This window comes from Macaca fascicularis, chromosome 1 (assembly GCF_037993035.2).
Source record: "Macaca fascicularis isolate 582-1 chromosome 1, T2T-MFA8v1.1".
Taxonomy (NCBI): domain Eukaryota; kingdom Metazoa; phylum Chordata; class Mammalia; order Primates; family Cercopithecidae; genus Macaca; species Macaca fascicularis.
In genome coordinates, this window is record NC_088375.1 from 84,470,382 (window position 1) to 84,758,739 (window position 288,358).

At 47.8% G+C, this 288,358-nt stretch overlaps 2 protein-coding genes across 6 annotated transcripts; one reads left to right on the forward strand and one right to left on the reverse strand.

The window, feature by feature from the left end:
* Positions 1-341: 341 nt before the first annotated feature.
* Positions 342-61,542, forward strand: STUM (stum, mechanosensory transduction mediator homolog). Its single transcript, XM_005541013.5, has 3 exons — positions 342-694; positions 52,302-52,481; positions 57,496-61,542. The coding sequence occupies exons 1-3, from the start codon at positions 493-495 to the stop codon at positions 57,528-57,530; spliced, it is 417 nt and encodes a 138-aa protein (XP_005541070.2). The 5' UTR covers positions 342-492; the 3' UTR covers positions 57,531-61,542.
* A 27,630-nt stretch (positions 61,543-89,172) lies between these two features.
* On the reverse strand, positions 89,173-196,785 carry ITPKB (inositol-trisphosphate 3-kinase B). 5 transcript variants are annotated; one of them, XM_005541015.4, is made up of 8 exons: positions 196,500-196,785; positions 192,967-195,100; positions 106,311-106,410; positions 104,801-105,014; positions 99,615-99,819; positions 97,202-97,303; positions 95,114-95,185; positions 89,173-92,378 (listed from the first exon to the last, which is right to left on the reverse strand). In XM_005541015.4, exons 2-8 carry the CDS (start codon positions 194,893-194,895, stop codon positions 92,163-92,165), a joined length of 2,838 nt encoding a protein of 945 aa, XP_005541072.3. In that variant the 5' UTR covers positions 194,896-195,100; positions 196,500-196,785; the 3' UTR covers positions 89,173-92,162. The 5 variants fall into 5 exon arrangements, 3 of the variants coding, with proteins under 3 accessions (XP_005541072.3, XP_045253797.2, XP_045253788.2); XM_045397862.2 differs by lacking the exon at positions 196,500-196,785 and adding an exon at positions 195,695-195,895; XM_045397853.2 differs by lacking the exon at positions 196,500-196,785 and adding an exon at positions 195,228-195,263.
* Between the last annotated feature and the right edge of the window lie 91,573 nt (positions 196,786-288,358).

A 288,358-nucleotide genomic window follows, 5' to 3' on the forward strand; every position in this document is an offset into this window, starting at 1 on the left:
GGCATGCTCTAGATTAGGGGACTCCGCCTTGAGGCTTTCCCGACAGTGTCAGCCAAGCACACACTCCCAGTTCGCAGGGCTTCGTGGTCAAGGTTCCCCGTTCACCTGTCTGGAGGGCGAGGTGTGTCCACCCCTTCCAGCACCTGGGCAACCAGCTCCCCTTGCGGTTCTCTTCCACTGCCTTCCTTTGGCCCTGATTTTCCATTCCTTGTGAGTGGTGGTTTTGGTTGGGGGGAGGGGACGGGGAAGGGGCCTGGCGAGGAGGGGCGTCAGAGCGCTGTCACAGGGTGTCGCGCCGCCCTCCCCGCCCCTCCACCGGGCGTGTGGGGACGCCGGAGGGCGGGAGTCTCCGCGAGCCGCGCGGCGCACGGAGCACTGCGGCCGCCTGAGTTCGGCGCTGAGCCCGGAGCCCGCAGCCGGCCGTTTCCTGCTCCCGTGCGCTGGGCGCCAGCTCCGGCCGTGCTGCCCGGCTGCTTGAGAGCACACCAGACCATGGAACCCTCGCACAAAGACGCCGAGACGGCGGCGGCGGCGGCAGCGGTGGCGGCGGCGGACCCCCGGGGGGCGTCCTCGTCCAGCGGAGTAGTGGTGCAGGTCCGCGAGAAGAAGGGCCCCCTGCGCGCCGCCATCCCCTACATGCCCTTCCCGGTAGCCGTCATCTGCCTCTTCCTCAACACTTTCGTGCCGGGACTGGGTAAGACACGGCGGTCGCGACCCTTGCGACCTCGACCCCGCAGCGGGAGGGCGTAGGGGGAGAGACGGGCGCTGCCGGAGACCTCCTGGAGATGCTGCGCGCTCCAGTGCTGCGACCACGCGCGCCCGCTGGCTCCCGGCGTCCCTTGGCAGATGGCAGAAGCTCGTGGAGTGGGCACCCTAGAGGGGAGAGGCTGCTCTGGGGTCTCCGACCCGCAGGCGGGGCCCCAAAGAGCGGAAACTGTGCGGCCAATGTTGGAGCCCGAGGCGGCGGCCGGAATGGCTCTGCCGGCTTCGGGGAAGGGCTCCAGTCCGGGCGTCCCGATTGCCGCTCCTCTCCGTCGCGCGCATCGGTCCGCGAGCCCATTTCTCCGAAAGGAATGGGGTTGAGGCAGAAGGAGATCTTGGGCTTCGGTGGCAAGGATCAAACTCCCGGGCGTCGAAGTCAGCTGAGCAGGGGAAAGGGGACAAACTGGGCTAGAGACACCCGCAGACCCCTCTGATTCGCGGGATGCGGACCGTGTGGGGACGAGAACTCTAGCCAGAGTCTCCTTCGCCTCAATCAGGGGTGCCTGCACTTCCGCGAGCACCCCGCACGGCTCCAGGGGGATGGGGGATGATTTTATTAGTTTGGATGCACGTGGCCAGAGATGAACCCATAGCTCCCCCGGATCCCTTCCGTTCCTGAGAAGTAGAGAGTGCGCCGATGTAATTCTGTGCAGGACTCTGGCAGCCGGCAGGGGTTCTGGTGGCATCTATGTCCCATGTTTTAAAGCGGAGGCCCCTTACAGAGATGGTGCGGGAGGGTGAACGGAGGCAGGGAATGAGAAGTTTTCCTGACCCTCCCTCCCTTAACTCCACCCCCAAGTCTCTGCCTGCACGCCCCTCCCCTCCTCCAGCTTGGCACTGGCTGCTCCTACGTGCTGGGAGGTGCCCCCCTCTCTCCCATGCCCGCCCGAAGAGGCAGGCGCCCTAGTGCCCTCTCCGGGAGAAAGCGTGCCCCTGTCGCCGAGCCCGTTGCCAGCGTATGGCTCCAAGTTCCCAAGAGCAGAGGCCAGCTGGAAGGATTTTTCAGTTTGACTTTGGCCTTTCTCACGGTCTGCTCGCTCTTAGCCTGCTCAGCAGGGGCCTCTGCTGCGGTGATAGCCAAGGCCACAGCCACCCACGCAGGACCCGTTCACTTTCCCCTCCGAGCTTACTTGTCTTTCTACCCCAAAGGGCTGCTCCGCCAGAGCAGCCTATCTGAGCAGTAAGTTAGGTGGTCTTTAGTTGGGCTTCTGTCTCCTGGGATGCTTCCAGCAGCCTGTCCCCCTGGCTGGTGTCATCAGATCAGCTCTCTTTGCACATTTAGATACTGCAAGGAGGCAAGCTGATGTTAATTTAGTTTTATCAGAAATTCCCACCTGCTGGAGTAAAGAGAGACTGCCTGCCCCTCCCTCTGGCGGATATGAAGATCCTCCTGAGCCAGCATGCATCTTGATTCACCTTTTTTTTTTTTTAAGTGGTGAGGTAAATGCCACCCTATGGTCTTTTGAGGAAACAAATGCATTGGTGCCAGGTGAGAGGGGCTGCACTAAGTCACTGCTGCACGAGGAAACCACCTTGTGGGAGACCAGCCCCAAGAGACAGCAGCTGCCCACCCATGCACCTAGGTGTGCCCTCCTGTGTCTCCCCTCACTAGGTGCCTTTCCTAGGCTTAGCCCTGCTGCATTGACAGCATCGGCTGCAGGGCATCGTCCATTCCGCTGACCCCTGACTCTTTGCCCTGGGGATCCAGCTTTTCCCTTTGTGAGATCAGAATCCTATGGGATTTTTGTGAAACAAACAAACAAACAAAACAAACCATTATAAGAAACCAGGAGAAAATAAAGGGAAGACATGCAAACCACAAAAGTAATAAAACAGGTGAGCTTTAGGTGCACAGATTTCTGAATTTTCAGTGACATAATCCTGGCTTTTTTTTTTTTTCATTTTGCTTTGGTTGCTATTGTACAGTTTCCTGGGTGCACAGGCTCCAGCTCCTCTCCACACAGAATGATCCTTAATGGTGGTTCTCATCTGTAAGTCAGGCACACCTATCTCTTGGCGTTACTGAGAGGATGAAACGTGATTACCTAAAGCCCAGTGTCTTGTGCATAGGAAGCTCTCCAGGGATGGTGGGTCCGTCTTGCTCTTCTGCAGAGCTGAGCACTGGTCCCATCTCTGGGTGGGGGTCGCTGCAGCAGGGGCAGCACTGCCCTCTGGACTACTCAGAAGCAAAGGCTCCTTGAGTGCTTTTGATCTCTCTGCTCCCCTCTCCACCTGCAGTGGAGTCCCAGGCAACAAAGCAGCTCAGACCAATCTTGCAGGTGGTTTTATTGCTCTCCTCTCCCAGGAATGGTTTAAATGGCCCCAGCTCTTGGAAATCCACCACTTGGCCCAGATCCACTTCTCCAAGGCCTCCTGGCTAGTCTGAAGCTCCTGGGACAACTGAATATTCATGGCTGATTCTGCCTGTTGATGAAATGCAGCTTCTTTCAATTCACTCATTCATTTGACCAACACAGGCACCTACCACATGCCAGGCATTGACTGGGGTTGTGATGATGAATAAATCAGTCAGGATGTCATAGACTGTTGAGGAAAATTGATGCCAACTTTGTCTGAATTTGATAAGTGCTAGGATGGCAGCAGGAACAGAGTGTTGTAGCAGAAATTAATTCTTCCTGGGTGTGAAGGAAGGGGGCTCAGAGAAAGCCTCCCTGAGGGAGTAGTGTTAGGTTAGACCTTGCTGAGAAGATCTATCACATGGCCTAAGCACTTGCCATCACACTAAACTCCCATTCTGGAAATTGCTGAGACCACTGGCCCAAAGATCTCTTCTTTTTTTCTGGAAACTTCCTTCCCTGCAAGTACTCTCTTTGATTGCAGATTGGATGAGAGGGCCGTCTTTGCTGAATGAAGGCTTGTTTATTTTTTTTCCCTCTGATGTAGGTGTCTCATGTCCACTCAGTCTTCAGGACCTGCCACGGAGAAGCCCCATCCTTAAAATTCCCCAGTGCCTTCTCCACCCAAGCAACAGTGCTCTCGGATAACACTCATATCATGAGTGGGATGTACCCTCTCTTAGGGAGTGGCTGGAAAGGAGAAGTGATTTATAATCACTCCAACTCCTCACTGGAACAATGAAAAACAGTTTTTACAAATGGACATAGTAAAGAGAGTCACCTTTAGTCCTACTCAGTGAAACTCTACTAATAAAGACCACCGTTGGTACTTTCATGTTCCAACAATTAGGGTGTTTATAAGTATATACACAATTATTCATACTTGTAATGAAAGTTCATTGTTACGCCCCCAAATGGCCAGAGAGTTTGTCCAGTGGTCAAGGGTATTGTTATACTTTTGTATTTAAAAATTATATCTATCTTGATTTGGTGAAACGAAAATGTTGATATCTCAGTGACAGGGAAAGTCAAAGGGAGAAGGACCTTCATTGACCTTTAACCACTCCACTGGACTCAGGACATCAGATAGGAACAATCTATTCCTAACACACTGCCTACCTTTGATGCTGCTAAAGTCTTGCTTGCTAAATAAGAGCACCGCAGGCTGGCTTTGCTTCTTCTCTCTCTCTTTCCTCTAGACCCAAGTCTCAAACTGATGATTAATCATGTCCCACCTCCTGACATCTTTTGTATCATAGATTTTTTTGTTGCTGTTTTGAGACTTTATTCTTTGTCTATCTAAGTAGATCTTAAATTCCTTGGGAGCAGCAACTGTTTTAAATGTCTTCTTGAAAGAGTATGTTATCCACAAATACATATAGACTAGAATTATACTCCTGGAATAGGCATTAGAGAACATCTGGTCCAAAGACTTTATTCAATATAAAAGGGAAGTAGGCCTGAGGATGCAAGGACCAAGGAAGTTTACAGCCTACTAAACCTTTGGAAGGAAGTTCCTGAAGAGGTTTTTCAACAAAGTAAGGGAGTAAACCGAGAAAGGAGATATGAGATTCAGGAAACAGAGGATCCTATACAGAGTAGCCATGAAAAGCAACCCCAGGATGAAATTATTCAGCAGAACCAGAGAGTAGTTACTTTTCATTAGAGTGGAAGGAAAGAGGTCTCTGAAGGTGACATGAGAGAAGGACATTCTAGAAAGTAGAGAGTATTATTAGGACACTGCAAAAAATTAAGTTTGTAATGAAAAGCAGAAATCAAGCCAAAAAAACCACCCAAACAAAACAGAAGGCAATTAGTAATTGTAGTAAAGACAAAGAGCCATGCAAAAGCATTAAGATTCAAAAATGAGGCAGTTTGCCCAATCAGGTCAGAAGGACAGCAGGCTTCAAAAAGGAAAAAAAGAGTCCAAACAATAAATGGAAGAAATTTGGAGGATATTAGGGATATGATGTAGAAGGCAAATTTTCTTCTATCAACAAGAAAAAAGAAACATAATTGGAAACTTCTGGAAAAACAAAATATTTCTTATGAAAGGGATAGCCCAAATATGAAGCAGTCCAAAATGTGGCCTGATTTTGAGCATGTGGTGGAGTGTAAGAAAGGCTCTAAGCACATAGGGTCTGTCATTGAAACAGTGGTGCATGATATGAACTCTTTGGCTCTGCAGTAAAGAATATTTGCTTAGTCATAATGTAAATGCTGCTTAGTGGCTTTCAACTTCTAAAATCAACAACAAAGCACTGAAAGACTACTTAAGAATAGCTATAAAGAAGTATGTAAAGAGTTTCTGGCTTGACAATATAAAAGAAGTTGGAGAGTAGAAGAAGAGAGAAGAGGAATTGTGATAGATTAAATTGTTGTTCCCAATTATTCACTGTTCTCCCTGAAAGAGGATTTCACACCCCCACCTGATGCCATATGGCTTGCCTGCCCTCGTAGGAGAATATTTCCTCCCCTGTCCACTGATAATCCGGTTTGGCCACGTGACTCGCTTTGGCCAATTGAATGTGAGTGGAAATGACATATTCCATGCGGAACAGACACATTAAGAGGCGGTGTGAGGTTCTGCCATTGTTCTTTTCCCTCTCTCATGAAAATAGCAGGTCTCAGATGGGGGATGCCCTTCAGCTAGTTCCCAGAATAAACAACACATCAGAAGCAGGCCATGGCATGGCATGTGAATCAGAAATAAGCCTGAGTTGCTGAGATTTTGTGGTTGTGGGTCTTGTTATTGTCCCAGCATGACATATGCAAAGCTGACTTACAGCAGATGGTAGGGTAGAGGCATGAATACCCTAATCATACAAAATGGGAGTCAAGAGATGCTGTCTGTAGTTAATAGATCAAGAAATAAAAGGCACCAAGGTGACCAATAGACGAACTGAAATAGTTGATGTGTTGGGACAGTGAGATGATAGTGATCTGCTGAAATAATGTGGGAACAAGAGTAAAAGTGCAATGAGGGGTGATATAAGCAAGCTGGCTTGTACGTATTACAGCAGAAAGTGGATAGGTGATGTCTAAAGTTGATAAAACATGAAAAAGCAATATAAGTGTACTCTTTGGAGACTGGGGAAGCACCAGAATTCCCAGTCTTTCTGGCATCATCAATTTTTCTGTCTATTGGCTCATTCCCAGCAGCACACATCCATGCTGAATTTGTCTACCTTTTAAAAATAGCCTCTCCTGATCCAATATCCCCTCTGACCTGTGCCCATTTCTTTTCTCCCTTTCACAGCAAAATTCCCTGAAAGAACTGTCTGTATTTGTTGTCTCCAATCCCTTCTCTCTCATTTTCTTGTGAACTCACTTTAATCATGCTTTTGCCTCCATTACTCACTTACACTGCACTTGTCAGGGTTGCCAGTCTCCTCCAGGTTGCTAAATCCAGTGTCCAGTTCTCTGTCTTCCTCTTCCTGGACCTATCAGCCGTGCCGGCCAAAGGGGCTCACTACCTCCTCCTGAAATGCTTTCTTTACTTGGCTTCTACAGCACCACTCCCTCCTAGTTTTCTTTTTACCTCAAGGCTCTTTTTCTGTTTCCTTTGCCTCTCTTGACAACCTCTAAACTTTAGGGCTCCCCAGGGCGCTTGGTCTTCTTGACCTGGATCTTCTCTTTTCTGCCTGTATTCACTCTCACAGTGATCTTGCCCAGTCTCTGGGCTTTCAATTGCATTTTTATGATGATGACTCCCCAGTTTTGACCCCTAGCTCAGGCCTCTTCCCTGAACTCCCGAGTTATATATCCAACTGCCTTCTCATTGTCTCCACTTGGAAACTAAAAGGCATCCTAGGCATAACACATCCAAAACCAAACTCCTGGTCTTCTTTCCCAGACCTGCTTCTCCCTCCTCTTTCCCCATCTCAGCAAATGGAGGACTCCCAGTGGCTCTGGCCAAAAACTGAGATTCAACTCTTTTTTTTTTTTTTTTTAACCCCATGCCCAATCTGTTAGGAAGTCCTCTTGGTCTGCTTTCTAAGCCTGATCAGTATCTGACCACTTCTTACCACTCTCTGGTTCAAGCCTCCATGTTCTTCTGTATTATTGCAGTAGCTTCCTACATGGTCTCCTTGTCTGTACTCATGTCCCTTACAGTCTGTCCGCAACATGGCAACCAGAGTGCTACTTTTTAAATATGAGTGAGTCAGACTGTGTCACTTTTGAGCTCAAAACTTTCTAATGGCTCCCATGTCACTCAGAGTAAAAGCTCGAGTCTTTATTATGACCTGTAAGGACCTAAGCCAGAACTTTTCAATAGAAATATAATATAAGTCACATAGGGAATTTAAAATTTTTCTAGTACATACCTATGTCATAAAAAGTAAAAAGGAATAGATGAAGTTAACTTTAACAATATGTTTCATTTAACCTAATATATTAAAAATATTACCAACATATAATCAATATAAACATTATTCATAAGATGTATTTTCTTTTTTGCATACTAAGTTTTCAAATCCGGTGTACATTTTACACTCATAGCACATCTCAATTTGGACCTGTCCCATTTCAAGGGTAATTTCAAGTGGATGTATTAACAGCATCTGAATTTCTTCTGAGAAATGGCAAGGGACCCAGCTGTCATGGGAGTGGTCAGTTAACAGATGATACGGTGGAAGTTTGTGTCTCAATGAAGGTTAGATAGCTTGCTAAGCAGAGAAGGGCTTGCTTCTGAGTGCCTTCAGCAGCATTTCACTCTTAACATGCTCCTACTGTGTGCCAGGTCTATGATCAGAGCTGAGGCACAAAGACAAAGAAGATGTGGTCCCTGCCAAGGAGCTGACAGTCTAACGGGAAGGCAGATGCTAATGAATACAGACAGTAGTGTGTGCTTTAATGGAGGAAAGGATGGGCCATTGGGGCCCATCTCATCCAGTCTGCAGTGGTGAGGCAATGCTTTCCTGGCAAACTTGGCCATCTGGGAGATGAGCAACAGACTGAACAGAATGACCTGGATGGTCTAAATCAAATGCCGTTTCGAGTTCAACATTAGGTTCATGATGCCACAAAGCATCATGAAAAGGGAGGTCAACTAGAAGCCAGGAGGCGTCAGACCTAATTCTGGCTCCTCAGTAGCATGGAACCTTGAGCAGGTCACTTAGCCTCTCTGAACCTCAGTTTTCTCACTTATAAAATGAAAATAATAATCTCTACTTGGGCATCTCACAAAGTCATTATGCCCCGTTAACTGTAAAGCACTCCACAGTCAGAAAAGGTTATTGTTACCAGTTAATATTAGCAAAATCCCCTTTGCGCTTTTAAATTTGTAAAATGACAATTTCTAATTGTATAAATTTGTGGGGTACAAAGTGATGCTATAATTTATGAATACAATGTGGAATAATTACATCAAGCTAGTTAATGTATCCATCATCTCAAATACTTAACAGATTTTGTGGTGAGAAATTTGAAGTTTACTCCCTTAGCAACTTTGAAATGTATGATACTCTATTATTAACTATATTTATCGCATTGTGCAATAGAACTCAAAAAAGGGAAAAAAATCTTACTTCTCCTGTGATTTTGTACCTTTTGACCATCATCTCTCCATTTCCTTCGCCCACCTCAGTCCCTGGCAACTACCATTCGACTCTCTTCTTCTATGACTTTGATTCTTTTAGATTCCACATATATGTGAGAACATGCAGTATTTGTTTTTCTGTGCCTGACTTATTTCACTTAGCACAATGTTTTTCAATTCCATTCATGTTGTTGCAAGTGATAGACTTTCCTTTTTTAAGGCTGAAAATACTCTATTGTGCATATATAGCCCCTTTTCTTTATCCGTTCATCTGCTGATGGACACTTAGATTGATTCCATAACTTAACTGTTGTGAGTAGTGCTATACTAAACATGGGGTGCAGACATTTCTTGAATAAACACATTTCAAATTTTTTGGGTAAATACCCAGAAGTAGGACTGTGGGTCATATGGTCATTCTATTTTTAGCTTTTTGAGGCACCTCCATACTATTTTCCATAATTGTCCTATAATTCGCATTCTCACCAACAGTGTACAAGGGTTCCCCTTTTTGCCATGTCCTCACCAACACTTATTATCTTTCATCTTTTTAATAAAAGTCATTCTGACATGTCCAAGAAGAGAAAATTATAGGCCCATATTCGTAATGAACATAGATGCAAAAATCTTCAACAAAATACTGGTGAACCAAATTCCACAATGCATTAAAAGGATCATCCACCATGATTAAGATTTATCCCTAGGATGCAAGAACTGTTCAACATATGCAAATCAGTAAATGTGATACATCACATTAACAGAATAAAGGACAAAAACCATATGATCATTACATTAGATTTAGAAAAAGCATTTGACAAAATTCAACATCCTTTTATGATTTAAAAAACTCACCAAATTAGGTATAGAAAGGTCATACCTCAACACAATAAAGGCCACATATGAGAAGCCCACAGCTAACATTATACTCAACGTGAAAAGTTGAAAGCCTTTCCTCTAAGATCTGGAACAAGACAAGGATGCCCACTTTTGCCACTTCTATTCAACATAATGGAAGTCCTTGCCAGAGCAATTGGGCAAGAGAAGGAAAGAAAAGGCATCCAAATAGGAAATGAATAAGTGAAATTGTCATTGCTGATGACATAATCCTGTATATAGAAAACCTTACAGACTCCACCAGAAAACTGTTAGAACATATTGGAATATAATACAATTAAGTCGTTCGATACAAAGTCAACACACAAAAATCATTAGCAAAATCCCCTTTGTTCCCAGGATCATTCCTGGGGTATTTCTCTGAGTGGGAACTGGGGGTGGACAGGGTGACTAACAAGCATTTCTACCTTTTTTCAGCATCTCAGTTCCATGCAGCACATGGAGCTGAAACCTAGGAATTCCCACTGGGCACCCAACCAAACCTCCCACACGTGACGTGCTGGCTTGAAGGGGAAGGGCACACATCCTCCAGGGCTTAGTTCAACACACCAACTGGAAGCTTTCTCCACTGTACTCCCCAAACCCTGGGCCTGTGTGAGGGATGTGTCTCTGAGGCTAACTTTACAATTTGGTAAAAAAGGCTGTGGGGAACATCAAAGTGGTGACTGAGCGTGTGTGTGTGTGTGTGTCTGTGTGTGTGGGTGGACGTGCACCTGTGTGTTTATGTGCACAAATGTCCCATAGACTTTACCTATAGTTATTTTACAATAAAAATTAGAGCATAGTTTAGTTTCTAGGTCTGGATTTGAAAATCTCTGTGACCATATACCCTTGAGGCACACACTTGGTGGTTTATAGCATACTTGAAGCCCCACAGTCTGGGGCAGTGTGGGGTGGCAGGTGTGTCTTCAGCATGGGAACTTCGCAGTGAGAACCCATGAGAATTGGGTCCCAGGCCGAGCACATACTAGAAATGACATTCCTAGGGAAAAGTGGAGGCAATGGGAAGGAGACCATATTTTCCTAATCAAAAGGCAGGACACGGGGATTCATCATGCATTTATTTTATGACAGACCATAAATTACATTGATGAAGTAAATTTTCTTGAAAAGAATAAAATGAGATGAGGCCAGGACAGCCCCTGAACCTGGAATTTGTAGGGGCCATGGTCAGAGGCCCCTGTTGATCAGAGCACTCAGTCCAGCTCTGGTCTCTGTTGTCTGAGAAGTTTGATGCTGAGGCCAAGAGCAATTTGCTGTTTGTGGAAAAGATCCTGTCCTGAAACCTCAACAATGAAAATGGTTCAACTTTCCAAGGGCCAAGGAACTTTAGGATGGCTGCAACCCCTTCAATTTACAGACAAGGGAAGAAAGGAGGCCACCTACTACATCCAAGGCTCTAACCCACAATCTCACCGTCAGTTACCCTGGCTTCGGGGCCTCCCTGCCTGTCACAGTGCCTGGCTTATCCTGGAGGGTTAATTCATATTTGTCCAGTTAACTGAACACACTGCTGTTGATGAAGACCTGGTGAGGACTGCAGAGAACAACTGCATAGCCACATGACCTGTTGGTGACCACATCAGTGCCTGCCATCAGGACCCTTCTCCTCACTGCTCCATCCTTGCCCCTCCAGAACAACGTTATTGAGATATATTTACATACTACACAAGTCACTCTTTCAAAGTGTATAATTCCGCCCAGACATGATAGCTCATGCCTGTAATCCCAGCACTTTGGGAGGCCAAGGCAGGTGGATCACAAGGTCAGGAGATGGAGACCATCATAGCTAACACGGTGAAACCCCGTCTCTACTAAAAATACAAAAAAATTGGCCGGGGGCGGTGGTGGGTGCCTGTAGTCCCAGCTACTAGGGAGACTGAGGCGGGAGAATGATGTGAACCTAGGAGGCAGAGCTTGCAGTGAGCCGAGATCATGCCCCTGCATTCCAGTCTGGGCAACAGAGCAAGACTCCGTCTAAAAAAAAAAAAAATTAGCCAGGCGTGATGGTGGGCACCCAGCTGCTTAGGAGGCTGAGGCAGGAGTATCGGTTGAACCTGGGAGGTGGAGGTTGCAGTGAGCTGAGATCATGCCACTGCGCTCCAGCCTGGGTGACAGAGTGAGACTCTGTCTCAAAACAAACAAAACAAAAAAACACGCAAAGTATATGATTCAATGGCTTTTAGGAGATCTATAGCCTTTTGCTCCTTCCTCAGCCCTGTCTTCCAACCTCACTACTTGATCACTTTTCTTCCAGAACCTTGGAAGTTTAATGAGACAAGAACACTGTAATCCAGGTGCTCTTGGGGAATGGTAATCGTTTGGAAACCCTTTTGCTGTTGCTGTCTCCAAGTTCTGCCAGTGCAGGAATCCACATCTCAGAAGACAAAGCTCACATTAGTGTTGCTGTTTGGCAAGACGCGAGCAGCCTCCAGGCTATGGAACATTGTTTGGGAGATTGTCATCTTCTATTTTCTGTTTCACTTGAAAAAGAAGCTTGTCACCAAGCAGAAAACATTCTCAATGAAAATGGAATAGCACAGAGCCAGTGGCACAAGTTGGAATGTGGGGCATGTTTGTGATGGAGTGAGTCACTCTCTCGGATGGATAAGTTCTGGCCCTGGTTGGGGATGTTGCATAGGTTTCAGAAGTGTCACTCTTAGGCCAAGCTGCAGAAGGGAGCACTGACAGCAGATCAAATGGAAATGGGTTCCCTGGGTCACATCTCAGAATGGCTGTGGTATAATGCTCTCATTTTGATTTTCTCTGTTAGCAGATTAAGCACATTTCTATTCATGTCTCAGCTCTGATCATTGGATCCTCCTCCCCTGAAATTCTTCAGGAGCTCGCTATTGTCCATTGAGCCAAGTTCACATTCCACATTGGACCCACGAGGGTCCAGCGAGCTTCACCCCTTCTTTCCCTCGCTTTATGTAGGCCTTTATCTGGGAACATTGTTGCTCCTGCTATACCCTTTGCCTAGTACACCTTCCTCTATCATCACTGTCTAACTCCTACCCAGCCTTCGAGACCCATTTTAAATGCCCTCTTCCAAAAGCCTTTCCTGACCATACCAGTGAGGTGGGCTCTTCCTTCTTCAGAATGGTCAGGTCACTTAGGACATTCCTCTTGCTCTCCTTGAGAATCTGGCTCTTTGGTTATCTTAATCCTTTTATGTGAAATCATCTCCTTGAGGGTAGGGGCTGTGCTTTACTTATCTTCTGTTTCCAATCGCAAGTAGCACCTTTCTAGTAGGTGTTTGCTGAAGTGAAGGTACATTTGATTTGCATATTAACTACTGGTAGGAGAGGTGGAACCAAGAGCAGGTCCTTGTTCTTTTTTTTTTTTTTTTTTGAGACGGAGTCTCGCTCTGTCGCCCAGGCTGGAGTGCAGTGGCCGGATCTCAGCTCACTGCAAGCTCCGCCTCCCGGGTTCACGCCATTCTCCTGCCTCAGCCTCCTGAGTAGCTGGGACTACAGGTGCCCGCCACCTCGCCCGGCTAGTTTTTTGTATTTTTTTTTTTTTTAGTAGAGACGGGGTTTCACCGTGTTAGCCAGGATGGTCTCGATCTCCTGACCTTGTGATCCACCCGTCTCGGCCTCCCAAAGTGCTGGGATTACAGGCTTGAGCCACCGCGCCTGGCCAGGTCCTTGTTCTTTTAACCTAGTGGACCCTTCTCCAATGAACACAGGCTTTTCTGTCACTTCTTGGCCTTCCTAGCTCAGAGTTCTCAGGGCTTCATGCAGAATAGGGCAGATGTGCTGTCCTGCAGCATGTGTGTCTCTGAGGAGTCCTTGGTCCCCAACCACTCGGGGAGGAACTGGAGCAGAGGAGAGATGTTGCTGGGACAGATGGCCTGGTCTGTGGGGGACTTCTTGGAGCAGTTATGATGTTACTGAGAAGAGCGGGGCCACTGTCTCTAATTACCCCGTGAACTTTCCAATTGTGTAGCTAACCACTGATGAGTGTGAGAAGAGTGGTGGAAGGAATCAACCTTAGTAAACCTCGTTAATAAAGATTGGTTTGGTCAATAACCATCAAATCTAAGTCTAGGGGGAAGTTGAATGAGGAGCAGGATATTTATTTGCATGACTGTAAAGTGTCTACCCTTGGAATGCTTCTAATTTACACGGGGGAACAAGACAGAGTGGAGAAACCAGAAAGCATCTTGACTGGGTGAACACAATTATCATCATCTGAACCCTGACAAAACTGTGCTAGGTGAAAGAACTCAGTCACAAAAGGCCACGCATTGTGTGATTCCACTGATACGAAATTTCCACAGTGGGCAACTCCATAGAGACAGACAGTATGTGGGGTGGGAGGTGAGTTTGGGGGGAAATGGGGAGTGACAGTTAATGGGTATGAGGTTTCTTTTGAGGGTGATGAAAATGTTCTAAATGTTCTAAAATTGATTGTGGTGATGGTTCCACAAAGCTGTGACTATACTAAAAGCCACTGAATTATTAAGTGGGTGAATTTTATGATATGAAAATTGTGTCTCCAGCCTGGTGCGGTGGCTCACTCCTATAATCCCAGCACTCTGGGAGACCTCACCTGAGGTCAGGAGTTTGAGACTGGCCTGGCTAATGTGATGAAACCCCGTCTCTACTAAAAATACAAAAATTAGCCAGGTGTAGTGGTGCATGCCTGTAGTCTCAGTTGCTCGGGAGGCTGATGCAGGAGAATCACTCGAACCCAGGAGGCGTAGGTTGCAGTGAGCTGAGATTGCGCCACTGCATGCCCTCTCGAGCCTGGGCGACAGAGTAAGACTCCATCTCAAAAAAAAAAAAAAAAAAAAAAGAAAGTTGTATCTCAATAAAGCTGTTAAAAAACTAACATCATCAACAAGACATCATGTACCTCCTGGTATGATATCCTGAGAGGAACACTATATCGCTTTTGTAGTCTTCTAGCCAGGGGTTCATAAACTGGATCTGCTCATGGGGAAACATCAGACAAACCCAAATTGAGGGGTGTTCTACAAGGTACCTGGCCTGTATTCTTCAAAAGCATCATTGTCATAAAATATTAAGGGAGTCTAAAACGCATGACAGCTATATACAAAACATAATCTTGGATTACATCCTGTACTGGAAGAAAAGAGAATCACAATAGGACATTATTGAGACAATTGACAAAAATTAGAATACAGATTGCAAATTAGATGAAATATTGTATCAATATTTAGCTTCCTAAGTTTAACTGTGCTATGAATATATAAGAGAATATCTTTGTTCTTTGGAAACACATTGAAATGTAAAGAAATAAAGAGCTGGCTGGGCGCGGTGGCTCACGCCTGTAATCCCAGCACTTTGGGAGGCCGAGACGGGCGGATCACGAGGTCAGGAGATCGAGACCACGGTGAAACCCCGTCTCTACTAAAAAATACAAAAAAATTAGCCGGGCGAGGTGGCGGGCGCCTGTAGTCCCAGCTACTCGGGAGGCTGAGGCAGGAGAATGGCGTGAACCTGGGAGGCGGAGCTTGCAGTGAGCTGAGATCCGGCCACTGTACTCCAGCCTGGGCGACAGAGCGAGACTCCGTCTCAAAAAAAAAAAAAAAAAAAAAAAGAAATAAAGAGCCATGATGTCGGCAGCTTATTCACAAATGGTTCAGAAAGAAACAAATAAGAATGTGGAGAGAGAGAGAATGGCAAGACAAATGGAGTGAAATGTTAAAAGTTGGGAATCTGGGTAAAGCATAGACCAGAGTTCTTTGCATTATATTTGCAACTTTTCTGCCAGTTTGAAGCTGTTTTAAAATAAAAAGTTGAATTTTTTGGCAAAAAAGCCAAACACACTCATGCAGTTCAGACATGGTGATTGCACCTAAATCCAAACTACTGTACTCTAAGCCAGTCACATCCTCTCTCTTATCGCTTCCATAAGGTCTACCAGCCATAAGGAAGTCAGGGGCTATCTGGGGACCACAGGAAAAAAGTCAGGGCACAAGGTGGCATTGATTTGCAAGGTACAGACCCCAGAAGGAGATTTTTCCAGAGATCCTTACTATTAAAACCCTAAGGGCACACAAAAGTTTATTGCAGCCATTTGGGAGTATGAGGTGTTTCTCTGCTCCATCAGCATAGGCTTGATGAACTAACTTAGTTAAAGTGAGTTTTTCAGGAGGCTGGGGTCATTGTGCACACCCGATTCCCTTCAGTGGCCATGGATCTGAACAGGCTGCCTTTGCAGGCTTCCTTTGGAGCTGATCAGGAATCTGAATGCTTCAGTCAGAGCCAGAGCAGATCCCAATGCCGCAGAGCTATTTTGGAGAAGTCTTCGTTTTCTTCATTATTCCTCTTTTTGACTTAGTGTGGAGTCCAGAAGTTGTCCATGGACCTCAAAGAAACCACCTCAAATCAACAACCAGTGACTTTGCCATGCCAAGAGGGCATGGGAGAACTGCCCCTTTGCCTTGGCTGCTCTGAGAGGTCATGTGGGTTGAACACGCAAGTGGAATCCTTCCAGGAATTGCCCTGTGGCCTGACTCAGAAGGGAAAAAAGTAAACATTACCATCTTAGGCCCAAATCACTGGGGTTCTGAGGCTCAAGGCAGAAAGAGTGGCAGGCTCTGATGCACTCTCGCTCACGGATCAGGCTTGGCCAAAAGGCTTGGGTGGTCTTGGGTCTGACTGCCCATGGCTGAACTCTGAGGCTGATACATCCTGAGAACAAGGGCCTCAGTGCTTGCGAATTGATTTGGGCTATAGAGAAAGAAAACTTAGGAAAGTCTTGAGTCTGGGGAGATACCCAATTACTTGGGCCCACTCTTGGGTGGGCCCATTGTGTGGTTTATTTTTCCTTCTAGTTTCCCTTCTGCTCCCAATACAACTCATGCCCCAGGATGTTCTAGATCTCTCTGTGTGAGTTTCCCTGAGGAATTAGGAGCTAGGTTACCCTGTTTCAAGATGTAGGTCCTCAAGAAATGCTTGGAGGTCAAGCAAAGCACTTCTTGAAGGAGGACTCAGGGAAGGGAGTGGGTTAGTGGCTATGTCTCCCAGGCTTATTTCCATCTCATTGTTTCTTATTCTTCATGGGGTTCCCTGCTCGGCATCATGGGACTGGCACTGCCACCAATCATGGGGGGGGAAATAGTGTGATTCTTCACATGCATCTGAAGACAGTCAGCAATGGCTGGGGTTGGTGGTTGGGTGATGGGTAGAACGGGTAGAACATGCATTAGAACCAGGCATCTACTCTTGGATTATCTGGTCTACCTGCCACTCTAATTTTGAGTTTTCTAACTTAGCATGTGGGTTAGTTTTATCTCTCTGATTATACCTTTTTTGTGTGACTTCCTCTAGTGGAGGGCCCACTGCAGAGCACCCAGTAGAATCCCAGCCCTACTTGCTAAGTGATAATGTGCTGGGAAATGTGCCCCTTCCTCAAGGAGAGTGTAGCTTCTGCTGGCTGAGATCTGGAATCCCGGCTTCTCATTCCAGCTCATCCTGTTGATGGGAGCCTCAGCGCTTAGCCTGATGCATCTCATGCTTTTCAGTTCTGAATGAGTAAGAAGCCTTACCCTAGCAGAGGTGGGCAGGGGAGGAGGCTTGACAGGTAGGCTGGTGGCTCCCACTCCCCTGCCCTCCCCCATGCATTTTCTGCTCTTCCCTATCCTGCTCTGGACCCACGGGGGCTGACCTCGACGGCCTGCATCACCAGCCCCCTTGCCCTCTGGCTTCCAGGTGTCTTAGCCAATGGGAGGTTCTTGTAGGGATGGAGGAAAAGAGGGACAGTTTGAGTATTTGTTTCCTGTTCCTTCCAACTTCCTGTCTATGACCACGACTTCCATTCTACAGCCGCCTTCCACTACCCCAGCCCTCTCCGCCCGACAACAGCCTTCCTTCTCCCTGCCCCTCAGGCCCAAAGGTGGGAATGGCCTCCTACTGTTGCTGGGCACCAGCATTTCAGCCTCCCATCCTGCCCAGACCTCTGTGTATAGTTCCGTCATGAAGACCCTGGGGGTGAGAGCCTTTGCTTCCTGCTGGGACCCGCTGGTCACACAGAGATGTTTGTTTTTAGCACCCCTGACTAGACTGTGGGGTCCTGAACCACCAGCCTTGGCACTACTACTGCTCCCCCACCCTCACTCCTCATCCCCACCCACCTCCACCTGGTTTTCCTAAAGATGTTGGTTTCTTTTTTTTTTTTTTTTTTGAGACGGAGTCTGGCTCTGTGGCCCTGGCTGGAGTGCAGTGGCCGGATCTCAGCTCACTGCAAGCTCCGCCTCCCGGGTTCACGCCATTCTCCTGCCTCAGCCTCCCGAGTAGCTGGGACTACAGACGCCCGCCACCTCGCCCGGCTAGTTTTTGTATTTTTTTAGTAGAGACAGGGTTTCACCGTGTTAACCAGGATGGTCTCGATCTCCTGACCTCGTGATCCGCCCGTCTCGGCCTCCCAGAGTGCTGGGATTACAGGCTTGAGCCACCGCGCCCGGCCAAGATGTTGGTTTCTAACCCAATCTTCCTCCTAGAAGCTCTGGAACAACCAGTACATGGAGCCAGAGCTTCCTGCTGTCTGAAAAGTGTGGGTGTCCAGCTTGCAAATGGCTCTGGTGCTCAGGAGATGCCTTAGTCGGGGGAGGGGTGGAGACTTGAGAAGGTGCTAGGCGTGACTCCCTGCCCAGCTCCTGCCTGGGTAGTTCTGCATACCCCCCATCCTCCCCTTTCCCGCCCACACTTGGCTCAGAGATCTCTGGGCTGCACCTCCTGCCCAGAGGATTCCCCAGCAGCAGAATCCTGGTTCTGTCTGCTCTCCTCCCAAGAAACCCAGATGGCTGGAAGCATCACTGCCTTCCCAGAATGTCATTTCCCTCTTTCACCTGGAGCCTTCATTTTGGAAGGTGCAACAGTTGCCCAGCCCATTGCTTGTGCCTGGGCTTACCAGTGATTCCTCCTTACTCTTTCTGTGATAAACAGAAAATATTGAAAGCAAATTGCTACTCAGTCCAGCATACTCCCCTCTCCCTAGGACCCATCGTTTTGCATTTTTGTCCCCCACTACCCCTTCTTCTGTTCCTCTTCCCTTGGAGAATGACATCTGCTTAGGAATGGAATCCTCAGTTGCGTGGTTTGATTTCTCTTCCTCCACTCACAGAAAGAACCTCCACTGTTTGAACTGTCAAAGCCCCCAATGATTTCTTGTTATGAGAAGTCATCAAAATACGCCTATTATGTTTTAAGTCTTTACAAAAGACACCAAAAATTAGTGCATCATCTACTTAAAAGAATCCATTTTGATAGCCATGCCAATTACATTTTTAAAAGGCATAAAGGTTCTAGTAGGGTACTTCTGATTTTTCCCCCCTCTTGTGTGATTTGTGTGCAGACTTCTGAGAAGCAGGTTTTATAACAGAGATTCAGCCAGGCTAAATCACAGCGGCAGAAGCTTATGCAACTGCTAAAAACCTATGAGTTAAAAATGGAATAGTCTTGCAGAGTATGGAAGGTAATAATATGAGTGATGAGAAAATAGAAAGTAATAAATTAGTATTTCAGCAATTCAGGTCTCTTACCCACATTTTTTTTTTTTTGTACCAGAAGGTCTTGGTGTCATTTTTCCAGAATAAATTCAAAGTGCAACCTCTTAATAGAAAAAAATCAAACTTTGCTTTCACTAATTCAACTCTCTGTCCCAATTAATCCAGGATCAAGAGCCCTTTTAACTGACTTTTAGCCACCATGTCACAAAACATATCTTGTATTTGCTGGACCTTGTATGATCACTAATTCCTGTGAAGGAACAGATTTTAGATTTTTATAAGTGGGTTTTGTTAATTTGCTATTTTTAAAATACTTGTGAGACCTTTACAGTTGCCATGGCAATATAATTTCCATAAACATGATTTTTGTGGGGATTTTTGCACATTGAAGGCTGAGGTTGATATGCAGTGTTGGGGGGAAGGTAGGTGGTGAATTTGGCAGCAACCCCATTGCTGCTTCCCGCAAATGCTGCAAATAAGATTCCAAGAGTCCATGTTATGACAGAGGCCTGGATTTCTAAACAGTACACGACACAAGGGGCTTCTTGGAAGTAGATCTGGTCGGGGAGAAGGAGACCAGCCTGTTCCTAGGATGAAGCCAGTAGGGTGCTGAGGTCAGGGCACCTGCTCTTCTGATCAGTGGTCCTGTCCAGGCCAGACTGATCTGAAATATCTTCCCAAACCTTGCTCTCAAAAAGCCTTTGAAGACTGTCCGTCCTGGAGCTATCCAAGGGGTGGTGAGGGCCCCGAGGGCTCTTTTCTCAAACCACATTTGTTCAAAAATCCCATTTACCACACTACCCTGCTAAAATGCTGAACATTTGCAGTGGAGAAGAACAGAAAGTAGAAACACAATAATATTAGCTATTAAACAAAATAAGGAAACATTGAATAAGAAATAGTTTTATATTCATCCTGAATGCCAGTGGTTGAGGGAAAGCAGATTTAATGAGAAGAGGTAGATGGTCCCAATGGCCCTAAACAGCATCATTTGTATCAGTGATGCCAGACATTTGTTACGGCTCACAAACAGGGGTTTGCCAGTAAATTTTATTTCCCAGAGAATGAGCTATAAAAGAGATCGAGGGAGGAGATGAATAAGTAAGACAGAGAATTTTTTAATAGCCAAACACACGTTGGAGAAGAAATGACAGGTAAAAGCAGTTACAAGTGGAAGCGTGCCAGCATGAGATGACTCTGCCAAGGGGTCTCTAGTGAGCGGGTCAGGCATTTGGCGCCAGGCGCTGCCTAATTGAACACAGCCGAGGGGCTTGAATCATACAGAATTATGAATCATAAAGAATTATGAATTACCAGAAAGCCCTTGTGTTAACATTATTATTTATGTATTGTCAGAAATGCGAACAGGGCACCCCGAGGAGGAGGTACTGGACTACCTGTCTGGCTCAGCACTGATCTCCATTCCTTGGAAGCCGAACCTGAGATGCCTGGGAGAGGTCACGTACTTGCCCGGGAGCCTGCATACTGGCATCCCACACGTGCCTAAGACAAGTCCACGTCCAGAAGTTTGCACAAATCAGAAAAACTCAGAGCACCAGCTCCGCTATGCATGGTCTCTCGCTTCACACTAGTGGGAAAGGCCAGGAGACTATCCAGTCTGCAGACTCTGCAAAGGCCGGCAGCTGCTGCTGATTTGCGATTTCTCAAGTGTGTTTATTGAAAAAGAAAGAGTTTGTGCTTCTAGAGTAGTGAGATTTGGGTGGGCCTCATTCTGAGGGTGCTGAGGGCTGGGAGTCCCACTGCGGGTTCGGGGCTGCCGTCAACCCTAGGCGGGGTGGGTTGTTCAGGGCCTATCAGCGCTGCTCCTAGGGCTTCCCAGGCATTTTTTTCTTTGCCCTGAAATAGCCCAGAGGAATTTGGCAGGGACAGTTTCAGGAATGTGGTTCATCGCCCCATCCAGAGTGGGAATTGGAACCAGAACGCTGCCTGCAGCGCAGCTCCAGCATCTTCCCTCAACACACATTTAATTTTTTTTAAAAAAAGTTTAAAGCATAAGTAGCAGGCAGCTTGACTGAGGCTGATGGGTGGCCAGGAGGAGAGGGAAGGAGACTGCTGAGCAAAGAACGGCCAGGTCTGGTGCCTGGCTGCCTGCTGCCCCCTCTGGCAGCCACTGTCCCAGCTGTGGGGAGGAGCGGGCATGCCCCTTGTCCCTTGACTTTGGCTTTGAAAGGAGGCCCAAGGCATGAAATGCAATAAGGAGCTTTGCCCCTGGGACATTGCTCTCTGGAGGACACCTCATTGCTTCAGGGACAGACTTTGCTCCTGGTGCCGGGAATGAGGGTGGCCTCTTTCATTCTCTAGAAGCAAGGATAAGCAGAAGCAGAACCGCCAACTACACTGTTCAGAGGAGGTGGGGTGGGAGGCAGAGGTCCTTGTGGTGTCCCCAGCAAAAGGGTATTTGAGGGTGGGCAGTCAGGTCCCAGAATGCTGGTGTGCTGTATGTGTGCCCACACGTGCATGCTTCCCCAAGTTTTGATGTCCCTTTTCTGGGGATAACTTTTTTTTTTTCTTCTGAAGGAATACCTCCTGGATCCCACGCTATCACATGATGGCTGTATGACCTTAGGCAGGTGACTTAACCTCTCTATGCCTCAGTTTCTTCATCTGTAAAATGGGATAATAATTGTTCCCATCTCATAGGGCTCTCTTGAATATTAAAGGTTATTATATATAAAGTCCTAGAATAGCACTTTGCACATATATATAGCGAGGCTTACATATTGTCCTTATTATTATTATCCTTAGAATTTGTCCTGGGGTGAAGCCAGCCCTCCCATTCCAGCTATGAGGGCCCAATGCCCTGTGATCCAGCAGGGCCACTAGGCTGTGGGCCTGTTGAGCACAGGTCGAGTCTTCACTCAACTCCACACTTCTGTGGCTGGTACAATACCTGGCTCGTAGAAGGTGCTCAGTAATTTTGGGGCCGAATAGCCTGTCAGGGACATGGCTGATGTGCGGTCCCACACTACAGTTCTCAGACCTCAGAATCCCCTGGGAAGCTTGGTAAAAATGTAAAACCCCAGCTTCTGTCCTCAGAGATTCTGACTCAATGTTAGCAGAAATGGAGTGGGGCCAGATAACTTGCATTGTTTGAAAAGCATCCCATTTGAGAAACGCTCCTGGGGAAGCTCAATGTAACGTACCCCCAAAGCCTGGGACTGAGGGACAAGAGGGAGAGCCAGGAGTGGCTACTTCCAGCCATGGCCTGCCTGCGTGCCCCTCTTCTGCCTTCAGGACTGGGAGGGGATGGTGGGATCTGCACTGTCTGGTAAAAATACTGAAGAGGGTTAGAGCCTTGCAGGGAGAGAAGTTGGGGTTGGATTTGGTTTGAAGCATTTTTAATCTGGAGCTGCTCTGCAGTAAGATGAGGTCAGTGGTTCTTAGAAATACTAAAAGGGAGCCCCCAAGACAGGCCCACAGCTCACTGGTCCGTCGGGGTGACTGCCACACATCAGTGCTCCTCCTTTCCTCAGCTCTGCCACCAACCTGAGCCCTGCCCCTCCCTGGAGGCCCTCCTTCACAAGCCCCCTGCTGGATGTTTGCAAGGCGACTGGCTGGAGTGATGCCCTCCTTTCTGCTCAGGGCTGTCACCCGGAGCTCTGGTGGCTCCTCTGGGTAAGCAGAACAGTCAGTGAGATTTCCTTGAGGTTCAAAATGTGGCCTTTGGAAAACAGCTGTTAGTGTATCCCAGCAGCCCAAGAAAAGACATAATGGAGTTGAGTCAGGAGGCATGTACTTTTATGGAGCTGTGTGTTTAAAGATACATTTGAGGTTTGTTTCTTAGCAACAGGGATCATCCAAAGCACATTGGCAGTGTCAGAGCAGCCAATGATGCCCAAAACCACCCTGTAAAATACAATAGAAATCTACAGAGTAGGAGGGAAGAAGCTAAGCACAGTTCCTCTAACAGGTGAAGAAACTCAGAAGGTCGAACAGATGTAGTCGCCATTGTTTTAGACTACACAGCATCAGGGTGAGAGAAGTTTCTACCCCATAGGGGCCAAGCCACCTCCCTCCACCTGGCTTCCTTCTGGCCAGAGCAGCCTTTTCTTCCAGGAGCATCACATAGAGAGCTCTTCCCTCCTTGGGCTCCCTGCTTCCCCAGCACCTGGAGCCACAGCAGCCAAACAAATGATCATTCATCCTTCATATGTGAAGGGATGAGGGCTGAACCTGGGAGGAGATATTAGAGACCTAAATCCAGAGGTTCTTAACCTTACCTTTGTGCCATTGGACCCTTTAGCGGTCTGATGAAGCTTTGGACCCCTTCTCAGAATAATGTTTTTTTAAAATGCATTTTTAATGCATTTAATACATAGACTTTAAAAGCCCCAATGATATTGAAAAAGACTTCCTGTAATCCCAGCACTTTGGGAGGCCGAGGCAGGCTGATCACGAGGTCAGGCGATCGAGACCACCCTGGCTAACACGGTGAAACCCCGTCTCTACTAAAAATAAAAATAAAAAAAAAATCAGCCAGGCGTGGTGGCATACACCTGTAGTCCCAGCTACTGGGGAGGCTGAGGCAGGAGAATGGCGTGAACCGGGGAGGTGGAGCTTGCAGTGAGCGGAGATCACGCCACTGCATTACAGCCTGGGGGACAGAGCAAGACTCTGTCTCAAAAAAAAGAAAGACTTATTAAAATATTTTTAAAAACAAATTTGTAGGCCGGGCGCTGTGGCTCACACCTGTAATCCCAGCACTTGTGGAGGCTGAGGCAGGAGGATCACTTGAGGACAGGAGTTTGAGACCAGCCAGGTCAAAATGGTGAAACCCTGTCTCTACTAAAACTGCAAAGATGCCTGGTCAAAATGGTAAAACCCTGTCTCTACTAAAACTGCAAAGATTAACCAGGCATGGTTGTGGGCACCTATAATCCCAGCTACTTGGAAGGCTGAGGCAGGAGAATTGCTTGAACCTGCGAGGCGGAGGTTGCAGTGAGCCAGACCGCATACTGCACTCCAGTCTGGGAGACAGAGTGAATGAGGCTCTGTCTCAAAAACAAAACAAAACAAAACAAAACAAAAACTACAGAAAAAAATTTGCATATAGAAACACTGTGCTTCTGTATTGATGTATTAAATAAGAAGATCCAGTAGAGGGTCTAAGAAGTACCATAACTTTGAAATAGTGATAAGTGCAAATGATATTTTGAGAAATTGACTTCTTGACCGTAGCAGGAATGTCTATGGTTTCCATTTGGTGATGAAGACCAGATTGTGTTAATATTACTATGGTTATTGTCTGCATTCATAATGAGAAGGAATGCTAAAATTGAGTTCAAGGTTAGTGAAAATTAAGATGCAAATTTTTTTTTTTCAGTTATAGTTCATGGATGCCCCAGGGGTTTTGTGGACCCCAGGGTTACCCCTTGGGACCTTCTCCCTTCTTTTTTTTGAGATGGAGTTTCACTCTTGTTGCCCAGGCTGGAGTGCAATGGTGTTATCTTGGCTGACTGCAACCTCTGCCTCTGGGGTTCGAGTGATTCACCTCAGCCTCCTGAGTAGCTGGGATTCCAGGCATGCACCATCACCCCCAGCTAACTTTTGTGTTTTTAGTAGAGATGGGTTTTTTCCATGTTGGTTAGTCTGGTCTCCAACTCCTGATCTCAGGTGATCCACCCACCTCAGCCTCCCAAAGTGCTTGGATTACAGGCATGAACAACCACACCTGGCCCCTTCTCCCTTCTTTATTCTCCTACTTTGCACTTCTGAGTGCCTGGAGGCCTCTTGAGCAAAGTTGCTTAAAAACCTGTGTTGTCAGAGCTGCTACACTGGCATGGACAGGCGGTCAGAGCAGAGAGGCAGCGAGACACTGTTGAACAAGCACAGTCAATAAATAAGAATTAAAGGGCATGACGATGATACAGGCTGCTGTCAGAACCTGTTACCCTTGTTGTCAAAGAAACGGGCACCATCACCTTCCTCCACAGAGGGGCATTCACAGCACAGGTGTCCTGGGTCAAGGTCATTGAAATGTAATTTGACCTTGGAAAGATGAGAGCCATTGACTCTGAGATTCTCAGGGCTTTTTTCAGTCTGTTTTTCTGATGCCTACTGTGTTCATTTAACAACTTTCAACAAGTATGCGTTGTTGAAAGTAGGCACTTGACCAAATCCTGGGTCTACAGTGATACTGCCATGAAGCTGGGCTTCATTGGAAACCAGGAAACCTGAGGTGGGAGAGGCTAAGAGTCCTATGTGGCTAGATGCCTTTGGGAGATGGAAAGGGGAAAGTGGAGTTGGTCACAGTTTTACCATGAGCAGACCGAGCAGAGGGAAGCACCCTTTATCTAAGCACTCCTAAAGGGCAGGGCCTCCCGGTGGATTAAGCAGGCCAGGGAAGCCTCCTGAGTCCCCTAAGTCCCTGAGTCGGCCTTTGGGCAGCATTCCTGGGACTCAGGTACTCTGGCTGCTCTGCCTCAGGGAAAGTGCCCCAACCTCTGGGGAAATGCCTGGAAGCCCCTCAAGTGGTCCTGCCTTGGCATTGAGCAGGAAAGTCCGGGTCCATGGTACTAGTTCTGCCAGAATGGTTTCACAGGACCAGGCTCATGAAAAGTTAGAGCTGGAAGGATCCTTGAGGAACACACAATCCAAGCCTCTCATTTTACAGACATGGGCACTGAGGCTCAGAGGCAAGAGGGACTCTCCCAGGTCACATGGTGGCAGAGCCAGGGCTAGAACCCAGGCCTCCTGACCCCGATCCCCAGACGGAGGTCACATGGGAATCAGTAGGACGAAGATCATGTCTGAGTCCTGGGCCTGCCGCAGGTTTGGGGTTTGGTTTGTTATTTTAATCCAACTTTCTGGAGTTAGTCCAGCACCTGCAGTAGTGTTATCTGGGCACCTGGATCCCTACATATGTTAGTTACCACATACAGCAGATTTTCCAAAGTGGTGCATCAGTCCTGCCATTCCTGACCAGCTCTTTCTAACCTTGGCCAGGTCAATTAAGCATTTTGTGCTTCAGGTTTGATGAACCTGATGTTAGTAGTACCTACTTCACAGGCTTGTTGCCGTAAGTGAGTTAATGCACATAGAGCTTTTGTAACAGATGGTGGCAGGTTAGTCATGACTCTTTCAGTTAAAAGTGTTAGAAAACCAACTCAAGCTGGTTTAAACAGAAGATGGGATTCATTGGTTCACAGAACAGTAAAATCCAGGGCACAGTGGATTTCAGACCTTGCTGGATCCAGGTGCTCAAATGTGTCCTCAAGGCTCTGTTTTGCTTTCTAGCTCTTGGCCCAACTTCCATTCCTCTATATTGTTTGATTTTTAAGTAGACTCTTTTTACACAGTGACTCATAGTGATCCATCATGGCAATGTCTTTTTAACTAGCAATTCCAGTAAAAAGAGGGGGTTTTATTTATTTTTAATTTTTAAAATAAAAATTGTGTATATTGAAGGCATACAGCATGATGTTTTGATGTACATAGTGAAATGAATACTACAGTCAAGCACATGAACACATCCATCTCCTCCCAGAGTAACGTTTGTGTGGATGTATGTGGTAAGAGCACCTAAAATCTACTCTCCTAGTGAATTTCCAGTGTACAGTATACTTTCTTTGTTTTTTTATTTTTTTGAGATGGAGGCTTGCTCTGTCACCAGGCTGGAGTGCAGCAGTGTGATCTCAGCTCACTGCAACCTCCACCTTCTGGATTCAAGCAATTCTCCTGCCTCAGCCTTCCAAGTAGCTGGGACTGCAGGCACACACCACCATGCACTGCTAATTTTTTGTATTTTTATTAGGGATGGGGTTTCACCATGTTGGTCAGGCTGGTCTCAAATTCCTGACCTCAAATGATCCTCCAGCCTCGGCCTCCCAAAGTGCTGGGATTACAGGCATGAGCCATGGCCCCTAGCCTGCAATGTACATTTATTTATTTATTTATTTATTTTGAGACAGAGTCTCACTCTGTCGCCCAGGCTGGAGTGCAGTGGTGCGGTCTCGGCTCACTGCAACCTCCATCTCCCAGGTTCACACCATTCTCCTGCCTCAGCCTCCTAAATAGCTGGGACTACAGGCGCCCACCACCACGCCTGGCTAATTTTTTGTATTTTTAGTGGAGACAGGGTTTCACTGTGTTAGCCAGGATGGTCTCCATCTCCTGACCTCGTGATCCGCCCACCTCGGCCTCCCAAAGTGCTGGGATTACAGGCGTGAGCCACCGCGCCCGGCCTATACTTTTATTAACTGTAGTCCCTATGCCATATATTAGATCTCTAGGCTTGTTTATCTTATGTAACTGCAACTTTGTACCCTTTGACCTCTGTCTGCTGATTTCACCACCTCCCTGACCCAGGTAACCACCGTTCTACTCTCTGTTTCTGTGTATTTGACTTTTTTAGATTCCACGTATAAGTGAGATCGTGCAGTTTTTATTCTGTATCTGGCTTATTTCACTTAGCATCACATTTTCCAGGTTCACCCACGTTGTTGCAAATGACAGAATTTCCTTCAAAAAGGGCTGTTTTTCCCTAATTGTCCTGTAAAGCTCCTGGAGTTGAAGCTCATTGGCCTGGCTTGAGTCATGTGCCCTTCCCTATGTAATCACTGTGATGGGGCAATGAGACGCTTGGATCGGCCAGACCTGTATCATGTGCCCACCTTGGGAACTTGGGGCCAAGGTCAGTCCCACCCAAACTTCATGGCCTGAGCATGGGGGAGAGGAGGATCCCAAAAGAAGCTATGGGCACTGTTTCCAGAAGAAGAGAAACTGATGTGAAATAGGCCAAAGTGACGGGTGACTAGGCCTGCGAGAGATGTCGTAACCTCACATAAACATGTGCACCTCAGGGAGCCCGAGGTGGGGACGTTACCGTTGCCAACTCTCAGAGTGGAGAGAGCTTTGCAAGAGAAGTGACAGGACTCCTGAAGCCCAGAGGACATGTCTCGAGGTCAGCGGGGCCCCAGGGCTGTGGGTCTCACAGCCCCTTAGGGAAAGGCCCACCCCAACTCATGGGGAACTGCAGGTGTGGACCGCGGTCAGTTCCGAGAAGGGCTGGGGTCACATGCCTGGGCTCCCTGCTGGCCAGGCCGCTGGCTGCATCCCGGAACTCTGCATATGTGGACTCACAGGCTGCTCACAGCAGGCCTGTGAACTAGGCGCTAGCGGGAGGAGAGCCTTGGGCGCAAAGAACTTGATGGACCTGCCCAAGTTAGGAAGGGGCAGAGCTGGTGGGCTCATGCAGCCAGGTACGAGGAGCAGTCGCCTGACCACTGCCCTGCACATCACAGGGATTTGTGAGGACTAGATCAGGCTTATACAGAATGGGCCCGCACAGCAGAAGCCCTCAATAAGGTGAGACTCACGCTGCCCTATTGCAGATAGATAGTGTGGTGGGAATGCAGAAAAGTGACTTCTCAACCGAAAATTGAGAGTCAGCTCCAGCTGGAGGCTGAAGGTTCCCAGAAAGACAGATTGGCCTGGTCTGATGCTCCAGCAGGCTGCTCTCCAATCCCTGCCGGCGGGCACCCAGGGTGGGTGAGGCAGGAGGCAGGCGACGGTGGCTGGCCAGGTCTATGGACTGGGCCGCAAGGCCTGGCTGGGCTCTGGGTTGTGGGGAACAGAGTGGGGGGTGGCTAAGTGGCAATGGGGACTTTCTGAACAGGGTTGGGGAGAAGACGGGGCAAAGACCCAGGCCAGGGCAAACATGAGTGTGCTTCTTGGTGTTCAACAGGACAAGATTTCCTAAAGTGCTGTTTCTGGGAGGACAAAAATAATCAACACCATGTCATATCTGGTCACCCATTTTTCAGCTCCTTTTAGGCATGGGGAAGCCTGCAGTGGATAGTCTGAACCACCAAAATATCAAAGGCAACTGCACTCCAATAGATATTCAGGCTTTCACATCCACAGAGCCTTCTTTCCCTAATAGGAAATGTCTGCTGGTGACTTTCTCCCCAGAGCCTGCATTGACATCAGGCCAAGGGCTGAGTCCTGCCCTCCCCATCTCAGGGGCTGCCACCTATTTTCCTGCTTGTTTAGACTGCTGGAAAGAGAACTGCCCTAGGTTGCAAAGCCTCAGTTAAGTATCCCTGTACCTAACGAGTTCTGCTTTGAAAATCCATCAGCCTCAGACACAGCTCTGTCTGACCCTGTGATTCTCTCCTTGGCTCAGTAATCAGACGGGGATCACCAGAATGGAGCATGACTCCCCTTGCGGCCGCTCCCTGGCAGGTAAACTTATGCTCTGTCCTTACTGCAGGTTGCAGGAGCGGTTCGTTAGAGGAAGTGACACACAGTCTCTCGGAGCTCCTGACTGGGGCAGCTGCTGGGCAAGGGGCTAGGGAGACAGCTGGTATTATGGGCCTGGGATGGCCAGGTATTCTGGGGTTCCCAGCCAAAAGTCTCCTGCAAGGCCAGTAGCCCTCATTCACAGCAGAAAAGAAAAAGAAATTCTCCCCATTCTCAAAAAGCCGTGGTGAAATGAAATTCATTTGTGGAGAGATTACATGATCGAGCCTCCCGAGTGGCTGCTGTGTGGAGTGTATGTGTCCCAGGTAAAGACCCATCTCTTGCCAAGGTTGCCAATGACTAGTGAGCTAGTGGACATCCGGAAGAGATTTCTTTTTTATTGTGGTAAAATGTGCATAACATTTTATACATAAATGTAATATTTACCATTTCAGCCATTTTTAAGTGAAGAGTCCTGTGGCAGTAAGTACATTCACAACGTTGTGCAACCATCACCACCATCCATCTGCAGGACATTTTCATCTTCCCAAACGGAAACTCTGTGCCCATTAAACATGAGCTGCCCACTCCCCCCTCCCCCAGCCCCTGGCAACCACAAGAGTACAGGGCAGCAGAAACCCACAAACACAGCTTGTCTAGTTCCGTGGACACACGGCTCTTTGGGCCTTGTCTGATGCCTCTCTGGAGATCTATTCATTTAATAAACCCTTATGAAAGGCTTGCCATGTGCTAGGCATTGCACTGGTGCCTAGACTATAAAGGGGAGTAAATGCAGCCCTATTTTCTACAGCAAAAATAGCTACACACACACTTTCCTAGTGACCACCGCTGCTCCCTCCAGTTCTAAGCACCTGTTACCCCCTCTACTGCTCACAGCCACACACAGAGATAGGCATTACTGCTCTCATTTTCAGGTGAGGAAACCAAGGCATAGAAAGGTTAGATGACTTGTCTAAAGTCACACAGGTAGGAAGTGGCAGAGCTGAGGCTCAAACCCAAGCAGGCTGGCTTCAGCATTGGTGTTGGGTCTTCTTAACCTCTCGGCTGTGCTGCCTTGAAGGACTCACAGCCCGTGCAGGGAAGAGAGTGTCCCTTCTTGAGACTGCTCTCCCTTCAGGAATTGTGTGTCTCCCGTCATCATTGTGTCTGTGTGACGTGATTCTAGTAAACAGGAAAGCAAAAAGCAAAGCAAACCCGGTTGAAAAAAAAAAAGTGAAGCTGTACCCAGAAATCTAGTACAGCTCGAGACCATGGAGAAGATGGGGAATGAAGCCTCGGGAAGGAATGAGCCTGTGGGAGGCTCTCTGCTATCTCACTCACCCTGCCAGCTCTTCACACAAAACAGGATCTCACACACACACTCACACACTCAGGCACACACTCACACACACTCACACACTCAGGCACACACTCACACACACTCACACACTCAGGCACACAGACTCATGCATGCACACACGCCAGGGACTGATGATGATGGCTGAAAGTCCTCTACCCATGGTGCCCTTAGCTGCCAGAGGGAAAGCTGAGACTCCCTCGGACCCCAGGGCCATTGTCTTCATGGGAGTAAGGGCAACTGAAAGGGAGAGGCGGCCAGCAGCAGACGCTCTTACTGTGACAGCATGCACCGCTTTCGGAGGCTTCAGTCAGATTCCGACTCAGGGGCTGCCCTGCGGTCTTCTCCCCAGATAGATGGGTTGTTCTGCGGGGGATGGTTGTTCTATGGGGTGAAGGAATCAGAGGCTGCACAGAGGAGACAGTAGGGCGGGAGAGAGTGAGTGCAAAAACTCAGTCACTGCCTTGCTTCCACCACTAGCCCGGGGAAGGTGGGAGGGCCTGGCCTACCCTTTTCTTTGGGGGAGGTCTGCCCCCGTGGCCTCTTCCCTGACATGCAGCCTTATTTTTTCATTGTAATGAGATGTGAGAGGTGGCCCCAGACTGCCCTCCCTGTGGGTCCAGGACGCCGGACCTTGTTGGACCTTGGTGGAGGATGATGCTGTCAAAAAGACACTGCTGTTTGCCACCTTCTCCACATCTCACCATCTTGCTTCTATGTGCTTTCTCAAAATGTCTTTACACATCATCATGGTCATGTAGTCTCTTTTCAATTTTTTCTTTATTTTTAATTTAAAAAATGTTTTTTAAAAAACTGAGATAGGTCTTACTATGTTACCCAGGCTGGTCTCAAACTCTTGCCCTCAAGTGATCATCCTGCATTTAGTCCCCCACACCTCTCCCCAACCCCCAGCTTTTTTTTGAGAAAGCATCTCGCTTTGTCACCCTGGCTGGAGTGCAGTGACGCAATCACAGGTCACTTGCAGCCTCGACTGTCTCGGCTCAAGTGATCCTCCCACCTCAGCCTCCAGAGTAGCTGGGACCACAGGCATGCACCACCATGCCTGGTTAATTTTTAAATTACTTGTAGAGACAAGGTCTCATGTTGCCCAGGCTGGTCTTGAACTCCTGGGCTCAAACACTCCTCCCACTTGGGCCTCCCAGAGTACTGGGATTACAGGCATGAGCCACTGCACTCAGCCCCAATCACTTTTTAAAAAAGGCAGCCATGACTGGGCTGAGTCTGACTCGGTGAAGGCCGTTTAAAGTCCACAGCCACCCCTGTAGTGGCTGCTTCCCTGGGCAGAGACAATGAGTGCAGCTGGGCCTTGGAAGGCCTCTCCCCTCCCATCCCTGAGTCTTGATCAGCTGCCCCTCATACCCCAAGGTTTTCTCTTGCTGATTTCTCTCTCAAGCAATGAAATAAAAAAAAAGTCACACTGATGTATTAGGGATTTAATTGAAGATAAATTTGCATTTTGAAGGAGAATCTTGGGGAGCTAAAAGTTCATAATGGCAAGAAGTGAGTGCTGCGGCTGGAATTTCCTATTCCAGTGGAGCCCATACCTCTGCATGAGGAATCTTCTGCGCATCCCTAACTTTGATCAGGTTCATGATGCGCTTGACCTATATGGATGGTGAGTTCTCGCCTGGCCCATCCCAATGCATTTTCTTAGGGTCTGCAGCTGTGAAGCCGGCTATGTGCACTAATTCTTTGAGAGAAGCGTGGTGTCCTAATCTCACACTGCCCCTTTGGCAAATGATAGAAGGAAACTATCTTATCTTGGCAGCATGGTGGAGAGAAGCCACTGTGAGGCATTAGCTGAGTGATGGGGGAAGGATGGGGTATGGGAATGCCAGGCCATCATGATAAGGGATGCCAACTCCCAACACGTGAGTGCAGCCTTCATTCAGTTCTGTGCCAGGTGCTGGGCTGCATGCTGGGAATACAGTGGTATCAGCAAAATTTACTTGGTCCCTGTCCATGTGGTGCTTCCTGTCTCTTAGAGGAGATAGACATTACATCAGATAATCCACCCACAAGTGTGAGATGAGGAGGTCTGTGAAGGAGAGGCATTCAGAGCTAGGAAAGTGAGGGACCGTGGAGGCCTCCCGAGGAAGCCTCACTGGCCAAGAAAGAGTGCAGTGAAAAACAAGGCTGGGGTGGGAGAGATCAGGGAGACCAACTTGGGAAGGCCTTATATCTTTTTTTTTTTTTTTTTTTTGAGACAGGGTCTTTGTCGCCCAGGCTGATGTGCTGTGGTGCAATCATAGTTCACTGCAGCCTTGAACTCCTGGGCTCAAGCCATCCTCCTACCCAACCTCCCTAGTAACTGGAACTACAGGCACATGCCACTGCCCCTAGCTAATTAAAAAATTTTTTTTTGTAGAGATGGAGCCTCCCTGTGTTGCTCGGGCCTCAAGCAAGCCTCCAGACTCGGCCTCCCAACATGCTGGGATTTGGGATTACAGACATGAGCCACCCTGCCCTGCCTTTGTTTTTATTCTATGAGCAATGGGAGCCGCCGAATGATATTTATATCTGCATCTTGAAAACATCCCTGCAGCTGTTGTAGACAGCACAGCTGTGGGAGACCTGTTAGGAGGCAGCAGTCCAGGCAAGAGTTGATGGGAACTTGAACTAGGAGGCAGCGTTAGCAGAGACAAAGTGGGTGGAAGTAAGAGACATTTAGAAGTAAAAATGACAGATTTGGTCTTAGATGGGCTGTGGGGAGGAGGAGCCATAGGGAATCCTGGGTTCTGGCTAGTGCAGGTGATGGGAGTGGGTGTGGATCTCTGAGATGAGAAAGGGCAAGGCTTAGTGCAGGGACAGGTCAGGAATTTGTTCTTGTACTTGTTTCTGAGAGGGTTTTGAAATATCTCAGAAGAGTTGTCAAGTAAGCCATTGTCAGTGGTCTGGAGCTCAGAGGTGAAGTCTGTGCTGGAGAATGAAGTCTTCAATCAGGTGCCCTGGGTGGAGGGGAGAGGATCTTAGGAGAAGCTGTGTGCTGGGGAGAGGAGAGGTCTAGGGCTGAGGCTGAGGACTTCAACATTGCATGGTTGATGAAGGGGAGGGCAGAGGAGGACAAGTCATACCTTGAGTATGCCCCACTCTCCCTGGCATATATCACTTCTTTTCTACTTGGAACATTCTTCCCCTTTCCTAGACTCCACACTCACCTGAGATCTCTCCTTCCTCTTGGAAGCCCTCCCGTGCTCTTATGCCTGGGTCAAGGGCTGCTGTTGCCCCACTGCTCCCCATGCTGCCCCCCTCACAGCCTTTATCACCTTGACCAGCAAATACCCAGCTGTGTGTCTGGATCCACCACTAATCTAAGGGTTATATGTCTGGGCCACCATTGTGCCCCCAGCACCAAGCATAGTGTCTGGTGGGTCTGTAGTTAGAGTAGAGGCTCAGCTGCTATAACAAAGAGACCAGAAACACAGTGACTTAAATGCATTAGAAGCCCTTTCTCTCACGTCAAGCTATCTATCAGGCTATGCCAGGCTGGCAGGGCAGCTCTCTTCTAAGAGGTCATTCATTGGAATCATCTTGGTGAATAGTCTTCTGCCAAGGCCCAGGGTGTGGCCCTAGTTCCCATGGTTGAAGTTGGGTTACCGCCGTGTCTTCTTTCCAGCCCATAAGAAAGGAAAAGAGCAAAGTCTAGGGAAAGCAGCTGGATTTAGTTTGGAGATGACCCAGAAGTTTCCTACATGTATCACTTTTGCTCATAGCTCATTGTCCCAAACTTAGTCTCATGGCCTCTCTTGGTTGCAGAGGAGGCTGGGACATGTAGATGCTAGATGAGTGGCTAAATGCCCAGGAGTCAAAAAGAAGGGATTTGGGGGACAGCTAGCAGTCTTCCTACTCAGTGGGCAATGAATACTGAATGGATGGACAGACAGTTGGTTTGTCGGAGTCTTAGTCCATTTTCTGTTGCTATAACAGAATCTCACAGACTGGGTAATTATAACAGAAAGAAGTTTATTTAGCTCACAGTTCTGGAGGCTGAAAAGTCCAAGAGTATAGTGCCAGCATCTGGTGAGGTCCTTCTTGCTGCATCATTACATGGCAGAGGGCATCACATGGTGAGAGGGCAAGAGTGTATGAGCTTAGCTCTCTCTTCCTCTTCTTTTTTTTTTTTTTTTTTGAAATGGAGTCTCACTCTGTTGCCCAGGCTGGAGTGCAATGAGCAGGAGTACACACAGAGATGATGGTAGGGGAGGATGGGCAGCCAGGTAGTGGGTGGGGAGAAGAACTAGAAACCAGCAAAATGAGCTGAAAAGAGTCAGTGGATGGGAAGATGGGCGTATCAGGGAGGAGCCGGTGGTGAAGGACCGGCCATCCTCTTAGTGGGTTTCATCCTGAGCCAGGCCTGGCCTAGCCGGCTTGTGTCACTGAAATGCTCTCATCCTTCAGGGGGACCCATTCCAGGGACTTCCTGCACCCGTCCACTGTGGAGTGTTGTAAGTCCTCTCTGCAGCTGCTGCAGTTTATTTGAGGTTTGACTAAAATCTTCCTTTCTTCTATTTCTAACTGAAGGCTTCTGCCCTGCCCCTCATTCACACGTCTGGCCCTCCCCTTCCAGTTCCCCCTCACTTAGTCACCCTGCAACCATGCTGCTACCAGAGCTGTCCCCAGCCTCCTCCTGGAAGCCCTGGTCCTGGGGATCCTGACCACAGCTCCACTGATACGGAGGTGGACGCTGCTGCTGTTGTGTCCGCCCTCGCCCTGGGAAAGGTCAGTGCCATCCTTCACCATTGGAATGACTGGTTTTAATCCTTGGTTCTTTCCTGAAATTAGTTTTCTTTTAAAAAGTAGGTTTTTCAAATCCATATGGCTCTTTGCTCTTTTAAGACATCAATATGAGCCAGGCGCAGTGGCTCATGCCTGTAATCCCAGCACTTTGGGAGACCAAGGCGGGTGGATCACCTGAGGTCAGGAGTTCGAGACCAGCCTGGCCAACATGATGAAAACCCATCTCTACTAAAAAGTACAAAAAATTAGCTGGGCATGGTGGCAGGTGCCACCATTCAGCTACTGGGGAGGCTGAAGCAGGAGAATTGCTTGAACCTGGGAGGTGGAGGTTGTAGTGAGGCGAGATCATGCCACTGCACTCTAGCCTAAGCAACAAGAGCAACATGCCATCTCAAAAAAAAAAAAAAAAAAAAAAAAGACATCAGTACGTGGATCCTGAAGGGTCACTCCAAAGTCAATCTCATCTGAAAGCCAGTGCACAGGAAGCCAGGCCACTTTCGTTTGACTCTCAAAGTCCTGAAAAGATTTTCCACAGTCCCAGGGTAGGCTGTCTCCTAAAGCCCCAGTACCCTCTTCCCCTCTTGTTCTCTGATGAAGCTGAGGGGCCACAGACCTCAGGCCTCTCCCTCTCCTTTCCTGGTAGCCAACAAGTTTGTGAAAACAGGCCCGGGCGGTCTCAGTTAGCTTTTGCTGCATGACAAGCCTCCCTAAAACTTAGTGGCTTAAAACAATAGTGTTTATGGAGTTCACAATTCTGTGGGCTGGGCTCAGGGGGGCATTTCTTTGGTCACGCTGGGCTTGGTTATTCTTAGCTGGGATGGCTAGATGGCTGCAGCCATCTGCATGTGGTATCTCATCCTCTAACAGGCTGGCCAGAGCTTGTCCATGTGATGACAGTGCAGAGCTCTATGAGTGTGGCCTCAGCTCAGGAGTGGCACAGCACCACTTCCCCTGCATTATACTGGCCAAGGAAAGTCCCAGGTCCAGCCTGCATTCAAAGGATGGGGAAGCAGATTCTACTTCTTAATGGGAGGAGCAGCAAAGTCACATTGCAAAGGCTATGGATACAGGAAGTGGAGAACTGGGGCCATTTCTGAAATCCACTGCCATTGGTTAATGTACCATTCATTCTAGGCCTGTTCTTGTCTGTTAAATGAGAATAAAGACTTGGGATTGTTGTAGAAATCAAGTGAGGAAATATGGTAAAATGCTAACTTCTAATGAGTGCTCAGTGCATTACAGATTGATTATAAAGATAATGGTTTTACCTTTGCCAGTTGGAAGACCAGGAAGGTACCTTTTGCTAGACAAGCAAGCACACATGTCTATCTTACAGGACAGCATAAAGCAATTCTGTTTTTCCTCCCCAGTGCCTTATTAGTCCATTCCTGTCCACCCAGAAAGGTCCTCAGGGAGCTACTCCTCACTAGCCTCTTCCTTTTTCTCTTTCCTCACAGCTCTGTGTCCACTAGAATCCTCCTCTCTGTCACTGGCTATCTTTTGATAATCTTATGTACTTCCTGTAGCATGGCTGCAGTGCAGTGTTATCCTAACAGACTCTCTGACTCTTGTCAGTTGTCCTGACTTGGTAGGGCAGAGCTCTGGGAGGGGCGATGGGAGTAATCACCCCCTCTGCCCAAGAACCAAGCAGTACAGGCCTTTAGGATTCTAGATGCTAAATGATTGCTGTAAAAACTAAACATCCTCGCCCACTTCTTCTAGTCTTCTTCCCCCTCCATTGACATGTTGCCCAGTGACGCTCTTGTTCCAACTATCTATTGTTGTATAGAAAACAATCTCAAAATTTAGTGGTGTGAAAAAAAAGCCATTGTATTATGCACATCACTTCTGTGGGTAGGAATTTAGACAGGACACATTCAGGATATCTTGTCTCTGCTCCATGATGTGTGGGGCCTCAGCTAGCAAGACTCAAAACCAGGGTGACTTGATGGTTGGGGACTGGAATCATCTAGAGGCATCTTTACTCACATGTCTCGTAGCTGAAACTGGCCATCAGCTGGAACCTCACCTGAGCTGTTGACTGGACCATCTACATGAGGTTTCTCCCTGGAGTTGCCCACATTAGCTAGTTTGGACTTTTTTACAGCATGGTGGCTGGGTTCAAGAGTATGCAGCTGAAGATGCAGGAAGTGAGATCCAGCAGTTTGTTAAGGTCTGAGCCAGGAAACTGGCATAGTGCCACTTCTGTTATATGCTGTTGGTTCTTAGAGAGTTCAGTTTTAAGAGGAAAGTATATGGGCCCATCTCCTGATGAAAGAGTGTCAAAGAATTGGGTGCCAAGTGTTTTGTTTTGTTTTGTTTTGTTTTTGTTTTTGTTTTTTTTGAGATGTAGTCTTGCTCTGCCACCCAGGCTGGGGTGCAATGGGTGGTCTCAGCTCACTGCACCTCTGCCTCCCGGGTTCAAGCAATTCTCCTGCCTCAGCCTCTGCAGTAGCTGGGATTACAGGTGCCCACCATCATGCTGGGCTAATTTTTATATTTTTAGTAGAGAAGGGGTTTCACCATGTTGGCCAGGCTGGTCTGGAACTCCTGACCTCATGATCCACCCACCTTGGCCTCCCAAAGTGCTGAGATTGTAGGCATGAGCCACTGCACCCGGCCTGGGTGCCATGTTTTAAATCCACTACACCCCCCTTTGGCAAAAGATGGTTCAATTTATCATTTCTATGCTTGATTTAATAATGCAGTTATCCCATTAGTGAATATTACTGATCACTTACCCAGCATCATTTTACCCTCTTCCTACTTCCCAATAAAATCCAGATTTTCACTCAGGAGTTCATGTCTCCTTTATGCCACCTGGGTTTTGTAGGGGAAGCTGACTCTATTTCTTCTGCCAAATCATTGATTCAAGAGTGGGCAAGTGAACTAACTAGTCCTATCTCAGTAAATCTCAGGACTCCTACTTAGAATGCTGAGACAAAAATGTTCTGTCTCCTCTGGAGATGTGGTGTATGGATGTGAACCTAGAACTGCTGCAATTATTTTGTCACCATGAGAGAAGTTGGCCTTGTGATGAAGCTCACACCTTGGAAGACAGAGCAGAGATGGAAGACACTGGGTCTCTGATGAATCATTGAGCCAAGGAATCAAACCAACCCTGAATTCCTGTTAACAATAAAAATAGCAAACAGATATTAGGTACTTAATATGTTCTAGGCATTTTAAACGCATAATCTCTATGAAGCCTCACACAAAATCCTGGATATGGATACTAGTAAAACCCACATCTTACAGATGAGGAAATTGGGCCGAAAAGGTTTGATAGACCTCCAGAGGTAGAATAACTTGCCCAATTTCAGTCAACCAGTAAATGGTAAAGTCATGAATAACACTCAGCAGTCTGGCCCTAGATTCCATCTTCCTAACATGATCCCACAGTGCCCTTCTAGTTTTGTTTTGTTTTGTTTTTTCCAGTTTGTGAACCAATTTCCCTTTGTTTTTGTTTTCTTGAGACAGAGTCTTTCTCTGCCACCTAGGCCTGAGTACAGTGGCACGATCTCAGCTCACTGCAACCTCCACCTCTCAGGTTCAAGCAATTCTCCTGCCTCAGCCTCCCAAGTAGCTGGGATTACAGGCACGCACCACCATGCCTGGCTAATCTTTGTATTTTTAGTAGAGATGGGATTTTACCATGTTGGCCAGGCTGGTCTCCAACTCCTGACTTCAGATGATCTGACTGCCTCAGCCTCCCAAAGTGCTGGGATTACAGGCGTCAATAAATCCCTTTGTGATTTAAGCCTGTTTGAGTTGGTTACTTCCAAATTAAAGACCACAAGGGACAACTCCTCCCTGCAAGTGTGGTATGTCCCCATGGCAGGAGCGGCAACGTCACCTCCCCATGGAGAAAGCCATCTTGAACTGATTCCATGTGCCCCAGGCAGGAAGTTGTCCCTAGCACTAGAGCATATACATGGGCCGCCCGGCAGGGCACAGTTCCAGGAAGGAGCACATGTGTCTGCCAGGCCTGTGGGGAATCACCAGCTGACAGGGTGCACCTGAGCACAAGCCCCACACAGGGCTTCTTCCACCTCCTCTCCTCCCTTCCTGGTCCTCTGAGAGACTGGGCGCCAGCTCAGTCAAACCACCTCCTTTTCCACTGTTGTGTCGTGGCTGCCTGAGTCTACAGCAGCTCCTGAAGGCCTCTTGGGACTGCAGTCCTTTCCTGGCTTCCAACCCAGAAGCCTCAGAGTCTGGCCTCTCATCTCCAGCAGGTGAACCCAAGCCTGTCATTTGGCTGAGAGCCCCACTCTGCCTGGTTAACTGGGAACAACACCATAGGATTGGGAGCTGCATTCCAGGGGTGTTCCTGGAAATTCAGGGGCTTCTGTCACAGTCTTGCAGAGTCCCATGGCATCACTTAATTTTTTGTGTTAGATATCTGCGTGCATTTGTCCCCTAGTTTACTCAACCACTCCATTGCCTTCTCTGCAGCTAGTGAGGAGCTAACTGATAGACATCCTTGAAGAGTTAGATCTCAACAGGTTGCCTAAAACCTTGTTTTAACCAAAATGAGAATTTGTTTTTGAAAAAAAGAGAAAAGCCACCTATAATTCCGCCATGGCAAAACCGTTTTTACAATATTTTGCTTAATACACTCCAGTCTTTGTCCACATACACACATATGTTAAAATAGTCCCCCACACAATATACTTTCTATTTGTGTAATCTACTTGAAGCACTTGCCCATCTTGCTGTGTAGTCATCACAATGATAATTTTTCCTGGCTGTCTCACACTGCGGCATAGGGATGAGTGCCTAGCCTCAGGCTTCGTGAGGCTGACACGGTGAACTTAACAATGATAATAATTTTTTTTAAAAAGGTGGAGTGAAGAATAATGCCATTGGCCACAAGTCAGTGTGAGAGCAGGATTCACTGAAATCTTCAGTTTTGTTTTCTTAGTCATAATTAATAACTCCTATCTGCCAAGATTCTCCTCCAGCATTCCCTCCTCAGAGGACAGTCCCCATCATCTTCCTTCCTACTCAGTGTGGGGCCCTCCTCATGCCTCAGCTAGGCCTTATTGGTTTCATGCTGTGTTCTAAGTACTTTATATGCGTTAATTTAATCCTCACGTTTACCCTTGTCTACTATCATTGCGCGTTTCATAGATGGGGAAATGGGAAATGCTATCATCTAGAAATGAGGTCCAGAGAAATGCCATCACTTGTCAAGGTTGCACAGCTTATCTGTGATGCAGCTGGGATTCAGACCCTGGCATTCTGATGCCAGAGCCCACCTTTGTATTCACAGTGTGATCCTGCGTGTCCCCCCTCAGTCCCTGCTCAGAGGACTGACCACACAGCATTGCGTTCTGTGGGTTATTTGCCTTTCTCACCACCCTGTGGGATACTTGAGGGCCTGGACACTGAAGCACTCAGCAGGTACTTCATAAATGCTAGCTGAATACATGGAAAAATGAATGGATGAAATGAATTGGGTATGATTTTAAGAAGGGGACATGTCTTCGTTCAGGCTGCTATAACAAGAATACCATAGACAGGGTAGCGTAAATAGCAGACATCTATTTCTTATAGTTTTGGAAACTGGAAAATCTGGGACCAGTATACCAGTGTGGTTGGGTTCTGGGAAGAGACCTCTTCCTGCTTTTCTCACAAGGTAGCGAGGGAGAGAGAGAAAGAGCTTGGATTTCTTCATCCCTTTATAAGGGCATCAGTTCCATTGTGGAGACTCCAACTCCATGATCTCATCGAACTTTTGCACAATGGAATGCAGTCTTCAGGTCTAGTGACTGGAGTCTGCTACTACCTGCTATGTCAGAGGCCCACTGAGGCTTTTGCTTCTGAGGGCTCAAAGACTTAAGGGTTCAGGGTGCACTGTTCTCTCATATGCCCAGTGTGTGTAGCCACAGCTCAGGGCACCTGGGGACAGCTCTTCCCACCATTCCCAGGGGTCACCCACGCCAGGCTATGAGCTCCCACTGGTGCCTGGCACACTTGAGCTCACACACACTGGGCTGCCGAATGCCTGGGGCAGTCTTGTTCCCAGGCTTGCGTTTGGTAAGGAGAGAGTGCCTCAGCTTTAACAAGCTCCATGCTGAGCACATGGTGGGCACTATATCCATGTTATTTGTTATTTGGGCAATCAGATGAGGTCCGGGCATGAGCCTGGAAGTCTTAGCCTCAGGCCTGTGGATTAGTGGCACCATTATGGCAAGGGGTCGGCTCAGGGATCCCTGTTCTCAGTTGCTGCAGCATCCCCACAAGAGATCCCTTTGGGTCTCATCATGTTGTAGGCTCTCACTGCCTTTGATCTCAGAGAGTCTCTCTGGCTGCTGCAGCCTTGGGCAGAACCCCTCTCTGTTTTTAATCTCCGTGTCTACCCATCCATGGAAATGTCATCTTGTGAGGTTGCAAATTCTAAGGAGATGGTAGCCGTGTTGTCTCCTATAACAAATGTCACCACTGCTGCCCTCACCCATCTTTCCACCAGACTGGCCACCCTTAACACCAACCTGCTGGAAGGTAGGAAGGACAAGGCTAAGCCCTCAAGGGCCACTGCATTGTCCTGGGCTCCCCTGCCCTGGCCATTACACAACCACCCTTCCCCATCCCATCCCTGTGTCCTCAGTTCACCCTCTATCACTGAAGCTTAGACTCTGTCATGGCAGGCTCGGAGTTAGGGAACTGAGAAATTCCATGTGGTTAAATTTCTCCTCCAGCTTAACATCCTGGGAAGACCCCTGAAGAGACCTATGGTGTCCAGTTCTGTAGCACAGCTCCCCAGCCCTGCCACAGAGTGCCCAGGCTGGGAGCACATCAGAGGTTTAGGAGGGGGCAGGCAGAGGGCAGAGGAGGTTTGTTAATAAGCACAAGGAAGCTGATGCACGCCCGGAGCCAGTAAAATTAATTATTAGCTCCAGTCGCCCTCACCCCCAGCAGGATGAGAACTGATGTCACAGTCAGGGGACTGAGGGGGATGGAGGAGGGAGCTGGTCTCATTTTCCTTCTGTCCTCAGAAGGAAGGACACTGGATGGGTGTGTGGCATCCAGGAAGGCTCCTGTCTTCTTTCCTTTACGCCACTTGGAAAATCAAAGGCACACAGTAACAGCTGCAGCCCACCTGATGCTGCAATACACCTGAAGACTGTGACTTACCAGGGTCTCACCTGCACACCCCTTGTCTGCCTGAAGACTCGTACCCCACTGTGTTCCCCTGACCCCGTCAACCTCACAATCCCAACTCATTTGCCCAAGACCCCTGAGCATTTACCCGAGACCCTGGGAGGAATGAAGAGGGTTCGTCCTAAGCTGGCACTTTCTGACTGGGGAGAGAATGGAGGGCCTCTGGATATGGGGGAGCAGCTGAGGCTAAGGGAGAAGTGGTTCAAGATGCCATACACCTTCTCTCTGCTGGAAGACAGAAGGTCACCGGTCCACTTTTCCCCATTCTCTTCCATGAAACCCATGCATAGAAAGATTTAAGTGATAATAAATTTACTCTCCCATCTCTAGTTGATCAAAGGTGGGTTATTGGCCACTGGAAACTGCTGATAGCAGGAAAGACCCCCTAGTTACTGCACTGAAATGATGGGATCCCAACGAAATGCTGGCAAATTCAGCTTTCCAGTGGGTGGTGTGACCTCACTAGGGTGTCTGTGCTTTCTCTAATGTTGAAAGCCACTCACGGATCCTTTGCTGCTCCAGGATAGAGGTATCAAGGGCACTGGCAGATTCTTTCTGAAAAAGTATGTGGAGGGTCAGGATGATGAGGATGCTGGAACTGTTTGTGTTTTACCCTGCACTATTCTAGATCGGTTTTATGTTCTGAGTCCTCCTTGCAAATTCCTTGCTGGCCAGGACATGATGCTGCAGACAGTGCTGGGTCTACAAAATACTTTCTGGGTGATTGACTTGGTGTAATTCCAGGGGAAGACATAGCCCCTCCACAGACCTGCTCAGCCTTGAACGCTGCACCGATATGGCCTTTGGTTGACACCTTCGTCTCCCACCTAGTGTGGCCTTCTTGTGCTCTGTTCTGGAGTGACCAAGCTGAAAGGATGACATTGCCTTCCCTCAGCACATATGAGCACATGATATCCCAAATCTTCTGCTCCATTTCTTGAGAAAACAGAACCCAAAAGAGTTGGCACGAAGACCATCTGAGTGGCCCAGGACTCTGGCCTTGCTTTCTGCAGCCTCCTCTGGTTTACTTAGGCCATGGCCATATAGGCCCCGTTCACGTTCAAGGCTACGCTGATTCTGTGTCCCTGGGACTTTTGTCCAGAAGTATTTGTGAACTTGTAGTGAGTTCTCTTTCCTTTTCTTTCCGGTTGAAATAATCGCACAATGAGGCAAAGATGATTAGACCCCCTAAATCAGAATCTTAGGGTGACGGGACCCAGGAAGGTGTGCTTTTAGCAATCTCTCATTTTGATCCTGAACATAATCTTCCATTTAGCTTATTCTAGCCTTGAACTAGGCAGCCCTTGGCAATGGGTCCTGTTTCTCAGGGTGTGAAGAACCTGTTTCTTTGCTTTCAAAATCAGCTGTACTTTTCCTTCCTGACCCCCAAAGCTCACATTCAGGGTAAGGCCTTGAAAAAGGCCTCGCTCAACCACCACCCCGGGAGTGAGGAAGGGTGTCCAGGTGTAAGTCACAGCCACTGAGGAGCAGCACATCACAATGACTACAGAGCCAGCTGGAGGTGACAACTGGGATCAAACGACTTGCTGGCCTAGGTCCCAGGGGCAGTTTTTACCCTGAAGTAGCTGCTTCAGAAGACAGCTCTGCCCTTTTTCCACCAAGTTCCAAGACGCTTCAAGATCCTCTCTCCAAACTCAGCACCTCCCAAAGCTCCCACGTGAGTCATGCGAAAAACTGAACCTAGTGAGAGCTCAAAGGATGCTTCCAGCTCCCAGGCTCTATCTTATGGGAGCAGAGCCGCCCCCCTCCTGATGGGAGACTGCACCAGCCCACTCCTGACTGCTTGCCTTCTCGTGCCTGACAGCCAAGCTTCAGGAACTCTCCCCTGAGGACAGGCCCAGAGAATCTCTTTGGGGCTTCCAGGATGGAAGTGGAGAGACCCTTTTCTCTCCCCACTGCCTTGTCTTGGGGCCTGAGCCCTGAGCTCCTTGGGGAAGCTGCAAGCACAGAGACCACAGTGATGGCAGCCAGGGGGCGCTGTGCTTGCAAAGCTTGGCTCTTCTTGTGTTTTTGCTGCACCTCTCCGTGGGAGGACTTCGACAAGCCTCTGCTGCCTGCCCTTTTTCCCAGGATCATGGTAGGACGTGCAAACCACATGTCTGTGCCTAAGTCCCAGGTATCTTACAACACATTGATTTTGGTGGTTGACAGTACAGTCCATTACCATCATTTTCCCTGGTGCCAGTTAGTGTTCACTGGGACCTCCAGGAACAGCATGCCGAGGGCCCGCCTCAGCCTCCCTGTCCTTGCTGCAGAGGACTGTCTTCCCGCTCCAGCCCTGAGTCATGTGGGCGAAGCCGTTGGACAGAGTGAAAAGCCAGAATCGTGGACTCATTTCTGATGAAGTTGTATGATTTTCTCGTTCTATATCTGCCAGGCTAATTCCTCCACCCATCAGAGGAATTGGTATCAGCTGGAGGAATGTTTATTTTTTTTTTTAAACAAGCAATTCCTAGATCCATCCCTGTGCCTGTGGTGCTCTAGAGTTGGGGCCTTAGAATGTGCATATGAACCTCAGTTTGAGACATCTGATGTACATACTGCTTTGGAAAACCATCAGGGGATAGTTCCCCTTCTCATTTTACCAAGAACCTTGATGTCCACTTATCCCCTACCTGGTTATGTCTTCACTCTGTCCCCTGCTCCCTCCTGGCAGCTTCTTCTCAGCAGATAAACAACCTTAAGTCTCTCCCACTTAAGGAAAAGTGGTCCTCACCCACGCTCTGGAATCCACATCTCCGTTCTCTCCAAGCCCCCTGACCTCCTGCTCTGAGCCCTGCCAGTCTCCTGACTCCCTGTGGAGCCACTCTTGGCCTAAGCGAGTCTGTGATTGCACGTGGCCCCTCTCACTGAACCTTGCTGAAGCAGGTGACCTGCCCCAGCACCTCTTCCTCCAGATAGTTCTCTCCTGTTTCTGGGATGCCCTCTCCTAGCCAGTCTGATTGGACCTCCCCTGTTCCCTTTGTGGTCTTCTTTTCCCTTGCTCACCCCTAAAATCTTGGTGTCTCCCAGGGTCTTTGAATTTCATGCCCTCCTGGGGTGACCTCATTCACTTTCAACCACTAGTTGAAATTGACACCTCTGGGGTCCTTGTTTCTGACTCAGCTCTCTTCAGTCGGTGGGCACGGCCCACTCTGGGTTTCCCACCCTGGTCAATGGCTCCATCCTAACCCTGTAGTGTGGAAAACCAGAACCCCACACCCATCCTGTGCCCCTGTTCCTTCCTACCCCAACATCCAGCAGGTCACTAAATCAAGGATGCTGCCTCCCTGTCCTCTGCAGGTCCTGTCTCTCCTACTGCCCTCTCCTCCCTTTTCACTGAGGATTTTGCAAGGCCTCCTCTCCCTGCCTTCCACCTCGCCGCTTCCGACCCATCCTTCCTTAGGGGTCAAGTGTTTGTTCTCAAATTCAAACTAGGCCCGATAGTCCCCTGTTTAACCCCTTCCCAGGGCTGCCTGTTGCCTGGAAGAGGAAGGTGGATTCCAGAGCCAGGCCCTCAGGGCCCTCACCAGTCTGACCCCTGCCCACTCCAGCCTCATTTGTTTAATTTCTGAAATTTTTACAGAAGTCTGAGCCAGCCTCATTTTTCATCACTCCTCTACACATGCCCTGAGTCCAGCCTGTGCACCACTGGGCTCTGAACGGCCAGGTCAGCCTGTCTCCAGATGCTCTTCCCTCCTCTGAGTCCAGTCTATGCACCGCTGAGCTCCAGACTATGCACTGCTTAGCTCCGGACAGCCAGGCTGGCCTTTCTGCAGATGTTCTTCCCCTCCTCCTTTCCTCCATGAGTCCCCATCAGCTTCCCAGCTCCCTGCTCCATCGCCTGCTCTCCTGTGAAGTCTTTCCTGCTATGGCCAAACAGAATTCGTCACTGTTCCTGGTGTGACCCAGTGTCCTTGCCAGAGTGTGAGCTCCCGGGCTGGGGTGGCAAGTTCCCATCACCTGTCTGGGCTCCCATTCCCAGGACTCGGCATTGGCATATGGCTGGCGCTCAATAGAATAAATTAGAACCAACACATGGCTGTTGGGTAGAGCATTTTATTTAACTGGTAAGACTCATTTAAAACAATTAGCACCTCTTCATAGGAAAATGTGCTAAAACCATTTTTAAAATTTACTGCTGAAGAGATTAAAACAGTTTTTATATCATAAATCCATTCACTTAATCTCTACCTTTTATGGCGTGTGGTACCTTATATGGCAAAAGGGACCTGTTGTCATAGTTTCCTAGTGATATCTGAGGTCACACAGCTGGACAATATGCGTGTGCATGGTAGAAGTCAGTATGTGTATAAGGTTATATTTTTACATGGCTTAGAGTTATCATGAGTGTGTTAACATGAGTAAAAGAAGGTGCAGAGACCAAAAGTCCCTCCGACACCACACACATGCTAAGGTTGTCTCCTCCTTTAAATAAAGTGTGGGCCAGCCCAGCTTTTCCTAACATATAAGCCAAAGCCTTTGCTAGGGATCATTCAGCTTGCACAGCCCTGCTCTTCTGCAGAGCACTGGGCTCACCAGGCCTTCCCTGCTCCACAGGGAATAGGCAGGTACTCAGCCCACTGGCCTCTAATCACTTTAGCAATTCCAATGAGATTTCATCTTTTGACAAGAGATGGGCTTGATGACCTTCTGACTCTAAGAATCTCTGAGTTCAAGGACAAAGTTTCCTTATGCTCAAAACTTTCATATACACATTAGGCTTTTATTATTCAGCTGTTCTTGACCTGCAGAAATGCCAATTTCATATGGTTCAGTCTAATAAAAACATGAAAGAACACGGACCACTGTTCCCATTTCCTAGGCTGAAAGAGTGAGGTGAGGCCACAGCCACAAAGAGAGGGTCACTGGGTCTCAGCTCCCACTGAGTCAGGACACTGTAGCCCAGAGATCAGAACACCATCCAATTCAGGGTCTTCCATAAAGACATAGGGAGGGGAAGGAGTAGGTTCAAGGATATTTGAAAACCATTAAGGATGAAGGTTCTTGCTTATTATTAATAATTTTTTTTTTTGAGATGGAGTCTCACTCTGTCACCCAGGCTGGAGTGCAGTGGAGCATTCTTGGCTCACTGCAACCTCTGCCTCCCGGCTTCAAGCGATTCTTCTGTCTCAGCCTCCTGAGTAGCTGGGACTGCAGGCGTGCACCATAAAGCCCAGCTAATTTTTGTATTTTTGGTAGAGACAGTGTTTCATCATGCTGACCAGGCTGGTCTCGAACTCCCGACCTCAGTTGATGCGCCTGCCTTGGCCTCCTAGAGTGCTGTGATTACAGGCGTGAGCCATCACGCCCGGCTTCTTTCCGTATTTTTTAATGTAAGGATGCAACACCCTAGACTGAAAAGAACTCAGCCTTCTTAACTAGACGGATTGACTTTAAGTCTGGGTTCTGCTGTGAGGGCAAGTCGTTTAGCCTATCTGAGCCTCAGTTTCTGTATCTGTAAAATGGGGATAATAATAACTACCTCCAGTGGTTTTAAGAATAAGAGGTAATGTAGGTAGAGAGAGAGTTGCACAGTGCTTAGCAAACTATAAGTTTGCAGCAAATGGCACCTATGTTATTTTCACCTCACATTTTCCACACATATTCTTGTTCATCTTCAACCATCTTTCCACTTCTGCAGCATTCTCTTTTGTAATAGGTGCACTTGTGTGCATCTCCTGTCTCACATGCACGATGCACTGGCAGAAGCACAGGATGGTGGCACACACTTCCTGATAGTCCCTGAGTCCTCCACATCTTCCTGTGTCCACTACCAAGTGCTGAGCCCACATCTCCTCCATTCCTCAGCTGCTGACTTCTCATCCCAGTTCATCTTTCCCATCTCAGACACTTTAAATCCACCCTGCCACCTGGGCGCGGTGGCTCATGCCTATAATCCCTGCACTTTGGGAGGCAGAGGCGAGCGGATCACTTGAGGTCAGGAGTTTGAGACCAGCCTGGCCAACATGGGGAAACCCCATCTCAACTGAAAATACAAAAATTAGCCAGGCATGGTAGTGCATGCTTGTCGTTCCAGCTACTCAGGAGACTGAAGCAGGAGAATCACTTGAACCTGGGAGGTGGAGGTTGCAGTGAGCTGAGATCGCGCCACTGCACCCCAGCCTGGGGGACAGAGTGAGACTCCATCTCAAAAAAAAAAAAAAAAAAAAAAAAATCCACCCTGCTGACAAATTAATTTTCTTAAGTCCCTGCTTCCATTGCATTTCTCTCCTGCTTAAAACTCTCTGTGAGAGCTCCATTTCCAGCAGGCTGGGGGCAAACTCTTACTCAGGCATTCAAAGCCTTCCACAAATGGCCAGAGTCAGTCCTCCCTCTTCATCCCCATCACCTTCCCCTTGTCACCACCCTGCCCCCTGCACCATCCTCTCCCTTCTCCTCCCAGCAGGAAGAGGCTGGAGCTGAAGTCCCAGCTTCATCACTTTTACCCTTACAGGAGCCCTCAGCCTCCTTCTCCTCTGTCAGGTGGGGTGATGAGTTTGCCCAGTACACTGTGAGTTCTTGAGGGCAGGGGTCCAGTTAGGTTCCTGAATGAGTCTCTACAGAGACTCCAGAGTTGCACCCCAACCTCATCCCCCCGAAAGGAGGCTCCTGGCAACACTCTGTGCCCCTAGCTGGCTGTCCATCCCTTGCGAGTAGAAGAACAGCTTTGCTTCTCTGGATCTCCCACAGGGCCTCTGGGGCTCTGTGCCAGGGACATAGTAGGGTAGTTAGCGAGTTGCCTGATCTTGAATCCGTGGTTTTCACACTGTAGTGAGCCTTATCATTCCTTGGAGGGCAGGGGGGAAGCTTGTTGAGAAATGCAGATGCCGGATCATCCTTTAGACATTCCATAGATCTCAGGTGAGACCCCACATTTTTAACAATGCCACAGGTGATGAGACAGGTGGTCAGAGGAGACACTTGAGGTTTGGTGTACTTCTTTGAATGCCCACAGGCCACCTACTGTGTATAAGGCACTGTGCAAGGGGCTCAAGGGATGAAGGTGAATGAGATGCCACCTGGGACCTCACATCGGTGGCAGTGGTTATGGTGAGGAGAAGGAAAACGAGGCAGAGTTAGTTTCAGAAATCAGCACATGGACTCAGGCTTCAGCCTTGGATCTGAAGTACAAAGGTGTGGGCGAGAGCAAGGCGAGACCTGGAAACTGTAGGAGCCAGCGAGTTGGGCAGGGAAGGGCCTGAAACCAATGAGATGCAGCCTGGGACGTCACGTTGGTGGCAGTGGTTAAGATGAGGAGGAGGAAAACGAGGCAGGGTCAGTTTCAGAATTCAGCACGTGGACTCAGTTCAGAGTGGGAGGCAAAATAAAAAGCAAGGCAGCCTCAAAGAGCAGGAACTGACAGAATGGAATGTGAGGAATGTGAAAATGGTCACCAGTCGTTTGGCCAATTTCCCAAATGCCCTGCTTTCTGGTCCGGGCCTGCTTTTAACAGGTCATCTACACCTGGGAGGCAGTGCAGTGGGGCGTGGCATTGGCATCTGACTCTGGTGGGTTCAATGCCTGCCTGTGATTGTGACCTTGGACAAGATGCTTAGTTCCTGAGAGGTATTAGTTAGGGCTCTCCAGAGAGACAGAACAAGTAGGATATATGGAAGGGTTTGTTTTTTTTTTTTTTTTTTTTTTTTTTTGAGACGGAGTTTCACTCTTGTTGCCCAAGCTGGCCAAGCTGGAGTGCAATGGCACCATCTTGGCTCACTGCAACCTCTGCCTCCTGGGTTCAAGCAATTCTCCTGCCTCAGCCTCCTGAGAAGCTGGGATTACAGGTGCCCACCACCATGCCCAGCTTTTTTTGTATTTTTTAGTGGAGATGGGATTTCACCATGTTGGCCAGGCTGGTCTCAAATTCCTAACCTCAGGTGATCTGCCCACCTCAGCCTCCCAAAGTGCTGGGATTACAGGCATGAGCCACTGCACCCAGCCCTGGAAGGGTGTTTATGAGGGGAAGTTGGCTCACGTGATCACAGAGGTGGAGAAGTCCCACAATAGGTTGACTGCGAGCTGCAAAGCCAGAGAAGCTAGTAGCTGGCTCAAGCGGGCAGCGTGGCTCAATCCAAGTCTGAAACCTCAGAACCAGGGAAGCCAACAGTGCAGCCCCCAGTCAGTCCTGAGAGGCCCCCAGGAGGCCTCTGGGGTAAGTTCCAAAGTTCAAAAGCTGAAGAACCTGCAGTGTGATATCTAAAGGCAGGAGAAGAAAAAGCGTCTCACTCTGGAAGGAGGAAAGGAAGCAGAGAGGACATTCCCCGTCCTCTACCTGTTTGTTTCTGCTGGGCCCCCGGCTGATTGGATGGCGCCCACCCACACTGAGAGCAAGTCTTCCTCTCTTGGTCCACTGGCTCACACATCAGTCCCCTCTGGAAACAGTCTGACAGACACACTCAGAAATAGTGCCCCACCAGCCGTCTAGGAACCCCTCAATCCTGTCAAGTTGACATCTAAAATTAACCATCACACCGAATCACTCTCTGTGTGTGTAAGAGTGTAGTAAGCCAAACGGTGGCCTCTAAAGGTGTCCACATCCATATCCCCAAACCTGTGAATATGCTACCTGATGTAGTAAAACGCATTTTGCAGATGTGATTAAATTAAATGGATGGGGAGAGTATCCTGGATTACCCAAGTGGGTTCTGAATGCTATCACAAGGGTCCTTACCACAGGGAGGCAGTGAGAAGATATAAAGACAGAAGCAGAGGTCAGGGAGAAGGTGCTATGCTGCTAGTGGTGATGATGGAGGAAGGGTCCACAAGCCAAGGAATGTAGGTGGCCTCTAGAAGCTGGAAAAGGCAAGGAAGTAGATTTTCCCCTGGAGCCTCCAGAAGGACTCATCCCTGAGGACCCATTGCAGACTCTTCTAACCTCCAGAACTATGAAAAAATAAATTTGTGTGGCTTTTAACCATGAGGTTTAGGTAACTTGTTACTGACACCATAGGGAACTATGACAGACACAGAGAACGCTAATTCTCTTCACGGTTGTCATCAGGAGGGCTCAGAGCCCATGCAGGAAAGGGGCCTAACTCAGTAAAAGTAGTGATATTACCCATAGGGGCTGAGTCTTAGACAAGGTGAAGAATGTGACTGCACCCACCAAGTTGCTTGACACCTTGTGGATGCTCAACAGAGCTTAGGCTCACTGTCCCTCCCCTTACAGGTCACGGTGTCTAGGGGAACCCCATCAGGGAGGGGCTCTGGGAAACCTGTCCTAGTCTGCACCCTCTACACTGTGCAGGCACCTAGGCTCTTGGCTCCTGTCCCTCAGTGATCAGCATGTGTGCCAGGTGGTCATTTCCTGGCCCTTCACCTCTCCTGAATTTACCTCTGAGGTTGCTTCTCTGTTAACTCAGACACACCAGCTCCCACCTCAGAACTCTTTGGCCCTTGGAATCTTTGCCACATAAAGTTGCCCTTTCCAACTGCCTGCTGTCCTTGCAAGTGGCTTCCCTGTTGCTCCTTCCCAGAAAGGACTGCTTGTCATGTGATTTCCTTGTCTCCCCGAAAGGTTCCAAGACTGTATGGGGCCCCTGGCAGCCCCGTGCCATACCTGCTCCAGATGGCCCATGGACCTCTCCAGTATGGAGACGAGAGGTGGACCAGGGTCTGGGCAGTGGTGTCACTCAGAGGATAGGGTACCAGACATAGGTGGCTCTTCTCTGAGCTCTCGGAGGGTGGACAGCTGGGCCCCAGGCCAGCAATGAGCACACAGACTCCTTTGTCTCCCAGCACCCTCAGAAGGCTGTCCCCTCTGGCCTCTCACAGGGACATTCATCTCGGCCTTCACTGTGCTGTGCGGGGCCCGCACCGACCTCCCGGACAGGCATGTGTGCTGCGTCTTCTGGCTGAACATTGCAGCAGCCCTCATCCAAATCCTCACGGCCATCGTCATGGTGGGCTGGATCATGAGCATCTTCTGGGGCATGGACATGGTCATCCTTGCCAGTGAGTAGCTGCTGGTGCTGCGCCTCCTGGGGGTGGGAGAGTGACCAGGGACAGGAAGGACTTGGGAGGCCTTCATGGCTGGCTGAGGTCCTGCTCACCCACTAAGGATGGGCTCTGGAGAGGGCTTGCCTGTGCCCTCTTCACAACTCCCCGGGCTGCTTGGCACAAGGGACCCTCCCCACCAGGCCTGGCCCAACACCTGCAGGGAATTATGAGTTCATGGCAGGCAGAGTTCCATCATTTAATACAAACTTGATTCAGACACAGAATGGTTTTGTGAAAGGGTTTAAAGTTACAAAATCAAGTTTACCAAAGACAACTCAGTTACCCTTTCTAAAATAACCTAGCAAAATCTTAAAACAGACTCCACCCATTTTAAGCAGCTGTACTTGTCTCCCATACCACCATCCACGTTCCTTGTATTTTCCCACGCCTATCTACCTGTGAGGACACAGTTCCTCAATAATTGACCTCACCTCTCAGGCACTTTGGCCTCACTCCATACCCCATGCCCCTCATTATGTCCTATACCCCCCAAAACCATTCATAGCTGGGATCTTCAGTGCCAGAGGTAAGCTGAGCCTGGTGAGGGTGGCAGAGGCAGGAGGGGAAACTCAGGGTTCAGGGGCCCTAGAATTATGTAGAATGATCTATAGTCAACTCAGCCTCAGTTCAGGATCCTGTGAATATCCAAGACCAAGAGCACACATAAATGGCAGGACAAGGGTCAGTGACCAGTTAGGCCACCAGACCAGAGAAGATGCAGGTAGACACAGAGCCTGAGGGAGATGCAGTGGAATGTGGTCAGATGGGCTGCCCAGAAGTGGCTCCTCCAGCAGCAGAGATCGGGGAGGGAGTGGGTGAGCTGCACTGCCAGGATCTCCCAGAATCAGAGCACACCAGCCAGATGCTGGCAACCAGGGGCAGCCAGAGCAGGGGAACTCCAGGCTGGACCAGCGGCTGAGCGGCAAGCTGCCCCAGGGAGGAATGAGCTGGGAAGTGGCAGGGAGGCTGCTCCTTCTTCCTGGGAGGGGTGTGCTCAGGGCAGGGGTTGCCCTGTCAGAGAAATATTGTGAGGTAAGCCCAGCAGGCAGGCCCTTGCATCTCCTTCATGGGATCTCACCCTCCAGGCATGTCCAGGGGCCACTTTCATTTGTCTAGAGAGATGAAGAACATGACTGATAGGAAGGAAGTGCTGCCAGCCCTTGGGTGAGTCCTAAAACTGGGTCCCGACAATTCTACAGAGGAAATTTGCTGCTTCCCCAGGGGCCTGTGGTCTGCAGGCTACTGACCCTGTTCCCAACTGGAAGCTGGGAGGTGCTTCTGCCTTTGGAAGGTTGAAGGCTGCCCAATTTGTGCAAGATAAGCCCCTCTTACTGGCTCATCTTCTCTCAAACTGAGCATCTGGCCAGGCACTGGGGACCTGAGTAAGGAACCTCTGCATTAAAGCAGAACATGACTGTGTCACAGGGTAGGTCTCAATAATGTATGTTGATGCCTCATCTGATCTCTAGAGCTTTCTGGTACACTTGTCTTTGATCTCCTTAGTACCCAGGAACCAAGAGGTTGGAACCTTAGAGATAACTTAAAGAGCTCCCTTCATCATGCCCTAGAGGAGGCATTGAGGCCCTAGAAGTGCAGATGGGGATCCAGTCACTTCCTCACTTTCCATTGCCCCAGGCTGCTGACTTGGCCAGAAACTCCTCTGCTGTGGCTGGTGTGGGGCGCTAACTGGGCTGCAGGATAAGCAAGTGCAAGAAGCTGCAGCCCCCACCTTTGCCATGCAGCCTTCACTGGGGGTCAGTGTCAGCCCCTTTGTTGTCTGCACACTGTTTCCAGGGCTGCTGTCTTTGCATCAAACTTTTGAGAATGCTTTTAGGGGTGTATTAGTCCATTTTCACACTGCTGATAAAGACATACCCAAGACTGGGAAAAAAAAAAGAGGTTTAATGCACTTATAGTTCCACATGGCTGGGGAAGCCTCACAATCATGGCAGAAGGCAAGGAGGAGCAAGTCACATCTTATGTGGATGGCAGCAGGCAAAGAGAGTTTGTGCCAGGAGACTCCCATTTTTAAAACCATCAGATCTTGTGAGACTCATTCACTATCACAAGAACAGCACAGGAAAGACCCATCCCCATAATTCAATTATCTCCCACCCAGTTCCTCCAACAACACATGGGAATCGTGGAAGTTATAATTCAAGATGAGATTTGGGTGGGGACACAGCCAAACCATATCAGGGGTATAGACTTGAGGGCTGCATACAAAAACCAGTCACACCTCATTCTTGCCCACTGCCTGACTCCCAGACTCATTCACCCATCTCAGCAAGGGAAGCCTTTGCATTTTTTTTCCCACAACTAATCCCACCCCCAAAGGGTGAATAGTTGCCACTCATAAGATGGTGCTGCAGGTGGGATTACTCCCAGCAACCATGGAACTTGTGTGTCCGAGAATGAATCCTTTGAAGGGAATAAGTACAATGGACTTTCCTATCCTAGAAGACAGTTGGATAAGGGACTCTTCTTTCCGGTGTCACTCCAGCCCCTTGCTATAAAAATGGAGGAAACTTTTCAGTTGTAACAATACACCTTGGTTTTTCACATGGCATTGCCTGGGGTGTCATCAGCGAATACACCATCATGAAAAACTCCTAAAAGGGGAGTCAGAGAAATCTAGATGAAAGTGGGAGCTAAGATCAGGAACTTGCAAGCCTGTTGCTTGATTTATATGAATAACAACAAATAACAATCAACAACACCCTGTCAGTAAATACTTGGTAGCTTTATGGTGGGCTCTTTCTACTGCCATGCTCATGGCAGACATTGCTAATCAATCATGACACTTTCTGCTGACCAATCTCACATGTTCTCAGCACAGGGCTTCAGGCAGTCACTACTAATTGATCCAAGAGGTCTGAAAGATAAAACCTGTTTGCCACCCTCTGGCCTGGGTCTTCCCCAAAATATTTTTATATATGTGGCTCCTCTCCATAGAAACAGCTAAGCACATAGCTCAGACAGAGCCAGTGTGGGACCAGGATGGGACACATTGGCATCTTTAGATTGCTGTAGTCAAAGCTCTAGCTGTCCAGGAGCTGCCACTCATGTCCATCTGGAATTTATCTGGAGAAAGGCATGAGCTGAGGATGAAAAAAAAAAAAGGGCTGGGTGCTGTGGCTCATGCCTATATCTCAGCATGTTGGGAGACTGAGGCAGGAGGATCACTTGAGACCAGGAGTTTGAGGCTGCAGTGAGACATGATCATGCCACTATACTCCAGCTGGGCAACAGAGCAAGATTCTGTCTCAAAAGAAGACAAGAATAAAGAATGAAGGCAGCAGTGTGGGCATGGCCAGGATATGGAGGGCTGGGGAGGCAGTGGACAGAGCTCACTGGCAGTGTGAGAGCCCCTCACTGTGCCCCTAGCTATGCCCACACACCTGGTGGGCAGACTGCTGGTCACTGTGGCTGTCACCGTGAGCACTGAGCACTCCCTGCCTGGGGATTGGCATCTGAGAAACCGCTGGCATGGCCCCTGTCCCATCTCCCGGGCCTCACCATGGATCCGCTTTGTTTCCTGTGTGGAGTGTTCCCTATGGCTCTGTTTTCAGGCTGTGTTTTCTCTTCTTCTCTCTCTCTTCCTCCTGCTGCCTCCCACTCTGTGCTGCTGCAGTTTCCCAAGGTGAGTCTGCGGATGGACGTGCAGGCCTCGTGCTGCTGCTTGGGGCCCTCCCCTCCCCTGAGACCCCAGTCCTACACACAAACACCCCACCCACTCTCCCAGTGGGTCAATGGGCTTTTATGTTTAGCTTTAACTTTTGATTTGGAAAATGATTAAACATAGAGAAAAGTAGAGCCCCTAGTAAAATGAGGCCCTAATGCCCACACCAGCCTCAACCACTAGCAATTCATGGCCAGCCTCTTTTCCTCTGTCATTCCCTACATCTTCCCTACCACAGCATGGGTTTATTAGCACCCAAAATTGAGAAATACTCTGCAAAATGAAGAGAAAAAGCAGCTCAATACACTGAAGCTCCTCTTCAGACTAAGTTCACTGGCTAACAGGAATAACCACTCAGCAAATTCTGCTCATGTAATAGCAGCTGGGAATATTTCAGTAGGTATCTTTTTTTTTTTTTTTTTATCTTTTGAGACAGAGTCTTGCTGTGTCTCCCAGGCCGGAGTACAGTGGCGCGATCTCGGCTCACTGCAACCTCCACCTCCTGGGTTCAAGTGATTCTCCTGCCTCAGCCTCCCGAGTAGCTGGGACTACAGGCACGTGCCACCATGCCCGGCTAATTTGTTGTATTTTTAGTAAGGTGGGGTTTCACCATGTTAGCCAGGATGGTCTCGATCTCCTGACATAGTGATCTGCCCGCCTCGGCCTCCCAAAGGGTATCTTCTTAAAAAAACAAACACAATACCCTTTCACACCTAAATAAAGCAGTAACAATTCCTTACTATCCACAGAGCTCACTTTTTCCCTAAGGACTCATGATCAATATTTTAAAGGTTTAGCCTTCAGGCGCCTTTTCCTGCTGTAATGGTCCAGCAGGTTGGAAGCATACAGGGATAGCTGCTCCCCTCTGTATGCCATCTTTCTCCTTTCTTCCTCCTCTCCATCCACCCATAGCAGATTCTTAACCCTCAGGGAAGCCTGCCTGGCACCTGCTCCCAAGGCTCTGCATTGGGAAATCACACCAGACCAGTCTTCCAGATGTGGGTTCCAGATGTGGGTTCAGGAGCACGTCGTTAGCCTTTTAACTCCCACCCCAAATGCCAGCCCGACAAACATTCCCAGTAGACCCAGTACTCCACACTTCCTGATTATTTTGTTTCTCATTAGAAAGTCAAAGCCCTTGGGAAAAGCTGTGCTCTAATGGTAGCAGTCATTTATACCTTAGTATAAACAAGGCCTCCTGTGTGCATTCTGGGCTGGGGGCACCTCCTGGAGAAATCCTGAAGGAAGCAGGTGTCTAACCATCTCTCCTTTGCTTCTTCCTCACAGGCTACAAGGAGCAGGGCATCCCACAGCAGCTGTGAGCCCACGGGAGCCGCTGGGGAGATCCAGGGGGGCCCTGTGAGGGCTGCACCAGGCAGCTTTGGGCACAAGGACCTTTACATGTTCTCTTCTGCCATTTTCTGGACTGGGGGTGGAAAAGGGGTATTTTTAAAAATATTATTTATTTTGAAAACGCATCTGCTTTTCTCAGCAGGTTGTGAGGCCTGCCAGCCCCTCCCGCTCCGGAAAGCACTGTGGGCGCAGGCACCAGAGCATCAGAGAGCGGGGTGGAGATGAGAACGCCCACAGAGAGGCTGGGATGCTCCAGCAGGCTCCAACCGGCCTTGCTGTACCCACTGCCCACTGCAAGGGCACGCCACAGCAGCTGGGCCGGGCCACACCAGGCCCTGTCTGGGTGAGCAGGGGCTCACCAAGGGGACAGGACTGTGGTAGACCCGTCCTCTGGGACCCCACCCGCCTCAAAATCTGGTGCCCTCAAATCTGAGTGTTTACCGTGTGGTCTCCTGGGGGCAGCACCAGGGTGGGGGTAAGGATGGCCAGGCTCCACTCTAGTGTGGAAAGGCCCACTGTGCCCAGAGCCGGCCTGAGACCAGTCCCACAGGCGTCTCCTGGGCCTGCCTCCCTGACCGCACCCCTGCCTCCTCGCAGCTGAAATCTAAGGGCTGGGTGTGTCGTGACCTGTGTTTTCCTGGGAAGGAGAGGAGTGGCTCCTTCCCTGGGGTGAAACTGCCAGAACTGCCAGATGTTTATATACAAAATTATTAGACCGAAGCAGGAGCGGGCAGACTAGCAGTCTTTCGCCCAATACTTAAAAGCATTTCTGGCCCACATTCCTTTTTCTGAAGTCATTGGGGCCAGATGTGTCTCTCAATTGAGAAATGTTAGATTTGAGAAAGACAATGCGATCCATTTATTGTACGCTTTCTAACTTCCCGGCAGAGTGTGGAACATCCCGCCTACCATCAGGCACGTGAATATTTCTGCGGAGAAACATGTGACTAGTCCCGTCAATTGGGATCTATACAAACTGTAAATAGCCTCACCTCAGTTCAGTCTAATTTTGCCACTAAGTAACTTAGGGAAAAACTTACCATTTGAGAGCTTTTGGGGTTTCAGAACTGCAAGAACAATTGTATGGGGTTGTGGACCTGGATCTGCAAACAGACGTGTTAGGAGGGTGAAATTGTCGGCATTACACAGGGACTCCTTTGGTTGCCAAGGGACCACAGGCCTCTTTAAGGAGCCCCTCTGTAAGTGATTGGGACAGGGCTAGATCCCTAATGGGGCCGGGAGTGGGGAGAATCTAGCAGAAGTTGTCCAGACTACTGTGGATCAAGTATCAATCAAGAGAAATCATACTAAGAGGATGGACACTTACATATCTGTTCCCTTTCCTTTCCTTTTCATTCTAACATAGGAAATGCTAACAGGTGGAGCTGGCCCAAAGTCAAGCTTCTGACTCCACTTGACACAGTGCCATTGGGCGTGTCCCTCTTTGAAGGGCTTGTTTGTCTATCAGAGACTCTGTCAGAACTCCCTGAGGGCGGGAGAAGGGATTTTGCTAGATCAAAGTGCTTGGGAAGCAGTGGCCACCATTCTGGGGGTTTCAGCCCACCTAACCCATCCACTGGGCTTTCTAATCATAGTCCTGCCTGAGGAGCGGGCCCTGCCACCCACCCCTCAGCATGGATCCCTTAGCTACTATTCGTCTTCCATTGCCACCTGGGGCTGGGCTGCTGTTTTTGAACACCTGGCAGTGTCTGTCGTGTCCTGTCCTCTCTTCTTACAGACCCCAGCCCAGGCCTTTGCCTTCTTCTCTCCTGTTTGGAAGCCTCTGTGTCTTCAAGGTGTGGGATCAGATTTGGTTTTCTCTAAAAAGCTAGAACCTTCTGCTGTGTGCAGCGGGCATCCTCCAGGCTGGTGCTCGCTGCTCTTGAGGAAGCTGTGTCAGAACGGAGCCGCCCCTCTACTCAGATAAAATAGCTTCAGCTGCAGGAAGCCGCCCCCTCCCATGTCCACCAGCCCACAGCCCTTCACCCCACACCGCCCCCAGAGTTTGCCCGACACCCCCTGAGTGATGACAGGTCTCAGGAGGGGCCGCCCCCACACATGGGAAGGAGCAGCTTATTTTCCCGGCTTGGGCTGGGGGCGGCTGCTGAGGGGGTGAGGAAGAGATAGTAATTTATGTCGCATGTTTAGTGACACAATCCAGACGCAGGTGGGACTTTCTTGAGTGGCAGGTGTCACCCTGGGTCCCGTGTGGGACGGCTTAATACAAGGGTTTGTTTGTGTGCGTGGAGGGCCATTGTGCCCCCAGATCCTCCTGTCCCCTGAGGGCTGTGTCTCTAAACCTGGGAACACATCAGCCTCAGGAGGAGGCCCCTTTCCGTGTAACTGATGTGTAGGAGAAGCCAAGAGGCCCCTGCCTGTCTCCTGAATGAAGCTGTGAGGGTTGCCACGTGGGCGGGACCAGTTCAGAATAGCGCCCCCGCCCCTCTAAATTAGACTGTGGTCTCCAGCATGATCATCTTCAGTAGGTAAGGGACAGTGGCTGATTTACTCCAAGTAGTTCCAGCTGGCCACTCAGACCGGGGCCAGAGTTAACTTCTCAAGCACCAGCCAGCTGAAAATTAGGGTTCTCATGCCAGCAAGTGCTTGGTTGACACACAGTCCTTTGGTGACAAAGTTGGGCTTTGCCTGGATAGTGCAGACAAGGCTGCTGGTTCAGAAGCTGCAGGGCACATTCCAGGTTGGGGCCTTTTGTCCGTTGGAATTCAATAGGATGCTCCCTGGCTGTGGGTGTTTAGGGCAGGAATCACAGGCTTGCAGAGAATCACAGGCTCTCAGAGGCAATGAGATGCTCCCAGTACCCAACTGTGACACGGGGATCAGGGTGGCCATTCCCTTGGGTCAGAGTGGGAACCTAAAGCCAGAGTGAGCTGTGGGTAGCCTGGGTGTGTCCTGCGGATGGTGGAGACTGTTGATTTGGATGTTAAGCTCTGAGTCAGTTTTAGAACCAAGGACCTCAGGCTGAGAAGGCCAGATCCCCATGGGAGTGGCAGGATTCTGATGGCTCCTGGCTGTGGTCCCGGCCCCTGGCCCACGCCTAATGCTGGGGCTGCAGAGCTCTGCTGCCAGCGCCCACTCCAGCCGGCCACGCTGCTGGCCCTGCTATGGTAAGGAAGGGGCAGGCAGCATGGTTCCCACCCTCAGTTGCCCCAGACCCACACATCCAGCCCCAAGAGCAGCCTCACCCAGGCACGGTGCAGGGCATTTTAGCTTCTGGGAGGGGAGATGCCTTTGTGAGTTTCACATGTCAGAGCAGAAGCTCCAGGAGAGAGTAAGCCGTGTGCCCCAAAACACTCGGCTCCTATGTGGCAGGACGGGCAAGTGGCCAGGTTGGGCCGCCCTCACAGCCTGTGCCATCCACACACTCGTTACAGCACTCCCAGAAGAAGGAGCAGAATTGCAGGCAGCCCAGAGCAGTCCTGTGGAGGGGTCCTTGCCCCTCAGGAGTAATAGGGTGATTATGTCACATGTTTAGTGACATAATCCCACCTGCATCTGGATTGTGTCACTAAACATGCGACGTAAATTACCATCTCTTCTCCATCCCCTCAGCAGCCGCCCCTACCCCAAGCCAGGAAAATAAGCTTCTCCCTCCCATCTGTGGGGGCGGCCCCCTCCTGAGACCTGTCATCACTCAGGGGGAGTTGGGCAAAACCTCCTGGGAAGGTCTCCACCCTGCCCCACAAGGCTCCATACTCCCACCTGCCTGGGCAGCCCTCACACCCATGCTCCCTCCTTTAGGCAGGCCCAGAAGGGTGCCCCTTCCTGCGGGTGTCGGGGAATGGTGGCAGAGAGAGAGCTGGTAGTAGGAGCTTCCCCATCCTAATGCGGAGGACCAAGTTGCCCACTCTCCCAGCCCGGGGCTCCAGCCATGCTGGCACAGGCATCTCAGAGGTGTGAGATAAACTCCGCCTCATGCAGGGCGCCCAGGGCTCGGGAGCAGTAAGGAGGATGCTGCAAAAAGGAACTGCAGAAAGAAAAAAAAGCCGCATGGTTAACTTTTCCCCAGGAGGGCAAAGGGGCCCAGCTCTCAAAAAGAAAAGCCAACACCAAGTGTAAGGCAGCGCAAAGCGGGGCTGAAACCTCAGGACCGGGGTCAAAGGCTTTCCGAAGGCCCGAGGTCCTTGAGGAGGAGGGGAAGCTAAGAGGGCCTTGGTCCTTCTGCACCAGTGTGGCTCTTTAAAATACAAAACACCCCTGAAGCCAAAAACCCTGAAACCTGTTCTTTAGCTAACCCCTTCCCTGCCCAAAGGCCTGCAATTCCGAGAATTCACTTCAGTTTTGCCAGGATCCAACCCCTGGGCCTGAGGGTGGAGAGCCTGGCCTCCTCAGAGTCCCTTCTAGGCTCCTGCGCCCACTTTAGGTTTTAATTGCATTGGCTGTTTCTTATGGTGTTAGTGAATTTTGCAAAGAAAGCCCAGAGCATTGCACAAATGTTTGGGGTCAGTGTCATTTAAATGGAAGTTCCCCAATAGTGGCTGAAAGCAGAGTTTACTGTTATTCCTCCCTCTTGCTGGCTTTGTTGGAGGGTTTTTACTGGAGGGATTGGAAGTGGGAGAGCACTTTTAAAGTGCACCCCACCCCCCGCACCCCAGCTGCACCTAAGCTCCCCAGAGACCATGACCTTGTATGTGGCTGGAGGCCTCCGGCTTAGGGTGCAGCCTGAGGCCTTTGCTGCCAACCCTCCCAGGAAAGAAGCCGGGCCTCAGGCTGAAGAAATACAGGGTTTCCCCTCCAGAGGGTTCAGTGAGCGCTCAGGTAGTGGCCTCGGGCAGTCCTCACCAGGGGAACATCTCTATGCTTTGCATTAATTCGTCAGCAAGCGCTCAGTGAGAGCTAAAGTGGGCCTGGTGGTCCTGTGCTTGGAAAGGATGCCCTCACCTCCACAATCCTGCCGTCCCATCCTCCACAGGTGAAGCTGCAAGGTGAGCAGAGGCAGGTGTGGGGACGTACTCCTCCAGGACAGGACTGCCCCTTCTGCCTCCAGAGACCTCTGTGCACTGGGTTTAGGGATGAGATGCCAGCCTAGTCAGGGGAGATGACTGTGGTCCTTCTGACTGGCTTGGATCTTTAAAATAATCACAAAAAAGCTCAGCCTGAGCAGATGGGTGTGAGGCTCAGGGGCTTGTGTTTTTCATCAGTTTTCTTCCCGCAAGATTCTTAGAGCTGGATGTTCACGGGATCATGGGGGCATGGAGATGGTCACGCTCAGACAGTCATGCACCGGCCCTAAATCCCAGGCCATGCAGAGAAAGGAAGAATCCCAACCAGAGTGACCCCAAATGTCCCCTTGTGGCCCAGGAGTGAGTTCTGGCCTGAGTGTTATTATGACTGCTGGCGTCTCTCCAACTGCCTCTCGCCTCAGTTTACCCATCTATAGGTTAGGAACAAAGAAGGGCTCAGGCAGCCATCGTTTCCCCATTTCTGTCAGAGCCAAGGGCTTGGAGGGCCAGCCCCATCCGAACAAGGGCTGTCCTCTCCTGCCCAGGCCTCGCCTTCTCGCTGAGGCTGGCAAGATTCTAGCTGAACAGAAACACTGGCCCCCAATTCCACTCTCCCCTCCTGATGCTACCACAGAGGGCAGAAAGGTGCCCTGTAGCGTCCACCGTGTGTGTGTCCTGAGTCTCCAGTGTAAGTCATCTGGATTTGCATTTAGCGGGGAACCTCGGCCCTCAACCCTTCTCCCTCTCTGCCTGAATTTGCCAAAATGCCAACCATCCAGGCAGGTGTGGATGCCACAGTCCATCCCCATTGCATTGCACCCCCACATGGACAGAGGCATACATTCACACACATTCCCAGCACCTTTGACTGCTGGGGGAAGCAGGCTGGGGTCTGCCTGGAGCCTCAGGATTGGGACTTATATCCAAAGGAGCCCACACCCCTCTTCCGGGATGGGCGCTGGTTGGCAGCACTTTTTGCCTTCATCACACCCCTGACCCCTGCCCAGACCACACGCACACGCTGTTTCCTGTTTCCAGGACCCTGACCTGTGGATCTCTTCCTCCCATGCACTCCTAGGGTGAGTGGCTCAGCACCAAACTTGGCTGTGCCCATTCCCCACGACCCCAGGTTGGCCTCCTGTGGGAAGGGGAAGGTGGACCTGGACAGAGGAGAGGGGCAGTGTTCCCACCCACCTGCCCCAGCACAGGAACCAGGGAGGAAAGAAGGGGGAGGGAGGTTCCATTCACTGTTTTCTGGGTTAGCACTTGATTGGATGTTTCAAGCAAGGGACAAAGTGATGGTGGTTGTATCAGGCTCCTCATGGGCACCGTCACCCCAGAAGGCCTGGGCACCCATGAGAACCTGTGGCCAGCCCTTTTCATCGGCTAAGTTCCCTGCTGTTGTGTGTGGTGTCGTTTTTTTAAAAACAACATATAAAAAAACAAAATAACTGGTTCTGTGTGTATCAACTTAATTTACATACAAATGAGTGTTGTGTTGTGATTTGCAGTGTTTTGACACCGTGATTGGCTTTGTTTGGGTCTCTCTTCTTTCTGTGAAATTAATTGCTGTGCGTTTTCACTGTTCTTAGAGAAGACTCTGAGCTCCTGGAGTTTTCTTGTCTCACTTCTACCCTGACCCGCTGGGAGCCTACCCCACCCCAGTCCAGCCATGAGGGTATTTCCAGCCTATTCCAATGACTGGAACCCTTCTTGGAAGAAAACGTCTAATGTCGGGGACCTAGGGACGCTTCCAGACTTGCCCTGTCTGGAACCCTGCAGCCTGGGGCCCAAGCCCGCCTGCAGCTCAACTTTCCCCTGCACCCTCAGGACCTAGCCCCACAGACCTTCCCTGGGAGCTGCTCAGGGGTCTCCACTGCGCCCTCTAGGGGCCAAGCAGGGTTCCAGATTCTCCAGCCTTCTGCCAGCTTTAAAACCCTTCACTCAAGCAGCATTGCTGTACATGCAATGAAAAACACCATATATGATAGTCAAAACCTGTGTACATATCTCCATGTACATATTTATACATACACACACCTTCCTATTATAAATATATAAAGCATGACATCTCTTTGGCATTCCAAGTTTGTGTTTTTTTAAATCCTTGGAAATACGACTTTGGAAACCTTTTTCTTCCTTTCCCTCTTTTCTATGTTGTAATAAACATTCCTGTGACCTTTCTGGTAGTTTATCAAATCCCTGTGTCCTCCCGTGTTCCGAATCGGACAGATCTCTGACTGGGACAACACGCCTTCATCCCACCTCTGCAGCCTTTGCTATTGGTTTGCTTTGCGTTATGAAGGCTGTCCTCCCCAAGGCAGGTCTTGTGTTCTTTCAGACCTTTTTCCCGAATTCCCCTTCTTCCAAAAGGCTTGTGCAAGTTACTCTTCAAACAGTCTCATCTTTGATAATCTGATCCCTTTGCAACCAGGAATTTGCGTGCTAAATCAAGCATCAGGCCCCAGATTGGGTTTACCAAGAATAAGTGTACAGATGCAGCTCATTTCCTGCTCTTAATTGTTAGACCGGTTGATGAGGGAAATGTGGGCAACATACATATTTGACAAAGACTTCTGAATAAATGAGAGTCTGGGTGAGAGTGGTTAGGAGAATGTATAACTACCTGTTCAGTTATAACGAAGGACAGGTGCACCTGGGAGAGAATTGCATCCACAACCCAGCCAATGCCTTCACTCATAATGGGATGAAGACCTATAGAACTTACCAATTTGTGGATAAGGAGAAATAAGTGTATTAGATGAATAAATCAGAATCCCAAAATCTCCTGACGGGCAGAGGCAATGTAACACAATGAAATCTAATAGCGTTCAATGAAAGAGTTGTGTTTGGCATGAAGAAAGCTCCGTGCTTTCCTTCATCCCTGGGGAGTTACTCAACAGGTGGCTCAGTGTTCATCATGGCCTGCTGGGGCTGACAACACAGGCCATCTGGTTTCAGATGCACCAGGAGCTGCAGGCTGGGGTCTGGAATGAAACCGCATCTGCGGCATTGCATTCAGTGCTGGGTGCCATGGGGGGGCGAGTGCTCTGACAACGAGTGTCCAGGTGTCATTCCTGTCACTCACACCCAAGGGAAGGGCCCCGCCCCACCCCCTGCCATCTTCTCAGGCCAGCCCAGCACCCTTAGGGTCCACTTACCTGGGGAGAGGCTGCAGTCTCAATGGCCTCGATGCTGCTGTTGTCCAAAAGAGTGAACCATCTTCGAAGCACAACCTTTGGTGAGACTTGAAGCTCTACTGCAATGGCCTCTCCAAGGCCCCAGAAATGGCATCTGTGCCTAAGGTTGACTTCAGTCGCTGCTAAGACCAGGATCTAAAGCCCAAGGCAGTACAATGACCCAAGGCACTCTCAGAGTTCCCCAGACACTCTAGGGAGCATTTTGTGATCATTTGCATTGTCCAAATACTCAATGTGCTCAGATTAAACCGGAATGCTCCTGGCTGGAGGATTCTTCCGCAGTCAATCAGCTTCAGAGGGGCTCACGAGAAGGCACAATGGGAGATAGAGTTAGCTCTCCTTCCAGCACCGCCAGGTGAAGGGAGGAAACCCTTTGCATGCACTAACATTCCCTCTCTTCTACCAGCACCAAGTCTCTTAACCTCAAGAAGGGTGACGTGCGTTGAGCCAGCCACTGCCTTTCTGCTGGGGGGTGAATAAGTGTTCCCTACCGACAGAGTTCTCCTCAACCCCAGAAGGAAAGGGCTGTGACAAACACGAAGGCATCTGCTCCCCACAACTCCCTACACCCTACACCCTAGGCCCTGGGAGAGGCTCATGCTTGCCAGTGGCAGTCACAGGAAGGGACACATGAGGATGTGCAGGGGACAAAGGGCTCGAGGAGGTGGGAAGGCAGTGCTTGGGTTTGAGGATGGGGTTGCCAATGCGTTCCTCAGAGGAGGAGTGGGGCCCAAACCTGGTGCAGTGAGAGTCCCAGGTGGGGGACCCCGGGAGGCAAATCAGTGCAGGCTGCATGTTGGGCCACCGAACCCAGAGGATGGGTCTTCATTCCCAAGAGGACCAAGATGAACATTTCTGGGCTCCTAATACCAAGTCAGACTCTGAGTAAAGCCTTAGGGAAGGGTCATGAGACCCAAGATTCAGTTTATATAGAACACGTCAGGAAAAACTTGGGGTGATAATGTTGCAGGACTTTTCCTTAGTTCAGCCATGAAAATTCAGGCTCACAGACAATTTGAATGGTGAGTGAGACAGGGTTTTATTGGGTGAAAAGGAAGAAAAGGGGGAAACAGAGTCTCGCTAGGCTGGAGTCCCTGCCAGAGCGCTTCCTGGGCACGGCTTGAGTACCAGGTTTCACACAGGAAAGAGGGGGCAAGGCTCCTCCCTGCTGCAAACATCATGAACTTCCTGAGGCTCCACCTCACTGTGCAGGCCGGCTGGAGTTTCTGCAGGGACCCCCTCCCACCTGGCTCTCTCATTTCCCCTCTAAAGACGTTCACCTAACTGCCCTTAGATGAAGGATAAGGATGAAGACCGATCTTAACAGCTTCCTGCTGACAGGGGGCATTGTTTTTGGGAAATGGCAGTCAGAGCTCCCTCAAATGCCTGTCTAAGGCTTCCCAGCAGAAGAGGCCATCATCAGAGGCTCTGGTTGCATGACTGTTTGGAGTCGGAAGGCCTGAAGGCAAGAACAGACAAACAGGGTCATTGGAAAACATGTAGCGAAACAAAACAGGCCGGGCGCGGTGGCTCATGCCTGTAATCCCAGCACTTTGGGAGGCCGAGGTGGGTGGATCACCTGAGGTCAGGAGTTTGAGACCAGCCTGGCCAACGTGGTGAAAACCCCGTCTCTACTAAAAATGCAAAAATTAGCTGGGCGTGGTGGTGCGCGCCTGTAATCCCAGCTACTCGGGAGGCTGAGGCAGGAGAATCACTTGAACCCGGGAGGCAGAGGTTGCAGTGAGCCGAGACCATGCCACTGCACTCCAGCCTGGGCAAAAAAAAAAAAAAAAGGAAACAAAGGGAGGGGTAAGGACAGCTCAAAAATTCTGAGACCTTTTACCAGTTTGCACAGGGAGAGGGAGGCCAAAAGCCCGACTGGCAAAAACTGGACCCTTTTGCTAGCATGTTGGGCTTCTGAGTGCCCTTCCCCTGAGCCTAATCCTAAACCAAACAGTTTACGGTTTGGGAAATTAACTCTTTCCAGTTCGCAGGATGCACCTGAGGGAATCGTCCCATAGTACGGAGACACAATTACCTATCAGTGAAGAGAGGACAGAGGAAAAGAAAGGAAAAAAGAAGACACCTTTTAAAGGAGTCCCAGGGGTTCAGGGTACATTTGAAAGGGGTACAGACTGCAGATGAATGGCTACCCATCTGGAAAGAGGGGAGCAGGTGTCCCTGGTTCCCTTCTCTTCCTAGCAGATACTCGGAGTACATAAGAACGTCCTCTTTCCCTCTTCCATCATTGCATCCCCAAGTCCTGGTGACCTTGGCAGGTGCCACCATGAGTGCCAAAGGGGCTTGCACCCATGAAGCAGGGAAGGCCTAGAGAATAGGAATTATCTGCTCTCACCTATGCCTCTATCTCCTACTGTCAGTAGCCTTGGAGTTCCCTAGACCTCATTTATGACATAGATTTATCCATGAAACAGGAAGCTTGGGGTTGGCTTAATTGGCAGGAATGAGCCACGCTCACCTGCACTGTGCCTTTTAACCTCTGTTGTCATTTGTCTCTGGATCCCTCAGATCCAGTTTTCCTTCCTAGGACTTTGACCCAAAGCTTGGAATTGAGTTTGGGACAAAAATGTGTCTCAGGGGGTTGCATGGACTCCTTATCACAAGCCAAATGCTAAGGTGAAACTGTGGAATTGAGTCCTCCTCTAACAATGGAGAGAAAAAGATGTCTTGTGACACAACCAGATAACTGGTGGCTATAGTAACACTTGTGAGGGTTTGGGTGCATGGTGCTTGGCTTTGGTTAGCTTTCTTGGTCTTACTTTCCCAAAAAGGAAACCTCCAAGTGATAGGCATCCTATTTATTCCAATCACCTGGCAGGACTTGCAGGATAATTGCTCAGAGTTAGAATATTGATCCAGATTTCTACATTATCCATGCCTTTTTTCTTTCTGAGCTGCAGCTGGAGATTGCTGGTTGGTTCACAGGAGCAAGCAGGGTTAGTCTAAAATGTAGGTGAAAACTTAAAAACAACCAATGAGTTTAGAATTTAATGACAAATGTATAATAAGTTTTGAAACATGATTTCTCTCTCTCCAGTCCTCATTTTTGTTAAAAAAAAATCATAGGACTGAATGGTTTGCAAAATAGACTTTAGTCTTACACTTGGCCTGATTAATTGCATAAAGTGCAGCAAGAATAATTATTTCTACATAGGCCTTTTGGATTGGCTTTGATGCAAGTTTGTTCCACAAGGAATCTCAGACAAGACCTTTTAAAGCTGAGCCCAACCATGGGTTTGTATCCTCAAACAACTGTGAATTCACCTTAAGGTCCCAAGATAAACTTGGAGCTCCGGGACCTGTTAGAAAGTGACATTCTTTCTTCCTGAAAAGAATCAAAACAAAACATCCAGGGTAGTTACAGTAATCCCAGCACTTTGGGAGGCCGAGACGGGCGGATCACGAGGTCGGGAGATCGAGACCATCCTGGCTAACACGGTGAAACCCCGTCTCTACTAAAAAAAATACAAAAAACTAGCCGGGTGAGGTGGTGGGCGCCTGTAGTCCCAGCTACTCGGGAGGCTGAGGCAGGAGAATGGCGTGAACCCGGGAGGCGGAGCTTGCAGTGAGCTGAGATCCGGCCACTGCACTCCAGCCTGGGCGACAGAGCGAGACTCCATCTCAAAAAAAAAAAAAAAAAAAAGAAACACAATTGACACAGTTTGGTTATCTTCGTGGTTTACAATAACTTAAAACACCAACCTTAATTATGATTGATAGCATATACTCAGACATTAGAATCTTAGAAATCCCATACAATTTTGGAACATATATCAGTATTCACAAAAGTATAACCTAAAGAAGACTGAAAATCATTTTGGCAATCCCAGGTACCTAAACATGCCAAATAATCCTGTTTACTTCTTTTTTGGGATGTTTCAGGGGACCTCTGAACCATCTGAAAAGCCAGGTATCAGAAAAGACAATTTTGAAACTTAAGTTTGATTTCGAGAAGCCTTTTAAATACATTTAAAGCACCTGATACTGTGAAATAGAGTTCCAGATTACCACAAACTATTTATTTTCTCAAAATGATGACTCAGAAATTTTAAAGAAGCAAAAGCTTTTTATAACCCTTTTACATTTAGTCAATATGTTCACACAGAGAACCTCTTCTGCAAGATTAATTTCCACAGCTTTTCCACCACTTGTTTGAACCTTCAGCTTTCCCTATCTAACTCAAAATAATCCTTTAACCCTAGGCAAATGTGTACATGTCCATGTCTTCTTATAACCTTTTACATAAAAATCACATTTTACTCTTCTTACACCCCTTGCATGTAAATCTATTTTTGGTAGTTTCAATTACATGTCATAATTGTAACTCCTAGCAATTTTTAACTTTAAGGTAAAACTTGGTAAGTTGAATTGTGTGCTAACTGCAGTCAAGGTTTGCCATCTTAGTTAAGGGCCTGGTTAGTTCCATATGTCCCCAAGCCTTACCAGTTATGAAGCCGGCAAGTCAAATAGTTCTCAAAACCCAAAAAGCAGTTCATAACCTGAAAACACTTAGCAAACTTTAATTATCTTAATAATCTTCACAGCTGTTTTTATTTCTCAAAGATTAAAGTCACATGAACTGAAAGGTACCACAGATTTTATATTCCCTTTGAAAAATATTTGATCCAGGCTGGCGTGATGGCTCATGCCTGTAATCCCAGCACTTTGGGAGGCTGAGGTGGGCAGATCACCTGAGGTCAGGAGTTCAAGACCAGCCTGGCCAACATGGTGAAGCCCCATCTCTACTAAAAATACAAAAAAAAAAAAAAAAAAAAAATGAGCTGGGCGTGGTGGTATGCTCCTATAATCCCAGCTACTCAGGAGGCTGAGACAGGAGAATCGCTCGAACCCGGAGGTGGAGGTTGCAGTGAGCCAGGATCGCGCCACTGCTCTCCAGCCTGGGCAACAAGAGCAAAACTCCATCTCAAAAAATAAAAATAAAAAAAGTTTTGATCCAAGCGCTCTTTTTTAGGCCAAATTAATTAGAGCTCTTTTTACAGACATCACACACAGTACATACACAGACAGGCACAAGAAAACCCCGTTGCTGGGTGGGACCCTTTAAGGGACAGGACAAGGAGAACATGAAGATACCAACCAGAGACGGTCATCCCCTAAGGCAGGATTGTTAAAGCCTTGCCAAGAGGTTACTGGCCATGCCCCAGCATGCAAAACAAGATGGAGGCTTGCAGCACAAACCCTACAGACTTGCAAAGCACATCAGATTGGCCACAGCCCAACATTAGCCCCACAAATCCTTTTTCATAATTAAAGCTTTACAGAGAATACAAACAGGGATTCTTATCATTCCTAACCTAGCAAAATGTCTTCTAGAAAGAAAAAAAAAAAAAAAAAAAAAAAAAAACTTGCTTAAACTTAACTGCTGACGGGGTGGAGAAGAGGAAAGAAAAAAGGTTTAAAAATCCCTGGGGAAGAACCTCTTATTCTTATTCTTATACAAGTGGTTCCTCCATCAGGGAGAAAAGTTTACTGCCCAGTGAAGCTGAACCCCCTGGCTGGGGAAGGGGAAGGCTGCTGTGGTGGTGCATGGCTTGGAACAAGCCAGCCAGCCGTTTGGGACCCTTGGGCCATGCATCCCAGCTCCTACACAGAGGGGAGAGGGAGCAAGGAGCCCCCGCCGGCCTGTCCTTCCCCCAAAAGTAAGGAAAGGACCTTTCTCCCGACCCTCGGGAGCCCCCCGGGTTTGGGGGCATGTTTGGCCGACCCTCAAAAGTTGGAGGATTAAAACGCTTAGGAGCAACAGTGGGAGGTTTTGAGTCTCCATTTCACTCACCACTTCTCGAGCCCCCAAATGGGGCGCCAAAACTTTTGCAGGACTTTTCCTTAGTTCAGTTAAAGATGGGGTTCTTTGTCCCATGGCCAGGAAAATTCAGGCTTGCAGACGATTTGAATGGTGAGTGAGACAGGGTTTTATTGGATGCAAAGGAAGAAAAGGGGGAACCAGGGAGTCGCGATACGTGGAATCCCTGCTAGAGCGCTTCTGCCACAGCTTGAATCTCAGGTTCCATCTAGGAAGACGAGGGGCCAGGCTCCTCTGTTGCAAACATCCTGAACTTCCTGAGCCCGCACTTCAGTGGGCAGGCTGGTTGGAGTTTCTGCAGGAGCTCCCTCCTATCTGGCCATCTCAATAATAATAATAACGGTTGCCATTTGTGTCATGACATATGTTTACAAAGCACTTTCCTCCATCAAGAAGAGATTCCAACTGAACCTGCATTTATTGAGTGTCTACCACATTCCAGGATATTCATCTGTGCTATTTTATCTTCCCAAATAGATAAGATGGTTGAGACTATTGTCTCATTAATATCTGAAGACACAGGCTAAAAGAAGTTAAGCAACTTGTCCAAAGACTCACAGCTGGGTAGTGGTGGAGCCACTGCTATCCAGTCTCATGTCCCATGGGGCTTCTCAGTCAGGGATTCTTCCTCCTCTCCCTTCTTGAAAGACACCTTCTTGAATCCCCGACCAAAGATGCTTCTAGAAATGGTGGTTGAGGTTTCTTGGCCCCCTGTGAGGAGAGGATTAAGCGGCCCTTTCACCTGGAGCATCACCTGCTGCCCTAAGTACCTGCTCTGGGCATGTGGATGGACCTGCCTGAGGTAATAGGGTGACGGCAAGAGTGGAAAGCAGGCACATTCACTGAGCCAGGGGGCCTGGATCTTCCTTCCTTCATGCCCATGATCAAGAACCAGAAGGAGGGACAAGAGGAGCTGGACTCCCTCCATGTATGCATAGCTGGGGAGCTAGGACAGAAGTGCCACCCCCAGCCCAGCCCAGCCCTCACGTTTCCTCACTGCCTGCTAGAGACACACAGAGCTGAAAGTGTCAATTCAGCCACCACAATGTCACTCAACCAAAGCAATGATGAGCCTTTGCCCAGGAAGCAGCAGGCTGGGCTGCTCCTTGAGCAGGGTGGGCGTGTTCCCTGAATGGAGCTCCCCTCCCCAGGCCCTACCCCTGCCCCCAGCCAGTAGGCAACCCCTGAGGTGCTGGGATGAAAAACTGCCCAGGGGTGGGTGGCTGTCAGCTGGGTCATGCAGACCTTCTCACACAGTGGCTGCTAGGGACTGAATTGTGCCCCCTCCTAGTTGTTGAAGTCCTAATTCCCAGGACCTCAGAATGTGACTGTATTTGGAGACAGGCTTTCTAAAGAGATAGTTCAGTTAAAATAATGTCATTAGGATGGCCCTAATCCTGCATGATTGGTCCTTATAGGAAGAGATGATACTTGGGAGGCTGAGGCAGGAAGATCACTTGAGTCCAGGAGTTTGAGTCCTGCCTGGGCAACATAGAGAGACCCTGTCTCTGAAAAAAAAGAAAGAGAGACGAGATTAGGACACAGACATACACAGCACACAGATAAAAGACCAGGCCAGGTGCAGTGGCTCATGCCCATAATTCTAGCACTGTGGGAGGCTAAGGCAGGAAGATCACTTGAGGCCAGGAGTTTGAGACCAGCCTGGGCAGCATAGCAAGACCCCATCTCTAAAATACATATTTTTAAATTATCCAGGCATGATGGCACATACCTGTAAGTTCCCAACTACTTAAGGAGCTGAGGTGGGTGGATCTCTTGAGCCCAGGAGTTCGAGGCTGCAGTGAGCCATGATCACACCACTGCACTCCAGCCTGGGTGACATAGAGCGTAAGACTCTGCCCAAAAAAACAAAAAACAAACAAAAACAAACAAACGAACAAACAAAAACCATGAGGAGACATAGAGAGAAAACAGCCATCTACAAGCCAAGGAGAAAGGCTTCAGAAGGAACCGACTCTGCCTACAACTTGATCTCGGACTTCTGGCCTACAGAGCTGTGACAAAATAAACTTCTATTGTTTACGCCACCCAGCCTGTGATTCTGTGTTGTGGCAGCCCTAGCTAACTAACACAATAATGTGACACAGGGATTGCTGAGATGTTCACTTGGCAGGCAGCAGGAGGAGAGGGGGATCCCCAAAGCAAGATAAGACACAACATGGCAAGTCACCTGAATGTGGTGGTGCATTCACGGCTCAGGGCAACAGTTTCTCCTGTGCCCTGGGTTGCCTCAGATACTTCTAGAGCCCAACTGCTTTCTGGTTGTTGGGAGGCATGGCTGTGCACCTGCTCCTGGGACCCTCACCCCTGCCCGTATCCTTGGGATAACCTGGAGACCTGAGTGGCAGGGGAGGCATCGTCCTCATTGGGACATGACTGGCTTGTGACTAGCCCCTTGGGCTGGTGCCTCCTGTGTCTGCTGGACCTGGAGTTCAGGGCCCCCAAAAGGGACTTAGTCTGGGAGAGTTCTCAGAGGAAGACGAGGAGGCCTATCTTTGCTCAGAGCAGGAGCCTACAGCTGTCTCGCAGTCAGAGGGGTGGATATTTATATTTTCATCAAAAATAGCTATGCTAAAAACAAAAAACAAAAAAACTCTAGAAAGCAAAGAAACTTCTCAAACTAAGAATGCCATTAATAGAAGAAATAAGCACTTTCAAACTCCCAGAAGCTACCCCATCTTCTGAGGTTCCAAACCAGGAGGGGAGCCCCGGAAGCCAGGGGATAGAGGATCCACCTCTGCTGTTGGCCTCTGGGAAAACTCGAAACCCATCCAGAATCCTTTAAAAAAGCCGAGGTAGTGATGTATGGAATTTATTACAAAGAAATCCATGTTGTTGCTTTGAGCACCCAGTTCTCCAGCATGATGGTGTCCCCACAGTCTGCACCTGCTGTCCCCTGAGTGGGATACAACCCTTCACACTTCCCCACCCAAACCTTGCCTGGCTTCCAGGTCCAGCCCAAGAGCCATGTCCACCGGCGTGAGACAAAGCTGGTCTCTGCCCTCCACCCCGTAATCCAAGAGCCAGTTCCTCCCTCATGAGCCCCATAGGGTTCTTGGGGAGGCTGCCAGTCCCAGAGCCCACCCCTCCCTGAGCAAAGATGGTCCTGTGGCCTCAGCCAGGCCAATAGCATGTCCTTCTCATTGAGCTAATATGGAATGATCAGGATCTTCAATGAGATCTTTCTAACTGGTATTATGGGAAAATGATTTTTCCTCCTGAAGCTACCCATAACCAAGGTTCCCACCTCATAAAGCAAGAGGCCAGCATGCACAGGAGAGCAGAGATGAGAGATGGAGGGAGAATGTCTCATGCTGTCATCCCCAAGGCCAGTGCTATCCCTGTTCCACCCAGAGTTTAATTGTAAGAGCTACCTGCTCCTCCCTCCACAATTTTGAAAACTGACATCTGAAGAAGATTGAGTCTCCTCATTCATGACCATAATTTATCACCCCATATATTTAGCCCCCCTTTGATTTCTTTCATCAACATTATAGTTTTCAGCATACAGATTCTACACATATTTTGTTAGACGTATACCTAAGTATTTTATGGTTTGGGATGCTATTTATTATACATAATATTGTCCTGAAAATATCAATATCCATTTGTTCATTGCTGGTATATAGAAATATGATTGATTTTTGTGTATTTACCTTGTATCCTGCAACCTTGCAAAGCTTGCTTGTTTTAGTTGCTTTTTTTTTTTTTTTTTGTACAATTCTTTTGGATTTTCTAAGTAGACCATAATGCCATCTAAAAATAGAGAAAATTTTACTTTTTCCTTTACAATATGTATTTTTCATAAAAAGTTCTTTTCCTTGTCTTATTTCAGTGGATAGAACCTCCAGTACAATGTTGAATAGGAGTGGTGAGGGGAAATATGTTTTCCTTGTTCCAATTAGGAGGAAAAGAGTTAATCTTTCACCATTAAGTATAATGGCAAATGCAAGTGTTCTTGCTTTTGTTTTTTGTAGAAACTCTTAGCGTATTAAGGAATGTCCTATCCCTAATTCATTGACATTATTACCATGAATGTTGCATTTTTAAAAATACATTTTCTGCATTTATTAATATCATATGTATTTTTTAAACAGTTGATATGATGAATTACATTGATTAATTTTCAAATCTGGAACAGTTTTATATCCCTAGGATAAAGTCTATGTAGTCATAAGTTGTTATCCTTATTACATATTGCTGGATGTGATTTGCTGATATTTTGTTAAAATTTTGTATTTCTATGTTCATGAAAGATACTGGTCTGTCATTTTCTTATAACATGTTTGTCTGGTTTTGGTATTAGGATAGTGCTGACCTCATAAAATGGATTGGAAAGTGTTTCCCGCCTTCTACTTTCTGGAAAAATTAGTATAGAATCATATAGAGAATTATGAAAAAGAACTTTTTATGAAAAATACATATTGCAAAGGAAAAAGTAAAATTTTATCTATTTTTAGATGGCATTATGGTCTACTTAGAAAATCCAAAAGAATTATACAAAAAAAAAAAAAGCAACTAAAACAAGCAATTAGTAGAATTTATCAGTGAAGTCATCTGGCCCTGGTGTTTTTTCTGTGGAAAGATTTTTGACAATAAGTTCATCTTCTTTAATAAATACAAAACTATGCAATTTATGGATTTCTTTTTGAATGAATTTTGGTAGTTTGTGTCTTTGTCCATTTTATCTGAATTGTTAAATTTGTGAGCATAAAGTTGTGTCTAATATATCTTTATCATTCTTTTTAGGGTTACACTGTTATTCTTATTGATAGTTACCATAATCAATTTTAGAACATTGCACCACCCTAAAAAGAAACCCCATACCAATTAGCAGCTCCTCCTCATTTCCTCACAACCCCCCAGGCCTAGGCAACCACTAATCTGCTTTCTGCCTCTGTGGATTTGCTTATTCTGGACATTTAATACAAATGAAGTCATACAACATGTGGTCTGGATCTGTTGTGTCTGGCTTCTTTCACTAGCATAATGAGTTCTAAGTTCATCCATATTGTAGGATGTATCAACGTTTCATTTCTTATAATTCCCAGATGATATTCAATTGTATGCATATACCAGTTTTATCTATCCATTCGTTAATCGTCAGATATTTGGGTTGTTTTCACTTTTAGTCTATTATGAATAATGCTGCTAGGAACATTTGTATTCATGTTTTTGTGTGAACATATATTTTCATTTCTCTTTGGTATATATCTAATAGTAGAATTGCTGGATCACATGGTAATTCTGTGTTTAACCTATTGAGGAACTGCAAGACTGTTTTCCAAAATGACTGCACCATTTTATATTCCCACCAGCAGTGTATAAAGTTCCAAGTTCTCCACATCCTGGCCAACACATTGAATTATCTTGGCACCCTTGTCAAAAGTCAATTGAACATAAATGTGAGGAATTATTTTTGGATCCTCAATTCTATCCCATAAGGATATATGTTGGTCTATATCCTTATGCCAGTACCACTTGATTACTGTAGCTTTGTAGTAAATTTTGAACCAGGAAATGTAAGTCCTCCAACTTTCTTCTCTTTTCAAGATTGTCTTGGCCATTCTGGGTCTTTTTGTTTCCTCGTGAATTTTAAAAACAGTTTGTCAATTTCTGCAGTAAAGCCATCTGGGATTTTGATAGAGATTATATCAGATTTGTAAGTCAATTTGACATATATTGCCATTTTCTAACAATATTGCATCTTCCAATCCATGAACATGGGATATCTTTTCATTATTTAGGTCTTCTTTACTTTCTTTCAGTAATGTTGTATAGTTTTCAAAGGTAAGGTTTGCACTTCTTCTGTTATATTTAGTTCTAACTAACAACTTCATTTAAAGAATACTTAACGCCATTTTATCACAAATTCTTCCTACAAATACAAAAGGAGGAAACGCTTGCCTCCTGCAAGAAGGAACGGGCCTCTGCGGTCCTTGGGCCCATAATGATCTATCCAAGTCAGAGGGTCCACCCAGCACCCTCTGCGGAGCGACCTCTCATCCAGACCACTGGACCCTTGGCTCACTCTCACCTTTGCTCCTATTCTTTCCTTCTGGAGTTTTCTCATAGACCTGAGCAGGGCTGGAGACTCCTCAGCCCCCAGGTGGACCCGAGCACTGCTCTGCCTGCTCTGTTGCTCTATCCCAGCCACACAGAGGACATCAGCGGGGCTGATAACCCCCTACTTCAGTTGGCAACCCACACTCCAGTTGGCGACAGCCAGGAAGGCCCTCTCTTCTCTGGGTTCTCACATCAGCGGTTCATCATTGTGTCTCCCCCACCCCCTTCCTAGCCCTGGCAGGCAGGATGCAAGACAGGCAACATTCAAGCTCTCCCCACCCTCGGCAACTCCAGTGCTGAGATGTTTGCCTGTGGGGGAGGGGAGAGGGGAAGGTATTTGAATGCAAAGAAAGCACAGAGAGGTCATTGAGCGCCATTGACAAAGCTCCCAGGAGGCACGGGGGCCTTCCCCAGCAATGAGTGAGGTGGCTCGGGGATACTCCCATCTGTGACAGTGTGCTGTGGTTTCTCGGGTCCTCTGAGCCTCTGAGTGCCTGTCTGACCCCCTCCTCCACCACCCAGGCTGCCTCAGGCCTGAGCCCCAGTCCCGACAGACGCGCAGGCCTCGGAAACTAACACCTGAGTAGACCCCAAAATCTCAAATGACAAATGCTGTTCTCAGAGACGCCAATGTTTGGCGGCACAAGCCCGAGGGAGCTGGACCTGGGGATTGCGAGGCCCCACACCAGCAGTAGGGGAGCTGCAAGCCCCCAGGCCCAGCAGGTGGCAGGAAGTCTGCGGGAAGGAGGTGGGGGAAGGCAGTGTTCCAGACAGCTTTGAGGCGGAGAACGTCGAGGAGGGTCTCTCGCTCTATTCTAGGAGCGCCAACAGAATTCCTGTCCACCCGTCTGGGCCCTCACCTTCCAGGTCCAGCACTCAGCCCGCAGGCCCCAGAACAGCCCATCCCTCCCTGCCCTCGGCACTCCTCTGCTCCCTGGCCCCGCGTTGTTTTCAGTACCGCTCGCCTCCGGTCGGTTCCCCTAATACCGGCCTCCCACTCCCCGGGACCCAGGTCCCGTTTCTTCCCTTAGATCGCACCCTGGGCCACTTTCTGGCTGCTCCAGGTGGTTCCTGGGGTGACCCGGGCTCGGGAGTGAGACCCAGAGGCCCCGACTGCGGGCTCCAGGGGCAGCCATGCACAGGAAATCCTTTGTGGCTGTGTAGGGAGGCCCTGCTGGACTTCAGGGCTGCCAGTCACCCAGAAGGTGCAGGGGGCTCCCTCCTTCAGGGTGCCATGAGCCTGAGGTTATCCCCATAGCACAGGGAGCGAGCCGAAGCTCAAAACCACAAGGCGCAGAGCGGCTCCAGGGCACCACACCACATAGCCGGTGTGAGTCTTCTCGCACAGGTCAGCAAAATGAGGCGGCCAAGAACTCGGGCAGGTGAGGGCCAGGGGCTCCCCGTGACCCCTCCATCCCTCCCTACCTTCCCATGAGACTATCTAGTGTCCGCAGGTCCACCTGCTCCAAGAAAATGGGAGTCCTCAGCTAGCTCTTCCCATGACCCATTCATGGGACTGCAATGAAAAGAGGCAGAAACGTCAGACACTGCACAATTTCATTCAGAACAAAACCATGCGAAACGAAACAATGAAACAATTCCTTCATCTTAACTTTTTCTTTTTCTTTTTCTTTTTAGACAGAGTCTCGCTTTGTCACCCATGCTGGAGTGCAGTGGTGCAATCTCAGCTCAATGCAACCTCCACCTCCCGGGTTCAAGCAATTCTCCTGCCTTAGCCTCCCAAGTAGCTGGGACTATAGGCACCCGCCACCACGCCCAGCTAATTTTTTTTTTTTTTTTTTTTTTTTTTGTATTTTTAGTAGAGACGGGGTTTCACCGTGTTAGCCAGGATGGTCTGGACCTCCTGACCTAGTGATCCGCCCACCTCGGCCTCCCAAAGTGCTGGGAATACAGGCGTGAGCCACTGCGCCCAGCCCATCTTAACTTTCAAGAGAATCGGTTAAGATACAACAAACAGGCTGGGCACGGTGGCTCACACCTGTAATCCCAACATTTTGAGAGGCTAAGAGGAGAGGATCACTTGAAGCCAGGACTTTGACACCAGCCTGGGCAACACAGTGACACCCCCCATCTCAACAGAAAATAATTTTTTAAAAATACCCGGGTGTGGTGGCTCGCACCTGTAGTACCAGCTATTGTGAGGCTGAGGTTGGAGAATAGCTTGAGCATGGGAGGTTGAGGCTGCAGAGAGCCATGATTTCACCACTACACTCCAGCCTGGACAGAAAAAAAAGATACAACAAACAGTTGTGCTGCTGCTAGAAAATGAGAGAGGTTACTTCTTTTTTTTTGAGACAGAGTCTCACTATGTTTTTTTTTTTTTTTTTTTTTGAGACGGAGTCTTGCTGTGTCGCCCAGGCTGGAGTGCAGTGGCCGGATCTCAGCTCACTGCAAGCTCTGCCTCCCGGGTTTTTACGCCATTCTCCTGCCTCAGCCTCCCGAGTAGCCGGGACTACAGGCGCCCGCCACCTCGCCCGGCTAGTTTTTTGTATTTTTTAGTAGAGACGGGGTTTCACCATGTTAGGATGGTCTCGAACTCCTGACCTCGTGATCCGCCCGTCTCGACCTCCCAAAGTGCTGGGATTACAGGCTTGAGCCACCGCGCCCGGCCTGAGTCTCACTATGTTGCCCAGTCTGGGGTGCAGTGGCACAATCATGGCTCACTGCAGCCTCAACCTCCCAGGCTCAAGCAATCTCCTCACCTCAGCCTCCCAAGTAGCTAGGACTACAGGCTCACCACTAAGCTCAGATTTTTAAATTTTTTTTTAGAGATGGGGCTCTCACTATTTGTCCAGGCTAGTCTTGAACTCCTGGCTTCAAATTATTCTCCCACTTTGGCCTGCTTTGGCTTCCCAAAGGTTACTCCTTCTGAGCAGAACTTTGTTTGAAAGGGGAAAACATACCATTGATATACAGTGGTTTACTATACATCTTTGGCTATAGCCTGTGATAAATTGTGTCTCACTACTATTTATCTTACTCTATTAATTTTTTCATATAGGCAGTACCTAGAGGTTTGGTACAAAACTAAAAGTAACAGAAGGACCCAGTTTGGTGGGAGGAACTCCACCTCCCTCCTCCCCAATTCACCGATGGGTCTCCTTTCCAGAAACAAGGGTCCTTACTAGAGAATTCCTTGCCATCACAAACTGTTACCAACCTAGCTTTTTTTCCAGTTAACAATACAACCTGGGGTGTGCTCCTTCTCAGTGCTGACAGCTGCTTCACTCATTTAAGAGCTGCACAAGGTGGATGTGTGTATTTAACCAGCCCCCACAATGACACAGACGTCGTCTTCAATCTTTTACTGTCCCGGAAAGGAACATTCTTGTACTAATGTCATTTGACCTGTGGGTCATGGTATCTGTAAATAAAAAACCTGGATAGTTTTGCTGGGCCACTGAGTATGTGCTTAAAAAATTTCGAATGCTGGCCAGGCACAGTGGCTCACACCTGTAATCTCGGCACTTTGGGAGGCCAAGGTGGGCAGATCACCTGAGGTCAGGAGTTTGAGACTAGCCTGGCCAAAATGGTGAAACACGTCTCTACTAAAAATACAAAAAAATTAGCCGGATGTGATGGTGGGTGCCTGTAGTCCCAGCTACTCAGGAGGCTGAGGCAGTAGAATCGCTTGAACCCAGGAGGCAGAGGTTGCAGTGAGCCAAGATCGTGCCACTACAGCCTGGGCAACAGAAGTGAAACTCTGCCTCAAAAAAAAAAAAAAAAAAAAAAAAATTGGAATACTTATTGTCAAATTGTCCCTTACAAAAGTAGCATAGCTTTTTAAACTGGCTCACTGATGTATGTGTTGATATATTATTCGTTATTGCTCCTTAATTCATGAGTTTTAGCATTCACAAATAGTTAGTTTTTTTTTTTTTATAAACAGATTTTACTAAGAATTTGTGAGCTCCATAAACAGCAAGTCACTGCCCCTGCCCAAGCCCAGATGCTGTTCTAATCCTGACAAGGGCACTGTCATGGATCCTGGGTGGTGGGGAATGGAGGTGATCCCAAGGCCTCTCATCTGCTCACTGGAGTACATGGGCTGTGGTAGGCCTTCTAAATTCTATTTTTCCATTCATTTAACTAACATTTTCCAAGTTGCCACTATGTACCAGGCCCCAGGCTGCAGCTGGGGACGCCAAGATGATGACTACTTACAGTGTGGAATAAGTGCCAAAAGAGACGGGCTCGGGGACACGGAATGGGAGCCCATCTCTGTCAGGAGGATTCCGAATGATTTGGGCACAAAGCAGTAACCAGAACAAAATCCTTACACATGTACATGCTTCTGATTATGAAAGCCAATTATGCTTGTTGGGAAATTTTTAAGTAAGCAAAAAACTGTAAGGTAGAAAAGAAAAACCTTTGGGAGGCCAAGGCGGGTGGATCACAGGAGGTCAGGAGTTAGAGACCAGCCTGACCAACATGATGAAACCCCATCTCTAACAAAAATAAAAAAATTAGCCAGGCGTGGTGGTGGGCGCCTATAATCCTAGCTACTTGGGAGGCTGAGGCAGGAGAATCGCTTGAACCTGGGAGGCGGAGGTTGCAGTGAGCCAAGATCGTGCCACTGTACTCTAGCCTGGGAAACAAGAGCAAAACTCCGTCTCAAAAAAAAAAAAAAAGAAAGAAAGAAAAGAAAAACCACTCATGATCCCATTATCCCATCACTCAAACCAATCTCTGTTAATAATCTGATGTTTTTCTTTTAATTCTAAAACTTCAGGACTCACTGGCACATCCACTTCTGAATTCTGCATTTCTCACTGAGCATGGCAGCGTGTGTCTGCCTGCCTGCGGCGCCCCTGCAATCCTCTGATGCTATCCCCATGACTCCTGCCAAGGTCTGTCTCCTGAACTCCAGGCCCACATGTCCAGCTGGCCTCAGAGGTGGATGTCCCACAGCCACCTGTAACTAGATATGTCTAAACTAAACTCATTCCTGCTCCCCTGCCCTCCAGTCCTGCCTTTCCTCCCATGCTTCCAGCTCAGGGAGGGCCATTCCCATGCTTCTGGCCTATCAGTCAGTCATTCTCGGGGCACCCAGGCCTACCCTGTCACAGCCACAGTGGAAGGGTATCCGTGCGACCTCATCAGCATCTCCCCTGCTCATGGCCTTAACCTCACTTCAGGACCCCATTATCTCTCCTCTGCTTCACCTGATCTCCTTCTAATGAATCTCCTCGCGTTGTCTTCCTTTCTTCTAAGCCACAGGCAGCCAGAGTGACCCCATCACATGCAAATGTGATCTCATCATGCCCCACCTTGACAACCTCCAAGGACACCTGCTTGTCACTGCAGGAAAGTCCACGCCTCACCCTGGCTCCCCAGGCCATGATCCAGCCCTGACACCCTTACCAGCTCCATGAGGGTCCTCTGCTCCCACTGCCTGGAGCGGCTCCAGAAGAAGCATGCTCTAAAGGTGTCTCCGTGACTTTCATGTTCTGCTCCATCCGCCAACCTCTTGGTGCCACATCCTCTGCAAAGCCTCCCTTGAGTGACCTTCTTGTCCCTCTCCTTGGTCAGGCCTCCTCTGTGCCCCGTGGAGCCTCATGTTTACCCCACCATGGCCCTCTTCACACTGCATGCTATGTGCCTGCAAACCTGACCACTGCCACGCCATGCCCTATATCTGGGTTCTCTAATCCTGGCTCTGGCATTCACTAGCTGTGCAAACTTGGTCAAATTATTCAATCTCTCTGAGCATGTTTCCTAATTTATACAGGTATTTATGACAACACTAATAGCACCCCCTCAACTGGCTGTTGTACAGATGAAATAAAGTAACCTGCGTACAGTGCGCACCACCCTGCCCAGCACACAGGAAGCCTTCCCTAACCTTTGGTTTTGGTGATTCCTTCATCATTGCCATGGTCACTGCCTTTCTGCCAGGGCAAAGATGTAGCCAGGCTGGGAGAAGCCACGAAAGAAAGGGAGCTTTCTCTTCTCCAGGACGTCGCTGAGCTCCCGACCCATCTTCCTTTTCTTCGGGCACCTTGTAATGCACCAGACCGTCCAGAAGGGGGCAGCCTCTGTAGGCGGCGCCAGGCTATTTCAGACGTCTCTGTAGGCGGCGGTCTTGATCTCACTCCAGCACGTGTTCTCAGAAAGCATGACTAAAATTGGGCATTTTTTTTCCCATTGAAATAAAAACAGGGCTGCTGTCGACAGCAAACTGGCTCTGTAAGATACTGTTTGTCCATAATTTGCAGAAGCTATTTTTAAAATAACCCAAACACGTGTTGCCACATTGAAAGTCACAGAAATTAGCATTGCACCCCCCCCCCGCCCCCCGCCTCCGCAAAACTGCTTTACTCATTCACAAGCTTGAAAAGGTACAGGTTGGAAGTTAAAAACCATCCAGGATGTTAGTTAGCAACAGATGCACCATTATCAACTGAATGTTTGTGTCCGCCCCCTACCCCAAATTCAAATGTTGAAGCCCTAACCCCTCATGTGTATTTGGAGATGGGGCCTGTGAGGAGGTGGTAAGGGTTGAATGGGTCATAAAGGTGAGGCCCTAACCCAATAGGGCTAGTTGCCTTATAAGCAGAGGAGTGTGCTCTCTGCAGTGTGAGGACGTAGTGAGAAGGTGGCTGTCTGCAAGCCACAAAGAGAGCCCTCTTTAGAAACTGAACTAGCCTAGCATCGATCTTGGACTTTCCACTCTCCAGATGGTGAGAAAATACATTTCAGTTAAGCCATGCAGTGTGTGCTGTGTTGTTACGGCAGTCCAAGCAGACTGAGACAGGTGTCTGATAGCACTTTGGCCCTCTCTTGTATTACTATTATTATTATTATTTGAGACAGAGTCTCACTCTGTCATCCAGGCTGGAGTGCTGTGGCATGACCTCGGCTCACTGTGAGCTCTGCCTCCTGAGTTCATGCCATTCTCCTGCCTCAGCCTCCCGAGCAGCTGGGACTACAGGTGCCCACCACCACGTCTGGCTAATTTTTTGTATTTTTAGTAGAGACGGGGTTTCCCCATGTTAGCCAGGATGGTCTCAATCTCCTGACCTCGTGATCCACCTGCCTCGGCCTCCCAAAGTGCTGGGATTACAGGCATGAGTCACCACACCCGGCCCCTCTCGTGTATTATTGTTGTCATTATTACAACAACTAGTTATTTTCTTGTTTTAAAAAAAACCCTGCAAGCCCTCACATCTTGCTAAAGCATGAAATCCATCTTCTCATTCCTGGTTTGCCATCCCCTTTCTCACTTGTTTGTTGAATTTGTCATCTCAGGCCCATGCATGGCACTTGAAATGCCAGGAGCAGGCCACAGTTGTTGCAGTAAAACAGCAAGAAAAATGACTTGTCTGCTGTTTCGATGTGTTTGTGGGAACTAGGATAATGTTCCGTGTTTCTGTGGGAGGGCATGGGAGCTAGCCTGTGAGCTAAAGAGTAAACTTGGTTCTGCACAGTCAGTCTGTGGTGAGGAGAGATGACTGGGGTATGGGGGGGTGCCTAGGCTGTGCTGCCCTGAAGGGTTACAGAGATCCCAGAACAAACAGTGCCTCCTTAGAGAGACCCAGGGTCCCCACCTGCATTAGTCCATTTTCACACTGCTGTAAAGAACTACCTAAGACTGGGTAATCTATGAAGAATAAAAGGTTTCATTGGCTCACAGTTCTGCATGGTTGGGGAGGCCTCAGGAAACTTACAATAGTGCCAGAAGGCAAAGAGGAATCTAGGCACGTCTTACATGGTGGCAGGAGAGAGAACGCAAGGCGGAGAACTGCCCAACACTTTTAAATCATCAGATCTTGTAGGAACTCACTTATTATCATGAGAATAGCAGTGGGGAAACCACCCCTATGATCCAATCACCTCCCACCAAGTCCCTCCCTCGACATGAGGTGATTACAATTTAAGACGAGATTTGCAGCGGGGCACGGACACAGAGCCAAACCATATCCCCACCCCACCCCAACTCCCCCAGTCCTACTGGAGAGCAGGTCCTGCCAGTTGATCTTGGGGGCTAGAGCCAAGGGTTGCTGCAACTCAGCTGTCCATACTTCACAGGGCCTGGCCAGGTCTCAAACGAGGACTCAGCTTGACAATGGCTGTCTCAGTAATCCCAGAATAGTGCTGGTGCTGGGGCAAAACCCGCTGCAGGGGAGACCTCCTGGACTGCTCAGGAGTAAGGTGCAGAGTCATGGAAAGGTTTTGAACCTTGTTTCAAAGCCTGCATCTGTTGCCTACCAGCTGTGTGATCTTAGATGAGTTACTCACCCTCTCTGTGCCTTTGCTTTCTTACCTACAAAATGGGGTCGATGAAGCTCATCATAGAGTTTTTTATAAAGATTAAACTACTTAACTTTAATCACCTGGAACGGTGCCTGGCACAAAGCAATCCTTAATTGTTACTGGTTGCCATTATTCTCAGGCAGGAGTTGGCAAACTTTCTCTGTATAGGGACAGATAGTAAATATTTTAGGCTTTGCAGCCGTGCAGTCTCTGTGACAACTACACAATTCAACTCTGCTATTATAGTACTAAAGCAGTTATAGACCAAACATAAGTGAATGGCATGGCTGTTTCCAATAGACTATTTAGGAAATCAGGCAGGCCGTATTTCTAAGATGACACCTGTTCAGAAGCTGGGCGGTTAAGGGAGTGGAAAAGAGGGGGCTAGGGGCCAGGCAGGTCTCTGATGCACAGAGATGTCACACACTAGAGGGAGCAGGGGAAGGGGCCACTCGTCCATGATGTCTTACCAGGTAGGGTTATTACAAGCCAGGGCCCATACACCATCTGGGCATTTACCAATGGACTTTGGAGGCTGGGGGGTGTCCGTGGGTCCCTAAATTTGTACATAGTATCATTTGTATATATGCATATGAGTTTTTCTAGAGAGATTTACAGCTTTCTCTAAATTATCTAAGGGATATGTGACCCAAAAGGTGAAGAACTACCATGTTAACACAAGCCACCATCTGGATGTCAGTGAAGACCTCCCAGAGATTGTGGTGCCCTAGCAGATGTGGGGAGGAGAGGTCACAGGGCTGACCTGGCCTACAACTGCTTAGAAGCAGGCGTCTCCCAGTGCCTCTCCCAGGGTCTTCTCCTCATCGCCGATTCTCAGACTGGTTCGAGGAGTGTTGTTCTGGTGTGCCCTGGTATGGACATCTCCTCACCAACACCGCTGAGCACTCCCCAGTCAACCTACCGTGGCACCCCACAGAGCTCCTTTATTCTCAGCTTCTCTCCCCTCCCCACACCAGAATTGGGGGGCAGTCCCATGTGACCCCAGCCTCCTGCCCAATCGAGTAAAAGGGTGAAGCCCTCAGTCGAGGACATACAAGGGGCAGAGAGGACCGGCAGGGGCTGGGGGCCGGATGGATGCTGCCCTGCTGGTGTTTGCTGGAAAAGGTCTTGTCCAAACTTAGTTTACACAACGTGCCAGACTGCAGCCACCCAGCCACGGCTAGTATGGTGCCTGTTGGTCTTGAAACCACATCGCCAATGCTGCCACCACTGCAGGGACACGTTATGGGGGTGTGGCACCTGTGCACAGGCTCGGGGCCCCATGGTTACTGGAGAGGCTGATGGTGCCACCCCAGAAATCACACCCGCCGGGAAGACTGACCACTGGGAAACAGAGCCAGCGGGAGCTAGCACAGGTATTTCCATCCCTGCTTCTCCTAGGAGGACTGTCCCCAGACACGGCAGTTCACCCGGTGTCTCTGAAGACATCCCATAAGACTAAGGAGTTGGTCACACTTGCTGCCAAGCAGTGGCCATGGTGACCGGTTTCTAGGGGCCCAGGCTAAGGCAATTGGTGCCAGCAGTGGTCCTGGAAAGCAACTGGTGACTGACCATCCAGGTTTGCAGGGACACAAATGGGACAGCTCATCTGCTTAGAAAACAGCCCGCAGGGTGGAATTCTGCAGTTGGATGGCCCACCAGTCTGAAGGCAATAAAGGGCTCCATTGCTGGACATTGGTTGGCACCTGCAGAGCTGGTTGCTGTGGCATCACCAACAATACCATGTAAGTGAAGGCACAAAAATCTGGAGGGAGCATAATTACCGCATGCCAGTCTGGGGAGAGCAGGTGAAAAGACCCTGTGGCTTTCATCATCTGTACTCCCAGCCTATCACCTCTCAAAGTGATGATAAAGGAAGGATGCAGCCAGGCGCGGTGGCTCATACCTGTAATCCCAGCACTTTAGGAGGCTGAGGTGGGAGGACTGCTTGAGGCCAGGAGTTTGAGACCAGCCTAGGAAATATGGTGAAACCCCATCTCTACAAAAAATGCAAAAAAGTTAGCTGGGTGTGGTGGTGCATGCCTGTGGTCCCAGCTACTCAGGAGGCTGAGGTGGGAGGATCACATGAGCCCAGGAGGTGGAGGCTGTAGTGAGCCGTGATTGTGGTACTGCACTCCAGCCTGGGCAACAGAGGAAGACTAAAGAAGGGAAGAGAAGGGAAGGGAAAGGAATGGAGGGGAGGGGAGGGGAGAGGAGAAAGAAAGAAGAGAGAGAAAGAGAGAGAGAAAGAAAAAGAAAGGAGGGAGGGAGGAAGAGAGGGAAAAAAGAAGGAAAGAAGGAAGGAAGGAGGAAGAAAAGGAAGCAAGGAGGGAAGGAAGGAGGAAGAAAGAAGGAAGCAAAGAAGGAAGGAAGGGAAAAAAGAAGGAAAGGAGGGAGGGAGGGAGGAAAGGAAACAAGAAAGGAGAAAGGAGGAGAAAGGAGAAAAAGGAAGGACCTCCATCTCCAAATAAAGAATTCTGAGTTCTGCAAATGAAGCCCCCAGCAATCCAGAGCTAGGGAGAGGCCTAAAGGAAAGTGCACAGTAGCAGATGATGAAGCCATCACGATGTGTGGCAGGGGCTTTGCCCCCAAAGGTCTTTTCTGGACGCCCCAGCCAAGCAGCCATGAACTAGTTCTCCAGACCCTCCCTGGGCTGCCACTGTGTGCCAAGTAAGGGGCTTAGAGCCTGGGATCTGGGCCAAACATAAGACAAGCTCTCTGCCCTCCAGACACTGCTCCCCATCCCAATCCCCACCCCCAGTTAGGACGACGACAGAATTGGTTTTCAATCAACGCACATTCTAGATTCAAATCCCTGCTTCCCACTTAGGTCAAGTTGCTTGATCTAAACCTCAGTTTCCTCATCTGTAAAACAGACACTATAAATCTTTGTTCAGGGAATTGATCTGGGTAAAACAGGAACTTTGATGGGCGCGTTCAGCCCCAGTCTAGCTTGGAGTAAGGCCCCAGAAGCGATCGCTGCACCGGAGACCCCCGGCTTGCGGGCAGTGCTTCTCGGTTGATGTTCTAGTCTCTGAGCTACTATTTCAAAGTTTTGTAAGGGTTAAAAAGACTCGTTTTGGAGAGTGGTTTATATTCTTTACAAATTAAAATGTTATCCAATCTGACACCCACTCTCCTAACAGCCCCCATGCAGGCCCTCTAGCTTCCTACGACTCCCCAGCCTGCCCCTCAGCCAGGTGTCAAGGGTTGGGGGCCAGAAGGATCACACCACAGACAGCGCTGGTCTCCAAGGCTTTATTCAGGAAGGTTTGCATCTGTTTGACAGGCACTGTGCAGGGGGTTTGTAACAGTTCAGTTTTCTCCAAGGTCCCATGGGGAGAGGGGTGCAGAACAGAAAGAGCCTCTCGGCAGGTGTGTGTGTGGGGGTCCTCTCCTCCAGAACAAAGGCCACTGATGAGGTGAACACCCCAGAGCCAGGGGCTGGGTTATATACAAAAGGGGTGGACAGATGCAGAGAAACTCAAAGCTAAATACAACTGAAGGAGGAAAGAGTCCATCTCATGGGGTCAGGGCTTCTTCTGGGCTCTTTCTACCAAGTGGGAAAGGAAGTTCAAAATAAACGCAAAGCTTTCAAGGAGAAACAAGTCCAGCCTTTCGGTCTTAGTGTTCTGTGCAATTTTAAAACCCAACAAAATAAATATAATTTAAAAATGCCTTACATGACACTAAAGGCAAGCATGGGAAAAGCAAGCAGTTGAGGAAACCTTCCGAGAATGCTAAGCAGTGCTGAATGCCAAGAAGTCCCCGGGCACCCTGGAAGACGGGGCAAGAGGGCCCAGCGCCCATCCACCTGGGCACGGGTACACAGAGTTTGTCCTGCCTGCTGGCACCTGCACTGCCAGGACCCAAGGAGTCCCTGTGGCGATGAGGGCTGGGCAGGCATGGTCTTCCAGGCTGTCAGGGCAGAGGTTCTGGGAGATTCCATTTCAGAATCCATCTATCCCACTGAGACAAAGGGAAGGGCCAGATGGCAGGGAAGCAGCTGGCAGAATGGCTTGAGAGACAGAGTAGGTGTGGAAGAGAACTAGCATGGTAAACACAGAAAAAGAAAAAAAAAAAACAAAACCAGAAAACAAAAACCCTAAGTAACAGAATAACCCTAAAGTGATGCTATTTCACACACTTTCACATATTTAATGTAACCCACAGCAAAGTATTGCCAGTAAGAGGCCCCATGGGCCTCCTTTAATAAGCACATCATTTGCATATTAGCACATTGTTTGCAAACAACTGGTGTCTGCCTAAAGTGCTTGGAACATTTTGTTCTCTTAAACAGGCCCCCTGTAATTTTCGTTCATATCATGATTTGCTTTAGCAAACTTCTTTCACAGATGGAAGAGGATAACTTTTGGTCAGTCCATAGTCATATAATCTTTATGTCTGAATTAATGATGCCCCTGCCCTGCAAATGGCTGAAGCACAGACCACCAGGGTCCCTTCTAGCCCAAAAGTCACTACAGCTCCAGAGGCCGAGTTGACTTTGGCTCCCCAACGCCCCCGTCCTGCTGCCTCCCAGATCACATGCTGCCACGAGGTCTCTCGTGCTCCACCGGGTGCGGGTGTGGCCTTTAGCAAGTCAGCCCACACAGGAGCTCACCACTGTTTTAAACAAGAGCCAGGAAGTTTAAGTGATTTCCTTTTTTAAAATCTGTACTTATACATCCTCATGTGTCCCACCCTCCACCCCCACCAAGTGTCACTCACACTTCCAGCACAAAAGGGGAAATGTACGTGGGCAGGCTGACAGTTCCCCAGAGACCCTGGGGCGGTGGGGTGGGCAGTGGTTACTCCAGACACACACACCTTGATCCACAGTCTCCCTCTGTGTCCCTAGCTCCTGGACTCTCGCAGCTCCTGTACCTCTGACAGCAAAGGAGTCGGTGGCAAGCCCCAAGGAGCCTGGGACAGAGCTTGGGGTTTTGTTCTTAAGAAGTCATGTGAATTTTACATTCCCCTCCGTAACAGACTCACTGGCTTTCAGTTAAAATTGGGCTTAAATAGGTCTTCCATGAATCTTCAAAAGCAAAGACTTCAGGAAGAGGTGCCTGGAGCACGCCCTGGCATCCACTACATACCCTGCAAAATACCCACACTACATTGGAGAAGCAGGAATCTAAGCCCTTTAGGCGGTTAAGACTTATTTCAGAGGCAGTAACAAATGATGCCAGGAGGCCACCATGGCATCTCTGGAAGCCAGAAGCCTGCCTTCTTCCTGCCTGGCATGGACCTGAGCTCCTCCCCTATTTCTAGATCTGCAAGGGACTCTGGGCCCCATGACAGGAGCCCACATACGCAAGCAGGGTTGACCAACTAGCATCAGGTAGGTGAAGGTCAAGAAAAGTGTGTCCCTCCCTGGGGCCAGGGCCCAGAGACTCTATAGGTCCCATCTTCCCCTGGTCGCACCCCTGGAGCTCAGCGTGGCACAATGTGCCTTCTGAACTCACGGGTTGCAATTCCAAATGGAAGAGCACAGCTTCTGCTCGCCTCCTCTGGGAAGGCCTAGATCAGAGAACACAGCCAAGCTGGCTTCAGCCTTCTCCTGGCTCCTGGGTCTGGCCTGGAGCCGGCGGTTTCCATACCAGATGGGTGGGGGGCCTTGCCTGAGCAGCCCTAGAGAGGCCACCAAGGCATCCCTGAGGCTGCTAATTGGAAGACACTTTGCTCACAGTCAACATGTGGTTCCCTGATGGTTTTGTGCCCCAACTACCAGAAAACCCTGCTCCCAGCCAGGCACCAGGAACCCGGCCGGCCCCCTGGGCTCTCAGGTGGGGAGGCCCTGGCAGAAACAACACTGTGCTTGGCAGCACTCTAACAGCACTGGCCGCCAGGGGGCAGCAGGCCTCCGCAGGTGGTCGGTCCAGGCTGGCGCTTCCTAGGGGGCTCCCAGAGGCAGGGCTCATCTGGTAGGGTCCCCTCAGCACCCAGGGACCCCCTTCAGTTCTACACCTGACCCACCTCTCGGACGGGGCATTTCTCTTCTAGTAGGTGACCCTCTCTACAAAGAGCAGTCCAAACACCACCTCCAAGCCCTGATGTTAGGAAAATGACTAGAAACTCTCATCTCTTCTACAAAGTGTCTTGTAGTGCAGTTCGGGAGGGTCAGTTCTGGGTTTGAGCCCAGGTGGAAGTGAAGGAAAAGTTAGGAACGAGAAAGGAAGCACAGGGGGAGGAAAGGAGGCCCAGGCGAGGGCCAGGGAGGGCGTGGGCAGCTCAGGCAAGTGGGGCATCCTGGGACATTTCTGTCAGGATGTCGATGAGGTTGTTCAGCCCCGAGAGGTAGCCATCCTCCCGGTTCCCCTCCTGCCAGGGGACGTCATGCTGCAGGGTCTGGCCCTCAGGCAGGGGTGTGGTTTTCCCAAAGTCGATCATCCACACTTTGGCCTGTTCCTTCTTGTCATGGATGAAGAGGAGGGAGCTGCCAATGACCTGAGGGGAACAGGGGGGTGAAGGGTGAGCTGGAGCCCCACCCTGCCTTTCCCACTGCGGCCTGGGGCTGGGTGACCAGGTGGGGAGGCTCGCTCAGGCCGGCACCTGCAATTCCAATCCCCATTTTCAGCCAGGCAGCAGAGCTGGCCCAAGAATGGCCATGCCTGGGCAGAGGGCATTGGGTTCCAGGGTTGGTGACCACCCTTCTGTGTGGGCAGCAGCAGGCACCCCTTCATGCCCCGACTCTGGCCTGCACACTTTCCACTCCTTCCCTCTTTCTTTCCTTCCTTCCTTTCCTTCCTTCCCTCTAGACAGGGTCTTACTCTGTCGCCCTGGCTGGAGTGCAGTGGTGCAACCTCCCGGGCTCAAGAGATCCTCCCACCACAGCCTCCCAAGTAGTTGGGACTACAGGCATGTACCACCATGCCTGGCAAATTTTTTGTTTTTCATTTCTGTAGAGACAGGGTTCCACTATGTTACCCAGGCTGGTCTCAAACTCCTAAGCTCAAGCCAACCTCCTGCCTTGGCCTTGGAAAGTGCTGAGATTAGAGGCATGGATCACTGCACCTGGGCAAACTTTCCACTCTTTCTAGACCACAACCAAACCTGGGGCCTCGCCCCTCCCCCTCCTAGAACCTGACTCCTCCCAAACACTCTGGAGGGAATCACAGTGAAAGGGAAGGTGCCCAGAAGAGTCCAAACTCTCCAGGGGTGGGGGTGGAAAAGAACCCATTTCAAATGCACACAGCACCCCACCGCAGCAGCACAATCCCCTGCAGATTAAGGGCGGACAGGCCCTATAGGGCCTTCCCAGCCTGGCCCAGGGACAGTGGGCACCAAAGAGCCTGCCCCTCCTGGGAGAGCTCAGAGCCTCTGCGTGGGAGCGAGGCGCTTTCCCAAATACGGCCACACATACCCCTGGGTCACCTGAGTGGGGCCAGAGGAAGGCCAGGGGGCACAGAAAGGGCTGAGGTGATATTCCAGCTTCCAGCAGTGCAGGGCAGGTGGGGCCCCTGGCGAGGCTGAGCCCAGAAAAGGGGCTTCCTCTTTCCAGGTGGAAAACAACAGACCCCAGCTGATTTGGCCTCTTTCCAGACCTTAAGGGAGACTCCAAAACGTGTAGAACAAAATGCTTTTCCAAGAAATGAAAGCAGAAGTGTTGAAGAAGGGTGGGAACGGCTTTGAGCCAAAGCTCTGTGGCCTGAAGTCCTCCGAGGCTCGGCCCCTGGGGTCAGGCAGCCAGGCAGCACCCCCATCCTCCAGAAAGGCAGCTGGGACAAAGGGGGCTCTGGCAGGAGGCACGAGGATGCTTCATCAAGTGGAAAGGAGAGGCCCCAGGAGGAGCTGAGGGTCGTCTAGGGGACGAGGAGAGCAAAGAACATTCTGAGAAGGACCGAGCTCCCTGCTAGGGGCAGATCAAAGCCTGAGTCTCCTCTCTAGGTGTGCCACCCCCCTCCTCGCAGCCATCCTCTCCAGGTGCCCCGAAGGGAATGACATCCAGGAGCAAGGTAGGCCATCTGCCTGAGAAGCGCCGGTGGTGTAGTTTGCAGAAAGATGCACTGCCCTGCTGGGTGCCCCAGGGCTGACCCTATGAGTTCCTACTACTGGCTCCGCAGCCTTCTCTGTGGGCAGGGCATAGGCTGAGGCCACCTCCATACAAGACCCCATACAAGAGGGCCTCCACAAGACAGGCCAATGAGAGGGGCTGCTTTCCTGAACCACCTACACAGCTGCAGGGAGCCGCAGGATCCCACTTCACACCCATGGGGTTAGACAGCCTCAACACTGCAGCTGTGTGTGTGTGTGTGTGTGTGTGGGCGTGTGACTGGTAAAGGCATGCATGTTTGTGTATGAGTGGGTGTGCGCACAAAAATGTGTATGTAGATATATGAATACATGTGTGAGTGTGTATGTGTATGACTTGTGTCAATGTGTGATGTATCAATGTGTGTGCATGCATGTGACTGTGATTTGTGTGTGTGTGAATGTGTGTGTGATTTGTGAATGCATGTGGGAATGTGTGTGCATGTAGGGTTTATGAGTGTGATCTGTGAATGTGTGTGAATGTGTATATGCACGTAGGGTTTATGAGTGTGATCTGTGAATGTGTGTGGTATACGATTGATAAGTGTGGGATCTGTGAATGTGTCATGTGGCTGGGGACCCGGACTCCCCATGTCAGGGTCTCATACCCCTCCAGGGAACCTGCCGATGCCTCCCAGAGCCTCTCTCAGGTGTCTCAGTTCCCCACCTGCTGCCCGCCTCCCCTGCCAACCAACATATGCAAAGGTGGGAGGTTCCAGCCCCACCCGAGAGTGACACCTGAAGACCTGCCTGCCCTCCTCAGGGTCTCATCTGAAGATGTAGGTGGTGGTCGGTGGGTGCCCGGCTATTCTAGCAGCTCAGAGAGCTTCTGCCCTAAGACCATGGGGTGTGTGGGATAGAAGTCCTGCCACAGCTGCCCAGAATGGACAAGACTCTGGAGCTGGAAGGACAAGGGAGGAGAAAGGGGGCAATAGCCAGGGGTCTCAGGCAGGACAGCCTGTGTGGTCACCCTAGGGAGCATTAAGACGCAGCTCCCCCATGCAGCGAGGGGGCTGGTCCCTGATGGCCTGCCTCTGGCTGCACCAACCTGAAAATGCCCGACCCCACCCCGCCCCGGGCTTCTGAAAGAAGAAGGCCTGTCGGCATGCACAGCATTCTGCTCAAGAGGGCAAAAGTTTGCCAATATCTACCTCGTGGCACTTGAAGAAGGGAGAAACTTCTAGAGTGGTTCGAATGGCCTTCAGCCGGTCCCGATAGGCGATCTGGGAATAAAAAGAGGACCATTTTTAAACACTGCGTAGGGGGAAGGGGTGGATTTTAGTCCATTTAGCTCATTAGAGTCACCTACTGTAGAAATGGCAGTGACCTTACACCCTGATCATTTATTCCAACCTCCTTATCTACAAATGAAGATACTGCAGCCCAGAGGAGGGGCTGCAGCTGGGGCTCTGCTGCCGCCCTTTCTCCCACCAACCTTTCTCCATGAACAGGAGGCGTGGGGAGGGCAGTATCAGAACACCCACACAGCCTCTAGCCGTTCCTCCTGTGAGTGTGATTTACCCTGAATGCCGGACGTCTAGACGCATCTTCCTGCAAGCAGGGCTGCTATGGCGACTTTCTCAGCATAAATGTCAGTACCCTTGACTTTTGAAAGGACAGAGTAAGAGGGAGAACCACAAATATCTCTCCCAGTGGCCTCTCCATGGAGCCCTATAAACTCGTGTCAAGCTGTGTTGGCCTTGGGGGTGCCCCATCCTCCCCAGAGGCCAGCTCTGTGGGTCTTACCCGCCGGCTGCGTTGGGAAGCCCGTCATACACAGGTAGAGTTCCTCAATGCCTGCTGGAAAGCAGTGACAGCTGGCAGGGCCAGCCGAGCAGCCCCCGGAGTGTTCAGCACCAGGAACAAACCCCTGTCGATCTCAGGCATAGGAGGCATGTTCCATGGTGGCCACTGCTAAGGGGCTGAGATCCTCCCCTGCAGGGGACTCAGGAACTGGAGGACTTGGGCTACGAAAGAGTCAGGTGCATTCCCCATGCCTGCAGCCTCAGAGCTTGCCAGGAGCCAAGGGAAGCCTCCCCAGCTTGAAAAGGAAGATTTCCCAGTTCCAGTCAGTACTGAGTCTCCTTGGAGAAACGGCTACCTGGTCCTCCCCTACTTGTTCTGCAGCTGCTGTGGCCTGTTCAGAAGGTGCTGTTCACAGGGGCTCTAGGGCCTGTGTCCCAGATGTGCCTGGATCTATGACTGTCCCGGGGAGCTGTGCACTTGGGCCACAGTGGCACAATATTCCCTAATTCAGCTGGAAGGGTCAGTGCTCTGGTCCCAGTGGGCAGAACGTCTATCCAGCCTGTGGGTCGCTGCAGCAGCAATACACATGACAGAACTTTGTCATGAACTTGCACAACCCACACCCCCAGACTTGGAGACAGCATGCCAGCTCTCCCTGGCAGGGGGCAGTGTGACCTCGGGCACACAAGATGGGGACAAACAGGTCTACCCACAGCAGGTCTGCTGTGAAGATTTGCCACACACTTGGCATGACACCTGGCAGGCGGCGGGCACTGTGGAAACCCAGCAGTTCTCTCTCAGGGGATGGGAAATGCTCTCTGGAGCTATGGGGCCGATGGCTAAGGGAGAGTCAGTGAGTGTCCACCAAGCTTCCCCGCCTACCTGACGCGTGCCTGGGACAAGCACATTGCCTTCCTCTTCACTTTCCAAGCTGAAGCCTGGGGCCAGGATGGATACACACTTTCCTGGGTACAAACTTCAGTGCCTTTGACCTTTTTTTTTTTTTTTTTTTTGAGACAGTTTCACTCTTGTTGCCCAGGCTGAAGTGCAATGGCAAAATCTCAGCTCACTGCAACCTCCGCCTCCCGGGTTCAAGCAATTATCCTGCCTCAGCCTCCCAAGTAGCTGGAATTACAGGCATGCGCTACCATGTCTGGCTAATTTTTGTGTTTTTAGTAGAGACGGAGTTTCACCATGTTGGCCAGGCTGGTCTCGAACTTCTGACCTCAGGTGATCCGCCTGCCGTGGCCTCCCAAAGTGCTGGGATTATAGGTGTGAGCCACCACGCCCAGCGTGCCTTTGACTTTTGAAAGGGCGGAATGAGAGAGCCACAAAAGTCTCTGCCAGCGGCCTCTCTACAGAGCCCTACAAACTCGGGTTGGGGTGTGCTGTCCCTGGGGGTGCTTTGTCCTCCCTTTAGGCACCTCCAGAGTAGACACAGTTGTCCCTTCCTGGCTGGCTGGAGAGACCCTCTCTGGAGGTGCCAGACTCACCAGGATGTTATGGTTTCCTTTAGTGAACTCTCTGAAGGCCTCGGTGACCTGCTCCCTCGTTTTGGTCTTCTTGAAGTCCCGGTTCACGGTGCCGTCTTCTTTCTGAGAAAAAGAACAACACCCCACCCCGAAGGGGGTCAGCAGGGACCCTCGGGCAAAGACTGTTCTCACCCACCCAACACCACAGAGCAGGCGAGCCCCATCTGGACCCGGGGGAGGGCCAGCGGAGGCACCCAGGTGTCCGCATATGGCGCATGGAGGTGGCATGCACAGCAGAGGGGAGCCTGCCCTGTGCCCAGACACAGGGGAACACAGAGGGTGGCACTGACATCCCTAGACAAGTGAACAGTGGTAGGAAAGGCCCGGAGATGTGAGGGTCATCTGGGCCGAGGATGGAGTAGCATGGCCAGGGTCTGGCCCGTCCTGAGTGCAACAGCAGGACCGAGAGAGAGGGTCGGCCTCAACTTCCCACTCCGGGGCCTGGGCCCTGAAACCGGTGCCCAGAGGTCCCTGCCCTCCAGAGGCACCTCCCCCCAGCACAGGCAGGTGAGACTTGCTCCTGCCCTGAGCTCAGGTTGACTTCCTTTATAATCTACCATCTCTTCTTTCAGGTTTTCTGAAAGCCAGGATCCAATACAGCCCTGCTCAGCTCTGCTCCCTCGCCCACCCCACTCCCATCTTCTTGGCCCCAGCACTATCTCCGTTCAGTTTGTCCTGGGCCCGCATGTGGGGCTTTGCTGACCTATGAGGAAATTTGTTCTTTAGGGACAAAGGGTGAGAAAGGAATGCTCTGCCAGGAGTCCCAACAGTGGGCCGTGTCTGCCCTCAGGCTGGAGATTACTTCAGCTGTGTCCTCACTGTGGCTGCCTTTGACAGGACTGGCAGGACCTGGGGACGAGAGAGCAGCCCTGGGTGCAGAAGGGGCCGAGAGCGGGGGACCACAGGCAGCGCACCCCAGGCAGAGCCTCTTGGCTAAGGCTGGGGTGGGCAGGTGACGGTGAAGACAGCTGGCTTCTCTCTGAGCGGGAAGACAGGCTGTTGGCCGTTCTGATGGCTGGACAATAGGCAGAGACCAAGAGCACATCCTGCTTGAGAGGGAGAGGTGAAGGGAAAGTGGATTGTTTCGAACAAATAAAGTAAGGAAAGCAAGTGCTAAGGAGAAGGAAGAGGGGTACAGAATTTGCATCCAGTCTCAGAGCTGGATGCAAAAAAGAGGGAAAGGCTACAAAAGACAAAAAAGGGGGCAAATGCCTTTCTCAGCCCAGAGCTCGCAAAGCAGCTGTCCCGGGGGAAGGTAAAAACTTCCCCCACACGCCACTGTGGGCAGCGAGCCATTGATAACTTTGGAAGCATACGTCTAAATGCCATCTGAAAGGAGGCTGAGGGGAACCTCCCACCAGGACCATCGGCTGCCCAACCCTGACTCCAGGCTGGACCCTGGAGATGATGTAGACCACGAATGGACAGAGAATGGGAGACCTGACAACCCCACAGGGACTGCCATCTGCTCTAGAGGGACAGCTTCTGAGACCCTGAGGGGCTGGCGCCCCAAAGCCCTGCTCTTGCAAATTTAACAGCAAGGGTGCACGCAGGGGCCCAGGACAGGGAGGTCAATTCAGACAGTGCCAGTGATCAATCCAGACAGTCATCAATCCAGACAGTGCCAGTTCCCCAATTTATTCTGGGGAAAGTAAACAAACGTTTGAGCATAATCACATATAGGAAGCTTCTGTGTGCCCAGAGCCAGAGTTAAGAACTTTTCTGCCAGATACACATACGTACAAAGGGATAGAAGGGAAACAGCTATCATTTTGTAAACCACGAACACAAAGTAAATATATTAATTAGGGGAATATTACTTTTACTTACAAAGTTTGTCATGTTTATTTGGGGCTTATGTTTCTATTTCTGTTCCAATAAATATTTTGAAATTTCAAAAAAAAAAAAAAAAGAAGAAGAAGATCGAAGAGCAAAGAGGAGAGAATGCGGTTTCTGAGGGACCCTGGCTCCAACATCAAAGGCGGCCAGCATGCTCCTCCCTTCCCTGAACTGTCTGCCAGTCCCGGTCTGCAGCCACAGCAGAATGAACCAGCTCCTCCACAGGCATCCCGTAGGCAGCTCTCGCCTGGCTCTTGGTGCCAGGCACCGTCTGGGCTAAATGGAGAGTCCTCGGCAGAGGGCTGACAGCTGGGCAGGCTGGAAGCCACTCTGCTCTGAGGCCTGAGCCCCCTACACAGCTATCCTGCCTGAGGAATAGGCTGAGGTCTCCAAATGTCTGGCCTTGGGGCGGGCCACCCACATTCTGAGCCTATGCTTGGAGAAGCTTACAGCTTCCAAAGGGCCCTGAGAGAAGCCAAGCCCCCCGAGGTGGGCACGGGTGGGGCCTGAGGCTGCGCTCACTTGCCGGCCTCACCTTGATTCCCTCGATCCTGAACCCCAGGGTGGCCGTGGAGCTGATGGTCTCCCGCCACTGCATGTACCGCGGCTTGGTCACAGCCCGCTGTGCTTTCTCCTCCTCAGTGGGGGCCTCGGGGTCCACCTCGATCATCTTCTGGTACATGTCCTTCCGCAGGCTGGGCTTCTTCCGGGCCTTGGTGAGCTCCTCCTCCAGGTAGGTCCTGTGTAGGAGGGGAGGCGACATGAGGGCTGCGGCCTGGGGCAGGGCTCATCAGCAGCTCCTTTCCCGCCTGGTGGATGAAGGTTCGGGGCGTGTGTTGCCCGACAGCCACAGTCAGCTCAGCGCCCTGAGTCAAGGCACGACCTTGGGAGGGGGCGGCAGACTCTGTTCCAGCTGGGGCTGGCTCTAATTTTTTTTTCTTTGTTTAGATAATTTTTTTAGTAGATAGGGGAGTCTTGCTATGTTGCCCAGGCTGGTCTCAAATTTCTAGCCTCAAGTGATCCTCCCACCTCGGCCTCCTAAAGTGCTGGGATTACAGGTGTGCACCACTACCCAGCCTGGGGTTGGCTCTTGATCCAGGAGAAAAGGGGCAGCCTCACTGAATCGGACTGCCTTCACTCAGAGCCTCCTCAGGAGACCCCTCCTCAGGAGACCCCTACAGGAACCGGCAGAAGAAGGAAGACAGAGGCAGGGCAGTGGGGCGGGGGGCTTGTCCTGATCCTGCTGCTACAGTGGAGCTGAGAGAGGGGACTTGGGGGCAGGGTCTACTCCGGGTTCCACTGTACCCCCTTGGCTGCCTGGGCCCTTCCATAAAGTGAGGGCTTCCAAAGCCAGAAGCTGTCCTGGCGGGAGAAGTCCGTCCTCCTCAAGCCCCAATCTCTGCTGCTCTCAGGCAGCCTGAAGGCTGAGCCTGCCCGTAAGTGTCTCTGCTCTTTCCAAAGAGGGGAAATCTTCTGGAGCACAAAGTTCAGGTCAGAAGGTGGTTTCGGAAGGGGCCCCAGTGTGGATGGAGAAGCCCGTAGTGTGGGGGAAAGGCAGGGAGCTCCCTCAGCCTCTGCTCATCCTGGAGACATGCCTGGCACACCCCACCCCATCGACACCAGGCCTCCTCATAGGTGAGCCCCCAGCCCAAAAAGCCTGAGAAAATGCTTCCAACTCAACTGCCTCATGGCCCTGGCCTCCACACAAGCAGCTCCAGCTGAACTGGCGGGGACCACCTAGACACGGGGAGGTAACAGGGGCAGGGGCAGCAGAGAACCTGAGCAGCCTGGGGCTGAATCGCTGGCCCTGAGCTACCGGGACACAACCCCTCCCCCAGCACACACCTCTGTGCTTCTACCTTCTCCAGAGCAGAGGTGGGGTGAGTCATCCCACCCCCGCTCCCCTGCTCTCTTTTTAGAGCCCCAGTCTCCCTACACAACAGGCTCAGAGGCTGCCCACAGCCCTTGAGGAGGCAGAAATCAGCAGTGTCAGTTGCAGGATGGGGAAGTTTTCTCCCCTTTGCCCTGTGTGGGTGGGAGCTGCCCACAGAGGCCCCGCCCACCTGCCCTCCACCTGGCCCTCCACTCTTCCCACATCTGTCTCCCAGGCCTTGTTCCAACACTGCCCACCAACTTCTCCAAGTTGCTGGTTTGGGACCCAGAACAGACTAAACAAAAACTACAGCGTCTTAAAAATGACAGGCTTTAGAAACCACTGTATTAACTGAAATTTGCAGTGAAAGAAATGGGAAGAAAAAAACAAATCCTTTGGGTGTGAACTTAGGCCTGGCTGGTTAGGACCTTCCAGGAGGTGATGAGGGCTAGAGGGGGAGGTCAGTAGCTTTGGGTTGGGCCCGGGCATGCACACACACCCATGTGCGCACATACACACACACATGCTCATGCACACACATGCACATAAACACGGACTCCTGTGCACCACTGCACACACAGGTGCACCCATGCAGGACATGCACAGAGTATACCCCTCACATCCAGAGTCAGGTCAGTGGTGACGGGGGCGCCGAGGCAGGGGCTGCGTGTGCATCCGTGTGTGTACCATGTAGAAAAGGGGCAGCCAGGCTGGGGGAGGGACTCCTGAGGGTGCTATAGGGGCCCGCATGGTGGGTATCTGCACTTCTGCAAAGAGCTCTCAGCACCTCCTTAAACAGGAAGCAGACCTCAATGTGAAATCCCTTTTCACATGGCCTTTTCTCCAAAAAGGGCCCCTGTGGCTCAAAGAGCTGCCCAGGAGAGGAAAGGGGCTGGGGGGGAGATGCCCACAGGGGGTGCCAGCTGGATGGTGGAGCGGGAAGCCCACAGGGAGGTAAGGTAAGGTAAGGCTCCTCCCCACACTCCTCTGCCTGCCCGAGGCAAAGTCAAAGCTCCAAGCCATGCAGGGAAGCAGAGACCTGCTCGCCCACTCACAGGACGCTGGGGGAGGAGGGGACTCAAGACCAGGTGGAGGAAGTACTCCTTTGAGACAGGCCAGCCCAGGGAGCCAACAGGTGGCAGACAAAAGCCACCCAGAGCTCCTAAAGGGCAGAGGTGCTAGGGATGGGCTTTCACCTGCACTCCCCAGGCTGCTGGTCCCGATGTCAGGAAGACAGTGCTAACTCTCCAGGACAAGTCACAAACCTCAGAGCATGCCCCAGAGCCACTGAGCCTGTGTCGGTGGGAGCCAGAGTCCCAAGAAGCCCCAAGGTGCAGACACCACCAGCAACTGCATCACATTCTCCTTAGTGCCACCCCTCTGCCCCCGCCATGCCCAGGACTGTTTGGTGACCAGCCCTTCCATTTCTCTGTGACATGTCTCAAACCCTTGTGCCCTGGGACTCAGCATTTGAGGTAGCCCTGGGCTCCAGCCTCCTCACCCTGTCATGGAAAGGCCACATTCTGGAGGTGACCATGAGCGGCCAGTCTTGGGAGAGGCTCTGCAGCCAAGGGTTCTGGATGAACGCATTTGGGGGAAGGCCACAGTCCACAGCCCAGATGGAACTAGCCTGGCACCTCAGGGAAATGCCATGGAAGCTGGGTCCCACACAGCTCCCTTGGGAAGGGCTGGGCTGCAGCTGGGGGCCTGATTTGCAGTCAAGCTAGCCTGGTGCAGAACTGCACCAATCTGCTGCCTGGTTGGGTGGCCTTGATGAGTCACTGAACCTCCTGGTGACAGAATCCTCCTGCTTATACTGGAACATGACCCATCTCCCAGAATGGCAGTGAGAACCCAATGGGATAAATAATGGAAGCATCTAGCACAGCCCTTGGAAAAAGAAGGGTCCTTAGGATTTGTGTGCAGAAAAGATGGGGCTGGGTGCACCCTGCTTCTGGGGAGACCTTCCTCTTCCCCTCCACACATACTCTTCTCTCATCCTGCTCCCTCTGCCTGCCAAGATGGGTTCATGGGTACCATCCACGGTCACTTTAGGTCTCTCCTGAGAGCGCTAGGGTGCAATCAGTGAGAAGCTGCGGAAGTCAAGCGGGTGGGTGGGGGCAGCCCTGGGGCAGGAAGCGGGGCTCCTGTCCCCAACAGGAGCAGGCAGGTTCTGGGGTAGCCTGGCCCTGTGCTTGGCTGGCTCTGTCCTTGGGACAGCCGACTTCCAGAAATGCCCAGCCAGTGTTCTTCACACAGGCCATACATTTTTGGCCAGGTCTGAGTGGACTCCAGTTGGATTATTCTCTGTGTGGTCATCTGAGAAGTCCTGCTGCTATCTGGGTTGGAAGGAAGGGCTGGGCCTCCCCTGAGAGGACACATTCTGGTGCGCCAGGGGATGCCATCCTGGGTCAGAAACCAGACTTGGGAAAAGCAATGGCCTTGGGCTGGCCGGGGGCATGTTCTGTCTCCTCCCTGCCCTATCCCAGGTCCCTGTGGGCTAAAGATAGTAAGGAACTTGGATGGTGGGAGGGAGGTGGCCAGAGATGGCGCAAGAGCAAAGAGTGGGGCCTGTGCTTCTCCATCCCCCATTCTTTCCCTGTGGGTGATGGTGAGGGAACACAATAGTCAGTGGCAGGGGCTGATTTTAGGACAGAACTCCCAGGAGGAGAGAGAAGGAAGGAAAGAAACACTGGCTGGCTTAGCCCACTTCTCTCTTGGCCTCTCTCTCTCTCACACACCCCTCTTTCTCAATCTCCTCTTATGAGAAATAATCCGGTTAAACCAGTCACAGTGGACACAGCCTTCTGCTCTGAGCTGAGTCTCGGTGCCTGGCCTCCCAGACAGCCCTGCAAGGCAGCATGGAGGGGCCCGGCATGTGGCCATCTAGCCCAGGTGCTGCAACCGGGGCCAGCCCCAAAGCATGAGCACCGCACGCTGGACACCACGGGGGCCAACAGCCTTAGGGAGGTTCACCAAACCCTCACAGGGGAGAAGGAGCCATGCTGTGGATGACTCAGGGTGGAAGGGCCGCAGTTTGAGAGGTAATGAGAAAACCCGGCCACCTAAAACTGAGCCCCGAGATCAGGGCAGCCACCCTCAGGCATCCCCGTCTGCTCTCTGCCCTGCCTCCTCAAGCCCACTCTTCCTTTCTCCTCTTCCCTGGAGTCCTCTCCAGGCTTATCCCCTGGGCAGGTGTCAGGGTGAGCCTGAGCCTCTGTCAGAAACCTGGGGGTGGGAGTCAGTCCTGCACACAGGCCCAGTGACTGCTCCAGGCTCACCTTGGGCCCCTGTGGCACCCTGCCATGTGGGTTTCTTGAGCTCCGTCAGGGGCTTCCTCCTCCTCTTAGGCAGGTACAGGTCTTTGTTAGTAAACCAGCATGTTCTACTAGCCACTCTCTCTTCCCACTCACCAGGGCTGAGGAAATGGAAGGACCTCGATTCCCATCTCCCCCGGCAGCTCACACAGCAGGAAGTCACCATCCTGCGACCTCCCTACCTAGTGCTCCCCGCATCCCTAGTGATCCCACCTGAACCAAGGGCAGCTCTCTCTTCCTTCTCTCTAGGGGGGCTCAGAACCCAGCCGGTGCCCTTTTTCTGATTCTGCCAGCCCCTGGCTTCTGCTCACTGGAGAAGGAAAGGGGCCATCATGGGCAAAGCCCAGGTCCCGGAACCCTCTGCACATAATGGGAGATTCCTGGGGATGGGGAGGCTCTAATTGGTCCAACAGCCTCCTCAGCCTGCCCTTGCACCTGTGAGGCCTCCTGGAGGCCCTGAGTGCTGTGCTGTGCACTTGGCACGTGGCTTGCAGCAAGGCAGGCATGTGAGGTGTGAGGAGCCTGGCTCACCTGATGCCCATCTTGCAGTCCATCACACAGGGCGAGTCAAAGTCGGCCAGCAGGTCGTCCATCTGGTTGTAGCGCTCCCCGTCCTTCACCACATCGCCGTGGTAGGCAGGTACGAAGGGCCTCAGCACATCCACCATCAGCCGGTCCAGGCAGCGCTGCTCTGACTCACAGTGCTTCTTCAGGATCCTGCCATTGGCAGCCGCCTTGAAACTCCCTGCAGAGCAAGTGCAGAAGGTTCTTGGTCCCCAGCTGCAGGCAGCTGGCAGAGGCACCCTCCCCGGCACAGGGCCTGGGCCTCCCTGGGGATAGCTGACGGTGTGCCTATGTCCCTGCTGTGGACTGAGCACCTTAAAGGGACTGGGTTAAAGACCCAATCCCGCACTCACTAACTGTAGTTCTGGGCTGGTTCCCCAGCTTCCTTGACTCCAGACTCCTCCTCACCAGTGTTCCCTGCTGGAAGAGTACAGAGCTAGGTGAGAGACCAAGGTGCCATGACTCAGTCAGTCCTTAGTGTTGCTATTTTCATCCTCACCTCCATCATCAGCCCTGCTTCTCAGCAACGAAGGTGTCTCCTGGCCTCAGTAGAGAAACCCTGATTGGACAGGATTCAGAGCCAGGATGGGGAGATACAGGAGGCTAAGAAGTGGGGCGGGGGGGGTCTAAGGCTTGGCCCACCTGGGCGGCACTTCTTCTGAGCCAGACCCAGTAAGTATTCACACAGGCTGTTCATCCAGGTGTCTTGGGTTGGGCCAGTGTGGTCAAGGAGGTAAGCGAAATGCTGGACCCAGTGCTGGCCTGCAAAGGACCCACAGGCTGGTGAAGTCATGAAGGCCAAGTCCACAGACAGCTCCTGACATGTCTCCAGATGACAGTGCTTCCAGAGGGTCCCACGTGTGGGCTGGATGGCTCTGGGGCCTTGGCTCCAGATGTCCCTCCTCCCCGGCCCTGCCTGGACTCAGCTCCTGGCCACCTTCCACCCAACACCGCACACCGCCCTGCGGTTATGGGGTGACTTGGCCACATCTTCCACCAGCTGCAGGCTTCCTCGGGGCAGAAACTACGTCTCCATTAATGCTGCAACCGCCAGGACCATAGCAATTTGGGCACACAGTAGGTGCTCAATGAAGGGGTTAGCTTTGCCTCTTTGTCCAGGGTGACAAATGGCAGGTAAGCTATAAAGACTGATGGCTTCATCTGTCTTATTGAATACAACTGCAAGAGAGAGAGAAAGAGAGAGACTGGAAGAGACAGAAATAAAAGCCAGAGACTGAAAGAGGGAAGGATGCGTGTTTTGGAGGAACGGGGTGACACAGACTCCAGAGAGGTCAGTTGTCTATGGCATTTACAAGGCATTGGTAAGGCCGCAGCCTGCAAGTGTGGCTGCGATTTCAGACTACAAAGTCTCGGAGGGAACTTGCTTTGGAGCTTTGATCCCCAGAATGCAGCATCCAGGGCACCTCCCCAGAGGGCTGAGCATCGTGCCAGGAAAGTCCGGGAGACCTGTGTCTACCTGCGTGTCCTGCCAGCTGGATCCAGGGGTACTTCTTCTTGAAGGACATGACAAAGGGAGACCAATGCACCATGTTTTTTATTTTCCTCCATGATTTGCTCTAGAAACAAACAAACAAAAAGCTCTACATTAGAAAGACAACCATTAATTTCTGGTTAGGACAAATTCAAAGTGAAGGCCCTCATTGCCTGTGGCCACAAGATGGGAAGGGCCCTTGGTGGGCTCCGAGGACCTTACCGGCACCATCACCTATGCGGCACGTGGTGGGAGGTGGCTTTACCCCATTTAACGAACAGCCTGAGCAAAATGCTCAGGGGAACTCCCCTCGTCCCAAGAGCAATGATCCCTCCAAGGAAGGCTGGAGAGGACACGACCACCCAGCCGCACCACATTAGTTCATATTCAATTTGTAGATGCGGAGGCAACAGAGGCACCTCTTGCCTGCGAGTGGTTTGGAGACTTGAAAGGAATTCCTTAGAACAGAACCTGCACCAATGGCTTCAGATCACACAGGAGGGAGCAAGTCCACAGCTCTCTCCTCTGCACTGCGCTCCGCCCTCTCAGGATGTTTCTTCAGTGAAAACAGCCAGGGCTGGGAGTGTGCGTGTGTGTGTGCAAGTGTGTGCATACGTGTGCATGAGTGTGTGTGCATATGTGTGCATAAGTGTGTGTGCATATGCGTGCGTGATATGTGTGCGTGAGTGTATGTGTGTGTGTGTGTGTGCATAAGTGTGTGCATGTGTGTGATATGTGTGCAAGAGTATGTGTGCATGAGTGTGTGCATGAGTGTGTGATATGTGTGCATGAGTGTGTGTGATATGTGTGCATGAGTGTGTGCGTGCACGTGTGTGTGTTTGGGGAGAGCAGGCCCTTTGGGCAGAAAGGAGAACTAAGGTATATTGAGCATCTTCTTATTTTACTTTTTCAATGAGCATGCAAGTCAGTTCTTTCTATTTCCATCTGGTGGAGCCTGAGCCTGGGAGAGGTAAATGATGAAGCTGGGATTTAAGCATTCATCTATACAACTACTTGAAAATAAATAAAATTCTTTTCTTTCCCAGCAAAAAAAAAAAAAAAAAAAATTTAGAAAAAATATCCTTAAGTGAACTTTAATAAGAACAGGCTGCGGAGATGAAGATCAAGTGTCCCCAAAACACACCCGCCCTGAGGGGGGCGATGAGAACCTGAATGAGAAGCACTGTGAGTTCCTGAGAAAGCAGATCCCGGACCAGCTAAACCACGGAGAGCAGAAGCCATGAGGCTTGCAGAGGAGATGAGGGTGGTCCCGCCCAACAGGGGGACACGCTGAAGATGTGGTTCCCACTCCTTGCCCTGAAGCACCCAGCTGCAGCCCTCAGGGGTCAGTGGTGGCTGCTGGGTCCCCAAGGTGAAGTCAAGGTGAAATCAGCTTCCTTTGTTTTTTCTCTCTTTGCTGAGACTCAGCCGCTTCTGTCATCAGGTTTTCAAGTTAAAATCTATTTAAGGAGAGGAATTCTTCCTTACTAAACCTGGTAATTTTTATCCCCATCCCAGAAACCCTCACCCCACCGCCAAGACCAACTCTATTCTTAAGAGAGGGCAGCACCCCACGAGGCCATGTGACAAAAGGGCCAAGGCTTTACTGACAACGGTGTTTTTCCTAGATCCTTCTGATGGAGATCGCCAAAGAAGGCTAAAGCCAGCAGAGGCATTTCTTATCTAAGCACCCAGAAGGCTGCATAAACAATCAGGGCACACAATGCATGAGGGGAACAATGGAAAAACCTCATTACATAAGATGAGCCAGCAGTGGCTTGTGGGGGATGCCCCTGCTCAGGGGGAAGCCATTACGGTGGGTCCAGGGGGAAGGTGCATAGCCAGTCACCACCCCACCTGTGGGTCACATCCCCACAGCAGAGCTCAGAGAGGACAGGGGCTGACAGGCTTCGGGGATGGTGTGGGAGGAGGGGAGCCCAGAGTGGTCTCAATCCAGCGCTCGCCCCATCCCATGCCATGTCTCCACTGGGAGAACCCACACCGCACTGCTTCACAGCCCCTCTTGGGGCCTCAGTTTCCTGTGTCCGGTGAGGAACAAACAGCTGATATACCAGTCTCCTTGGATGGATGGACACTCTAGGGCCCTGGAGAGTGACCCTCCCTCATCCCAACAGCAATGGCCCCTCCGAGGAAGACTAGAGAGGGCCACTCTCCCAGCTGCAGCAAGCCACTTTACCATTTATGTATACAGGCGGAGGCAAATGAGCATGCATGGAGGAAGGGTCCCAGCATCCTAGAGGGGCCGTGCAAGGGCAGCTCACTGCGGAGAAGGAGGGAGCTTATGGAGGCTGCACCCACCAGAGACAGTTGGGGGCCAGACTCAATGGAGAGAAAGAGAAGACTGCAGCTGGCAGCGGAAGTGTGGGGACAAAGGCCCGGGGACTGGGACTGGGAGTGGTTGGGAACCAGACCTGCTATGGGCATGGGGGCTGCAGGCAGAGGGAGACAGGTGAGCAGGCGAGGCCTTGGGAGAGCGTGGGGCGGGGAGGAAGGCCAACCTGGGCCCGAGAGCCGGCTCCCCTTTTCCTCCTCAGTGACTGACCTTGAACAAGTTCTTAGTCCTCGCTTGTAAAAAAGACTGACACATAGATTCCCGTTCTCCCAGGAGACAAAGTTGTCAGAAGATGTGGGTACAGGGGTGTCTGTGGGAGGGTCTTTAGCCCTCTGTGTTCAAGGAGGGGACCCAGGTGTCTCTGAAGTTACTCCAAGAATGGTCAGTCCTGTGCTAGGCGGAGTTGCCGGCCTAGGTTCTGAACAATAAAGACCTTGGAGCCTGGGGCAGGGTCAGGCCCACCCTGTTGGAGTGCAGCTCTCCCGAGACCCACAAGACACAGTGAGCAGGGGCCTGTGACCCAGGAAGGTGAACAGATGCCGGGCAAGACAGTGTGGCTCAGCCTCTGCAAGGCCATTTGAAGCTAAGAAACTTCTAGTTCTTGGACTTCTCCCAGAGGCTAAAGACCAGGGGTCCAGAAAGGAGGGGGTGCTCCAGGGTGGGGGTCTTCTGACAGTTCAAGGGATCCACAAGCCTCTCACATTGCTGAGCTCTGACGAAACCAGGCACCTTTACTGCTTGGCTCTCCTCTGCCCACACCTCCTCCATTTCTTCACCATGAAAACAGGTCCCACGTGGCCAAGGCCCTGAGAGTCCCCCGATCCCAAGGCTGCCCTGCCTGGATGAGGGCCGTGGAATATTCCACTTGTGAGAATGCCATGCACTTGCACTACAGACCTCTTTTCTCTCTGCCAGTGGCAGCACACAGGGTTTCCCCGTGGTTTTTAAATAGCAGCACCCAGGCACTGCCTAATGTCAGTGCCAAGCAGTAAACAGAAAAAGCCATTTCCAGGTCCAGGCTTGGGGAAGGAGGGCTGCAGGGTGACCCCAGCTACCCCAGCCCAGCCCCTAGGAGCAGAGAGAAACTAAAGGATGGGAGGAGAGTCCAGAGAACCAATGTCCTTGCGATGGCTGGGGAGACCACAGCACCCACCTTAGGAACCAAATCCACTCCAGGCACACGCCACTTTCCAGGAGCAGCCAGGCTAACAGCCCTCCCTCCGAGCATGGTTGGAGGAAGCCCCAGTCCTCAGAAATGGACTCCAGGCCTCATCCGCCAGCTAAGACAGGTAACAAGGCAAGAAAGGAGGACAACCCAGAAGAATCCCACCCGGAGGGGTTTATCTCCCGCCCCTCCGGCCCTCCCCTGTGGGAGATATTCAAGAGTGAGCTCTCCATGGCAGCCTCTGTCTCTTCTCTGTCTGAAATCAGACCCAGTCCCAGGTCTTCAGCCTCTCAAACCAAGCTCTAGGAAATACAAAAGCAGCCTTCAAATGCCTTGAACGTGGTGTGGCAAAGGGAACCTGGTCCCCCGCCCAGGGCAGAGCTGGCCACATGCCCCTGCATCACCTCCCAGTCGTCAGGGGAATCGGGACATCCCTTGTGGACCCCTCCTGGAGTGCTCCCAAAGCTCTCTGTGTGTGGCAGGTCCCTGCTGGCCTCCTGGGGCTGTGAACTGCTCCTTGGCAGACCCGGGGCAGGTGGCAAGCTGACTGTGGCCAGCCCTGCTGTGACCCTTACTTCTTCACACGCAGATGTGGGGCCGGCCTATCCAGTGGATGTGCTGGGTTTCTTCCTAAGCTAGCTGAGTAGTACTGTGCAGGGGGACTTGCTGCTGGCTGGCATTGCTTTTGTCATCTCTTGGGGAGATGGCAGGGCCCATTTCTGCAGACTTGCCCCAATACCATGGCACGGTGTGTGCACTCATACCTGTTACCATTTATGGGGCTCTCGCTATATGACAGGCCCTGGTTAGCACATTATGGCCTTGTTCCTATGTTCTAGTTAGGAGCATTTTCTCCATTTTACAGATGAAAGAGTCTGAGGCTCGGCAAGTTACTTCCCCAAAGTCATCCCATTCTATGCCCTGCCAGTAGGTACCACGCACATGGGGAGCCTCCAGCCAGTTTACCCACTTCCGTGCCTATCAACGAGTGAGGGCCCACCTCCAAGTGCCCCTTCCAGTCTCAAGACAGCAGGATGAGGGGACAAGAGGCAGAAGACTGGGCAGGAAGGACAAGAGCAAGATTCCTCCAAGGCAGTTCCCCTGGACAGTCAGGATGCCAGCCCAGGAAAGTTTTCTGGCTGCTCTGTTAGCAGAGGAGCCCAGGGCCTCTGATGCCCCTAAAGCTGGCCACCAAAACCCCAGATATGTCCCTCTCTGGGGCTGCTCAGGTGCCACTTCCAGTGCAGCTGTCAGATGACACAAGGTTTAAGCTCACCCACATATCAGATCAGAGCAGCCAGACACTTCTAGACTCTGTGGATGGGATTCTGCACTTGTGATGTTCTTGGGGACACTTTGGTGGAAAGGAAAGCACCACGATGCAGGAGTGCCCCTGGGCAGGTAAAGGGCAGTGGAGTGGGCTGGAGACACACAGCTTTTACTTTGGTTCTGGGCAGGGTGGTTAAACCAACTGAAGACCAGGCATGAGGTCTTTCAGGTAACCTCCGGCCTCACAGGCTTGGATGCAAACCAGCTGGGGAACTCCCTAGGTGGCTGCGCTACTGGTTACATGAGCACTAGTCTGAGCTTTGCTTAGCTGCTCCTCTGCAGGCAGGGTGGGCAGTGCCTGCTGCTGACTTTGTCACCCCTGCCTGTTGCGTCCTGGACCCTGCTCTGTAAGAGGGTCTCGTGCTGAACTCCAGAAGCACAGGGAAAGATGGAGCTTCAATTCACTCAGAGAAATGTGGAAAGAAAAGATCAGAAAACAGCCAGACCAGGGTGAGGGAGGGGTGGTGGTGGTGGTGGTGGTAAGGGGAGTGATTTCTTAAAACTCAGAGAGGCCTGGAGACCTCTGGTGTGGTTTTGTCCCCTGGCACCTGACTTGAAGGAGCTAAAATATTCAGAGAATGTGGAGAGATTTGTAGTGGGAGGGAAAAAATCTGACAACAAAACCCCAACCCTCCTTGCGCTGGAGGAGACAGGAAGTCAGAGGCGAAGGGAGCTTGAGGAGCTGGCAGACAGCAGCCGCATTCCCCCGCAACAGAGAGAAGCCTACCCCAGCTCCCAATTCTGCTCCCCACGTCACCTGGGAGTAGGAAGCCCCTCGCCTTTGGGAAGCTCAGGGCACACCACGTTTTGTCTCCCTTTTCCTCTTCCCCTTTTCCCAGAAGTTCCTCTGAAGAGCAGATAGGAATCTACTCCCTGGAGGCCAAGGCCCACACAGAACCATCTCCTCCTGCTCAACACACACAGCCATAAAACAGACCCGGGGTTCTGTGGCAGGGGGGTGTGGAGCCTTCCTGGGCAAGCAGTTCCTCCTCCCCACCTCCAGCCCATCCTTGGAGCTGCCCGGAGCCAGTGGGGCTGCCTGGGCAGGGTCTGATTCTGTGTGTTTTTCTGGATCAAGTTCCAACCCTCCTGTGATGCTAACGGTTCCTGGGTGTCGCCATCCTCCCCGGGTCCTTCCCATCAGGCATCCTCAGTCATGCTGTACGGAAACACTGCCTTCAACAAATCAAAGGGCAAACGGGCATAACATCCAGGTCTAGCCTTTGTCGTTCATAAGGCAGGCAAAAAAGGACCGCTGGGGGCAGGGAAGGAGGAGGAAGGAGGAAGAGGAAGAAGAGGAGAAGAGTAAAGGGGGGGAGGAGGAAGAGGAAGAGGAGGGAGGAGGGAGGAAGCAGAGGAGAGAGAAGGGAGAGCAGGAGTATAGGAAGAAGAGAGGAGAAGGAAGAGGACAGGGAAGAGGAGAGAAGGAGGAAGAGGATAGGAAAGAGGAGGGAAGGAGGAAGAGGAGGAGGTTGGGAGGAGAGTAGAAAGAGGAGAAGGAGGAAGTGGAGGGGGGAAGGAGAGGAGGAGGAGGAGGTGGGGAGAAGGAGGAGAGGAGAAAGAGGAGGAGGAGGAGGGGAGAAAGAGGAGGGAAGGATGAAGAGGAAGAGGAAAAGGAAGGAGGGGAAGGAGGGACCCAGGTCTACCCTACTCTAGGCTGTGGAGATGTGTGGGCCTCTGGCCACCCCACTTACAAAATGCTTTAACTATGATCAGGATCATCTACATAACATGCAAAATGAAAATGAGGGGCCCCTTGTCCAAAATTCAGTAAGAATGTCATGATGGGGAAAGCAGAGCTTCACCAAGCTCGGGGTCCTTCTCAGGCCCTGTGACTGCTCAGCCAGGAAATGGGCCCTGCCTCCTGGGGAGGAAATGGCCCCCCTGTTAGGAGACAGCAGGTGACGCCAGGCCTGCAGGCCTATGTGGCCTGCTCACAGGCAATGACCAGAGGCTCCTCAATCCTTGGGCAGGGGAAGGCTCAAGGCCGCAGGCACCTGTGGCTCTTCTTTCGGGGCTCGGAGAGGTCTCCTGGAAAGGCTGGGCAGGAGGGGTGAGGAGGCAACTAGACCTCAGCCTTCTGCATGTTCTTCAGAGTCTGGCCTTGCTTCCTGTCCCTGCAGTGCTGTCTGAGCCGGTCAGCGGCCACTTGCCCAGCCCAGCCTTCCCCACCGGAGGCCAAGCCACCCAGGGCCAGCACTTCCGATCCTCAGCTCAGCCCACACGCCCTGCCAGGGTCTACTTCCCGTCTTCTTTCCAGCCACTTCCCACCCCTCCAAACCAATGTTATGTTTCTCAATGCAATTTGGGATGGGTGGGAGAAGAAAAAGTTGTGATGCTGGGGGCAGACACTTGTGTGTCATGAGGACTGCATGTCACTGGCAGCCCTGGTGACATCCACACATGGCACCATCTGCAGCACACCTGGGCTCACATTCTCTCGGGCCTGTGGAGCTCTGCAGGCAACTTCTTGCTCCACACACCTGTCCCCATGCCACCTTAGGCCCACAAGGGTGTCAGCTTCTGCTATTAGGGACTTTGCAGAAGAATGACTGTGGATGCTCAGGGCTTAGCTAACTCCTGTGTGGACTTTAAAATGCAACCCAGATACCCTCTTCCCAGGAAGCCTTCCCTTGCCTCTCCTGGGTGCTTCCAAAGAGCCCTGGGCACGCCTCCATCCCAGTTCTCTTTGACACAAGAAAGAGACCTTGGTTTACCCTGGTGGGCCCTCAGAGACCCCCAGCAGGTTTCCTGAGTGCCTGGCTGGGCAGGTGCCAAGCCTCACAGGATCCAGGAGGAGGGAGATCAAACTCAGCAGGTGTGGGAGGGGCTGTACTTGCCCATCAGGAGCCCAGTCAGAGGCTCCTGAAGAAAGTTCACATTCTGGGCAGGCGTGGGCTCCACTCCATTTCCTTATCAGGGCCCTGACATTCCTCTCCTGGAAGCCACAGCTGTGCTGGGACAAATTCAGAGAAGCAACGAGGACTTCGGGAAGGCAGCTCCTTCCAGTCCCAGCGTGTAGCCCCAAGACAGCTGCCCTTCCTCCAGCCCCCTTCTTGCTGATTTTGCCAGGCCCACAGTGGTTTCATCACCTTGCACATTAAGGGCTGAAGCGACATACATACTTCTGTCCCCCTCCATGAAGATCCTAAAAGGCAGCCCATGGAGTTGGATGCTGTTCTACAAGACAGGACGATGACGCAGAACGCAATTCAGGTTTAGAGGTTGGAATGAACCTTTGTTCTGCCGCCTTCCAGCTGCGGCATAGGCAAACCTCAGTGTACACTGGGCACGGCAGGTACCAATGCACACACCCTGCCCTCCCCATGCAGTCACTGTGAGAGCCTGAGCAAGTGACAGGCACAAGCAGCTGCTCTGTAGACTGTCACGGATAGGCAAACCTTCCAGGCTCACTTCGGTTTTTTGCTTCTGTGTCTATTTTCTTAAATTGAAATAATTTTTTCCTCCAAGGCATAGCAGATTGGCAAGCATCCAACTAGGCACTTTCAGAGGGCCTGATGGTGGCCAGTGGCGATCAGATGAGTTAACTGTGTGATTAATTGCTTACAAAGCTTCTCATCCATGCCCACGGCAGCTCTGGGGATTCATGGGGGCAGTTCCTCAGGCCCCCAGATGTGTAACTTGGAAAGAGTCAGAGCCCTGGTGAGTCAATATCAGTTTCTGGTTCAAGTCACTGACGTTGCAAAAAGAAGAATGATTTCCCAAAGCATCTTATTTCACATATGTGGAACTCTGCTAGGCACTGCCAAAGAAAGATACTTTCAAGGTGAATAATAAGATTGCTTGGCAAATTTCATTTTCTAAAGTGGGTTTACATTCTGTTCTTAGCCTCCTTCTCACCTGACTTGTTCCCCCAATTTGCTACTTTTTCCTCCAGCACTTCTCTTTTTATTTAAACAGTTTGATCACTTGGCTTTTATTTTTAGATAATCATAAAGAAAGAGTCTCCGTTTGTTGTTGTTTTTGAGTAAAGAGATGAGGGGAAATCTCTAAAATATCAGAAATGGAAAATGATCTCTAGACCCTCTAACACTCCAAAAACAGTATTGCCAGCCTAGCTCTGCTGCGTGTGTGCAAAGAGATCACGTTACATGTCTACCATGATGTTAGATACTATACTAACAGCTCAGGTAACTCTCACAACACTGATGCAGTTGTCTCCATTTTGCAAATAATGAAACATGTTCAGAGAGGTTTAGTAACTTGCAAAAGGTCACACAGAGTCCAATCACACAGAGTCCAGGTTTGTGCCACTTAATTCCAAGGATTTTGTTTCAGCCAAGGATTACTGGGCTCCTATCATCTCTCTCGGACCTGGGGCTATCTGCTTCTCCCCTAGTTATAAAATAGCCTCACATAAACAGCAAGGGCTTTGTCAGAAGAGTGACCTTTCAGATGGGGGAGGCCTGAACAAAGGCCTACTTTCCCCTCCCTCCAACTCTGTTCCCAGAACGTCCTTACTGACACACACTCAGGGAAGGCACATTTAACAAAGCCCCGAAAGTGGATGAAGAACGCCCCTGCCCGGGGAGAATTTGTTCTGTGTCAAAGTCTTTGTTCTGCTCTTGCAAAAGTCTGAGTGAGAGTCATTGAGTTTTCCATGTTTGGAAAAAATCCTTTTTTCCTTCCTTCTTCATTTGGTCTTTCTAAAAAAGCAGTTAGGGTTTCCCTAGTGATCATTATTTCCTTCACTGGGGAAAAGCCCGGTGCTTCTCCTAGGCTGCAGAGTGGAGGCGGTCGCCAACTTTGTTCATTGTATTCCCCCTGGCAGGGCCCAGCTGGGTTGGCGGCAGCTGGGTACAAGCCCAGGCAGGTAGGGGCCCCTGGCTCAATAGCTCCCTCCTGTAGCCCTGCTTAGAAACCTGGCTGGGGCCAAAAGCGAAACCTGCCCCTGCCAAAAAGGAGCTGGGAGGGGAGGAGGGGAAGGGCTTTCAAAACCAAGACACCAAGGATCGGAAAAATTAAGCCCAAGGACTTGGCAGGACAGGTAGCTCCGGCTAAAAATAAAAGTCTGGATTTAAGACTAACTGCCTTTCCCCCTTTAGCAAACAAGAAAATCCCCCTAAATGCCAAATGCAAAAGCACTTTCAGAAAAGACCGGAGTAAGGTTTTATTTCATCCCCCGTCTCCACCCACCGTGTGATGTTCCCGCATGCTGGATGGCACAGAACATCCTCCATAGCGCTGCTCACCAGGCACGAGGTTCTTCTCCCCCGCCCTTTATGGAACCCATGAGCGTAGGGTAGGGATTACTGAGAGCTGTCAGGTGGGTGAAGTCCCTCCTTCAGAAGCAATTGCTGGGCCTGGGGCAGGAGAACGAGTATGGTGGGTCCTTACCAGCCCCTGCAGACCAGGAACCCCTGCAGGGGCCAGGACGTGCAGGGGCCACACGAACCAGCTCAGTGAACTAGCTAAACTAGCTCCAGGTAAGCGCTCTGTCCTCTCCAGGCCCAATCAGGTTGTGAGGGCTGCCGGGCCCCTGGTTTGCAGTGTGTAGACCTGGTCAGGCTGAAAGCTGGAGCTCCCCACCTGGCTGACCCTTTTTGAGGGATGCCACCATGTTCAATCAACCCCTAGCAGCACATTCTGGCCAAAGCCAGGAAAACCCTGAGTGACTGCCCAGCTGTCTCCTGTTTAGCTGCCTTCTTCCTGTTGCAACTAGAGGCCCAGTTTCTAGGCCAAGGGCAGCACCCAGACTGGCACCCAGGGGGCCTCCATTATGGCCACTCTTTCTCTTCCACCATAAGCCCTAAACCCTGCCAGAGGAGGCTGCCCAAGGCCCAGCCGTCAAGGACAGGGCTCCAGGAACAGCCCAGGGCCTCACCAAGGCTCATGACCACCCATAAGAGGGAGCAGGGTCCCTCCAGGATACACAGCCACCCCCAGATACTGCCCCACACTCACTCTCTGGTGTGCCCACTCCAATCTGTCAGGGCAAGACATCCCATACCGGCCCCCCCTCCAGGTCTGCTGTGCAGATGCTCTGCCCAGAAAGCTCTTCCTTCTCCCTTCTGTGTATTCACATCCTACCTCTCCCTCCAGCAGATCCCCTGGAATCTGCAAGCTGGCCCTACCTTCTCCCTGAAGTCTCTCGGGCCACTCCAGCCCCATGCCATTCCTGGAATCCTCCCTAAAGCTGGAGGGAGATGCAGGATGTGGATACGCAGAAGGGTGGAGGGAGAGCTTCCTGGAAGGGCACCTGCACAGCAGACCTGCAGGTGGGGCAGGGAAGGGACAGGAAGCTGGAGTGCTTCGTGATTCTTGTGTGCCATACCACGTCTCCCAGTGGCAGGAAGGCTCCTGGGGAACTGGGGATTTGTCCTAAACTTCTGTATGTCCCCCAGGCTGGACAGCCAGCGGGAATCCAATACTCCTGGCATCTGGCTGATAAGAGGACCCTGCGGGCCCACCACATGGTAAGCGCCCAGGCCTGGAAGATAAAGCACACCTACACCAAGGCTCACACTGCTTTATGTTCACCTGTCCCACCTGGATTTTTCTAGAGACTTCTCCAAGCAGCAGGAGGGGGCATGTTTGTGGGAATTTCCTGTTTTGTCTGCCTGGGTTTCTCTCCAGGACCCCATGGCTGGCAGCCTGGCTGGCCCCGGGCCTCAGGGTTCTTTTTCACTCAAGGGTTTGGAGGGCAACCTTTCACTCAGGTTAGTCACTGTTTGTTCACTCTTCCATCCCTCAATCTGGGATGCCCTTGCTGGCAGGCAGGGAACATCTCTTCGTGGGTGTCCCCAGTGTCCTGCAGGAGCCAGGGACACTGGAGACACCAGCAAAGAATGCTCTTCCGTTAGCGACTCTTTCAGGTCCCGACTCCTTCCCTCATCCACACTGTATAGGAGCTGGCATCAAAGGGGCCCGCAATCTTGCTAAACCAGAGTCTTTTTTTGATTACTCAAGAATCGAGGTGTCCTTCACCCAAAATGGAAATGTTCCTAACCTTCCCTATTGGGCAGGGCCCAGCAAATGCTCCATCTCTGGTGAGAAGGTCATTAACTTGGCTCTTCCCTCCTCCTCCCTCCTGGATTCCATCCTCTTAAGAACTAAAAATAATGAAGGGCTAGAGGAGAGAGGCGAGAGGGGAAGAAGGCATAGGAAATGCTGTGCTGAACAGAGGCCTGGCAGAGCTCACACTAGGAGCCTCACAGAGCTCACACCAGGGGCCCCTCCAGGCCTCAAAGGCTGCTGGGTCCGGAGGCTAGGACAGGACCAACAATAGGAGGAAACAGGGAGTGGCCAAGGGGGCTGGGGAAGAGCACGAGGAGGGTGGGCAGCCTTTCCAGGCTGACTTCCTAATGGATAAAGCTCAGAGGACAGAAGGGCTCAGCCTTTCCTCTGGGAAAGGGCGCCTGGGCTCTGCCCAGCCGGTTAAGGGCCACCCCTGCAGCAGATCCCCTCCCGCCCTGCGCTCGTTCACTCCTCCCCAGAGATTTTATTTTTACTATTGTAAATGCAAAACAAGAAGGCCAAGTTACAGAGGGTGGAAATTTACCGAAGACCTTTCCTGATCAGCAGACAATTGGCACTGAAGTTCTGGAACCTCTGAGCACCCGCAGACTCCATCTTGGGCCACTCTCTCAGAGGGGCCATCCAGGGGACTCAGCCCCATCCCCACCCCCTAGTCTGGGGAGCTAGAGTTGCTTAATCCTTCCTTTATAGCCCACAGAGAGGTAAGCAGGGCAGGAGCGCAGCCCACAGCATGCGAGCTGTTCTAGTGTCAGTTCAAGAAATAGCTCCTGTGCTATTTCTCCGCCAGACACAGGGCTGAGTATTTGCTATGGGTATGTGGTAAGAGTCTCTCAACCTATCACAGAGGTGCTGTCACTGTCCCACTTTACAGATGGGAACACTGAGACACAGAGTCATGAGACAACTTGCCCAATGTTCTGTACATGTGTAGTCAGGCAGGCTGGCTGCCGGCTCCAAGCTCTTCATCATTCTGCTGGGCTGCCTCATTTCCTGTCATGTGGAACAGGTAACATTATGGCCAGATAAACTCAGATTTAGATCCTGCCTCTCCTGGCTGGTGGCACTAAGCAAGTTACTAAACCTCTCTGAGCTTCAGTTTCCTTATCTGTAAAGTGGAAATACCATGTATCCTGAAGGATTGTTTTCTGGGTTAAATTAAATTCTCTGTGTGCAGTGCCTGGTACATACACAAGAGCACTCAACAGAGGCAGATACATATTGCATACCTCTCACGTATACTGTCTGGTCTGACCCCCTCAAGGTCAAGAGCCTATGGGTCAGATGAACTGTACGGGAGGCAGCTCTGTATGGGCCCAGCAGATGTTAGCAGTAGGGTCTGACCACCTCCTCCTCTATCCCTGATCCCAGCCTTGAATCCCACCTTTCCACAAGGAAAGGGCAGAAGGTGAAGGCCACAGCCAGGAGGAAGTGGATCCCCAACAAAAAGTCCTATTTCCTGCCAGAAACAGTCTTTCTGGAACTCCAAAACGTCCAGGAGCTACTTTCTAGCCAGGTGTGAGAGGGAGTGCATGGACGATGAGGCAGCCTGGCACGGGAGCCACCAGAGGCTCTCGTGTTTCCTGAAAATCCCCTCACCCAAACCTCCCGCAGGGAGCTGGGATCTGAAATAAGGAACTCTGCCTGTTCCCCGGGAGACTGCGCTGGGCAACAGGGACACAGGCAGCTCTGCTAGGTGGCCACAAGTGGAAACAGACGTTTTCATCCCATGCTGGAGGATGACATTTACAAAGCCAGGAATCTAAAAGGAAGTTTTCTGCAGAAAGTTCAAGAATCTAAAATGCCATCTTCTCTCCCCCAAGCTCTCTCAGGCACAGCCCTGCTGAAGGAAACACACTTACTTCTGTGTGAGCAGCTTGCTAGTAACCCCTGGTACTTTTTCAGAGATTCCTGAGATTGAAAAAACTTCAGGTTACACATTTTAAAATCTTAGGATACTACTGGATATAGTAGAAGGGACAAGATTTCCTCAACCTCCAATTGCTAAAAGTTTACCTCCCTAGGCCAAGAACATTAATGGACAAAATACTGCCTTTTAAGTAGTTTCTGGGAATGCAAAAAAGATCTTGTAAGAGATTTGGTTAAGGGGGTCACCCTGGTCTAACTCCAAAGCCAAGAGTTTTGGGAACTCCCACTTAAGGAATTTCTAACACGGAAACTTTTGAGGAAGGACTTGAATACCATATGATGGCTTATAAGCAGTTATCAAGCTACACTGGAACAATTCATATTTCTGACAGATTATGCTGATTTGCCTGTGGCTAAATGGCACTCAGTGAGTGAGAATGCAGACTTGCAGAGAGAACCAGAAACCCCAAGCTGCTTTCCAAAGAAGCGTCTGCAGCCCTGCCCCAGCAGTGGCCAATGCACAGCTCTGAATTCTGCTATGAGTCACCCAGCTTCCCTCTCCTCACCAGAGCTGTTCAGGGCAGAGACCCTGTGTCTCAGTTCAGCAGTCATGCATCTGTTCACGTGCAGACCTCTGGAAGCACAGGAAACAGGTTGCCAAAAAGGGACACCAGAGAACCCCCAAGTATGAGCAAGACTCATCAGCTCTCAGAGCTCAGCTGTCCCCCAGGTCATCTTGACGGTATGTGTGACGATATGTGTGATTTTCATAAACAGATTGACTCATCGCCCTTCCCCGTGCATCTCTGTCAACCAGGCCCTGCTAGTGGCAGTGGGTGCTTACGTAGCACTTTCCCCATGCGACAAGAGCCTCCCAGGGCTCCTGAAAGTCAGGCACCAGTCTCGCCTCCAATTCCCAGAGCGCAAACAGGGGCAAAGGTGTGCCCCCAGGTTTGTGTCCCAATCCAGGGCAGACCTTGGGGTCTTGCCCAAACTCCTACCCTGGAAGCCTGCACGCCCTCCTGCAGCCAGGTTCTCCCACTCACCAGGCGCAGGGACACCCTGAAACTGTTTCCTTCACTTCTTGCTTCAGGCTACAATGATTAAACATTTCTTCCTTTTTTTTTTTTTATGAGACAGGGTCTCGTTCTGTCTCCCAGGCTGGAGTGGAGTCAGTGGCGCAATCATGGCTCACTATGGCCTTAACTTCCTGGGCTCAAGCAACCCAGCAATCCTCCTGCCTCAGCCTCCCTAGTAGCTGGGACTATACGCATGTACCACCATGCCTGGATAATTTTTCTAGTTTTTCGTAGAGATGGGGTTTTGCCATGTTACCCAGGCTGGTCTTGAAGTCCTGGACTTAAGGTGACCAAAGAAGTGATCCACCCACCTCGGCCTCTCAAAGTGCTGGGATTACAGGTGTGAGCCACCACGTCCAGGTTAACATTTCTTTTATATTGAGGTCTTTTGCAGCAGCTTTTGGGATCATTACAGACAGCATGGGTTTTCACAAAAGTGAGGTAAGGATCTCCTATGAGACAGGGGCAAAGAAGGGCTGCACCTCAGGTCCTTCCTGTCTTCTCTCTCAGATTTACAGAGAAGCAAAACCAAGAAACAGAGCATCAACATCCGTAGAGGCTGGTCCAGTTTTCTATCTAAGGGATCTTAAAGCCTGGCCCCCACAAAAGTCACTCTCTTGCCTGCACAGCTTACAGAGGCTTCTGGTTCTCTTAGACTTGTTTCATCTCCTTCGTACTGAGTTAGAGGAAATGAAACATTATTGAGGGAATGCAAGCGGGTTATCTGAAAAATGTATTCTGGAATGATAGAGGCTGAAGAACGGGCTTAAATGACCTCTGGGAGTCCTTCCAGTCAGTGAGCCTGAACACAGGCACGAGAGAGGCACTTGGAGGAATGGTCTGCTTTGTGCAGTCAGGGTTTAGGTCTCACCAAGCTTGGGGCCTTTAGGCTCAGGAGGCAGGAGCTGAATAAGAGCCCCTGACCATCTCTGAAGAGAGCAAACCTCCTTTGAAATGTCCATCTGCTGTGTGCCAGGGAGTACACGTGTCCCGCTGGGATGAGGGGAGAGCCTTGGGGACTCTGTCCCAGGGAGAAGGACTCCAGACTCTAACAGTGACTACAGCCCTCTTGCAGGCTCAGTCCCTCCAAGGTCTCCAGGGAGAGCTCACATTTAGGAACTGTAACATCATTTCTAGGGAACAGAACCAGCTGGCTGACTTATTCCCCTTAACTTTCAATGTTATTATTAGGGCACATCTGTCTCAGAGTGAAGTCACCAAGGAAAAACCCAGCTGAAGAAAATATTTTCAGGCAGTCGTCATTTGAATCTTCGGAAAAGGAAGTGAGCCGATAAACTGCCAAAGAGCCCCAGGATTCAAGGTGGCCAAAGAGGCGCATGGAAAGTATTTGCCTTGGGAATGTGGGCAGCTGAGCTATTTACACAGTGTGTGGCCAGCACGATGCAAATGGACCAGAAGCTCCTAGAACTGTTTCCTCTTCCCTTTCCTCTCCCCCTTTCCCTTAACAGGAAAGCCAGCCAGCAGAGGGTCCCCATAAGCCTGAGTCAGGAGGAAAGGCCATGGGTGAGTGACCAGCAGCCGGGTGATGTAGGACAGAGGCCAGCAGACTTACTTTGTCGGCTGCATTTTTTTTTCTAAATTAGCTGCCAACATTTAAAAATCAGATTGCACACAAAAATCCGAATTCCCAATTTCTCTTTCAAATTCTGGGCCTGTAATCCCGGACAGTGGCCCCTGCCTGGGGCTGAGCAGCAGCCACTTAAAATGGGGCCTTCTCTTCCCCTGTCACTGGGCCCCGCTGACACAGGTCACCTGCCTGGCCCCTGGTGGCATTTGAGTTTGAACTGCTGGATTTAGAGACAAAGGGGAAAGTGCTGAGGAAAACCAAAGAGCTCAACTGTAGTCTACTCACTGGTCATGTCAGTGCGGGCAAGTCACCTACTTTGCTGAGCTGCTGTTTCTCCCTCTGCAGAGATGAAAAAGGACAGCAAGGCCTCAACCCCAAAACTGTAGGGAAGACTAGTAGGAAAACAAGGGACGTGTTTGAAAACCTGAACACACACCATGCATGGTAAGATGTGGCCCTTTGGGTCTAAAAGACGAAACAGAACACCAAGACAAAATAGGCCTCTCTGATGAGATAAGTAGCAGAGGAAACGAAAGTACACACAAAAGCTACCTCAGTGGTAACCTGCAGGGGCTGAGATGGAAGCCAGGATTTCTAAACCATCCAGCTCCACCAACCTGGCCCCACCTGCGGTACCACCTCCAGGAGAAGCAGAACATCACTGTGGTCGTGGCTGAGCAGTACCTGACTCTGACCAACCTCTGCCTCTAATTAGTTAGAACGCAATTTAGAACCGGGGATGGTTGGCATTTGGGACTTCTAGCCATGGCCCAGCCCAGGTGAGGCGAGGAGACACTTACGGAAGCATCTTTGGTGGGGCCAGGAGGAAGCCTAGCATCTTGGCAATGAAACTCAACACTCAAAATGCTAGGAGCACATCACAGGGCACTGTGGCCTCTGAGGATTTCACAGTGTAGTGGCCAACTGCATTCTGAGGGGTGACCCAAAAGCTCCTGGCCATCTGCGGTCTTCCCCACCTGCCTGCCTAAAAATCAAAGAAATGACAGACATGATTGCAGAGGGCTAGCTACCAATGGGCTTCTCAGAAGATGAGGAGAGGTTTAAGTGATAAAGGCGTCTGTCCTATAGCTGCCCCAAAGCCCTCCCTAATGCCACATGTGGAGAGTGAGCAGCTGTGATACCCGAAGGGGGCACATGGCATGGTGGGGTCTGGTGCCTGTGGCCGTGGCAGCAATGACTCAGGCCACCCAATCAGGGCATGACTTGGCAAGCTCTGCCAGCTCCCATCAAGCCATAGGAGCTCAGAGGGAGAAGCTGTAAGTGCTTGCAGCTCTCAGGAACAAGAGGTCATCTTGCTTCTTACCAGCTCCTTATCAAAGCATCATATGTGGCGGACATGGTTGCCTGATGGCCAAGGGCTCCAGGGGCTCTGGGTAGATAGAGCATGTGCAGTGTCATGCCCCAGCAAACAGACCCCACAGACCTAATGGGACCACACTGAACATATGAGGTCACAAATTCCATGGGAGACCCAAAGATCTACCCTCAGGGACAGCAAAGGAGATTCTGGAAGAGGGCTGCCAAAACATCCAGTCAATCATCAAAGTTCCTAATTTACCACTCTGACAACTCTCCCTATGGCCAGCACCCCTTGCTCTTCCTGTCTCTCCAGGATGACAACAGCCTGCCCTGCCTTGGGTGTGCCTTCCTGCAACCCTCATCACTCATCAGCCTTGTAGACCTTTCTAAAACATCAATCTGGTCATGCCAATTCCATCATGTGTCTCCCTGGCTTTAAACCTTCCGTGGCTTCCCTAAAGCCTGCAGGACAAAGGCCACAGACCACACAGGGACTCCCAAGGGCTCTCGCTCTCTCCCCACCAATGCGTCCCTTCACTCCCTGGGCTGTTGCAAAACTGATCTGGTTGTGTTTGCCGACCCACACCACACTGCTTCATGCTCCTGAACCTTTTGTGCTGGCCCCTCTGGCTGGAAGACCCTTTCCCTAACCTACCTAGAGAACTCTTTTTCATTCTTTACCATTCGCAACTATCACCTCCTCTTTGCACTTTTTGCCCAATGCACTCAAAAAGGCTAATTACTTCTCCCCTATACCTCATACATGCTTTTGCTTCTCTGCTGAGAGCGCATTCACATGGTCTGCTGATGACATGAGTGTAACCCCTACTAGAGTGAGCATTCCCTGAGGGCTGGAAATGGCCAGTTCACTGCTGAACCTCTAGGCCCTATCTGGCACACTGCTTTCCCAGGGTTGAGAATTGATAAATATAGGCTAACATAAACACGTGGGAACCCCGCCAAGACCCAAGAGTCTGGCTGAGAAAGCAGAAGAGTGCCCAGAATGCCCAGCCCTTATTGTGGGGTCTGGCTTAAAGGTGGGGTTTCTGAAGCAGAAAGGTAAGTTGAGTAAGGGTTGCCTCACACCCGGAGGCCAAGAACCAGAGGCAGCAGCCTCCAGACTCAGCGAGGTCCCACTACCAGGGCCAGCCCATCAGAGAGAGAGGCGAACAAGGAGAGCTCCGGAACCAGGACCCAGGCAGGTAACCTGGGCTGGCTCCTGGGCTCCTTCGTCCAATCAGGCCACCCACACTTTCTGACATTAGTGCTGTCCCTGGATGCACTGGACACAGCTGGGAGCGCTTTCTCCTTCAGATCTGGGATAGGGCTACAGGAATTCAGAAGAGGAAGTTATTACTTTGGGAGAAAAAGGGAAAAAATTAAGGAAGCTTGATGGAAAAGGTAACATGTAAGCTAAGTCTTAAAAGACGAGGAAAATGAGGGGTGTGTGCGTGTGTGTGTGTGTATGTGTGTGTGTGTGTGTGTGTGTGAAGTGGAGGTTGGTGTTTCAGGATTGAGAAAAGCATAAGCAAAAGCCTAGAAGCAAAAAAGCACCAACAGCACAGCCAACAGCTTGGCATAGCTCCGCTCAGCTCAGCACCAAGGGCCTAGCACAGAGCAGTCTGCCCCAGAGGGAGGCAATAAGAGGGAAAATTGCCTGTAGGGAATTTAAAACAATACTGAAACTGATGGGCTTTTTATCATGACCATGAGCTGGCAATTCTGATTTAAACATAATCTAACACCGCCCCCACCTCCCCCCGCCCCGCCCGCCCCTGCCAACAACCTTTTGTCGAATTCTAAACAATTGCTGCATTATTCTTGACTTTTAATAATACATGTAAGCTTCAAATTCACACAGACTAATTACCTTTCAATAAACATTATATTCTCTATGGAAGTTAATTCAAAGAACTCGTATTTTGGTTGCAAAGCCAGCCCCTGACACCCGTGGACTCAGCTACCCATGCTTCAAGAGCAAGTTCACAGGATTCGGTATCATTGGCACTCATTTTGGGGTGGCTTGTCCCCCGAGTCCTGTGGTACGATGTGTTTCTAAGCTTGAAGACCAGACCAAAAATAAAGGCTGGAAACAAAGTCACTGTAAAGACAAAGAAATAGAACCTGGGCTATTCCATCCTCTCATTCTACCAGACCACTTGGGAGTTTTTATTTATGTTTCTAACTTTTCAACAATGAGATATTATTCAGTCCTGAAGAAATGAGGAACAGGACTTTTTCGCAATGTCTGGAATTTACTGTGAAATGGGATTGTTGTGAATTTCTGCCAAATTTTATGTTTAAGATTTATCCTGTTTGTATATCTGCTGTTTCAACCAAAAGAAACTTTTCAAAATTAACAGGAATAAAAAGCGCTCTGCGACCAGCTTTGAGGGAAGATAGACCAACAAATGCAGCTTTGTCTATTGATCATGATGAATAGGCAAAGATCAGTATTTGCGAAGTCTGATCAGTTTACAGAAGACTCAAAACCAGAAACCGTAGAGTTTTATTCACTACAGACCACTACGAAAGTGTAACCTTTCCCTTTTTTCAAATAAGCATTAGCGTCACTAAATTCATTACTCACCGCCCCCCTTTCTTTATTGCTGGCATCATATACACAAAATTCAAAAACAGCAATGTTTAACTGTCTGAAATTCTTTTCTGGTCATCTTCATCATCATTTATTTCTTAATTACTGAAATAACTTTCTTACTAGAGGAGGGGAGTATTTTTAAAAATCTACTCCTGAGCTGGGCGTGGTGGCTCCTGCCTTTAATCCCAACACTTTAGGAGGTCAAGGCAGGTGGATCACCTGAGGTCAGGAGTTCGAGAACAGCCTGGCCAACATGGTGAAACCCCGTGTCTACTGAAAATACAAAAATTAGCCAGGCATGGTGGCGGGCACCTGGGCTGAGGCTGGAGAATCGCTTGAACTCAGGAGGCGGAGGTTGCAGTGAGCAGAGATCGCGCCATTGAACTCCAGCCTGGGCAACAAGAGCGAAACTCCATCTAAAAAAAAAAAAAATTGTAGTCCTGGTATAATATATGGTAGATGCACCACTGATTCACCTTCCTAACAAGAAGGTCCTAAGGGAACAGAAGGTGAGGCTTCTGGAATAACAAAGCCTACACAGGTCTCAACCACCAGGCTAATGAACTTGGACTACAGTCTCTAGGTAAATAACAGAGAAAATTATAAAGAACTTTGACTATCCAAAACGTGAAACCTCAAAGTATCTAAAGCAAAGACACCTGCAAACCAAAGCACAAGTCAAATAAACTGGAGAAAATATTTTACAAAATAAAGTAAGATTGAAGGGTTAAGTTTTATATACAAAGAACTCAAACAAATGGGTAAAAACAATCTCAGGTGCCAATAGATAACCTGGCAACATACATATAATTCAACATACATATAATGAAATAACAATATACTGTTTGCCTATTAGCAAAAAAAAAAAATTGTGTTTTGTTTTTTGTTTTTTGAGACATTGTCTCACTCTGTAACCCAGGCTGGAGCGCAGTGGCAGGATCCTGGCTCACTGCAATCTCCGCCTCCAGAGGTAAAGCAATTCTCCTGCCTCAACCTCCTGAGTAGCCGGGACTAAAAGATGCGCACCACCATGCGGGGCTAACTTTTGTACTTTTAGTAGAGATGGGGTTTCACTATTTGCCCCAGCTGGTCTCAAACCCCTGACCTAAAGTGATCTGCCTGCCTTGCCCTCCCAAAATGCTGGCATTACAGGCGTAAGCCACGAGCTCGGCGGCAAAAAAAATTTTTTTTAAATAGTGAATCCTAGTGCTGGTGAGGAGGAGAGTAAGGTGTGACACATACCAACCCACTGCTCGGAGGCATCCCCAAGGCACATGACCTTTTGGGAAATCAGCCCAGGAATAAGCTACAAGGGCCATAAAAATGTTTCAACCTTTCAGTTAGTTATTTTACCTCTGGAAATCTACTTAAGGAAATACTCCAAAATATGGAAAAAGTTACATGCATAAAGATGTTAATTACGCCATTGTTTCTAATAACAATAGTAGTGAAAATAGCCCAACTTCCAACAATAGAGGAATGATTAAACAAATTAGGGGCACATCCTTGGGATTGATCATTCAGTCCTTAACTATAAGAGTTAAGACAGAAACGTGGAAATTTTTGCTATAAGATTAAGGGGTGGGGAGCAGAATAAGCTATGAAAAATATACAGACTTAGGCTAAGAAGAAATATACCAAGAGTAGTTATAATAGTATGCATTTCTGCACATTAACTTTATACTGGCTTTGATAAACAATTTGACCCTTTGCTCTGATTTCTCAGTTATATTCTGTTGTACTAGATGCATATTTGTTTTAAGTATCCGCAAATCTTTTAAATAAGGTAGAATACAAATTAACCAATTAATTAATAATTCATAGAATCAAGCTGTTTCATTACGATGGTAGGGTTATGATGATACCCATTCTTTTTCTTTATTTTCGAAATTTCTGTAGCCTGGTTAGTTTGCTTTTACAATGTAAAAAATATACAGAACACCAAATAAACAAGTAACATAAAGAAACTGCTGCCATATCTTACACCTTCAGTGCTCCTTCCTGTATTTGATCTGAGAACACAGCACTCTCCAAAAGGTCACTTCAGCTAAGGGAGAAATAGGGCTTTCTTCCTGTAGGTTCTGTGAGCTGAGGACTGAAAACTGTTCCCTGAATGGGTTGACTGCTCCGTGAAGACCCCAAGGAACTCTAGAAGCCCAGGAACATTAGGGTAGGATCATTCTGATGACAGACAGCAGCTAGACTCCTAGGGTGGAGGGGCCTTCCCAAAATTCAAACAGCACGGGTAAGAACAGGATCAGAAAAGAGACTGATGTGGGAAACCCTTCCACAAAGAATAGATCAAAGGAGTGAGCCCCTGAGGGCAGGGGCCGTAGTTGTACTCCTTGCTACAAACGTGATGCCTAGTAAAGGAACCCAATAAATGCTGTTGCTAATGGATTCATGCATGCGTGCACACATGCATTCATTGTTTGACAAATATTTACAGATGTGCCACTGTTCTAGCTGCAGGTTATTTAGCAGTGAACACAATGAAGTCCCTACCCTTAAAGCAGCTTACATTCTAAGTGCGGAGAGGCAGATGATAAACAAATAAAGACATATTGCATCAGGCAGCTATGAGTATCCTGAAGATAAATAAAGCCAGGTAGGGGAAAAGGGAGAGCCCCGGGGAGGCAGGGAGAGGGGTGTGCTGGCTTAGCTGACCACGGCCTTTCTGCAGGAAGTGAGGGGCTGAGCCATACACAGGTGGAGGGTAGGGCACTGCAGGCACAGGGAGCGGCCAAGTGCACAGGCTTTGAGACAGGTGTGTGGGCAGCTTCAAAGGCCAACAGGAACAGCAAAGTGGCTGGAACAGAGTAAACAAAGAGGAGAACATATCACATATGAGGTCAGTTCTTGCAGAGTTTTTTAGGCCGTTCTTAGGACTTCGGATTTTATGTCAGTGAGACAGGAAGCTGCTGGAGGGTTTTGGGTGAGGAGTGTCATAGTCTGGCTTATGTTCTAAAAGGCTCACTCTGCTTATGTATAGAGTACACCTGGGGAACAGAAAGCAGGAGAGAAAGGGTGAAAACAAGAAAGATCCATTTTGAGGCTGCTATAATTGTCCAAGTGAGAGAGGAAGATGGATTTTTTTTTTAAAACTCTCCACTTTAGACTGAGAAAGAAAAATGTTTTATCTGAGAATCCAAACCCCCTTTAATTATCAAACCCAGAGAGGCACCGAAATGTGACAGCGATCACGTCTCCCCGCTTGAGCTAAATAATCACCTCCTGAAGCCACTTGCTATGTGAGCTCTAGACTAACTGATGCTAAGTAGCCACAAAATGACATATGCTGGACACCATCACTCGTACTATATAGTTCAACAGTATAGAGCAATCACTATCCAATGTTATCTCTGTAAACCGGGGAGGATTCCTGTCAAACAACTTTGTCTCAGCCCACTTCCTTGTTCCTTTTGCCTTTGAAAACCTGCTTGTAACAAAGGCCAAACAGAGCACTCCCCAAGGCAACCTGGAAGTGTGTCCCAGGCAGCTGTCCTCAACCTTGGCTCAGATACTAGGTCGACAAGACCAGGACTGTCTTTCGGTGTGAGGGGCATGGTTTCTTCCCACCCCCACTCTAACCTGGAGCTGCAATCCCTGCTGAAATAATTGCCCTCTAAAGGACTAAGGATCTCAGCAACAGGGAAGTGGGAGGAATCTTCATGCCAGAGATAAAGAGCCGGTCCTTGGGCATGCGTGGGAAGCACTGGGGTGGGGCGAAGAAATCTATCTCCCGGGAGGTGTTATCACTTCATAAATCCCAGATTTGATCAGGCAATGTAGCCATCTCACTATTTCAGGCTGCAGCTTAGCTCCTAAGACAAGTGTGAACTGGGCAGACAAACAGGAAGAAGGTCCCAGGTGGAGAGCCTGCATTTGGCTTCTGTACCCCAGTTCCAGCAATTAACAAAGCAAAAACCTGCCACACTCAGAATGATGGCCCTTCCCAACCAGAATTCTGTTTCTGACAAGTGGCAAAGATACTTTAAACTGCACCAAGTGTATGACAAGGACAATCTTCTGGATATTCCCATTTAAACAGGGATGGGCCGGATGCAGTAGCTCACACCTGTAATCCCAAAACTTTGGGAGGCTGAGGCAAGAGGACTGCTTGAGACCAGAAGTTCAAGACCAGCCTGGGCAACATGATGAGACCCCTGTCTCTACAAAAAATTAGCCAGCTGTGGTGGTGTGCACCTGTGGTCCCAGCTACTCAGAAGGCTGAGGCAGGAGGATTGCTTGAACACAAGGGTAGAGGCTGCCATGTTCGTGCCACTGCACTCCAGCCTGGGTGACAGAGCATGACCGTGTCTCAAAAAACAATAAATAAAATAAAACAGGGATGAACTGGAGAAACTTCATCAAACTGTTCAGGATGAACTGGAGAAGGTATAGGTGCTGTCTTGCTTAGAGGTGGGGATGATTTAAGGAAGGCTAACACAAGGGCCTTGGTTAGTCTAAAGATAATCACAGCAACCAGGTGGTGGTACCTGGAACTAGTCCACCAAATCCCAACCTGCAGTCAAAGAGTCTCAACTCTCACCTATAAAGGGATCCTCCCAAATTCTCTAAATGTATGGAAATCTTTGACAGGTCTTCTGAAGCCTATAGTCATAGAATAGATATAGATAAATAGTGTAGATATTGTATAGCTATAGATTGACATGTACATATGCCGTATACATTAGATACATGCTATATATTTACATTTCTTGGCCTTTCGGCTTTATTATCTATCTCCACAAAGTAGGACACAAGACAAGCTTGTTTCCCGTTTAAGTTTTTCTACCTGGACTGTTTTGCAAATCTGCCAGAGAGTTGCAGGATACTCCTGCTATGGAAAGATTTCTGCCAGACAGGCTCAGAGACCTGCCCTGTTACTGTTCTATTTAATAATGCATGCACACAAACACACAAATGGGGGACTTTCTTCCCCATGACTTTCACGGCATGGCTGGGGGCAGAGCTGGGAGGTTTTCATGGCCCATTTATCCTCAAACTGCTCCATTTCCCCCTTGATCTCAGTTGCCACCCGACTAACTCCGGGATGATTCAGCTCCATACCACAATCATCTCCTGGTGATAGAGTTCCATGGATTTAAAAGCTGTAAGAAAAACTGAGACAGATTCAGAAGAGATTCTAGTAACCCCAAACCAGCAATTACAAATATTTTTTAAGTATTCATATATATATATATATATACACATACACACACACATATATATATATATATATATTTTTTTTTTTTTTTTAATTTTTTTGAGACAGTCTCACTGTTGCCCAGGCTGGAGTGCAGTGGCGCCATCTCGGCTCACTGCAATCTCCAACTCCCGGGTTCAAACCAATCTCCTGCCTCAGCCTTCCGAGTAGCTAGGATTACAGTCACCTGCCCCCACACTTGGCTGATTTTTGTAGTTTTAGTAGAGATAGGGTTTCACCATTTTGGCCAGGCTGGTCTTGAACTCCTGACCTCGTGATCCACCTGCCTCAGCCTCCCAAAGTGCTGGAATTACAGGCATGAGCCACTGCGCCCGGCCTAATTTTTTTATTTTTAGTTAGAGGCGGGGTTTCACCATTTTGGCCAGGCTGGTCTCGAACTCCTGACCTCAAGTGATCTGCCCGCCTTGGCCTCCCAAAGTGCTGGGATTAAAGGCATGAGCCACCATATCCAGCCACAAGTTTTCATATATTTTTAAGTATCTAAAATTAGCACCTCTCTTTAAACCTTTTACTCACCCTTTCCTGACCCCTTCCTTGTATCCCCTATTCCCTTTCGGTTTCTTCACCATCCCCATTTGTCTCCTTTTCCTCGGTACCTACCCACCAAGTCCTGCTCTGCTCCCATCCCACTTCAGATTTTCGTGTCTATTCTGTAACACCCTTAATGACCCACTGAGGCTGTGAGCTTCCTGTTTACCCACAAGCGTTTAGTGGATCCAGCAATCCTACCAAGCGTTAAAGATGCTGTAGTCCTACTGTGCTGCCTCCAACCCAGTTCCTTCCAAAACAAAGCAGGATGACAAGGTGACTCCACAAGAACTGCGTTTGACCTCTGTGTGGGTTTTGTTTCCAAAGCCACAGCAGGGTACTCTGAAAACTCTAAACCAGAGGGAAAGGAGACCTAGCCTTCAGAACTCTGTGTGTGTGTTTAAAGGCAGAAAAAAAAAAAAAAAAAAAAAAAAAGGAACCAATGAGGTTGTCAGAAGGGGATACTCTGCCGTAACTGGTGTTTACCATGACCCACCGGGTGCTGAGGAGGAAGTGGTTGCTATAACCCCAAGGGGGAAATGCTCGCTTGAAACAGGAAAATGGAACTCTTACAACTTTCCATTAGCAGCATTCGAGAAGCCGGCCACACTGGGAAACGCTTGCACAAGCACTCCCCAGAGTCCCTGAGATGAGTGTCAAGACAGTCCAATCACAAAGCACAGATCAGGACACAGATACAGGTCCATGTTGTTTCCAGAACGTCTCAGCACTGGAAAAACTCTTATGATCACTTCCCTTACCTCCAGCAGGCTGAACTTGTAAGTAGCTGTGGGGAGGAGGAAGAAAGGGGGAAAAGGCAGGATGACACATTGGAAAGAACGCTGGGCCCAGTGAGGATCAGAAGACCTGGGCTTTAGTCCCAGGTTCTGCGATTTACTAGTGGTGGAACTTTGGGCAAATTACCCACCCTTCCTGCTTCTCGATTTCTACTTCCTCTATAAAACAGGGATATTGTTCACTGCTTTGCTCACATTCTCGGGCTGCTGTGGGAATCATATGGAATCCTTCATAGGATGAAACTTGTATGTGCCATGCAAATGCTTGTTATCACTGTAAGATTCGAATCTGCATAAAGCTTTCTTGAGTCCCAGCCTCTTGCTCCTCAAACGCATCCTCTCTGCTACACTTCCACCTGAGCACTTCCTCAACCCACTTTACTTGTAATTCTGCCCACACTGCTGCAGAATTTCAGTAGAAGATCCCATAGTCTGGTCAGAAGAGTATAAGCAAGTCTAAATAACCAAAGTGGGGGGAACTCAACCAAATCACTTGACTCTGGGCTCCGTGTTCCCACATTCTCTCCTCTCCAGAGATGAAGATTTCATCCTCAATGGCTAATTTGCCTGCTTGGAGGCTCAGATTGGCCCCTGTTCTGAGTCATATTTTCCATTTAGTAAAATGAACATCTGGCTGCTGCACGATGCCTTTTGTGTACCGTCACCTACGCCACAATTATCTGCAAGGTAATTCATGCCACTACAGCACGGTGCAAAAACAGGGTTGGTTTGGGATGGTGAAAGTCAGCCATCTTAGTTTCAATCTTACATGCAAATTCTAATGAAGAAAAGCCACTACCAGCAGGTCCACACACACTCACAAAGAACTCATAAATTCTTTTAATCCAAGTGTTCAAAGGGATCTTGGGTCCCAGGAACCATCCTGCTGTTTCATCTCAGTGGGAGGCAAGATGGTTAAGGAAAAACAGCTCTAGTTTCCTCCATCCCCCCAGTCCTCCTATCGGTGTGACCTTGACCAGGCCATCCAACCTTCTAAAAACCTTGGCTTCCTCATCTGCAAAATAGGGGTAATAACAAGACATGTCCTTCCCGGCTCCCAGGGTTATTATGGCAACCAAGTGAGAAAACAGATGTGAAAGTGCTTTGCAAACCGCAAAACACTGTCCAAGTGTGAGGTATTGTTATCTAGCAAAAGTGCCTTGAGAATAACACAGAAATCTGGAAGCATTTTAATTTGTTAATGGACTTATACCACACCTTGACTTAAAAACGACGTAGGGTAACTGCCTGAAGGAATTCTGAAATAATTTCTAAATAAGTTTATCCAAGCAAGTTGCCAAAACAACCCACTGAATTGGGTAGTAGGCTTTTGGATAATAGGAAAACTGCAGATCGCTGTTCTTCATTCTTATTTCACCTCTTGAGCTCTGGAAAGAACTGGAAGGACCATATTGCGTTGCCTTTTAGGGAAGAACTAAACAGTCTCTTCACACCCTCCACACCCTCCCTATTATCACTTCCATCCCCTGAGCACCTGGGAAGCAGCTCCTTCTCCAAACCTACAAACCTTCTTCCCAGAGCCCAGGCTAGCTTGGAAGCCTGGAGCGATTTGAAACGCTGTCCTAAGATCTTGAGGCCAAAGGCATCCCCATCATCCTTCCAAGAGGGTGTTACCCCCAGGGACAGCAGGAGTTTCCAGAACACACAAAGGCTTATTCTGCTCACAAGGATATTTACCAAATCAGCCCCACAAGAATTTGCCAGGATCAGGGCGAAAGAGCAGAGCTGGGACAGCCTTCTGATTCACAGCCTGGCAGATTCACCCTTCTCTATTATTAGCAACCCAGGCACGATGCCACCAGGGCTGAGGAGAGACCTTGGTGTCAGGGTAGAGAAAGCAGGAAGAGGTGTGTGTGCAGCGGGGGAAATATGCAGAGTTGCCTGAGGTTTCCTCCAGAGAGAGAGAGAGCGCAGAGGGGTTGGTTAAAGCAATCTCCCCTTCCTCCTTAGTTCTCTAACCTCCTGTGAATCTCAGACAAGCCCAGCCCCAGGATCAGAAGCCCTGGAACCCAGACCCACTCTGAATGTTGCTGGAGGTGCTCCCCCTTACCCTTCTGGGCCCAGCTCAGAGGTGCACAGCACTGCCTCTGCTGGGTACCACTGGACTCTAGGCTGTGCCAGAGGCTGCAAGATGGAGAAGCATAGAGAAACCGATAGGAAAGGTGGAGAATCTCTTTTCCCTGCGAGTTGCTGCAGCCCTAACACACATTATGTTCCCTCCTCGTAACAATGACTACCACTGAAAGAGCACCCATTACATACATCACAGGGCATTCACCTCCTGTTATAGACAGGAAAACAACCGTGTGGAGGCTCAGCAGGCTGCCCTGGAGAAGAACGTGGCTAATGCTGATTGAGAGGGACAGGACTGAAGGAGGAGATGAGTAGCTTCACCTTCATGCATCTTGTATTATTTCATTTGTATAGGTATTTCACGTGTATTATTTAACTTGCTATATCAAGCTTGTACAGGCATTACTTGAATACACTGAAAACCATGAAATGAAGGAATTGAAAAAAAAAGAAAGACATGTTGCCAATCACTGGTAGAGTCTAGATTTGGACAGATTTGTCCAACTCCAGAATATACTCTCTGGCCACACCTTCACAATTTGTCCAAATACTAAACCAGGACATGGACGCTAACAAAGACTATTTTTCTAATGTTATTCATATGAATAATTTTACAAAATAACCAATAACCAAACATTTGGTTATTAAATATGATAAATGTGGCCTATGGAAAATAAAATGACACAAAATGAAAACTGGCTGCCACGCAAACTTAGGAGAGGGCAGAGGAGCCACAGTGACCCCAGACTCACTTTCCATAAAGGGGGAGGAAAATCAAATCCCCTGCAGATGGCTGCAGACCTCAAATAGAGTTGCTGCCACCGAGGGCAGAGGCCAAGCCCCTGAAGCAGGCTGACTAGTCTAGTCTAGTGGTTAGGAACATAGTCTCTGGAGCCAGGCTAAGTGTGAATTCTGGCTCTGAATTTCATAGCTGTGACTTCAGGCAAGCTTATTTGTGCCCCATTGGTTTCCTCACCTGTGAAATGAATTTGGGACATTGTGAGGACTAAAATGTAAAGTATCTAGCACTAAACACTACCTAAGTGTTCGTTATTATCATCAGTATCAGTCCTGGTCAGAGAGAAAAAGGGCGAATGATCTATTCCAAAAGGAGCCAGGACTGGGATAAGGCTCTGGTGAGCTTTTTACGTGGTCTTGACAACAGTGTTCATGATAGGCTTATTCTAGGCTGCTCTCTGCTCTCAGGAAGGTTTCCTGTGTGAATAGAAGGCCTCCCAGGAAGTGACAATAGAGGTATCAATACTCCCAGCAAGAGAGCCATAGGCCCAGAGTGGATGTCAGAAAGAGGGGCATCTCAGGGAGCATGCCTCCACAGAGGGCTACTGATGAGGAAGAGAGCACATGGTTGCCCAGAGGGCAGGCCTGCAGGGAAGCACTGACACCAGCACCCAGGTTAGGGGAGTCCCGGTGTCAAATTCTGCAGAGATTGGCACTCATATCCCAAAGAACTGGGTGTCTCTCTAAGATATAGCTCCCCGCCTCCCAATATCTCTTCCTGCAGGTGTTTTGTTCCAATGGCTGACAGCGTCTATTCAGAATTTTTTAAATGTCACTTTGTTTCCATTTGTAAGAGGAATTAAAATGTACCAAAATTCCAAAGAAAATTGCCCCTTTTCAAATGTGGTTGCCTGTCTCCCCTCTTCCCTTTTCTGCTTTTGATCTTATTCAAAATCTCTGACCTAAAAGTGAACTCTGATATTCCATGCTCCTGGAGTTTTGGGAGGACCCTGACTTCAGAGGCAGAACTCCTGAGTTCTTCTGGTTCCAGCTCTGCAGCTAATTTCGAAACCCCAAGAAAGTTGTATCACTTGTCTCAGTCCAGACAATGGAAAGATTAACCACATAAACTCAAAAATACTATCTGGCTCTGAAATTCTGTGTTCTTGGGATAGTCTCAAAAAAGCTGAGTTGTGGGGACTAACCTAAGTCGATATTCTACCCTTTTGAACTGGTGTTTAAAGGAGAAAGAAGATAAACGAATGTTTTCCTCATCAGTCATTCAAGACTATACTTAAAATTACATTTTGCAGAAATAAAAGCAGTATTTTTAATATTAGGAAAACGTCTAAAAGGGTGACTACGGGTGATTTTAATTTCTTTATAGTTTTCTGTATTGACCCAATGATCTACAATGGACATGTCACAGTTTAAAACTCAACTTAAAGGTTATTGCTTTAAATTCGATTTTTGCTGGGGAAAGAGTTAGGAGTCTGGCTTCTAAAAGCGTCCTTTTCACCAGTGAAACTGCCTTCACTCCCAACCCTGCAGCAAACCTGGGAAGAGTTAAAGCGCAGGCCAGGCGGAGAGGGCGGGGAGAAAAGGGAACTGTAAAAAGCCTCAACACCCAGTAGATTTCCTACTGCTGCTGACACCTTGGCCCAGCGTCTGTGCCTCCGACCTGCTTACGGAGACCAACCACACCTCGATCCTAACACATCACCTGTGAGTGCAGGGTCAGCTCTCAAGCGGCCTCAGACGGCCTCAAACTAAGCTCTGGGCGGGGTTTTCAACCCCGAAAGCCCAGAACTGAGCCTCCAGGCAGCGCAGCGCCCGTGACCACGTGAGCACGGACCCGCCTCCCCCGCCTTTCCATGACGTGACTGCTGGGGCGGGGAGGGGGGCGGGGCACACCCAGCTGCCCAAATCAGCGCGACCCCAAAAGAGCAAGCGAGTTCCTGAAATTCCTTGAGGTTTGAAAGGCAGCTTAAAGATTCTAAGTCCCTTTTGGCGGAGAGGTGGGAGGTAGGGAAGCCTGAGGGCATCCCAGAACCAGCATGAGGAACAGAAATGTGTCAGCTCCTTCCCCAAGAGAGTCAATGCTGAATGTGTTAGGTAGGGTCCTTTTCCGGGACCAGCTGGTGAACCGATGCGTGGAGAGTCAGCTCTAATATGATTACTTGTATTAAGTTACCCACGATTCTTATGAAAAAGGAAACCAAATATCCCACAGTACAAGAAGGAAAGAAAAGGGGGCCCCAGGCTTTTCAGCAAGGGCGTTTGGAAAGAAATGGATATTGATGATAGGGACTTTTCAGAGACCAGGCTCAGCCCAGTTGGGATGCAACTCAGGAAAGTCAGATCGAAGGAACTAAACCAAGATACTGTTGGCCAAGATAAATTTCAAACGCTTTTTCTCACCAGGATTCATGAAGCCCTTTTGCCTTGAAGCCCACAGGGCACAAGAGAGCTACCCTGTCCCTGGGACAAACAGGAAAATGTTCAACCCCATCTTGGGTAAATGCAAGACCTCTGCCAACCCCAACACATACGCCTTGTGACTACCCTAAGTGGATATGCTCTTTCACATTGCTAAGAAAAAGTCTGCAGCTATTAAGTGGTCAGCCTCTGAGGTCCAGTCATTGCCCTGACAAGGCTTTGAGATGCATGCTCTCTGAAACTCCCCTCCCTTCACCTGGCAAAAATTATTCATGCCATCCTTAATAGCCTTTCAGCTGAGCGCTTTGGTCAGAAAATTAACCACCTGCCTCTTCTCACCATGTCAAACCCAGTGGTCTGGTGAGAAAACCTAACGTGGGGTGCTTCTCAGTCCACAGACAGTGTTGCTGGTTCCCAGAGGCCAGATTGTTCCTTTCTTCCTAGCCTGTGAATGACACTCCCACCTAGAACCAGCCCTTCTGCTCTTGAGGGGTTACACTTCATTTACCTTTGATTTAGCCAGAAAGTTTACCTTGCAGACACCTCCATCTGTAAAAATGGGCAGAGAAGGCAGGGAAAGCAATTAGTGAATTAGTGTGTTGCGTGTGTTCTCTGAGCCTACCATTATGCAAGAGAGCTTGTGTCCATTCTCTAAGATGGTCTTCACAACCACCCTGGCAAGGGCACAGAGTTGCTAAGTGCAAAAAATTTGATAAGTCCAGAGCCCAGATGCAACCCAGGCCTTCCCTATGCCAGGCTGCTTTCCTGCAATTGCCTGGGGCATACAGAAAAATACCTACATTGAGGTAAAAGGTTTGATTTAAAAATTAAATATAATCATTTTCTTTTAAAGCCCAATTTGCATAATTTTGCATTGTACAGATTTGGATCTGTGCTTCATCCTCTCCCATCTGCAACAACATTTAAATGCCTCAGCCTGGGCACTAAAAAAGGCAGCAAATGCAGGTCTACTAGCTGGCCATGTTTTTGGTAACCCTGCAAAACAAAATTTCCAGCTCTCCAGATGATACCCCCCACCTCCTTCAAAACAAATGCCTGTACTCCAGCATGTGTCACTCAGGAGTCCAAGCTGCGAGTTCAGACTCAAGCTGCTTATAAGCTCATAGGCTGAATGAGGGCATTACATAAAAAGGCTCAGAGCTATGGGGAAACAGTGTAGGAGCAACGTCGGCAGTCCACCTAAAGGCCTGGCTGAAGAATTTCTGGGCCTCCTAAAGGATCCCCAGGCAGCTGCCACCATCTCATCTCCAGTAGTCAAAAGCCCACCACTAGCTGAAGGCTGGGAGGGCAATGCAGTGGTCCTTGACCTTGGCTGCACATCAGTATCACCTGGGAGTTTTACAACCATTGTTGCCTGGGTCCCCCCCACCCCGAGATTCTGGCTTAGTCAGTGCGGAGTGTAGTCTAGCACAGGGATTTATTTGTTAAGCTCCCACATGTTTCCAAAGTGCAGTCTTGGCAAGAACCACTGGGCTAGTGTTTGGTCAAAGTGGCCCAAAAGAGCTAGGAAAATGTAAATAACATTCAGCAGGCCATTCAGGGTTCTTGAGAACAGAGAAGGACCAAAGGGACTTCTGTGTACTGGCAGTGAAAGGCGAGGTAGCGAGATAGAGCAAAGGGTTTGGAGCAAAGCAAGCAGAAATTTGAGTCCTAGCTCCAGCATTTTGCCCACCATGTGACCTGGGTAAAGCCACTCATTCATTCTGAGCCTCAGTTTCCTCATCTGTAAAATAAGGCTGCTTCCCTTACTGGGCTGTGCTAGGAATTAGCTGCACTAGGGCATTGCCTGGCACATACAAGGTCTTCTGTAAGTGACACTTATGATTGTTAATAAACAAATTGCACCTGGGATTGACTTGTGTTTGGTATTTAGAGAGGCTGTGGGCTGATGGTACCCTTCAGAGGGGACCCCTTTAGTGAATGAGATTCAGACTTCCTTGGGGAGGAGCTGTGGAAGATAAAAGAAGCTGAAAGTGGTATAGGAGACAGGCAGGGCAGCCACTCAAGCATCTGGGGCATCTCCAGCCTTTGTTCTCTATCCCTAGTCCCTTTTTCTCTGCAAGTTGAGTCTCAGGAGGAGGTGTATATTTACAGGGAGACTCCAGCTATATTTGGCCACGTTCTACCTACCAAAGTGGGTGGAATCAGACTGGATTGTGTCATCCCAAGCAGCTCTGCCCAAGACAGGTCTGTCTGCCCACAGACTCACACCTACCTTCTACCTCATACTTTACACCATGATGCTCTGAGGGAAGCCAGGCCCTAGAGGGGGCAGCCAGCACTACAACCTGTCACCTGTGCTGTCCACGCTTGCATAAACCTGGGTAGAAGACACAGACCCTGGGAATGTATGACAACTGTCCCAAGGCAGAGAGGGCTGGGGAATCCCAACTCTGCAACACTTCCCCCTTCATGCTTTGAGCAGCCCAGGATAAAGGAACCCACTGCCTACATGATTCTTTCTGCTTTTCCTTTTCTCTCCTTTCTCCCTTAATACCTGTAGAGTTGATGGAGCTCTTTCTCATCCATTATTTCTTATGATGTTCAAAACAGCCCTGTGAGGCAGCTGATTACAGGGACTAAGATGACCTGGATTCACCAGTAAGAAAACAGAGGCTCAGGCAGATGCCATGACTTGCTCCCGGTCACAGGACTCATCAGAAACAGGATTTGAACCCATGTCTATGTACCAAGAACCCATTCTTCTCCACCATGCTATGCCCCATGGCCCCCGACCCATGTCAAAGGCCCTCCTGCTTGCTGTGTAGTATAAGCCATCTGTGAAGTGGAGACAGTGGCGGGGGAAGGGGAGTGTAGACATGCAACTAATCTAAGCTCTAGCTGAACTCAGAGTCCCCCTGACTTGATGCTCCATTCTAAAACTGAGTTTGAGCAACACATCATTCCATCTCTCCTTTCTCCATCTGAGAAAATGGCAAAGCCAGCTACCCAAGGACAGGCTGGACGAGTCAACCACCAAACATCTTACAACATCTGTGCCTCAGAACACAGCTTTCATCTTACCAAACTTCATTTTAAAGAAATGAAGGTACTTCATTGCAAAGAGATTTTGTTCAATTGCTGGGCCAATGTGGGAAATATTAAATTCCAGTCAAAGAAGGCATGGATATCCTACTAATTCCCTAAGGCATGTTCCATATTGACAAACCATCTGGCTTTCTGAGTGTCAGGGAAATTTCCAATCCAAAGAGTAAATGAACTTCCATAAGTAGAAAAATAACCTCTTCACAGCACCCAATTCTCACCTGCCAAGAATTCTCTCACCTTTCGCGTGCAGCACTGATGTTGGGGCCATTAGGAACAAAACGAAGGGGAAGGAAATGGCACCAGGTCAGGTGTTACCAGAAGGATATGTGAAAGCAAGTGTAGAATCACCCCCAAGAAACTCAAAGTAGGAGAAGCACTTGCTCATCTGTTACCAGATACTCACTCTCCAGCTGGCCGGCCTAGTGCACGCTTCCAGAAGGAGACCAGCACCAGCTAGGGAGCAGAGCAGTCAACCTGTGCACCCCAACATCCTCCCTGGAAAGCCTGCATGGAAGGCCTGCATTTGGATTCACAGACAGCTATTCTTCCAATAAGCACAGGCGACTCACAGGTCCTACACAGGGAGAATGGAATGGGGTCAGGAAAAAACATTGCTTTCCTTTTCCCTTTGAATGCCTGAGTAGACATTGAAGCCAAGGTGGGGAATGAAGGAGGTGGCCTCTGCCCTAAGAGGGAAACAGCCCTTTAACGGGAACAACACAGTAAGAGATTCATCCAAGAGTCCCTGTCTTCAGAGCTACCTCCCTACACCTCCATCCGTGGACACCCCTTTCAAAACTCAACCTGTCCTCTTGCCATCCACAGGATATTTTAATTTCCTTAGAATGTGGCACTTCAAAATTCAGCTCGTGCTGAGCTCAGTGTTCAGCACCCTGGCTCCACACAGGCCCGCTCTGCCCCACCCCTGCCCCTAAGTCCTAGCGACATCGACCCACTCACCATTTCCCGGTCCCGCCACATTCTCTCAGTTCTCCTGGCCATTGCTCACATGGACCTTCAACTTGGAATCGTCTTTCCTCCCTGTCCAGCCACTAAGGTCCAACTCAACAGTAAATTGAAGTCCAGTCACTGAAGTCCAACTCAACAGTTATTGACTGTCCCTTCTCCCACAGAGCCTCCACAGATGAGCTCTGGGCCTCCCAGCAGGCCCCAGGGCAGTAGCTGTTCCTCCCTGTCTGCACCCACACAGCATGGCCCTGCCCTCATGGGCCTCCCTGCAGCCTCTACCCAATGACTCTGTGATCTGATTGCATGTCTCTGTGACCAGTGACATCTCCAGGTCCTCAAGGGCAGGCACCAGGGCTTGTTGGGCTGGAATGTTCAGCATGTAACAGGTGTTTAATTCATTGTTCATAAAATGGACACATGAGTTAACTAATTAAAAGCTCCACAACATTGTACAAGGAAAAAAAATTCCACTTTCTCATCCATGAAGCTCTGGAGCTGGAGAAATGAAGTGGCTGGCTGCTGGGTGCCAAGACAAGGAACTGATGACAGGGGAGGAAAGGAGAAAGAGTGAGGGAGAAGAGGAGGGGGATGATGACGATTCCAACCTGAGACATTACTGCAGAAAGCAACCCCAGGTTAACAAGGCAAGTTGCTAAAGGGAATGGCAGATAAAGCCCTTGCCTCCCCCTGCCCCCCCGCCCTAGAGGGTTTACCAGGACACTTCAGCAGAACCCAAGGGAAAGCCATGTGGGCCAGCAGGCTTCCAAACCAGTTTTGTCTGCTCTAATGAGGCCACGGGGGTGGGCGGGCAGGGGCAAGTCACAGAAGCATCTGCTTTTGAATCAACAGTGAGGCTCTGGCTGGCTGAAGAATGTCTCCAACTCCCTAGTCACCCAGTGGACCTTATTTCATTCCTGGACATGTCTAGTATAGATTGAAAGAGAAGCCATAGTCAGTTTCAAAAGGAAGTGGAAAAATTCCCTGGGGTTCACTGAGATACCATGATTAGATTGGGGTCTCCAGGAGCATTTCTTGTTAAGTGCCAAGTCCAGAGCTCGGCCTTTGGGGAAATGGGGGAAATTCAAAAGGATCAAACCCCCCAAACTCCCTTTAGCTCAGTGGGAAAAACCCAAAGCTCCTGCGCTGCCTCTGTGTGTCCTCTGGGGCCCCGAACCTGCGTCAGCCTGTGGTGTAACGTGCCCTCCACCCCAGCACAGACATAACACAACATAAAACTCATTAAAGACCAGAGGACTCCATAACTATCTGGCACTAAAAGGAGATCTCCTGCCACATGTTTCCCATCTAGGATTCTTTCATGAAAGATCATGTGTAACTGTGCACAATGTCGAAAAAGGACTTCCCAAAGGGTTTGGGTGTGTGTCCATTTTTCCTAAGGGTTGTCCTGGGGTGCCAAGTGCACGTCTGCCACCGTGTCCTGGGGGCAATATGTGGCTAACTTTTCTGGCAATGGGAGGGGATAGAGCAGAACTGGAGGTAGAGAAAAACGTGCAAGGAGAGTGGGTTATTGCCAAGAGGATTTGACTGTGCTGTGACAACAGAAGTCCCCTGGGTCTTCAAGCCTCAGGCTGGGATGCTATAATCTGGAAACTCCAGGGAGTGACATCACCATGTGCTGGCAGGGACCAATGCCCTGCCTCACTGATGTGGCACAAGTCATTTGCTGCCTTGGGTCTCTAGTACTGTATATTTGTAGTCAGTGAGCAAAAAGGAATATTTTAAAAAGGAATCTTTCTATAGCGTCATTTACACTTGGGCCAAAATAAGATCAGAGTGGAATAAAATAAACTCTAATCAAGAAGAGAAGGCAGAAATAGTGCAGAATGCTGCCAGATATTTCCACCATGAGCTATAGAACCGTAAATTATTCGTAAGAGAGCTCTTCAGAGTCATAAGTCTATGGCTTCCATCCTCGTATGAAAACAAAAATCTCACCCACTATCCACAGTGAACAACCAAAAGTGGGCCTCGAAAGGGAACACTAGGGTTTGGAGTCTTCTATGCCATCTGCCCTGCCACATCACACCCTGATCCCTTGTTTCCAGCCTCCAGCTCAGAGGCCAACATAGAAAGAGCTTCTACCCTCTGTCCCTGGAACAGCTTTTTCCATTGAGACCGAGGGTGCTGCCCGCTGTAAAGGAACATGAATGAGCTCAGAAATCACATCTGCTTTTGCACTTGTCAACTTGAGGCTGGCAAAACTGAGGGGTTCCATGAAACTGCAGCCCCAGCAGTTCCAGCACTGTAGGGAGCACTTAGAGACACAGTGCCCTCATGCCCTCCTGTGGCCTTGCTTGGCACAGAGGGGGCCACACAGATACCAGCTGTGGGCAGGATCTCTAGCTGGGCAGCATCACCATTGCTCCTCATTGTCAAGGGGCCTTTTGGGTGCGGCTCTCTACTCAAGACCACAGGGATGGAGGTAAAAACATTAAAAAGATACTGCTTCTGAGTTTCCTCAAGGAGCTCACCAACTCCCCCAGGCCCCTGGGGAGTAGGAAAGAGCAGCTCCTACCACCTCAAGGATCTTTGCCAGGACCAGCCAAGGGAGTCTCTGTAACAGCTACTTTTAAAAAGAAACAGGAGAAAGCTCCCAATCACCCTAAGTTTTGCTTAGGATAAATACACCCAAAGTAGAAGCCATACCAAGTCTCAGGCCCGAGCCTCTGGCAAGAAAAAGCAAATGGGCTTAGCATTTCTGATAGGGTTCACACTTCTGATAGGGTTCAGCAATGATAAAGCCATTATGAAACGGCAAATAGTGACATTATCATACAAGAGATCCCTGCAGCCCTTGAGTGTTCTAGGAAAGAGCATAGCCTTTTAAACTGCAGCCCCTGTATGTGGCAGGTACCATGCTGGCACTGGAAATGCAAAGACAAATTAGACCAAACCCCTTGGGGAGCTGTTTTGCAGAGCTGTTCCTGGAAACTCAGAATGTAAACCCCCCCTACTCCTAACCGTCCCCCATCAGGATTGTCTCATGTGTTCAGGGTCCCACAGAACCCAAGCCAAGAGTCACCTCCACTCTGCTATCTTTGGCATTAGATAGTAATGAGGGCCAAGAGGAGAGGACAGAATGGGAGGTCCTCCATCTGCAAAGCAACCCTTGGCAGCAGCAGCCCAGCTGCTCGGGGGCCACTGCCCAAAATGCTAATGAAGCCAGTCACAATCAGCAGGCTACTCAGGGGCTGCCCAGACCACAGAGCTGCTGCCACAGTCAGCTGTGCCAGAGCCGCCTGCTGGGTCCCAAGCAGAGCTTTTATGCTAGAACTTTCTCCTTTCCCTTTCACCTGGCATTTGGAATGCCACCAACAGTCTTTGTACCCTTCTCTCTGCTTGACCCACAAAACCATCCAAGGACGCTGGTAGGACTCTCATTGATAAAGACAAAGGCAGATGGGTAGGGATTGGGATGGGAGTTGGGAGAAGGGTCCAGAAAAAATGGACTGTTTTTGCTCCCATTACCAACCACTCCATTTTCCCCCAACAAACAAGCTCTTCCCCACTTTACTGACATCTGGATTCCACTGGCTAGTTCCACTAGCTTGGGAGCAAGTTTGTTTTCTGACCTCTTTAGGGTATTCAGCAGATGGTGATCAACACAGTCCTCTCCAAGGAGAGACGTTTAGTTTTATGAAAATTCCTAAAGAAAGCCACTGGGATATGTTTTTGTGCCAAGACATCTGACAACTGGCCTATTTTTAAAGTTCCAACCAATAATCTCTCAAAAGCACTCTACCCACAGACAAAGGGGCAATGACGAAAAAAGTAATGAGGCCAGTATTAGGTTTTTGTTTTTCAAACAAGCCAGAATTTACCCATCCAAATAAATAATATTATCTTCAAAGCCCGCCCCCTTAGAAGGCTCTGTGCTGATTCCACTGGAGCTGTGTTTTCTCAGAACATTTTTGGAAAGTCTTGTTGTGGAACAGCCTTTGTTTCCCAGAGAGCGTCCAGGATAAAGTTAATAAGCATCCAACCAGCAGCCGCTACTGCAGGCCAGGTACTGTGGTAGGCCCAGGGAAGGAGAATCCTATAGGTAAATACAACAAGGTCTCTCCCTGGCAAGATGCTAACTACCCTGGTGGAGAAAGGAGGAGAAAGTTTTTGTGGGTCTTTGTGGGAAGGTTTTATTTGTGTGTGTGTGTGTGTGTGTGTGCATGCATATGTGTTTGTGTACTTTTAAGTTCAGAGGTACATGTACAGGTTACCTAGGTAATCTTGTGTCATGGGGGTTTGTTTTACAGATTATTTCATCACCCAGGTATTAAGCCTAGTACCCATTAGTTATTTCTCCTGATCCTCTCCCTCCTCCTACCCTCCACCCTCCAAAAGGCCCCAGTATTTGTTGTTCCCCTCTATGTGTCCATGTGTTCTCATCATTTAGCTCCCACTTATAAGAACATGCAGTATTTGGTTTTCAGTTCCTGTGTTGGTTTGCTGAGGAGAATGGCCTCCAGCTCCAACCATCTTCCTGCAAAGGATATGATCTCATTCCTTTCTATGGCTGCATAGTGTTCAGTGGTGTATATGTACCACATTTTCTTTATCCAGTCTACCACTGACGGGCATTTGGGTTGATTCCATGTCTTTGCCATTATGGAATAGTGCTGCAATAAACATACATGTGCATGTGTCTTTATAATAGAATGACTTATATTCTTTTGGGTATATACCCAGTAGTGAGATTGCTGTATTGAATGGTATTTCTGTATTTAGGTCTTTGAGGAATCGCCACAGTCTTCCACAGTGGTTGAACTAATTTACACTCCCACCAACAGTGTATAAGCATTTCTTTAAGAAAGAGAAGATGTTTTGAACACATACCATAAGCCAGGCACCGGGCAACAGCTTTTGATATGTTACATTAAATACGGACCCCAAAATCCTCTTAGATGTAGACAACCAGGCTCAGAAAAGTTAAAGTGACCTAGCCAAAGTCACACAAGAAAGAAATTCTGAGACTGGTCCTGATCTGGGGCTCTCAGGCCCCCAAACTGGTCCTCTCATTCCTACAGCATCCTGCAGTAAACACACTTTCCAGGGCAGGAGGCTGAGGCAGAACTCACTCCTCCTACGTCAAGCACTCACCTCCTGTTTACCCTTTCATCAAGAGGCTCTGACAAGCCAGTGGGCAGGGAGAGTTTCTTCAGATATAAAACAGGACTTTTCATAACCCTAGTATTTACGTCAACTGAGAAGGACAGACACTCAGACACAGTCGCACACACTTCACTCACACAGAGGACCGTCAATTCAACGCGTCCACCTACCTCACAAGCAGGCAGGGAAATCAGGCCTGCATCTCAACACGTCAAAACTGGCTTCCTGCAATAGCCAAAAGGTGGAAGCAAGCCAAGTGCCATCGGCAGATGACTGGATAAACAAAATGTGATATAGACACACAATGGATTATCATTCAGCCTTAAAAGGGAAGGAAATTCTGACACATGCTACAACAGGGATGACCCTTGAACACATTATGCTACATGAAATAATCCAGACACAAAAGGACAAATGTTGTATGACTCCACTTATCCCAAGTACTGAAAATAGGCAAATTCACAAAGACAGAAAAGTAGATTAATGGTTGTAGGGGCCTAGGAGAGAGGGGAGAGGGATTATTTAAGGGTAGAGTTTCAGTTTGAGAAAATGAAAACGTTCTGGAGACGGATGGTGGTGATGGCTGTGTGACAGTGTGAATGGATGTAATGACACTGAACTGTGCACTTAAAATGGTTAAAATGGTGAATTTTATGTTATGTACACTTTGCTACATTTAAAAAAAACTCGTTTTTTCTCTTTGGAAATATGAATGTATAATCTCTTCCACAAACAAACTCTGGGCACATGCATATGACCAGTGTCTTCTATTCTCTTCCCAGCCTCAGCTCATGAGGCTTCAGATGAGAGAGGCAGGAGCCATGCTGGGATGGGGCCTGACTGGGGGGGCTCTGCACGCACAGTGAGCAGGCATTCTAAAATCAGCCCCAGAAAATCCCCCAAATGCAGCACAGAACGCCTTAGCCCGGCCTGAGTCAACAGCAGGAAGGGGAGGGCCCAGAATGAGCAGCCGCATCCCCTCCCCTGAAATTTGCAAAATAGTATTTTGGCTAGTGCATTTGGCCCAATATAGAGCAGAGCAAAAAATTTTTACGGAGGAACACTGAAAAGAGACTGCTAGTCCTAAGACTGAGGTCTTTAGAAAAACTTTGTTCTCTGACCAATTTCAACTTTCCCTAATAAATAACAATGCTATAATGCCGAGCAGTCTACCATGCCACCTTAGCAGCTGTGCTCTGCTCCCAAATGTTCTGTTTATGTCTCCCCATCGTGTCACTGTGATGGGTTCAATTTTAAACTACCCCAAGCTAATAGCAAATCCCCCAGAGCTCTGGAAGCAGCTCTGTGTTGTGTGGGTCCTAATCATGAAGGTGGGTTCAGTGGTCACCCAGGGCCCACCTGGAGTCTGTAGCACTCTTTTTCCTCTGGGCTCCCAGGTACCTGCTGAACTCCAAATGGGTGCCTACCAAGGACCAGTGAAGAAAAGTTAAGAGCCCCAGAAAAACAAAGATAAAATGCCTGGGAGGGAATCAGTATTTATCAAGGGCCTACTACATGCAAGGTGCCATGCATTTATTTTTCCTGGAGTCTTCGAAACCCTGTAACTTTCAAGTTTTATACATGAGGAAATGGAAGAAATTCAGCAATATGTGCAAGGAGCAGAGCTAGGGTTCAACTCTAAGTCATCTGACTCCAAAGCTTATACTCTTTCCATTACACTAGGCTGCCTCTCAAGATCATGTGGATTTTTTTTTTTTTTTTCCTGGTTCTTGTTTTTTATAATCCTGCTTGCCTGGCTTTTAAACTTCTCCAGCTTTTCCACAGGCCCTAGCCCAACTTTCCATTTGGGTAAAAAGAACATCATCCCAGCTGCTATGTCCCAAGTCACATGAAATGGCGGGAACAGATTTCATAAACACAAGTTCAAAAGCCCCTTTAAATAGGAAAGTAGAAATTATTTTTCAGGGGGTAAGCTTCTAAAGAAAGCATTCCCATTCTGCAGCCCTGGACTTCTTAACATAAACCACCAGGTCCAATTCTCACCCTACACTGCCATAGAACAGCTGAGGCTAAACTTGGGCTCCAAAGCCTCTGTCTTCCGCCAGAGAGCCTGGCAGTCTGTGTCAAAAGTGTGCTGGCTATTTCTGAGCCGGCCACTAAAAGGTAAAGCCACCCCCAAGTCACCACTCAGTTTAGTCCCAAGAATGAGAGCTGAAGGTAGCATGTCACTAAGGGGATTTATTCTTCAAATGTAGAATTGTTAGTGCTCAATATATAAATACTCAGGTTGGAAGAATAGGCCAACTTCTTTAAAAAAAGAAAAGGGAGGCCGGGCGCAGTGGCTCACGCCTGTAATCCCAGCACTTTGGAAGGCCAAGACGGGTGGATCACGAGGTCAGGAGATTGAGACCACCCCGGCTAACATGGTGAAACCCCGTCTCTACTAAAAATACAAAAATTAGCCAGGCGCAGTGGCGGGTGCCTGTAGTCCCAGCTACACCGGAGGCTGAGGCAGGAGAATGGCCTGAACTCGGGAGGCGGAGCTTGCAGTGAGTGGATATCGCGCCACTGTACTCCAGCCTGGGTGACAGAGCGAGACTCCGTCTCAAAAAAAGAAAAGGGTAAAAAACTCCCCATGCAACTGTGAATATACTCTCATTTCTCCTTCTTCTCCTTTCCTGACAAGAGCGAACAATCAGCAGACAACAAAATCTCAACATCTGGCTCCTAAGTCCACAGATTTTAGCTTTTTCCTGGGCCTGGGAACTCTTGCCTCAAACAAATCCCGGATGAACTGCTTCAAGTGTGATGGTAATAAAGTTCGGTTGCTCAGGAAGCAAGGCAGGCATGTGAGTCCTGGCTTGGGTGCTGCTGTCCTCCAGGGTGGTCCAGAAGCCTTCAAAGATAGCACATTACAAGAGTCACTTCTGGTCAACTTCGGTGAGCAGACAGCACCCAGCTCTGCTTTCTCAGGAGCAGGACTGCAGTTTCTGTTGGGAATAGTGACAGCCAAAAGCTCAGAAGAAGAACATACAAGACACTGAGCTGAGATCTCTTCGGGCTTCTGGAAGCAGTCAGACCCTCCACCATTCCCTTCCTTTCCCTAGCTGGTCTAAACTGCTCTCCAGCGATGCTGGGCAGCTCTTTGCACACAGATATTAGGAAAACCCCTGCCTAAGAGTCATTGCTTTAGAATTTAATTTCTAGACTTTAGAACCACTTCCTATTGGGTCTGTAGCGATCACTGCCTGTCCCCCGACCGACATGTTTTGTAAGCAATCTAATTTATGGTATGCTCAGTATATTCTTCATATACACAGACACATACAACTGAAAACAAAAGTTTCACACAACAGTACTTAACATTTCTTTGTGCAATGAATTCTGTTATTTTCTATTCTACTCTATCATATTCTATTTTATTAAAACATATTGGTTGTAACCATCTAAATTGATCCCCATTTGAAGATCACAATCTGTACTTTTAAAACTGCTACGGTCATAGGAGCCAGTCCCACGTTTTTGAATTATAGCCCTGTGCTGACACCATGGGTCAGAGAGGTGATTTGTACCTTATTCCCCTTTCCTGGATAACTCAAGTTTACTCAAAAAGCTCCACATCAACGCTTTTAAAAAAGAATTCAAATGATCCATGCGGCCCCACCCACAATGGGTTCTCACAGCACACCTTGTCTTCAGACATAGCTCTGAAAGAACTCAACTCTGCATTCACAGAACCATTGTTAATAACCTTTAAGAGGTGTCAGAGGACTAAAGATGGGTAACTATTTGCCTAACATTTTGCCAAATTGGATTCTGAAAGCTTCAGACTGGTAAACATAGGGCTGGATTACTGAACAAGTGATTTGTGAGCATTTACAGGGAAAGGTAGAAATCACTAAAAGTCTACATGGGTTCATTAAGAAAAAGTCTCAACAAACCAATATCATTTCTTCTTTTGATGCAGGCTACAAAATCAGGAAGAATGCCATAGAGAATGTGTTCACATTTCACCAAGGTGCATGAAAAGATAGAAAAAGAAAATATGTGTCCAAGTATGGTTGAACAGTTTTGAAGCTGTTAAAACAATTGTACCCCTAGAGGCTATTGATAACAGACCCTTAAGAACATTGGAAATTGCTTTTATTAGGACCCTAGAAGGTTCTTTCCTGAGTCTGATCCTAGTCAAACTTTCTATGACTTCTTTAATTAGTGATAGCAACATTACCAATTGGTATGGCGTGTCCTCAATTATAACTGATCAACTGATGAACTGGGCACCCACAGAGCACTGTGCAGTTTTATCAGGTACTTTTACACATCTTATCTCATTTGAGCCTCCAAGTCAGGGAGCCAGGTATTATTATATTCATTTTGTAGTAAAGAAACTCAGGCTCAGCCATCAATGTTTCGTAACCTCAGCAATATGAACATTTTCAACTGGGTAATTCTCTGCCATCCTGTGCACTGGAGGATGTCGGCAGCATCCCTGGCCTCTACCCACTATGTGCTGGGAGCACCACCCTTACAGTTGTGACAACCAAAAATGTCTCCAGACATTGCCAAACATCCCCTAACAGCCAAAATCACTCCTGGTTGAAAACCACTGGGTAAATCAAACTTTGATCTGGCTCGATCAAGGTCCACAGTTAAAAAGTTACCAGGACAGTATTTGAATTTAGGTCTCCTCATTTTTCCAACTCTTTCAAAAAGCTGGAAGGGGTCAGGCACCGTGGCTCACACCTATAATCCCAGCACTCAGGGGAGCCAAGGTGGGTGGATCACCTGGGGTCAAGAGTTTGAGACCCGCCTGGGCAACATGATGAAACCCCATCTCCACCAAAAATACAAAAAATTAGCCAGGTGTGGTGATGCACACCTGTAGTTCCAGCTACTTGGGAGGCTGAGGCAGGAGAATTGCTTGAACCCGGGAGGCGGAGGTTGCAGTGAGCCGAGATTGTGCCACTGCACTCCAGCCTGGGCAACAGAGGGAGACTCTGTCTCAATAAGTAAGTAAATAAATAAATACATAAATACATAAATACATAAATAAATAAAAGCTGGGAGAAGATAGTGAACAGGATAAATTACAAAAATCAAGAGTCAAAATTATCTTGATTAACATTCTAGGCCAAAACCACTAATAAAAGACTGAAGGTCCATATTTTGGTTTTAAATAAATCAATTGTGCAAAGTGAGATTGGCACTCACGGCATTTTATGGCAGTTAATGTATGGAAGGGTGGGGAAGGGGGATCGGTTAACTTTCAGCCCAGGGAGTGGCAGTCCTGCGTGACTCCACAGACGCCAACACGATCTTGGCTGCACTGACAGGGCAAGCAGTCCAGGCATCTCCCACACTCTCACCCAGGCCAGCTGCCCGAGCATTGACCCCGCCATCCTCTCTCTCTTCTCACACCAGCAGCAGACCTGACACTACCTGTGGGGCCTCCCCCTTCCCCTATAGAACATAGCTCTGCCCCATCCCACTCTGTCCTCTGGCAGCAGCAGCAAGAATCGGTGTGCAGCAGAATTGGAAGACAAATGGCAAGAGGGAAGAGGGGAAGGACAGGAGGGAGGGGATATGGGGGAGAAGACAAGAAGGGAAGTGGATAAATTATGGCAGAGCCCACAATGCCACTGTGAGCCCCCCAAACCCAGGGGGCAAGACAGTAAGATGAGGGAAAAGAGAAGGAAGTGGTGAGGAGGGGGAGGAAACAGATGCAGGGCCAGCAAAGGGAAGAGGAGAAGAAAAAGGCAGAGCAGAGGGAAAAGACTAATTACTCCCAGCCCTCCAATATGCACTTACATGCTGCTTCTTCTTCCATTCAGCTCCTTCCTGCTCCTTGCCCAGGGCATCCAGCTTGGCCTATTAGTCACCCATTAATGCCCCTACCTGGGAATCTCTGGAATTCACTATGCTGGATTAAAACCCTGGCTCTACTAGTCACTAGCTGGGTGAATTTAGACCAATTACTTAATCTCACTAAGCCTTAGTTTCCACATCTGTGAAATGGGGACAATAATATCTATCTCATGGTTTTGATATGGGATTGAGACTTAATTTTAAATATATACACACATATATATACACATAGATATGCGTGTGTGTGTGTGTGTGTGTGTGTGTGTCTCTCTCTCTCAACACAGATGCTTGGCACATATAAGGTGCTCCCTGGTAGCTAGTTTTAGTTATAATGTACATCCCCGGCACATAGATAGCGACTTATTTTACTATCTTGGACACCGGCTTCCACTTCCAACAAAGCCAAAGCTTAGAGAGGAAATGGCACATGCCTGGCCCCTGTATTTTCTACTGTTTCCTGAGAACATCATTTCTAGTTAGAGTATTAATTACTAGCTTGGAGCATTATTAGCTGCTGCTATTTCTCGGGGTCCCCTTGGAGACCAAGCAACTGCTAAGATGGCTGGCCTTCTCCATAGAACTCATAGCTAGCACTAGCAGTGAGGAAACACACACACACACACACACACACACATACACACACAGTCTTTACATCTGGTTAGGGCTCCGAATATTTCCTGTCTCATCACGCTTACTAAGGCCTGAGAATCTCAGAGCTGACAAACTGCAGAGGTGATGTAGCCTAAGCCATTCCCTGAGGCCTGAGTGTCCTCTGCAGCACCCGACTAGGGGCAGGGGGGTTAGCACAACCTGTCCCCATTCCCAGGAAAAAACCCAGCACACAGATCACACTCAATGATGTCAGCTTCCTACAGAAAGGACAGGTACAGCGTCACTAATTAAAAAGAGGTCACAACCATGAAGTTCATTCATCCAGGCCTCATGGGAACAAATCATATCAGCTACCACCAAACAAACGGATTCATGTTAATTTGGAGGTGTTCTTATCTGAGAGCAATAGGACATAGTTCACCAAAGCAGAAACCTGGGCAAGCGTTAACTAAATGTTGGTAGGTCCAGGAAGAAATCCACTGATTCAGGCTAGGTGCCTGTCACAACTTGGTTAACCTTTCTGAATCTGTCTCCCTCTCTGAAAGATGAAAACAGTAATAGTTGTTGTGAGGAGGGATTAAGATATGATGCATTTAGAGGCACGGTACAGTGTCTGGCAAAGATTTGAGAAACTTTAGGCTCTTTCCCCTTTCTGCACCAATAAGCAAATCTGAAAAGATCATGAATACACAGTGCTGCAAAGTAAGAAATAGAATTTCCCCCTTTAGACAAGAGAGCACTGTGATGCAGACACAGCCCCGGCATCAGCAAGGAAGGCCTTAGTTCTCCTCCTCATCATCCCTGGAGAGATGGGTGTCCAGAGGTCAGGTGAGGGAATCTCTTTGTGCTTGATTCTCCAACTCTGCAAACAATGGCTGGCCATTTCATCTGAGGAATAAGCTGAAATCAAACATACCTGACAGGCGAACTGGGCTTTATGCACTCCCAAACACTCTGATGAGCACTTAAGTCACTTTTCCTCACCATGACTATGGGAGCTAGAGAAGGGAGGCAATTAGTGGTGAAGACACTGGGGACCTGCCCCAGGTGGCATAAGTGAAAGAGACAATTCTCTAGGGTCCTCTGTACCAACCCAGAACTCTCCTAGGAACACCTAGAGCTGGCCCTAGGAACACCACAGTTCTGTGGCCTACCCTGGCAGATGTGCCCTCATATCTGGGTGATAAGGGGTCCCCAAGAGGACCCAAACCCTCTTGGGGCAGCCCTGGTCACAGCCACAACTGGCTGCCCACAGGCTGGGAGTCACTCAACTCAGAGGCAGGGTCCTATGCACTGTGCTCTCCAGACAGATGGAAGGACACTCCCCCGGGGCAGAACACCACTGTAGGCTGAAGGGCAGCTTTGAATCTGTCTGCCAAACCGGTTCAAATCTTGTTTTCTGTCCCCAGAATGTCACCAGTGTAACTGTCAAGGGGCCAAGGGGAATCACCCAAATTGGACAGCACCTTAAGGGCAGAAGCTCTGTTTGGTTTATCTTTTGTTTCCACAGCACCTAGCCTAGTGCCTGGCATAGAATGGATCTTCAGGAAATTTCTGTTCCTGTGAAACATAAGAAAGGTCACAGACTCCTTAAGATCCCTAAAGCAGCTACAACAGCTCATTTCTGAACTGACCAGAGCTGACCTTAGAGGCCAAAAGGGCAGGGCTAGGGATGCTGACTGCTGGGGTGATGAGAAACCTCTCTTAAATCAGAGTATGGAGGCACTGAGCCAATTAGAGAAGGACCAACCTTTCAGAATAGTAAGACTGGAAAGTGTGTGCCTTCACGTTTCATTTTGCCTCTCCCAGACTAAACCAACTAAACCAATTCTGGAAAAGACAGAGGCCACGGTGACAGGTATTGTTCACTTATATATGAATGAGTCATTACTAAGTCATCAGAGGCTGGAGAAATATGGAAGACTCTTTTCCCCAGGTTGACTAGGAAGAGGACAGGCATGATCTGCAGGAGGTTATGGAAAGCAGCATCCCAAATGGGGCAGCCCTACCTGCTCCAGGCCACTGGGCTAGAGCTCGGCTCTGCACCTGGCCTCTTATCCCATCCTGCTGACTGCATTCACACAGATCTGCTGATAGTCTCCAGACAGGGCTAGCTCTGCTACCCTGGTCATATCTCAAGCTGGTACCCTCTCCAACCTGTTGCACACATTTGCTTAAAATTAAGAGGGCTGAGCTGGGCAGTGCAAGAAAGAACTAGAAAGCCAGTCTCACCTGGAAACTACCAACTGCTGGGAAGAATACAGGGAAGAGCTGGCAGGCAAGAACAATGCCTTAAGTTTTCTCTTGGTTCCTTGAACTCTCCACGGCCCTCTGGCCTCCTCTCACCCCCACTACCTCTCATAAGGAAGCAGCCCTGGCTTTCTAGTATGCTGATAATAAGGTACTATCAGGCCATCTGAGAAAAGTCTCATCTAGAAGGAAAGGACTCAGTGGGCCATCTGTTCTGTAGGAAGGCTTAAGGCAATGCCTCCTGGTCACAGCAACAATGCTATAGAGAAAGGAAAGGTGCAAGGGCAGGACAGAGACTGGAGGATGATCTCTGAGGATCTCTGCACCGCCAAGCACCCTCCGGGCTGCTGACGACACTCTTAGATTCCCCAGTGTGTTATCCTATACTACAGCAGTATAGATTACAGCAGTTAAGAGCCCAGATAGTGCAGCCAGGCAGGTCTGGGCTCTAAACTGTGTTCACATACTAAAATTTTCTCAGACAACTGAGAAGTCATTTAACACCTCTGGGTCTCAGTTTCCTCATCTGCAAAATAGATGTATTAATAGCACTTACCTCACAGGGTCATTAGTAGGATTAAACAAGCCAAAATATTCAAACCACTTAGAACAATGCCTGGAGCATATTAAGCATTCAGTGAACATTAGTCAGTATCATCTTTACTGTCAGCTTTTTGAGAATAGTCCTTTCTGGGATATTCTCCATAGCACCCAGTACAGCAGAGCTTCATTAATTAAAAAAGAAAGAAAGAAAAGCAAACACTAAGCTACTGTATTAGTCAGGGTTCTCTAGAAGGACAGAACTAATAGGATAAGTAAATATATAAAGGGGAGTTTATTCAGTATTAACTCACATGATCACAGGTCCCACAATAGGCTGCCTGCAAGCTGAGGAGCAAGGAGAGCTGGTCCAAGTCCCAAAACTGAAGAACTTTAGAGTCTGATGTTCAAGGGGAGGAAGGATCCAGCATGGGAGAAAGATGTAGGCTGGGAGGCTTGGCCAGTGTAGTCTTTTCACGTTTTCTTGCCTGCTTTATTTTCTAACCACGCTGGCAGCTAATTAGATAGCGCCCACCCAGATTAAGGGTGGGTCTGCCTTTCCCAGCCCACTGACTCAAATGTTAATCTCCTTTAGTAACACCCTCACAGACACACCCAGCATCAATACTTTGCAACTGGCTGGACGCAGTGGCTTATGCCTGTAATCCCAGCACTTTGGGAGGCTGAAGCAGGCTAATCACAAGCTCAGGAGATCGAGACCATCCTGGCCAACATCCTGGCCTATCTCTACTAAAATACAAAAAATTAGCCAGGCGTGGTGGCACACAGCTGTAGTCCCAGCTACTTGGGAGGCTGAGACAGAGGAATCGTTTGAATCTGGGAGGCGGAGGTTGCAGTGAGCCCAAATTGTGCCATGGCACTCCAGCCTGGCAAGAGAACAAGACTCTGTCTTAAAACAAAAAAACAAAAACAAAAACAAAAAAACCCAGAACTTTGCAGCCTTAAATCCAATCAATTTGATGCTCAGTATTAACCATCACAGCTATTAATATGATTTACTATATATGCAAGGCACTTTACCCACATTGCTCAGTTCCCACATACACCCAATGCCGAAAGTGTTTTCACAGAAAATAAATACATTGCCTAGAATGATACTACTGCCATTGGCCAGGCTAGGATTGAAACTCAGCCTCTGACTCCAGAGCCTGCTTCTTCTTCCCAAAGGCTACATTGCCTGCCTGCAGAACACCACCTTCTGAGCCCCTCTACACTTATCAGAATGAGAAGGAAGTGGGACGCAAACAAAATTCAATCAAGGAAGAGAATACAAAAAGAGATGCTGGGAAGCTCAGAAGAAATTCACCACCTTGTCAAGGGCTGTGTCTTTTTCTGGATCTGGGTTTGTCATCTTTTGCAGCTTTTGCTTTGACTCTGGACATTAGATTACATAGAGCACTACATGGAGCACACAGTGCCTTCAATGAGAAACCAGCAAGCAGTCAGTCTGAAATTGTTTCTACAGACATAGACAAGACTTCTCACAATGTCCCAGCTACCTGATGACACTGATTCTTTATGCTAACACACCTCCAGGAACTTCAAATGCTTTTGGCACGCTGACCAGAAGCCAGCCACGCAGGGTGTGTGTGAGCTGCAGCGAGGCTCCCTGCTATATAAGCCCAGAACTCCAGCTTTTGGAAGAAGTATCATTTCAACAGAACAGAAAGTGACACCCCAACAGGAGAATTCCTACAAACTCTTAAGTGTGCTAACATCTTCCTAACAACAGTCCTACTTAAAAACTTCACTTTACCCATTTTCTCCAAGGACTTAATCTCTTAAGCTCCACAGATCCATGGAGCCACACAGCAAACTGCCAGCACACAGGGAGTAGGAGGGGTGGGACAGTCTTCCCGAATTCTGCTGCCGACTGTGCCTGAAATGAGTACACACACTTCAGGGGCGCTCACTAACCCACCCAGTTGTGACTGCAGATGTCATGATGACTGAATCCTTCTGACTCCTTGTCAGCATCCAGTGCTCCCTAATTCTGCAGAATAACTGGTACCAAATAGCCATTTCCTGCTCACCCATGGCTCCCTTAACAGAAAACTCCCTCCTCCTTTCTCCCCTAAGTCCCATGCACACACAGGGGATCAGAAAAGGCAGAAAATACTTGCCTAAGACCAGAGAAAATGCCAGGGAAGAGAAAGAGACAAGAAAATTCCACCAGATCTGTGTTGAGCAGGCACATGATTCCCCCAAGAGAAAAGTTCAACCTGCCCGGCGCGGTGGCTCACGCCTGGAATCCCAGCACTTTGGGAGGCTGAGGTGGATGGATCACTTGAGGTCTAGAGTTCAAGACCAGCCTGGCCAACATGGCAAAACCCCATCTCCACTAAAAAATACAAAAATTAGCCAGGCGTGGTGGTGGACGCCTATAATCCCAGCTACTCGGGAGGCTGAGGCAGGAGAATCGCTTGAACCCAAGAGGCGAAAGTTGCAGTGAGCCAACATCACGCCACTGCACTCCAGCCTGGGCGACACAGTGAGACTCCCTCTCGGGAAAGAAAAAAGAGAAAATTCAACTTGACGGCTAGCCCTATTTCATCATAGTGAGATACAGAAAAACGATTCCCTTCTGCAGGGCTGCCTATCCTCCTCTGATGGCCTCATTGTGGCTACCTGGTTACAAAGGCAGGCAACAACTGGCTCTAAGCCTAGAGAGAGATGACCAAAGTTGACTACGCTCGCACAGTAAGGGACTAGATTTAGTCCAATCATTCGGCTCCAAGAAATGCACGAAATACAACTACTGGTATTCTCTTTATTCGGCAGATGGCAATGAAGACCCATTGGGAGGGTGCCTTCCCATTTTGTCAGTCTAGGACCCGAGTGGAGCCCCAACTGGGAAGCCTGGGGCAGTGTGCTAAACCAGTAGCCAACAGATACTGCATTCCAATAGTGGCTTCTTGGACCCCTGGCATTTTTTGTTTTTACCTTTAACTGTTCCTTGCCTAAGCTCCCTCCAACCTCAAGGAGCTAAGAGAATTTCATTCCTTTCTAATTAAATATTTTTTCCTCCAATAGATAATCCACACTGACCCTATTGAGGGAAAATCTGAGCTGGTGTAACTGCAGGAGGTGGTTTATTTTCATAACAGTAAAATAAACTAAATATGCCCTGTGTTTCAGAAGCTTAAACACTTAGCTCTGACAAGAACCCAAGATTCCGCTTTGCCTGCCAAGGGCTAAGTGTGTATGCTGAAGCGAGAGAAAGTGATTATGAGGAAAAATGGGGAATGTCTGAGTGGGTAAAGAAAAAAAAGTGCAAGATATTATTAGAAAAACCTAATTGCACACACAGTCCTATCCCTTATGCAGGGGAAAGACCAAGTATCAGCACCCTGGGTGTGAAAGCCTGCACCAGGGGACCCGGGGGAACCAGGCCTGCCTCCATTTCTCGCTCGACTTGTTCACAATTAAAGGACGGCGCTGGAGTTCCTCCGCCCTCAGCTCAGGCCCGGTTCCCACCGCCCGACGCTCGCTGGTCGAGGCGGGGGCGCCGCGCGGGGATTTCGGGCAGGGCGATGGAGCAGGGCTTGCTCTACAGGGGGCTTTTCCTCGCCGCGGTTTCTTCCCCAGTCGCTGCCCGAACCCCACCTCCTCTCTCCTCCCGCGCGCGCCCGGCCCGCCGCCCACGCGCGGAAGCCCGCGGCGGGGAGGGGGCTCTCCCGGCATGCTCGGCGGCGGCGCCCGTCACGTGATGGGGAGGTGGCCGCCCCTGCCGGCTCCGCCAGCGCCGGCGACCCCGCAGCAGAGTCAGCAGCGGGGCTTGAAATGCTGTCTTGCACGGCTGGCTTGCGCCCCCCAGGCGGGAAAGACAAGGGGGCTGCTGTTGCTACTTACGAAAAGAATCTCAGCGCTGCTGGCTGCCAGCTCCCGGCTTGGGATCAAGGATGTGTTTCAGTCTGGGTTTCCTCATTTGTAAAATGGGTATACTTTTTGTAGAGTTGAACTGTAGGTCAGGAGGCTCCCAAATCCTGTCTTCCCTCGTACCCCTCATCCCCAAGAGTAACAACTTTTGATTAATTAATTTTGTTTAAGAGCTAATTAAAAAAAAAATCATTTCTTTGGATGACACTGCCCAACTCCACGGACAGCTTGCGGAGCATAGCGGTTCTGCCCGAAACCCATCCGCCCAAGGCTTTTATTTTCCTAGATCTCAAACAGTGAGAGCGTCGGACTCTAAATACTGTTTGTTTAGACTCCTGCAAATTTTTGATAATTCAATCTTAATCTGAATTCCGTTTACCTTTACAGTATGAAAAAAGGGTGACTACAAAACTAATAAACATGAATAGTAAAAGCACTTCAGAAAAATGTTTAGCATGCCATAAAATACCAATTACAAAGCATTGTTAACTCTCAATAATTAGACCTCCGATATAATTATACGTGACCAAGAAAGTAATAACACTACTTATCTTTAAAGACGTTAATATAACCAAGGCTACCCACATTCCAACAGGTATCATAACTGTTCAACTTGAGAATTCCCTGTAAAAAACTTCTTGTGTGTGCTAATGAAGATGTGTGAGAATGGAGAAGAACTCAGCTAGTTTATTTCATGGACATTTATGAAAAACTGAATTGAGCGGGCAGCAATGAAAATTGTCATTCTGGGTAATGCAATATTTTTCCACTCTGGGGAAATGAAAAAGATGCGACAAAAGCAGTGGAGATAAAAGTGACACTGGGAAAGGCAGTTTACAGTGGCTTGAAACAAAGCAGTGCATCATTCTGCCAACTTTACAGCCAAGCTTTTTTCAGAGATCATTGGCTACTTAAACAGTAAGTAATGGACGTTCAACAGTGCTGTGCCCAGTGTAAAACTAAGAGGCTTTTATCTCTGCCGATGACATGAGAAATCCTGTGACTACACACAGCCTCAACTTCATTTGAAATTTTGAGCTGGAATGACCTTTCTTAAAGTCAGAGGCTCCTTTGCACAGTGGAACAAACTCCTCATAAAATTTAGAACTTGAAAGAAGTATTGACAAAAGCTTGTACTTTTTAAAAGAATCACAGCATTGTTCTTGCTTGGCCAAATGTATTAAATGTTCAAAGATGAATTCCAGAAGAGGTAGGAGATAAGAACAGCATCAGTAACTGGGATAAAATCAGAAGGGCGTAAGAAAAGTTATAGGTCAGTTACTCAAGGGCTCCCTACATTCAGGCCACTCTCCCACACAGCAAAATCATCCTAACATTATGTAAAATATTTAGGTGCTAATTCCTTTATCCCTCATTTCACATTTTTCCATAAACATTCTGATGGCCAGAGGAAGAGAGGAGAGTCCAGAAACAAAACTGATGTCGATCAGGCGCAGTGGCTCACGCCTGTAATCCCAGCACTTTGGAAGGCCCAAGGCATTTAGGTCACCTGAGATCAGGAGTTCGAGACCAGCCTGACCAACATGGAGAAACCATCTCTGCTAAAAATACAAAATGAGCCAGGCGTGATGGTGCACGCCTGTAATCCCAGCTACTCGGGAGGCTGAGGCAGGAGAATCGCTTGAACCTGGAAGGCAGAGGTTGCGGTGAGCCGAGATTGCGCCATTGCACTCCAGCCTGGGCAACAAGAGCAAAACGCCATCTCAAAAAAAAAACCAAAAAAACAAAAAAAAACTGATGTCAAAGCTTCTGATTTTCTCCCTCCTTCCCCAAGCTTCCTGGGTCAAATCCAAATATGCAGAAGTGCCTATGGGCACATACAGGCCTGAATACCTTCAATTTCCCACCAAGGAGACTTGTATCTGTGACTGCCTCCACCCCATTCCAGGAGGCTAGGCTGGCCTTGTCCACAGCTGGAGGTTGCAGACATCCCCTCTCCAACTATATCAACTTATACTGCACATTTTCTCCTGACTCCTGAGGAAAGATCTTGGAGGCCCGAATCATTTGTTAAGGCTCCCTGTCAGGCAGGTCATTTGAGGAATTAGAAACTCTGAAGTCCCTGGGAACTGAAGCAAAGCCTCTTAGCCACGCAAGCCCAGAGTGCTGGGAAAGCACTTGTAGAGCCATCAGAAGGGATTTCCCCCCGCATCTTCCACCTCCCAAGCATCCATATGTTCACATAAACATCAACCCAACCAGTTTGTTGCCTCTTGTTCCAAGCTGTTAAAGGGCTGGGAGAGGAGGCTGAGGGTCAGCAGGCAGAGGCTAATATCTGCTGGGAATTGCCAGAAAGATGATCCCCCTTCCTGTGAGGTGAAGGTCAAAGTCACTTGAATCCCATTTCCACTCCACAAACCTGTAAGAGTTCAATTGTTTCAAAGGCAGTATGAAATTTAGAAAGATTAAAGTGATGGGAAAGAATGTGGTACCACAAAGTAGAACTCAATCCTGGAAAATAACAAATGGTAAAACAATAAATAAAAATACCTGATAGTGAAACCCATTGGGCTGGACAGTGGTTTCCTCCAAGTTAAGTACAAGAGACTTCCTTTTACCCATTTCCATACCTAGGGCCCTTGACAGAAAACTTTCTAGAATGTGGGTTTTCTGAACTAAGAGGGACTTCAGAGATCAACAAGTTTTTGGGTTCTAAACCTGAAGACCGTGGGCTAGGATCTAGACAGGCTTCTTGTTATCAATGTCCTGAAAGTGCAAAATGGCCTGTGAAATGTGCTTCTCTCTGGAAAGAGGGTGTGTGGCTTTCTACCACTTTCCAAAATGGCATAAGACCCAAAAGGGGTTAAAAACCACTGATTCGGTCCAGCTCTTGGATTTCACAGATAAGGCCCAGAAAACTCAATTGAGTGCTCCAAGTGACAGGGCAAATTATATGTCACCTTCTAAAGCTGGTTGGGGCCTGTGGGAGGAAGAGGAGAATACCACTCGAGCTAACAGGTCTTTTCCATTTCTAATTACAAGGATTCCATGAAGTTTCCAGCCGCCAGTCTGTCTGGCTTTCTGGGCCTGGGTGTGTCAGTTGCCACTCTGCTGCCGAGGTATACAGATGGCCAGGGGACTGGGGTGGCTGGATATGGCCAGCAGCCAGCTGGCTAGCATCCAGGCATCAGCTCTCAGCCAAATTGCTTCCTGGGGGCTCAAAAAGGGGTTTCCAAAAAGTCCAGTCCACAGAATGAGGCACAGTTCAATCCTCTAGGGACTCATCACTAAGGGTGGTTGCATAAGAAAAACTACGAAAAACCATCACCCTCCAGTACCATATGGGCTCTATTTCCAGGTCAGCGCAATTAAGAACAATTTCACAAGGCAAAAAAGGGACCTAGTAGAATAATTCGGAATAAAAACATCATTGCCAAATAAAGTACACTTGTATTTTCTTTTTTCTTTTTTTTTTTTGAGATGGAGTTTCGCTTTTTTGCCCAGGCTGGAGTGCAGTGGTGCCATCTTGGCTCACTGCAACCTCTGCCTCTCGGTTTCAAGCAATTCTTCTGCCTCAGTCTCCCAAGTAGCTGGGATTACAGGCACCCGCTACCACACCTGGCTGCTTTTTGTATTTTTAGTAGAGACGGGGTTTCACCACGTTGGCCAGGCTGGTTTCAATCTCTTGACCTCAGGTGATCCACCTGCCGTGGCCTCCCAAAGTGCTGGGATTACAGATGTGAGCCACCGCGCCCAGCCAATAAAGTACAATTTTAAGAGAAAAACATGGAATGGAAAAATATTTGTACATTAAGTAACTGATAGCTTAAAAAATACTATCAACATGTTCGGGCAGTGGTGGCTCAATGGGGATAAATAAGCAGCGTACACATGAGTAATTAAAGGCCATCATCACAAGGAAACATGTAGAGTCCCTCTTGAAAACTAAAGAATTACAAATTATAACTTTAAGGGACAGTAAGACAATATCAAACTACAAACAAAATCTAGTGGTCGTAGGGAAACTGCAGCACTTAGACTTTGCAGATGACCCTGTAAATAGGCTCAGTCTTTCGGGAGAGTAGCGTGGGAAGATGAAATATGCTATACATCATTCTTGGTATTGGACATTGCCCCAGCAGTATCACTGAGGGGAACACTTCCCAAGGAAGTCACTAAAGGGAGAAAGAAAAGAGGTCGTTTTAGCAAAAATGCTCATGCCTGCATATGGCAATAGCTGCAACAAAATATGGAAACTACCCACCCAAAGGTAGAAGTGAGATGACGTAAATGGTGTAGTGGCTGAAAGTTCACACTCAGGAATCAGACCACACAGTTCATTACTATATACTCTGTGCTTCAGTTCCTCATCTGAAAATGGGTCGCCACGAGGATTACAAGAAATAGTCAATATAAGACACTTAGAACAATGACTGGCACATCATGAGGACTTGATAATAGCTGCAATTATTCATTTAAAATGGCAAGCAGGTGACCTGCATCAATACATGAAAATGAAAATATAAAATGACGTTAAAACAATAAAAGATAAAACTAGTACAACCAGACTGCAATTATGTAAAACAAAATTAGGTAGTCGAAGACCAAATTGGATTTACAAAGATTGTAAATACCTAGAATGAGTTAAATCATTCATTTAGTCGTGGTTATCATTATTTAGTTATGGTTATCATTAGCTTCTTTCTCTGTAATGTTTAAGTTTTTGTTAAAAACCAAAAAGAACAAAGAAAAAATAAATCAAACCTGCCTCAAGCTGTTGGCAGAATGAGGTAGGGAACAGTTCAAGGGACCTAATTGAGACCCACCCAAATGCGTGCTCCTTGGAGCTACTCCCAGAGTCAATACTAATTGTTATAAGCCACTCCCATGCTAGAGGCTGACTTAGGCACGAGTATATGAGACATTCTGGTCAATGAGACACAGGGGATATCTGCTGGGAGCCTTCTGAGAAAGATGTCTCGGCCTTAGACACCATGAAGAGCCATCCCCACTTTTTCCTCCAAGGGATATTATCATGTCCACACAGGACACGAGGCCCTGCAGCACCCATCCAGAAACCATGAGGAAAGATGAGTCAACACGTTGTGGGACAGAGCAGAGAGAGACAGACAGAGGACACAGGTCTTTCAGTAACTCTGCTGTGCTGATGAATTAACCAATGCTAAAACTGCCTATGCTGGGACTTGTTGATTAAAGTGAAATAATGTGTTTTATTTATTATTCAACTCTACTGGGTTGCAGTTTTCTGATACTTGCTGCTGACAGCATCTTAAGTCATGAGGCAGGGAGCCTGAGCAGCTTTCTATTGGAGGCCTGGCAGACCATGCTGCCTTAGGCCAGGATTCTGCTAGGCCCCTCACTGTATTCCATGCTGAGGGAGAGCCTAAGGGAGGTGGAAGAAGACACTAGTATCTCCATCCCCACTGAACACGAGCTACACCAGGCCTCAGAACAACTCCATATGGCACAGCAAGCAGGTGGCAGCAGTGGGCAGCAGAGCCCCAGACGTCTGGCCCCTTAATAGGAGATCTCCAGAGGCCTCTGGGCCACCAGCTCTTTCCTTTCTGGATTCACCCATTTCACAAAGGCTGTGACAAAACTGCCCTCTGGGTTAGGGCTGCCAGAAAAAGTACAGGATGCCCAGTTAAGTTTGGATTTTTAGATAAACAACGAGTGACTTTTTAGCATGAGTATGTCCCATGCCTTTATTCTGGCTGCACCCCCTCCCTGGCGAGGCTAGGAACATCCAGAAATAAAGATGGCCTCCCCTGCCCTGGGCTGCCTATCTGGGCTGCCATGGGTGTGTCTGGCCCAGTGGTAGGAGGATGTCCAGTGTCTGCCCTCTCCAGGTCTCCGATGGGTCTAGGAATGTCTGATGTGCATTTTATAGTAACAGACAAGCAGTGGCTAACACTAAAAATGTATGGGTGGGGTGGGCGTCACTGCGGTCCTGGGACACTTGGAAACTATGCAGCAGGCTGTGGAGGGGACTAGGGTAGAGGCAGGCACAGTGGCTTCTGACATCCAACTTTCCCCCAACAAGAACTTCCTAGATAAAGCAGAAGACGTGATATTTCCCTGACCCTCCTCTGTCTAAATATGAAACTTCTACGACTAGGGACCAACGATGAGAAGCGGCAGGGGCAGGGCCTAGCCCTCACCTGTCCCTGTCTACAGGCCCACCTGACCTGCAATTAGGTTTCCTCACTGTCATTCTCCCTTGGGCCATGTCTTACGGCATGATACTCCTGCCCAAAGACAGTGCTTAACTTGCAGCACTATCTTCCCACTTGAAAAGAGTCCCTTAATAAAGCTCACTAATGAGAGCAGAGCCTGGTTTCTTGGAACCTTGCTTTATGGTTCCCTGTCTAGTATCCTGACAGCATCCTGCCTGGAGCCAGCACTAGCTCATAACTGCCTGGGAAGAAATCACTCCCCAATGGGAAGATTCACGACCCACCCACCACAAAATTCAGCCACATACCAGTACCACATTCCCTGCCCCTGTCTCCTCTCCCCTGACTCACGGCCTCCTCCAGAAGGTGCCATGCTAACAAGTAGCACTGGAAAAGAAGTCTGGGGTGGGGCAGCTGGTGATTGGCTGGTGATCATGTCCCTCAGAAGAACAGAAAGGGGGACACAAATGGAAGCACTTGTGTTCATGGTGAGCCATTTTAACTAGTTATTTCTTTTTAGAAACTGGGAGACAGAAAATAAACAGAAACTGCAGGTAGCAATGAAGTAAGCAAGTAGGGCCAGCTACCTAAGTTTCAGGGTCCAGTGCAAAGTAAAAATGTAGCACCCTTGTTCAAAAAACAGGAAAAAAGTGCCATAAAAGGTACTAAAATAAACTGTTTCCTTCCTTTCTTCAGCAGGGTTTCTCTCAATTTGATACAGTGTTTCGTATTTGCTATTTAATGAGTGCAGAGTCTCACAGGACTCTGGGAGCCCGCCCCTTGACTCTGGCCACTCTGTCTACTGCGTTCCTCTACCCGGCGGCCAGGCCAGGAGCAGAGAGGTCTCCTCTTTCCACACACCTGCCTGGGCAGACCCAAAGTGATTGAACACTCCGTGCTGGGACACCCACGGTATTTGGATCCGGAGTGAGCTGAATTCTCACGGAGTTGCCTACTTTTTGGCCCTGCCAGCCTGGGGTGGGGATGGCCACCACACCCTACCTTGGGACACCAGTGACGCGAACCCTGTCCCTCCCTGAACCTTCACCCAGGCCCCTGATGGGACCAGAAGAGTCAGTAGTTGCCAGGGGTGGGGAGAAGGAAGCCAGGTGGGGCTGGAGCCCAGGGAATTCATGCTTCATTGTCTTACTGGACTTCACTTACAAAACACCAACTCAAAGAATTATCACGAATTTCAAGGCAGCAATGGCCAGGCATTCAACCCCAAAAGCGGGGCCCTTCTGAGCATGCGGCCGGTGCAACTGCATTCATGAAGCCGGCCCCACAGGTAATAGTGCTTATTAAGAGACATCTTATTAAGACATTCTTATTAAGAAAAAGTAAAAACAAAACCGAACAAAATGCACAAGATTCTCCAGTTAACTGTGAGTGCTCGTCAATTGGGTGCTCATAAATAGGACCAAAAAAATGAAACTTCTTCACTTAAAAAAATTAGGCCAACACCCTGTCCAAGCTGACAGGACATTTCTTAGCCTAACATCGTCTACCTCCTTCCTACTCCACCTCCCCAAAGTCCTTTAACTCCAGTTCGATGTCCTCTTGAGATGTTGCCAAGATAAGTAATTCCTTGCGGTGGTTCCTAACCAGATGCAGTACCTGCCTCCAGCCCTAGAGGGTGTTTTGAAAGAGTGTATGTGTGTGTGTGTGTGTGTGTGTCTGTGTGTGTGTGTATGGTGTGTATGTTGCACAATGGCAAATAGTTCTCCAGGGCCCAGATGCTCAGTGTCCTTCAGTGTGCTGGACAGTCCCAAACAATGGGGATCGTCTTACCCAAAATGACAATCATGGGCTGTTTGAAAAAACTGCCCAGGGAAATTGCAAGGAACCAATGCTTAAATGGAAACCTCCCAACCCGGACCTCCCATCATTTGTCATGGCGATGACCAGTGCTGAACAGAAGTTCCTCAGGAGTGTTGCCCATCCCCATCCCCTCTGGAGTTTGAGCTGAACCCACGAGGGTGTCTGCTCATACTTAGCATCCCTCACCACCACGTCCATCCCTGACCCAGAGACTCCATGTTAAAAGGCAAAAGGGGGAAGAGGAGGGGCTTCCCTGTGGGCTGGTACCATGTTGGTCCCCAGCTCAGCTAGTGGGAAGCTCACTAGGGTGAGGCTGGGCATTTGCCTGGACATCTTTATTCTCCTCCCCCTTCTACAAAAGGCCTCCCTGCGGGGAAGGTTTTCTCTCTCTCAGAAGGCGTCCCTCACTCTGGCCCCAGAGCTCCGGGAGAAGGGCTTCAGGAAATGTTCTCCCCGGTGGTGTACAGTAAGCCGCGAGGGTGGAAACTTAGCAAGAGTGAGATAACAGTCTTAGTTTTATATATAGCACCTGTGTCTTCCGGAGACCTCAGAGCATAGGATAAGGACAGGGTTTCAACCACCTTCCCACCGTACTAGAGATGGGCAGGGCTCACTGTGAGGCAACCCTCTCGCTGAGTCCTGCTGCTGCCCCCTGTCCTGGCAGCCCAGACCCCCTTCCTGGGAACTGGCAGGCCCTTGTGAGGTCCATAGCCATCTGGCTCTCCAGGCTTCGTGGTCACTGCAGGGACAGTCCTGATCCTAGGATATGTGAAGGGTAAGTGGGTGTTCACAGTTACTCCAACTGAATGGACAACTGACAAGGTGAAGAAAGCCGAGGCTGTGTGCGCCACCAGCAAAGGGCCTCCTTTACTCAAATTCCCAGAGCCTGGGCACTTGCAAACACTCCCTACACAGCTGTATGCAACGTGCCCATTTTACAGCCAGGAAACAAAGGCGTTGAAGGGAAGGTTGAAGGGAAGGTCACGGTGAAGGGAGCAGTCGGCTGGAAGGAAGTGAGCTGGTGTTGCCCTGGCCCTGCACTCCCCAGACGGCCTGTGACCTTGTTCAGGACCATCTGTTCTGGCCCTGAGCATTCAGGCTCCTCTTACATTATCTGGTCCTGTGTGTCCTACTTAAGCACCCAGAAGGGCAATATTGCCCTCCGAAGGAGAAAATAACAATACAGATTGCAGGTGTGAAAATATTAGTGTCCCGGGGCATCACGGAGCGCCCTGAGTGTCTGCTGGGGGAGGGAGGAAACACACAACTCAGATTAGGCAGCTATCAGCAAACCACAGGATGGTCAGTAACACTCATGCAGCTGCACACAGCTTCCACTGCAGGGGTGCATGCATGTGCACACCCACACATATCTACACACCCACATATCTACACCCATACACGCATGCATGCACATACACACACATACACTGCACACTTACCCATATACACACATGCATGCACACACAAACACACACGTGCATATGTGCAAATACACACACACATATATACACACACACATACACACACACTCATGCTCTGCTAAGACACCAGAGGCGAGGTGACTCTGGACCCAGCTGGCTGTTCGACCTCTTCATGTCTCTAGAATGCCCCCGTTCCCGGTTCCCAGATGGCTACTAATTCTGCCTTCCTTTGAGTTGCTGCCTATGTCCCATTCCTCCCACTCCCACATTTACACTGGCTCCCTACACACCATGCGGCAAAACAGTTCAGAAATAGAGTGGAAACCAGGTTTGGAGAGAACACTTTATTGGGGAGGGAAGTGGCAAACAATTGCTATTTTTATTTCTGTTTTTCTAAGGCCTCTGTGCCCCCTCTGTCAAGGGGCGACAAGGACAGCGTCCTCCCCACAGGTTTCCGGTGTCATCCCGTTTTAGATCCACTATAGCCAGGCACCCTCTCTATCTCCTAACCCCAGGGCCAGGGCCAGGGCCAGAGTCGTGGTCTGGAGGAGTTTCTAACAAAGAGAATGCTCCTTGGTGTTTAAAGGAATGTGTTTGGGGTTTCTAAAATCATCCAGAATGTTCTCAGTCGCTACTGTTGGCATCTCTTCTCAGACACAGCCCCATAAATTCAGAGTTCATGAAGGACACCCTCCTGCTGCTTGACACTTGGCTCAGGCTTTAAAACTATTACAGTGACAGCCAAAGAAAGCATCCTGGGTGTTCAGATAATGATCAGTGTCCTGAACAACTGCCCCTCCTCGTAAAACAATCTACCACATCCAGACTGTATTGACTTCAATCAATTCTATCACTCCCACCCCAACATCCTGACTCTTGAAACTGAGGGCTTGTGACCTGGTCCCACAAGGACTTTCTTTAACTTATTCAGATAATTGCTATTTTTAAAAATTTTGACCATCTATGGCAAAGGGCCCTTCTTGAAAGCCAAGCTAGGAGGCTGTCAGAGAGCAGATGATGAGTTGTGTGTGCTTGAACATTTGAGGTATGGGCCTCTGACATCTATGGTACACCTGAGTGCTGCCCCCAAATATTTCCAGTTCTCCTGGGCACATGGTAGGACTCTACTCCCTTGCCCCCTTAAAATTAGGTGAGGACAGCAGACTTGCCTGGCCAATTAAATGTGACCAGAAGTGATAAGTGTTACTTGTCTGGAATGCAGCTTTAGAAGTCAGTATGTGATTCCCCATGTTCTCATTCCCTCTGTACAGTAATCAGCACCATGAGACCACAGCTGACCCAGATCAGGTATGTGGCATGAGTAAGAAATAAACCTTTCTTGTTTTCTGCTGCCAATTCTGGGGCTGTTTGTTACTGCAACATAACCTAGCTCATTCTGACTAACACAACACCTTTGATTTGAAGTAAGAATGACATAGAGAGCTGCTGTGACCCTGGCTTGCTGCTTGAACAGAGGAAACAAGAGAACAGCACTGAAGACGGAATTAAAGGGTCTACAGAAAACTACCCGCCATCCGCAAGGTTGCCCTGCTTCCTCCTGCTGCCGTGCTCTTGTGCATGCACATTCCTCTACTCCAGATAGTTTTCCTTTTTCTCTGCCTTTTTTGAACTCTCTGGAGTTCAAAATTCAACCCCAGTGGCACCATATCTGAGAATATTTCTCTTCTCCACCACCCTAGGTAGTGTTGGCATCTGTCCTCTGCTGCCAGCAGGAATTGGGACTTCACATTGTAAACATGCTTATTCTCTCCCATAGCACTCACTCATCTAGGAAGACAGTACAGAGTGGTGGGCACAAGAGCAGGCTCTACAGCAGTGCTTTTCAATCAGGGGCGATTCTCCCCACAGGGGACATTTGACAATGTCTGGAGACATCTGGTTGTCACAAATGGGGGGAGGTGCTACTGATCAGAGATACTGCTAAACATCCTACAGTACACAGAGCAGCCCCACACAACCAACAAGTATCTGTCCCTAAATGCCAATGATGAGAAACCCTAAGAATATCTTGGTTCATAGCCTGACTCTTCTATTACTGTGATTTTAGACATGTCACTTAACTTCTCCTTCAATACCTACCACATAATAAAAGTATAATAGGTATTAGGTATTACAATCTGCCCCCTCTACTAAACTTCAAATCCGTAAAAAGTAGGAACTAAGCTATGCTTATATATGTATCCCTACTGCCAGAACACCATAAACGTTTGTGAACTCCATGAGTAAAGCATTAGTTCACTCTTTCCTGAAAGCTAGTTAGTCGCAGGTAGTAGATAAAACCCTCTACCTTGTACCAAAAAGACAAGGCCTGTGCGTGCATTCTCTTTAGCAAAACTTCTGCTGGTTTTAATAGAAAGTATTTATTCTAGTTCATTGCGAAGCACAAATGCAAGTATAGTATAGTAACTCTGACCCAGAATATTTAAGAAACCAGAAGATCACAACCATCCTGGAAGAATGTAAGTTCATGGAAATTAAATTTTATAACAATGATGCTATCTAGAGAAGTAACTTGAATCAAAATGAACTAACTACTCACCAATGGCTATAACATATTTTATGTATTCAAACAAACCAAACACAAATATCAGATTTTAATTTGAGTCAGGAATGTAACAAGAGGTTTTTGTATAGCAATATTTTCTGTTTTATTTTTCCCACTCAACATCAATTTTCTAGGTATTACAAGTTTTCTTTCTTTATTAAACCAAGCCATTTGAAACCTTCAAAATGTGCAAGATTTCCTGATTAATACTGTAATACTCTATTGCTTTTATTTTTGTGTATTTATTTTTGAGATGGAGTCTCGCTCTGTCGCCCAGGCTGGAGTGCAGTGGCAAGATCTCAGCTCGCTGAAACCTCTGCCTCCCAGGTTCAAGTGGTTCTCTTGCCTCAGCCTCCTGAGTAGCTGGGACTACAGGTGCCCGTCACAATGCCTGGCTAATTTTTGTATTTTTAGTAGAGATGAGGTTCTGCCAAGTTGGCCAGGCTGGTCTCAAACTCCTGACCTCAGGCGATCCGCCTGCCTCGGCCTCCCAAAGTGCTGGCACTACAGGCGTGAGCCACCGCACCCAGCCCTCTAGTGCTTTTACATGCCATTTTCTGAGCTTATAACATGTTCATACACTTCTAATCAGACAACTTAAAGTAGTGTGGTTGATGTGAAAAATACTAAGAAATCCCAAGTTGTGGCATGCAGTAAAAATGCGTAAGAATAGTTTTGTATATCTCACATAAACCCAAATCATTTTCTGCCAAAAATTGCTCTACCCAAAGTATTTCTGTTCTTCCCATACTCTAAAAAGAGATTTGGTGGCTCTAAAATATTTTTTTCTTCTTTTTTTCTAAAAATCTTCTCTTTTTATTTTCTTTTAAAAAGTTTTTATTTTATTTGAAGTTCTAGGATAAATGTGCAGTTTTGTTACATAGGTAAGCAAGTGCCATGGTGGTTTGCTACACCTATAACCCATCACCTAGGTACTAAGCCCCACATGCATTAGCTATTTATCCTGATGCTCTCCCTACCCCAATCCCCGAAAGGTCTCAGTGGGTGTTGTACCGTAAGTTTTTTTTTTAAAATATATTGAACAACTACAACCAGCATCAAACCTAGGTTTTAAAAATGTACCAAAATGGAAAAATATTCTGAACCAAACCATCATTTGATTCAGTTCCAACTTTGGTCTTGAGCCCAATCAAATAACCCCTGAAACATGCTGGACAATTCTAGTGGGCCATGGGGACTGGGTGGAAAGCCTGTGGTCATCTGTCTCCATGAGACCATTTCCATTCCCCAGGCTCAGGGAATACATGGGAAAATCCTCTGCCCATTTTCCAAAAATCCTTTAAGCCCATATAGAAAACAATACTTTCTTTGTGATAGATTGTTTATACAATTTCACCAAAGGAGATTTTGCAAATATTATATAGAATTCATCATACTGAGGGAGAAACAACCATGCCTTTTAGTTTCTTCTGATTCACTGAAATAAGGACTAAGATGCTTTATTTCACACACTACCAGGTTCATGTATATCAATGGGCAGAAAAACAAACATAAACACCTTCGTAAGCAGATGACATCTTCCCCTGTTTCTCGATGGAGACCAAACCCTCCAGCAGGTACTCAAACTAGCAGCAATCCCATTAACTCTCAAGACCACTTTCTGCTGCCCCAGGAGTTAAAAGAAGACAAGGACATGGCCAAGCGGTCTAGGGTGCAAGGTGAAATCCAGTGCTAGCTCTAAAGAGAAAATTCCTTCCATCGCTGCGGTTATGAGTAGTTCTAAATTACATACCCAATGTTTCTTTTTTGGTTTAATTATAATAAAAAGGGGAAGCATCTCTGGGACCTTCAGCATGACTGTTGCAAAACTAAACCCAAAGCACAGGCCCAGGCTGCAGAGAGACAACGGGAAGCACCAGTGGCGGAAAGGAAGCCTCGCCCAGAGCGGGGCCTGGTCCTCAGCCACCATCTCAGAGGCGCCCAGAGGGAGGTGGCAAGGAGACACTCTGCATCTGCTTCTTTGTTTTTATTTTTATTTCCAGGCCCAACAATCAATAAACAACTTTCCTTAAATAATACAGCACCTGTGAGTCAGCCTGGGTAAGCTCCTGTGGAGACGGGGCTGGGAGGTGATGGCATGTGGGCAGGGGCCGCCGTCCTGGCCTCCTACACACCACAGCTCCCGCCGAGGCTGCCTGCCAAGGGGCATGACTGTGTCTTGGAGTCAGAGAACACTGAGGGCAGGAAGGGACCTCAGAGATGACCAAGCACCTTCACCTGAAGCCCTGAGAGGCAAAGCCCAAACCGGAGGCCAAGGCTTTTGACACCCTGCCGTTTTTATAGCACCTCTGTGGAATTTTTCTTTTTCTAAGCCAGATCATTCCACAGAAGAAGACAGTAAATAAGCCAATGAAAAGTTGACATCACCAGCCATTAGAGAAAAGCAAGTTGGCCAGGCACGGTGGCTCATGCCTGTAATCCCAACACTTTGGGAGGCCAAGGTGGGCGGATCACAAGGTCAGAACTTTGAGACCAGCCTGGCCAACATAGTGAAACCTCGTCTCTATTAAAAATATAAAAATTAGCCGGGCGTGGTGGCAGGCGCCTGTAGTCCCAGCTACTTGGGAGGCTGAGGCAGGAGAATCACTTGAAACCAGGAGGCAGAGCTTTCAGTGAGCCGAGAAGGCATCATTGCATTCCAGCCTGAGCGACAGAGCAAGATTTCTTCTCAAAAGAAAAAAAAAAGAGAAAAGCAAGTTAAAACTACAATGAAGGCTGGTGTGGTGGCTCACTCCCATAATCTCAGCACTTTGGGAGGCCAGGAGATTTGAGACCAGCCTTGGCAACATAGTGAGACCCCGTCTCTGCAAAATAATTTAAAAATTAGCTAGGCATGGTGCTGCACACCTGTCGTCCTATAAATAGCTACTTGGGAGGCTAACGTGGGAGGATCCCTTGAACCTAAGAAGTCAAGGCTGCAGCGAGTTATGATTGCCCACTGCACTCCAACCTGGGCAAGCTACAGATCAAGACCCTGTCTCAAAAAAACAAACAAAAAAAAACCTACAATGAGATGGCCTTGCATACCTGCATACCTACCAGAGTGGCTAAAATAAAAGTAGTTACTCAGCTACTAAATAAAATGCTGGCAAGGATGTGGAGAAGCTGCAGCACTCATACACTGCTGTGGGATGTAAAATGGTGCAGCCACTCTGGAGAGCAGTGTGGCAGTTTCATAGAAAGTGAAATAAATATGCAACTACTGTACAACCCAGCAACTGCACTGCTGAGCATTTGTCACAAATAAATGAAAGCTTACATCACACAAAAATGTGTACACAAATGTTCACAACTGCTTTATTCAAAATAGCCAGACCTGGAAATGACACAGATGTCCCCTCCTAAAAAGTGAATCGGGGACCGGCACTTTGGGAGGCCGAGGCATGCGGATCACTTGAGGCCAGGAGTTTGAGATCAGCCCGGGCAACATGGCGAAACCCCGTCTCTACTGAAAAATACAAAAAAAGTAGCCAGTTGTGGTGGCGTATGCCTGTAATCCCAGCTTGGAAGGTTGAGGCTCTAGAATCACTTGAACCAAGAAGGTGGAGGTTGTAGTGAGCCAAGATCACACCACTGCCCTCCAGCCTGGGCAACAGAGCAGGACAAAACAAAACAAAAAATTAAATCAGAAAATCTGAGGGTAGCATAGCAGAGACTGAGAAATCCAATTTCAATAAGGAATCCTGGTGGTCACTCCCTGCTGACTGCCTGTGCCCTGTGGTCGTTCACTTGCCAGCCCACATGGCCTTCACGATGGAGGCCACAGCCTCACCTGGTGACTGCAGCTGTGCTCCTTTCCAGGGAGCTGCCACAGCATGCCCAGGGTTCACACCCTTCAGTCCCACCTCTATCACCCATTGAAACTATCACCTATTGAAAGCCTGGGCCTCCTGTCTCCTTTAGGTCCTCACCCATGTCTCCTAATTTAAATGAGGATTTAATTTAATTTACCTGCAGGCAGGTAACCCAACTTGATTGCATTCAATGCCTACTTAGGTACTGACATTATAAGCCCACAACAACTTGTACCTGTTGGACTCATGCCCAGGCCGTGCAGCTCCAGGCTGCCTGGGTGCTTCACAGTACAGCAGTACCTAGCAAGCCCTATGCAGTCAAGAGGCCCACGATGCTCTCTCTGGGTGGCCTGAGGCAACTGGACATGTGCAGATCCGTGCTCTGTATCTGCTGCAACCCTCTGTCCTGTGGGCAGATCTGCCCTTCTTCTCCCTGTGGGAGGCAGGCTGAGTCCCTGGGGACCCGGATTGCAGAGTGAATGCCTTGGGGTGCTCCCCTTTTCTGCTATCGGGAGCTTGTTGCCCTGCTACAGCTGTAGCAATGAGGAGCTTTAACCTTTTCCTGCCCTTTAGGGTTAAGAGTTCTCTTCCAGTTCATCAACCTAAGGAGGCAGCTCCAGGGGCTCACTTTTGCTGCAGTTGCATCTATTACATCCCGTTTTTAAACAAAGGCCCTTTCATTTATAAGGAAAAGAATCCTCTCTTAGTTCTACCCCTCAAATAGAGAATTGATCTTTAACCAGACTAAAACGCTACTCCAGGGAACCTATGTCAACAACTGTCTTTCCCCCAGGTCCAATATTTCCACAGCAACAACCAATCCTAATTCCCTCAGCCACCTCCCAGGGCTGTGGTTCAGAGCCCCCATCGTTCCACCCACCCGCCTCTGCATTCAATTCAGTCAGTCCCCAATCCCCCTAAAGCAAAAGGCCCAGAACTAAATTCAAAGCCACCTTCCTCTGTTCTCCAGGTGACAGCTGATGGGTGGCAGGGAGGACAGGGTAGGAACTTGAGAGATTCAGATGAGTTAAAATCCCAGCCCTGCCCAGCTGTGGGCTTGGGACTAACAACTTGTATGTCTCATCCTCATCTCTAAAAGGAGGAAAATAATGAATGCCTTGCAAAAATTACATAAAGTATTTGATGGAACATGCCTGGTACGTAATAGGCACTTCTGAAATCATTGCTGCTATTATTTTTATTATTATTGTGCATCCTAAGACTGCTCAGTATTTTTAACAGCCGCACCACCTGTTAATTCATATTGAACTGATAGTAAAATTATAACTTCCAGTGAATTTCAAAAGAAATATTGGCTGGGCACGGCTGGATGTGGTGGTTCAGGCCTGTAATCCCAGCACCTTGGGAGGCCGAGACGGGCGGATCACGCAGTCAGGAGTTCAAGACCAGCCTGGCCATGATGATGAAACCCCACCTCTACCAAAAACACAAAAATTAGCCAGACGTGGTGGCACGCACCTGTAATCCCAACTACTCAGGAGGCTGAGGCAGGAGAATTACTTGAACCCGGGCAGCAGAGGTTATAGTGAGCCAAGATCCCACCACTGCACTCCAACCTGGGCAACAGAGCAAGACTCTGTCTCAAAAAATAAAATAAAATAAAATAAAATAAAATAAAGTAAAATAAAAAGAAATATTGGCCGGGCGTGGTGGTTCATGCCTGCAATCCCAGCACTTTGGGAGGCTGAGGCGGGCAGATCACCTGAGGTTGGGAGTTTGAGCTCAACCTGACCAACATGGAGAAACCCCGTCTCTACTAAAAAAAAAAATATATATATATACAAAATTAGCTGGACGTAGTGGCACATGCCTGTAATCCCAGCTACTCGGGAGGCTAAGGCAGGAGAATCTCTTGAACTTGGGAGGCGGAGGTTGTAGTGAGTCGAGATTTCGCCATTGCACTCCAGCCTGGGCAACAAGAGCAAAACTCCATCTCAAAAAAAAAAAAAAAGACATATTGATGAGCCAGGACTCCCTCCATCCTATCCTATGTGCAATTGACTTTTAAATACCTTTATGTGGAACTCATGTTCCCTTTTACGATGTCTGGTCATGGGGTCATACTGAACTATTTTCTTTTTTTTGTTTTGTTTTGAGATGGAGTTTCGCTGTTGTTGCCCAGGCTGGAGTGCAATGGCGCGATCTCGGCTCCCTGCAACCTCTGCTTCCCAGGTTCAAGCAATTCTCCTGCCTCAGCCTACCAAGTGGCTGGGATTACAGGCATATTCCCCCACGCCTGGCTAGTATTTTGTATTTAGTAGAGCCGGGGTTTCACCATGTTGGTCAGGCTGGTCTGGAACTCCTGACCTCAGGTTATCCACCCGCCTCAGCCTCCCAAAGTCCTGGGATTACAGGAATGAGCCACCACACCTGGCCTTTTTTTATTTTATTTTATTTTATTTTTCTGAGATGGAGTTTTGTTCTTGTTGCCCGGGCTGGAGTGCAGTGGCACGATCTGGGCTCATTGCAACCTCTGCCTCCCGGTTTCAAGTGACTCTCCTGCCTCAGCCTCAGGATTAGCTGGGATTACAGGCGCCTGCCACCACACCCAGCTAATTTTGTATTTTTAGTAGAGATGGGGTTTCACCATGTTTGCCAGGCTGGAATCAAACTCCTGACCGCAGGTAATCCACCCACCTCAGCCTCTCAAAGTGCTGGGATTACGGTCATGAGCCACCGCATCCAGCCATAAAATATTTTTCTGAAGGTGCTCAAATCTTCTTTCCAAAGTCAGTGTTCCCAAACTACAGTCAGAGGCCAGGCTCATGGTCCTTAGCAACTTGCCACCTGGTACATTCAGGGCACCCCCACTTCAGGCACAACATGGATCCTTGGGGCTTCTCGCCACTCCAACTCCTAGGAGACGTTCCTGCCCTCCCCTGGGAATATGGTATTTGAGGCCAATGGTGACAGACCAGAAAATCTAGCCCAGTTCAAAATGCCAAAGACAGGATGCCAGGAAGGACCCCAGGACCTGCAGGGCTCCGTTCAGCTTCTCGGTGTTAACCAGCAGTCTGCAGAGGCGGGAGACGGCTCGGCTCTCAGGAGAGAGCAGTTGATTTTTAATGTACAGTGTAATACCGCAAGGTAAACAGCATCCCAGACGCTGCTCCATATGCCTTTACCCTGAGATCGAAACTAATTACCATTCTGTGTATATTTCCAGGTTGGGGCAATAAGAGAGTTACTGTCCAGCACATTTGCCATCAGACCACCTCTGAGGTCAACACTGCCACATGCTAACAAGCTCCTTTCGTGGTTTCAATCCTCCCAGACATCAGCCCCTTCATACTGCAAAGGGCAGATAGAAACTGGGGCTTGGGGAGGTGTTAGGGCATGCTGAGCCTGAGACATATACGTCTGGAAAGGGGCACAGTCTCAAAACTGCATATTCAGAGCCTGGAAGCTCTGTACAGATGCCTCATGGGTCCTGGGGCTAGAAAAGGCTTGAGTAGATCACCCTGGACAGAAAAGATGCAAACTCCCAGGGTCAATCCTGCCTGCTGCCGGCCCACCCCCGCCCCTCCCCCACCCCTCCCCCGCCCCCCGAATTACAGCCGAAAGGAAGGAGAGTTCCATATCACACATCCAGTGTGTAGCAGAGTACAGACCGGGGTTTGGCAGGCAGAGGTGCCCAGGACTGTGGTGATGCCACTCTGTGCTGCTCAGATGGAACCTGTCGCCATCCAGCTTGGATCCTGCATGGGTTCCAGTAGGCCCTCTTGGGACTTGGAAGTGAGCTGGTGTGCTTGGGGTTCATCAGGTCCGTCCAGTCACCTGACTGGCTTTTCCTTCCACTCCACCATCCCAGCCCAGATGACAAGAGCACAGCATGGCCTTGTGACTTGGTAAGTGCTGGGTAGGTTCTCTGTGGCTCACTTCAAGAGGAAGCTATGGTGATGCACAGTGTGCTTCAGAGACCCCAGAGCCACATGGACCTGAATCCCTGTGAATGGACACTTGACGGGCCTCACTGGGTGTGCAGTAAAATAAAACATCTCCTTAATCTCAGAAAGAGCCTGTGTTAATAAGCACGTGCCTGGCCTGGCCACCAGATGCGGCACAGAGAAGAGATGAAGGCTAATTAAATCACACACGTCCAGAGACCTCCTTGGTAAGAAAAGTCACAGCAATACAGAGTAGTGTGTGTGTGTGCGCGCAGATATATATATATATATATATCTCATTGGCTCTCTTATGAGCTACAGTGACTCTAAAAGATGCACCAAGAAATCAGAGGAACAAGAGGAAGGGAGGGAAGGGACGGCTTTCACACCCCAAATGCTGGGTGTTTTGTGTCTGAATGACCTCAGCCAGTTTCCACCTACAAAACAGAATAAAAAGAGGCTGGTCCCCAGGGTGTGTAACCTGACACCTCTTGCCAGCAGCTGAATACAGGGGATTGTTTTTTTAAACTTCAAGTTCCAACCCCTAGTAACAAACTGAGGCCTCTCCTGCAACTGAAGAACCTCCTTGGAAAAATAAATCCTGCTGCCTGTTTTGTCATCATCTTCGACAATTAGCTGTACTTGGGATGACGCGACTCGAGCCACTTGGTGAAGGCGATTAGGGAATCCACTTAAAAACGCTCTTCACAACTGGAGGAGGGGTGTCCTCTATTCCACCCCTGTTCTGCACCCGGCACTTGAGCCGCATTATCTCCTTTCATCTTCACAGCAGCCCCTGAGAGAGGCTTATTATCCTCATCTTAGAGATGAGGAAACTGAGGCTCAGAGATGTTCAGCCCACACCAAGGTCTAGGACGGAGGGAGGGTGTGGGTTCAGGTCTGGCTGGCTTGGGCTCCACGCTCCCCAGCAGACCATATTGTTTCCGTGCTCAGCAGAGCAAGCCTCCTCCAGCACACACTTCCTACAAACATCAATGTCAAAGAGCTCCCAGACCCCATGACCTCTCCTCTTCCAAGGGAAGAAGGCAATACTGCCTCAGGCACCCTTATTCACTCTCAGCCAGTCAAAGGGAATGGTGGAAGTCGCAGGTTCAGCATAAAATGTTAACGAATGGCACCACAGCTGCCTCTGAGGTCCATGCTATTGTATCGAGCATTTAGTATGTCCAGACGCTGTACTAGGCATTCCCCACCTTACCTTGTTTAAGGCTCACAGCCTTAAGGTGGGTATTATCAGTCACATTTCACAGATGATGCAACTGAGGGGCACAAAGTTTTCTCTAGGGTCACACAGATAGGAAGTAACAGAGTTTAGACTCAACCCAGGACTACCACTCTCAGGGTTCTCCCCCTCCCCCTAGGGCTCTTCCACAGTTAAGGCTCCATAATGCGTACTAAGCAGAAAAACCCCTGCCGAGCTCTCCTGACCAAGTCCTGGTCAATCGGGGTCCTCCCGAGAGCACAGCAATAGTGCAGCTGACTGGGCTCTGCACCGTGCATCTGCTGAGCATCAATTTGTGCAGAATCCAACGCTCCAAATCAAGTCCTGGAAGAGGGGTGCCCTCTTTCATTCCAGTCTCCACGAGCCTCTGGATCCAGAACAGTCTCTTTGATCGACCACTTCCAACAGAGGGAGCAAATTCCTCAAGACCTTTACCCCAGACTCCTTCCCTAGAGGCTGTTGCCCAAATCCAATTCCTTTACTCCCTGTTCCACAACACGTACTGAAGCTTTCTGCATTGTGCATGCCAGCACCAATCCATTACTTATTAACTCATATTTAACGAACATGCTTGCTCACTGGCCATACAACTTGTTCTTCAGTTTCGCAAATCTCCAGTATGTCTGTTGGCATTAACTTTGTCTTAGAAAGCAGATCCCCAAGGACAGGGACAGCATCCGTTAAGCCGTTCTTTTCAGCACAGGTGTCTACAGACAAGGGTATTAAATAAATGCCTACTATTTGGGCCGCCACTGGATGCAAAGTGCACTTCTCAAAGTGGGCAGCCACCCGAAGGGAGATCCAGCTCTGTGAGAAAGGAGGCAGTGGTTGCCAGACCTAGCCCAGGGCCTGGCCATACAGAAGAGGCACCAAGTATGTATCTGCTGAATGTAATATCTGCATTAAAAGCTCAAGACTTTGTTGAATTCCCCTCTTTCACTTTCCATGACACAGAAGAGAAAACCACTACATGGTACTAGGAAAGTCCATGCCCCCATTAAGTACCCTCAAACTCTAGAGTGCAGTGCAGTCTCCCTGTCATGATTCAGCAGCTGGCGGCCCTGTTCAGGGAGCATGAGACCCCTGCTTTGGGGCCCCCTTCTCGCTTGCTCCAGCCTTCCCTGGTGTCTGTCACATCTGCATGCCCACTGACAAGTGGGCAAACTACAGCCAGAGGAGGCTGCATCCACAGTCCACAGTGGCCAAGATGGGCACACAGGCAAGAGGAGACAATGCTGTGGCTGAAGTGAAACCGGGGCATTATCCAGAATGTCTCCTCATCCCAACCCCGACCTCACTGCTCCGTCCACTTCAGAACTGGCTCTGCTGTGGATGCAAAGATTGTTTTTAACATAGTCCTTAGCGATTTCTCTTTAAGCAAGGTCAGAATACTCTTCATGAGTGAGTGCTTGCCCTTGTCCATCCTTTTTGTAAAAGTTTAAAAGCAAAGTCATCATACTGATAATTAAAAACTCATTTAGGCAGGAAATAATTCACTCTCCCCAAATGACTATATACACTGCCTCATTTGGACTCACAAAGACCACATGCGGTAGGAAGACTATCAATATACCCATTTTATAGATTGAGGATACCCAAGTCCAAAGAGGCCCAATGAGGTCAAGTGCTGGATCTGAGAGTCACAAATCTTTCAAGCATGTTGCACTTGTAAAGCACAAAAAACATTCTCAGAGGAGGCCTTGTCTTCTTGATTACTTGCAATTAGCCAGATGGTGAATATTAATGCGTGTTTAATGCTGTGATGACTATGATGATGATGAAGGAGAAAGGTTAAGAAAAAGAGAAGGCCAGGCTCAGTGGCTCAGAGCTGTAATCCCAACACTCTGGGAGGCCAAGGCGGATCGGGAGGCCAAGGTGGAAGGATCGCTTGAGCTTAGGAATTCGAGACCAGCCTGGGCAACATAGCAAGAGATGTCTCTACTAAAAAATAAAACATTAGCCAGGCATGATGCTATGAACCTGTAATCCCAGCTACTCGGGAGGTTGAGGGAGGATCTCTTGAGCTGGAGAGAGCGAGGCTGCAGTGAGCTGTGATTACACAACTGCATTCCAGCCTGGGCAACAGAGTGAGACTCCGTCTCAAATTAAACAAAGTTTTTTTTGTTTTTTTTAAGAAAAAGGTTTCAGCGGCCTCATATAGACTAAAGTATCAATTATAACACATTCAAAATGTCCCCTACACTGGCGAATGTTTAATCTGTAAGGTTTTTTTTAGCAGTTGCTCAGTGACCTTCTCACTTCCCAGCTGTAACACATAGCAACCAATTTTCCTACCCTTGGCTCAGCAATCTAGGTCTCAGGATTATTCGTCCCTAACAAAATCTCTTAGCCATTTCTTAAGCTACTGGCAGGTAGTTAGATTTTCCACTTGACATTGTTAAGAGATTAAAACTGTTTATCTCATTGTCATACACAGGCCTTTTCAGTTTCCTGCTAATAGATTCAGGTTAGATAAGGATTACAGAAGTGATACTCCCGAGTTCCTCTCTATACCAGCCGGCATCCTTTCCCTATAAGATTATGAGGTGTATTTTATTAAATCTACCATTCAGATAGCTAACGTGTAAGAGCATTATATAACGTATAAAAAGCATTATACCTCATGCATAAGCAGAGGCTTAGACAAACACCAGCTCCTATTCAACTGGGCAAGAAGCACTTCACAGGAGATCCTGCTGAATTACAGTCAGTCATCAATTGCCATAGAGAAGATGAAAACAAATTGAGTTGAGCCCAGAAAGAATGTCAGTGAAATTGGAAAAAACACTTGCTGGGAACTGCCTGGGGGTGCGGTGACCTCCCTTGTAATTGCCCAGGTCCCACCAACTCGGCAGCATACCAAGAGAGATTGCGGACTGAGCTGGGTAGATGGTCAGTCACCAGGGAACCAAATCCGTCTCGCAGCAGGCTGAACGCTCCCTGTAGTTCATGAAAATATTAAGCACTGGTAGTATAAAATGTGTTACGGCTTCTTTTTGGAAAACAGTAAAATCAGTTTATTCATTCTCATTTAATGGGTGGGGGTGGGGAGGGGACAGAATGCAGAGAACCTTTAGAAGGGCCAAGAAAGAAAACTGCTGTCATTGCCCCAAAAGTCAGAGGTAAAAGCACCTCATTTGCACCCCGACCCCTCAACACCCTGGGACCAACTTTATAAATGTGAGCAAATGGCCCATCCCTTTAGAAGAGTTCTCCTTGGCCAGGGGCCGGCCCTTACCCTGCATTATTAATACATATTATCATCTCTGGGTTAGGCAAACCCTAATCTTGGTCACCAGGTCAACGGAAATAATCTTGATGCCTATGTTTGAGATGCTATATCATTTCATTTTCCCTTTCCACCCAGAATCTTACCGCAAAAGTAAAATGCTAGATTAACAGGATAGCAGTGAGCTTCATAAGGGAGGATTCCCTTTAGCTGAAAATTCACCACCACCACCCCAGGTTGCGTGAGATGTTTTTCTACTTATTCAAAGACGGGGAAATAAAAACATCTCCCACTCCAAGCGAAATCGCACATAAATATGAATTGCAGAGGTTCGTTCTGCTTCCTTATTGTCTATAGCTCCTACTTTTTGCTTACTTATAAAACTTACCAGCTGATGTAGGGCAAAATAGAAGTAAAAATCTCAGGAAATAAAAAATGCTGTATTGACTAGTGGCCTGAAGAGATACTTTTTGTTAATGGGTTTCTATTAAGTGATATCAAATCAATAAAATGTCCAAGTAAAGCTCAACAGAGGAGAAAAGACCAGATTTCTAAGAGTGAATTCTTAATGGAATTGTTGAGAAACACACCAGACAAGTTAGTCAAAAGTCTGAGTGTTGGCTTGCCTGTGAAATGATTGTAACACGTCATTCCTTATCAGACAAAGTTGGAAGACCCTGCCTTTAAGTAAGAAACATCAGAGTGGTCTTCCCTGCACAAACACTTTGCAAACATGTGTCATGGTTGACCTTGTCCCTTGAGGCCAGTGTACAGTGTGCACTTCTGCTGACCAAGCAATTCATTCCTACCGCTTTGAGTCTAAGCCTTAAAGTAATACCCAACCCTGCAACTGAACAAAAGGAAACCACTACTACTACACCCCTACTATGTATCAGGTACAGTGCTAGGCACTTTTGTAAACATGACATTGAATGCTCACCACTCCCTGAGGTCACACTAACTCTCCCCATTTTTCAGAGAGCTTGCTGGCCATGTGTAGACTGGAATTTCACCCAAGTCTCCTAAACCCAAGCCTAGCACCCTTATCCCTGTGGCAGCAAAGTCACAGGAATAAACAACAAACTTGCATTCCAAGGGCTTGATTCTCTTTCTTTGTTCTTTACCTTCCAGATGGTTCTGCATTTCTTTTATGGGTAGATAATACGGCAGAGATTTTTTTCTCTCCTTCATTCATTCATCTATTCCTTTAACAAATGCTTTAAAAGCATGTACTGTGTTCAAAGCTGAGGTGGATCTGCAAAGGCGAGTAAGGAGCTTATCCACTGAGGAAGTCTGTTAGTTGAAAAGAAGGGTGTAACCATGGGTCCTGTAATGGTATTGACTATTTTCCACCCTTGCTTTCCTCCTCTGTAAAATGTGGATATTAAAGGAAATGAGGCTAGGCGCAGTGGCTCACGCCTGTAATCCCAGCACTTTGGGAGGCCGAGGTGGGAGTATCACAAGGTCAAGAGATCGAGACCATCCTGGCCAACATGGTGAAAACCCATCTCTAGTAAAAATACAAAAATTAGCAGGGCGTGGTGATGTGCGCCTGTTGTCCCCGCTACTTGGGAGGCTGAGGCAGGAGAATTGCATGAATCCGGGAGGCAGAGGTTGCAGTGAGCCGAGATCATGCCACTGCACTCCAGCCTGGTGACAGAGCGAGACTCCATCTCAAAAAAAAAAAAAAAAAAAAGGGAAATGAACTCTAAAGCCTGTCCCAGACCCAGATTTCGATACTGTTAATTATGGAAGCTATCAAAAAGTTTTTGTTTTGTTTTTGGTTTTTCTTTTTGAGACAGAATCTTGCTCTGTCACCCAGGCTGGAGTGCAGTGGTGCAACCTCGGCTCACTGCAACCTCCACCTCCTCGCTTTAAGTGTTTCTCCTGTCTCAGCCTCCTGAGTAGCTGGGATTACAGGTGTGTGCCACCACGCCCGGCTGATTTTTGTATTTTAATAGATTTAGTATTTTTAGTAGATGGGTTTCACCATGTTGGCCAGGCTGATTTTGAACTCCTGACCTCAGGTGATCCATCCACCTCAGCCTCCCAAAGTGCTGGGATCACAGGCATGAGCCACCACACCCTACCTAGTTTTTGTTATTTTTTAATAGCAAGCACAGAGGCCTAACTTCCTAATGAGATCATATATATTTATGGTGTCTTTCAACCAAGGAGACTTGAACTGTATTTAAGATAATAGTTTACTCCTGGAAAAATGGATCGGGGCTGCTGTCTTCACTACAAAGTTGGGGTGAATGAAGGGGGCCCAGTGAGAAAATTAATAGCTGTCTGGCAGAACTTCAGCGAGTCAAATTTGACTAGAAGGTCAAGGGACCAGGTCAGCAGATTCTTCCAGATCACCCAGGTGGCCCTCCACAGTCAGATGGATCAGACCCATGGGTCTGAAGGAGATGCTGATTGTTTCTGCTCCATGTTGTTTGGGATTGCCTGTAGCACCATCGTCACTTGGTTTGGTAAGTTAACACAGGAAGGGCAACCATCTTAGAATTGGTCATACAAAACCCCAGGCAGCTGCCACTCCACTTTTCAAATTACCGAAGAGTTCAAAGTCGGGTTTGGTGTGATTTTTGTTAACAATGAGCTCCCCTGATGGCTGAAAAATACATCTTTCACAATGCCAATTCTACCCAGTGAGGAAAAAAAAAATCACAGCAAGGCCTTCTTGTCATGGAGTTGAATACCATGTGCATAAACCTATGATCCCAAGGTCTCCTCTCCCACCAAAATCCACAGAACCCTCTACACTGATGCTGTGATCTCAACACGCTTTAGAAGAGTTCCAGTTAATTCTGAATCACCTCCTGATTATCCAAAGTCTGTAGTTTTTTTCACCAAGATACAAAATTCTTTCCATTAAATACCTTAAAATTCTACCTTTAGATAACTAAATTGAAATCTGACAAAATAAAATAAGCCTAAACAATGTTATCAATGCTCCTAGGAATATAAATAAACTAGCCAGTACTAATCTAATCTGGAACTGCATTTAACAGGTATGTGCCAACAAAATCAGAAAAGTGACTCCACAGCAATTCGGCACTTAAAAACAAAAATTCTGAAAATGACTTATGTAACACCTGAAATATATTTCTCTAAAAACACCAACTGACAGCTTTAATGTTTTCTTGTAGTACCTAAAAGCGGGTAAGTCTTGAGCTGTATGTTTTGCAAAGTCTAAGCATTTGCATGATAAATTGCAATGCTTAGAATCCATCTTTCTTTTTCTGTATACCTCACCTTTACTTGAAAAGGTTTTAAGCTGGCTGAATACTTTTATCTTTGATAAGACAAGGTCTTTGAAGTGATGTTTTGGCTCTGTGTGGGCAAGGCCTCTGTTTCTAGACTTCAGTATCTGAGGGGGGACAAAGCCCTGCTTCTTGTTTTTAAACAGAATTAATCTTTTTTTTTTTCTTTTTTTTTTTTTTTTTTTGAGACGGAGTCTCGCTCAGTCTCCCAGGCTGGAGTGCAGGGGCGCGATCTCGGCTCACTGCAAGCTCTGCCTCCCAGGTTCATGTCACTCTCCTGCCTCAGCCTCCCAAGTAGCTGGGACTACAGGCGCCCGCCACCACGCCTGGCTAATTTTTCTTTTTCTTTCTTTTTTTTTTTTTTTGTATTTTTAGTAGAGACGGGGTTTCACTATGTTGGCCAGGATGGTCTGGATCTCCTGACTTCGTGATCCGCCTGCCTTCGCCTCCCAAAGTGCTGGGATTACAGGCCTGCGACACCGTGCCCCGCCAACAGAATGAATTTTTTACTGTTCAGGTTAATGTTCTGGCATCCTACCAGCAGTCTCTACCACCAGTCTAATTATTAATGATAATCTTAGGTATTGTACTGATGATTTATTTTGATGGTACTTTTTCAATGTGAAATCACAAAGAGCCATTCTTTTGGCAAAAAGACAGAAGATAGACAGATCAATCAATCGGTCTCAAGCAAAAGCACAAAAGTGAAGGTGCCCAGTTTTGGCCTCAGTGCCGGAAATCCACACCTAACAAGTCTTGTCACATTTCCCGATACCCTAACACAAACACTAGGTTTTAAATCAGATGTCTTCAATTACATAGTCACAGACAGAACTGGATGACCCCATGAGATCGATACCATGCAATACCCACATTTTCAGAGAAGAAAACTAAGCTAGAGAAGCAGAGCCCATGAGTGTGTCCTTGGTTCCCTTTGACTTTCTGAGTGCTTTGTTTCCTCATCCCCAAACAGATCAGAGTCATACCCCAAACCAAACATAAATGACTCAGGGTCCTCCCAGATCTCAAAGCTGCTGAGGCCTTGCCAGAAAGATCCGCTCCATGTACCTGAGAGAGAAGAAGGGTACCCCATCTTCAGCAAACAGCATGTGCAACTTGAGCTCATAACCCCACGAATCTGAGCTTTCAACATTCTCATCTAGAAAAGAATTTTCCACTTAAAAGTATTCACCAACAGATGCAGTTTTTAAAGTGCCCCTCTAAAGCTTTTACATTTTAGTTTGGTTTACCCCGAACTAAAATTTTTACACACTTTTCAAAACCACATAAAGCCATGTTAAACTGTTTGGATTTTTCACTATGTGTATGAGTTAGTTTTTCACTCAGAAAAAAAAAGACAACAAAACTAGTCAACACCAAAAAAAAAAAAAAAAAAAAAAAAGGCTAAAGAAACAAAATTCCAATGGCCCTTAAAAAACAGTACGCACCATGAAGCCAAGGGTTTCGTACTACACTTCTTTATACATCCCCCAAGTAACTAGGCCAGTGTTTTTTGTTTTTGGCTTTTGTTTTTTGTTTTCTTTTGAAACGGAGTCTCACTCTGTCGCCCAGGCTGTAGAGCAGTGGTGCAATCTTGGCTCACTGCAGCCTCCACCTCCAGGGTTCAAGTGATTCTCCTGCCTCCCACTCCCAAGTAGCTGGGATTACAGGCACCCAACACCACGCCAGCTAATTTTTGTATTTTTAGTAGAGACGGGGTTTCACCATGTTGGCCAGGCTGGTCTCGAACTCCTGACCTCAAGTGATCCACCCACCTTGGCCTCCCAAAGTGCTGGGATTACAGGCATGAGCCACCGTGCCCTGCCTTCTTTTGTTTTTTGTACATATAATTGATAGAACAATTTTGAAATAAATCAATAAAAATCTATTTTTAAAGTAAGGTACTTTTATATCTTAATACAACATTTTAAGCCTGGTGTCTCAATGGTCCAGATTCTCTTAAACGGAATTATATAAGGAAGTAGACAACTGCTGGTTAATTTTTAGCTGTCAGAACAAAAGAGAGAGCACTATCCTTGCTCAGTGCAATTTGATTTTGTTCAGATCTCAGAGAACAGTAAGCATGAATGTGCCTGAATTTCAGGCATTGCCCACTGGGTGTGTAATGCAACTACTTCTGAGCAAATTGCAAGTGTCTGATCCCTACTAAGCAGATATACTGTCACCCCCTGCCTGCACACCAAATCATACACACTCGTATTCCTCAGCAAGGATGAAGAAAGCGCCACAGGAGGCCTGAGAGGTTTAACTCTGTGGGAAGGTAGGGCAGCATAGAAAAAATCTGTGTCTAGTGTGGGTCTGAGGGCCAGGGGTTGGTTATGTGACTGGAACACTGAACATACCATTTCAGACCTGTGTGAGTGGGGTGAGCAAGTGGGAGCCTGTGTGAGCACAGGAGGGTGAGTGTGAGCGTGTGTGAGGGTGAGTGTAAGCAAGTGTGAGCAAGCATGAGAGTGTGCAGCTGTAGCGTAGTGCAGTAGCTGTACAGACACAGCAAAGTCCAGAAAAGAGAATGCTGCATCAGTTTGGTAGAACCTCAGACAGAGCTGGTGGGGCTTTTATCTATCAAACAGAAAGACCCAGCCAAAAGGCTCACTCCATCAAGATGTCTGGGCTTATGTAGACAAAATATCAATCGCAGGTAATCAAGTGATTTTTGACCCTATGAGCTGATGTTTGGGTGTCACAGATAAGGCTCCAGCGTAACAATCTGTACAAGAAGAAAACTTTGCTTATCATGCAAGCACTCAACCAAAGCTCAAAAGTCCCTAGGATCCCATAATTTCCAGTTGGTTACCCACCCTTACCCCCCTACACACACATACACACACACACCCCACTTCCCACCAGTCTCATGTGATTTAGAGAGCAAAGCCGGCAGGAGATTTTTCCCTGGCTCTGCTCTGCAGGTATATGAAAACCTGTTTAAAGGTGGGAGGTAGACTGGACAACAAGCTGGCCTCATTTCTACCTCTAGATATGTTCACTAACTTAAAAACACCACTTAACCCTCTGGTTTCTCAAATGGCATCCTTCTAGCAAATGAAAAAAAAAGTCACCTGTCGTTATTGATCTCCCGGTTAATTCTCTTCTAGACAAGAGCCCTTTTCAAACATCAGGACACAAACTGTTTTGACAACCAGCCAATAGAAGTTGCTAATATACCACTAGAAAGGGTGAATGGACAGTCAGGGAACAAGTTAAAGTGACTTTGGCTGTTCTAGTTATGCTTCAGGAGTTCAAAAGCAACTGGGAGAGGTGGGACGGGGGACCATCTCTTATTCAGTAGACCTCTAACTGCTAGACAGAAAGACAAATAAATCTGGGCCATGCCTTCAGAAAGAAGTAATTCCCACCTGCCCTTGACCACTATCCCGTTCCAGGTGGACCGTTTCCCCTTCTAAAGGTGGTGTGCCTATGCCTGACAGCAGGTGCATAATGCCCAGGGGCCCTGTCCTAGCCACAAAATGCCAGGCTGATTGGGGCGATTTTGCATACACATTTGCCTCCAGATCATCAGCAGAAAGCAGAGTTTCATGAGAAGGAATGCCTGGTCTTCAAAAATCCAGACTGTGATTTGTGAATACGGAATCAGAGAGGAGTATGTTTTGTGGTCCAAAATACCTTAGTGAAGAATGCAGAGTAGAAACATAAAGCTCCCAGTCATGGTGGAGAAAGTTATTGAGGTACAGTGAAGAGTATTTGATATTCAAGATGAAATCGGAAGGCTACCTATTATAATAAAATGCAGACTCCCCCAGTGTAGCACAACCACCCCTGGCACGCTGAACTAGGAAATTCCCCATGCTCTCTGGAAAAGCTAATAGAAAGTCCAGACCTTTTCAGAAGTGCTAGCTTTAACTCCTATGTCTTCTGTAAGACACTGTGATCCTCGTAAGAGTAAAAACAGCCTACACATTCGATTAACCATGTAAGAGAAATAAACTCCTGTCTAATGCCATAACCAGAACAAGATGTCAGTGTGATGACCCAAACCAGAGGCATGTGAAAACATACCTGAAATGTCAACTTGTACCAACTGACATGTACATCCATTAGGAGGTACCTACTCTGGAGATACCACCCAGGTGCCTATGATACTGAAGAAACCATCTGCTTAGCTCAAAGTATCATTTTCATTTAATTCATACATCAAACTGCACCTTGGTTACGCTAACCACACAAATATTGCAATGGCCTGGCTTAACTTACTGAGGCTCAGTGATTCCTCACCCAGTTGACTGGCCACAACCACATCTACAGGTTTCAGGGTCCTGTCATAGACTCACATCACTCATTTTCCTGGTTTATTAGTAGAGGCTAACTTAATTTGATGACATCCTTGTCAATTTTCTTTGGCCTGAATGAAACACAGAGTTAAGTGTTTCACCTGATCAGACAAAAACTACACTCAGTAGCTCCCTTCACTATCTTTGGGGATTAGTACAGAAGTTTTTGGTGACACTTATGAATATTATTTTCCCAAGAAGCATAGTGACCTACACGAAATACTTTTAAAACTTGTTATTTAAGATGTGCGTGGAAATAGTAGAAATGACTCAGATTCACTGTCCAAGCTAAAATGCATGGTCAGTGCCTCTGCTTCCACCTCAGCAAACACACCTGGACAGAATTATTCACTGTGACTGTCCCAGGGCCCTGGTTTGAGTTTTCATGACTCTGTAGAAAGTAAGAAAAAGGGATGCATAGGGTATCAAAAGTCTGCTGAAATCAGCATGAGTTCTGGGCAAATCTCAGAGCAAGACTTACCACTCTAGGTTTCTGCTGGTCCAGGGTATGCAGGAAGGCTGAGTTGGGGTCCAGGGTGCGCTCAGGGTCACTGGAGATGTCCTCCTCTGAGTCTTCATAGGATGAGGAGAAGCCCGTGGAGGAGGCCGAGGAAGAGGACAGCTTCCTCAGGGGCAGGTTGCCCCGAGGGCTTCCCTGCGTCTCCTCCAAGGCCCCGTCCTCCTGGGTGCCCATGTCTGTAATGATGACGGCAGGTATGTTGCTGGGGCTGCAGGCCTCTCTCAGGAAAGGCTTGTCCTGATCTTGGGGTAGCAGCTCCGGACTTGGGTGGGCATCTCTGTCCTGCCGCTGGCTTTCCCAAGTCCCCTCTGATTGCACCCCTGTGCCACACGTCCAAGCCAAACCGACTTCCTCCATGGTGCCCTGCCAAACCCTGGAGCTCCCAGGCTGCACACCCACCCTGTCCCCAGGAGGGCACTGAGGTTCTTTCAGATCTTTCGCAGTGTCCCAACAGGGCAAAGGCTCCAGCATTCTGCCAGAAGGAATTCCCGCCTCCACATCCGGGGTCCCCGGCTGTGCTGAGGGGCTGCCCCCAAGCAAGCCCAGCGTTGGGGACCCTCCCTCCACTCTGTCGGAGAGCTGCCAACGCCCCCTGCCCACAGGGGCCCCACTTCGGGCCTCCTCAGGGCCTACGGAGGCCAGGGCTCTGGGCAGCCTGGACCAGCTCAGGGCATCAGAGGACTCTGCGCTTTGCACGCTCACAGTCGTCTCCTCTGGCCTTTCGCCCACTTCAGGCGCCCCAGAGCCCGGCATGCCACAGGGCAGATTTCCTTTCCCCATCTTCCCAGGGGGTTCTCCAGCGCGGGGCCCGCCCCTTTCTGGGGCTGGGCTTGTCTCACTGCCCAGAAACTGCCCCTGCCTCTCCACCAGGGCCTCTCGGGGCTGCGGGTCCTCAAGCTCACGGGCTCTACCAGACGGCTCAGTGAGGGCAAGATCCTGTGGACGGTGTGGCCCAGTAGGTGTAGCTCTCGCTGCCACTTCTGTGGCCATCGTTAAGCTAGCTCCGACCAGCCCCAATGAGGGAGCTAGGCAGCTGCGGGTTCCCGGGGGAGGAGAGACCCTTTTGTCAATTTCCATAGCTGTGGGTGAGTCACAGCGGGGACTGGCAGAGATACCCTTCTCCATCCTTACAAAAGGACCCCAGGCCTCTGATCCTGTAGGGGCACCCCGGCCAGGAAGAGGTGGCATTCCTTCCTTCACCTGCGAGGTGCATAGGCCGGGCCCTCCTTTCCTCCTGGAGTCGGCTCCTGAAGTCTCTGGACATTGCTCCCCCCAGGACTTTGTCCTCCGTTCCTCGATCCGGGCGCCCTGAACCAGGACCCTTCCAGGGGGCTGGCTGCTGCTGCGGAGAGGGCACGGGGAGGGCGAGCGAGCTCTGCCCAAACGCGGGCTGCGGGGCGCTTGAATGGCGGAGCTCTGTGCCTGGATGTGCGCCTCAAACATGCCCACTTTCTGGTTCACCTGCACGTTCTGCAACTCGCGCTGCAGGATCCGCAGCTTCCTCTTGGCCTCCTCCGGCCCCGGCGGGGAGAGGGTACCGGCGGCCACCACCTGCTGCCCGTCCCCTCGCAGGCGACCAGCCCAACTTGGGCTGCTCACGCTGCTGCCGCTGCCACTGCCGCTGCCACTGCCGCTGCTACTATTCAGCCTGCGCCGGCCGCTCCGCCAGCCCCCGGGGCTCCGGGGCTCCTCGGGCGACAGCGACTCGACTGGGGGGAAGAGGAAAGAGGCGCCTCTCCCGGGACTGAAAACGCTGCCGGGGCTCAGCACGGCCTTCCCCGGGGGTGGGGGCGTCTCGCTGCCACTGGGCCCGGGGCCGCCGCCGCTCTTCACCTCGTTGGCGCTATTCATGATCACCAGGCTATTGAGCGCATAGCAGTACACAGCCATAGTACTGGGTCCCGCGCTGCCCGCCGCCGCGGCTCCCGCTCCTGCTCCGCCGCCGGCGCCTCCTCCTCCCGGCGCTCCCGGCTCAGCCCTGGAGGCCCGGCAGCCGTGGCTCTGCGCGCAGATGGGGCTGCATGACCTGGGCTGCGGGCTGGGGGCACGACCGCGGGTTCAGCCCCCGCCCAAAGCTCCATAAACAACCGTGCGGCTGTGGAGATACAAGGAGAAAAGTCAGGACCCTGGAGGGCGCGAGGGGATTGGGGGTCGCCTGCAGAACCCAGAGGGAGCCCCGGGAACCCAATCTATCCAGGACCCGGCGCCACCGGACATCTCACCTATGGGGACGGCGAGGCTCGGCGTGGGAATGCCCCGGCTGCCTCGGTCGCCAGCGCGGTTACGGGTGTGCTTCCCCGCCCCCCACCCCGCCCCAGACTGCGATGCGCTTTATGAGGTCCCTTCAAATCCTAGTCCTAACATTCGTCTCCGGAGCCACGCGGACCGGCGAGAAGCGAGGTCCAACTCCTTGGCTCCTAAGTATGCTGTGCGCGGGGCGCGGCTGACTCCCAGCTCTCCCGGGCTGAGGACATCCCAGTCACCGTCTCCGGGTCTCCCCAGCCTGAGCAAACATTGGCTATAGAGGGCAACCCGGCAGCCCTCGCCCTGGGCTTCAGGGTCTCCCTGCTCCACCCTCTCGGGGCATCAGAGACCGACCGGCTCGGAGGGAACATGAGCGGAACCTGCCTTCCCCCGAATCGCTGCCAGCGCCCGGATCTAGGAGGGCGCCCGCGTGCCCGCCGTTTACCTTCCAGACCCTGGCCTTGGGGCTGTGTCCCTCGGCCTAGGAAGGCCTGGGCGCGCGGCGGGGCCGCAGCCGAAGCATTTTTCAGCGCTGGCCTTGTCGCCTATCCCTAGACAAGTGTTTTGTGAGTGTGGGCGCACCGAGGTTCTACACGTCCCCTCTACCGGAACCAGTACTCGCTGCCCTCCTGCCGTCGTCCCCTATGGAGGGGTGTGTGACTGTGTGTGTATGTGTGTGTGCGTGTGCACGCGTGTGTGTATACGCGCGCGCGCGCGCGGGGCGAGTCCGCTCTCAGCGCGCCCTGTTGCCGAGGACTCGGCTGCCCCTGCGGGCTCCCGGACCCGCGCCCACTCGGAGGAACTTAGGGGCGTGCATGGCTGCAGCCGGGCAGCAGCCCTAGGTGCACAGAGCCTCTGGCTCTGCAAACCTCCCTGGAGCCGGCGCTCTAACACCCCAGGACAGCGCCGCGGAGCGCAGGGCTTCTCTGCATCCCGGGCAGCCTCGTCCGGCGCCAGCAGAGCCGCCGGGAGACCCCAGCCTGGGGACTCCTGGAGCGCGCTGGGGGAGGCGGCGCGGAGTGAGCGGCCCGGAAGGCGGGTAGGAGAAATACCGGGACCTCCTCTCTCCCGATTTTCTCCCCACCACCACTCCATGTCACCCTCCAAAATCAAACCCCCTTCCCTGCCTCCCCAGCCCACCCCTTTGCCCTACTTCGGAACCAGGAAGGCCGAGATTCGTTCCAGAGCAGAAAGTGAGGGGAAAGAGGGTTGTTCAGAGGCGAGAGCCATTAAAAGGCCGCCAAACTTACCTGCAATTTCTCAGATTCTCAGGTCCTGTGTAGACTACATGCCCAGAGGCGCAGACCTCGTAGGGACGAGATGGTTTTAAAAGTAAAAATGTTCGGAAATTATTTTCTCACAAGCTATGGAAGACAAAAAAGAGGAGTGCGAAACAGAGGGAAAGCTCTTCGGTTCAGGGGCCCGGCGATCCCGGCAGTTGCGACGCCAAGCCGGCCCTGCACACCCTTTTCGGCCGTGGAGATACTGCCCCTGTCAGTGTCTGCTCCGGGCTACTTCAGTGTTTGTTCAATGTACGATTAAAAAAAAAAAAAAAAAAAAAAAAGAAAGAAAAGTTAGGGGGGGTGGAGGAGGGAGGAGGGAGAAAGGCGGAGGCTTGGGGGAGGAAAGCAGGAAGGAAGTTGTGAGCCTGTCTGGGGTTGAACTCAGCGGAACAAGTTTTTCTTTTCTTCTTTTTTTTTTTTTTTTTTCTATTGCTTGGCAAGACGAGGGAGGGAAACACTTAAAAAAAAAGTTTCCATTGTTAGCTAACCAAAAAAAAAAAAAAAAGCCTTTTAACTTCTGCGGTTTAAAGATACACAATTCATTTTCCACCCCTCAATCGAGGCTTGCTGATGTGTCTAGCTTTATGAAACTAGTTTTGAAAAATGTTTTTAATAAAGTTTTGAGTGTATGTCTTAAACAAAGCAAATCATGGGGACCTTTTTAGCATTTAAAAAAGGCTACAATCCTATATAAACGATTTGTGTTCTTGTACACAATTCTGCAAATTCAAAGAAGGTACATTGAGGTCACCTTCATGCAGAGTTGCAGATTTTAAGTGCATCACAGTAGTATTTTGGAAGACTGGTTGGTCTATGAGCTGGGGATAGTTTTGCAGTGCAATTGGTAGATGTATAAATACACCTTTACATATCACATTTATTTATAAATGCACACAGTACATGTGACATTCGCATATTTTTGCACTTAATTCTCAGAATTATTTTAAGAAAAAGCATAGTCCTGGAACTAAGAAGGCTTGGCTAATGTCTGAAACCCCTCTTGCTCCTGTAGACCCTTATAGACTGTCTCCTGTATACTGGATCATTTTCAAGAACCTTTTTACTATCAGCAAAAAAGGGAGAAAGAACATGAGCAAACATTACTGGGCAGAGGATCCTACCCCTTTTAAGCCCTGGCACTGCCAGTGTGTTTTACATAATTCTCTAAATCTTAAACTACAGCATTTAGTGAAAAGAGGGAAAACACAGCTGCACAGCTCAGGAGACTGAAACATCCAAAGCCTGAATTGGTCCTTATATCATGATTAGCTGAAATTCAGATGGAAATTTTGACTTTGCTTGTAGCACACAGATCTCTTGCTTGTTTATGTAACAATACTGTTAAGTGAGCAAAGTAACCTGCTGCTCAATCAGGAAAAAGCTCATGCTAAATCTGAAATCAAGAGATCTTCTAGCCAAGAATTCCTGAGAATCACACACTGTTGAAAACTTTCTAGTTTTTAAAAATTAGAAATGGAAGAATTGAACCTAATTCCCCTCCTACCTTCAATGGGACTTTTTTTAAAAAGCCCAATCCCAGCACTTTGGGAGGCTGAGGCAGGCGGATCACAAGGTCAGGAGTTCGAGACCAGCCTAACTAACATGGTGAAACCCTGTCTTCACTAAAAATACAAAAATTAGTCGGGCGTGGTGGTGCACTCCTGTAATCCCAGCTACTTGGGCAACTGAGGCAGGAGAATCGCTTGAACCTGGGAGGCGGAGGTTGCAGTGAGCCAAGATCATACCACTGCACTCCAGCCTAAGCGACAGAGCGAGACTCCATCTCAAAAAAAAAAAAAAAAAAAAAGAGCCCAGAGTTATTCAGGGCTCTGAGCAGTTATTCAGGATCTGAGCAGTTCCTAAGAAAGAGAAGCCAGCCCTCTCCTTGACCCTAATTTGGTTCTCTAGGGGCAAAAGAAACGAGTTGCCAGTTTTCAGGAGACCCACTCATTGGAGTTTATGTCTGAGGGGCCTTTGTTCTAGTAGAGGCCAATACCTATGTCAGGTATCATGGTGGAAGCAACTGAGGGACCTAGCAATGCATACATTAAGCACAGACACTTAGCTTTCCAATCCCTGGGAAACCTCACTGTCACCTCACAGCCTGATATCATCAGGCTTCCGTAGCTGAGAAACTCAGACTTCTTGAATGTGCAGTCAACCTGAAGAATTATTGGTCAGAAGGCAGTCAGCAGCTGTCAGGTGTGACATGCAGAAGGAATTTCTGCCTTGGGCTTGAGGTGGGGCTAGCTGATGATTCTACCAGTCTAAAATTCTAGCTGTGCCACCAAGAGCAGCAGGGGTTGGGGAAAAGACAGAATAAAATGCATGTCTGGAAGCTAGCATAGTGGGCTTGCATCCTGAGACAGAATCTAGTTGCCTTCCATGATTGTGAATGAACATGAGAAGAATATTTTACATAGCACTTATTTGAGAGACACTGTTCTAGACACATTATAAATATTTATACATTTTTATCCTGATAAAAACTCTATTAGGCAGGCATCATTATTATCCTTATTCTACAGATGAAAAAATGAAAGCGCAAATAAGTGAGTTGTTTGTCCCCAAATCCCATTGCTGGTAAGTGGCAAAACCAGGATTTGAACCTGTGTAATCTGGGTCTAGAATCCATGCTTGTCACTAATTCTCCACATTGTATAGTTATTATCTATAACCATAGGGAAGGTGTGCCTAACTTTTCAGTTGTTCTCTATAGGTGTAGGGAAGGTTTGCCTAACTATTCAGAGTACCCATTTGCTTGCTTTTGAAATTGAAGTTAAAAAAATCAAAGCCATGAAACTAGGAATACAAGGAAACTTCTTCAACTTGATAAACAGCATCTACGAAAAACCTAAAGTTAATATCATACTTAATGATGAAGTACTAAACACTTACCACTAAAATGAGGAACAATGGCCAGGCGAGGTGGCTCATGCTTCTAATTCCAGCACTTTGGGAGACTGAGGCGGGTGGATCACTTGAGATCAGGAGTTCAGGACCAGCCTGGCCAACATGGTGAAACCCTGTTTCTACTGAAAATACAACAATTAGCCAGGCGTGGTGGCACGCACCTGTAGTCCCAGCTACTCAGGAGGCTGAGGCAGGAGAATCACTTGAACCCGAGAGGCAGAGGTTTCAGTGAGCCAAGATAGCACCACTGCACTCCAACCTAGGCAACAGAGTGAGACTTCATCTAAAAAATAATAATAAAATAAAACAAAATTAGGAATAAGGTTAGCATGTCTGCTCTCACCATTGTATTTGAAGTCCCAGACAGTGCAATCAGACAAGGAAAAGGAATAAAAAGGCATCAAATTGGAAAGGAAGAAGTAAAACTATTTATTTATATTATGTAATTGTCTATGTGGAAAATCCTGGATCTATAAAAAAGCTATTAGAACTAATACGTAAGTTTAGTAAATGTATTAGTTTGCCAGGCTGCCATAATAAAGTACCTCACACTGGTTGGCTTACAACAGAAATTCTGTTTACAACAGAAATTTATCTTCTCACACTTCTGGTGATTAAGAATAGTAGTAGTCTGTAGATCAAGGTGTTGCAGGGCCAGTTTCTTCTGAGGCCTCTCTCCTTGACTTGTAGATAAGTCGTCTTTTTTTTTTTTTTGAGACAGAGTCTCACTCTTTCGCCCAGGCTGAAGTGCAGTGGCGCAATCTCAGTTCACCGCAACCTCTGCCTCCCAGGGTCAAGCAATTTTCCTGCCTCAGCCTCCCAAATAGCTGGGACTGCAGGCACCTGCCACCACGCCCGGCTAATTGTTGTATTTTTAGTAGAGACGGGGTTTCACCATATTGGCCAAGCTGGTTTCAAACTCCTGACCTTGTGATCCGCCTGCCTGGGCCTCCCAAAGTGCTGGGATTACAGGTGTGAGCCACCACACCTGGCCAATAAATCTTCTCTATATATGTTTATATGGTCTTCTCTCTGTATAGGTTTTTGTCCTAATCTCCTCTTCCTGTAAGTACACCAGTCATATTGGATTATGGCCCATCCTAATGACCTCATTTAACCTTAATTACCTTTTTAAAGACCCTACCTCCAAATAGTCATATTCTGAGGCATCATGGATTAGGACTTCAATATATAAATATGGAGGGAAACACAATTCAGCCCATAATAGCAAAGTTGCAGAATACAAGATTAATATACCAAAATCAGTTGTATTTCTACATACTACCAAGAAATAATCAGAAATTTTAAAAAATTAAATAATAATAATACCTTTAAAATAACATCAAAAACTATGAAACACTTAGAGATAAACATGACAAAACGTTTGAAGATCCATAGCGAGAAAATTATAAATCACTACTGAAAAAAAAGACCTAAGTAAATGAAGAGATATACCATGTTCATGAATTGGAGGACTCAATATTGTTATGATGTCAATTCTTCCTCAAATTTATCTGTAGATTCAACGCAATCACAATCAGTATTTCAGCAAGTTTTTGTTTTTGTTTATTTTATTTTGTTTTTATTTTCTTAACTTCATAGGGAAATGCAAAAGATCTAGAACGACCAAAACAACTTTGAAAAATAATGCAGTGGAAGGACTAACACTATCTCATGTCAAGACTTATTATAAAGTTACAGTGATCAAGATAGTGTGGCATTAGCATAAAGTTCAAAAAATAGATCAATAGGACAAAATAGTCCAGAAATAGACCCACATATATATGGAAAATTGATTTTTGACACAAGTGCAGAAAAAGTAGAGAAGTCTTTTAACAAACAGTGCCATAACAATTCAGCATCCATATCTAAAAAGAGGAAATTCAATGAATATCTTATATAATATTGTACAAAAATTACTCAAAATGGTTCACAGATCCTAATTATAAAGCCTAAAACCAAGAAACTTCTATAAGAAACATAAGAGAAAATATCTGGGAACTTGGCTTCCCGTTTCTTAGATGTGATACCAAAATTATTTGGACTACATCAAAATTTAAAACTTCTCTTCAAGGCCAGGCACAGTGGTGCACACCTGTAATCCCAGCATTTTTGGGAGGCTGAGGTGGGCAGATCACTTGAGCTCAGGAGTTTGAGACCAGCCTAGGCAACATGGTAAAACCCCATCTCTACAACAAAATAAAAACAAAAATTAGGCCAGGCATGGTGGCTGATGCCAGTAATCCCAGCACTTTAGGAGGCAATGTGGCTCATAACTGTAATCCCAGTACTTTGGGAGGCCAAGGCAGGCAGATCACTGGAGGTCAGGAGTTTGAGACCAGCCTGGCCAACATGGTGAAACTCCGTCTCCACTAAAAATACAAAAATTAGCCAAGCATGGTGGTGCATGCCTGTAGTCCCAGCTACTCAGGAAGCTGAGGCAGGAGAATCATTTGAACCTGGGAGGCAGAGTTGCAGTGAGCCGAGATCACACCACTGCACTCCAGCCTGGGTGACACAGCAAGACTCTGTCTCAAAAAAAATACAAAAATTAGCTGGCATGGTGGCACGTGCCTGTATTCCCAGCTACTCAGGAGGCTGAGGTGGGAGGATCAATTGAGCCTGGGAGGCCAAGGCTGCAGTGAGCCATGATCATGCCACTGCACTCCAGTCTAGGTGACAGAGTGAGACCTTGTGTCCACAAAAAAACAAAAACAAAACACCCCACTTTTCTTCAAAAAATACTGAAAAGACAATGCATAGACTGGGAGAAAATACATGCAAAGCATACTGTTCATAGCAGCTTTATTAGAATTAGTCAAAAATTGTAAAAAATTCAGAAGTCCATCAAGAGGTGAATGGATAAACAAATTGTGGTATATAATGGAATATTCATTAATAGAGAAGAAATGGACATTGATGTACATACAACATGGATGAATCTCAAAAGAATTATGTTGCATGAGAAAAATCAAACAAAAGAGTATCTACTGTATGATTCTAAATATGGAAAATTCTAGAAAACACAAACTCATCTATAGTAACAGAAAGTAGACTGGGTGGCTGCCTGAACATGGAGGCTGTGGAGAGCGGCAGGAAGTAGGAAAGATGAAGGGACATGTGGGACATTGTGAAAGTAATGGGTACTTTTACTGTCTTAATTGTAGTATGATTTTATGAGTGTATACATAAATGAAAACATATAACACTGTAAAACATTAAATATGTGCAGTTTGTTGTATATCACTTATAACGTAATAAAGATTTTTTTTTTTTTTTTTTGAGACGGAGTCTTGCTCTTGTAGCCCAGGCTGGAGTGCAATGGTGCGATCTCAGCTCACTGCAGCCACCCCCTCCCGGGTTCAAGTGATTCTCCTGCCTCAGCCTCCCGAGTAGCTGGGATTACAGACAACCGTCATCATGCCTGGCTAATTTTTATATTTTTAGTAGAGATGGGGTTTCACCATGTTGGTCAGGCTGGTCTTGAACTCCTGACCTCAGGTGATCCACCCGCCTCAACCTCCCAAAGTGCTGAGATTACAATTATGAGCCACTGTGCTCAGCCAATAAAGATATTTTTAAAAACATAGCTGTGGATGGATATAGCCTTTGATGAGGATATTATGGGCCCCATTCCTAGTGTCAAGCACAGTGCTTGACATATAATATCTCTTCTGGGTTAAACGTTCTGGGTAAATTGTTCATTTGTTCATTCACGTGTTTCATGGAATAACTCTGTGTTCCCTTTTTTCAAATACAACTTGTTAAATTATCACAATTGTTCTAGCTGTACCATCTGTCCTGCAGTGTCATCCTCTTAGGAATCCTCCTCTGATGGCCCAGCCTGCAATGACCTCCTCTTCCTCGCACGTGGAGACTCTGCATCAGCACCCTTCACTCAGCATCCCTCCTTCTGCCTCGCAGTTAGTAAGCTTTTCATGCTGTCTCTCATAAGGTCCTTGAAGGCAGAGAGCAGCTATGGCTTTTCTATGAACAACCCACCTCCCCTAGCCACTTAATACCTTGTCTTACATATATTTATTCATGATTAATTCCTTAGTCATTAAAAATACTATTTTTTAAAAGACAGGCTTATTTATTTAAACATATACATACACAAACACAGTCTTGCTACCCTCTGCCACTAGTCATGAGGCACATGGTCTGGAAGAGCAAAATGAAAACAGCAAATGTTATGATTCTAGGTTGATATGGAAAAGAGAAAGTCCATTTTTACATTTTCCCTATACACCTGAGCTTTAGCCCTAGTTTCATGGCTTCCTGGGTATACTTCACTATTATAACAGCTTATTCTTGATGTCTTCATTCATTCATCAAACGCTTACTAAACCCTTCCCTCCCTCCAGGCTTTGTTACAATGTGCTACCTTTTGCCTCCTCCTCTTTGAGGACTTATTCCCATTTGCATCTGCTATGTCTGGTGTAGCGAAGGTATTTCATCATATTTATTGAATGGTCATTGTCCCCAACTCAGGCAAGAGCAACAGAAGTATTTTCTGCCTCTCCTCAATCCAGAGGCTGCTTTGTGGTGGTACTGGAAAGGGAATACCAAGCTGATTAGGATGATTTCTGCAACAAAGTGTAAGATACTTACAGGTATATTCCATTTACATGTGGACACTGAAACAATTATCTAGTTTCAGACTGACTTTTCCAGCCATCTAAACAACAGATTGGGTTGGCTCTGTTGTAAATCTATTAAGAAATTATGCACAGAGACTCAAAATCCATAGAACAGCCATGATCTGAGCCAGTGGTATAAATACGTGTATTCACTTAGCATCAAAAATGTATGTATACATTTTTTCATTGTCTGTAATGACAGCCGTGAACTGATAAGAGATGGACTGAAAAAATGTGATCCTGCTTTTCGTACCTAAATGTGACTTAGCTAACTTAAACACTCATGTTGAAATGTGGTGTCAAGCCCAGGTGCAGTGGATTAGCACTTTGGGAGGCCAAAGTAGGAGGTTTGCTTGAGGCCAGGAGTTCAAGACCAGCCTAGGCAACATAGCGAGACCCTGTCCCTACAAAAATTTAAAAATTAGCCAGGCATGATGGCATGCACCTGTAGTCCCAGCTACTTGGGAGGCTGAGGCAGGAGGATCGCTTGAGCCCAGGTGTTGAGGATGCAAAAAGCCATGATTATGCCACTGCACTCTAGCCTGGGTGATAGAGTGAGACCCCATCTCAAAAGAAAAGAAAAGAAAACATGTGGTGTCAAGACTTTGTTTTAATTGAAACCAAGTAATTTGCTGTCAGTTTAAGTTGCTGACTCTCTATGGCTTTGCACTAAACCTTTCTCCAGGGATCCCCTCCTACACACTGAAAAGGCTGCCTCTGCTTTAAATCCTAAAAAGTGAAGGGTGGGCCGGGCACGGTGGCTTGCACCTGTAATCTCAGCACTTTGGGAGGCCGAGGAGGGCAGATCACCTGAGGTCATGAGTTCGAGACCAGCCTGACTAACATGGTGAAACCCTGTCTCTACTAACAATACAAAATAGCTGGGTATAGTGGCGGGTGCCTGTAATCCCAGCTACTCCGGAGGCTGAGGCAGGAGAATCGCTTGAATCCGGGAGGCGGAGGTTGCAGTGAGCTGAGATTATGCCATTGCACTCCAGCCTGGGCAACAGAGCAAGACTCTGTCTCAACAACAACAACAACAACAAAAGAGTGAAAGGTGAGGAGTGGCCTTAGCACCTTTCTCTGGATAACTGGATTCGTGTGACATCTGTGGACCCTTAGGACAAAAATAATTGGTGAGAAAGAGCATTGGAAACGTGCAAATTACAGGACATTCACAAAATATTTTCTCTGAGGTTTTGATACAGTGGGTCTTGTGTTTGAATAGCCTCCATTAGGAAGTTTAGGAGAGCCAGAGAAGGACTTCGGTCAACCTTGATCCATCATCTAAGATTTTAGGAATGAAAAGAAAGTGTTAAGTTTACATGCTTGGTATGTAAGAACAGAGTCTCAGAAAAGGTCACCATATAGTGTTCTAACACAAAATAGACAGCTGTCTTTGGTAGAAAAGGGAAGTTTCTCTTGCCTCCCATTTCTCCTTTCCCTTACAACAAAGGGACAGCACCAGCAACAAGAGATTATATCTATACTGCTTGCAAACCACACTCAGTCCATGCTTCAGGTGTCTACAGAGCTTCTGCTGGTACCCACTAACGCAGCCTACCTCGCTGTCGTTTAACCCATGAGCATCTCATTTCAGCTTTGGGTATCATTAATGCCATTCATTTACTCTTAAACTATGACTGGGTTTTCTAGGCAGGGGGAGAGGGAAGAGAAGGATATGAAGAGAAGTTGTACTCATCTTTAAAGAACTCACAGAGGCCGGGCGCGGTGGCTCAAGCCTGTAATCCTAGCACTTTGGGAGGCTGAGACGGGCGTATCACGAGGTCAGGAGATCGAGACCATCCTGGCTAACACGGTGAAACCCCGTCTCTACTAAAAATACAAGAAAATTAGCCGGGCGAGGTGGCAGGCGCCTGTAGTCCCAGCTACTCGGGAGGCTGAGGCAGGAGAATGGCGTGAACCCGGGGGGGCGGAGCTTGCAGTGAGCCAAGATTGCGCCACTGCACTCCAGCCTGGGGCACAGAGCAAGACTCCGTCTCAAAAAAAAAAAAAAAAAAAAAAAAAGAACTCACAGACTAGAAGGGGAACCAAGTGGTAAAATAGTTATAATTATTTTTATTTTTATGTGATAAATGGTATAATAGCACTCAAATTACCAAGAGAACAGTGGTAGGGCTGACCTTGGACTAGGGGAGGAGATGGGAAGGCTTCAAGAAAGGGTGATCTTTTGGTGGACTGTAAAGGCTGAGTAGGAGTTCACCAGGAAAAGAAAAGAGTCTTCTAGGCAGAGGCACAGCACACACAAGTCCCTTGACCCATGGAAGAGCAGGTTTGAGGAGTGTTGAATCCATGTGGCCAGAGTATATGGTAGTGGTGTGGGGGGGGGGCAATAGTCGGGGAGAAGAGCCTGGAATAACAGTCTGGAGACAGGTGGTGAAGTTCCTTAATTACTAAGCTAATTAGCTTGGATTTTCATTAAAAATGATAGGCAGCCACTGAGGAGTTTTAGGCAGAGAGTGACACAACTTAGCATTTTAAAAAGATATCTCTGAGGCAGTACGGAGAATATATTGGAAGGGAAATAGAGACCAGGTTCAGTGGGGGCACAAACCTTACAGAGTTCCCGGAGACCGGGCCCTCAGAGATGAGTAAAACATGCAACACAGCCCTACCTTTCAGGAGCTTGCAACTGCATAAGGGAGCATATTAATTACCTGTTGCTATCCCAGATTACCAGAAACTTAGCAGCTTGAAACAACATGTATTTATAATCTCACAGTTTCTGTAATACACAGTGTGGTTTAGTTCAGTCCACGGCTTCAGACTACACTTAAGGTGTTGGCCAGGACTGGGCTTCATCTGATCCTCAACTGGGGAAGGATCTGCTTCCAAGCTCACAGTGTTGTTGGTGAGATTCAGCAACTTTCTGGCTTTGGCCAGAAGCTTCTCTCACTTCTTTGCCATGTGAACCTCCTCAACATGGCTACTTGCTTCATCAAAGCACGAAAGCTTAGAAGGCAACAAAGAGCATCTGCTTACAAGACGGAAGTTGCAATCTTATGTAACATAATCACCTCCATTGCTTAGATTATAATCCTATCACCTCTACTGCTTAGAAGCAAATCGCCAAGCCCACTCACACACAGGGCCATGAAATGCCTGCAGGCAGAAATACTTGAACCCATCTTAAAGTCTGTCTCTAAGGACAGAGGCTGATCTTGAACTATCTCAGAAAATAAGGGAAAAATAAAGTAGCTGTGTTCTCCAGGGGCTATACAATCAAAGAGAGGTTGTCTGGACTGATCTGGTGATTAAGGGAATACTTTCTCAAGGGGCTCAATTAGAATGCCATTACTGTGGTCCTGGATTAAGATGTTGAAGACCTGAAATTTCCCTATTCATCAGTTAATTCTTTTTTTTTTTTTTGAGACGGAGTCTTGCTCTGTTGCCAGGCTGGAGTGCAGTGGCGCAATTTTGGCTCACTGCAACCTCCACCTCCTGGGTTCAAGCAATTCCCCTGCCTCAGGCTCTCTGGTAGCTGGGACTACAGGTGCGTGCCACCACACCCAGCTAATTCTTTGTATTTTTAGTAGAGATGGGGTTTCACCATGTTGGCCAGGATGATCTTGATCTCCTGACCTTGTCACCTGCCCTCCTCAGCCTCCCAAAGTGCTGGGATAATAGGCGTGAGCCACTGCGCCCGGCCTCATCAGTTAATTCTTATTATCCATTGGGCCCTTTGGTTAAAAAGTCTATGGTGGACAAAGGTTTATTTATTTAGTTTTTTGTTTTTGTTTTTTGTTTTTGAGACAGAGTCTCACTGCCATGCCCAGGCTGGAGTGCAGTGGTGTAATCTCAGCTCACTGCAACTTCCGCCTCCCGGGTTCAAGCAATTCTCCTGCCTCAGCTTCCCAAGTAGCTGGGATTACAGGCACCTGCCACTACGCTCGGCTAACTTTTGTATTTTTTTTTTTTTTTTTTTTTTTTTGAGACGGAGTCTTGCTCTGTCACCCAGGCTGGAGTGCAGTGGCGCGATCTCGGCTCACTGCAAGCTCCGCCTCCCGGGTTCACGCCATTCTCCTGCCTCAGCCTCCAGAGTAGCTGGGACTACAGGTGCCCGCCACCATGGCCGGCTAATTTTTTGTATTTTTAGTAGAGGCAGGGTTTCACCATTTTGGCCAGGCCGGTCTTGAACTCCCAACCTCAGGTGATCCGCCCGCCTCAGTCTCCCAAAGTGCTGAGATCACAGGCGTGAGCGACTGAGCCTGGCCTGGACATGAGTTTCAATCCCGGCTCGGCCACTTACAGCTGTGTGAACTTGAGAGTTAGGTGGCCTCTCTTCACATCACTTTCCTAATCTGCAAGATGGGGATACTGCTGCTTACCCCATAGGGATCTTAAAAGATTAAATGACATGGTATATATGAAAGACCCTAGCATGGGCCCTGCCACATTGCAACTTAGCCAGTAACTTAGGCCATATCCTAAGCAAGGCTGTATTGAAGTCACAGGCAAAACCAGCTGTGAAAGAGCCTGGTTCTCAGGCTTCTCCTTGGAGGGCAGCCAAGACTGTCACAGACACATCCCACATCAAGGCCCCCTCAGTGGTAAAAGCAAGAGGACCTTGCATCTCCATGCTGTGGACACTCCTTTTATTTGGTGACCACCTGATAAACACTTGCTGACCCTCCAGGACTGGGGTTCCAGGGCTACATCACCCATCTCTAGCAGCTCTCTAAGGCCCTGAAATGAGAGTGTTTCCTCCCCTTCGAGGTCTCTTCCATCATCCATCCAATGGTTTAGCACTTGATTACTCTAAAAAAAAAAAAAAAAAAAGGATCTTGCTCTGTGGCCCAGTCTGGAGTGCAGTAGTGTGATCATGCCTCACTATAGACTGGAACTCCTGGGCTCCAGTGAATCTGCCACCTCAGCCTCCTGAGTAGCTAGGGCCACAGGCATGCACCACCATGTCCAGATAGTTTTTTCACTTTTTTGTAGAGATGGGGTCTCCCTATGTTGCCCAGGCTGCTCTCAAACTCCTGGACTCAAGTGATGCTCCCACTTCAGCCTCCCAAAATGCTGGTATTACAGGCATGAGCCACTGTGCCCAGCCTAGACTGCTTTTAAAGGTAATTATCATGTGCTCATCTCTGTGCTAAACTAAAACACCTGATTGGGATGGAAGGCTGGGGTAAACAGAAGCAGGGGTGAGGGAAGGAGCTCATCTTGGGCTGAGGCTTTGGTTTTCTGTCTTAGAGGCCATGTGCTCCCTGCTAAGGCAGAGCTGAGAAGCTGGGAATAGGCTGGGATGCTCTTACTTCACTTGGTCTCCTGAGTACAGTCTCCATGCTTGTTGTTACATAATTTATATTAAAATTCCTGGAAACGCAGCTAGAAGAGTAACTCCCAAAGGAACGCTGAGGCATGAATGCTGAGGTTGAAAGCTTTCCATCTAAACTGTGTCTCCAAGTGCTGACAATGCCAGCCTGACTCACATCGTCATTGGTGACAATGCCAACCCAACCAATTCACGTTGTGTGCAGGATTCCCAAATGCCCAGCAGCTTCAAAAATAGACATCTTCTCCAAAGAGAGCAGATACGGTGAAAGCACAAAGATGAATGACTTCAAATTATGAGATGCAAAGAATGCCAACTTGCTTACCTTAAGGTAAAGGTATAATAGGTTGTAGGGGGTTAGGAAGGCATCTATGAGGCTACTGTTTTTCCAGTGGTTCCTGCATGCCCCCACCCTGCTGTGCTTATTGCCGTAAAACATCACAGAGCACGGCCCAACAGTGGTCAGGGTGCTCAATGGCAAGCAACAGAAACTGTGTATTGCTTCTATAAGCACAAGATAAAGTTATAATAAAGATATGGGGAATTCATAAAATCATCAAGAATGCCAGAAAATCAAGCTTGGGAGATGGGGCAGGAATGGGGGAGGCTCCCCAGGTCAAATCACTCCTGAGAGTTTGTCCAGTGCCACATAAGGTGTTGTCAACACAGCTCCTGCTGCAGCACTGATACTCCTGGAGCCTGGACATGGCCATGCTGCTGGCACCATTACACAAAGATGGCTTCTCCATGGCCCTGCTTCTCTGTGTCAATGTCCAGTGGGTGTGTCTGATGGGCTGAGCTGAGGTGTGTATCCATACCCACCCCTGGAGGCTGGGGAAACAGGCATCTCAGGCTTGGAGGCTGCTCAGCTAGAGCCCAGAGGTTCCACTGGAGCCGCAGGGCTGACTTCCAGGCAAGTGAGCAAATGAGTTCTCACAGCATCTTTTTCTTTCTTTCTTTCTCTCTCTCTTTTTTTTTTTTTTTTTTTTGTTTTTGTTTTTGTTTTTGTTTTTTTGAGATGGAGTCTTGTTCTGTTGCCCAGGCTGGAGTGCAGTGTCATGATCTTGGCTCACTGCAACCTCCACCTCCCAGGTTCAAGCAATTCTCCTATGTCAGCCTACCAAGTAGCTGGGATTACAGGTATGTGCCACCATGCCTGGGCTAAGTTTTGTATTTTTAGTAGAGACAGGGTTTTGCCATGTTGGCGAAGCTGGCCTCAAATTCCTGACCTCAAGTAATCTGCCCGCCTCAGCCTACCAAAGTGCTGGAATTACAGGTGTTAGCCACCATGCCCAGCCATCTTTATCTTTAAATAATTAAAAAGTGATTAAAAACCGGGCATGGTGGCTCATGTCTGTAATCCCAGCACTGCAGGAGGCCCCAGCCTGCCCAACATTGTGAAACCCCGTCTCTACTAAAAATACAAAAATTAGCCTGGCATGGTGGTGGCCACCTGCAGTCCCAGCTACTTGGGAGGCTGAGGCAGGAGAATCACTTTAACCCAGGAGGCGGAGGTTGCAATGAGCTGAGACAGTGCCAGTGCACTCCAGCCAGGGCGACAGAGTGAGACTCTGTCTCAAAAAGAAAAAAGAAAAAAAAAAAGCGATTAAAGGTAAAAAGGGAAGAAGACAAATTCATTCAAAAAATGTTACTAAGCAGTTATATGTCAGGCAGTATTCTAGACTGTAAGGATAGAGCAGGGAGTCACACACAAGTCCTGACCTCAGAGAGGCTTCACAGTAATGGAAGATGGGAGTAACAAGCCTGTGTGTGTGTGTGGTGTGTGCATGTGATGTTGATAAGAGCCGTGGAGAACAATACAGGCAGGGTAAGAGGGCCTTGGGAGTGCTAAGTAACTTTGTAGAGGTGGCCAGGGAAGACTTTCTGCCTAAGATGATGTCTGAGCAGAGATCTGAAGGATGGAGGACGTCATTCACACACCAGGGAGGAGTGTTACCCGCAGAGGGGACAGCCAGAGTAGAGGCCCTGAGGCAGGAGCACACCTGCAGGGTCAAGGAAGCAAACAGCCATCGTGGCTGGGGCAGAGTGAGTGAAAGGAGCGTTGGAGAGAATAAGATCAGGGAGATAGTTAGGGCTTTCCCTAGGGCAAGAAGAGACACTTTTGGAAGGTTTTGAACAAGGAAGTAAGACGACCTGACTCACATTTTAGAAGGAGCCCTCTGGCTGCTGGTGGGGAACAGAGGGTGGAGGGGCAAGAGAGCAGGCAGGAAGAGCATTCAGGGGGCTCCTGTGGGAGGCCAGACTGGAGGAGCAGGGGTGAGGCCAGGCGGGAGAGCAGAAGTGCTAGAAGGAGGCAGGCTCTGGATGCATTTGAAGGTACAGTCACCAGGTTTGATGCATCGGATGTTTTATACTCTTGTTTCTCTCTCTCTCTCTCTCTCACTCTCTCTCTGTCCCTCTCTCTCTCTCTCTCTCTCTTGTTCTCATACACACACATGCATGTGTGCATACATATACAGGAATATCTACTTTTATTCTGCTTCACAGATATTCTTTTTGACAAACTGAAGGTTTGTGGCAACCCTGCTTCGAGCAAGTCTATCTTTTTTTTTTTTTTTGAGATGGAGTCTCGCTCTGTTGCCCAGGCTGGAGTGCAGTGGCATGATCTCGGCTCATTGCAACCTCCACCTCCCAGGTTCAAGTGATTCTCCTGCCTCAGCCTCCTAAGAGTAAGTGGGATTACAGGCGCATAGCACCATGCCCTGCTAATTTTTGTATTTTTAGTAGAGACAGGGTTTCACCATGTTAGCCAGCCTGGTCTCGAACTCCTGACCTCAGAAGATCTGCCCACTCGGGCTCCCATAGTACTGGGATTACAGGCGTGAGCCACCTGTTGTTTAGTGTATCTACCTTCATCACTTATCTCCTTGGGTCTCTCTAGTCCTTGAGAAACAATAATATTGAAATCAGGCCAATTAACAACCCTACAATGGCCTCTGAGTGTTCAAGTGAAAGGAAGAGTCACACATCCCTCACTTTAACTCAAAAGCTAGAAATGATTAAGCTTAGTGAGGAAGGCAGGTAAAAAGATGAGATGGGCCAAAAGCTAGGCCTTTCATGCCAAACGGTTAGCCAAATTGTGACTATACAGGAAAAGTTATTGATGAAAATATAAAATGCTATTGAGTGAACACACAAATAACAAGAAAGCAAAATAGTCTTACTGATGACACAGAAAAAGTATTGTGGTTGGGATAGAAGATCAAATCAGCCACAACATCCCTGTAAGCCAAAGCCTAATTCAGAGCAAGGCCCTAACTCTCTTTAATTCTGTGAATGCTGAGAGAGATGAGGAAGCTTCAGAAGAAAAGTTAGACACTACAAGAGGTTGGTTCATGAGGTTTAAGGAAAGCAGTCACCTTCCTAACATAAAAGCGCAAGGAGAAGCAGCAAGTACTAACGAAAAAGCAGCAGCAAGTTATCCAGAAGATCCAGCTAAGATAAGTGATGAAGGTGGATACACTAAACAACAGGTTTTCAATGTAGATGAAACAGCCTCTATCGAAAGAAATTAATAACTAAGACTTTCATAGCTAGAGGAGCAAAGTCAATGCCTGGCTTCAACGCTTCAAAGGAGAGGCTGACTCTCCTGGCAGGAACTAATGCAGCTGGTGACTTTAAGTTGAAGCCAAGGCCCTTAAGAACTATACTAAATCTACTGTCTGTGCTCTGCAGATGAAACAACCACGTCTGGATGTCAGCACATTTGTCTACAACATGGTTTACTGATTTTTTTTTTTTTTTTTTTTTTTTTTTTTGAGATGGAGTCTCGCTCTGTCTCCCAGGCTGGAATGTAGTGGCACGATCTCAGCTCACTGCAAGCTCTGCCTCCCAGATTGTAGCTGGGACTACAAGTGCTCACCACCATGCCCAGCTAATTTTGTTTTTGTATTTTCAGTAGAGATGGGGTTTCACCATGTTAGCCAAGATGTTCTCAATCTCCTGACATCGTGATCCCCCTGCCTTGGCCTCCCAAAGTGCTGGGATTACAGGTGTGAGCCACCGAGCCCAGCTGGTTTACTGAATATTTTAAGCCCACTGTTGGGACCTACTGCTCAGGAAAAAAGAAGATTCCTGTCAAAATATTACTGCTAATTGACAAGGTACCTGTTCACCCAAGAACTCTAATGGAGATGAACAAGGAGATTAACATGGTTTTCATGCCTGCTAACACAATATTCATTCTGCAGCCCGTGGTCAAGGAATAATTTCGACTTCTAAGTCTTTTTTTAAAAATTATTATTATTATTATTATACTTTAAGTTCTAGGGTACATGTGCATAACGTGCAGGTTTGTTACATATGTATACTTGTGCCATGTTGGTGTGCTGCACCCATCAACTCATCAGCACCCATCAACTCCTCATTTACATCAGGTATAACTCCCAGTGCAATCCCTCCTCCCTCCCCCCTCCCCATGATAGGCCCCAGTGTGTGATGTTCCCCTTCCCGAGTCCAAGTGATCTCATTGTTCAGTTCCCACCTATGAGTGAGAACATGCGGTGTTTGGTTTTCTGTTCTTGCGATAGTTTGCTGAGAATGATGGTTTCCAGCTGCATCCATGTCCCTACAAAGGACACAAACTCATCCCAAACTCACTTATAATCCTGCTACACAGAGGTAACACAATATTGTCATAGAGCCTTCCAGTCTTCTTTTCTCTGCATAAATCTACACACTTAGCAAAAAAATTGAACTATACACACCATCTTCTACACTGATTCATTTTGCTGAGTAATGTTCTGAAAGGAATACCACAGGATTTAAAAATGATTAAGAGAGTGGATTTACAACTAGAACACAAGGTTAAGCAATTCACTGTTCCACCTTTAAAGGAAAAGTATTCTTGAGAAAGTGTCTCCCAGTATTGACAAACTACCTTTTATTATGGGGTTACTGAGATGTGTACAAACACAAAATGCATTGTGTGTAAGCTCCTCATTATTAATTTTTATTTTTATTTCAAAATTATACAAATTTTGAAATAAAATCTCCCCTTTTCTCACTGGCTCCTACTCTGTAGACAAGAAGCTTTCAAACCTTTTTAAACTGATGGCCAGAAAGAGATCCATTTTACATTATTTTTCAGTATATCCTCAGGTCTACAATGAAGTATCTATAGTGACAGATATGACATAGATACTCTATAGATTCTATCTATGCATAGGCAGAATCATAAATTCAAATCAAGTCTTCATGGAACTTACCCTTATTAAGCGTGAGGCACTCTGATACTTTCTTTTCATTCCTTTAGTTTTTTTTTTTCATAATGCTGGTCGGATCCACTAAAGTTGTTTTCGCCTCCCTCTAATGAGAAGTTTTCCTCTTTAGAAAATCTTGTACCTCTGGAGGCAGAAACTGCGCCTTTTTTGTGTCTATATCCTCAGCACAGAGGTTAATGTTAAAGTTTATTGAAAGAAGGAAGTAGTAAATGAAACTCAGTTCTACTATTTTCATTTTTAGAAACGTATCTGGACAATAGAATTCAGAGAGGTTAATTGACTTACTCAAGATCACACAGCCACAGAAACATATTCGAACTCAGGTCTGTCTGGAACTAAAGTTTATACTCATTCCAATGTGGTAGACGGAGTTCACAAGAAACAGAACGTAAGACAGGGTCTGCAACATGTCATTTATGAACAAGGTGTGCTGGAGAGAAAGGGGTGTGGGAGGGAAGATAGGACAAGGGAAGGATGTGAGGAAAAGGCTGTCATCTTAGCTGGAGACTGGTTTCTTCAGCCGAGTCCCATGGGGAACTCCAGAACATGAATGACACCACAGGGTTTGTTCCACCTCGAGGCAAGAAGGGAGCCAAGTCAGTACCTCTATGTGTCAGTGAGTCATTGGCTATGGGCCGCAGATATTTTCCATTATGTTTCAGAATATCCCTAGGTGGGGCAGGAAGGGTACCCTCCCAGGTGAAGCAGCTCCCATTTGACCAAGGGCAATTCTCTGGAGAAGACGGGCAGCTGTGGACAGTACCAGCCAATGGTCACAGTCACTGGAGATGAACCCATGCTGTGGGAAGGGATCTGGATGGGACATTAACAAAATCTATTGCTTTCACATTGCATCCCCCGTCACTGACTGAATGAATCAATGAATATACATGTTCACTCAGTAATAGAAGTGATAATATGTGTTTCAGGGGATCGTTATAAACAGGAAATGAGATAATGTGTATAACTCATTTAGTTTAGTGCCCAGCACATTCTAAGCACATAATTAAGAAATTATTAGCTACAGTAAAAATTAGTATTAATTTAGCAGTAATTATCCATTCATGCTACTAGCGAATATAATTTTATTTTTGTGACAATTGGCAATAAACCTTATTCTGAAGTCTCAGCTAGTTGACTGAAGAAAGATGAAAGTGTGTAAAACACGAATTCCTGTCTGCCTGAGGAGGGCAGTCCTTTCTGGTTCAGACCTGCTTGCGGCAATTCAGTAACTAAAGCCCCTTGGAATCCAAGGCAACTCCACTTCAACCTAAATTCTCCAGTGTTCTTTCTTTTTTTCTTTTTTTGAGACAGGAATCTCACTCTGTCATGGCTCACTGCAACCTTGAACTCCTAGGCTCAAGTGATCTTCCTGCCTCAGCCTCCTGAATGGCTCAGACTATAGGCATGTACCAGCATACCCAGCTAATTATTTTATTTTATTTTTATTTTTTTGGAGATGGAGTCTCGCTCTGTCACCTGTCTGGAGTGCAGTGGCGTGATCTCGGCTCACTGCAACCTCTGCCTCCCGGGTTCAAGTGATTCTCCTGCCTCAGCCTCCACTGCACTCCAGCCTGGCAAGAGAGCAAGACTCCATCTCAAAAATAAATAAATAAATACATACGTACGTACGTACATACATACATACATACATACATATATACATAAATTGTAGAGACAGTGTCTCACTCTGTTGCCCAGGCTGGAGTCAAACTCCTGGCCTCAAGCGATCCTCCCACCTCGGCCTCCCATAGCACTGAATTGCAGGCATGACCCACTGAAGCCAGCCCTTAATTAATTCCTATGACAATGCGTAGGGATTGTAGTGGTCAGTGCACCCTTAGAGAATGAACTTGGAGATTCAGAATGAAATCATCACCTGAGCCCCCAATAAGTCCAAGGATGTTGGATAGAGGGGGTGCAGGTGGGGGACAGGGGTACAATGGGAGATCATGGAATGTTTCCCCAGCCCACAGTCTCCCCTCCTAACCAAGAAGAGAGCAGACGCAATCTCAAATCTCATGATTTATGTTGATGTCATTGTTTCCAGACCCTGCGTCATCACAGAGGGTAACCTTCCCAGGCTCTTCCTTTGGGCTACTGTCTGACACTCAGCATTTCCTGCTGGTGCTTGTCTGCCCCCATCCCCCTTGGCTCTACTGGTTGAGCTATTAAAATGCCTGTGTATGCTCTGCTGAATTTTCAGAATTTCACATGACTCATCCCATGCACTTCAGTGAATGCAAGTAGAAGTAAACCATTCCCACTGCTAAAGGCAGTTGTCTTTATGCTTTCTGAGATTATATAAATCTGAATCTTATTTTTGCAACTTTGCAAAGAAATATTTGATGGGGGAGTAATGAGGGTAAGGGCAGGATGGGGAAGAAGGTGAAACAGAAGTTACATTGGGCACAAATGCGACATGCATCGGCATATCTTTTTTTGATTTATTTCTAAAAACATTTTCTGGGGCCTGAAGCCTCACAGAACCAGATTTCTTTGCCTGTGACCCCTCCCCTACTTTAAATACGGATCAGTGCCTCACTTCTCCACCTCATTCTCTTTTCTTCTCTACTCTTCTAATTCCACTGCTTAAACTTCTACCTTTGCTGATGCCTCCCCAAACTGCCCAGCTCTGTTCTCTCCTGAACATCAGCCTTGTGTTTAAGACAGCCCAATGTTACCAAAGCCAGCAAGTCCAAATTAAACCCAGTATGATTGGCCCCTTTGGTGTTTCGATTCTCAGTGAAGGACCTAACCACAACACCTGTTCATTAAGCTACAAACCCCAGAATCTTCAGTTTATCTTAAGAGTCTGGCTTTCCTTCTTACTCATTGCTCCTCACTCCACCTGAGTTAGCAAGCTCTTTCCATTCTACTCCAACTTCCAATGTGCCTCAAAGCTACCCCCTCCTCTCCACTGCTGCCCCACTGCTAAGGCCCACCCTGTCCCTGCTTGAACTATGGTGAAAGCTTCCTCATCAATTTCTTTGCTTCTTCATCCATCCACCCATTGGTCCTTCACATACTTATTGAGCACCTACAATATGCCAAGTATTGTTTTAGCATCCAGAGACACAGGGATAAAACAAACCAACAAGACCCCTGCCCTCATGAAATTTACATTCTAGTGGAGTGGCCAGATAACACACAATAAATAAAGAACTTCTTAACTAAGACGGCAGTTTGAAATTTTCTCATAGTTTGATATGGTTTGGCTCTGTGTCCCCACCCAAATCTTGTGTTGAATTACCATTTCCAAGGTCAGAGGTGGGGCCCGGTGGAGGTGACTGGATCAGGAGGGAGGTTTCTAATGGTTTAGTACCATCCCTCATGTCCTGTCTCGTGGTACAGTTCTCATGAGATCTGGTTGTTTGACAGTGTGTAGTACCTCCCCCTTTGCTCTCTCTCTCTCCTGCAGCCATGGGAAGACAGACTTGCTTCTCCTTCATCTTCTGCCATGATTGTGTGTTTCCTGAAGCTTCCCCAACCATCTGTCCTGTACAGCATGTGGAACTGTGAGTCACTTCAACCTCTTTTCTTTATAGATTACCCAGTCTCAGGTAGTTCTTTATAGCAGTGTGAGAATGGACTAATACAGAGTTTTGGTCTGCCAATACCTCAAAAATAGCCCAAAGAAGTTAAAAAAAAAAAACAAGGCTGGGCACAGTGGCTCACGCCTGTAATCCCAGCACTTTGGGAGGCCAAGGATGGTGAATCACTGGAGGTCAGGAGTTTGTGAACTGGCCAACATGGTGAAATCCTGTCTCTACTGAAAATATAAAAATTAGCTGGGCATGGTGGCATGCGCCTGTAATGCCAGCTACTCGGGCAGCCAAGGCAAGAGAATTGCTTGAACCCGGGAGGCAGAGGTTGCAGTGAGCCAAGATCACACCACTGCACTCCAGCGTGGGCGACAGAGCAAGACTCCATCTGAAAAAAAAAAAAAAAAAAAGAGAGAGAGAAGTAAAAATAAACAAGAGAAATTCACCAACAGCAATCAAATAAGGAAAGAAGAAATAAACTTTGAAAATTGTTAGCCATGAAAATAAGCAAGATTCTGGAGTAGAGTGGAGAAGCCTGACAGGACTTGGCTCCTCACCTGGACCCCACGCCCCCTGTAGCTGCAGTGGAGAACCAACAAAGTCCTGACAATTGTCATGAACATCCGCAAAGCCGAGAAGCCAAGCACAAAGGTTTATTTATCCATTTCCTTCTCTGACTGTAAATAAAGCAGCAGAAATGCCTATTGAGGAGAAATGTGTAAACTGGAGGAAGTGAACAACTGGGCTGATTCTGACCACAGTGAAGGCTCCAGGGCTACAAACTGAATTTCAGCACTGATGCAAATGGGACTGGTGTGTACTACCTGGCCTGGCGGAGTAGATCCCAACACGTCTCCTAAATCTTGCAGTGGGCAGAGCAGAGCCCAGACGTGCTATCCCCCGACACTCTGCCCTCCCAACCTTCCCTGCCCTTCCCACCTGGTTCCCTCAACTCTCCCAATGAAATTGAGAGAAGAAAACAAATAGAAGAGGAAGAGCGTCAAGAAGTCACCCACACGCTATCAGAACAAATAAAACGAATGACTGGAATTCCCCAAACATGAGCAAATGAAAAGAAAAAACACGGCAAGTGTAAAACCATCCTGCAGGGTGGAAAAGGCAATGGATGATGAAAATGACCAGAAACCCAAATGAGAGGAAACCTGACTCAAGCAGTGAAGGTAATTCCTCCCAATTCTGCAGGCTCTACTGCTTAGTTAGAAAGTGAATTAGGTGAAACAGGAACTCAAAGAAGAGATGGTAAAATCAAAATGAGATGAAAAGAGAGATTTCAGATACAGGGAAACAGAGGGAAGAATTATTATAGAGTTAAAATATAAACTAGAAATAAGAAACAAAATACTGTTGAAATTTGAATTATGATATAGAGGAAAGGCTTAAGGCAATCACAGTGAATATAAATGATAAAGAAATGGATATGAAAGAGAGGAAAACGTGACTGAATATAAGGATAATTGGTGTCCCTTAAGTAGAGAGTCCAACACATGGAACAAAAGATGTATTCAAATGTATAATCAAGTGAACTTCCATGAAATGAAGGACTGAATATACAAATAAATGGAATAAACTGTATTCCAAGAAAAACGTAATACAGCATGTTACATACTAAAGTGTACTTTAGGCTGGGCACGGTGGCTCATACTGTAATCCTGGTGCTTTGGGAGGCCAAGGTGGGCAGATCGCTTGAGCCCAGGAATTTGAGACCAGCCTGGGCAACACGGTGAAATCCCATCTCTACAAAAAATGCAAAAACTAGCCAGGTATAGTGGTGAAAACTTGTGGACCCAGCTACTCTGGAGGCTGATGTGGGAGGACTGCTTGAGCCCAGAAGATTGAAGCTGAAGTGAGCAGTGATCATGCCACTTACTCCAGCCTGGGCAACAGAGTGAGACACTGTCTCAAACGAAAAAACAAAACAAGAAAAAAAGTGCTCTAATTAAATTAGTGAACTTTGGTGATAAAAAAATTATTCAAGGGGCCGGGCGCAGTGGCTCAAGCCTGTAATCCCAGCACTTTGGGAGGCCGAGACGGGCAGATCACAAGGTCAGGAGATTGAGACCATCCTGGCTAACACGGTGAAATCCCGTCTCTACTAAAAAAAAAAAAAATACAAAAAACTAGCTGGGAGTGGTGGCGGGCGCCTGTAGTCCCAGCTACTCGGGAGGCTGAGGCAGGAGAATAGCCTGAACCTGGGAGGCAGAGCTTGCAGTGAGCCGAGATTGCGCCACTGCACTCCAGCCTGGGCGACAGAGTGAGACTCCATCTCAAAAAAAAAAAAAAAATTTCATCACTGGGGAATAATTAAGGAAGACAACAGCACATTGTCTGTAAAAAAATGTGACTGAGAAAATGAGACCTAGACAAGATGCCATTTCAGTATAAAGGCCAAGGCACAATCCCAAACATGAAAACACCACAAGGAATGTAACACCCGTGAGTGCTTTGTGGGAGAAAAAAACCTGCTTGTTTTAAAATCTAACCTGTAAGGAGAATGAATTACATGAAAAACTCAAGAATGGAGAGAGCACTGTAGAAAGACTTAGAGAGAACACTGAATCCATTTAAATGTAGAATTATGGCATTAAAGAGAGAAAACAGTGGAATCGTGACTTCAAAATAAAATACACATGTTATAAATTTGAACAATATCCTCATCGTCACGACATTTTCTTTCTTTCTTTTTATTTGAAACAGTCTGCCTCTGCCACCCAGGCTGCAGTGCAGTGGCGCAATCTCAGCTCGCTGCAAACCCTCTCTCTTGGGTTCAAGCGATTCTCTGGCCTCAGCCTCCCAAGTAACTGGGATTGCAGGTGCCCGCCATCACACCCGGCTAATTTTTGTATTTTTTTTTTTTTAGTAGAGACGGGGTTTCACCATGTTGGCCAGGCTGGTCTCTAACTCCTGACCTCTGGTGATCCACCTGCCTCAGCCTCCCAAAGTCCTGGGATTACAGGCGTGAGCCACCGTGCCCGGCCCACATTTTTTTAATGAAAAATAAGAGATGAGTTTTCATATCTGGCCATGTGGCAGCGACTGATATTAAATGGATACTCACCTGCTTTAAAGAACTGTAAAAATGGGTAAAATAGACAAGACAACTGTTTCTAGGAATTAGACCCCAATGGACACAGGGCTGATCCTTGAGAGCCGGGAAACCCACAGGTGACCCCACATCCACCCCTGGGGGCGCTCCCTGGACCACAGTAAGGAGATGAAGAGATGTAGTCTCGCTGAGCTGAGAAGGAAGAGCTCAGAGAAGATGGAGGCTGCTGAAGTCACTGGAATTTGTGGGGACAGGGAACTGGAGAGGAGAAGCTGCTGGGAAGAGGAGCCCAGGACTGTGTGTGTGTGGGTTTCTGGGGGAGGGCTGGACAGAGGGCAAGACTCGGAAGGCCCAGCAGTGAGCAGCGCTGCGCAGCTGACAGCTGCCTGGAGACCCCGGGAGCCTGCTGGGGCTGAGAGATGCTGGCCTTCCCATGAGGTGGAGTGTGCGGGCCTTGCTGAACCCACAGGGTGTCCAGCTCAACCCCAGCAAGGAGGAAACCTAAAGGGAAGATAAGATGGGCATGGGACACTCAGACATGAAATCAGGAACATTCTAAAGTCGGAACTAGCAACACCTATTATCAACTCCAGGGCAAAACCAAAATCAGGGCAAGGAGACCACAGTTTCATCATTAAATAGGAAATGAGCTTAGAGGAAGCAACTTGTACCCTAATGCCCAGCTGGAAGATGCTTTCAGACGTGCACTCTTAATTCAACCTGTGTCAACATAAAATGAAACGCATTTTTCTCCCACTACAGTATTCCTCATGAAACAAAGATCAAGATTATTGTGTAGGGCAATTAATGCTGTGTTTAATCTCCTTTTGACAATAATGTTTTAGTATTTGTGAAAGTATCTTTCAACTTTTAATGACTTTTACTTGGTGTTTATTTGGTGTTAATCTTCTCTTTTAGTTTTCTGTTATCAAATGTCTTTATCACGTAGAGATTATTTTTATGTTATTGAAATAATCTATAAGCACCATACATTTTCTCATAACAATAATTATACATTTATTATGCTTTTTTAAAACAGAAAACTTTTGAAACATTTATGATAACCCTGACACAGAAATATGATTCATTGTTTCTTTTTTTTTTTTTTTGAGACGGAGTTTTACTCATTTTACTCTCATCGCCCAGGTTGGAGTGCAGTGGCGCAATCTCTGTTCACTGCAGCCTCCACCTCCCAGGTTCAAGCGATTCTTCCTGCCTCAGTCTCCCAAGTAGCTGGGATTATAGACGTGCGCCACCACACCCGACTAATTTTTTTGTATTTTTACTAGAGACAGAGTTTCACCACGTTGGCTAGGCTCGTCTCGAATCCCTAACCTCAGGTGATCTGCCCGCCTTGGCCTCCTGAAGTGCTGGGATTACAGGCGTGAGGCACCAAGCCCAGCCTCATTATTTCTTATTATGGTCACTCTGTTATCATTTAAAAACATGTAAATCGTTGGGGTTTGTTTTGTTTTGTTTTGTTTTGAGACAGGATCTTGCACTGTTGCCCAGGCTAAAGAAATTATAGTGATGAAATCATAGCTCACTGCAGCCTGGATCTCCTGGGCTCAAGTGGTCCTCCCACCTCAGCCTCCTGAGTAGCTGGGACTACGGGTGCATATCACTACACTTGGCAAATTTTTTGACTTTTAGTAGAGACAAGGTCTCACAATGTTGCCCAGGCTGGTCTTGAACTCCTCCCACCTCAGCCTCCCAAACTGTTGGGATTACAGGACAGGCATGAGCCACTGCACCCAGCATAATAGTATTATAAAAATACAGAAAAAATTATAAGTTTTGAGACATCCCAAGAAATCCTGGGAATTATTATTTGTTCCTGAATCCCAAAGATTAATATAGAACTTTTTTGACTGGTGAGCCTGTTCTTCAAACTCTAGCTCACGTCCTATCTTCTTTAAAACTTTCTGTGTTTAAAACAAAAACCAAAACAAACAAACAAAAAACAAACTAATAAAACAACTTTATGTAGTATTAGCCAAGGCTGCTGGTTGCAAATGCCAGAAATCTAATACAGTGGGCAAAAGGGTACTTTATTGATTCATGTAACTGGGAGTGGTTGTAGCTTCAGGCACAATAGGACCCAGGCTCCGAGTGTCAAGGCCTCTCTCTCTCTTTCTCTCCAATTTCTCCTCTGACTTAGATTTAGTTTTCCTCCACCTAAAATTAAAGTTAGTCACACTGGGAGCTCCAGATGTGTGTTATCCTTAAGTCTCATGATCCCAGACAGACAGAAAGTGAACGCTTCTCTAATAGGTTTGGTGAATGTCCCCAGGAGCTTTCGGATTGCCCCAGTATTTGCCCCATGTGCATCCCTGAGCCAGTGACCGTCAGCAGAAAGACAGAATACCCTGATGGCCAACCTTGAGCCACCTGCCCTCCTCTGGGATCAGTCCTACCTGACTCCATGGAATGGATCCCCCATAAGAAAGATGGATTCTACGTGAAGAAGGCAGGACTGTGATGTTGGGTATGGGGAAGTGACAGATGTCCTCCTCACACTCCATTGTTTTCTCCTTCCCCAAAAAATCAGTACCTCCCTCACCTGCACACCTGTGGCTCTGGATTCTTCTTGTGTTGTATTTCTCCTCATAGCACACTCTTGTAGGCACATCCATCTCGCCTCTGTGAGCTCCTCCAGGAGCTGGTCTTGCTCCTCTGGCATTCTAGCACCTAGCATGTGCCCAGCATGCAGTAGGTACTCCATAGCGAACATTTATTGGAATTTATTACGTGTCAGGCACCATTCAAAGTTGTATATGAACTAGTTTACTCATCACAGTAATACAATGAGGTAGATATTATTGTCCCTCATTAAATATTTATTGACTAAATTAATGAAAGTAAGCCATGATTTAAAGAAGGTACCCACTGAACCCCATGATAGAGTTCAAGGGCCGTCTACCATAGATGAAAGGACTTCTCTCTGTCAAAGGGAACTTGTGACTACTTCCCTGAAGGTAGCATGTCTGACCACATAACAAGGGTGGGATGACCTCCACCAAAGAAGCTGGGCCAATGCCAATGACATAGGCTGGAGGCAGAGGGCACCAGACACCAGGCACTCCCTGCCACCCCTGTAGCAGGGACATCATAAAATGTCTGGGTTTCCCCAGAGGCCAGCAAACAAAGGAACAACTGCCTTTTGGAGTAAGCAATCCTGATACTGGACGTAGTCCAAGGCACACAGAAGGAATCCCTCTGGCAGATAAACCATAGAGTTTCACAGCAAGAGGGACCCTACAAATGATCTAAGACTGTGCTTTTGTTTTCAAGATGAGGAAACAGAGGCCTGTAACGGTGAAAGGAATTGTCCAAGGTCCCACGGTTAGTACAGAAACTAGAAACTGGAAGTAGAACCCAGATCGCTTTCTGAGTCCCCTGAGACTTTGCATATGCTGAATGATTATAAACAATTATAAATAAGTCTTTGTTTGTTTTTTGAGACAGAGTCTCACTCCGTTGCCCAGGCTGGAGTGCCTTGGCACTCTGCAACCGATCTCAGCTCACTGCAACCTCCACCTCCCGGGCTCAAGCAATTCTCCTGCCTCAGCTTCCCGAGTACCTGCCATTACAGGCGTGTGCCACCATGCCCAGCTAATTTTTGTATTTTTAGTAGAGACGGGGTTTCACCATGTTGACCAGGCTGCCCTCGAACTCCTGGCCTCGAGTGATCTGCCCACTTTGGCCTCCCACAGTGCTGGGATTACAGCCATAAGCCGCTGTGTCCGGCCATAAATAAATCTTAAATCTGATTGAAGGACCCAACTTCAATACTTGGAGGTGATGTCATTCACCTGAGCAGGTGGGCTCCACGTTTTATCTTCAGCTTCCTATAAATATGCTCTAGAGAAGCTTTGGTTTGGGGATAATCAGAGGTGGAAGCCTCAGGACAGACCCAGCTTCTGTTGCCTGGAACCCTCCATGCTCAGGATGGGCCCTGAGGCCGGGGACTTGGATGCAGACCCATTGCAGAGGTCCGCTGCATTTCCTCTAGAGTAGGACAGCAAAATGAGTTGATTTCATGTTCTGTTCATGAGAACAAGTGGCCCTCTGAGCCCATCAGCTTCTCAAGGATTCTTTCACTGCAGTGGTTGTCACAGCCACTGTGCATTTTCTGAATCTCTCCACTTCCAGCCACCAGTCTGCTAGGGTGGCCTTTTCCAACCCTATGACAATGTTTAGCACTATTATTGGAGAATTTCTAACTGATTTGATGCTGTTACCATCTGTTTTTCTGCAATTTGGGGCTAGACCTAATCAGAATATCAGAATATCTGCTAAGCTGGGCTGCTGATTTTCTGGGATACAGACCCCAGAATACTGCCTATACCCTCAATCTTCACAGAGGCAGATCCACCAAGATGTGGATGGGTTCCAGCGCAAGGGCATGAATGGAGATCCACATACCATGTGTCTAAATGTGAAGAGGTAATATATCAAGCCAATAAACTGTTAAGTAGCCCAGTGCAGTGGCCCACACCTATAATCCCAGCATTTTGGGAGGCCAAGGCAGGCGGATCACTTGAGGTCAGGAGTTTGAGACCAGCCTGGCCAACATGATGAAACCCCATCTCTACTAAAAATACAAAAAAATTAGCCGGGCATAGTGGCAGGCGCCTGTAATCCCAGCTACTCGGAAGGCTGAGGCTAGAGAATCTCTTGAACCTGAAAGGAGAAGGTTGCAATGAGCTGAGATCACACCACTGCACTACAACCTGGGTAACAGAGCAAGACTCTATCTCAAAACAACAACAACAAATTAAATAAAACATGTTTTATCCTCTACCTTGATACAGTTATCTTTGTAACAACAAAAATTTTAAAAATGTATAAAGCTCTTTTATTTGACTGCAAGTCAACAAACTATTAAAGAGATCTGAATTTTATTATTTTATTTATTTATTTTTTTTTTTGAGACAGAGTCTCTCTGTGTCACCCTGGCTGCAGTGCAATAGCATGATCTCAGTTCACTGCAACCTCCGCCTCCCAGGCTCAAGTGATTCTCCTCCCTCAGTCTCCCAAGTAGCTGGGACTACAGGCACACACCACCATGCTCAGATAAGTTTTGTATTTTAAGGGGTTTCACTATGTTGGCCAGGCTGGTTTCGAACCCCTGGGTTCAAACAATCCCCTGAGCTTGGCCTCCCAAAGTGCTGGGATTATAGGCGTGAGCCTCATGCCGGGCCTCAATTTTATGATTTATAGGACATGTTTGGTCTGCTCATGGGCTGGCAAGATCTAGCTGAGTAACAAAATAAAGACATACATAATTCATATGTTATCACAGCCTTTATTCCATAAAATTAATTTTCTTGCCTTGATTTTAGCAACATTATTAATCATATTATTGTAATAAAGTATTCACTTTTTTTTTTTTTTTTTTTTTTGAGACGGAGTCTCGCTGTGTCTCCCAGGCTGGAGTACAGTGGCGTGATCTCGGCTCACTGCAAGCTCCGCCTCCCGGGTTCATGCCATTCTCCCGCCTCAGCCTCCCGAGTAGCTGAGACTACAGGCGCCCGCCACCACGCCCGGCTAGTTTTTTGTATTTTTAGTAGAGACGGGGTTTCACCGTGTTAGCCAGGATAGTCTTGATCTCCTGACCTCGTGATCCACCCGCCTCGGCCTCCCAAAGTGCTGGGATTACAGGCTTGAGCCACCGCGCCCGGCCATAAAGTATTCACTTAATTTTCTTTTCCTTTACTGCAATGATATAAACAATTAAATAATGAAAGCATAATCTGTCATGAGATTAGAGTTTTTTAAAAAAGGCAAATATAGCTGGGCACCGTGGCTCACACCTCTAATCCCAGCACTTTGGGAGGCCAAGGCAGGAGAATCACCAGAGGTGAGGAGTTCAAGACCAGCCTGACCAACACGGAGAAACCCCATCTCTGCTAAAAGTACAAAATTAGCCAGGTGTAGTGGTATATACCTGTAATCCCACCTATTGAGGAGACTGAGGCAGGAGAATCACTTGAACCCAGGAGGCAGAGGTTGCGGTGAGCCAAGATCGCACTATTGTACTCTAGCCTGGGCAACGAGAACAAAACTCTGTCTCAAAAAAAAAAAAAAAAAAAGCAAATACATTCAAAGTACACAAAATTTTAATATATTTTCACAAAAATATAAAGAAATGTAAAAAATTAAATGCTTTTGAATTTCTTCTAAAATATTTAAGTTTCTCTATTAAAAGTAAAAGCCAAATTATGTTGTAACTAGTGAATATGAACATTTTAGACCAAAATTATTCAAAAAACATGAAATTTTTCATTTTTAATTGAAAATGTAATTAAATCTTATTATATCTTTTTATTAAAAAAAGCTATTTGGGATATCAGAGGGGGCACACCCAAGATGGCCGAATAGGAACAGCTCCAGCCTCCAGCTTCCAGCGTGAGCAACACAGAAGATGGGTGATTCCTGCATTTTCAACTGAGATGCAGACTGACACCTCACACCTCCCATGGCAGAGTACACCCCTGAGACGAAGCTTCCAGAGCAAGAATCAGACAGCAACACTCGTTGTTCAGCAATATTCTATCTTCTGCAGCCCCCTCTGTGGGATACCCAGGCAAACAGGGTCTGGAGTGGGCCTCAAGCAAACTCCAACAGAACTACAGCTGAGGGTCCTGACTGTTAGAAGGAAAACTAACAAACAGAAAGGACACTCACACCAAAACTCCATCAGTACGTCACCATCATCAAAGACCAAAGGCAGATAAAACCACAAAGATGGGGAAAAAGCAGCGCAGAAAAGCTGGAAATTCAAAAAATCAGAGCACCTCTCCCCCTCCAAAGGAATGCAGCTCATCACCAGCAACAGAACAAAGCTGGCTGGAGAATGACTTTGACGAGTTGAGAGAAGAAGGCTTCAGTTGATCAAACTTCTCAGAGCTAAAGGAGGAACTACGCAACCAGTGCAAAGAAACTAAAAACCTTGAAAAAAGAATGGATGAATGGATAACTAGAATAATCAATGCAGAGAAGACCTTAAAAGAACTAATAGAGATGAAAACCATAACACGAGAACTACATGACAAATGCACAAGCTTCAGTAACCAACTCAATCAACTGGAAGAAAGAGTATCATCGATTGAAGATCAAATGAATGAAATGAAGCTAGAAGAGAAGTGTAGAGAAAAAAGAGTAAAAAGATATGAACAAAGCCTCCAAGAAATATGGCATTATGTGAAAAGACCAAATCTATGTCTGATTGGTGTGCCTGAAAGTGATGGGGAAAATGGAACCAAGTTGGAAAACACTCTGCAGGATATCATCCAGGAGAACTTCCCCAACCTAGTAAAGCAGGCCAATATTCAAATTCAGGAAATACAAAGAATGCCACAAAGATACTCCTCAAGAAGAGCTACTCCAAGACACATAATTGTCAGATTCACCAAAGTTGAAATAAATGAAAAAATATTAAGGGCAGCCAGAGAGAAAGGTCGGGTTACACACAAAGGGAAGCCCATCAGACTAACAGCAGATCTCTCGGCAGAACCTCTACAAGCCCGAAGAGAGTGGGGGCCAATATTCAACATTCTTAAAGAAAAGAATTTTCAACCCAGATATTCATATCCAGCCAAACTAAGTTTCGTAAGTAAAGGAGAAATAAAATCCTTTACAGATAAGCAAATGCTTAGAGATTTTATCACCACCAGGCCTGCCCTACAAGAGATCCTAAAGGAAGCACTAAACATGGAAAGGAACAGCAGGTACCAGCCATTGCAAAAACATGTCAAAATGTAAAGTCCATCGATGCTAGGAAGAAACTGCATCAACTAGCCAGCAAAATAACCAGCTAATATCATAATGACAGGATCAAGTTCACACATGACAATATTAACCTTAAATGTAAATGGACTAAATGCTCCAATTAAAAGACACAGACTGGCAAACTGGATAGAGTCAAGACCCATCAGTTTGCTGTATTCAGGAGACCCATCCCACATGCAGAGACACACATAGGCTCAAAATAAAGGGATGGAGGAAGATCTACCAAGCAAATGGAAAACAAAAAAAAAGCAGGGGTTGTAATCCTAGTCTCTGATAAAACAGACTTTAAACCATCAAAGATCAAAAGAAACAAAGAAGGCCATTACATAATGGTAAAGGGATCAATTCATCAGGAAGAGCTAACTATCCTAAATATATATGCACCCAATACAGGAGCACCCAGATTCATAAAGCAAGTCCTTTTTTTTTTTTTTTTTTTTTGAGATGGAGTCTCGCTCTGCCGCCCAGGCTGGAGTGCAGTGGCCAGATCTCAGCTCACTGCAAGCTCCGCCTCCCGGGTTCACGCCATTCTCCTGCCTCAGCCTCCCGAGTAGCTGGGACTACAGGCGCCCGCCACCGCGCCCGGCTAGTTTTTGTATTTTTTAGTAGAGACGGGGTTTCACCGTGTTAGCCAAGATGGTCTCGATCTCCTGACCTCGTGATCCGCCCGTCTCGGCCTCCCAAAGTGCTGGGATTACAGGCTTGAGCCACCGCGCCCGGCCTTATAAAGCAAGTCCTTAGAGACTTACAAAGAGACTTAGACTCCCATACAATAATAATGAGAGACTTTAACACCCCACTGTCAACATTAGAGAGATCAATGAGACAGAAAGTTAACAAGGATATCCAGGAATTGAACTCATCTCTGCAGCAAGTGGACCTAATAGGCATCTACAGAATTCTTCACCCCAAATCAACAGAATATACATTCTTCTCAGCACCACACTGTACTTATTCCAAAATTGACCACATAGTTGGAAGTAAAGCACTCCTCAGCAAATGTAAAATAACAGAAATTATAACAAACTGTATCTCAGACCACAGTGCAATCAAACTAGAACTCAGGACTAAGAAACTCAATCAAAACTGCTCAACTACACGGAAACTGAACAACCTGCTCCTGAATGACTACAGGGTACATAACGAAATAAAGGCAGAAATAAAGATGTTCTTTGAAAGCAATGAGAACAAAGATACAACATACCAGAATCTCTGGGACACATTTAAAGCAGTGTGTAGAGGGAAATTTATAGCACTAAATGTCCACAAGAGAAAGCAGGAAAGATCTGAAATTGACACCCTAACATCACAATTAAAAGAACTAGAGAAGCAAGAGCAAACACATTCAAAAGCTAGCAGAAGGCAAGAAATAACAGATCAGAGAAGAACTGAGGGAGATAGAAACACAAAAAACCCTCCAAAAAATCTATGAATCCAGGAGCTGGTTTTTTGAAAAGATCAACAAAACTGATAGACCACTAGCAAGACTAATAAAGAAGAAAAGAGAGAAGAATGAAATAGATGCAATAAAAAATGATAAAGGGGATATCACCACTGACTCCACAGAAATACAAACTACCATCAGAGAATACTATAAACACCTCTATGCAAATAAACTAGAAAACCTAGAAGAAATGGATAATTTCCTGGACACTTACACTCTCCCAAGACTAAACCAGGAAGAAGTTGAATCCCTGAATAGACCAATAGCAGGCTCTGAAATTGAGGCAATAATTAATAGCCTACCAACCAAAAAAAGTCCAGGACCAGATGGATTCACAGCCGAATTCTACCAGAGGTACAAGGAGGAGCTGCTACGATTCCTTCTGAAACTATTCCAGTCAATAGAAAAAGAGGGAATCCTCCCTAACTCATTTTATGAGGCCAACATCATCCTGATACCAAAGCCTGGCAGAGACACAACAAAAAAAGAGAATTTTAGACCAATATTCCTGATGAACATCGATGCAAAAATCCTCAATAAAATACTGGCAAACCGGATCCAGCAGCACATCAAAAAGCTTATCCACCATGATCAAGTGGGCTTCATCCCTGGGATGCAAGGCTGGTTCAACATACGCAAATCAATAAACGTAATCCAGCATATAAACAGAACCAAAGACAAAAACCACATGATTATCTCAATAGATGCAGAAAAGGCTTTTGACAAAATTCAACAGCCCTTCATGCTAAAAACTCTCAATAAATTCAGTATTGATGGAACGTATCTCAAAATAATAAGAGCTATTTATGACAAACTCACAGCCAATATCATACTGAATGGGCAAAAACTGGAAGCATTCCCTTTGAAAACTGGCACAAGACAGGGATGCCCTCTCTCACCACTCCTATTCAACATAGTGTTGGAAGTTCTGGCTAGGGCAATCAGGCAAGAGAAAGAAATAAAGGGTATTCAGTTAGGTAAAGAAGAAGTCAAATTGCCCCTGCTTGCAGATGACATGATTGTATATTTATAAACCTCATTGTCTCATCCCAAAATCTCCTTAAGCTGATAAGCAACTTCAGCAAAGTCTCAGGATACAAAATCAGTGTGCAAAAATCACAAGCATTCTTATACACCAGTAGCAGACAAACAGAGAGCCAAATCATGAATGAACTCCCATTCACAATAGCTTCAAAGAGAATAAAATACCTAGGAATCCAACTTACAAGGGATGTAAAGGACCTCTTCAAGGAGAACTACAAACCACTGCTCAGTGAAATAAAAGAGGACACAAACAAATGGAAGAACATACCATGCTCATGGATAGGAAAAATCAATATTGTGAAAATGGCCATACTGCCCAAGGTAATTTATAGATTCAATGCCATCCCCATTGAGCTACCAATGACTTTCTTCACGGAATTGGAAAAAACTGCTTTAAAGTTCATGTGGAACCAAAAAAGACCCCGCATTGCCAAGACAATCCTAAGCCAAAAGAACAAAGCTGGAGGCATCACGCTACCTGACTTCAAACTATACTGCAAGGCTACAGTAACCAAAACAGCATGGTACTGGTACCAAAACAGAGATACAGACCAATGGAACAGAACAGAGCCCTCAGAAATAATACCACACATCTACAGCCATCTGATCTTTGACAAACCTGACACAAACAAGAAATGGGGAAAGGATTTCCTATTTAATAAATGGTGCTGGGAAAATTGGCTAGCCATAAGTAGAAAGCTGAAACTAGATCCTTTCCTTACTCCTTATACTAAAATTAATTCAAGATGGATTAGAGACTTAAATGTTAGACCTAAAACCATAAAAACCCTAGAAGAAAACCTATGTAATACCATTCAGGACGTAGGCATGGGCAAGGACTTCATGTCTAAAACACCAAAAGCAATGGCAACAAAAGCCAGAATTGACAAATGGGATCTAATTAAACTAAACAGCTTCTGGACAGCAAAAGAAACTACCATCAGAGTGAACAGGCAACCTACAGAATGGGAGAAAATTTTTGCAATCTACTCATCTGACAAAGGGCTAATATCCAGAACCTACAAAGAACTCAATCAAATTTACAAGAAAAAAACAACCCCATCAAAAAGTGGGCAAAGGATATGAACAGACAGTTCTCAAAAGAAGACATTCATACAGCCAACAGACATGAAAAAATGCTCATCATCACTGGCCATCAGAGAAATGCAAATCAAAACCACAATGAGATACCATCTCACACCAGTTAGAATGGCAATCATTAAAAAAATCAGGAAACAACAGGTGCTAGAGAGGATGTGGAAAATTGGAACACTTTTACACTGTTGGTGGAACTGTAAACTAGTTCAACCACTGTGGAAAACAGTGTGGCAATTCCTCAAGGATCTAGAACTAGAAATACCATTTGACCCAACCATCCCATTACTGGGGATATACCCAAAGGATTATAAGTCATGCTGCTATAAAGACACATGCACACGTATGTTTATTGCGGCACTATTCACAATAGCAAAGACTTGGAATCAACCCAAACGTCCATCAGTGACAGACTGGATTAAGAAAATGTGGCACATATACACCATGAAATACTATGCAGCCATAAAAAAGGATGAGTTCATGTCCTTTGTAGGGACATGGATGCAGCTGGAAACCATCATTCTCAGCAAACTATCACAAGAATAGAAAACCAAATACCGCGTGTTCTCACTCATAGGTGGGAATTGAACAATGAGATCACTTGGACACAAGAAGGGGATCATCACACACCAGGTCCTATTGTGGGGGGTGGGTAAGGATAGCATTAGGAGATATATCTATTGTAAATGACGATTTAATGGGTGCAGCACACCAACATGGCACATGTATACATATGTAACAAACCTATACATTGTGCACATGTACCCTAGAACTTAAGGTATAATAATAAAAATTTAAAAATAAAAAATAAATTAAAAAAAAAAGCTATTTGGGCCAGGCGCAGTGGCTCACACATGTAATCCCAGCACTTTGGGAGGCCAAGGCGGGCAGATCACGAGGTCAGGAGATCGAGACCATCCTGGCTAACATGGTGAAAACCCGTCTCTACTAAAAATACAAAAGAAAATTACTGGGTGTGGTGGCGTGTGCCTGTAGTCCCAGCTACCTGGGAGGCTGAGGCAGGAGAATGGCGTGAACCTGGGAGGCGGAGCTTGCAGTGAGCCTAGATGGCGCCACTGCACTCCAGCCTGGGTGACAGAGTGAGACTCCATCTCAAAAAAATTTAAAAAAAAACTATTTACAATTTTAGTGTTCCAATCCCAACTAGTTAATGTAATATAAAAAATTGGTATCATTTCACACAAGTTGCATCTAGATCCACATACTATTGATCCTCAGTATTCACAGATTCCATATTTACAAATTATCTTCCTTGCTAAAATTTCTTTGCCACCTCATGATCAATACTCAGTGTTTTTGAGGTCATTTGCTGGCATGTGCAGAGCAGTGAAAAAGGTGTCACCCTACCCAACATTCCTAAGCTAAGGTCAAACAAGGTGACACTCTGCCTTCCTGCTTCAGCTCTCCTATGTGAAGTGTCCTTTCCTTAGTCTATTTAATGTCATGATTTTTGAATTTTTGTATTTTTTCAGTGACTCGCTCTTTGAAATGACTCCCAAATGTGGTGCTCAAGAGCTATCTAGTGTCATTAAGTGCAAGAGGCTTTCATGTGCTTTACTGAGAGAATACAGGTGTTAGATACACTTCGTTCAGACATGAGTTACAGTACTGTTGGCTGTGAACTCACTGTTAATGAATCGCATATATATATATATATAATTTATTTGTTTTAAGTTTTATTTATTTTTTAAAGATAAGGTCTTCCTCTGTCCCCCAGGCTGGTGTGCAATGACGTGATCACGGCTCACTGCAGCCTTGACCTCCTGGGCTCAAGAGATCCTCCTGCCTTAGCCTCCGGAAAAGCTGGGACTACAGGTGCACACCACCAAGCCTGGCTAATTAAAAATCTTTTTTTTTTGTAGAGACAGGGTATCTTTATGTTGCCCAGCCTGCTCTCAAACTCCTGGCCTCGAGCATTCCTCCCACCTCAGCCTCCTAAAGTGTTGGGATTACAAGTGTGAGCCACTGTACCTGGCCTATTTCATTTTTAATTGACACATGATTGTATGTATTTATGGGGCATAATGTGATGTTTCAATACATATACACATTGTGTAATTGTCATGTCAGGCTAAATAGCAAACCCAGCACTTCAAACATTTATCATTTATTTGTGGTGAGAATATTGAAATTCCTCTCTTCTACCTGTTTTAAAATATACAATATAATAATATATATTTTAAAAGGTGTCTAAATAGAAACACACATAAAGCGAGGTTATGTATTGATTAGTTGATGAAATGTGACCAGAGGCTCACAGGAACCTAGCCCTGTATTTCCCCTAGGAGCAACGGTTCAGTATTTGCTAATTCAGTGTTCTTGTTGACTTTTTTTAGAACATAACTACCTCGAATAATGAGAATTGACGGTATGTACAAATTGAAGAGTGATATTTAATGCTGAAGAGCAATCCAAGCCTGACATGTGCAGCAGTGGCAAGTACTGCACTAGGGAGGGCCTCTGGAGCCACACATGGGAATCCAAGGAGAAGTAAGAAAATGGATGTTTGACAGTACTGGTGAATGGTGCTTCATTGTACAAGAATCCATGGCATTCACACTGAGAATAAGAACTTGTTAACTGATTTGTCTTTCATCTAACTTCTTCCATTACTCAGATCTCCCTGCACCCCAAAAACAGTGTCCAGCCCAGTTTGGACAGTGATACAACCCACAAACCATGGCTTTCAGACACAGTCATTTTTTTGTTTTGAAAATATAGGGCAAGAGATATGGAGAAGCATTTCTCTGGGGCCTGAATAGTGTTAGTTAATAGAACATATGTTTTAGGGCTACAAGTTGGGCTATGCCAGCATTGAGCACCAAATACCATTGACCAAGCCTTCTGTGTGTTATTTGACATGTGCATTTTGGTGTGCATATGTTTAATATACAGAACCCTCCAAAGCACAGGCCCAGGGTGGAATAGAGCACTGTCTAAGAGTTGTGCTCCATGGCAACCTGAAGCTCAGCAACCTTGAGCTCTGCCCGGGAGGCCTCCAAACCAAATCCTCTGTTAATATGGTTCTTCCTCTGCTCTTATCATAATCTAACTCCATCATCACTGAAGCTCCAGTAGGATTTTCAAACATTGTGTGTGCTTTTCCAGAATAGTGTGTTCATGTTAAATTGTTATTGCAGGTTAGGCGCAGTGGCTCACGCCTGTAATCCCAGCACTTTGGGAGGCAGAGGCTGGCAGATCACTTGAGTCCAGGAATTTGAGACCAGCCTGAGCAACATGGCCAAACCCTGCCTCTACAAAAAAAAAAAAAAAAAATACACAGATTAGCTGGGTGGGGTAGTGCATGCCTGTAGTCCCCACTACTTGGGAGGCTGAGCAGGGAGGATCACTTGAGGCCAGGAGGCAGAGGTTGCAGTGAACTGAAATTGCACCACTGCACTTCAGCCTGGATGACAGAGTGAGAACCTGTCTCAAAAAGAAGAAAAAAAAAGTTATTGCAGTCCCCTTTTCGAAAACTTTTCGTAAGAGAAAGTTTGCTTATTGTTTTGGAGGAAGGACGACAGATAGTTCTATTCAGTCACCCAGTCATTATATTAAAAAACTCACAGTATTTTAAAAATTATTATCATAAAATGTACTTTGTTTGGAATGCAATGTTTGCATGGCCTGTTTGCTCCAGATTCTAAATCAGGATTGTTAGGCAATCCCAAAATTTTTTTCCAGTAGTTGTTACTCTGCCAGTCTATAACATTTCCCTTATTCTTCCCAACTTCTTTTCCCTTGTTTTTGTCTTCCTTTAGGGGTTAGCATCCAAGACTGCCGTTGCCAGCTACGTGACCTTGGGAAAGTCCCTCAGTGCCTCCATTTCCCTGTTGACAGGGCGTGACTGTGCCAAGCACATGGAATTGTTGTGACAGCAAATTAAATCATCTCTGCGATGTGTGGGAGGCTGAGCTGAGTGCTGGGCAAGTGCTTATTGCACGTTCCTGGTCATTGTTGTTGTTATTGTGGCAGGAGGATTTCATTGAGTTTGGAGCCCTTCCCAGGGCAACAAAGCAAGGAGTCATTTAAGATTAATGTTGCTCTTTTATGATCCAGGTAGGCCCTTGGGCAGAGCAAGAAGAAATCAAAGCTGCTTCTCACTGGCCATGTGGGCTCATTGGCTAGGAGAGCTGATTGGGCTCCTTTTTAAACTTGGAAAATAATTCCTCTTTAAATATGGTTTTGGACAATAAAACTGAAACATATGTACCTATCAAAAATGAACATAAATCTTACTCCAAAATCTTCTCTAGATTTCATGGGTGGGAAGGCCAACAGGGAAATCTCAATCCTGCTCTCCCCGAAGCTGGGCAGCTTCCCTTGCTCCCTTGCTGGGAAAGGAGGGAAGCCTCCTGGTGCAGCTACAAAGATGGGGTACTGGGGACCCACTGACTGCTCAGATCTGGGCACTGATCTGATGTATGTTGAGGGCAAGGTGGGGAGCCAGGTAGATTCCATTCAGGGATGGGGCAGTGAGGATGAAGATTTAGTGGGTGAAACGGGATGAAGGGTGCTGTAGGGAAAGGAGCAGGAATCCGGGACAGGAGTGAGGGCAGAGATTGATTGGAAAGGTATTTGGGAACTCATGTAATTGACAAGGAGCTGGGGAACCAGGCTCCAACAGATCCAAATTAGACATGGGCTAGACAAGACCCCCTCTCAGGAGCAACCTGCATAGGCCACGGCTGCTGTCATCACGACCACACATTCATTCCTGCTCCCCTGTCCCAGGATGTGCTCACCTCTGTCCTACTGGATTCTGTGGCCCTGGACACATCCCCCACACCACTAGACTGCAGGTCCCACTGCAGCTGCTGCTAATTGTCTCTAACTGGCTCTGCATCCTAGTGTCCCTCCCTCCAGATTTAAAGTCCTGAGTGAACACACTTCCTCTACCCACAGAAGGGAAAGAGTGTCTTTCCTCCCACCTGTCCTGTCCAGGAGGGGTTCTTGGCAGCTGGGTAACCAAGAATGACATGTGTTCACTCTCAGGCCCTTAAGAGCAGTACAAATGGACCGACTCGATTAGATGAGCACAGCTCAATGAAAAATCACTGTCAGAAGGTCAGAAGGGAATCAGTAAATCTTGGTAGGGAACAGGGGCTAGAGAACTGGATGGCACATGTTGGTTGAGTCCACCTGCCTGCCTGATTTTATCAAAGATTTATAGAGCTCCTACTCCCTACCAGGCGCTGAGTTCAAATCAAGGAATGTATCACAGCTTCTGCACTCAAAAAGTTTACATTTGGAAGGGGAGAGAAATAAACGTCACTTTGAACCGGGCACAGTGGCTCCCACCTATAATCTCAGCACTTCGGGAGGCCAAGGTGGAAGAACCGCTTGAGGCCAGGAATTTGAGACCAGCCAAGCCAACGTAGTGCCCATTTTTACAAAAAATTAAAAATTAGCTGGGTGTGGTGGTAGCACACTTATAGTCCCAGCTACTCAGGAGGCTGAGTTGGGAGGATCACTTGAACTGAGGAGGTCAAGGATGCAGTGAGCTATGATTGTGCTACTGCACTCCAGCCTGGGTGACAGAGCAAGACTCTGTCTCAAGAAATAAAAATAAAAACTAAAAACAGCCACTTTTCAAACTGTTAGATGCATGCAACTACAGAGGCAAGCACAGGGAGAAGGGGCTCCTGTCACCCGCCTCATGGAGGGGGTGAGGAGCAGAGGTACAAGCTAAGCCTGCAATGGCCCTGGGGCAGGAGAGAAGGATGTTGAGGCAAAAGGATCTGCCTTTTCTGGATTCACAGGGAAGTGATCTCCTGTACTAACTCCTGTCTATGGGCGGTAGCTGCTTCTAACATTCCGACGAGAAGAAATTTTAGACTAAATCCCGTTGCAATGAAAAATGGTGCTGTACTGAACTAACGGCATCTGTTACAGACAAGGGAGTGGGGACTGGCAGGACTTACTGCATGGGCTCATCATGCCAGCCCTAGAGGCGAGGAGGGTCACCAGAGGAGACATAGTTACTCAGATAGCAGGTGCACATAGCAACACCCACAACTGAGAGCTGTAATTATCAGCCCTATCTGACCTAAAGTCCCTTTTCTCTAAAAAATAGTTTGTATCTCCTGAAATGGAATTAGTGCATAACATAACCTACATGCATCCATATTTTCCACAAAGAAAAAGAAAAAGAAGCAATATGAGGGCCTAACTAGGTCATAGAGGTCACAGAGGAAGAAGGAAAGGAACGTATTTGTAACAAAATGATGTGTATTTTGATATGTAAATGTTTGGGTACAGCTACTCCAGAAGACAACATAAGGGGTGAGAGGTTCACATCCATACTCAGAATCCTCATAAGCATGACTGTGACAAGTGCAGGCCAATATAGGGAGGTGGATCCCAAGTAGCCTTGGTCATAGTTCATGTGATTTTCTGATGGAATGGGAATGACTCTTGGTAAAGTTTGGAATAAAGTAAAGCCCCATCTTCCATGGAAAACATGGTCTATATTTGTGAAAAAAGCACTCTGGGTCTATATGTAAAACAGAGCCAGGGGCTAGCCTCAGTTAATTATAGCAATCAAATGGATCAGCTGCCTTTCTGGCGGTGATGACCCACCCACAAAAACATGCCCCTTGCAAAAGATCTCCTGCATCCCTTTCCAGAAGAGGAGAAGAGGAAACAAATGAAGTGCCTGGTGCGGAGCCCCAGTTCCCACTCCATGATGTGAAATGCCCAGGATGCTATAAAATCACCACACTTGTTAGCCATGTACAAACAGTAGTTTTGTGTGTTGGCTTCTCCACTGTCCTCCGCCAGCTCACAGGAGGAGAAGCAAGACTTCCAGAAGCCTGATCCTTCAGGAGGAAGCAACACTGGACGCACTCTGCCTCAAGATGAGTGGGAAACCATCCCCATAAACACGTCTCCCATTAAAACAAAACAAAACCGGCTGCCTTGAGTCCTTTCAGGCATAACTTTGTATTAGTTTCCTGTGGTTGCTAAAACAAATTACAAGTTTAGTGGCTTAAAACAACACAGATTTATTCCCAGACAGTTCTAGAGGTCAGAAGTCCAAATCCAGTTTCTGTGCTAAAGTCAAGGTGTCACCAAGGCTGGTTCCTCATGGAGGCTCTGAGGAGAGAGGCCCATTTCTTATCTTGTTCAACTTCTAGTGGCCGCCTGCGTTTCTTGGCTTGTGTCCCCTTCCTCCATCTTCAAATTACATCACTCCAATCTCTGTTGCTGTCACCATATCACTTTCTCCTCTGACTCTGACTTCTCCTGTGTCCCTTCTTTGAGGAGTGCTGTGATTACATCAGGCCCAAGCAGATAATCCAGGACAATGTCTGCATCTCAAGATCCTTAGTCACATCTGTGCAAAGTCCCCATTGCCATGGTAAGGTACCATTCACAGATTCTGGGTGAGAACGTGGACGTCTCTGGGAGCCATGATTCTGCCTACCAGACTTTCATTCCAGTTCCTGCTGCAGTGTGCGCACCAACATTGATGTCGGGTAAGACATACACAAGTCTTGCAGGACTGTGGACAGTTCTTTGCCATGGGGGTAATCCACACATTGTAGAACATCTAACATTCCTGACTGTAGACTAAATGGCAGTAACATTCCCAGTCAACCTGACAAAGAAAAGAACCCCTTACATTTCCAAAATGTAAGGGGTAGGTACTATCTACCTACCCCCACCCCCAAATTGAGAACCATGTTTCCAGAGGAATCAGGCAGGTTTCAGGCATGGCTTGATCAGGACTTCAGACCTATTTTATGATTTTCTGGGCTTGGCCTTCCTCTGTGTGTCAGTGTCATCCTCAGCTTTCCTCACTGAGGCAAATTGGCTGCAGCTATTTCATAAGAAAATCCATATGCTGCACAGGTCAAAGGAAGACAGAGCACTCTCCCCATAGTTCCAGGAAGATCCCTGAGAGCCACACTGACTGGGTCAAATGAAGTCACATATCTGCCCTGATTGGTGGTTTACCTGAGGCATGGAGTTTGTAATGGACCCTTCCCTCCCTCCCTTCCTTCCTTTCTTCCTTCCTTGCCACCCTGGAGCAGGAGCTGGGAATGATATCAGTGTCCCTGAAGCTCATGGTGTGTGTGTGTATGATGCCAGGAGAAAAAGTTGAGCATTGTTTGTTAGGAGAGGAAAGAATGCTGGGTGGGGACCCAACAAACGTGCATAATAGAGAATGTGGCACATTCTCAGAAAAGCAAGCTCCTTGGTGCAACTGTGGTGTGAGGAACAGGAGAATCCCGGGAGTAGGCAGAAAATAGACCATTTATTTAATCAATTTAATCAGTTTCCCTTGTTCGTTAGCCAAGCTTCCCACATACTCACCCATTGACTTGGAATGCCCTGACTGGGGAAGGGAGCCTCTGGTCCTCTGAGTGACTGGGTTTCTTGCTTTGAATCAGTAACTGGGCACTTTGGTTTATACATCAGTCTCTGTGAGCCAGCTTAATGTTAATTGGACCCTGAAAAAGTGGTCACCCTCATGGTATGTGACATCAGATTCCTGAGCCTGCATGACTAAACCCAACCTGCGACAAATCTGCCAAGTTAACAGTGGCCCTGAGAGGCCTCCTGCTGACTACCAAGCCAGCCTCTCCGTAGTGACCCCTCTCCACACTGCCATGTTCCATTAGCCATCTACCACCCATAGTGAGGTTTTTGTTGTTGTTGTTGTTGCTGTTGTTGCTTTTTGAGACAGGGTCTTGCTCTGTTACTGAGGATGGAGAACAGTGGTGTGATCACAGCTCACTGAAACCTCAAACTCCCAGGCTCAAGCAATCCTCCTGCCTCCACCTCCCAAGTATCTGGGACTACAAGTATGTGCCACCACACCCAGCTGATTTATTTTTATTTTTATTTTTTGTAGAGACAGGGTCTTTCTGTGTTGCCCAGGCTGGTCTCAAACTCCTAGTCTCAAGTGATCCTCCTGACCTGGCCTTCCAAAGCACTGGGATTATAGGCGTGAGCCACTGCATCAGGTCTCCTATCATGTTCTTAGTCTGATTTTGCGACTGAAGAAACTACGGCTCAAAGAGGTTAAATGATGGGGCATACAGCCAATAGGTGGGGGAGCCAACAGTTGAACCCAAGTTTATCTGACCACAAAGTTTCCCATTATTACCACCCTGTCTCTTTTTGTATTAGTAACATCTAATGGGATAAACAGACTCCAAAAGCCCCTTCTCATCAAAACAGTAGCCAACTATATTCACACAAGCTGCTGTGCTTAATCACACAAGAACAGAGATCATCACACACATACTCATCTCATGCCTTTGTGTTATTGTTTGAGTCTTTTGTCCCCTGGTCCACAGCCTCCTCATGTCCTTCTCTCCTCCATGTGCCCAGTATAATAGGAGCGCTGTGAATCAGCAGGGAAGTGTCCTTTTCCAAAGCCAAATAAGGGGCTGGGCCCTAAAAACAGCAATAACCCCCACGAGGCTTTATTAATTCAAACAAAGTGTAATCTGTGGTAGGGAGGATTTCTAGGGCCACAAACAAGAGCGAATATGACTTCCAAAGGAAAAGAAAGGGAAAGCCGGGCTCCCTACCTGTTTATTGGGAACAGTTGTTCCTCTAGCCCAAACCACATCTCCTTAATAGGGAAGAGGAGTGCAGCCCTATCAGGGAGCTTTTATTCTTAGGGCAGGAAAAGAGCAAATGATGTTTCTTTAGCCTGCAATATGTCAGCATCTAATTTCTCATTTCCCTCTCTTCTCCTCTCCCTCCACCCCACCCCCAAGCCCTGGTGTTTGTGGCCTTTTGCTTGCAGGAAAATTTATTTCCCATCTGACACTGTTGAAATAATCCATAGCACCTTCTTAGGGATGAGATGAACTGGAAGGTGTGGAAAACGCAATCAAAATTTCCACTGTGTCTCAGCACCTTAGCTTCTGGAAAAAGAAAGGAAGTAATCTGGACCTTGCCTTGCGGGCCCACAAGGTCTGAGAGGGGCTCTGATGTCGGGGGCGAGTCCTTAGCGTCGCGGGAGCCCTAATCAAAATAGAGAGGTGAAGCTGTCTTGCTGCTGGCCTTGGAGAAGGAAGCCTCCGTGGGCCACGGCCCTGCCAGGGAGAGAGAGAGAAAAAAATGGTTTTCCATTTGAGAGGCTCCAAATTATGAAGATAGCCATCGATGGGTTTTATTTGCCACCGGACAGTTTTTTCTTCCCGAAAAGCTTCCTGATGTCATTTTAAGTACCCAGGAAAGAGCCTTGTTACAAGTGGCTGTGACATCGATGAATGCCATTTAAGGCCGGCTCACTCCTGGGCAGTCAGGGCTTGGGCTTGGTTCAAGATTCTTCATGGGCACCTAGGCAAAGGTTGGGCCAGCCTCCTCCCCATCCCCTATTTGTTACTAGGGACCCACCCCAAAGGGATATAGTGGATGGTGGTGGTGGTGTGTGTGTGTGTATGTGTGTGTTAGGGGCCATTGGTATCCTCCCTGAAGTCAAGTTGAAAGGTCAATCCCTGTGTTGTTAGAAACTTTTCTAAAAACTCCACACATTTATTGCCCACTATGTGAAGCTGAGCATCTTGTCTTAAATTTATTAACACTTTTTTTTTTTCAAATGTCAGAGGAGACAACCCTGTAGGGATTGAGTATTCGTTGTACACAGGCCATCTGTGTTGGATTTCATCAGTCTCAATGGTTTTCCCTCTGCCTTTCACCTTTCCAGACTGAGCGGTCCTTCTTCCTAGGCAAAAGTCTGTGTTCATCTTTACCCTTCAAAGTTGACTCCCTTCCACGTGGGGGTGGACAGGCCAGGGAAAAAAATGCCAGCTAAATAGAGAGGCCCTTCTATCTGGGCATGGATGTGAGCCTTCTATGCTGCTTTCTAAAAATAAACTGCAAGCATATAGGTGGTGAGGGAAATGCAAAATCAATTCTCCCTTTCTTCTAGGGCACACAGGTAGACTACATTGTCCTGCCTTCATTGCAGTAATAGTATGATTATGTGACAAAGTTCTTGCCAATAGAACATAAGCAGAAATTATATGCATAACTCTTACTAGGCATTAAAAGAATGAGCATTCCTCCTTCATGCTTTTGCTGTCTTTCCTCCAGCTGGACAGTTGGAACCTGCAGCAACCAAGTTTTTTTTTTGAGATGGAGTCTTGCTCTGTTGCCTAGGCTAGAGTGCAGTGGCGCTATCTCAGCTCACTGCAACCTCTGCCTCCTGGGTTCACACGATTCTCCTGTCTCAGCCTCCCGAGTAGCTGGGATTACATGCACATGCCACCACGCCTGGCTAATTTTTGTATTTTTAGTAGAGATGGGGTTTCGCTATGTTGGCCAGGCTAGTCTCAAACTCCTGACCTCAGGTGATCCACCTGCGTTGGCCTCCCAAAGTGTTCAGATTACAGGTGTTAGCCACCATGCCTGGTCGCAACCAAGCTTTGACATGCAAGTGACAACAGTGTCACAGAGCAGTGACTTGGAAGGAAGTGGGGTCTCAGAATGACCAGGCAGAGCAGAGCTTCATACCAGCCTGGAATGCTCACCTGGAACTACACATGAGAGAGATTGAAACTGTCTGTTCTAAGTCACTGACATGTTGGGGCCTCTTTGGTGAGGCAGGATAGCCTCACCCTAACTAGTTTACATAAGAAAGTTCTGCTCCCCTTCCTCCCCGGAGGAGGGGGAAAGGCACAGACGTGGAACTATTGATGGTCACTGTTTGACAGAGATTTTTGCTTTTGTTTTCAATGCAAAGGTTTCAAAAGTGCTTTGAACCATCTTTATTGATTCATTCCACAGGGATTGCCCAAGCAGCTCTACATGTAGGGAGGCAGTATGTTGCCTGCGTCCCATACCCAATATTCTCTGCCCACCCTATGCCCACCATGTCCAAGGAAGCCCCCTTCCCAGGTTTTGAGGAAACAGGATCCGTAGAGATGAAATGTGAATTGCTGGTCAAATGCCTTGCTGTGTGGGCAGTAGATGGAGGACAATGAGGATGGAGTGTTTAGGTCAAGAAAAGCCTTCTCTATCTTTGGGCACCAGTCTCATTCCTGCTCTCATAGACTTGCAATTGTTCAGGTCCATTTGTTCACCACTAAATTTATTCCTGACACACAAATCTCCCTCCTACCCGAGTCTGTGTCTTTCAATGTGGTTATTGTCAATGATAACTGTTTAAAGGAGGCAGGGGCTATGTTTGGTCAGAAGGCTTGGGGGCGTCCCCTGACTCTTCCCAACCAGGGTATTGAACTTCTAGTCTCTGGAATTCAGGTTTCACATCTATGAAATGGGACAATGTCTTCTGTCCTGATTGTCTCACATAGTTGTTTTAAAGTTGAGACGCAAATATGGAGTTGATGAGTTTTTCTGAGTCCCATCATTTGTAGCCCCATGAGCACGTGAGTGCACTGGCACCCCCAAATTGAGGACGATGCAATCTGACATGGCGACCCCCAAATGAACCACTGCCCCATATTTATGAGGCCCAGTCTATAAATTTCCAGATCTGCAAATATTTCCTTTTACAGAGGCCTTAGTGAAAGTAAAGGGACTGTCCAGATGTCCATCAGTGGATGAAAGAATAAACAAATTGTGTTATAAACATATGATGGAATGTATTTCAGCCATAAAATGGAAGTACTGGCACACATCATGATGTGGGCGAACCTTGAAGCCATTATGCTACATGAAAGAAGCCAGACACAAAAGGTCACATGTTTGGTTCCATGTACCTGAAATGTTTAGAATAGCTAAATCCATAGAGACCTAACACAGGTTGGGTTTGCCAGAGGATGTGGAGAGGGGAAAATGAGGAGAAACTGCTGATGGGTATGGAATTTTATTTCAGAGGAACTAATTTATCTAGTTCCAATTTTTATTTGGAACTAGATAGAGGAGGAGGTGGCACAGCATTGTGAATTACTGAATGCTACTGAATTGTTCACTTTAAAATGCTTAATTTTATGTTATCTGAATTTCACCTCAATAATTATTTTAAATAAAAGGAGCCAATTAAATGATAGTGTTTCACAATGGAACCTCAGGAGTGGTTGCTTGTGAACCTTGTGATGAGTTATTCTTCAAGCTCTCTGAAGAGATTCTCCTCCGTTCTCTCCACTCGGAACCCTACCAGCAGATCCTCAAATAATGTCGTTTCATTCAGTGTTGTTGCATTACAACAGTGATGAGAGAAAAAATAGATTCCCAGCTGGGGTAACCATCTGTGTGAGTTTATTGTCTCCCCATGTCTGCGTGGGTTTTCTCCAGGCACTCCGGATTCCTTGCACATCCCAGAGCTGTGCACATGAGGTTCATTGGTGGGTCTACCTGGCCCCAGTGTGAATGAGTGTGGGCGTGAGTGTGATTGTGCCAGTGAAGGAATGGCGTCCTGTCCAGGGTTGATTCCCACCTTGTGCTCTGAGCTCCTGGGATGGACTCTGGCCACCTCTGACCTTGAAGTGGAATAAGCAGGCTAGAAAATGATTGAATGAATGAATACAAATTATTGTCCAACAAAAATCTGTAAAGTAGACAATAATCATAAAAATGCAAGACAATAAAAAACATGGTACAAAAATGCTCAACAAGCTACCATATCGGTTACTGTTTCTTTTTGAACTTCATGGTGGTCAGAGATGGTCCTGATGATTTTCCCTTTGCAAACATTTATTCATTGGTGTAACCCACCACCAACCACGACCACTGTCACTCATTGATTACTTATTTTCCAAGGTTGGGTAAAAATCTTACCCATTTTGATTAATTGTTCATATATATATATACATATATACCTAATATTTATTTCATGTGGGTAATAATACAAGTGTTTTGGGTCTCTATTTACAAGTTTGGTGATGTTTTTATGACCAGAAATATAATGGAGGAACTTTACTCTTACTTATAGCAATTAGCCTATGGCAAAATCGCTTTCATTATGCATCATTTCACTGAAAGTTGTAGTTTCTGAGAACCCATCTGACATTCAGTGGGGACTTACCGTACCTGTAAAGCACTAACTGCTCTTGGAGTTACCATGTCTTTGATGCAACAAGGGCTGAATCAGGACTTGATTAACCTCACCAACTGGCTGCCTGTCTTAGCTTCCGGGTTCGTGCTCGGCCAGCTTGAGTCGGGACACTTTGAAATTTATATGTATGTATTCACTACATCCTACAAATATTGGAAAAGCCATTTCAGAGAAATTAGGCAGATCCAGGTTTCCAGGACAGGCTTTAAAAAGTGAAAACTATCTGTGTGACTGGGAGGATATGCAGTAAAATGTTCATGGTGATTGTGTCTTATCTGTGGATGCTGAAAATATTAAGATGTGGGCTTTAACTCTCGTTTTTATGTGTACCTAAGTATTTTAGAACCATTCTACAATAAACAGGACTTGTTTATGTAATTTTAAGGAAAATATAGGTGGGAATGGTTTGTTTAAAGATGTAGTATATGCACTCATCAGAAATGATATTCATTCATCAGACCTTTATTTATTTATTTATTTATTTATTTTTATTTTTTGAGAGGGAGTCTTGCTCTGTCGCCCAGGCTGGAGTGCAGTGGCTCGATTTTGGCTCACTGCCATCTCTGCCGCCCAGGTTCAAGCAATTCTCCTGCCTCAGGCTCTGAGTAGCTGGGATTATAGGCACACACCACCATGCCCGACTAATTCTTGTATTTTAGTAGAGATGCGGTTTCACCATATTCACCAGGCTGGTCTCGAGCTCCTGACCTCAAGTGATCCACCTGCCTTGGCCTCCCAAAGTGCTGGGATTACAGGTGTGAGCCACTGAGCCTGGCCTCATTAGACTTTTAGGAGTCCACATAACAAATGTTTCTGGAGCCCTGGTGGGTATGAGGCTTATAAAAATGAGAATGGCTTTCTATAAGAGAGTTCATAGTGATCATCACCCTCCTGTACTATGTGTGATATTTGAAGTCTTCAGAAAGCAATGTGGAAACACAGTGGGGAAGATGCAGTAATTCTACACAGAGGAGACAGGAAGAACTTTACAGACTTCCGTCCCAGCCAGCTGGTCTACCCATTCCCTTCATTTCTCTAGTCTTCATTGTTGTCTTTCCTTCTTTGCTTTTATCATACCCTGTCCTTCCTCCACTTCTGAATTACCTATCACTTGCTGATTGTATCATGCTTAAACATGTTGTATGCTACTTATCTTTTCATGTACATATTGCCCCAACAAATAAATATATTTTTTAGGACAGAAGCTACTATTTTATACCTTTCAGTAACCACAGCATCCTTTTAAAAAAAGTGTGTTATTGATGGTTATTATATCATACATATATTCTGAATCCATCAGTAATATAATAGGACTAGGCACGGTATCTCACACCTGTCATCCCAGCACTTAGGGAGGTTGAGGCTGGAGGATCACTTGAGCCTAGGAGTTTGAGACCAGCCTGGACAACCTAGCAAGACATTGTCTCTACAAAAAATAAAAAAATTAGCCAGGCATGGTGGCTGAGGAGGGAGGCTGAGGTGTGAGGATCGCTTGAGCCCAGGAGGTAGAGGTTTCAGTGAGCCAAGATCGCGCCACTGCACTCCAGCCTCGGTGACAGAGCAAGATCCTGTCTCATAATAATAATAATAATAATAATAATAATAATAAAATGGGCATGCCAGAATAATCTTTACTATCTGGTTTGTAAAATTCTTAGGATGTATTTTTAAAAGAATCACTGTCATAAATTAAGAGCTGGTGGGCACAAGCCAAGCTACTCATAACATTCTCTATCTTTAGGGGAGACGAAAGTAGACTGAAGAAGTAGCTGAAAAAATGAGAGTTTCATAAAGCTATTAAGCTCATTAGTTGTATCAAAAATGGAAACTCTGAATAAAATGTGTTCCCACACAATTCACTTTTGTTTAAATGCTTAATACAAGGTAAGGCATGAAAAGAATCATTGTCTAGATTGGAAATGATTCTTTCTCTAGAATGAGAGATGATTTCTGAAAACTCTTTAGATAAACAAGACCCTTTTCAATGTATCTTCAGAAAGGCTTGTTGAATTCATTTGGTTTCAGCCTGATGGTAAGTAACAATGAAGCCCAGAGTAACAGTAGCTAAAGTGAAATAGGAGTTTACTTCCTTCTCAGATTTAAGAAATCTGGAGGTAGCCACTTCAGGGCTGGTGTAGCCCTCCATGGTGTCAGGGAACCAGGTCTTCTATCATGTTACACTGTTTTCTATGTCTTCCATTTCCAAGGCTCCATACTGGAGCTCTAGCCATTATGTCTGCAGTCCAGAAGGCAGAGAGAAAGAAGGATATACTCTTATACTCCTTTGTTCTTCTCCTCCTTCTCCTTCTTCTTCTCCTTCTTCTTCTTCTTTTGTTTGAGACGGAGTCTCATTTAGTCGCCCAGGCTGGAGTTCAGTGGCACGATCTCGGCTCACTGCAAGCTCTGCCTCCCGGGTTCACGCCATTCTCCTGCCTCAGCCTCCCGAGTAGCTGGGACTACAGGTACCCGCCACCACGCCCAGCTAATTTTTTGTATTTTCGGTAGAGATGGGGTTTCACCGTGTTAGCCAGGATGGTCTCGATCTCCTGACCTCGTGATCTGCCCACCTGGGCCTCCCAAAGTGCTGGGATTACAGCTGTGAGCCAGCGCGCCCATCCTACTCCTCCCTTATAAAGGACTCTTCAGGCCAGGCATGGTGGCTCATGCCTGTAATCGCAGCAATTTGGGAGGCTGAGGTGGGTAGATCACCTGAGGTCAGGGGTTGGAGACCAGTCTGGCCAACATGGCGAAACCCCCTCTCTACTAAAAATACAAAAATTAGCCAGGCATGGTGGCACACACCTGTAATCCCAGCTACTCAGGAGGCTGAGGCAGGAAGAATTGCTTGAACTTGGGCAGTGAAGGTTGCAGTGAGCTGAGATCATGCCACTGCCCTCCAGCCTGGGCGACAGAGTGAAACTCCATCTCTAAATAAATAAATAAATAAATAAATAAATAAATAAATACAGACTCTTCAGGGAAATTGCATAACACCACACTTGTCAGGTTAGACTGGAGAGTGTGATCTCTATCCTTGACAGCAATGTGCCCAGTTAAATATTGGAGTGCAGGAATTTTTAGCCTTTTTTGGTGCCATGAACCCCTTTGGCAATCTGCTGAAGCTTATGGACTCCTTCTTAGAATAATGTTTTTAAATGAATAAAATAAAATATATAAGATTACAAAGGAATCCAATTATATTGATAAGTGATGCTGTTGACAAAGCCTTTGAAATCTGTAGATCCCAAGTGAAGTACCCCTTCTACAGTATCAAAAATGGGAGAGAGTTATCAGTCTCTGACATGTGACATAGAAAAACCTTTCAGAATGGCTTTGTTCATGATTCAGCAATTGTTGAGCTCCTATTTTAAGTCTAGCCCTGTGCTGTGGATTATGATAGATACAACAGAAGAGGTGGCCTCTCCTGCCAGACAGTTATGCTCTAATAACCTACATCATTAATAAAAGAGAAAATATTCAGCTTATAAGGTGAGTAGACGTATAGGCCACATCCAATATACCAGCATTTAGGGAGTTCAAAATAAGGGAAAGATCACATGGAGTGGGCCTTGGAGGAAGGGAAGAAAGAAAAGTATAAGATTTATTCTGGGGCAGGCGCAGTGGCTCACGCCTGTAATCCCAACACTTTGGGAGGCCGTGGCAGGTGAATCACGAGGTCAGGAGTTCGAGACCATCCTGGCCAACATGGCAAAACCCCATCTCAACTAAAAATACAAAAATTAGCCGGGCATGATGGCTGGTGCCTGTAATCCCAACTACTCAGGAGGCTAAGTCAGGAGAATCGCTTGAACCCGGAAGGCAGAGGTTGCAGTGAGCCGAGATTGCGCCATTGCACTCCAGCCTGGGCGACAAGAGTGAAATTCCATCTAAAAAATAAAAAAAAAAGATTCTGAAAGAAAGGAGAGGCAGCATATTTTGGGGAGGGGGCAGGAGCATGTAAGGGGTGGAGATGGGATTGGCAGGAGGATCCCAAGGGGTTCCAGAGAAAATGGCTTAAGAGAAGTGACTGGCAAGGAGAGCGTGTGATTGAGCTGATTTGAAGTAGAGAATTACTATTAGTTATTGGAAATAAAGGGATGAAAAGGAGTCCAGAAATTTCGGTGTGTACAGAGGTCAGTATGAAATTAAATAGAATTAACTTAGATAGAAGGAAAACCTTCACATTTCTGACAGTGGGTGTTTCTGGGGAGATGAACGTGTAGTAGTTAAAAGGACTGAAGTTTTATCTGTAATATTTTATTTCTTTAAAAACAGAAAGAGGCCGGAACCCCTTAGGATCCTCCTTTCATCCCTTTATTTCCAATAACTAATAGTAATTGGAAATAAGTGTTTGTTATGTCATCCTTTGTGTTTTTCCTCTCTATCTTTAAACATTTCACCAGATTAAAAATGGTCATCATCACTTTTAAAAGTTTAAATGAATTTTTACTCTGTTCTTGATATGATTTAACTTACCAAATAAATTCAAGCTACACACATTCTAAAGTGTTACGGCTACTTTAAAGAGGCTGCTTTCTTCCCACTGCCCTGAAACACGACATGATGGTTCTTTCCTTAAATTCTTTCCTTAGTCTGGAGTGTGCTCTCATTTCCTCCCTGCCCCGCCATTGTCTAGATTCCACTCAGGACCAGCTCATATCCCTTTTTTCCAAAAATCTTCCAGCCCATTTTGATTTCTTCTTGTGGAACTCCTATAGTACACTCACATGTACCACTTAGCATATGTCATTTGACTTTGAATTTATCTTGTCTTTCCCATAGAAATCATGAAGCTCCTTGACGGCTTAGATGGCAATAAAAGCTTCCATTCCCCCATTCCCATGCTATTCCCACAGCAGACATCACTAATCAACCACATCACTTTTTCCCACTGAGCTTGGACATGGTCTCAGGATCCTTCTTAACAGAGCTCCTGGGGCTGCTGTAATTGCCAGTTGTAGATTGGACATGCAGATGAAATGTCTTTCCATCCCTGCCTATACCTCTATAGTTTCCAAAGTACCAGTGTTATTCCCAGGAGAGACTCAGAAGGAACTAGCATAATTCTGAAAATGCCAAAATTATAAAAATCTAAGGCAGTTTAGGTTTTGAAGAAGCCTTATAGCTCATTTTAGTGATAGGCTGATGGCTGGTTCAACTGTTTGAAAGTTTTAAGAAAACCAGGGGACTCCGAAATGTTGGAAAAGGGATTAATATAATCCCAAACACCCATGCACCTGATACCCATTTAGTAGGAAAGCGTGGCTGCCAAGCTACAGGTGAAAAACTCAAGTCCAAAGGCATTTCATCATTTCATTATGAAGTGGAAGAACGAGCCTTTCCAAAGCTCTCCAAGGCCTTGGGAAAGCCCTAGGCCAGAGAGAGAGGAGAAGGGTAGGGGACTGGCTCCTGAGTATCCTTGAGAAATAGGACAGCAAGGACAGAGGCCTGAGGAGTCCTCACATGGACATCCTTGAAGTCTTATCTACCCATGAGTGTCTCAGAGTCCTGGAAAGTCCCATGCCAGCAAGCTGATTGGGGGAGCCTCTTCCTGCATGGCTTTTTTTCTGGCTTCATTGTGGTTTTTTTCCCCTACATTTTAAATTTTCTATAATGACCATGTTTTATTCTCATGATCAGAAACTGAAAGAAAAAAGAAAATATATCCCAGAGGAATACCACTCTTTTTTCCTAAAGTGGTATTTACTATTACTCTACCTTTGAAATCTGAGAGAAAGAGAAAAGCAAAGCATATCATTTCAGCCAGCAAGAAAGTGGGAACTGGCAACTGGAAGGGGTTTTATATAACCCCTTCATCAAAATACTCTGTATGGTGACTGGTCATCTATTTACTCTTGCATTCATTCTTTCTTTCTTTCCGTCATTTGCTTAATAATCATTGATAGAGAGGCTACTGCGTGCTTGGGATACAAGAGAACAAATTAGATACAACCCCTGCCCTCATGAAGTATTCAGTCTGCTGGGGGAGTGAGGGTGCGGTAAGCAGAGAACAGGCATTTATTAGATACCACACATAAGGATATTCAATTGTAGCCAGGCTAAGTATTGTACCATAAAGGTATGTGATGGCCTGGGCTGGAGGGAAGAGGTAACTTCATTGTCATTCCCAGCGCTGTGCTGTCTCCATCATCACTGCATTGGCTGCGGACTGTAGCAGAGCCTCCTTCCTGCCTCTCCCTCTCCAGTCCATCTTGCAGCTCCTTTTACTGCTGACCTTCCCACAGCCCTGCTTTCTGTACTCGGTAGCTCCATAACACACGATTGCTTAGTATTGTCAATTCTCTCTCTCTCTTTCTCTCTCTTTCCTTCCTTCCTTCCTTGCTTTCTTCAGACAGGGTCTAGCTGCATCACCTAGTCTGGAGTGCAGTGGCATGATCATAGCTCGTTGCATCCTCGAACTCTTGGGCTTAAGCGATCCCCCCACCTCTGCCACCTGAGTAGCTAGGACAACAGACACACCACCATGCCCAGCTAAGTTTTGTTTTTTGTTTTTTGTTTTTAATTTTTGTAGAGACAGGGTCTTGCTATGTTGCCCAGGCTGGTCTCAAGCTCCTGGGCTCAAGCAGTCCTTCTGCCTCAGCCTCCTAAAGTGGTAGGATTATAGGCATGAGCCGTCATGCTCAGCTCCTATTGCCAATTGTCTTAAGGTTAAAGAACTGTGTCTAGCTTGACCCTCCTGGGGGATCTCACCTCTCCCAGGGTCTCCACTAGCCCATATGGCACCTTTGGTGCAGATTTTTAAAAGGTGGCTCTGGCCGGGCGTGGTGGCTCACACCTGTAATCCCAGCACTTTGGGAGGCTGAGGCGGGTGGATCACAAGGTCAGGAGATCGAGACCAACCTGGCCAACACGGTGAAACCCTGTCTCTACTAAGAATACAAAAATTAGCTGGGCGTGGTGGCGGGTGCCTGTAATACCAGCTACTTGGGAGTCTGAGGCAGGAGAATCACTTGAACCCGGGAAGTGGAGGTTACTGTGAGCTGAGATCGCTTCATTGTACTCCAGCCTGGCAGCCTGGCTACATAGGGAAGCTCTGTCTCAAAAAAAAAAAAAAAAAAGGTGGCTCTTCCAGCCTTTGACCAGGGCACACCGCTTGGGGACCCGAGCTCAGGTTGAATTTCAGTCCCTAATTCTCTGCTTTCCTGTTTTACCTCTGCAAGTAGACCACATCCCTCCTGAGCAGAAATTTTCATCTTTTTTTTTGTATTTTGATTCTCACAGCCGTCAACTAAGCCCTGGACACAAGGCACAGTATCTTCTTAGAGATAGATATGAACAACTGACTGATTCTTTTTTTTTTCAGATGGAGTCTCACTCTGTCGCCCAGGCTAGAGTACAATGGTGCCATCTTGGCTCACTGCATCCTCTGTACCCGGGGTTTAAGCAATTCTCCTGCCTCAACCTCCCTTGTAGCTGGGATTACAGGCGCCTGCCACCACGCCAGGCTAATTTTTTGTATTTTTGCTAGAGACGGGGTTTCACCATGTTAGCCAGGATGGTCTCCATCTCCTGACCTTGTGATCCGCCCACCTCAGCCTCCCAAAGTGCTGGGATTACAGGCGTGAGCCACCGCGCCCAGACAATTTTTGCATTTTTAATAGAGATAGGGTTTCGCCATGTTGGCCAGGCTGGTCTTGAACTCCTGACCTCAGGTGATCCACACGCCTCAGCTTCCCAAAGTGCTGGGATTACATGTGTGAGCCACCGTTCCCAGCCTGACTGATTCTTAAATGACGACAACTTTCAGTGGAATCCTGTGCAGCCTCTACATGTGCTCTTGGAAAGTATTCACCCAACTGGAACACCACAAGAGGTCTTGGAGTTTCCAGGGTAGTCCTGATTTTGAATCTTTGAATCTCACTGTCTAACCACGATCATGGAAAACTTTCTCACTGCCTTAAGGCCTCCATTTCTCCATCTGCAAAGTGGGAGGAATAGCTGGGCACTTTGTATACAGAGAGCTGGGAAGAGAGGACAAATCAGGGCACATTGAAACCTTCAGTAGCTGAGGGGACACGGGAGGAAGACGCGTAGTGGAGAGAAGTAGAGGGAATGGGTCCTGTCTCTCCTGATCTTCACAAATGAACAGAGTTTACCACAGGAACTGAGAGCAGTTGGGGCCTACTGCTCTGGGGAGAGTGCCTCTCACCAGTGTGGCCCTTATCTGTTTGCAAGAGCCGCCTCCTTCCTGGGCCCCCAGCCACCTGTGGTTGACTGAAGCTCTCAAATGAAATTTGACCCAACCACACAACACCCAATCTGAACACCACAATAGGTCTTGGATTTTCCAGGGCAGTCCTGATTTTGAGTCTTTGTCTCACTGTCTAAACATGGTATGTTCCAGTTCAGGGCCCAAAAACCTGATCAGCTGCACACTGGGAGTCCTAGGTGACAGGTTAAAGTGGAGACCTTGCCTTGTTTCTCACTGGCACCCCAGGCTCCCCTCTCTGACCTGTGCCACATGGGAGCACCTCTCCTGCTGCTCCTCCGTTTCCTGAGCCCAGCCCCTGCCCTCCCACTATCCCAGGACTCATCTGACCGTCATGCCAATGGCGGGCTCACTGGGGTCTGGGGGTGATCAGGCCCTCACTGTCTAATTCATCAGGGACTAGCAGTGGGATGTGGATTGGGGATGTTTTGGGGTGGACGGGTCTTTCGATGGGTGGCACTCAGGTCATATCAGAATAGGGGCTGAAAGCAGATAAAGGCAGGAGAAGCCCCGCTTCCCTTGGCATCCTGCATGAGTGAACAGAAACAGGAAGCAGAGGAGTGTGACGGGGTTGGAGACACCAGAGCACAGCGTGATGTGATGGCTGCTCTCGTTCCTCAATACTGAATCTTCCAAGGGGCCATTTCCTCATCTATACAAAGGGCCCGTAACTGGACAGGATGTGTGCTGAGCGGCCGCCCAGCTGTGGCTCCTCTCCGAGAACACCAGCCCCTGGCAGTTTCCTGAACGCAGTGACCCCGCTGCATACCTGTGACCCCACCCCTGACTGGGCCTGGGAGCCTCCTCTGTCTGAGGCAGCCCTGTGGGAGCTGGCAGGAGGAGAGACACATGGAGGGGACTTCTGCGGCTGAGGGACAGCCAGGAGAAGGGCGGTGGGGAAACTTGTGAGTAAGCAGAAGCCATGAGACAGGGTGAAGGCGCGTGAAGACAGACGGAGCCGCAGCGGCAGGAGGAGCAGCTACAGACACTGCAGGGTCCCCGGGAAACTGAGTCATGCCCTGGGCAGAGTCACTTGGTAGGGCACAGCACGGGCAGTGCTTCTGAAGGCACACCTGCTGCTGTGGAATCCTAAACAACACTCCAGTTCTCCTAAAGGTCCAATTGTCTTGATACCAAACTGATTTCCAGTGTTGCTTTACTTCTAGTTTATCCCTACAATTGTGCTCCCCGGCCTGTGGGGACCAGCATTGGTCTCTGTCCGTTGCAACCTGAGACAGTCAATAACTGGTCTTGGTGGTTCATCTGTACCCACTTTACAGAGGAGAAAATAGAGTCATAGAGGTCCGTGTCCAAGGTTGTGGCTGGTAAGTGCTAGAGCCGGGATTGAACTCGGACTTGCTTGATTCCAGCTTCTTTCCCACCATACGCAGGTATTATTGCTGGAAAAAAGGCAAACCTAGAATGTTACGCCTACAGGGTAGGCGTGAGCTCCCGCCATGGCCGGAGTTCCAGCCGTGTCCTGGTTCTCATCACACAGACACGCTTTGAACCTGAATGTGGAAAGTGGAAAAATGCCAAACTGGTTTGAGAAGAAAGGGGGAGAACGTCAAGTGGAAAATATTCTGTTCTCTGCCTCATCATTAGAAGAAAGGAAAGGGGTGTGTGTCTCATTTTTCTTCACAAAAGCAACACAGGAAGAAAATTGTTTATTAAACCAGGCACAGTGGCTCAGGCCTGCAATCCCAGCACTTTGGGAGGCCGACTGGGTGGATCGCTTGAGCCCAGGAGTTCAGGACCAGCCTGGGCAACATGGCGAAACCCTGTCTCTACAAAAAAATTTAAAACTTAGCTGGGCAGGATGATGTGTGTCTGTGATCCCAGCTACTTTCCCAGCTACTCGAGAGGTTGAGGTGGGAGGATGATTTTGAGCCCAGGAGGTTGAGGCTGCAGTGAGCTATGATCACACCACTGCACTCCAGCCTGGGTGACACAGACTTTGTCTCAAAAAAAAAAAAAAAAAAAATTAAAAAAAAAGAAAAAGAAAACTTTAAGACACTGCATACTTCAGCAAGTAAGCAAAGATGCAGAGACACTCATTTTGGCTCTCAAGCTCTTAAGAAATCTTTGCAAAAGAAGAAGAAAAAAGATAATCGCTAGCCTTTTTTTTTTTTTTTTAAAGAAACCTGAAATTGTTCCGGTGACTTGAGGGCATAATTGAGCGATTTTGTTTTACTTGAGGTCATATAGATTGCATATAATAAGCTGTCAGCTTATTCTACCTGTACCCCAACTGCCTAAGACAAGGCTGAGCATACAGTAGATACATAATAAGGCTCAATGAACAAACCTGCTGCCTGATTACCCGCCAGGCTCCAACAGCTTGCAGGTATAGTAAGGTCTGAACCCGGTGTCTGGTAACCTAGCAGCTCCGTTGAAGGTTACCAGTCCTGGAAAACACTTGGCCTAGAATGATCTTTATAAGAGGCCTTGGGGCCAGGCACGGTGGCTCACGCTTGTAATGCCAGCACTTTGGGGGGCCAAGGCCAGCAGATATTTTGAGCTTAGGAGTTCAAGATCAGCCTGGGCAACATAGTGAAACCCCGTCTCTACTAAAACTACAAAAATTAGCTGGGCATGATGGCATGCGTCTGTAGTACCAGCTACTTGGGAGGCTGAGGCACAAGAAACGCTTGAACCCAGGAGGCAGAGGTTACAGTGAGCCGAGATCATGCCACTACACTACAGCCTGGGTGACAGAGCAAGACTCTGTGTAAAAAAAAAAAAAAAAATATATATATATATATATATATACACACACACACACACACACACACACACACATATATATATATATACTTCCGAGGTGGAAGTGGCCAGTCAGGAAGTCAGGAGGGAGGTGAGTGTTATGGGTCTTTCAAGGCTGCTAGGGTCCCTGTCTGATCCCTCACTGGCTCCATTCTTGCCAACCTCTCCTAAACCCTCTGACCTAGGGGACCTGACTCCATTGTTAGATGTCAAAGTGTGAGGCATATCCTTTCCCATTCATCTTTGAAAATTGAGTTCCACTGCCTCCTCCTCCAGGAAGCCTTCCTTGATTCTCTGTCTCATTCCCCCTGCTCTTCCCATTCAGGATTAAATCCCTCTCCTCTGTGTCCCCAACTTTTCCTGTGCAGTAGTGCATCTCTCTGTCCTGGTATTCATCATACCAGATTATGATAATCAGTTCACACTGTCAGGGCCTCAGGGTAAGAGACAAGTCTTCTTTAACTTCATATTATCAGTACTTAGCCAAGGGCCTGGCATGTAGTAGATGCTCAATAAATGTTGCTGAATGAATAAAAGAAAAGAAGGGAAGTGGGGAGAACATTTTGGGAAATATGAAATTTTCTTTTTGAGATTTATCTCAAAAATATGTGTCTAGTACTTGTCCACAGAGAGCAATTAAAGTCAGGATTCTATTTTCTGCAAATGATTGAGTTTCTTCACTCCCAGTTGCATCTTGGGCACCTAAGGCAGGAGGAAATTGGGGTAGATTTAGAGGGATTTGGGAACATTGTGTCTGAGGAGTATGTGTGTGTCCTTACACATTTCTGAACTAAATAGATGTCTCTGAACCACATACAAAAGGCAAACATGCCACATTTTGTCTCCCTGGAACTTAGTAACTTAGCAATTTCACCGTTGGGACCACAGCAACCCACTAGCATTCAAATCACTTAGTGCAGAAGGGGGCTTGCTCTCTTGTTCACTATTGTAGCCTCAAGCCTAGAAAAGGCCATAGCAATGGGTAGGGCAAATGTGCTCATGCTGCAGAGCGCCGGGAAGAGTCGCTCAGCTCGAGGAGACTTTATTTCTTTTTTTTTTTTTTTTTTTTTTTTGGAGACGGAGTCTCGCTCTGTCGCCTAGGCTAGAGTGCAGTGGCCGGATCTCAGCTCACTGCAAGCTCCGCCTCCCGGGTCTACGCCATTCTCCTGCCTCAGCCTCCTGAGTAGCTGGGACTACAGGCGCCCGCCACCTCGCCCGGCTAGTTTTTTGTATTTTTTTAGTAGAGACGGGGTTTCACTGTGTTAGCCAGGATGGTCTCGATCTCCTGACCTCGTGATCCGCCCGTCTCGGCCTCCCAAAGTGCTGGGATTACAGGCTTGAGCCACCGCGCCCGGCCCGAGACTTTATTTCTTTATTATTTATTTATAATTATTTGAGTCAGGGTCTCACTTTGTTGCCCAGCTTGGAGTGCAGTGGCACAATCATGGCTCACTACAGCCTCAACCTCCTGGGCTCAAGTGATCCTTCAGCCCCCAGAGTAGCTGGGACCACTGGTATGAGCCACCATGCCCAGCTAATTTTTGTGTTTTTGTAGAGTTGGCATTTTGCCATGTTGCCCAGGCTGGTCTTGAACTCCTGAGCTCAAGCAATCCATCAGCCTCAGTCTCTTAAAGTGCTGGGATTGCAGCCATCACACCCAGCCTTGAGGAGACTTTAAAACACCTCCATCAACCCTCTTTGAGAATCCACCCAACACCCGGTGGATGTTCAATGGCCCCCATGACCCCACCTCAACAATCCTGAGGGCGTCTGACAGCTCCTGGACAGTCGCTGTGGAGGGCTCCCCAGAGGGAGGGGCAGAGCTGCACCATCCCCCGGACCCCTCCAGGGGCTGGTAACCACATAAAATCCAGCTGGTGGTCTCACCCAGTAGGTAGACTTTGACTATTAGAACTAGCACAACAACAAAACAAAAGCTGCTAGCATCTGTTAGTTGAGAAGAAGGCCTGTCCTGAAGCAGCCGTTGCTTTCTTCTTAAAAGTAAATATAACGCTGGGTGCGGTGGCTCAGCCTGTTATCCCAGTACTTCAGAAGTCCGAGGTGGGATGATCGCTTGAGTCCAGGAGTTCCAGATTAGCCTGGGCAACATAGCAAGACCCTGTCTCTAAAAATAAAAATAAAAACAAATGAAATACATATATATGTATCTCCAGGGATGATGGTGCATACCTGTGGTCCCAGCTACTTGGGAGGCTAAGGTAGTACAGAGTTTTGGAACCAGGTCTGTCCCTCTGCTGGCAGGCTGCTTCTCACCTGTGTGAGGAGTACCAGCATCTGCCCAGGCACAGCTTCTCACCTGGCACCTCAGCTGCTCTTCCCAGAGATCCAAAGTAGCCTTGGGAAGGGGCTCCAGGGTGAGACTAACTGACCGTCCCATGCCCATCAAAGATGACTGCCAATGGCCTTCAGCCCTTTCAGGTGGCACTTCCTGCTGACAGAAGCAGCTGCTGGCCCCCTGCCGCGTCTGGGGGAGCCGAGTCCCATCTCAGGGCATCCCCACAGGAAGCGGAGGGGACTCCAGGGGTCTGGGCTGGGGTCTCTCTCTCATGCTTGATTGTGTAAGTGTCTAGATCATCCAGACCAGACCTTGAACACTCAACAGAGCCACTGTTGAAGTATTCTGGGAAAATATATCTGGTGGCAAAATCTTGCTTCCTTCTGTTTTATGTATGACAATTGCCTTAAAGGGAAAAAAAGTTGGAATGACTAGTATCATTATTATTTTCTTGCTTTTATTTTCTACCCCAGAGCCATCTGTCATCAAAAAACAGTTTACTTTACACTTCTCGGGTTGAGTTCCACATTCAGGGAAGATTGGTTGGAGGACAATGGTGACCTCTGGACGCCCCAGTCATGGGGGCTGGGAGATGCAGGAGGTGATTGAGTGTCACCCCACAAGGGTGCTCAGGAGAGAGCTGAACTGAGCATCTGCAGAAGGCAGATAACAGCAGTGCCGCAGCTGTGTCTGCACTGTGCATGGGCCAGTGAGGTGCTTAAGGCAGGCAGATGGAAATCCATGTCCCCTGTCTCTTCTCGCTGTGTGGGGGTAAGGGCACACAGTAAGGTGGAAACGCAGTTGAAGTTCTGCCTTTGTGGGTGGCAGATCTCATCTGTGACATGGTGGTCGGGGATCACATATGGTGGCAGCTAGCACAAAAACACTCTACATTGAGTTTTTGTTTCATCCGAAAGAGTATGGGGTCCCTATGGGACCAGAGAGACCGGGGTCGGAGCTGACAACTATTCATTATCAGATTTCAACCTTCTCATAGCTTCTTATGGGAGGAGTTAAATCAGGGACTCTAGGCTCCAAAGGTACAGATGGAAATGGGAAGATGCATTGATTATCTAAATATTTTGCTTACACCAGGTCTGATATCCAGACATTGAAAGATGGGTATTACACATTTGGGTTTCAGGGTTGACGCTGAGCTAAGGCATCTGAGAGCTTCAGTCTTCATGTGAGCTTAGATAAACTTTAGCACAATTTTTTGAGTGACATTTTCAGACGACTCAGATTGAGGAAATGTCAGTCTTGGCAACCAGAAATGACACTGTCTTCACATTGTCCCCTCCACCAGAAGGTCTGAGCTCTTACCCGGCACAGGCACGCTAATCAGAACTTAATTATGTAACCAATGAAGAGTCTACTCAGGGTTTGAGGAGCAGGATCACCTGGTCAGATGTATATTTTCACAAATATCACCCTGGGCGTGTGTGGGTGGTGGGTTCTGAGGGGGAAACTGGCCTTGCAGACACCAGTGGAAGACCAGTGGCGTAACCTGGATGGAAGTTGGTGACATAGGCCTGTGAATCTTTTTTTTTTTTTTCCCCAGATAGAGTCTTGCTCTGTCAACCAGGCTGGGGTGCGATGGCATGATCTTGGCTCACTGCAACCTCTGCCTCCTAGGTTCAAGCAATTCTCCTGCCTCAGCCTCTTGATTAGCTGGGACAACAGGTGCATGCCACAATGCCCGACTAATTTTTATATATTTTTAAGTAGAGATAAGGTTTCACCATATTAGCTAGGCTGGTGTTGAACTCCTGACCTCAAGTGATCTGCCTACCTCAGCTCCCCAAGTGCTGGGATTACAGATGTGAGCCACTGCGCCTGGAAAGGCCTGCAATTCTGCAGCAGTTTGAGGGATGGAAAGGTTGGGGTGCCAATGGGTCAGGGTCCTGTCATGAAGTTATCACATAGAGAACCCAAAGTGTCAAATCATGCCTCAGCCCAACCACCTGCTTACCCACAAAGCTCCTCAGGAAATATCCAGGGAACAGAGGCAGAACAAGGAAAAGAAAATGCTGCTTTTGTTCAGTTGTCACATGAACTCCCCTCTCCTTGTGTTTCCTTGCAAGTGTCGGGATATCAAGGAGTGCGATACCCTGGTCTCCCTCCACTCCTCCACAGACTCCCAGGGTCAACAGCACATGGCCTGCTACTCCATGCTTCCAGTTTTACGGGAGCTGGATCTCCCAGTTTCCCAGTCCAGAGGCTGCCCTGGTCCAGAGCTGACCGTGGGAAGAAATCTGCTTGCTCTCAGTATAAGCCACATTTTCTAACACCAGCTTTACCTATAGCAAAATGACAATTTGATATCCATATGCCTTATTTCTCCTTTTTTGTCTCTTAACTGGTTACAAAGTTGGATGATAAAAACAAGCATGTCATTTATTTTTCCCCCTCACACCCTAAATTTAACATTATCTGGTACTTTGCCCCCAAACTCCAACCTTTATTAAACTGGGTTGAACTATGTGCAATATGCTTTGGCGTAGGCTTGAGATTGATGCATTTCATTGCCCCTAAGTCCAACTCCCAAATTAAAGGGGTAAGCCTCAACACAGGAAAGGCCTCAGGGCAGCCTCAGAAGCTGGAGAGTGGACAAACCCACCTGCCCCATTGAGCCCACAAGGAATGGTAGCCGGGAAACCAACCCATCGGACCACCATACTTGCTCTTTGGGAGGAAGTGAGGAGAGGGAGAATCATTTGAGGGAGGAATGGAGAAGGACTTGAGGCCCACCGACAGAACAGGAAAACTAAGAGAGGCCTGTTGAAGAGGTAGAACTGGTTGGGTACAGTGAGTGAAGTCACCATGTGGGAGGAGGCCTGATACTCCTGGCTTGGGAACCTGAATGGATGAAGGTTCCATTCACTGGAATGGGAGACACAGCAGCGCAGAAGGATGAAGGAGCTGTCATGACTAGGTAAAAGGGAAAGCAATTCTGCAAGGCTCTAGAAGCAGGTATTGCTCATGCCTTACAGAACACCCCTTCATTCCAGAGGCCAGAAGGATCACTGAACTTTGCCACATACAAGAGACCAACAAAGCTTGGTTAACAGAAGCCGTGAAAAGCCTGAAGTTTGATTTGTTTGACAGATATTTGGTGAGCACCAGTATATGTCAGATACTGCACTCAGATCTGGGAATACACATGGGGTGAGCAAAACAGATCTGGGTCTGCCCTTGAGTGTTTAGGAAGGGTTCCCCAGCTTCGTCTTATTTGTTGATCCTTGTGTGTGTTGGGAGTAGAATAAACTCATTGTCATGCCTGTCAATGCTGAAGATTTGTGTATATTGATTTCCTATTGTTACAGGCCTTAGGGAGGGGAGCAGGGATGCTCTAATAGCCAGCTCAAGAGCCAGCAACAATAATTTGCCCGATTAGCCAGGAAAGGAAATTCTAAGCTGTGTCCTTTCCGTCTCCCTTTTGCTCAATTAAAAAATTTATTATTACGTCCATGTAATGTATATCTCCGTAACACTGTGGATAAAGGGGGTGTGTCCAGGGCCCAACTCCTAGTGAGTGCTAAATAAATGTCACTTTTTCCTCTCTCCCCACCTGTGAGCCCCGATGAGCACAGGAGGCATTATACCCACACAATTGCATTGAAAGAGTCTTGTTTGGGGATTTGCCTTGTTTGGAAAGAAAAGCCCTTGGCCGCTCACACTATTAAAAGCTTGAGTGGCCATAAGACCTCTCACCTCCCTTGGCCTATTTCCACACTTGGAATAGAGGGGCCTGGCCTAGGTCAGGAGCTCCATCCCTGGCTGTGCAACTGAATCACCTGGGGAGCATCGAAAAACCCAGATACTAGGCTCCACGTCTGGAGATTCTGCTTCACCAAGTCTGGGCTCAGAGTAGGAGGTCTGTGTTATCAACAGCCTTTCTCCTGCAGCGATTCTGGCACAGCCTGGAATCCAGACCAACCCAGGCAAAAATAGCCCAACCAAGCCCCCGGATGACCTGGGCTTGTCAAGTGAGGCTGAGGACTCAGCTGTGGTTTTCGGCAGGGGTATCAGTATGGCTGTGGGGCTCTCAACCTTGGAGAAAGCCCAGTGGGCAGTCAAGCACCTGAGAGAGAACAGGAGTGAGGTAATGGGAAGCACTGGTTTCCTGCTTCTGGGGTCTGAGGCAATAAGTCAGACCTGCCCATGGGGATGCTCCCGGGATGGCACTCTCAAAGAGCCCCAGGATGCATCAGACCCAGCTGCCCGGCAGAAAGAGTCTGTCGCTGGGGATTCCCTTGTCTGGAGCCTTGGCAGACAGCCCAGGGTAAAGTTTTAGGACAGTGGTCACTCCAGAGGGCTTCCAAGAAAGAGTTCTTCTCCCTGCTGGCTGACCTCTGCCGAGGCTGGGAGCCAGGTGCTGCCTTCAGCTTCCTAAGGAGACACTTGTGTCCTTTCTACAGACTCTTCTTGGCCCCCTGGACTCTGCCCTCACAGAGCCTGTCTCCAGGGCTGGGGTCCTTTGCATGATCCTCAGGAGGCTCTGGACGTTCAGAGTCCCTCTGCTGACCCTATAGCGCCATAAGGCTCTGTGCGGCTGCCTCTGTGCAGTTCATGAGGGTCCTCTGTGGGAAGAGGGGGTGCAGCCAGCATGTGCTATGTGAGCAGCAGTCTAGCTGTGTGCCTATGGGCTTCCACAGGGCTTCGAAGGCTGATGCCCTCCTGATACAAGGTGAGGAAGAGTCGGAACCACAAACAAACAGGAAAAGCCCACCCTGGCTCTCCAGATGGTGTAGGCAAGGGAGAGGTGCTGGGAAGGCCTCTATGGGGACTCAGGAGAGGGACTGAGATGTGTTCTGAACCCCATGAGTGGGTGGCCGTTGGGAACAAAGTCCTGCTCAAGCATGATCCATTCCAGTAAACAGGGAACCACTGTAGGGACATTTCATGGGAATCGAAGCAAAGGAAGATCTGCATAGCTCAGCTTCAAAAAGACAGAAATCCATCCAGACCACACTGTCTCATCTCTTTCTCTTTCTCCGCCGGCCCCCTCAAGTTCCTGCAATCACTTCTTGGAACCCCAGCCTCTCCCTGCTCATCTGCCCTGTTCTCTCTCCAGCCAGCTTGCTTTACCCATACTTTCTATTCCCTCTTAACTGATTCTCTGCTTTGGCAATACCATCTTTTGGTCCCTCAGTTTCCCATTTAGAATGAACCAAGAGAGAAATCTAATCAGCCTTTCTCACACCAACAGTCGATGGCCTCAGGTAAGATGCTCTGCCTGGTTCGACCCCCTGGATTCATTTAGGAGGGGTTTGGGGCAGATCTCCTTAGCAGGGCAGTGGGCATGGCAGCAGTGATTGGCAGCTCTAAAGAGGTCTCTGCAGCCTGAGTGTTTGAGTGAGCTGGGAACTGAGGAAAGCAATACACCAAGTATTCAGAATTTCCATTGTGTACATTCTTATGAGGCGATCTGAGACTTCCCTTGTGCTTTAAGGCAGGGTCCTGGTGTTGGCATCATGCCTGGCACGGGGTGCAGGTATATGGCAGGAGCAGTGGTGGTGTGTTAGAGTGCAGAGGATGCTTGCATTTGCCCTGGAACTTTCCTGCCAGCTCCTGCCATGGCCTCCACTGGTCCATCAGCAGCTCCATCTGTAGTCATTCATGTTTGGCAAGTGGTGCTGCTGCCCCTGGGATGCAACCCAGGCCCAGCTCAGGGTGCAGGGAGGCTCCCAAGTGCTGTTTGACTTGGACGCAGTAGTCTCTGCAAGGGAGTCACGGGAAGGAGCGTGAAATGATTCCGGATTCCTGATTTTCTATGGTATGACGGGAGTGTTTCTCTGAGCCTCCTCTGATTCTCCTGGCCACATTCCCTGGTTGGTTTTACTTCCTCGGGTCATTTTTGAAGGGCTCTTGGCCACAGCAGCTCAGAGGGGTCATGAGGCTGAACAAAGGCTCCCCAGGAGGTGGGGACTGAATTTTCACCTGCTTACACAAATGGAAAAACGGGGAGGTCATTTGATTCCCATAAAATACCCCTAAATCCCGTAAAATCAGCAGACTGCTGATTTCCAGCTAACCACTAAAGACTGGAGAATGCATTCCAAGCCGGCTTTAGCAGTCACCACAAAAAATGCCTGGTAACTGGTGGCAGCAGCTTGGTGGTGTGACGTTGTGCTGAACACCACACATTTGAATAGCTTACTGAGTAGCTGAAAAGGGCAATGACCTTGACCCACTTTGCTTGTGATTTCAGGTGCCTTTAAGACAAACCCCATGCCAAGTGGAGGACGGTGTGAGAAATGCAGAATGTGATGGGGTAACTTGGGTGGACATCAGCTTCCCATCAGTTGACCAGTTCCCCAACATCCCTCTCCGGGCAGCACAGGGTCACTGGGCTCCATCTCCAGTTCAGGGAAAGGTCAGTGCAGCTGTGCCGGCTGTTGTTGGAAATTTCATAATGTAAAGTGGAAATGGGGCACAGGCCTCCAGGCACTGGGTTCTTAGCCCACTTGCCTTCTGGGCATCTGATATAGTTTGGGTCTGTGTCCCTGCCCATATCACATGTCAAATTGTAATCCCCGATGTTGGAAGTGAGGCCTTGTGGGAGGCGATTGGATCATTGGGGTGGATTTCCCCTTTGGTGCTATTCTCATGATAGGTGAATTCTCGTGAGATCTGGTCATTTAAAAGTATGTGGCACCTACCCCACCTCTCTCTTCTCCTCCTTCTCCAGTTGTGATGTGCCTGCTCCCCATTTGCCTTCCACCATGACTGGAAGCTCCCTGAGGCCTCCTCCCAAGCAAAAGCCGCCATGCTTCCTGTATAGCCTGCAGAACCATGAGCCAATTCAACCTTTTCTTATAAATTACTCAGTCTCAAATATTTCTTTACAGTAGTGTGGGAATGGACTAAGAGAGCATCTCAGAGACACCAGCCAATCCCCGGAGCTCCAGTGCCCCATCTCTGCAGGTGCCCCAGGCTGTAGGGACCAGCCTGAAGCCTTCCCTGACCCAGGCCTAGGCCCCACAAGAGGCCTGTGACAGGCTTTGGCCTTCCTGGTCTCTTCAGCTTCCATTGGGATCAACTTAGCTGCCAGGAGGCTGGAACTTTCTCCCACTCTGTTAGTTACTTGAAGGAAAGCCACCAACATAGACAATGGCTTCACCACACTGGAATGGAGAAGGTTTACCATAATTTATACAACCATTCCCCTACTTTTTGTTTTTTGAGTTTTCACTATTAATATCTTCATGATAAATACCATGGGCTCTTGGCAGCTTTCCCTTAAGATAGAATCCCCAAAGTGAAGAAAATTGGTCAAAGAATTTAAGAATCTTTATGACTCTTGCCAAATTACCTTCTCAAGTATTTGCACCACTGTATAATGTCACCATCAACATGTGAGAGCACCAGTTTCACCCTGACTCTGCTAGTGTTATTATTTGTTGAATATTTTTCCAACTCAGTAGTTAAATATATACGGTCTGCCCTCTGTTTCCAGGGGTTGCACATCCATAGATTCAACCAGCCAGAGACTGAAAATATTTGGGAAAAGAACAATAAAAAATAACAATATGTCCATAAAAATAATACAAAATTTTAAAACAATCTAGTATAACAACTATTTAAATAGCATTTTTATTATATTAGGTATTATAAATTATCTGAATGACTTAAAGTATATGGGAAGATCTGCAAATACAATGTCATTTTATGTAAAAGACTTGAGCATCCTTGAATTTTGGTTTCCCTGAGGGGTCCTGGAACCAATCCACCACGGCTACCATGGGATGAATGTACTCCCTCATCACTGTTTCAAGTTGCATTTCTTGGATTACTAGTGAGACTGAACATTTTCCCATGTTTATTTATTGACTATATTTTCCCTTTCCTAAAGCGTAAGTTCGCATCCTTTGACCACACATCTGTGGGGAGTTCAGTGGGTTTTGTAGATATATCTGAGGTTACTGCTTTGTGATATTTGCTCTGCATGTATTATCACTTCACTTGGATGTCTAATGGGCCATTTAAATTTAAGATGTCAAAATGTAACCCCAGGTTTTCCTCCCTAAACCTGCTGTCCTTTCTTTGGTCTTCCCTATCTTAGTAAATGGCACTATAATCCACCTTTGCCAAAAACCCAGGAGCCCTTCGTGATCTCTCCTTTTCCATACTCCATATATCCCATCTCCCAGCCAGTCTGCCCCATCCACCCTTCCCTGACCACCCAATTCATGGCAGGTTGTCATTCATCACACAGCCTCCTTTCTTCTTTGTAGCACCTGCTAGGATCAGAAACTCTCTTCCCTCCCTCCCTTCCCTCCCTCTCTTCCTTCCTTTCTTTCTCTCCTTTTTTTTTTTTTTTTTTTTTTTTGAGATGGGGTCTCACTCTGTCACCCAGGCTGGAGTGCAGTGGTAGGATCACAGCTCACTGCAACCTCCACCCGCGAGGTTCAAGCAATCCTCCCACCTCAGCCTCCCCAGTAGCTGGGACTACAAGCGCATACAACCACACCCAGCTAATTTTTTTATTTTTTGTAGAGACAGGGTTTCTCTATGTTGCCCAGGCTGGTTTCCAACTCCTGGGCTCAAGTGGTCCACCTGCCTTGGCCTCCCAAAGTGTTGGGGTTACAGACATGAGCCACCGCACCTGGCCGTTCATTTATATCTTTATGGTCTGGAGTGGCCATCCCTTAGGGACAGCTTGATAAATGCATATAGAATTAACTTTGCCCTTTTAATCTATTTGAATTTGTATAACGAGACAGTAGGGCATAGAGGGCCAGAGCACCGCTTGGGAGACAGACAGTCCCAGTATAAAGTAGGGCTCTACCACTTACTGTGGGATTTGGGCAGGTTACTTAACATCTCAGTGCCTGAGTTTACTCAGCTTTAAAAAGGAGAATAATAATACCATATTCTTAAGGTTGGAAGATACATTAGGTAATGTGGGCAAAGTACTTAAAAATAGAGACAGTTTATAATAAAGTACTCGATAAACGTCAAACTTGCTCAGTGTTTCTTTGATTTTTGCTCTGTGGTTTCTGGGCTTGGGAGTCATTATCTTCTTTTCATTAAACCCTTAAATAATATTAAGTTATATTTTATTTTGGTTTTATGGTATACTTTTTAAAAATGTTTACCCTTTAGTTTGGAGCTTGTTTTGGAGTATTAACTAATGTGAACTTCTACATGATATTGGCACAATTTGTTGAATAATCTTTCCCACTTGTTATGTTTTATCACAAATTTAGTTTTTATATATTAATATAAAAGTGGTTTTTCTGGCTTTGAAATCTGTCTCCCTGACCCCTTTTGAGTTGGGACTACACTGTTAGGCTGAACAGGTCAATAATATCTACACTGTTATGCTGAGCAATCCTTGTAAATCAATCCTAACAAGGTTTGACTAGATCTCGGCTTTGAGCATCAGGCCCAGCCTTGCCCTAGTTGTGGAAGAGTCTCACATTCTCTGCCCACAGGTGTGGAAATGCGACATCTGTGTGACACGTGCATTTGTTCTAGTTCCAGTGTCTCACAAGACTACTGACGCTTTCTGCCCTTGGGTTCTTGAGACATTAGCACCTCCTGATATAAATGTCCCCTTTTTACTGGAGCCAATTTAAACAGGTTTCTGTATCTTGTGACTAGAAGAGTCCAAAGGTAACCTTCACCTTTATAATGATTGAAGGAATCTTCACAGCCAATAAGGCTGCATTCTGACATGCCACAGAGATTAAAATACTGTCCCTAACACGTTGTCAGAAAGTGCCAACACATGAGAATTGCTTGAGCCTGGGAGAAGGAGGTTGTAGTGAGCTCAGATTGCACCACTGCACTCCAGCCTGGGTGACTGAGCAAGACTCTGTCTCAAAAAAAAAAAAAAAGTATCTGCCAACAGGATAACAGGATCAGCAAAATCCAAGAAAGCCTTCAAGACCCCTGCACTGCAGAACAGACACACCCACCCTGCCACTGCCTTGATGGTGGTGACTGCTCCAACACTGTGCTTACAGATTCAGACAAATACAAGAAGACAGCTGTCCCTGATATGGTCCAGCCTCTGCCAGCTCAACAGGCTGTGGGAAAACCAAAGAAATAATGTATGTGAAAGCACCTGAAATCAACATGAGAATTTATTATTAATATTGCCTCGGTTCTTTCCAAAAAGGATGTGGGGGTTGCATACACACTAGATATTCATAATAAAATGTAAAAATAATTTTAAAAATATGTCTCAAGATCTGTATTTTAAAGTTATTAAGAATATCAATACCGTTTATCAGCCTACAAAAGCACTACAAGTAGAGATTTCTCTGTAACTGCCCTGACCCTGGATTATATCCTACTCCTTACTTTGTCTAAAAAATTAGCTGGGCATGGTGGCATGGGCCTATAATCCCAGCTACTTGGGAGGCTGAGTCAGGAGAGTCACTTGAGTCCAGGAGTTTGAGGCTACAGTGAGCTATGACCAAGCCACTGCACCCCAACCTGGGCGACAGATCCTGTCTCTGTAAAAGAAAAAAAAAATCCTTCAGAGTAGCTTGGTTTTGCAGAATGTAGATGCTTTTTGCTTTTGAGGGTGTTTGTTTGCCATTTGACCCTCTTTTTTTAGACCTTACGTTTATAAGGGAAAGTCTCTTACAGTAAGTGTGTTTAGGGTTCTAGTTACAATTAGTCTGTGGTCCTAGAGAAGGCAAGAGGGCCGAGGGGAGGGAAAAGAAGGGCTGGCAAGACAGTGAGAGCAGAGAGCTTGTGACTTCACTCCCCCAGGCAGAGGGAAGAGTGACTAAGCCGGACGCTCCATCCAGGCAGGAAAACCGTCCAAGCTTGCGCATTTCCCATCAGCCTCACACCTGCTGGGATCTCCTGGCTGGCGTGGACTCTGTACAGTCACCTGGTGTCCCCAGCACAGGACACCCTGGGGCCTTTTTCCTACTCAGTCAGATGCCAGAGGGTGTGGCCATCATCCAGTTACAGATGGAGCTAATAACAAAGTCACTCCGCCTTTCATGTGTACAGCACTTCAAGCATTTCTAAATGCTTGCATGCCACTAAGAGATCTTGCATAAGCACAGGGTCAAGTCCTTTTGATTTATTCAATAAGACACAAACCAATTTAGAAAGTGAAAACTCTGACTTTTTGACACGCACTTGGCGCTGCTCCACATTTACTGCTGGCCTGTCCCTGCCCCTCCTTATCTTTGTCACTTAGCTGTGGCCCTTCTTGCAGGAAGACTTCTGGGATTGTCATATTCCCACCTCTTTCTCCTTCCTCTGCTTTCTGCAGGTGACACTAAGGAAACTCACCTCAACGCATGCACAGGGAACAATGAAGATGCAGAGGATGTGCTATGACCATAGCGAACATTGAAAAATTAAGCTGGGGGTGGGGCATGGTGGTTCACGCCTGCAATCCCAGCACTTTGGGAGGCCAAGGCAAGGGGATCACTTGAAGTCAGGAGTTCAAAACCAGCCTGGCCAACATGGTGAAACCCTGTCTCTACTAAAAATGCAAAAATTAGCCAGGCCTGGTGGTGCACACCTGTAGTCCCAGCTACTCAGGAGGCTGACTCTGGAGAATCACTTGAACCCAGAAGACAGGGATTGCAGTGAGCCGAGATCACACCACTGCACTCCAGCCTGGGTGACAGAGTGAGACCCTGTCTTAAAAAAAAAAATTAAGCTGGGGGTGCAGAAGCATCCTTCGGGCCCAGATCCAGAAAAGTTCTCCTGCCTGCATCTTCCTTCCTCTGAGGGGCTCACCGACTACTGGATAATTCAGGAGAGACAGAGGTGAAGTGGTGTTGCTCTTGTTACCATATCCAATTCAAAACAGCTTCAGCTAGCAGCAGACTGCCTGTATTTATCAGGAAATACTGGTCCCCTTGCTTTACCAACTGGTTATTCAAACATCTAGAGCAATGATTTCCATATAACCCATTAGGAGTCCTCCTCAATTCAAATAAGCTGCTGCTAGAGATCCTTTTTCCATGACCTGGAGGTTTGGTTGAAGATTATCAAGTCTGCCAGGAAAGAAAGGGCAAGTGATGATGGGTTTATACGAATGTCTCAAACTTGCTCCCACTCTATGGTTAAATGCTAGGTGAAGGCTAAGTCTACAACAGGCTAAATAATTAATCTTCAAATTAAGGTTTCTATGGCTCTCTCTGGTCTGCAGAGTGCATGATGATCTAGGAATTGTCAGAGTGAATTGTTCATGCCTGGTGGACACCTCAGCACCAGTCTTGGATTCCCTAAATCCAATTAGCCTGTGGAATATCCAGATAACTCAAGCAGAAATTTATTGACTTAACGAACACTTTTGTGAGTAGCTATTGCAGGCCACAGATTGTGCCAGCCTTTGATCATGGGAATTCCTGAATCATTTCTCATCTGGGTCTTCCTAAGGAGACGTGGCTCTAAGAAGCTCTTAACCTCTTAAATCATCCTAGGTCTCCCTAAGCTACGACTCCTCCTACCTGGGTGAGACTCTGCCTCTGAAAGTCACAAAGAGAAAGAGGAGGACCTAGAGTCCTTTTTTCCCTTGAGCCAACTCCCCACAGTTCCTGAGAGCCCCTGAAAAAGCCTTTCTTGGCTGTGACTGCATCCTGGGTTCTGCTTCCTTTGGGAGGAGCTGGTTTAATGACCTGCCTCTGGGACTTCACAAAGGGTCAGTCACTGCTTCATAGTATTATGGAGGCCACATGTTCTTTCCCTCTGCTGATCTTGTTTCAGGTGTTTCTAGGAGGGCATTACCCTCCATCAACGTTCCCGATGGCTTCAGTTATCTACCGCTATGTAACAAACTACCCCAAAACTCAGTGGCTTAAAACAAAGATTTATTATTTCTCACAATTCTGGGGGTTGGCTGGGCTCAGCTGAGCAGTTCTTCTGCTCTGTATTGAGTTGCTCAAGGTCACTCATGTGGCTGCATTTAGTTGGCAGCTTTAGTTGGAATTTAGATGGAATGCCCAAGATGGCTTCACTTACATGTCTGGCACTTCAGCTGGGGTGGCTTGAGGAGCAGGGAGCTGGCTGAGCTCTCCCTCTCCATGGAGTCTCTCATCATTTAGCAGTCTGTCTTGAGCTTACTTACATGGTGGTTGAATCCCAATAGGCCAAATAGACATTTTCAAGTTTTGTAAAGCCCGAGCCTGGAACTGGCACAGCATCATTTTTTTTTTTTTTTTCTTTTGAGATAGGGTCTCACTCTGTCACCCAGGCTGGAGTACAGTGGTGCAATCTTGGCTCACTGCAACCTCCACCTCTTGGGTTCTAGCAATTCTCCCACCTCAGCCTCCCAAGTAGCTGGTACTACAGGTGCAGGCCATGATGCCTGGCTAATATTTGTGTTTTGGGTTTTTTTTGTTTTGTAGAGACAGGGTTTTGCCATGAACTCCCAGGTTCAAGTGATTCACCTGCCTCAGCCTCTCAAAGTGTTGGGATTACAGGCAAGAGCCACCGCGTCCGGCCTTCTTTCTCATTCTTTCAGTCAAATCAAGTAACAAAATCACTCCTGGTTCAAGGAAAGGGGAGACAGACTCCACCTCTTGATGGCAGGAGAAGAATGAGGGAGGAATTGTTGGCACCATCTTTGAAAACAATTTATTACACTAATGAAAGAAAAGAATTCAGCAAAGGATCAATGTTGTGTGGCTCAGATGACATATAATTGCTACTTTTTAATGCTAACATTTTCTCATGTGGATCCTTGCAGAGTGTCAAGCAGAAGCAAGTAGAACTCCATTTTATTGACTACAGTATATTCCCCTTAAAATTAAAGCCCATCAAAATGAATCTATAATGACAGAAAGCAGATCAGCAGTTGCCTGGAGCTGAGGGTGGAGTGGATGGTTGATAGAAAAGAGGCATGAGATAGAAAAGAGGCATGAGATAACGTTTTAGGGTGACGGAAACATTCTATATCTTGAATATGGTGGTGGTTACATAGGCATATACATTTGTCAAAACTCAGTGAACTGTTCACTTTAAACAGTGCTCAATGTTCTCATTTATTTGTGGGATCTAAAAATCAAAACAATTGAACTCATGAGCATAGAGTAGAAGATGGTGACCACAAACTGGGAAGGGTGTTGGGGGCTAAGGTGGGGAGAGATGGGGATAATAAATAGGTACCAGAAAGAATGCATTAAGGCCAGGTGCGATGGCTCATGCCTATAATCCCAGCACTTTGGAAGGCTGAGGTGGGCGAATCACCTGAGGTTGGGAGTTCAAGACCAGCCTGACCAACATGGAGAAACCTCGTCTCTACTAAAAATACAAAATTAGCCGAACATGGTGGTGCATGCCTGTAATCCCAGCTTCTCGGGAGGCTGAGGCAGGAGAATCGCTTGAATCTGGGAAGCGGAGGTTGCGGTGAGCTGAGATCACGCCATTGCGCTCCAGCCTGGGCAATAAGAGTGAAACTCCATCTCAAAAAAAAAAAAAAAAAGAATGAATGAATGAATTAAAACCTAGTATCTGATAGCACAACAGGGAGACTGCAGTTAATAATTTAATTGTACATTTCAAAAAATAACTAAAAGAATATAATTGGATTGTTTGTAACACAGAGGATAAATCCTTGAGGGGATGGATATCCAATTTTCCATGGTTTAATTATTATGCATTGCATGCCAGTACCAAAATAGCTCATGTATCCCATAAGTATATACACCTACCATGTACCCACAAAAATTTTTAAAAATAAAGCAAAAAGTAAAACAGTGCCCTGAGCCTAACCCTACTAGTCCAATTTATTGTATGTAAATTCTACCTCAATGGAATTGTTTCAAAAAAAGTAAAACCTACCTAGTATGAATTTTCAGAAAGGCTAAATTTGAAGCGGAGTTAAATAAAGCTGGTGTTAGCAGTATACTATATTTACAAACAATAGCAAATTCCTTTGGGGAGGGAAAGGAAGCAAAGAGCTAAAGGGGATGTTTTGTTAGTTCCAAAGCAGGATGCCAGTTAATGTGAGCATGTCCCCCTGCTGCAATTGTATTTACAAAATGTTTGCTATCATTTTCAGAATGTTGAGTAGGTGATTTTTAGTATTCTTGGTATTTTATAGATTATCGAAGAGTGGCTACATCCTGTTTCCTTGGGTGCGGGAAGAGATGGGGTCACCTCAAAACAGAAAAACAAAAAATGTGTGGGTCACTTGTGTTAGACCATTTGGGATTAAACTAGAGCCAGCATTGGAGAAAACTAATTGGTGACCTTTACGGATGTCTCCAGGGATTTTCTAGCTTCAGGAGTCAAGAACCTGCAAAGCAAGTAATCCCAGTCAAGTCTGTACATTATGTAGGGTCCGAACAGTGTCAAGAAGTGTCAAGGGGCTGGTCGTGGTGGCTCACGCCTGTAATCCCAGAACTTTGGGAGGCTGAAGCAGGCAGATCACCTGAGGTCAGGAGTTTGAGACCAGCCTGGCCAACATGGTGAAAACTCTGTCTGTACTACAAACACAAAAATTAGCTGGGTGTGGTGGCAGGTGCCTGTAATCCCAGCTACTCAGAAGGCTGAGGCAGGAGAATAGTTTGAACCCCGGAGGCAGAGGTTTTAGTGAGTTGAGATCGGCCATTATACTCCAGCCTGGGTGACAAGAGTGAAATTCCATCTCCAAAAAAAAAAAAGTGTTAAGGGAGTGAGGTACGTAGAAGGGGGTGTGCAGCTCTATCTGTCAAGTGTATCCCATCTGGACTCATGGAGACAGTGCTAGGGATTACCGAGCTCTGAAATTCAGTTCTGGGGAAAGAAACTGTCTTGGGAAGGCAGGAGAGATAATAATATTTATATTTTCTTGAGGAGTACAGAAGCTGGCCAATAATGCCCATGTTGGGAAAGCAATATACTTGCTCCAGAAATGAGAAGGGACAGGGATCTTCCCATGGGAGAGAAGAGTGGCTGTGGGGACAAGAGGGCATCACCCAGGGAGCACTTGGTTGAGAAGGACAGCCCTTGGTCTCCCGTGTTCATTATGTACACCAAGTTGCTGGACCTGGAGCTGAAGATACCTTCTTTAAAGACTCTATTTTAAATGAACATGCACTTGGGAAACAAGCATTTAACAGAAATTACTATACAGTTAGAACTTACTGTATCCACATCAGCAATGAATTCAATTTATTGCAGCCATATCAGCAAAGCACAATTAACACAGGCCACTGGTTTTATATTTCATTGGGTAGTAATCTAGAGATACGTTTTCCAGTGTAATAGATAAAACACACACACCATCAAGGAAGGAAGGACGGGTCCTCAACATGATAGCTTTCCAGCTTTGCTCTGCTCAACAAAGGGCTCCCTGTGAATGGTCAGTTTCTCCCTAATTTCCTCATCAATGAATGTCCTTACCTCTCTCCCCATAAAAACATAACTATGGACACACATTTCTTGGGAAATTGTTCTGCTGAAGGGATGTTGAAAACAATCCGATTGAATACTAACATATTGATTACCACTAGACTATAAATTATTAACAAGGCCTTAACTTTTCCCTTTCTAAAGACCTTTGGGTTAGGATATTTTAGCCTAAGGCCATTTCAGGCCATGGTAATCAGAAAACCCCTCCTCAACAGTATCTTGGAAGGAAAAGTCCTCATAGGATTAGCATTCTTCAAAGGAAGCTGTATGTGAGACTAGGCAATCTTACTTGGCCCTTGTAAGATCCAAGAAAACTCAAAAACAGCATCCCCCGAGGGTGTGGGAGCACTTAAGAGGCACGGATTTGATTTTATAGTAGCTGCAACCCCTATGGCCTCCTGAACATATTCATCACCAATGTGTTTCTCCTTCTTTTATGCTTCTTAATTCTCAAAATCCTCAAAATAACATTCAGTTTTCTGGTCAATGTTCTTGGTACAGGGTCTCAAGAGGATCCTCAAAAGTAAAGGCCCAGGATAAAAATCTCATCTGCAGAGATTTTCACACGATACTTCTGGTTTCCAAAGTGCTTAAAAACTGTCAAATGACTCAGAAATACCGAGGGCTAATCCTGATAGAGTCCAGAGGGAAAGGATGACTTCATCTCAAGCTGACCCAAGGAGGAAGGCACATCTGTCATCTCCTTGACAGTGTTCCAGGCTGAGCACGAGCTCCTGGAAGCGGCTGTGTGTCAAGGCTCTGCTCACATCTGGCTCCTCATGCGTGAGCCTTCTTGGCCCAGACTTCTCCAGGGAGGGGACGGGAAGGGAGGGGAGAGAAAGGAAAGTCAGGAGGACTTCAGGCACCTCTCCCCAAACTGAAATAGGAACTGGCTATCCCTGGGGGAAAATGGCTCTGACAGAGTGCTCCTAGAACCTTCCTCACCTGCGTCTGAGGAAACTGTGCCAGTCATCCCTCACCTCTCCCAGATGGGCCCTTCTGCAGCCCACCTGGAAACCCCATAGTCACTTATTTCTCACTTATTCTCTGGACATGGTCCCCCTCCATGGCCACTCCAGGACTAAAGAACACCAGCTGTTCTGTGGTTGCTGGGATGCTCTGCAGCTGTAATTAGGAACTAATGTGCACTTTCGCTTCCATTTCCTGATCTTGCAGAACGATTCTGGCTGTCTGGAAATGCAAAATGCTTCACCTTCCAGTGCTAACACGGACAACCTTGCCATAAGGTACACATCAGTCAGAGTTCTTGGTGGCAAATGAAAGAATCCACAGTACAAGATTAAGTAGCAAACAGATTCATAGAAGGATACTGTGTGGCTCACAGGATTTCCAGAAAGGCCAGCAAATCAGGCCTGGAGGCTCTGCAGCCTAGAACAATACCCAGATCATCCTCCCACCACTGCTGAGTGCAGGTGTGCACTTCAGATACTGAGATGGGACACCACAGCCAGGACCTCTGCCCCTGAGATCTCAGTGACTGCTCCACAGAGCCCCAATCCTCCAGGTGCCTTCTCACTAAGGTGCATATGACTTTGGGGGGGCCCAGGTCAAATGTTTGTGTCCTAGCTGCAAGAGATCCTGGGAAACGCAGTCTGGCCTGAAAGTGCCTAAAAATAGGAAAGGAATTTATTCAAAAGATATTAAGCATACACAAATATGACACATGTTCATTCTACATGACTCCCTCATTTTAGTTACTGTGGTCTAAAAATAGGCATATATATGTTACATATTATATATAATATAATAGGCATATATATATTTAATCTGCTACTTGTCTTTTAAAAAGGTGAGATGGTGCAGCTGGAGTGTATTAGCTTCCTACTGCTGATGTAACAACTTATCACAAACTCAGTAGCTTAGAACAGCACATACTTACTCTCTTGTAGTTCTGGAGGTCAGAATTTTAAAATCAGTTTTGCTAGGCCAAATCCAAGGTGTGGGCAAGATGGCATTCCTTCTGGAGGCTCTAGGAGAATGTTTCCTTGTCTTTTCATCTCCTCGGGGCCATCTGCATTCCTTGGCTCCTGGCCCCTTCCTTGCATGGCCCCTCTTGTTTCAGTCATCACATCTCCTATTACTCTCTCAGATCCTCCTGCCTCCCTGTTATAAGGACCCTTGAGATTACACTGGCCTCATCCAGATAATTCAGGATGAGCCCCTTACCTCAAGGTCTTTGACTCAATCACACCTGCACAGTCCCTTTTATGGTAACATGGTCACAGGTTCCAGAGATTCAGGGTGTGGACGGTGTGGACATATTTGGGGCCATTAGTCAGCCTGCCATAGTGTGTCTCTAAGGAAGGCCACCTGGCTGTCTACACAAAGGCCCTAAGACCAGAGTTCCTCTGGCAAGTTTACCAGAGTCCGGGCTTCATCTTTGCCAGTATCACAGACTTGGAGATGTTAGCTTGCAACCATTAGACACCTGTGACATTGTCGGATAAACTGGAATTCCAATGAATTAATTTATTCCTTTTCATCAGGCACTATTCCTTTCCAGAAGGGTCTGCCTGGTGTTTGAACGCCTGTGTAGCCAAATGAACAATCAGAACGCTGTTTGGTGAACATGAACATGAACATGAACTTGGCAGTGGGTGTTGCCAAGGGGTGTTTCACCCAGGTAGCATGGAGGACAGTGAGCCATCCTGACTGACAACAGAACTCACCTTTCTATGGGCCAGATTCTGCATTTTTCCCTAAGCAGAGCTGGATACAACTCCCAACTGCTAGCTTTTGACCTCTTGTCGCATGAGCCAGGATCCTAGAATCATCCTCAACTCCTCCCTCATACTCCACATTCAATCCAACACCAAGTGCCATCTCTTCTTCCTAAGTATCTCCCATATTCAACCACAGCTTAAAATCTCTCCCACACCCTAGTCCAAGCTGTCTCACCTGGATCACTGTAACAGCCTCCAAATGGGCCTTCCTGCCCCCGCTTTTGGTCCCCTCTGTCAAATTCTCTACCCAGAAGCCAGACTGAGCTTTACATGTAATCTAATCATGTCACTTCCTCATTTAAAGCTCTTCAATGGCTTTACAGTCATTAGGGTAAAGCCTCCTGTGTTAGTTCAGATCCTCCCAGAAAAAGACACAAAGTTGAGGATTAAACCTGCAAGGGTTTTTTGTTTTTTGTTTTGTTTTGTTTTGGTTTGGTTTGGTTTTTTGAGACAGAGTCACGCTCTGTTGCCCAGGCTGGAGGGCAGTGGCACGATCTTGACTCACTGCAACCTCCACCTCCTGGGTTCAAGCGATTCTCCTGCTTTAGCCTCCTGGGTAGCTGGGACTACAGGTGTGTGCCACCACGTCCGCATGCAAGGGTTTTATCTGGGGAAATTGTGACAGAAATGTGGAAGGGAGCTGCAGGAGTCTGGGAGACCCATCCACTGTGATGTGGGTCTGGCCCCACAGGAATGGGAAGGTGAGAATGGAGGGTAGACATAGTCTACCTACCCTGAAGTCTAAGGGAAGTTCAGCAAACCACCATGGAATCCTTGAGCCAAAGCTAGCGACAAAGGATTTCTGTCCCTGGGGGAAGCCTGGCTTTGGGGTAAGTGGCAGGAGCCCCTGGACAATTTTGCTGCCCAGAGTTAGAGGTATACAAGGTGAGTTCCCCTGGCCACCATGCCCCCAATCCTCATCTCATCTCTGGCCCAACTCTTCTGCTCCTGCTGCGCCAACCCAACCTACTCTTTCCCATATGTGAGTCTTTGTAAAGGCTGTTTGCTCTGCCTGAATTACTCATCTTCTCACCTCCCCTGTCCCCTTTCCTTTCCCTTCCCCCAACTCACTGATCTCTCAGCTAAAACATCACTTCCTCCAGGAGACCACCCCATCCCTCTCCCACATACTCCCACAGCCTAGATCCTTCTCTATCCACACTCTTCATCTCCCGTGTTTAATGCCTAACTCCTTCCTCAGATGTAAGACTTTAGCAGGCAGGAACTGTGACTATTTTATCTACTGCCATATCCCCAAAGCCTGGCATATATAATAAGTGCTCAGTAAAATATTCATTGTTGAGCCAGCAAGGTCACCTGAGTCTGGCAGATGCAAGGAAAGAATGTCACAGTTTAGAGAGTAGTCAACCATGGAGGCTCAGAAAAGGAAAGCATGGAGGCAAACTGGCAGAGTCCATCCAGGCATTAGCAGTTGGTTGAGCGCAACATCATGAATGCTGATCTGTGCCATTGAGCATCTACTATGTGCTAGGTGCTGGTAGCTAGCCAATGAACAGAGCCTCTTAAAGTGTAATATGGCACAGGTATGACTAGCTGGGGCCATGGTCGCAGGCGGTAAAGGAATTTACCAAGACAGTTATAGGTAAAGAAAGGCAGATTATGAGAGGAAGTATGAAAATATCTTGCAAGGTTGCAGTGGGCAGCATAGTAGAGAAGCGTCTGTCTGCCAAAAAGTGGGGGCGGGGGGAGCTGGAGAGAAGTTTTATAGGGCTGTGCTGGAGTGGGCTATGTGCTGAATGAGGACATTGTGCCCCCCAGAACAGGCCATTGTTTGTGATTCCGATTTGTGTTTCTCAGAACGATTGTTCATTGTTCTTCCCCACCTGGGGCCCCTTCCTCTTGTTGCTTACTTATCTAATCAGGACTTCACATAACGAATTGTGTAGTCAGTCTAGGGGAGAGACAGTGATGTCAGCCTACTAAAAACTGACTCTTCCAGCAGGTGCATGTGCACCTACTGTTAAAGGTGATGGCCATAATATGTGACTGATATTACAACTGTTGGTCTGATGTGGCAAAGACACTGACCAATTTGAACAGATGCCAGCCATTAATAACTGGTGTAGTCATGGAGAAGATTCCAGCCGAATATTAGCTGACTGAATGCAGGCAGAGAGCCATGCCATTTCCACTGGAATCCACCTCTCGCCATACTTGTTCTGGCCCATGACCACCAGGGAAAGCCCCCAACGCCCTGCCCCTGCCTGTTGGGTTGGTCATGCAGACACAAATATCTGATCTTATTTCTCATTTTAATGATGGCTTTATGCATCAGTCTCTTGTGAGCTTCTTGACTCCCTGAATCACTGAGCCATGGACAAAATAGAGTTTCTCGGCATGCAATACTGAGGTCTGGAACCAGGGCCATGGTGCCTACCTTCTTTAGGGCCAGGCCAACTTGTAAGCCCCCTTCCTATAAGCCTGGACCTCTCTGTGCTGACAGACAGCTCTCTTTGATGGCTGCCATTCACACTGGGGAGTTGATACTTGAGTGGGGGCAGGTGGGGTGCCCTCTCAGCCTACAGGCTCAGGAGTAGCACTTCCAAGAGGCTGACCCTGAGAGTGGAGTCGTGGGGGGCTCAACTTACAAACTGGTGACAGAATTGATGTGAGAGCTCGACAGCAGACCTAGGGCAGACAGCTAGGGGTTGCTAACCAGAGACTTAGTAATTAGTATGCAAATTGAGCAAGAAGGTGATCAAAGCTGGGAAGTGGAGGAAATGGGAAATCAGATGTCCACTTCTGCATGCATTCTCATACAAGCTGAAGATGCAGTAGTTTGTGCAGCTGCGTGTCTTAAAGACACCATTTGTGTCAGTCTCAGAGGCACCAGGAGCCCCTCTCCCAATCACCTGTCATCACTGCATCAGGTTCTCCAAAGCGGATTCTTTTTTTTTTTTTTTTGAGATGGAGCCTCGCTCTGTCACCCAGGCTGGAATGCAGTGGCATGTTCTCGGCTCACTGCAACCTCTGCCTCCTGGGTTCAAGCGATTCTTCTGCCTCAGTCTTCCAAGTAGCTGGGATTACAAGCGCCTGGCACCGTGTCTGGCTAATTTTTGTATTTTTAGTAGAGACAGGGTTTCCCTATCTTGGTCAGGCTGGTCTTGAACTCCTAACCTCGTGATCCACCTGCCTCGCCCTCCCAAAGTGCTGAGATTACAGGCATGAGGCACCGCACCTGGCCTCCAAAGTGGATTTTTCCTCAATATGTTCTATTCTCAGCTGTCCCAGACATGGGTAGGGTAATGACTGATTCCTAAATTTGTTGACCTCAGCTTTTTTTTTGGACATAGGGTTTCCCTCTGTCACCCAGCCTGCAGTGCAGTGATGCAATCACATCTCACTGCAGCCTCAACCTCCTGGGCTCAAGCAATTCTCTCAGCTCAGCCTCCTAAATAGCTGGAACTACAGGCCTGCACCACCATGCCTGGCTACATTATTTACTTATTTTGTAGAGATGGGGGTCTCCCTATGTTGCTCAGGCTGGTCTCAAACTCCTGGGCTCAAGCAATCCTCCTGCCTCGGACTCCCAAAATGCTGGGATTTACAGGCATGAGCAGCCAGGCCCAGTGACCTCAGCGTTTACCCAGCACCATCAAAGCAGGAGGTACTGGACAAAGCCTGAACATCAGCTGCTGTCTGGCTGCTGGGGTATGCTTGGAGAACAGCCACAGTTGTTCCAGCTACACAGCATTTGTGTGTTTGAGTTTGGAGCTGGAGTTAAGTGAGACCCTGATACTAGGGAAAGAGAGGGAAACCAGACTCTTACTTAAGGGCCTCTATCGCAGGAGGGAAGATTTCTTCCAAGAGCTCAGTGCAATAAATGAAAGAAATTTAGAAGGCTGCCAGGCTCAGGGCAGCCCTGGAGCATCAGAAGCAGGAGGCTGATGGTCCGGAGTGGTAGGCAGGGGTTAGAACTGAGGTGGGGGTTGCTGAAGACACCATGTTTCAGAACTCAGGATAGGGCCTGCCTAGGGACTCCCACAGAGGAGAAGGAACTGGTCATCTAAAATACTAAATTTTATTTAGTATTTTAGTGCGGAATTCCTGCATGGAGGCTTTCTATTGGGAGTGTAAAATTTCTGTGAGAACTGTTAAGAAGTAAACAAACAGCATCAGAGGACATGAGCCCAATGGAAAGTGCCTCCAAGTGTGGTTTGAGGATTACCTGCCTGAGACTCCAACGAGGTGCTTGCCAAAAAGGCAGATTCTTGGGCCACACCCGGCTCTACGGAGTGAGAAGCTCTGAGGGTGGGGCCTGGGCGCCTGCTCTCAGAACTGGCGCCTCTGAAAGCTTGCAGAGCCCAAACGCTGCAAGGAGGTCGCACCAGCAAGCGAGGAAGCAGAAGGGATGGCTAATAACCATGCCCGGCTAATCCTGCACCTCCCACACTATTTTCAGCTTTTCAGGAAGTACCACAGGAGAAGGCAATGTCGATGAATACATTTTTCTTTGGCCCCTAGCATTTTTCTTTTAAATTTTTATTTTCCTTTTGAAAAAAAATGTGAGAACAAAGTGTGAGAACGAGTGTGAGAACGAATCTCGAAATGTGAGAAAAAGGCCTTCTTCCCCCCGACCTCCCCTACGTGGGTCCTTGGGTGCCCTGTGAATGGTGATCTCACCCTCACAGGGACCCTGACTCCTGGGGGGTCACCACCCATATCCTGTGAGGGACTATGCTGTTCAGTGATTCAGCGGGGTCTCCAGGTCTGAACGCCCAAGGCCAACAAGGAGGCCTAAAAATAGAGCCTGGGAGGCCCAGTCAAACCGGAAGAGAGTCAGAGGCCTCCCTGGAGTCCCGAAGACGATCTGAACCAAGGAGCCCAGCGCCCTCTAGCGGGAGAGAAGCTGCTTCGCGGCCCTGGTCTCGGGCCATAGGCACCGGGCGTGGGGCTGAGCCCACTCTGAGAAGGAAACCAAAGGGTGATCCCCTGGGGACACCGCCTCAAGACCCCTGACTGAGACTCCAAAAGGAAAAATTGTGCCACTTGTGTTTTACGAACTTCAACGTAATTGTAGAATACATTGATGTAATGTATAATGTTGTAATAGTGATTACCTTCTATAATCACAGATTTTTATTTATATATTTATTTGAGACAGTCTTGCTCTGTCACCCAGTCTGGAGTGCAGTGGCACAATCTCGGCCCACTGCAACCTCCACCTCCCAGGTTCAAGCAATTCTCTGCCTTAGCCTCCTGAGTAGCTGGGATTACAAGCGCCTGTCACCACACCCAGCTAATTTTTGTATTTTTTGTAGAGATGGGGTTTCACCATCTTGGCCAGGCTGGTCTTGAACTCCTGACCTCATGATCCACTCGCCTCGGCCTCCCAAAGTGCTGGGATTACAGGCGTGAGCCACTGCGCCCGGACGACTTTTATTTCTTTATTTACTTATTTATTTATTCATTTTCTGAGATGAGGTCTCACTCTGTCGCCCAGGCTGGAGTGCAATGGCACGATCTCAGCTAACTGCAACGTCTGCCTACTGGGTTCAAGTGATTCTTCTGCCTCAGCCTCCCTAGTAGCTGGGATTACAGGCACGCACCACCATGCCCGGCTATTTTTTGTATTTTTATTAGAGATGGGATTTCACCATGTTGGCCAGGCTGGTCTCAAACTTTTGACCTCAGGTGACCCACCCTCCTTGGCCTTCTTTTTTTTTTTTGAGAGGGAGTCTCGCTCTGTCGCCCAGGCTGGAGTGCAGTGGCCGGATCTCGGCTCACTGCAAGCTCCGCCTCCCTGGTTTAGGCCATTCTCCTGCCTCAGCCTCCCGAGTAGCTGGGACTACAGGCGCTCGCCACCTCGCCCGGCTAGTTTTTTGTATTTTTTAGTAGAGACGGGGTTTCACCATGTTAGCCAGGATGGTCTCGATCTCCTGACCTTGTGATCCGCCCGTCTTGGCCTCCCAAAGTGCTGGGATTACAGGCTTGAGCCACTGGGCCCGGCCCCTCCTTGGCCTTCTAAAGTGCTGAGATTACAAGCGTGAGCTACTGCCCCTGGCCTAGCATCACAGACTTTAGACCCTTCTCATTACTTTTCAGTGAGACCAAGGCCCCTATCACTAAATCCACATGCACATAACATATAACCTGGAAGGGTACCCAAGCACCTCTGACAGCTGCACCAAGATTCCATCTGGGAAGGCTGTTCTCTGGGGGAACATACAACTTTGGGACAGGTGCTCAGGAGCCTTAAAAGGAGAAAAGGATCCCTTGCAAGTCAGAAAGCTTGGCTGAATCATTCCAGGCACTCTCTGAGGGGGCACATGTCTCTGCTGGCTAACTGTTCCCCCACCTGAAGACATCAACTCAGTTTTCCCTACGTCAGAAAACATGCTCCTACTGTACGTATTTCGAGAAAGGAAATATACAGCTGAACACTGAAGTGCCCACTTAGGCTTTGAAAGAAAAGGATTGTGGCCAAAAGACACCAGGCTTTTAATAAAAGCTAAAAAGCAAAAGTGTATACTACCTCACACCCATGAGGACGGCGACTATCAAAAAACGAGAGAGAAAGAGAGAGAGAGAAAGAAGAAAGAAAATAAGTGTTGGTGAGGATGGAGAAATTGGAACTCTTGTCCACTGTTAATGGAAACGTAGAATGGTACAGCTGCTGTGGAAAGCAGTATGTCAGTTCCTCAAAAAATTTAAAATGGAATGACCGTTCAATTCGGCAATTCCACCTTTTTTTTTTTGAGATAGAGTGTCGCTCTGTCGCCCAGGCTGGGGTGCAGTGGCACAATCTTGGCTCACTGCAACCTCCGCCTACCAGGTTCAAACGATTCTCCTGCCTCAGCCTCCTGAGTAGGTGGGACTACAGGCACCCACCACCACACGCAGCTAATTTTTGTATTTTAGTAGAGATGGGGTTTCACCATGTTGGCCAGGCTGGTCTCAAACTCCTGACCTCATGTGATCCGCCCACCTTGGCCTCCCAAAGCACTGGGATTACAGGTGTGAGCCACTGCGCCCGGCCCCAATTCCACTTCTGAGTGTATAACTACAAGAATTGAAAGCACGGTCTCGAAGACATAGTTGTACACCTTTGTTCATAGCAGCATCATTCTGAATAGCCAAAAGGTAGAGACAACACAAGTGTCCCTCAACAGAATAATAGATCACCAAAATGTGGTATATATCCACAAAGGAATATGATTCGCCCTTAAAAAGGATGGAAATTGAGCCAGGCACGGTGGCTCATGCCTGTAATCCCAGCACTTTGGGAGGCTGAGACGGGTGGATCGCCTGAGGTCAGGAGTTCGAGCCCAGCCTGACCAACATAATGAAACCTCGTCTCTACTAAAAATACAAAAAATTAGCTGGGCATGGTGGCGGGTGCCTGTAATCCCAGCTACTCAGGAGGCTGAGGCAGAAGAATCGCTTGAACCCTGGAGGTGGAGGTTATGGTGAGCCAAAATCGCGCATTGCACTCCAGCCTGGGTGACAAGAGCAAAACTCTGTCTCAAAAAAAAAAAAAAAAGAAAAGAAAAGAAAAGAAAAGGATGGAAATTCTGCTGGGCGTGGTGGTTTAGTGGTTTACACCTGTAATCCCAACACTTTGGGAGGCCAAGGTGAGTGGATCATGAGGTCAGGAGTTCAAGACCAGCCTGGCTAACATGGTGAAACCCATCTCTACTCAAAATACAAAAATTAGCCAGGCGTGCTGACATGAGGCAGGAGAATCGCTTGAAGCCTGGAGGTAGTGGCTGTGGTGAGCCAAGATTGCTCCACTGTATTCCAGTCCGGGCAACAGAGCAAGACTCTGTCTCAAAAAAAAAAAAAAAAAAAAAAAGGATGGAAATTCTGACAAATCCTACAACACAGATGAACCTTAAGAACACATTGGCCAGGTGCGGTGGCTCATGCCTGTAATCCCAGCACTTTGGGAGGCCGAGGCGGGCATATCACGAGGTCAGGAGATCGAGACCATCCTAGCTAACACGGTGAAACCCCGTCTCTACTAAAAAAAAAAGCAAAAAATTAGCCGGGCGTGTCAGTGGGCACCTGTAGTCCCAGCAACTTGGGAGGCTGAGGCAGGAGAATGGCGTGAACCCAGGAGGCGGAGCTTGCAGTGAGCCGAGATCGTGCCACTGCACTCCAGCCTGGGTGACTGAGCGAGACTCTGTCTCAAAAAAAAAAAAAAGAACACATTACACTAAGCAATTTAAGTCAGACATGAAAAGACAAATACTGTGTGAGCCCGCTTATATGACATACCTAGTCACGAAAATCATAGAGACAGACAGCAGAATGGTGGCTGCCAGGGACTGGAGGGAAGAGAATGGGAGTTACTGTTTAATGGGGATGGAGTTCCAGTTATGCAAGATGAAAGGTTCTGGAGAACTTTCAGTGATAATGTATCAATGTAGGTTCACTGATCATTAACAAGTGCAGCACTCTGGTGGAAGATGTCAAGCAGGGGATCCGTGCACTTGTAGGGACAGTGGGTACATGGGAACTCTGTACTCTGCTCCCAGTTTTTCTCTGAACCTAAAACTGTTCCTTAAAACGTTGTGACACTAAAACTGCTCTTTAAAAAGTTTAATAATTTGGCTGGGCACAGTGGCTCATGCCTGTAATCTCAGCACTTTGGGAGGCTGAGGCGGGCAGATCACCTGAGGTCAGGAGTTTGAGACCAGCCTGACCAACGTGGAGAAACCTTGTCACTACTAAAAATACAAAAAATTAGCTGGGAGTGGTGGCACATGCCTGTAATCCCAGCTGCTTGGGAGGCTGAGGCAGGAGAATCACTTGAACCCGAGAGGTGGAGGTTGTGGTGAGCTGAGATCGTGCCATTGCACTCTAGCCTGGGCAACAAGAGCAAAACTCCATCTAAAAAAAAAAAAAGTTTAATAATTTTCTTTAAAAAGTTCTAGAGATGGATGGTGGTGATAGTTGCACAATAATGTAAATTTCCTTAATACTATTAAAACTGTACACTTAAAAATGGTTATGATAGTAAATTTTATGTATATTTTATCACAGTTAAAAATTTAAAATAAATAAAATAAAAAACAAAAGGCAGAGGGACAGATAGACTAGAAAGGGACTATAATTTAGTAACCAGAGAGTACTGCACATTTAGAAATGTCATCAATAGGAGTTATAGTCATTTGGGGATATATATTTTTAAGTATTTTATATTAACATGAAATCATTTGGAATTTCAAAAACAATTTTAAATAAAAGTACACAAGAAAGAATGCTTATCAGACAAAGTCAGGAAGGATGGGACAGGCATAGAGAGGAAAGCAAAAGCAAATAAATTTTAGGAACTTTGTTCTGAAGGGATTGTTACTGGGGGTCTAGAGGAGAAAGTTGGGACAGAGGGAAGATGGT

Excerpts from the sequence above, each read along its gene's own strand:
- ITPKB (XM_005541015.4), bottom strand. The coding sequence starts at position 194,895 with ATGGCTGTGTACTGCTATGCGCTCAATAGCCTGGTGATCATGAATAGC. Across the intron at positions 105,015-106,310 it reads CCAGCTGGCAGGACACGCAG|GGAGTTTCAAGGCGGCTGCC; the intron begins GTAGACACAGGT and ends CTTGCTCTGCAG. Across the intron at positions 92,379-95,113 it reads CCTTCTTCAAGTGCCACGAG|GTCATTGGCAGCTCCCTCCT; the intron begins GTAGATATTGGC and ends TGTTCCCCTCAG.
- STUM (XM_005541013.5), top strand. The coding sequence starts at position 493 with ATGGAACCCTCGCACAAAGACGCCGAGACGGCGGCGGCGGCGGCAGCG. Across the intron at positions 695-52,301 it reads CACTTTCGTGCCGGGACTGG|GGACATTCATCTCGGCCTTC; the intron begins GTAAGACACGGC and ends GGCCTCTCACAG. Across the intron at positions 52,482-57,495 it reads GGACATGGTCATCCTTGCCA|GCTACAAGGAGCAGGGCATC; the intron begins GTGAGTAGCTGC and ends TCTTCCTCACAG.